The sequence below is a fragment of the Typopeltis vanoorti genome, chromosome 3 (genome assembly GCF_054136105.1).
Source record: "Typopeltis vanoorti isolate ZY-2024b chromosome 3, IOZ_Tvanoo_1.0, whole genome shotgun sequence".
Classification (NCBI taxonomy): domain Eukaryota; kingdom Metazoa; phylum Arthropoda; class Arachnida; order Uropygi; family Thelyphonidae; genus Typopeltis; species Typopeltis vanoorti.
Window position 1 is genome coordinate 110,012,339 of NC_143551.1, and position 243,793 is coordinate 110,256,131.

The 243,793-nt window shown below is 35.1% G+C and overlaps 2 protein-coding genes across 5 annotated transcripts; one reads left to right on the forward strand and one right to left on the reverse strand.

Moving 5' to 3' along the window:
- The first annotated feature begins 36,856 nt into the window (after window positions 1-36,856).
- LOC150108464 (uncharacterized) lies at window positions 36,857-169,331 on the forward strand. Of its 3 annotated transcripts, none has more exons than XM_090415869.1 (14): window positions 36,857-36,947; window positions 41,845-42,033; window positions 63,754-63,832; window positions 80,216-80,327; window positions 86,082-86,510; window positions 89,814-90,038; window positions 94,165-94,261; window positions 96,334-96,451; window positions 103,115-103,195; window positions 110,228-110,397; window positions 115,639-115,789; window positions 127,260-127,354; window positions 161,083-161,165; window positions 169,151-169,331. In XM_090415869.1, exons 1-14 carry the CDS (start codon window positions 36,896-36,898, stop codon window positions 169,217-169,219), a joined length of 1,950 nt encoding a protein of 649 aa, XP_090271995.1. In that variant the 5' UTR covers window positions 36,857-36,895; the 3' UTR covers window positions 169,220-169,331. The 3 variants fall into 3 exon arrangements, 2 of the variants coding, with proteins under 2 accessions (XP_090271995.1, XP_090271996.1); XM_090415870.1 differs by lacking the exon at window positions 36,857-36,947 and adding an exon at window positions 37,186-37,400; XR_016550656.1 differs by lacking the exon at window positions 127,260-127,354 and having other exon boundaries at window positions 169,151-169,206.
- A 5,058-nt stretch (window positions 169,332-174,389) lies between these two features.
- Window positions 174,390-243,477, reverse strand: LOC150108465 (uncharacterized). 2 transcript variants are annotated; one of them, XR_016550658.1, is made up of 3 exons: window positions 242,830-243,477; window positions 194,590-194,732; window positions 175,070-175,209 (listed from the first exon to the last, which is right to left on the reverse strand). XR_016550658.1 is itself a non-coding variant. In XM_090415874.1 (2 exons), exons 1-2 carry the CDS (start codon window positions 243,430-243,432, stop codon window positions 175,063-175,065), a joined length of 750 nt encoding a protein of 249 aa, XP_090272000.1. In that variant the 5' UTR covers window positions 243,433-243,477; the 3' UTR covers window positions 174,390-175,062. The 2 variants fall into 2 exon arrangements, 1 of the variants encoding a protein (XP_090272000.1); XM_090415874.1 differs by lacking the exon at window positions 194,590-194,732 and having other exon boundaries at window positions 174,390-175,209.
- Between the last annotated feature and the right edge of the window lie 316 nt (window positions 243,478-243,793).

A 243,793-nucleotide genomic window follows, 5' to 3' on the forward strand; every position in this document is an offset into this window, starting at 1 on the left:
GAAATACCTTATATTTATTTATTATGTTTTTTTTTTTCCAGATCATGATTCACTTCCAGAGTGGTGGAGCCTTCAGAGTTCATTGTAGGTCCAACATGACCATCATAGATTTAAAGGAAAAGATTTTTGGCCGCTCCGGTGTGCCCAAATAATGTGGATCTGTCCCAGCCACTAATGACTTTGAGGGAATGTGGAATTGAAAGGGAGACTGTAATTATTCTTGAATCATCTAGGAAGTAGTTAGCATCTTATGGTTGATGCATACATATAAAAATTCCTCCTTCTATGGAAGAAATATTTTGTTGTAAGTACTGTTATGAAAATTTTTTTAAAAGTTAGTATGCAATAGTGTTTCTTTCTTGCAAAAAAAAAAAAAATGTAAAGGATAGGTGTTTTTTAAATCTGGTATTATAAAGATTAATAAATACCTTTACATGAACTGAATTAATGTTTTGTTTTAAAATATAAACTTTTTTGGCCGTTAGGGAGTAGTTTATATTTTTCTGTTTAGTTTCATAGATTCTATTATTCATTAATCCAGAGATAATTCCTGGAAGTTATGTAAAAGTGTGGTGAAGAAGAAGGGTTTGAGGAGTAGATTTTTTACATGTATGTCAGTAATGGTATGGTCATAACTGAAAAGAGTCATATAAGCGATAGTCATGAAGTGAAGCATTGTAGACTGGTATTACTGTATTAATAATAATAGAAAGAAGAAGAATATGATAATAATGAAGGAACCTTTCTTGTGTTGCCAGGAAGTACTAGTCTTGGGGCCAATAAATGCTTTTTGCATTATTTACATTGGCTGCATAAGAGTTACATGAAAATATAATCACTGAAGCTTTTTGCTTACATCGATTTAAACAGAAAGAAAAGAAAAAGTAGTAAATAACATTTTTGGGATAATTGTTTTCTCGCAAGCAAGTAAAAGAAGTTAACTGTTAGAAAATTTCCAAAGAAGGAGAAATATAAGAACAAACTGAACAAAAACAATAGTTTCACTTGAATATACATATACAAATCTGTTCTAATGGAAAGTCATTGTCTTCCTGAACTGTTTATTAACATATGCGTACTTCCTTTCAATCAAATGGAAAATAACTCCTCTTTCATCCAAAATATAAAAAAATAAAAATGCTTTTGTACTCTCCCCAAAATAATAAATATTTTTAACCTTCTCTCTGTGTACAAATATTTTAATGTTAACTGTGTACAGGGGTGTAATTACACTCCATGCATTTTCAGTGCAAAATGCAAAGAAAAAACTTTGGCTGCATAAGTATTTGTTGAATTTTATTGATTTTTAAGAAATTAGGTATAAGAAAATTAAATTAAATTTCAAATATAAAAGTTAAGTTTTGTATAAATAAAAAAAAAATTTTTTTTAAATTAAGATGCATCATCAGAATCGGTGTTCATGCATTTATCACACACAATCACAGTTGATTGTTTCAGGAATGATTTGTTTAAACAGTCCATTGCGGAGCGTAGATTTTGAGTTAGCATTGCTTCGGCAATTCCTTCTCTTTCTTGAAATACCCGAAAGTCAGAAACGTTATGTACATCAGGAGGAACATTGGTCCATCTTCTGTTCATTTTTGAGTTTCTCTTTGGATGCACAACATTTTTCCGGGATATTCTCAGCAGAAGAACCAGCAGCCAAAGTGTCCACAGTAGCTGTAGATTCCACATTTGCTTCTTCTCTTACTTCATCTAATTATGGTATATATATATTCTTCGGCAACATCATCAAAATCTGAGAAATCGCCATTAAAAATATCGTTTTCTAATTCCACATCTGAATCATCATCGCTTGGCATATCTGATGAAGCAACTGACACACTTCCTCTTAAGATCTCTCAACTTGAAACTGGTACGACATCTTTTTCTTCCTGTCATAATTATCTAAAATATCCACAGGAAAAAAATTCTATAAAAACTACAACAAAAAAAGAAACATATCACAAAACAAACGTAGTAGCAATAAGTAGTAGTAAAATAAGCAGTAATGAAGAAAAACAGCAATAAACACAGCAGATAATAGTTCATAATTCGCAAGGCAATATCAAATATGAAAACCATAAAATTATAAGCTAAAAACGAAAGAAAATCACACTTTGAACACATTAGCATCTTGACAATAATTAAAATCTACCCTGCTCATACAAGAATCATACATAGTTCAAAGCGAATATGGTAGCAAAGCAAAAAATATATATTTCAGGCAACGGAAATGTAAATACAAAACAAACTATGGAAAAATACTAATGCAGCTGCTTACAAAAACTGTTTTTTGTATGGAGAATATTGGGGTGCATATGCACCCCTGTACACGGTTAAGCATTCAGGTGCCTTTGAAGCCTTACTATTACATTCAAATTCAGATTTCAATGAAATTTTTTTTCAAATTGTGTGTGAAACGTATCACAGATAGCATTCCTAAGAAAACTTTGGAAATTTTCCCGTCAGCAACTTTTTATTTACGTTATTAGCCTGGGGTGTGTTTGCACCCCCTGTTCACAGAGAGAAGGTTAAAAAAATGCACCAAGTTTTTAAAGTTCAGTGCAACTCAAAAAATGTTAAATTAAACAAAACACAGTGAACAGATAGCTGCCCACTCTGCTATGATAATTTTAAATGCAACTAAAGTATGGTCAATATCAGCAGTTGTAATATTAGAGCTGCCCAACTTTGTTCACACTATTTCTGTGTCAAGCATTCTACTTTTATAAAAGCACCATGTCATTTCAAATTGGGAAAACCAGATTTCCTACAAACTGGTTATTTATTCACTGTAACAAATGGAATTAGATTATTATTATTAAACAAGACCTCATGGAGTCAAAGACTCATCTAGGAGGTCCTTTTATCTCACACACATCTCATCATACCGTGTCTTATGAATAGATTATGAATAGATTTACGACAGATGTGTTGATGGATGTATCCTATCTATCATGCTGGATCTTTTTACACACAAAGTGCTAGTTTAACAATGTTATTAATATGTGGTGAACATTTTAAGTGTGTATTTTCCTGTTAAGTCAAGTAATTGCAAACAAAAGTTGCTTGGCAAATAAATCAGTGTTCATCTTTCCTTGTAAATTATTTCGATAATTTGTCATACAAGTAATATTCTGAGGGGCATCATCATCAAATTCCTGCCATGTACCCTCAAGGGGTGTACAGGATATGATTATACTACATAAAAAATTTACATCATTACTAACTTCCTATCTACAATTTTCCTCCAAATCAGTCTGTTACTTGTCAAGACTCCAACATTATCATATCTTATATTTCTATCATCTAAGGCACTTTGTACCGTATCAATCCACCTATATCTTGGTCTTCCTCTGGGTCGTTTTCCTGCCAACCTGACAGAGAACACTTGTTTTGCTAGTCTTTCCTTGTCCAGATTATATCCTGAGAAACTTCGACTGTTAATTTGTATAATCTCATATTGCAACCAATGAGGTATAAAAAATATTACTGATTTTTAGGTGCACTAAATCACTGTAAATAACCATGCAAGTTATTTACAGTAATCGCTATTGGAAAATCATCATCATGCTTGTCAAGGATTTAGGCCTATTCCGGCCTTAGAAGTCATTGCTGAATCTCTCACAAGGAAGTCCTGGTTTTCTTCTTCCTAATTTGTAATTTAAGGCTTGTTTTTGGTATTCTTTCCTTTTTCATTCTTTCAACGTGTTCCATCCATTCATGTTTATATTTTGTAATTTTTTTTGCTATTACTGATTCCTGGTTTAATTATTTCATAATTTCTTTTGCAATTGAATAGTTGAATTTTGTTATTGAATTTTTCTCAAATACTTCATTTTTTCATTTGTGTTGAGTGAAACAAAGGACAAAAAAACACTAAGCACATGAAATAATCTTGAATGGCAGGCAATATCAAGTAGGCAAATATCAAAATGGGGAACTGGACAATGAGACTTACTTGTGCCTATAGTAGCAGAGAGGATTCTATTAAGGATGTGCAAATACAAGGAGTCTTTACACGACTCATCGAGGGAGGCCCTAAACATGGCAAGAACTATTCAGCATTTGCACAGTATCTATCATACTTTGCTTTGAACTCATTGACAGTCATGGCATCTACAACAGACTTTTTTTTTTTTTTTTTATGCATTAGGCAAAGCAGCTGACACAATGAAAAAGGGAAAGTTGCTCCATGTTGGATTTCTAAATAGCAGAGTAGGAAATGATTACCTGACATAGAAATGTTTTGGGTAAAATTTCAAGAAAAGAGTAAAGCTAATAATAATGGTAAGTATCTGCTGGATACTTACCATTACTGACTGAACTTACTGAACAAGTTATGACTATATCATGTTCCAACATAAAAATGTGTGCAAATTCACATGGAGAGAAATATGCAGGAAATAAAAGTCTCAATGACTACATTGGTGTTTTCTCCACTAGTTCAGAACAGTAAAGAAGACAGAGAATTTGAAATTAAAAATGATCACAATTTAGTTTTGAAGAGGATAAAATTGAATATCATACTGAAAAGAAGAATGTATAAAAAATTCACATCTGAAAGCTGCCCAAAGTTGGGAAGCTTTCAGGTGCAAACTGTAGAATTAATAATACACAGGTATTATCGAGAAAAAATGAAAGCATTTCAAAAGGAGAACCAAACCTTGCATAATTCATCGGCAAACCCTGAAGAAAACATTAACTGATTGTCAGAAAGGCATGTGATGAGTTTGTATGAAAGACAGTGGACTCAGGAAGTTAAAGAGGCAGTAAAGAAAAAGAAGAAAGCATATGGAAACCTGGGAAGCAAGTCAGCTTATATTCTTAGAGAATACTGAAATAAATAGAAGGAAGAAAAGCACTATGTAAAACTTGCTAAACAAAAGTTCATGGGAAGACTGGTAACAACATAGAAAATAAATATCAGGACATTCTTCTGGCTACTGAAAAAGCTTAGAAATGGAAGGAAGAGTATTGTAAAAGGAGATGATAAACATGACATGACATGAAAATAGAAGATATTATAGATGTTGGGAGTAATTACTTTGAGAGACTTGCTAAAATAAACAAGCAGTGACAGAACAGTGTTGGAAAATATTCCATAGAATTACATCAGATTACCTATCAATACTTGAAGAAAATCCATCATAAACCTGAAATGTAGAAAAGCAGCTGGAATGAATGATATTCGACCAAAATATGGAGATATAGAAGTTTTACAGTGGCCACAGCATATAATTCAGAAAGCCTGGTCAGAGATTTGAATGCAGGTGACTGATATAGAGCTTTCAATAGTACCCATCTACTATATAAAGAGAATAAAACAATGTGACATTTCAGAAATATTTAATAACTATGAGTGCTCTTGTTAACAGTATACTTAGAAACAACTAACAAAAATTGTGAAAGGAAAGCTTGGAGAAAAACAGGCCAAACTGGTCCCAAATCAAGACCACATTTTCACTTTAAGACAAACAGTTAAGAAAATAGAGGAATATAACAAGGATCTCATCATCAATTTCCTGATACGTACCCTCAAAGGGTGTTCAGGTTACTATGATAGCACTACATGATTATGTTTACATTATTATTAATCTTGAATCAAAGATTTTCCTCCAAATTGGTCTGTTACTTGTGGACACTGCAGTATTCTCAAAATCTAACATTTTGTGCTTCTAAGGTCTCTGACCAAACAATTTCACCTACACCTTGGTCTTCTTCTGGGTCTCTTTCCTCACCTATTCCGTTTCAGTGGAAATACACTTCAGATTAGCTCTGCTGACACATTCTTAAATGTTATCAATATCAAGTTCTTTTCTATTATCTTCATTTTTAATATGATTCTGTCATTGATGCTATTGGTTCACCCCCCTTAAATTTTCTCTCATATCTGTAGTCTCTAGTCTTTGATCAAGTGCTTTACTATTAACTCAACTTTCAGATTCATAACCTAAAACTGGTTATGGTGGTTTGTACACTGTCTTATATATATTCATAGTTTGGTGCTTTGGCTAATTTCTCTTTTATTCCATATAAATTTATTCAACTGGATCCCTACCATTCCAGCTTTGCTTATTCAGTTGTCTATTTCCAGATTTAACTTTCCATCTTCATTAAGAACTGTGCCTAACTAGCTGAAATAGTTTACTTGTTATATAGGCTCTCCATTAAAAATGCAGCTGACATTTTCTATGTTCCTGCCTATTTTCATATTTCAGTCCTTTTATTGTTGATTTTCATACCATATTTGTTACAGATGTTCAATTTAGAGAATCCTTGAGACCTGCACTGGGTGTGTTTAGGAGTACAACATCATCTGCATAAAGCAAAGAGCTAAGTTCAATATCTCCGATTCTAATATTAGGTTTAATGCCACTTTCTTTCATAATGTGCATCCCTGTCTTACTCTGATTTTACAAACCATCTTCCTGTATTTCCTTCAATTCTAACTTCTGACTTACAACTTAAATATAGACTATGTATTGACATATATAATGCTTCATTTATCCCATATAACTAGTATTTGAAAAGCTTTTCCCTGAGCATTTTGTATATCTTTTCCAAATCTACAAAACTGAAATATAGATACTTGTCATATTCTCATGATTTCTGTTTGTTGTAACTATTTGTCATAAAGTGAAGATATCTATATGGCCTGAACCCAGCTGGTTCTTTTCCATGTTTCTCTTCCACAGTCTTTCCCAACCTCTTTTCAAGTATGTATGACATAAATCATACATAGTAGAGAAATTCCTCTGTAATTCTCACATTCAGATTTATTCCCTTTTTTATAGACAGGTAGTAGCTCGACTCTAATCATCTGGAATTCGACCTTCTGACCAACCCTTTGAATTATTGCAGTGTAGCCATTGGAAAACTTTTATACCTCCATATTTTTGCATTTCTGGTTGAATATCATCTCCTCCAGCTGCCTTTCAGCATTTCAAGTTTTTGATGGCTTTTTTTTTTTTTTTTCTGCCTTAAGTATTGATATGTACTCCTCATTGCATTCTGCTTGAAAATTTTGTAGTCCAGTTATCACTGATTGCTTCATTTAAGTCTTGCAAAGTAATTACTTCAGATATCTAAGATATCTTTACCTTCAGTTTTCATGCCATTTATCATCTTTCATTCCTTTATAGTGCTCTATCCTCCATTTCTAAGCTTTTTCAATATCCCCCAGAACATTTTACCACCTTCCTGATATTTATTTTCCATACTTTTACCAGTCTTCTCACGACTATTGTTAAGCTACTTTTACACATGGCTTAGCTCTCTTAGATTTTTCTCTGTATTCTTTTAGGACATCTGCCAACTTATTTGGTAGGAATTTTTTGTATGCTTTCTTCTTTTCCAAGACTGATTCTTTGTCCACCATTTAGGATCCTATTTTTCTGTCATTACAGACAACTTCACTACATACTTCCCTAGCTGAATCAATCTGTCTTCTTCAGAGCTTACCTATGACACTCCAAGGTTTGGTTCTTGTTTTCAACCCGTTTCATTTTTTCTACATTATTGTGTGTATAGTTGAGTCTACAGTTTACCTGTAAAAGTTGCTCAACTTTAATTCTTTTTAAAAACTTTTTTACATACTGCTCTTTTCAATGTGGTATTCAGTTTTATTTTACTTAGAACTAAGTGATGATCACTCCCAATTACAAATCCTCTGTATACTCTTTTATCTTGAACTAGCATGAAGATACCACTATAAATAATGATCTAGTCAATGAGTATTTCTTGTGTCTTCTCTCTATGTGAACTTATGCACATCTTTGTACATTTGCTGGACATCTTCAGCAGAAGTCCAGCAAATATATCCCATTCTTATTTGTTTTGCTCTTTTCTCTGGAAATTTGGGATTTAGCCAACCAAACTGGATGCTTATTGGCTCAAACCACAATATAAAATGATGGTACAACATGACAAAATTTCATGCCAGCTGGGGCATTGCCTGGCTAAACAAGGCCACTGTTGTTTTCACCAGGGAACCAGAATGAATAGCAAAAAGTTAGCTACTGCAACAAATCCTGAAACACACCCCAACTCAACCTCACCAGAGTTCAAGATCAGTACTATCAACATAAGAAGCATGCATGGGAAAGAAATTAAGATAGCTGACGAATTGGATAAAGTACCAGATCGAAATAATAGGGAAGATAGATTGAAACAAAAAAAAAAACAGACAAACGCTGGTGAGATCTTTCTGAGCAATAAATACAAAATGTTATATTCAGACAATCCAGAAAAAGAAGGCATAGCTATAGTATGCAACACTAAATATGAGGCTAATCTTCTTGAATAGTAGGCAATATCAAGTAGAGAGAGAGAGGTGGGCAAATATTAGAATGGGGAACTGGACAATAAGACTTATTTGTGCCTATATTCCCACAGAAGGCTCTACTTAAGGTAGAAGTGAAGGAATTTTTTGAGGTGTTAGAGAAAGCAACTGACAAAATGAAAAAGGAAAAGTTGATCCCTGTTGGAGATCTAAATAGCAGAGTAGGAAATGATTGTCTGACATACAAAAATATTTTGGGAAAATTTGGAGGAAAAGAGCAAAGCTACTAATAAGGGCAAATACCTGTGGATTTCTGCTCAGGACATGGACTGGTTATTACTAACACAATGTTCCAACATAAAAATGTGCACAAATTCACATGGAGAGAAGAGGCAAGGAATAAGAAAAATCTCATTCACTATGTTATTGTTGATAATGATGTTTTCTCACTGGTGAAGGATACTAGAGTGTACAGAGGGTTTGAAATTGATAGTGGTCACCATATAGTCTTGAGCAGGATAAAATTGAATTTCATATTAAAAGGAAGCCCATGTAAGAGAATAAAAGTTGAGCAGCCCTGATGTGAACTGTAGACTAAAATAAAAGTCCTTTGAAAATAAGTCAGCTTGAGCTCTTAGAGAATACAGAGACAAAAGTAAAAAAGCTAAACAAACGTCATGGAAAGACTTTGGTAAGAACAGAAAATAAATATCAAGAAGGTGATAAGATATTTTGGAGGTTGTTGAAAAAGCTCAGAAATGGGGGAAGGAGTGCCGTAAAAGGAATTAGGGGTGATAAAGGTGACATGAAAACTTGAGAAAATAATATCCTTGATGTATGGAATAATAACTTCAAAAAATTGCTAAATGAAATAATCAGTGACAGCACAGTGTAAGACACACATAACAGGCATGCAATCTGGAATACATATCCATACTAGAAGTAGAAAAAGCCATCATGAGCCTGAAATGTGGAAAGGCAGCAGGAGTAGATGATATTCGACCAGAAGATTCCAGAGCTTTCATAGTACCCATCTATAAAAAAGGGAATAAAGCTGAATGTGAGAATTACAGAGGTATTTCTCTACTGAGTGTTTCCTGATACGATTTATGCAACTATACTTGAGAAATGGTTGAGAAGGACTGTGGAAGAGAAGCTTGGTGAACAACCTGGATTCAGGAAAAATAGAGGCTGTCAGGATCAGATTTTCACTTTACGACAAATAGTTGAGAAATCATGGAAATATAACAAAGATCTGCATTTAAGCTTTGTAGACCTGCAAAAGGCATATGACAAGGTGTCAGTTCTCTGCATTTCTGAAAGGAGGTCTCCTCTCAGTTATTTAGCTTTGACCCTTAAGCAATCCCTATAACAAAGATCTATATTTAAATTTTGTAGATATGGAAAAAGCATGAGACAAGAGAAAAGCTGTTCAAGATGATACGGTTATATGATGTAAATGGGATATTATATCAAGCAATATTTAGTCTATATTTGAGTTGTAAGTCAGCAGATTAAATTGAAAGAGGTACAGCAAGATGGTTTAATGTTAAATAATGTGTGTTACAAGGATCCGCATTATCTTCACTGTTATTCATTATCAAGGATCACATAATGAAGGAAAGTGGTATTATACCTAATATCAAAATGCGTAATGTTAACTTCAACTGTCTAGATGATGTTATACTTCTAAATAAATCCACTACAACTGTGCAAGATTCTCTGACTAAATTGAATGACTGTTGTAATAAATTTGACATGAAAATCAGCAATACAAAGCAATGAAAATAGGCAGAAACATTAAAAATATCAAGTGTATACTGAATGTTGAACCTATAGAACAAGTCATTTCAGCTATTTAGGCATACGTTTTGTGAAGATGCCAAATTAAATATGGAAATAGAAAACAGAATTAGCAAAGCTAGTACGGTATAGGAAGTCAGCTGAATAAATTTATATGGAATAAGAAAGAAATTAAGTAAACACTAAACTAGATGTATACAAGACGGTTTTCAAACCAATTTTAACTTATGGATCCGACAGCTAGGTTAGAAATGAGACACTTGATCAAAGACTGAAGATCACCAATATGAGAATTCTTAGAAAATTAGGGGAGTGAACAGATGGCATCAATGGTAGTATCATATTAATCATGAGGATATTATGAAACAACTTGACATTGTTAGCTTTCAGGAATGCATTAGCAGAGCTAATCTCAACCTAGCAAAATAAGTGTTCCTTACTATTTTGGCAGGGAAAAGACATGGAACATTTGCCATGAAACTGTATCTCAAGTGGGCCGCAAAAAATTTTTGACTAAAAACCCTGCACTAATTAGAATCGACAGGAAGTGAAAGGAGTATAAATAAATTGGAAAATTAATAAAATTTTTTTTATTTATTCTCAGTCATTACAAGATATATAAAATAATTGTATAATGATTATGACAACTCAAAAAAATAAAGAATATTTTTTATTATATTAATATTTATAATAGATAGCATTTAAACCAAATTAAACCAAAATTAATTTTATTTCTGCTTTGCATTTGAGTTAGTGGGCACACTCACACATCTAACTAAAAAAACAATAGTGTTTAGTTAGATACTGTGTTTGCTGGTGCAACATATGGTTTTGCTTGAGTCTAAACAGCATGGTTAATGTGGGAGGGGACATGTGATTCACTAGTTAGTGCCGTTTTTATCTCAATTGTCTCTGATTGCACTAAACAAATATATTACACATGTTGAGAAATATATTACACAGACAGCAAATGTCTCTGTACTTTATTCAGTGGTACAATAAAACTACTTATTGTACATTGTTTTTCTTGCATCTGCAAGATACTGGCAGTTGGGGGAGGGTATGTTTTTAAGCAAGGAGGAGCAAGTTATCGCCACGACGTGAAAGTGGTTAAACTTTATTTTTATTTTCGTGTGCGATGTATATGCAAAACTTTTTATTTATTTTATTTTTTTATAAAGTAAAATCAGGAGTGCCCACATCATACGTGAGGGTGAGTTATATTTGAGTAAATGCGGTATTTCTGTTTATTTATAAAAAGCAACCATCCTTTTTTTAGATTCTTTAAATATACTTGTGACATTAGGATTATAAAATATATACACATTTACACAAGAATATTATTTAATTTGCCAAATATTTCAGTCTGAATATTACAGACCATCTTCAATGGCTACATAGGAATAGTTTTTAAAAAGCAAGGTGGAATACGAACAATTGATCATTCACAAATAGGACGAGCTGTGTGATGTCATATCGCTAAGTATTAAAAGAGTAAACATTTTTTATCAGAGTCATGATTAAATTATTATTATTTGTGATACCTCCAAGGAGTCCAAAGACTCATCATGAGAGGACACCTACAACTGTCTCAACCACTACACCGAACCTCTACTACGAATCCACGCCATCTACCGCCCACCTCCACCACAACTAGTATTTTTTGTCTGTAAACTGCATGTGTTCTGAAGAGCTGATTTGTCTGTAAAGATATTAATTCAGAAATTCATGTAATAATCTTAAATAACACTAGACTAATACAGGAAATTTAAAAAGAAAAAAAAAATGTAATGTGTTATCCTGATTAAACTTTCCCAAATTTTTGATACAGACATACAGTCATTACGATTCAAGTTAGGACATTGAAGTAAGGCCTCCACACTTTCTTTAAATAAACGTTCAAATTTATAGCAACATCTGTGTAGGAGGTGACTCTTGGATCAAAGAGTGTTGTGGCTTGTTTCTATTCCATGCTGAGCTAATCCTGATTTCTCAGGGTTTGTTGTGTTGAATGGATGATTGATGTTCTTGAATTCTTTTTTCTATAGAGAATCCAGTTTGTCCAAAGTAGGAAAGATGATAGTTACAAGGAACTTGATACACACCAGGTAGAGACATAGTTGAGTGTTTATCTTTAGAAGAAGGAAAATGGGTGGATAATTTGTTAATATCCACTTATACATATACATAGAAATATGATTTTTAAGTGGCTGTTAAATCATATTTCTTCAGAATTCTTGAAATTGGTTTATAAACCTATTAACAAATTATCCACCCATTTTCCGACTTCTAAAGATAAACGTTCAACTATGTCTCTACCTGGTATGTATCAAGTTCCTTGTAACTGTCATCTTTCCTACTTTGGACAAACTGGACACTCTATAGAAAAAAGAATTCAAGAACATCAATCATCCATTCAACACAACAAACCCGAGAAATCTGGATTAGCTCAGCACTGAATAGAAACAAGCCACAACATTCTTTGGTTCAAGATTCACCTCCTACACAGATGTTGCTATAAATTCGAACGTTTATTTAAAGAAAGCGTGGAGGCCTTAATTCAAACGTCCTAACTTGAATCGTAACGACTGTATATCTGTACCAAAAATTTGGGAAAGTTTAATCAGGATAACACATTAATTCCTATATTAGTCTAGTGTTATTTAAAATTATTACATGAATTTCTGAATTAATATCTTTAATTTAATCATGACTGATAAAAAATGTTTACTCTTTTAATAGTTAGAGATATGACATCACATGGCTCGTTCTATTTGTGAATGATCAATTGTTCTTATTCCACCTTGTTTTTTTTTTTAAACTATTCCTATGTAGCCACTGAAGATGGTCTGTAATATTCAGACTGAAATATTTGGCAAATTAAATAATATTCTTGTGTAAACGTGTATATATTTTATCATCCTTTTTTTAATCTTTCCGTGAGGCATTGTGGGCCACAGGAAATTGCTTTGTGGGCTGCCTGCGAGCTGCTAGTTTGACACCCTTGATCTAGACGAATTGACACGACAGAAATATAAGATATGAAAATGTTAGTTTTCAATAGATAATAGATTAATTTGGAGAAACTGTCAATTGGAAGTTAGTGATGATCCCCTGAGAGTACATATGTCAGGAATTTGATAATGATGAATCAACCTGAACACATTTGGTAGTAGTTACATTTATATATTTGGATACATACTGGAGTTCATATCAGTGCCATGTGGATGTCAAAAATAATTGTCAGTACAATGGACCATTTTTTCCAGGAAGACATGATGAAGATAATCTTAATTTTAATCAACAAAGCTTATTTTTCTTATTATAAACATGGCAGAGAAAATAATACTTCTATAACTTGCTCAATCTGATATCATCAATGTTAAATATCAGTATACCCTTTCTAATTCTTTCTGATGTAATAAGCTCAAGCACAAATATATTTTAAAATACACATAATAATAATGAAGAAATAAATAAGATGCCATCTGTCCATGCCTCTAATCTTTCTCAGGACTCTCATATCTGCGGTCTCTAGACTATAGTCAAATGTTTTACTTCTCACCCAGCTCTCAGATCCATAAGTTAAAACTGGTTTGAACACTGCCTTGTACACAGCTAATTTAGTGTTCCGACTAATTTCTGTCTTATTCCATATGAATTTATTCAATTGACTTCCTATCATACCAGTTTTGTTAATTCTGTTGTCTATTTCTATATTTAATTTACCATCTTCACTGAAAATCATGCCAAAGTAGCTGAAATGTTTTACTTGTTCAACAGGTTCTCCATTCACAACACAGGTGACATTTTCAATGATTCTGCCTATTTTCATTGTCTTTGTTTTTTTAATGCTAACCTTCATACCATATCTAATACAACAGCTATTCAATTTAGTCAGTGAATCTTGCAGACTTGTAGCAGATTTATTTAGAAGTATAACATCGTCTGCATAAAGCAAAGAGCTGACATTAACATCTCCAATTTTGATATCATGTTTAATACCACTTTCCTTCATAATGTGATCCACATAGATAACAAATAACAGAGGGGATAATGTACATCCTTGTCTAACACCAGATTTAACATTAAACCATCTTCCTGTACTTCCTTCAATTCTAACTGCTGACTTACAACTCAAATAAAGACTAAGTGTTATATTCCGATGCATTCTCAACTATTTGTCGTAAAGTGAAGATCTGATCCTGACAGCCTCTATTTCGCCTGAATCCAGCTTGTTCGTCAAGCTTTTCTTCCACAATCCCTCTCAACCGTTTCTCGTGTATACTTGCATATATCTTACCAGGAACACTCAGTAATGAAATGCCTCTGTAATTCTCACATTCATTTTTATTTCCGTTTTTATATATGGGTACTATTAGAGCACTACCCCAATCATCAGGAATTCATCCCTCTGTCCAGGCATTCTGAACTATGCAGTGCAGCCACTGTAAGACTTTTATACCACCACACTTCAGATCCTTTTCCACATTTCAAGCCTTTGATGGCTTTTTTTTTCAACTTCAAGTATGGATATGTATTCCTGTCTGCATGCCTGGTCACTGCTTTTTATCACTGTGCTGTCATCACTGCTTGTTTCATTTAGCAGTTTCTCAAATTAATTACTCCATACTTCAAGGATATCTTTTTTTTCCTGTTTTCATGTCACCTTTATCATCTCTAATTGCTTTTACAGCACTCTTTCCTCTATTCCTAAGCTTCAACAATCTCCAGAATATTTTGCCACCTTCTTGATATTTATTTTCTATGTTCTTGCCAAAGTCCTCTCCCATGACATTTGTTTAGCTGTTTAGCTTTCTTACATTTGTCTCTGTATTCTCTAAGATCACAAGCTGACTTATTTGCCAGGAACTTTTGCTATGCTTTCTTCTTTTCCTTCACTGCCTCTTTAACTTCCTGTGTCCACCATGGAGTTCTAATTTTTCTATCCTTGCAGACAACTTCACCACATGCCTCTCTAGCTGAATCAATCAGGGTTTTCCTCAAGGCTTGCCATCGAATCTCCAAGGTTTGGTTCCTGTTCTCAAACCTTTTCATTTTTTCTTCAATAATCTTTGTGTATTTTAGTCTGCAGTTCACATCTGAGAGCTACTCAACTTTTATTTGCTTTAAAACTTTCTAACATGTTATTCTTTCCAATATGAAATTCAATTTTATCCTGCTCAAGACTGAATAGTGATCACTTCCAATTTCAAATCCTCTGTACACTCTGGTATTCTACACCAGGTGAGAAAACATCACTATCAATAATAACATAGTCAATGAGACTTTTCTTATTCCTTGCCTCTTCTCACCATGTGAATTTGTGCACATTTTTATGTTGGAACATTGTGTTAGTAATAACCAGTCCATGTTCTGAGCAGAAATCAAACAGGTATTTGCCATTATTATTAGCTTTGCTCTTTTTTCCAAATTTTACTAAAATATTTTTGTATGTGTGACAATCATTTCCTACTCTGCTATTTAGATCCCCAACAAGGACCAACTTTTCCTTTTTCATTGTCAGTTGCTTTTTCTAAAGCCTCAAAAAATTCCTCCACTTCTCCCTTAGTAGAACCTTCTGTGGGACTATAGGCACAAATAAGTCTCATTGTCCAGTTCCCCATTGTCGTATTTACTGACATTACTCTACTTGAGACTGCCTGCCATTGAAAAAGATTAGCCTCGTATTTTGTGTTTAATACTATGGCTACTCCTTCTTTTCCTTGATTGTCATTTCCTGAATACAACATTTTGTATTTGTTGCTCAGAAAGATCTCACGTTTGTCTTTTTTGTTTGTCACCCCTATTATGTCGATCTGGTACTTATCTAATTCCTCAGCTAGCTCCATTTCTTTGCCATTCAGGCTTCTTATGTTTATAGTACTGATCTTTAACTCTGATGATGTTGATTTGGGGTGTGATTTCAGATTTGTTCCAGTAGCTGACTTTTCGCTGTTCGCCCTTGTTCCTTGGCGAAAACAACAGGGGGCCTTGTTTAACCGGGTCAATGCCCCAGCCGGAATGAAATTTTGTCATGTTGTACCATCATTTTGAAAGTTTATTTTTCACTTGGTTAGAATATAATACATTTAGTTTAATCCTTTATCCAAGTGTGAGCAAACAAAGTTTGCACCTGAAAGTATCTTCAGGACTGCGGTAAGGTGGTGCAACACTAGGGCGACTCCTTGCAAAGGTGGAGAAAGCTACTATCACTCTTATCTCAGTATCTCCCATAATGCAAAACACATCTCCTTGTGGATATGTCTAATGTTATGCATTAAGGGAAGGGCCACTACCCAGACTAGTTTCGACCTTTATTGAGGTCTCTTCACTCGGGCCTGGCTCCCACTGAAGAGACCTCAATAAAGTTCGAAACTAGTCTGGGTAGTGGCCCTTCCCTTAATGCATAACATTAGACATATCACAAGGAGATGTGTTTTGCATTATGGGAGATACTGAGATAGGAGTGATAGTAGCTTTCTTCACCTTTGCAAGTAGTTTCCCTGGTGTTGCACCACCTTACCCCAGTCCTAAAGATACTTTCAGGTGCAAACTTTGTTTGCTCACACTTGGAGAAAGGATTAAACTAAATTTATGGTACCATCATTTTGTATTTTGGTTTAACCAATAAGAATACAATTTGGTCGGCTATATCCCAAATTGCCAGCTCATCCTCGTTCGTTCAGTATCTGGGTAGATACCCAACAGGGTGCACCACGAGAAGGTGAGTATTGGACATTAGGTCAGAAGCCCTGGTCGGTTCTCCGCATTCCTTTAAAGGCTATGTGGAGGTCTCCTCTCAGTTATACAGCAGTCCAAAATAGAATATTTTTTCCAAACCTCAGTTACTGTTAATGATTCATTTTCTAGTTTATCCAATATAAATTGCAAAGTGTGCTTAATGTAATATTTTTTAGAAGTTGCAATTATGTCTTGAACTAATGGCTGAATAATGCTCGTATTGGGTGGAAAAAACACTACCTGCACATTTGGATGTTCTAAATGTGGATGACTTGGTGCATTGTCAACAATTAATAAAACTTTAAAATCGAGAGCGTTTCTTGCTTCATATATATTTCCACTACTGGTACAAAGCAATTGAACCATTCAGTAAATACAGCAGTTGTTACTCAGGCCTTTGTATTAGCCATCCAATACCGGTAGCTGTTTTAGATCTTTGCCTTTTAGAACATGTGGTCTTAGAGATCGATTTACTAGGTGGTATTTCAACATTTGATCCCCTGATGCACTGCTACAAAGTAACAACGTTACTCGAACTTTACTTGCTTTAACCCCACTTGCTTTTTTTTCTTAAACTCTGCAATGTAAATTCGGCTAGGCAATTTCTTCGAAAACAATCCCGTTTCTCCAGCGTTAAACTCTTGATCGAAACAATATCCACCATCTTCAATCATTTTGGCTAACTTCTATTGAAAATATTTGGCTATGCAACCTCGCCTGTAATCTTCGTTATGAAGTGCGTTCCTTTGTAAAAACCCGGTTAGCCATCTGCTAGCCGAAAATTCTTTATCAGCCTGGGAAGCGGAAGTAGATGGCTCCAATTGCTTCATCTGTTCATTAAACCGAAAACCTTTTTTGTTTAATTAAATAACCACTTATACTAATTCTTCTTTAAAAAAAGTGGTGAGTCTATGGGAATGTAAATCTACGAGATTTAGGATGACCAGTAGTGTGCCATAACGATCAGTCCTTGTTCAATCATTTAATGTTTCCGGAAGCATTTGATAGGCCATAGTCATTTACTGAAGCAAAAATATGCAGGGTAATCAGGAACTCGAATATCATCTATTACTTGCGAATGATTAGCTGAAATTAGGTCATATTAAAATAGAATATAAAACTCCCTAAATATGAACAACATGGACAGAGAATATCCAAGGATAAAATCCTTGTCATTTTGACAAGAGTGTTTGTAGAAACCTTAACCTGGTTCTGTATTCAAGGAATGGGATTTAGGAATTTAGAAGCTAAATATAGTATTTGAAGCAATTTTTAGAGGTAAACTGCAAACACTTGTCAAAAGTTCAGTTCCCACCGGTAGCAAATCAACTACGAGTATCTTTGATTTGATACCGGTGGGAATTGAACCCCCCCCCCCGTCAGTCTCCAAAAAAAGTTAGGTTATGTTAGACCTTGCCTACATCCTATCGGGAAATAAAAGACGTTAGCGAATGTATTTTTAACAGATTTAAGTCCAGTATATTGGAGATTGAATAATTGGTGATTTCGCTCAGTGGTGATATAAATTAATTGTACACTGTTATTCTTAAGTGTCTCACGAAAGAGTAACAGTTCAGCGTGGGACATAATTTATAGGAACCATTAAGTTTGTTCAAAGAGACAGGCGAAGATCATTATGAAGACAGCACAATTATAATATCCCTTCTATAGAATTTAACTAGATGGGCATTGTAGGTTGAAGATTGGCACATCTGTAGAGCATCTCCAAGAGTGAGGAGTCACACTTTTATCTGAGAAAATAGATACAGTGTACCATAATAGTAGGTATGTAATGCAAGAAGCAAGAATTTTAGAAACTCTGCTCTACAGACCAAACAGAGAAAAAAAATCAAGCTACTTGATGTGTTCAATAAGTAGATCATTAATCTCACATCAGGAATGGAAATTTACCTGTAATGACATCCACAAACTTCTAGGCCTATAGTGTGATCCAAACCTAATGAGTTGAGAGTAGATCATTCAGATCGGGATGGTGACCTCTCTTCATACCTAAATACTTGCTTTTGATCAAGTTGTACAAATGCTTATTTTTCTGGAATGAAGAGCTTCATTCACCAATGATTTCAGACATCAACCTATAAACAGGTGGTCAACAATATTGAGACTCTCCTTTTCGAAATTCTCGATTCCTATGCAAGCCTTGGTTTTCTAACAAGAGAGCCAGGATAGTTTAAGAAAAAATTTAGTACCTCACACGTGGATTGATAAAAAACTCCAGCTCACCTCTCCCCTTCTGCTTATACTGCATGGAACAATTGAAGAAATAGAAATTCAGAAAATTTCCTCGTGCACAAATGGATATCAAAATTATGCTGCTCACTTCCAAAACTGATTATTAAACACAACATCTCTCCAAATGTGCTTCTTGTTCCTCTCCCTCTCTCAGGCAGATGTTAAATCGATAGCAACGTTTAAATACAAGTTAAACCTCCTGGCTTCCTTTTTTTCAACTCTTCCAAAGATGACCAAGCAAATGCTTTCCATACCAGAAACAGTTCACTACATGCTACCTGTGGTCTTTCATCAGAAAGATACAAGAAGAATTTTGAATAATCTAAATATAAAATGCCATCTGATCTTGATAATATCTTCTGTGTTTCACTTAAAAGTTGTATTCAGAACTAACATTGATTGATAGCATATAATCTTTCATACTGGTATTTATCCCAGAACACAGAAATGAGCCTATATTCTGCTTTACCTCCATTCCTTCTCCTTTGAAAAAAAAAATTGTTTCATGAAACTGTTAATTAGTTATATTAACCTAATCCTCTGTAATTATTAATCATAATGGCAGACCAGTTAATCAATGATCATCAGTGATCTATTGTTGATTCTTCCACTCCAGATCTCCAGCAGTTATTTTAGTCCACATCCTCGAAACATTTCATACGTAGATTTAGAGAAATCAGTACATCTTCCCCTGACATTTGCAGGGCATTTATTTGGGTCTGGTATAGAACTTGGCTTGGCAAACTGCTATCGTAAGATAGGTCTTTCGCCTTTGTAATTGGATAGCAAGTTTCCTCTGTGAGCCCTCAATACATGTCATTTTGGATTATATCATCTCTTCTGACTTCTCTACAGTGAAGGAGAGTTCCAGGACTCTGTTCTGTCACTCACTATCTTTTATTTATATACATAAATAATCGCACTCTTATCGATGATAATATGTTCAATTTTCCTACTTATTTGACAAGCCTTGTTTAAAAAACCTAAACTTTTAAGATATTCTATAATAATATCTGAAGCAATAATCTGCATAAAAGCCTATGTATCTCAGTGGAAGTGGCGCTTGCATCCTTCGCGATAGGCTGCCAGAAGATGGACTTTAGTTCAAGTCTACTCACTGATTGGAGGCACTTTTTTCTAATCCTTTCTTCGAGAGGTTCCCGAGTTAGTCGATTTCTGGCACGGGAAAACGCGTTTTTTCTCCCAGAAACTCGAGTTTTTCGACGGTAAACTCAAGAAATTCGACTGTAGAACGCATCTAACCCTAATAGGGTTAGGTATCAAGAGATGGCAGCAGTTTTTTGCCCGTCTCTTCATCGGTTGCCGTTTGTAATTCGTTATAGGCATGGGCTAGCTATCCCTGATTGGGTACCGGTGAAGATTGGACTGCCCACTCAGTCTCCAAAACCTAGATACGGAAAAAATGCCTTGCCTACTCCCTATAAGGGAATAAAAGGCGTAGGCTGATTATTATTTTATATTCTGCATACCAGTCTTCACGGAAGTAAGAACAACTTAGTCATTTCGTTGCCGACAAAATCAGCAAAATCATTTCTCACACCAACTGACTCAATTTATTTCATTGTTCAATTAATATTACTTAGATTATTAGGCATGAAAATATTTCTCTTCTTGACCTGACATGTACCTCTAGCAGTTGCTGACATGTACATCCTATACATAGCTTTCTTAGCATCAAAAAATAAATAAAATAAAATAAATTTCACATACGTCGGCAGAAAAGCCGACATTTGAACTTAAAAGAATAATTTCTGAAACACGAGGTCGTCTTGTATTCCGGGAATAAAATTTGTACCTCAACTGCAGTAATGTTCTGTATAGCTGTGTTATGTAAGATGTGTACTGTGTCCTAAGAAGCGTTCTGAATGTTCATATAATAATACATTAGCATAGCAGCAATGTTTTGTACTTAAATATTTGTATTTAATAAATTTATTCTATAGGGCAAGCATGTAGTTCATTCATTTAAATCCCAATGAAGCCATACTGGTAATTACATGAATTCCAACACATGAACCCAAAGAATTATAACGTAACAACCCGATCGTTTATTACGGAATACACTTTTCTTAAATTACAGTAAAGAAAATACCTGCCATGATTTCTGTGCCTTCATTATATTAAAATAAAAGTAATGTGTAAGGAGCTGTAATCTTACACATTTAAAAATTTGTGGTCGTATTATATGACGAGTACAGCAAAAAATAAACATTTTGAAAATAGATTAAAGGGGTCTTCTAAATATGCCCTCTCACCTTATATGCCAGCAATATGGTAAATAAAATAAAAATAATTTATTGTAATTTCTATTCAAGATGCTAATTTTCATTTGTCTTGCTGATTATATAAATTACAAGTAAACCCAATCTCACCATTTGCATGTTGCAGAAGTAGGCAGTTCATCTTATTAATAATACCTTTATCAGTGAGCACCAGAACTACACTTTCATAAATGGTATTTTTCAAAAAATGATATGTAACACCAATCAACTAATACTCTTCCATTTTTCAGTAGCACAGAAAATATAAGCCTATAATAAAGCAAGCAACAGCTGCCTAACATATATTTCGAAAGGTTGCTCGATTGGTAGACCCTCTGCTACTAATGGCTCAGCAAAAACTTAAGCAAGTTTGAGCGTGGTTAGTGGTTGGAAGGGGTTAAATCGTTCGATGCTGTTGGCACACTCTCCTTTAATGAGCCTTTGGACTCCCTGGAGGTGTCAAATAATAGTAATAATAATGATGAAAATAATAATAATGATGAAGCCTTGGTGTCCTGTGGACTCCGACTAAAGGAATTTTTTCAAAGTCTTCGTTCAGTTCCGAGTTATTCGATATCTAGCATGGGCAATTGTTTCCTCCAAGAAACTTCTGTTTTTTTAACCTAGCATCTCAGAATAATCAGCTGTGAAACACACAGTTAGATTTATATTAGTGTTAGGAATTAGGCCCATGAAATTGGGGAAGTAGTCCTCGCTCTCTCAACTTCCTGAAAAGCTTTGATTTATTCATAGTTTTAGCTCACCATCAGTAAATGCTTAAAGGATGGAAACTAGCTGCTGACTTGTCTTTAAAAACGTTAGAGATAAAGGAACTCCTCTTACTCTTTTTAGGAAATAAAAGGCATTAGAGGATTTATGTATTTATTCTGCAAATCTAAGTAACCTGCTGTTTCAGATAGCCTACCTACCTCTTTCATTCTATCTACCTATATTCTTTTATTATTCCGTATGATGACATAACAGTCGTGAGGCCCCTTTTACGGGGAAGTATCGCACCATCTCAGCCTCCCAAAATTTTATCCGGGTTCTGGATTGGCATAGCTGACGAATCAGGCCTATGGCTGGGACTGCAGTATTCCTCACCGTAATCCGTGTGTGTTCACGGGGCCAGTTTGCCCGCTTGCGGGAGGAAAACACCCCAGATAAACTGGGGAGAAAAACCCTGCTATCCACGCCCAAGACCCGCTAACTTGGCTATGGCTGAGAAAGATCCTTGACCGGCCAAGACGTATATATACATCCAGGTTACCATGGGTTCAAAGTGCATATTAAAATTGTAACACTATTGATGTTACATTGAAATATATGATGGATACGAAGTGTAAAGGAGTGATGTATTTTATCCATATTGACGGCGACGTGGTTAAGTTTCTCATGTCGTGACGAGAATCGAACCCAGGACACTCCTTTCCCAGGCATATGGTTGCGAAGCGAATAGCTACTCGGCTAACCGCGCGAATACCTATATTCTCAGGAACAGCCTTGTTGATGAAATAATTGCAAAGAGCTTCGAACTACAGCTATTCCCAAGGAATATAAATTGTTCATCGTCAGTTAAATCCTATCTGTTTATGTGGCTAAGTCACTTGGCTTGTGTAAGATCTTGTGGACTGGGGATTTAAAAATAAAATGAATGTCGAAAGATAAAGTAACAGTCTCATTTTTGTAAGAAAAAGTCTGAATTCGAATGTTGCATGGCGTCAAGAAGATTCATACTGAATTTTTTAAATAAAGATGCGATATCCTGTTGCATATGTAGTGGATAGTGTTTGCTCTCCAATGACTCGATTTTGATTCTAGCAAAGCAGGCAAACTGGGTGCCATTAACTGACAGTTCACAGGAAAACATAATTATTGAGTAATGGGGTAAAATGGAGTGGAGCTTATGAATTAGACTCCCATGGTGATTACTGAGAATCCAAAGAAGTGTCAGGACATTAATACCATTAATATGAAGGCTGAAGAAGTGACGTATACACCCATAGCGCTAAGCCGCCAGAGAAAGCCGTTCATAAAGTAGAAGAAATTTTTACATTATTTCGATTTGTTCCAAGTTAGTCGATCTCGGGCACGAGCAAGTGATTTTTCCTTCCGGAAACTCATGAAAATCGACTGTAGAACCCAAACCTTTTAACCAGGAGATGGCAGCACTTATCTCTCTGCTTCTCTTCATTAGATACTATTTATAATGAATGATAATCTTGGGACAGTTATCTCTGAATGAAGATTGAATTACCCCTTAATCACCATGACCCTTTGATGACCATATTTTGGCACTACCGTTCTTCAGTTTGGATGACAACTGACTTCCAAAAACGTTAGGGCTAAAGAGTACTAGTTGTTCCCTTTACAGAATAAAAAGCATGCACGATTTCTTTTTATGCAGTTCATTTTTAATATCACATTCTTCATATCTGCATAAGGACACATACGGCTTTGAACCCTCTTATGGTTATATAAATAAATAAATCTGATAATACCTCTTATTCACCAATAGGAGAAGGTAAAGCCATCATCATCATCATCATTATCATCAAATTCCTGCCATGTACCCTCAAGAGGTATACAGGATATGACAGTACTACATGAAAAAATTACATCATTACTAACTTCCTATCTACAATTTTCCTCCAAATCAGTCTGTTACTTGTCAAGACTCCAACATTATCAGATCTTATATTTCTATCGTCTAAGGCACTTTGTATTGTATCAATCCACCTATATCTTGGTCTTCCTCTGGGTCGTTTTCCTGCCAACCTGGCAGAGAACACTTGTTTTGCTAATCTTTCCTCTCCCATTCTATTTAAGTGACCATACCACCTGAGATTAGCTCTGCTAACGCATTCCTGGATGCTGACAATGTCAAGTTCTTTCCTAATATCCTCGTTTTTAATATGATATTGCCATTGATGCCATCTGTTCACACCTCTAATCTTTCTCAGGACTCTCATATCTGCGGTCTCTAGTCTTTGGTCAAGTGTTTTACTTCTGACCCAGCTCTCAGATCCATAAGTTAAAACTGGCTTGAACACTGTCTTGTATACAGCTAATTTAGTGTTCCGACTAATTTCTTTCTTATTCCATATGAATTTATTCAATTGACTTCCCAACATACCAGCTTTGCTGATTCTGTTGTCTATTTCTATATTTAATTTACAATCTTCAGTAAAAATCGTGCCTAAGTAGCTGAAATGTTTTACTTGTTCAACAGGTTCTCCATTCACAACACAGTTGATATTTTCAATGATTCAGCCTATTTTCATTGTATTTGTCTTTTTATTGCTGACCTTCATACCATATCTATTACAACAGCTATTCAATTTAGTCAGAGAATTTTGCAGACTTGTAGCGGATTTATTTAGAAGTATAATATCATCCGCATAAAGCAAAGAGCTTGATATAATGCCCCATTGACATCATATAACTGCAGCGTATTGAATAGCTTCTCTCTTGGCACCTTGTCATATGCCTTTTCCAAATTGACAAAACTTAAATACAGATCTTTGTTATATTCCCATGCTTTCTCGACTATTTGTCGTAAAGTGAAGATCTGATCCTGACAGCCTCTATTTGGCCTGAATCCAGCTTGTTCTTCACCAAGCTTTTCTTCCACAATTCTTCTCAACCGTTTCTCAAGTATACTTGCATAGATCTTGCCAGGAACACTCAGTAGGGAAATACCTGTGTAATTCTCACAATCAGTTTTATTTCCCTTTTTATATATGGGTACTACGAGAGCTCTACTCCAATCATCGGGAATTCGTCCCTCTGTCCAGGCTTTCTGAACTGTTCAGTGCAGCCACTGTAAGACTTTTATGCCACCATACTTCAGCATTTCTGGTCGAATATCATCTACTCCTGCTGCCTTTCCACATTTCAAGCTTTTGATGGCTTTTTCTACTTCAAGTATGGATATGTATTCCTGACTGCATGCCTGGTCAGTGTTTTTTATCACTGTGCTGTCATCACTGCTTGTTTCATTTAGTAGTTTTTCAAAGTAATTACTCCTTACTTCAAGGATATCTTTTTCTCCCGTTTTCATGTCACCTTTATCATCTCTAACTCCTTTTACAGCACTCTTTCCTCCATTCCTAAGCTTCTTCAGCAACCTCCAGAATATTTTGCCACCTTCTTGATATTTATTTTCTATATTCTTGCCAAAGTCCTCCCATGACTTTTGCATAGCTAATTTTACACACTTTTTAGCTTTCTTACATTTGTTTCTGTATTCTGTAAGAGTAAAAGCTGACTTATTTGCCAGGAACTTTTGATATGCTTTCTTCTTTTCCTTCACTGCCTCTTTAACTTCTTGTGTCCACCAGGGAGTTCTGATTTTTTTATCCTTGCACACAACCTCACCACATGCCTCTCTGGCAGAATCAATCAATGTTTTCTTCAGAGTTTGCCACTGAATCTCCAAGGTTTGATTCCTGTTCTCAAACTCTTTCATTTTCTTTTCAATAATCTTTCAGTATTTTAGTCTACCGTTCATATCTGAGAGCTGCTCAACTTTTATTCGCTTTAAAACTTTCTTACATGTTATTCTTTTCAATATGAAATTCAATTTTATCCTGCTCAAGACTAAATAGTGATCACTTCCAATTTCAAATCCTCTGTACACTCTGGTGTCCTGCACCAGGGAGAAAACATCACTATCAACAATAACATAGTCAATGAGACTTTTTCTTATTCCTTGCCTCTTCTCTCCATGTGAATTTGTGCACATTTTTATGTTGGAACATGGTGTTAGTAATAACCAGTCCGTGTCCTGAGCAGAAATCCAACAGATATTTGCCATTATTATTAGCTTTGCTCTTTTCTCCAAATTTTCCCAAAATATTTTTGTATGTCTCACAATCATTTCCTACTCTGCTATTTTGATCCCCAACAAGGACCAGTTTTCCTTTTTCATTGTGTCAGTTGCTTTTTCTAAAGCCTCAAAAAATTCCTCCACTTCTACCTTAGTAGAACCTTCTGTGGGACCATAGGCACAAATAAGGTAAAGCCATCTAGCCCTAAATAACGTTTGAAGTGGGCAGCTATCCTCCACCCACAGCCAATCACCGAATAACTAGCGCAGATATGAGCGACTATATCTCGGGGAGAAGAGTACGGTAGACATACTGCTACCATCTTTAATCCTCTGATTTTATACTATTGTCTGATATACTGTTAGTTCTGTCGATTTTCTTGAGAACGAATTGTGGATGTGAACAATCTCAAAGTTAGCTCTCCCCCATTTGGATTTACGATCCTGGTTCTACCTTACATTCCGTCAGCGTGAGCAAGAGGATTTCGCCAGCTGCTGAAATCAAAACAACAAATCGGAGGCTAAAGATGGCGTACGCACTATAAAAGATCAGTTCTATTGAGGAAATCGGGAGCTGTTAATACTGAATTTGAAAACCAAAGTACAAATCAATGCATAGGAAACGTGCTTAACCCACTCAGTCAACAAGAAAACACACAGTGACCTCCACTTTCACCTCCATTCTGTAAAATTCTACCTGGTTTTTCCGACAGAAACCCAAATTTCATACTCATCCCAACTTCCTGAGATACTCACTCTTCAACTCCTTTCAGCTAATGGGAGACGTTTGTATATATTTCCTCTCTGAAATATCATACCAGTGATGGAGTGAACTTAAAATCTCCCAGTCAATATTTACTTTGATAGAAAATCTCCCTGCCGCATGCTATTAAATTCGTATGCTAACTATATTGCTCTCCCAGTGCCACCAACCACACTAAACTCTTTGACTTCCTCTCCTTGAAAGTAGAATCGTTCGTCCAACTTTCCTTGTGAGAGGTTATCTTCCTCGGCAATTTTAGCGTTCAAAATACCAACTGCCTTTCCTTTAACAGCCAAACAGAATAAACAGGGACATTGGACATCATAAATGGCCTTATGCAAATTATTCGCATTCCCACTTGAGTACCAGATAATCTCAAGAAATCTCTAAACAATCTGGACTTCTTCCTTCCTTCTTTATGTAAGTACAGTTAGGGTAGAAACGCAAGAAAACAATGATGGTAACAATGTAGCATTGAGTTTGAGGATATGTGCCGTGAGGCAAAGGCTAACAAAAATGAAATACATGGTGAAGTGTTGCTGGATACCTGTCGGATCAGTTGCAGGTATCGAGAAATGCATCGATAATTTAACCTAATTATCCAAACATTGATGAGGAGAAAACACATCTCATGATAAGAAAGAAGAGGATTTATTGAATTGTTGCGAGACCACTTTCTCAAGAAGCATGTGAAAGAAGGAACTCGAGGTCAAGGAGTGTTAGATTTGTTCATAGCGTCAGACAGGAGTTCTCTATTAAGAATGTCATTATTTTACCAAGGCTTGTGTAGCTCAGTGGAAGTGGCGCTTGCATCCTTTGCGCTTGGTTGCACGAAGATAGACTTATAGTTCGAGTCTAGTCGCTGACTGGAGGAACATTTTCTGAGCTTTTCTTCAATTGGTTCCGAGTTAGTTGATCTCTGGCGCGTGCAAGCGGGATTTTTCTCCCGTAAACTCGGGTTTTTCATCTCGTATTATTTCAGACAGTAACATATCATGTTACATAGTACCAAGAGATGGCAGCACTTGTTTGCTCGTCTCTTCATTGTGAGCCTATAATTAGTGATGACACGGGCCAGCTATCTCTGATTGGCTTCTTGTAGAGGTTGAATTTCCCATTCAGTCTCCAAAATTTAAGTAGTGCTAAAACGGCCTCATCTATTCTGTATGCGGGAATAAAACGCGTTAGCTGATTTTTTTTTTTTTAGGAAAATACTCTCTTTGTTCCCATGGTATCACTTACTGAATGGGAAAATTGTCAGCAATGCATTAGAATCTTTAGTAGTTTTCAATGCTTAAATGAGGAGTAATAACCTAGTTTTCGAAGAATAAATAGGTTGGGAGTGAAATGGATGTGCAACCTTATTAAGCAAGAGATTCACAAGAAGAAAGTGATGTGGAAAGAATATCGTGAGAATAAGAGAGATGAGTTACGAAATATAAAACCATAGGCCAGAAAAGTTACAACTTATGTGTGGAAAGGAAACTGGCTTTCAAGTTTACTGCAATCTAAAAGAAAATTATCGTTATGCTGCAAGCAAAATAAAGAATGAATGTAGAAGAATAACTTTATTGAATGCAGATGGTACTCTAATATCAGAAGCTAATGAAATTTTTCAATTAATGAGTGGTCACTTTCCTAAGATATGTCAACAAGGTATATGTAACATGGTGTGTGGTGCTACTGCTACATTGGGACAGGTCGAATATCAGCACGTTTGCAATTGAAATGTTCAGCAGAATTGGCTAGGCCTTTCACATGTTTATTTGAGTCATCTCAGGAATGATACCACAGGAATGGTAGGACAGTATGATAGTTTCATTGTACAATGGTGGCTTTTGCACCACCCTTGTACAATGGAACAGGATGCTATTGATATCCAGCACTTACAAAATGATTTGAATTGGCTGGAAATTTGGACAAACGAAAATGGCTGTCAGTAAGTGTAAAGTTATGCTCTTTGGTGTGATGATATTTCCAACCGCATATTGTATTAGGGGGTTATCTATGCTACAAGAAATGATGAGAATAGGGATGAGAATCTTGACTTAATAGTGAATAGGAATTTGAATTCCAGAGTTCACATAGCAAAATTTACAAATACAACTCAGATGATAATTTAAATATTGAAGTGAACCTTGACATGTAGAGATAACGAAGTCATTTTGTTTCTTTATAATGCCTCGATAAGATTATTGTGGATTTGGTCTCTCGAGTTCCAGGTGAAAAGAAGCTTTGGAAAGGGTGCAAAGAAGAGTTACAAAGATTATATCTGGATTATGGAATTTAGATTATGAGGACAGATTTCAAGTATTTCAGACTCTAGTTAACAGAATTGGTCAATGATATGATATAATAGAGGGCTATAAAGTTTTGAATGGGTTATAGGATATAGTCTGATGAAAATTTTTGGTATATGGGAGAGAACACGTACTTCCATGGAAGTTAGGGTTGTTCGCAGTGAAGAAAGGAGTAAAAGCTAGGTTTTCCCCTCACAGACCAGTGAGTGAATGGGTGAAATAGTTTGCTTTTAGGGGTAGTAAATGAATCTCTTGTGAATAAATTTAAAATAAGGTATGACAGCTGGTTTGGGTGAATTATAGCTTCCTTTGCTGAGTCCTTCACGTCCAGGCGGTCTTGGTTAATAATAATGATAATAATAATAAATATACTATGAGGGTAGTTCAGACAATAACCTTGTGTTTATCTCTCCCCCACCAAGCAACACTCACATAGCCATTCTCAACCAACAGTCATCTAACATTACAAGAATTCCAAGCGGGATGACCTAGTTTCTATGACTCTAGTTTTAATCCCATGGTTACATTATCTCTTTTGACCTTCGAACCCAAGCATATGCACTAAACGCTGTAGTGAAGTAATCATTTCTGGAATGGGAGCATATATTTCCCATTATACATAAAATTGCCATGTTTTAAGTAAAGCTTTGATCTCCAAAAAGATGCACTAATTCTGCACAAATGAAGAACCAAGCATATCGCAACTGGTTATCATCAATTACTCCGACTTATCTTACCGTGTACGCCAAAGCCTGAAACTGCTGAGAGAAAGTCAATTAATATTTAAATCATTAATACATCAAAAACCAATTTGTACAAACCCAAAAGCTGGACACTTGCACTATGCACAAATTGTACTAGCGCACTTAGATCTCTTGTCAAAGCAGTTGGCCACAGTTTGTAACTAACACCTTTTCCATGAATACCGAATCCAAACGAGTCTACTGCACTGTCACCCACAGGGAAAACCAAACTCCTGGCATCATATTTTTCTTCAAATGCATGTATAGATGATGTTGGTAATATCACGAAATCAATTCAAACAAACACTCAGTGTGTCATCTGACCATTCACCAGAAAATTATCAGAAAACTCCTTTAGAGTAGATTCCAATTCCGTGTAGCTTCTTTAAGCTCTCTTACTACATTGGCATCTACCCTGAAACTTGGAAATTAGTCCTTGTTGAAACTATTACCGAGAAGGATGACAGATCTTTATGTCATACTACTGCTCCAGTCTCTCTCTCTCTCACCTTAATCTGTTCTTAAGTAATGTATAGCATTCTCAACATCCAACTTTGGTGCTACTTTGGAAAGTACTTAACTAATTAGAGACCTGCAGTATGAATTTCGCCAATGCTTTCAACAACTGATCTGCTCACCTATCTTAACCACCTTTAGACAAGTCACTTAGTCCAGTTTGAAGAATCCCAAGTGGGGATGTCTCCAAGGCTTCGACCGACTCTGGCACTGGGACCTATTAAGTAAGCTGTCGTTATTCGGTCTATCCTCACTTCTGCAAACAGGTTGCCAGTTTTTCTCACTGGATGCATATCACACGTGATTGTGGCTGACTTTCCATCTTCTGACAATGCAACTGATGCCTGGATTCCTCCAAGGTTCTGTCCTCTCACTTACTCTCTTTTTTCTCAATAACCTCCTCCCCTTTGAGCACCAATCCAATACAAAGTTTCGCTAATGACAGCACACTTCATCCGTCCTTCTCACCTGAGAAACCTTGCGCAAAACAAAACAAAACATAATAACTTAAAGGGAAATATCCTCTGAAAGCTTTAATTCTGATCTCTACAACATTCTTCAATGTGTATAGGATAACCTTGTCAATTTTACTGTTTGTGAAACACATTTTTTCTTATTTCCTACAAAAAAGACAAACTGTGTTTTTCAGGTTTATCTTTGACAATATCCAAATCTCTAGGGAAGAAGAGATCTTTCTCCTCGGAGTACTATGACTCTCTTGGCATAACACATTACAAGCATTTCCTCATCAGCATTATTATTATTATTATTATTATTATTATTATTATTATGTGACACCTCCAGGGAGCCCAAAGTCTGATCGAGGGAGGGCACTTACTCTACAACTGTCTCCACCATTCAATTCACAAACTATAACGAACCGTATCTACACCAACTCCATCCACCAGTAGTTTCACAGACAGTGACAAATATCCATACCCACGACTGGATTTGAACCTGCAGCCTTTTGGCTAGAGGCTGGTAAAAGAAAGTTCTACCCCTGGCGGGACATGAACCCCCAAACCTCGGTTTAGGAGAGGGATGCTTGATCCATTAGGCTACAGGGGATGCCATTTTTAATATTATTATTATTATTATTATTTCGGGAAACTCCAGGAGTCCTTAGACTCATCGAGGGAGGCCCTAAACATCATGTCCACACAACTATGCTATTATATTCTCACAGTATCTATCATACCTTGCCTTGAACTCGTCCACTGTCATAGCACTTCAGACTCTGGCAGCTTATTCCACTCATTTACCGCTCTAAAAGTAAAGAACCGAGCTCTAACACCCCTGCTAACCACACTCTTGCCCAACTTCCATAGGTGACACCTAGTTCTCCCACCACCAGTCCTGATCTCAAAAATATCCTCTGAATTAATCCTATAGAATCCCTTTAGCAATTTGAATGTTTCAATCTTATCTCCTCTTTTCCGCCTATCAACTAGTTTCTGCAACCCACAAATCTTCAACCTGTTCTCATCTGGTTCATTCCATAGACCTGTTATCATCTTAGTCACTCGCCTCTGGATCCTCCCCACCTCTTCCCCGTCAAGAAAGAACCGAGGTGACCAAATCTGGGCACAGTAGTCGAGATGAGATCTTATCAAGGCTCGGTACAGAGGTACAATAACTTGCTTTTCTCTGCTCGTCAAGGTATTTTTCAACAACCAAGTGAGGTGATGAGCTGATTTAGCTACTTTTGCAATGTGCCCCCTAAACTTCATCTCCATATCCACCAACACTCCCAAGTCGCTGGACTCATCAATCTCTTGGAGTATAGTTACACCAATGTGGTATACTGCTGCTAATCTTTTCACCCCAAAATGAATAACTACTTTGACATCTTCTGCATTCACTATTACCCTACCCAACTTTGCATCATCAGCGAACAAATGAATTCTTCCACTTAGATCCTTCCCTATATCGTTAATGAATAGATTAAACAGCAGTGGTCCAAGAACAGAACCCTGCGGCACACCACTAGCCACAGGCCTTCTTTTGGACTCTACTCCTGAATAAACTACTCTTTGATATCTCTCCATCAACCAACCACCTATCCATCTCACCAACCCTATATCCATTCCCATATGTTGTAGTTTACGGATTAGTATTCCAAATAGTATCCTGTCAAACGCCTTTGCCAGGTCCAGCAGTATCACTGTAAACCCATTTCCCTTATCCAGTTCAGCCGTCACCTTGTTATAAAACTTGAGCAAGTTACTGAAGCATGATCTACCCTTCACAAAGCCATGCTGTCCCTGTACAGTATCTCGTTTTCATCAATCCATTCCTGTATTTTTCCCTTGACTACTTTCTCCAAGACCTTGACAATGGCTCCTGATATGCTGATCGGTCGGTAATTTGCCACCATAGTCTTGGATCCTCCTTTATGTAGTGAAACTATTTTCCCCTCTTTCCACGCCTTCGGGACTAAACCAGACCCAAGACTCAGATTAAACAACATGGTCAAGGGCACTGATAATTCTTTAGCCGCTTCACGCAAGATCCATGCCGGTATACCATCCAATCCCACAGATGTGTTCACATTAAGGTTCTGTAATAGACTAGTCACCTCCACTTCATTCACCACTATTCCCGTATAAACCAATGGTTCCTTCATTTTTTCAATGTCACCACCTGGATGATATAATTATGCAAAGTGCGCGCTCAGTAACTCCACTATATCGACTGATTCAATGACCTCCTTACCATCGTCATTCCTTGAAATCATTTTGCCGTGTACAGTATTTTTCTTGCTTGCAGCATATTGAAAGAACTGTTTGGGATTCTCTTTATTTGCAAAGCTAGTTTCCTTTCATAATCCGCTTTTGCTTTTTTTACCACACTCGTTACCTTTCTGGCCTGCACTTTATACCGTTCGTGTGCCTGCAGGTCACCCCTTTCATTAAATTCCCTCCACAGTTGTCTCTTTTTTTGCAGCTCAAGCTTAATTGTGTTATTCATCCATTTAACCTCTACTTGTTTTATTATTCGGACCCTAGGTATACAATCAGCCATAACCTCCTGTAAATGCTCCTTGACCACTTCCCATGCTCTATTGACATCCAGCCCTTGCAGTTGTACATGCCATGGCACTGATCCAAGCAATCTCCTAAGCTTGTCATACTTGCCAGCATGGTAATTTCACATATACCCTGTCTTAATCAAAAATTCCACACCTTTAGCCACCTCCCAGGTCAAGACCTTATGATCACTCTCACCAATAGGTGGCAACATGGTCATATTCATTACAGTTAAATTGTGAGATGCTATTACCAGATCAAGCACTCTCACACCCCTAGTATTTTCAATTACATGCTGTCTCAGATAGTTATCCCTTAATAATTGAATAAAATCCATTTCCTTCCTCACATGTGTCCTCTCCTCTTTCCAATCAATGTTACCATAATTAAAATTCCCCATAATAATTACCCTCCTTTCACTCATTTCATCAATTTGTTTATGCATACTATCTCCACCATCTATTCCATCACCTGGTCTGTAGCAGCACCCAACTGTATATTTTATTCTGCCAGTCTCAATCTCACACCAAATAGCCTCAAATGAGCTCCTTTCCCTATCCTGCGATACAACTTCAATTCTCCTTGGCTGCAGTTCATCAGATATCATCAATAATATCCCTCCCCCCATTTTGTTCTCTCTGTCCCTCCTAAACACACTATAACCTACGCATTCTATCCTACTAACTATATCATCTTCCGTCAGCCATGTTTCACTAATGCCAATAACCTGTGGCCAGGAAGAGCCAATCAAGGCCAAAAATTCTTCCTTCTTGTTCCTAATACTCCTGGCATAAGTATACATGAAATGCAGTGGTCCCTTTGTCCCACCCCTATATTGATGCGTTATTTTAAATGACCCATTCCCATTTTTTGTCCTTAGTGCTGGCTCGGGTACATTATATACATTCTTATACTCATCTGTCTCACTGATGTCTGCATATCCATTCCCCCCCCCTCCTTGGTAGGTCTAGTTTCCCTGGTTTTGCACATCCATTTTCACTTCATTCAGCAACACTCTTTCCAGTCTCTGCACACCAAGTCCATTCAAATGCAGGCCATCCATCTTGTATAAGTCCTTTCGCCCTTCAAAATCATTCCACACGTTCACGAATTCCACACCACACCGTCTGCATAACCTACGCATAATATGTCATTTGCGATTATGGCCCTCCTTCTAAACTCCTCTCTGTCATACCGCGGCAACAGACTAACCATTCTAACTCTGTCACTCTTTTCTTTCGCTACCTTTAACAATAATTTCACGTCCTCTCTCATAAAAAATTTATCACCTTTCAATTCATTCGTACCCGCCACAATTATTAATTCTTTCACCCTCTGTTTTTGCACTCTAATACTCTCACTTACATCCTTAAATTTCGCACCCAGTAAGTACGATTTAGTTACACTGCCATCTATCACCCCTCTTAATAACGAGTCACCATACAACAATCCCATCCTTTCCATACAACATCCCATCCTTTAGTTACTAACAGTATAATCCACTAAAACCTTTTCTCCTACAGGGAATAAGCAAGACCATTTAATCACTTGCTAACTTTTGGAGACTGAGGAGGAAGTTCAATTTTCACCAGTAGCCAATTAAGCTGGCTCATTACTATCACTAATTATAAATGGCTGCTAGTGAAGGGACAGTTGGCAAGTACCACCATAGGCCGCTAATCCTAACACTTGTTGGAACATTTTCTGAAATAGTGCGTGTTTTATGGTGAATTTTTTTGATTTTACGCGACGAAAAAATCCGAGAATAAACCGCTTGCACATGACAGAGACAGACTAACTTGGAACCCAGTCAAAGAAAGGCTTAGAAAAAGTTCGTCTAGTTGGCGACTAGAATTGAATTTACGTGTTTCTTCTGGCAGACTAGCGCTGTAAATGCAAGCGCCACTTGAACTGAGCTACAAAGGTGAACTACACTCTTAACCTTGTACAAATCACAATCGTCCCATGCATCGAATACTGCTTAAACATTTGGGGGAGGGGAGGTTCCCCAAGAGCACCCTAAAAATACTGGTTGCAATACAGAAGAGGGCATTCTGACTGATTAATGACTCATCTCTTACTAAACCACCCAACCATTCTCACTCAGACGATTATTGTCTATTGTATGCATCGTCGGTAAATATTTCCATGGCAAATGTTCTTCAGAAGTATCAATAACATCCCCTGTTTTTACTAAATCCATTCCACTTCACACTCATAGAACAAGTTTCTCTTCCTCTTCCATTTCCACTGCTGCTGCTGTACTTTGGAACTACCTCCCATTCCATGTGTTTCCTAAGAAATTCAATACACAAGCCTTCCGATGCGAAAAAGTTCTTCCTGTTCCAAATCTCTTATCATACATGCTATTAACGTACTATTATTATTTATTATTTCATGCTCCCTCCAAGGAGTCCGAAGACTCATCGAGAGAAGACACCTACTCCATAACTCTCCGTGTCCGCCACTACACGAACGTCAACTACCATCATCATCATCTACTTTATTATATGACACCTGTGGAGAATTCATGACTAAATAAACACACGTAATAACCACATTAACAATAAGTAAATATTTCATTCTAAGTATCTTAGGACATCGTCAGTACAGTTAATTCAAACAATACTAGGAATAACATACAGTTAGGGTGCATGATTACAATGGAATCCCAATAAGTTTTAATTCTACTGCACGCATATTGGGATTCCATTGTAATCATGCTCCGTAACTGTATGTTATTCCTATTATTATTTGAATTAACTGTACTGACGATGTCCTAAGATACTTAGGATGAAATATTTCATCATCATCAAATTCCTGCCATGTACCCTCAAGGGGTGTACAGGATATGATAGTACTATATGAAAAAAATTACATCATTACTAACTTCCTATCTACAATTTTCCTCCAAATCAGTCTGTTACTTGTCAAGACTCCAACATTATCAGATCTTATATTTCTATCGTCTAAGACACTTTGTACCGTATCAATCCACCTATATCTTGGTCTTCTTCTGGGTCGTTTTTCTGCCAACCTGGCAGAGAACACTTGTTTTGCTAATCTTTCTTCGCCCATTCTGTTTAATATGTACTTATTAAAACTTATTACTGTGGTTGTTATGTGTGTTTGTTTAGTCATCATCATCATCTACATCAATGCCATCTACTATAGGTCGACAAACAAACAACAAAAAAAATAGCACTAATCTAAATAACAATAAATGGTTATTTATGATAATAGTACGGTGTTTTACATGCCATCATCATCATTATTATTATTAAAAAATATTTTCCTGAATTTAAGAATTTTATTTCTTAAAGTAGCCGAGTATCATTGCAACTATGGTATTCCTGCGGGCGAACCCAACAAATATTGTGAACACGTTTGCTACAAGTATGATTATTTAAATTGTATCATAATGAGTTCTGATGAAAATTAATAGTAAATATTGGTTTTGTGAAGTGAGTTCTAGATTGCTGATGATATGGTATAATATAATATTCTATGTCAATTGACGATCCCAAAGGTTTTAAAAGTTTTATCATTGGATATATATATATATATATATATATATTTTTTTTTTTTTTTTTTTTTTAATTACGGCAAACGTTATTTTGGGGTTAGCTGTTGGAAAAGTGAACGACCAAAGTTTTGAAATTTGTGGCATTTATAATTTTGCATTACGTCGAGAGGTTTGATGTTATCCATATTTTACGGATAAATGATTCAAACTTTAAGTATCCCTTAAAGTTTAGAGACATCAAGATTTATTTTCTTTCGAAGTGAATCCGGCGGTTGGAACTGAAAAGGGGCTAGTTCATTCCATATCCACTGAAGATTAAAAAGGTAAGGCGTTTGAAACAGTGGCTTGTTCTTCTGGCTTCAACATGTGCTCAGATTGCATTTTTCATGACTTAGCCATACCATTTAGGCAAACGATGAGTCATCATTCAAAAATTTACTTCCATTGTATATTTTATATAAAGTAATATGAATTATTACTTTATATTGGGTAATGGATGAAACAAAGAAGCAAATGTGTTAGTTGCTTCTTTGTTTCATCCAAAGAAGCAACTAAGTTATTTTATTGGTAGCCTCCAGCAACCTTTGGAGAAGCTACAGTTCCCAGCTTTTCACTTTGTGTGCATGTTAAGACTAGTGTCACACAAAATAAATGTTTGATATCTTCATAAATAAAGATAACTTCTTCAATTGGGGCCAATTTAATGTGGAATGAACTAGGCAAAAGGAGATATACCAAGCAATATTATGTTTGTTCAAATACCTACCTCAGCTGTGAATTAGTTAAAGGTCTTATGATGTTAATTTTTTTTATGACTCTCATCCAAGAAAAGTTGTAAACCTTTAGTATATTGGTATTGTGAGCTATTATTATTATGTGACACCTCCAGGGAGTGGGAGTCCAAGGACTCATCGAGGGAGGTATTTAATTTTTTTTTTTTTTTTTTTCACGTCCAAAGACCCTGCTTTGATAACTAAACAAGGAACTTTTTCAAGTCACTTTAGGCTTTCAGTAAGTATGGCAGTGGTTCATAGTGATGATGAAATTCATCCTCCCCACCATACTAATTACATGGAAATTAGCAATTTTTCTTTTAGGAGTGCTGTAAATTGTCTAGTAATTTATAGAATTGTTAATATCATAGTCTATCATTTATCTGTTTTTTTTTTTCAATAGCAGTTCCATCTGTTAAAGGTTAAAACCAAAAGCATAATATCACAGATAGGAGACGATAAATGAGAAAAATGTTAACACATGCCATAAACTATGGATTGTAGTTTTTGCTATTTGAGGATGCCTGTTTCATACATAACAAGGAAAGAATGACTATGAGCAGTTAGTACTATGAGTTTGAAATTGGACTGTGTATAGGTGGTTGATTCTTTGCTGTTCTTAATTTAATTAGTTTTGAAGTGAATGCAAAATTATAAACACCAGTTTAGGTGAATAATGACTGTTGCAAGTAACTAGAAAAGGCTGAGGCAATTATGTGTTCATGCACACTTGTGTGTGTGTGTGTGTGTGTGTGTGTGTGAAAGAGAGAGATGGAGACACATTAGAGAGCTGGTTTGTGGATTGGAATTATGGCTGAAGTAACTAAGACTATAAGGCCAGTATATTATGCCTGTCAACTGCATGTTTTCTCCGACAGAGTTTGTTTTGTTGGGTGAAAAACCCTTCCACTTCTGTATGAAACCTTAATTTGAAGACTTAATGAAGATTTCTCACATTCTGCATAGGATTTGAACTCAAGTTTTTCCAGCAGAAGGGTAATGATAGTAAAGCAATTATTTGAATATGTAGTTCTTTGAAAAGCTGAGTCAAATTCGTTAAATGTAATTGAGATACTGACATTCTACTAGTCTGTGTAAAGATTAAAGACATGTTTAAGTCATATAAGGCTTTTTTTTTACCTACACTTGGCACTGATGTGCTGTTGTCCTGCAACCTTTCATTGTGGATCAGATATTTAAAAAAAAAAAAAAAAAAAAAAAAAATCGGTCTCACATTGATTTTGTATCAGTATTTCACAGCGCCGCAGACTGCTTTTCAATAAGGCTTTATATTGAGCTGTGCAATTAGTTTTTAATTAATTATTTTTTTTATATATATATTACAAATCTTGTGTTGCTCATTGTCATGGCATTTCGTTTACATTGTAAACAGGCTTACAGTCATAAGAGCTGTAGCTGTATACGTGAACCTGTTAATTGTCTGACAGCTTGTGGATTGTGTATATTAGTTGTATAATTTGGATGTGAGTCATTACCTTCCATATTTCCTCATGTTTAAATCTGCCTTATGATTATTTGGATATCTTTTAACCTTGGTTGCTTCTTAATTAACATTATGTCATATTTGCTTTCCATCTGAATTATTTATTGAGGTATAGTATATGCATTGTATTTAAAAATGGAAGAAATTGTTGCATTACATAAGTGGATCCTTTTCCAGCTGGTGTGGGTAATATGTGACTTCCATCAATGAGTCCCTGACTCCCTGGAGTTCTCTGTTAATAATAATATACTTCAGTGGCTTATGCTTATAAGAGCATATTGTGAATAAAACAACAATTTAATGGATAAATGACTAGAAATATCTATCTTTCTTTGCTTCATCAAATTCACATGGTTCCTCAAATTAGAAGCAAAAAAGAAGAGAGACAAATGTTCATACTTCAATCAGCTTAAAATTAATTGCAGGTTGTTGCTACTGTGAATAACACATTAACATGAAGAATGGTAAGAATGCATCAGTTGAATTTTATTGATCATTGTATCTATATCTAAAGCATTGTATTATCCAGTGACTGAAGTCCATATTATACACTGTTCAAAATTACCCAACAGTTTTTGCAGCAAATTCCTCTCTTCCCTTTGCAAAAGGGTGAAAAATGACTGTATATAATATTTTAATAGTCTTATTTTATAATGAAATGAATATAATTAAAGGCAGTTTTTTATTTATTTATTTTTATTTTTTTATTCTCAACCCTTTCATATATATATTCATTTTGAAATGTCATTCAGCTTGTTTACATATCGTTTTGAAACAGAATGGAATCTCTAAAAATATGTGATGCCTTTCTCCCTCCCATGCATCTTTAACCTAATATTGTGTAGTACCTAGTGCCAAATTGGTATAATAAATTTAGTTTAATCCTTTATCCAAGTGTGAGCAAACAAAGTTTGGGCCTGAAAGTATCTTCAAGAGCACTCCTTGCAAAGGTGGAGCAAGATACCAACACTCCTATCTCAGTATCTCCCATAATGCAAAACACATCTCCTTGCAGATATGTCTAATGTTATGCATTAAGGGAAGGGCCACAACCCAGACTAGTTTCGACCTTTATTGAGGTCTCTTCAGCGGGAGCCAGGCCCAAGTGGAGATACCAGGCAGAAGCATTAGCAGGTCATCTCTACCTATAGGAGTTGCCAAATGGTGTGCCACCTTTTTTTTTAATAAATTACTCTGGATTTAGAGAAAGATGTTGAAAGTTTATTTTTCACTTGGTTAGAGTATAATAAATTTAGTGTTGGTAACTTTCAACATCTTTCAACATTTGTTGGTAAAGAAAGTTGGTAACTTTCAACATCTTTCTCTAAAGCCAGAGTAATTTATTAAAAAAAAAGGTGGCACACCATTTGGCACTGCCTATAGGTAGAGATGACCTGCTAATGCTTCTGCCTGGTATCTCCACTTGGGCCTGGCTCCCGCTGAAGAGACCTCAATAAAGGTCGAAACTAGTCTGGGTTGTGGCCCTTCCCTTAATTTATTATAAACTAAATTTATTATACTCTAATGCATAACTTTAGACATATCCGCAAGGAGATGTGTTTTGCATTATGGGAGATACTGAGATAGGAGTGTTGGTAGCTTGCTCCACCTTTGCAAGGAGTGCCCTGGTGTTGTTACCACCTAACCCCAGTCCTGAAGGTACTTTCAGGCCCAAACTTTGTTTGCTCACACTTGGATAAAGGATTAAACTAAATTTATTTTACTCTAACCAAGTGAAAAATAAACTTTCAACATCTTTCTCTAAATCCAGAGTAATTTATTAAAAAAAAAAAGGTGGCACACCATTTGGCAACTCCTATAGGTAGAGATGACCTGCTAATATTTCTGCCTGGCATCTCCACTTGGGCCTGGCTCCCACTTAAGAGACCTCAATAAAGGTCGAAACTAGTCTGGGTTGTGGCCCTTCCCTTAATGCATAACATTAGACATATCCGCAAGGAGATGTGTTTTGCATTATGGGAGATAGGAATGTTGGTAGCTTGCTCCACCTTTGCAAGGAGTGCCCTGGTGTTGTATCCCCTAACCCCAGTCCTGAAGATTCTTTCAGGCGCAAACTTTGTTTGCTCACACTTGGATAAAGGATTAAACTAAATTTATTATACTCTAACCAAGTGAAAAAAAAAAAAAAACTTTTCCCAAATTGGTGACATGAGATTAGATAGGAGGGTCTTAATAATTTATAGATAGGTAAGTTCCTCTCACTGATGTAAAGTCTGAGAGAGAATGCAGGCATTTTTAAAATCACCTAGCAATTTTTAAACTTTGAGATATGGCAGTTTCAACTTATGGAATCTTTTCAGTTGTTATAATTTTATCATTATTTTCTGATAATTCTAAGAAAACACATGTTATTATTTTTATGGCTATGTAGCTTACTTTCGTTTAGAGTGTCCCTTTTACAAATGTTATTTTATCACTGGATTTTTAATAGCAGTATGCAGTAAAAGTAACTCTGTTTTAATATTATAGACATGACTGAAAAGAAGAGACTTTTTCTTGGAGGACTTGCTCCCGAGACAACGGAAGATGATGTGAAGTCATTGATATCAAGGTTTGGGAATGTATTAGGAGTCGAAATTCATACTAAAAATGATGAGCAGTCAAGAAGGGTTTTTGCCTACATAGATGTCCAAATGACATCTGATAATTTAGTTAAATGTAAGTTTCACCACTATCATAATAGGCTTTTTTTAAAAAAAAATTATGTAATTACTCATTATACATTTTTGTTATATACTCTTAAGTTGTGAACAGTATATACAGTATGATAGTGGTGTATGTGTGTATAATAATTACTATATATATTCATTCAAGGAACAGTTACAATAAGATATACACATTTGGCCGGCTGCATGAAATATAATTTGATTTCTGAACATTTTGTACATTTACATTTTTATACCTTATGAAGGGACTGGTAAACATAGTGCAGTTGCTTGAGGCACTTCTGTTAGTCCTATGCATTTTATAACTACCGTATATTGCGGCGTATAAGTCGACTTTTCAGCATTGAAAAAAAGTACTAAATTTTTTAGGTTGACTTATACGCTGGGTCAAAAATTGATTGCCTTCTAAGAAAAAACTAGTATGTATCATATTCTGTTAAATTTATTAGCATATACAAAAAGGGTAAATAAGTAAAAATATTTCAACTTATATCAAATTTATTTATAGAAAAAATTTTTTACATATTATATAATTCTTTATTTACAAAAGAAAATAGGTAGGTAACTACATAATTAAAATTTAATTTTCACTGTCTGAATGTATGAAAAGTTCATTGTACTCTGGTTCTGTAATTTCTTCCGGTATATCGTCATATAAATTGTATGCATTTTCTCCATCAGATTTAGCATCAATTTCGTCATCATTATAAACAAAATCATCTTCCAAGCCATCTAATTTGTTAGATATAGCACATTTTTTAAAAGATTTTATTACTGTATCTGGTTTTATTTCATCCCATGCTTTCACTACTCATTCACACATAGTTACCAAAGACGCATGTCGCATTTGTCCTCCTTTTGTGTAACTTTTCTCTCCTTCTTGCATCCATGCATTTCACTGTTTACATAAACTGTCTTTAAATGGCTTGTTTATACAAACATCCAACAGTTGCACTAATGTAGTTAACCCACTTGGAATCACTGCCATATTGGTATTATTCTCGCTTAATAAAGATTTTGTGCTCTCCGTTAAATGGGATTTGAACATGTCCCACACTAAAAGACTGTTTGGATTTTTTAATGCACCTTGTCGTGTATTCCAAATATTTTTTATTCACAGCTTAACTCCTGCTGCGTCCATCCAACCATTCTCATGAATATGGACAAAAACGTTTCTTGGAATTTTGATCTTTGGCATTGTTTTTCTTTTAAAAATTATCATAGGTGTTTTAATTTAGTATCATCAGCCATACAAGCAAGTACAACTGGGAAATGGCTTTTTTCATGTCCAGTTGTTTTTAAAGAAATAGTTTTACTTCCTTTCAGTTCTACTGTTCTATTCCCAATCATGTCAAACATAACTGGAGTTTCATCCATATTTCCGATTTGAGGCGATAAATAATTTTTTTGCTTTCTTTTAGCAATTATAAATCTTTGAAAACTTAATAACTTAATATAATTATGGCTATTATAGCCTGTTTTTGTTTAGGAGTGTCCCTTATTTTAATACATTGGCTAACATTACTCAAAAAAGGGGTATATATATTTTTTAGGGTGGGTGAATATAGAAGGCAATTATGGCAGAAAAATTTTATACATACCTTGTTTTTGGTTCTATGATGCCTTCCAATTCCAAGATCCTGCTGAAGGTTGTTTATAAACGGGGGGGGGGGGGGGACATGGGGGTGTGTTTTGATGCAGGAAATAAGTTTGGAAACCTGGGTTACTATTAATAATATATTATTTTGTTTTGTTTAGGGCCGCATTTTTGTGGGGGGAAACGAAGGGGAAGGGTATCCTTATGTGGAAACTGGGACGGGTTAACAGGGTGTAGACCGTTTCGGTCCTCGTCTGACCGTCATCGGAACCTTGTTGGAATGAGTGTAGGGCTGTGTCAAGGCTGCAAGTTGCATCTGCCAAATTAGGGCATTTGTGGTCACTACACGGCTGGAGGCGTGGCTTAATTTGTAAGTTCTAGATCGTCCAACATTTGGAAATTAGGCAGGGGAGGTGGACGTTGATAGAATTTTCATCGCATTTTATGGCAATAGTTTCGGATATTCTAAGCATTGTTTCGTTGTCTTGTTTGTCTATGATTATGGCCTTTGTCGATTTGGGGGATGTGTTTTAGTTCAAGGGCGTGAGCTGCAATTTCTGTCTTCCCTGTACTCTGTGTTTTGTTTTTCTTTTTGATGTTGCGATGTTTTTTTTGTGTTCAGATATTCCGGAATGGGAATATTGCAATCCTTGAAGTGCTCTTGTAGTCTAGTCCATAAGGACCTAATAGTTGAGCCAGTGTAGGTGACGTCACAGTCTTTTTGACAAGGAAATTTGTAGACTACGTTGTGGTGTTCGAGTATTTCTTTGTGAGTGAGAGATTTAGTAGGTTTTAGGAGAGTTGCTAATTTTTAGTTCGTGGTGAATACTAGCTTATAGTCCGTGTTTTTGAAAATGTATTTGTAGGCTTTGTATGTGTTTTGGATGTATGGCAATTTGATGACCATATGTGTCGGGAAGTCTTGTTTTGGTTGTATTATTGTTAAGATGGGATTTTGCCGTATTGTTCGCGTAATTTATTAGATGTGTGGGATAGTTGCGATTTTTGAAAACCTGTGTTAAATACTTTAGTTCCGTGTTAAGATAATTGTTGTTGGTTGAGAATTTGTAAGCATTGATAAATTGTGATAGGATGACTGATTTTTTAACGGAATATGGGTGGTATGATTTGGCATCATGGAACCAAAACAAGGTATGTACAAAATTTTTCTACCTCTTTTATTCTGCCATAATTGCCTTCTATACTCACCCATAATGCCCTAAAAAAAAAATATATATATATATATACCCCCTTTTTTGAGTAATGTTAGCCAATGTATTAAAATAAGGGACACTCCTAAAAAAAGCAGGCTATAATAGCCGTAATTATATTAATAGTGTTTAAGAGGAGTAACATGGGAATTTTCCCAGAAACTATACTTAACTTAATAACTTATCATCCAAATCCTTTGGCAGCTTCTGTGCGATTTTCGTTTTTAGTCGAAGATCTAAATTTTTCCTTTCCATAAACCAGCTACACCAACTCACTGTAGCTTTGAAGTTTTCGCTGTGTTTTTTATTTGTTTTGTCCCACTTCAAAGCAAATAAATGAATATTATTTCTCGTTATAATGAGTCCATTTTGGCGATTTTCTCTAACCCAATCCGCAACATTATTTTCCAGAATAGGCCACTTACAAATTCCTTTTTGTAATGCGCACTTATTTTTTGGCATTTTCATTATTAAAGTTTCATTTTTTCTCTAATTGCGAACTAGTTTTTCGTTTACTCCGAACTGACATGCAGCAACACGGCATTTTCTTTTGCAAATTTAATCACTTTGCACTTAAAACTCGCATCATATTTCATTCTTTTAAAAGGAACCATTGTGCTTAATTCACTATTGGTCAACTGGTCAATATGAAAAAGAAATTTTTTGAGTCGACTTATACGACGAATATACTATAAAAACTCAAATAAACTCAAAAAATTCCAATATCGACTTATACGCTGGAATATACAGTAAATTGTGTGTATATATATTTCTATACATAATAACAGTTCTTTATGAATTGAATGTACAAAATTAAGATAAAAATCTTACCAGTTGGCAGCAGGAATATGATGGGGGAGGAGGAGGGAAACAATTTTTTTTTTTTTTTTTGCAACTTCCATTCACTGGTTGAAATGCTAGTTGTTGAAAGCTGTTTTAAAAAATATATTCCCCCCCCCCTGCCAGTGTTCAAACCAGTTGTAACTTATGGATACGAGAGCTGGGTTAGAAATAACTCTTCGACAAAGATTGGAGACCACAAATAGAGTCCTTAGAAAGATTATGGAACTGAAAAGATGGCATTAATAGTGTATCATATTAATAACAATTCTATTAGGAAAGAACTTGACATTGTTAGCATTCAGAAATGTGTTAGCAGAGCTAATCTCAGGTGATATGGTCACTTAAAGAATGGGAGAGGAAAGATTAGCTAAACAAGTGTTCTTTGCCAGGATGGTAGGAAAAAGATCCAGAGGAAGACCAAGAAGTAGGTGGATTGATAGTAAAAAGTACTTTAGAAGGCTGAAATATAAGATCTAATATTGGCATGTTAACAGATAACAGGCTAATTTGGAGGAAAATTGTTGATAGGAAGTTGATAATGATGTAACTTTTCATGTAGTACTATCATAAGATCCTGTATATACCCTCGGGGGGGGGGTGTACATTGCCAGTTGAGATAATTGAAGTTTCATTATCTTTGTACAAGAATTGAGGTTTGTGGTAACATATGGAATGCTGTATAAGTATTCATTTTATGAGTGAAATTAATAATATCCTCTAAGTTTGTTAGCATAGGAAGTTACATGTGGTTGCTTTAACAAATGTTGTTTTTTAAATTAGCTCAGTTTTACTTTCTTCTTCTTTCTGACAGCTCAATCCTAGTTTGTCCACACATATAGTAGAGGACATGGGAAAAAAAAAAATATATATATATATAGAGAGAGAGAGAGAGATTTTATTTATTGTGTTTTGAATACAAAAAAAAAATCTACAAATTATTTTTGATCTGCTTTTTATCATCTGACACTGGATGACTGCCAAATGTTCCTGTTCCATATCTGGAAGAAGCAAACAAATAGCATAGCGAATAATTGTAGCTGTTACTTTAGATTTATCACATGGTTAGGATACATTTGTTTGCTGAATGAAATGCATCCTTAAGTCTTAAATTTGTATTTAAGTTTCATAGATCTGGAAAAGGCATATGACAGGTGCTCAGAGGAAAGCTCTTCGAAACTCTACAGTTACATGGTGTAAATGGGACATTATATTGAGCAATACATAGTTTCTATTTAAGCTGTAAATCAGCAGTTAGACTTGTAGCAGGTACAGGAAGATAGATGGTGTGAAGTAAAATCAGGTGTACAACAAGGGTGCACATTACCTCCACTGTTATTCATTATCTATATGGATCGCATTATGAATTAAAGCGGTATTAAATCTGATATCAGAAATGGTGATGTTAATCTTAGCTCTTTGCTTTTTTTTTGCAGATGATGTTATATTCTTAAATAAATCCAGTACAAGTCTGCAGTGTAAGATCTCTCATGATAAAGTGACTTCGTAACTTATCATGTTTGGTTTTACATTTTTTTTTTTAATAGGAGAATATAATCAGAAAATTTGTTAAATGATCCTTTATGTAAAATTATTGTATTGAGCCTTTGTTAAATTAATGTGGCACCTGACATCATCAAGTAAAGCTACTAAATAATGTTAAGTCAGTAAGATAATGCTAAGATTAGTGAAAAAATTCTGAAAATTGCCATGAATGGAAATTTCCAGAAGAATGATGTCATCATGTCCAGAGGTCAGTACGTGACCATAGTTGCCATGGATACATCAGCATGTCCGAAAGTAAATACGTGACTAGTTTTGAGAGACGTGTGCATGCACACAACAGAGGTTCAGGCCTATATAAGGCAGATCGTTCAAGAAGAAATTTGTGTTAGGATTGTTTATTTTTTATTTTTGGTCTTCTCTTACCTAAGTCCCCGTAATGTCAAGAATTGCTGTCGGAAGTGAAAGAGAAACGGTGTGAGCTCTGAGTCGTTTACCTTGATCACCGCCACGTGAGAAATGTCGAGTCGCCATGGAAGGAAGGAACTGTTCATTGCTGATATATTGAGGATCCATTGAGGAAAGGCACAGTCAACTACTCAAACAAGGAAGAAATGTGGTGGGAAAAACAAGAATGTGTCGGTAAGCAGAAAGAAAAATAAAAAGGAGACGTGTGTGTACGTGAGAGACTGTCTGCTGAACAGATATTGTAAGTAGTTGTACTGAACAAGAATATATGTCTATGTTTGTGATTGAATCTATATGAAGTATTGTATGTTAAAGCTGAATTAAGCTTAACGAATGTATGTCCTATATTCAAGTAATGTTATGCTAAATTGTAAGTTAGAGTAGAAAGAATTGAGAGTAATCAGAATACGGTAACAACTTTGTGTATATACCATATTGCTCTGTAAATAATTCCTTTTGACTTAATTAAATGGTTTATAAACAACATGCTGGATTGATTTCTGTCAGTGCACTATTCCTAAAAATATTCAAACTTGCATAAGATAGAAGTTATTATGATTTACAATTTAAGCCATGACTAGTTTAAGGTAAGAATAATATAAGTGGGAAATATAAACGATATCTGCTTTGTCTTTGATTTAAGATCTTATACTCTCGCACTGAATGTATAGCCTAACTGGCACAGTTGTTAAACAAATACATTTGTTAGACTATAGAGTGCAAGAGATAAGTGAAATAAATAAATAATGGCAGTTTATAGCATTAGGCAGTCGACCATTAACAATAGTTAAGTGAAAGAAGATACAAAGCAGGGTAGTGGAAGTACGAATTATAACAAAAGGTGCAGCCAAGAAGAATACAGAACATATAACCATACAGATTTTACAAATGGTGCAGTCTGCAGGATAAAGTCCAATAAAATTAGAGAATAAAATTAATATTGGATTGGGATAGTTTTGACATCAGTATCAATGTGTTGTATAAAAAGTTTGTCATATAAGTAATTAATGGATATAGAAGGTAATTCTGATACTTTAGTAGATTCTAATATAATGGAAGACAAAGAGTTCTTAAGAACTGCAAACCTGATTATTGTAATTCCGACATTTTCAGGAGAAGATAACGAAAATATTGAATCCTATTTTAATTTTGTGGAAGGTAGCAAAATGGTCAAATTTTCAGTTATTGATAATTCTTAGAAATAAATTAATGGGTAAGACTAAGACATTCTTAAATACTTCACTTATCTTGCGAGATACAGTAGATCATGCAAAATTTAAAAGTACATTAATAACGGAATATTCAAAAGCAATAGACACAAGCCTTAATTTATGGAAATTTCATAAATGCGTTCAGGACAGTAAACAAATCGTTCCGAAATATTATAATAGGTTATTAAATATAGCTGATAATTTAAGAGTCCCAAAAGATGAAAGGTCATACCTAGATTGGTCTGCATTCCACCAATTCAGAGTGGGCTTGAAAGGCAAATTGAAAGAGGTGGCCTACAAGAAAAGTGTTAAGTGTCTAGATGAATGTTGCCAACTTGTCAAAAAAAAGGAAGAAAGAAGACTTGGAGACATCCGTCAGTCGAGGATAAGTTAATTAAAATTTATGTATAATGAGTATCTAATTTTATAGTGTTGAACTTGTTGATATGGTTATGTCTGTGTATAAATATATATGTAAACAGTTTTTAAGAATATAAAATAAAAAGGTGAGAATGAATGAGAAGGTAAACTGAGTGATTATATGTAAGCCATCTCATACACGTTTAGTGAATTATATGATCATCTATTGGTTTGGCCATGATGGTGATTAGTCACTATATGCCTCTTTTTATTTTGGCCTTGAACACATTTGCAGTAATTATTATATTTACATTTAGCATAAGTATAAATTTGGATAATTTGTGGAGTTCATGCTGTTACCACCCTCTATATATCTCATGATATATGACAAGAACTTTAACTTGATGCAGGAATACATTCAGTAGGCTCTACATTATTGATTGACACACTATTTCATGCAGTCTGTTCTGATATTTTATTTAAGAACACTAAACATTGGAAAATACATATGGTCTTTGAACATTTATGCTATTATTTCTGTATTACTGTGGCTTCTGAAAGTTCAGTGGTGAGAAAATGTAAATATCGATGCTTTTCTCATTACATTCTTTGGACTGGTTTATATTATAGCATGGAATGACACCTCACTGGCTTTTGCTTTATATTTGCTTTTTAATGTTTTTATTATTACCATGATTGTTGGATTGATATAAAAAGCCATCAAAGGCTTAAAATGTGGAAAGGCAGCAGGAGTAGATGATATTCGACCAGAAATGCTGAAGTATGGTGGTATAAAAGTCTTACAGTGGCTGCACTGCATAGTTCAGAAAGCCTGGACAGAGGGACGAATTCCCGATGATTGGAGTAGAGCTCTCGTAGTACCCATATATAAAAAGGGAAATAAAACTGAATGTGAGAATTACAGAGGTATTTTCCTACTAAGTGTTCCTGGCAAGATCTATGCAAGTATACTTGAAAAACGATTGAGAAGAATTGTGGAAGAAAAGCTTGGTGAAGAACAAGCTGGATTCAGGCCAAATAGAGGCTGTCAGGATCAGATCTTCACTTTACGACAAATAGTCGATAAAGCATGGGAATATAACAAAGATCTGTATTTAAGTTTTGTCGATTTGGAAAAAGGCATATGACAAGGTGCCAAGAGAGAAGCTATTCAATATGCTACAGTTATATGATGTCAATGGGGCATTATATCAAGCAATACTTAGTCTTTATTTGAGTTGTAAGTCAGCAGTTAGAATTGAAGGAAGTACAGGAAGATGGTTTAATGTTAAATCTGGTGTGAGACAAGGATGTATATTATCCCCTCTGTTATTCATTATCTATGTGGATCACATTATGAAGGAAAGTGGTATTAAACATGATATCAGAATTGGAGATGTTAATGTCAGCTCTTTGCTTTATGCGGATGATGTTGAACTTCTAAATAAATCTGCTACAAGTTTGCAAGATTCCCTGACTAAATTGAATAACTGTTGTAATAGATATGGTATGAAGGTCAGCATTAAAAAGACAAAGACAATGAAAATAGGTAGAATTGTTGATAATGTCGACCGTGTTGTGAACGAGGAACCTTTGGAACGAGTAAAACATTTCAGCTACTTAGCACGATTTTTACTGAAGATGGTAAATTAAATATGGAAATTGACAACAGAATCAACAAAGCTGGTATGGTTGGCAGTCAATTGAATAAATTCATATGGAATAAGAGAGAAATGAGTCGGAACAGTAAATTAGCGGTATACAAGACGGTGTTCAAACCAGTTTTAACTTATGGATCTGAGAGCTGGGTCAGAAGTAAAACACTTGACCAAAGAGTAGAGACTGCAGATGTGAGAGTCCTGAGAAAGATTAGAGGCATGAACAGATGGCATCAATGGCAATATCATATTAAAAACGAGGATATTAGGAAAGAACTTGACATTGTCAGCATCCAGGAATGCGTTGGCAGAACTAATCTCAGGTGGTATGGTCACTTAAATAGAATGGGAGAGAAAAGATTACAAAACAAGTGTTCTCTGCCAGGTTGGCAGGAAAACAACCCAGAGGAAGACCAAGATATAGGTGGATTGATACAATACAAAGTGCCTTAGACGATAGAAATATAAGATCTGATAATGTTGGAGTCTTGACAAGTAACAGACTGATTTGGAGGAAAATTGTAGATAGGAAGTTAGTAATGATGTAATTTTTTCATGTAGTACTATTATGTCCTGTACACCTCTTGAGGGTATATGGCTGGAATTTGATGATGATTGTTGGATGGAAGAGAATCATAGAATACGTTGCTTAATCAATGTGTACTCTTCCATCATTTTGTTGAGGCATGGAATTTTCCTTGTTACCTTTTGCTAATCCTCACCTTCTCAAAATATCTTGAACAGAGATGTTGAAAATCTCTCTCACACATACACACACTCCAATCCCTTCTCTCTAGATCATGTGATTTTTTTTTTTTTTTTTTTGGCAAAACTACTTCAACAATTTGCTTCAGCCATTGCTTTCATCTCTCCCACTCTTGATGGATCATGTTCATTCTGCCAGATCACAAACTGTTAAGACAACTGTATCATAAATAATAGCATATAAATGTAACTATGCAGATAAATCTTTTATAAAGTTCATCAAAACTGTTTTCCCCATGTCTTGAAATGTGTCAATCTTTCTGAAGAATTATTTTTATACATTTAAGTTGACACTGAAGTAATTCTCTTTGAAAGTCTGATATAATATATCTTTTTTTTAGATATTCATTACAGGTGAAGAGATAGGTAGCAGAACACATCTTGATTTCTTCTGTCCATTTGCTGTCTTTAATTTTACTGCTTTGACAGGTCTCGATGAAATTTTGTATGTATGTTAGATGAATTTATAAAATTTATCACAGAAACAAGATTTAAATTAAATAGTAATTATTCACCAACTGATTCATTTCATCATATCTCTGCCTACAAGTATGACTTCTTTGAAATAATGTTATATTATTTTCCAAAAAAACTCGTCATAAATCATCTTTATTTAATATGGCAGATCTGAAAAATCTGATATAATATATCAGATCTTTCAGATCTGATATATTATAAACACGATCCATCATAACACGAACTTTATAAACACGATCCATCATAATATATTCATGAAAGATAGCATGATAGCTATCTTTCATGAATGATAGATCAGGTTCAAATAAGAACTCTTTCATAACTCGATAATCTTCATCACATGGCTGATATGTATCCTCAAGGGATATACAGGATTACTGAGATAGTTGTGCATGATTAAGTTTACATTATGACTTCCTATTGACAGTTTTCGGCCAAATCAGTTTGTTATTTGTAAGGACCTGAGAATTGTCAGCTCATATATCTGAGACTTTTCTCTACCTTCCTGGCATCAAAAATCTGTTTTGCCAACCTTTCAATTCCCCATCTGTTTAGATCATAACCAGCTTTGATTAGCTCTGCTTGCACATACCTGAGTGTTAACAAAGTCAAATTCCTTCCTAATATCTTTGTTTTTTATATCTTCATGATTCTGCCATTGATGCCACCTGCTCACTTAATTATCTATTGAATTTGAAGACATAACTGCAAAAAGGAAGTAGCTCCATTTGAGTCAAAAATTGAGCTATGGATTGCACTGTATGTTAAAATAAAAAAATAAATAAATCACTGAATAGATTGGTGTAAGTACGAGGCAGCTCCAACAAGCCATTGCAGATTATAGTACTTGCACCTTTCAACTTTGCAACTAATAGTCATGATTTCTTAAATATTTTATTGTAATTTTATAAAACTGTGTTGTTTGATATTTTCTGATAAATTCCCATATACCTTAGATTAACATATTTTTATGTGACTTGGTGCAAAAAGGGGGAAATCTCTAAATTTTATAAATTCATCTAGCCTCTGAGGAAAAAAGGATTTATCTTAGTGTGTATTCATATGCATATTATACATTAGCAAAACATTTCAACTTACAGTCTTAAAATATTGGAATAGTTTTTATTTAATTTCCAAAAGTTGATCAAATTGGAGCTGCCCCTTCTTGCTGCAAAGTCTTCAATTTCTAACCAACTTCTCATATCCATAACATAAAATGGTTTAAATGCCGTCTTGTACATAGTCAGCGTTTTGACTAATTTGTCTTATTCAATACAAATGTATTCTCTCCCCACCATATACCTACTTGCATATTCTATTTATTTCATATTTTTCTAAAGATTAGAAAAATAAATTACATCATCCATAAATTATTTATTATTATTAATAGACACCTCCAGAGGGGTGCTTAAGGGTCAAAGCTGTATAACTGAGAGGAGACCTCCACATAGCCTTTAAAGGAATGCGGAGAACCGACCAGGGCTTCTGACCTAATGTCCAATCCTCACCTTCTCGTGGTGCACCCTGTTGGGTATCTACTTTGATACTGAACGAACGAGGATGGGCTGGCAATTTGGGATTTAGCCGACCAAATTGTATTCTTATTGGTTAAACCAAAATAAAAAATGATGGTACAACATGACAAAATTTCATGCCGGCTGGGGCGTCGCCCGGTTAAACAAGGCCCCCGTTGTTTTCGCCAGGGAACCAGGGTGAACAGCGAAAAGTCAGCTACTGGAACAAATCTGAAAACAAACCCCAACTCAACATCACCAGAGTTAAAGATTGGTACTATCAATGTAAGAAGCCTGAATGGCAAAGATATGGAGCTAGCTGAGGAATTAGATAAGTACCAGATCGACATAATAGGAGTGACTGAAACAAAAAAGACCAAAACTGGTGAGATCTTTCTGAGCAATAAATACAAAATGTTATATTCAGGCAGTGACAATCAAGGAAAAGAAGGAGTAGCCATAGTGTTCAACACAAAATACGAGGCTAATCTTCTTGAATGGCAGTCAGTCTCAAGTAGAGTAATGTGGGCAAATATGAGAATAGGGAACTGGACAATGAGACTTATTTGTGCCTATGGTCCCACAGAAGGTTCTACTAAGGTAGAAGTGGAGGAATTTTTTGAGGCTTTAGAAAAAGCAACTGACACAATGAAAAAGGAAAAGTTGGTCCTTGTTGGGGATCTAAATAGTAGAGTAGGAAATGATTGTGAGACATACAAAAATATTTTGGGAAAATTTGGAGAAAAGAGCAAAGCTAATAATAATGGCAAATATCTGTTGGATTTCTGCTCAGGACATGGACTGGTTATTACTAACACCATGTTCCAACATAAAAATGTGCACAAATTCACATGGAAAGAAGAGGCTAGGAATAAGAAAAGTCTCATTGACTATGTTATTGTTGATAGTGATGTTTTCTCCCTGGTGCAGGACACCAGAGTGTACAGAGGATTTGAAATTGGAAGTGATCACTATTTAGTCTTGAGCAGGATAAAATTGAATTTCATATTGAAAAGAATAATATGTAAGAAAGTTTTAAAGCGAATAAAAGTTGAGCAGCTCTCAGATGTGAACTGTAGACTAAAATACAGAAATAATATTGAAAAGAAAATGAAAGAGGTTCAGAACAGAAATCAAACCTTGGAGATTCAGTGGCAAACTCTGAAGGAAACATTGATTGATTCTGCCAGAGAGGCATGTGGTCAGGTTGTGTGCAAGGATAAAAAAATCAGAACTCCCTGGTGGACACAGGAAGTTAAAGAGGCAGTGAAGGAAAAGAAGAAAGCATATCAAAAGTTCCTGGCAAATAAGTCAGCTTTTACTCTTACAGAATACAGAAACAAATGTAAGAAAGCTAAACAGTGTGTAAAACTAGCTAAACAAAAGTCATGGGAGGACTTTGGCAAGAATATAGAAAATAAATATCAAGAAGGTGGCAAAATATTCTGGAGGTTGTTGAAGAAGCTTAGGAATGGAGGAAAGAGTGCTGTAAAAGGAATTAGAGATGATAAAGGTGAAATGAAAACAGGAGAAAAAGATATCCTTGAAGTATGGAGTAATTACTTTGAAAAACTGCTAAATGAAACAAGCAGTGATGACAGCACAGTGATAAAAAAACACTGACCAGGCATGCAGTCAGGAATACATATCCATACTTGAAGTAGAAAAAGCCATCAAAGGCTTGAAATGTGGAAAGGCAGCAGGAGTAGATGATATTCGACCAGAAATGCTGAAGTATGGTGGTATAAGAGTCTTACAGTGGCTGCACTGCATAGTTCAGAAAGCCTGGACAGAGGGACGAATTCCCGATGATTGGAGTAGAGCTCTCATAGTACACATATATAAAAAGGGAAATAAAACTGAATGTGAGAATTACAGAGGTATTTCCCTACTGAGTGTTCCTGCCAAGATCTATGCAAGTATACTTGAGAAACGGTTGAGAAGAATTGTGGAAGAAAAGCTTGGTGAAGAACAAGCTGGATTCAGGCCAAATAGAGGCTGTCAGGATCAGATCTTCACTTTACGACAAATAGTCGAGAAAGCATGGGAATATAACAAAGATCTGTATTTAAGTTTTGTCGATTTGGAAAAGGCATATGACAAGGTGCCAAGAGAGAAGCTATTCAATACGCTGCAGTTATATGGTGTCAATGGGGCATTATATCAAGCAATATTTAGTCTTTATTTGAGTTGTGAGTCAGCAGTTAGAATTGAAGGAAGTACAGGAAGATGGTTTAATGTTAAATCTGGTGTGAGACAAGGATGTACATTATCCCCTCTGTTATTCATTATCTATATGGATCACATTATGAAGGAATGTGGTATTAAACCTGACATCAAAATTGGAGATATTAATGTCAGCTCTTTGCTTTATGCGGATGATGTTATACTTCTAAATAAATCCGCTACAAGTCTGCAAGATTCTCTGACTAAATTGAATAGCTGTTGTAATAGATATGGTATGAAGGTCAGCAGTAAAAAGACAAAGACAATGAAAATAGGCAGAATCATTGAAAATGTCAACTGTGTTGTGAATGGAGAACCTGTGGAACAAGTAAAACATTTCAGCTACTTAGGCACAATTTTTACTGAAGATGGTAAACTAAATATAGAAATAGACAACAGAATCAGCAAAGCTGGTATCGTGGGAAGTCAATTGAATAAATTCATATGGAATAAGAAAGAAATTAGTCGGAACACTAAATTAGCTGTATACAAGACTGTGTTCAAACCAATTTTAACTTATGGATCTGAGAGCTGGGTCAGAAGTAAAACACATGACCAAAGACTAGAGACCGCAGATATGAGAGTCCTGAGAAAGATTAGAGGCGTGAACAGATGGCATCAATGGCAATATCATATTAAAAATGAGGATATTAGGAAAGAACTTGACATTGTGAGCATCCAGGAATGCGTTAGCAGAGCTAATCTCAGATGGTATGGTCACTTAAATAGAATGGGAGAGGAAAGATTAGCAAAACAAGTGTTCTCTGCCATGTTGGCAGGAAAACGACCCAGAGGAAGACCAAGATATAGGTGGATTGATACGGTACAAAGTGCCTTAGACGATAGAAATATAAGATCTGATAATGTTGGAGTCTTGACAAGTAACAGACTGATTTGGAGGAAAATTGTAGATAGGAAGTTAGTAATGATGTAATTTTTTCATATAGTACTGTCATATCCTGTACACCCCTTGAGGGTACATGGCAGGAATTTGATGATGATGATGATGACACCTCCAGAGTGTCCAAGACCCATCGAGGGAGGACACCTACTCTACACCTCTCAGTCTCCTCTAGCCGTCATCCACCACCACCACTAGTATTTTTAGACAATCATAAACATCCATGTTCACGGTAGGATCCTAGTCACGGTGGACAATCAGTGACAGCACAGTGCTAGAAAACACTGACCAGGCATGCATTCAAGAATACATATCCATACTTGAAGTAGAAAAATTTATCAAAAGCCTGAAATGTGGAAAGGCAGCTGGGGTAGATGATATTCAACCAGAAATGCTCAAGCACAGAGGTATGGAAGTCTTACAGTGGCTGCACTGCATAGTTCAGAAGGCCTGGCAGAGGGTCAAATTCCAGATGATTGGAGTTGATATCTTTCAGAATTTCCAAGCACATTCCAGTTGCTGTAAATCCATTCACCCATCTAATTCTTGGTCTTTCTCTTTTCCTGCTTCCATCAACTTTAGCAAGCATCATCATCTTCTCCAGACTGTCATTTGCTCGCATAATATGTCCGAAGTATGACAATTTTTTCTTGATGATCATAGCTTCGAGCGAGCAATCTGGCTTTATTCTGTCTATCACTGATTTATTGATTTGCTTTGCAGTCCATGGTATTCTTAGTAAGTGTCTCCAAACCCATAATTCAAATGCATCTATCTTCCTTCTTTCACTCTTTCTCAGGGTCCAACTTTTACATCCATACAGTACCACAGGGAATACCATTGCTTTCACGATTCTGATTTTTGTTGTGAGGCTAATATCTTTATTTTAAAGATCTTGCTTAAATTTGTCATTGCTTTCTTTCCAAGTAATAATCTTCTAACTTCTTCAGTACCGTAACTACCTTTATCAATTTGGGATCCTAGGAGCACAAAATTGTTAACTGAAAGGGAAATAAAACTGAATGTGAGAATTACAGAGGTATTTCTCTACTGAGTGTTCCTGGTAAGATATATGCAGGTATACTTGAGAAACGGTTGAGAAGGATTATGGAAGAGAAGCTTGGCGAAGAACAAGCTGGATTCGGGCCAAATAGAGGCTGTCAGGATATTTTCACTTTACAACAGATATTTGAGAAATCATGGGAATATAACAAAGATCTTTGTAGATCTGCAAATGTCATATGACAAGTGACAAGAGAAAGCTATTCAAAACACTACAGTTATATGCTATTAATGGGCATTATATCAAGCAATACTTAGTCTTTATTTGAATTGTAAGTCAACAGTTAGAATTGAAGGAAGTACAGGAAGATGGTTTAATGTTAAATCTGGTGTGAGACAAGAATGTACATTATCCCCTCTTTTATTCATTATCTATATGGATCACAATATGAAGGAAAGTGGTATTAAACATGATATCAAAATTGGAGATGTTAATGTCAGATCTATGTGGATGATGTTATACTTCTAAATAAATCCGTTACAGGTCTGCAAGATTCCCTGACTAAATTGAATAACTGTTGTAATAGATATGGTATGAAGGTCAGCATTAAAAAGACAAAGACAATGAAAATAGGCAGAAGCATTGAAAATATCAACTGCATTGTGAATGGAGAACCTATAGAACAAGTAAAACATTTCAGCTACTTAGGCACAATTTTTAGTGAAGATGGTAAATTAAATATGTAAATAGACACCAGAATCAACAAAGCTGGTATGGTAGGAAGTCAACTGAATAAATTTATATGGAATAAGAGAGAAATTAGTCAAAACCCTAAATTAGCTGTATACAAGATAGTGTTGAAACCCATTTTAACTTATGGATCCGAGAGCTATGCTAGAAGTAAAACACTTGATCATAAACTAGAGACCGCAGCTAAGAGAGTCCTAAGGGCATGAACAGATGGCAGCAATGGCAATATCATTTTAAAAATGAGGATATTAGGAAAGAACTTGACATTGTTATCATCCAGGAATGTGTTAGCAGAGCTAATCTCAGGTGGTATGGTCTTGAACAGAACAGGAGAGAGTTCTCTGCTGCGTTGGCAGGAAAAAGATCCAGAGGAAGATCAAGATATAGTTGAATTGATACGGTAAAAAGTTCCTTAGAAGATAGAAATATAAGATCTGATAATGTTGGAGTCTTGACAGGTAACAGGTTGATTTGGAGGAAAATTGTAAATAGAAAGTTAATAATGATGTAAGTTCATGTAGTATCATAATATCCTCTACACCCCTTGAGGGTACATGTCAGCAATTTGATGATGATGATAAAATGGTGTGAAATCCAACATTGGGAATTCTTCGGATCTGTATTCTCAGTTTTTAGATAATAGTGTTATGCAGTGTTTATTTTGTAAAACAATAGGTGCATGTACTCTTGGTTTGGTATACTAGGTAAATGTGTAAAATATTTAATATGAAGACATAGAATGCTGGACTGGCATCTTTGAGGACTGTCCCCAAAAAAACCACTGTTGTTATGTAATGTCATGTAACATTAAAAATTTCATATAGGGGCAGCAAAGAGAGAGAATAAGTGATATAAAAAAAAATCTTTAAATAATAAATAATAATATTATTATTATGGTATGAAATCAGTTGCAACTGCAAGTTTGAAATTTCCAGTAACTAACTACCAAACTGGAAGTGTGTGTGTGTGGGGGGGGGGGGGAATGTTTAAGTTATATAGATATTAAACAACAATTAATATCTATATTGTTAGAAAATGTTAATTAGTATTGAGTATAACTCATGATAATAGTAACTGCATCACCTGCTTTAACTTTTTTTTTTTTAAATTAAATTTGAATGCCTATTTGAAATAGGAGAATAACACAGTAATCGTCTCAAATAATAAAGAAGGTAATATAATAAACATTTTTACTTTTGATTAATATTTGGTTCTTTTTAGTATAAGATGTGACATAATTAGGAAATGACAACAAATTTGCAAATATTTCAAAATGGAGTGGAGAGGGATATTTTCAATGGCAAAACAAATACCGGTATCAAAATTTAGTTCAACTACACAGTTTTACTAACAATCAATGTTAAAAATTCACTTTTTGCCGTTTAGTACTTCGTGGGTTGTCCTCTGGCTTTTATTACAACTTGGAATCAGTGGGGCATTGGCAAAATCAGTTTCCTGATGGGTACAACATGGTGCTCCCAAAGTGCTTTCTTCTTCTTGTGTATTTGAGTCTCCATTTGGTATCACAAATTCTCAGCAGGGTTGAGATCTGGGCTGATTCAAGTCCATGCTAGTTGCTGAATCGAGTGTTCATTGAGCCACGTATTAACCTGAAACAAAATTTAAAGCTTTTATTTAAGTACTTAACTCAATTTGTTTTGTACATTTTAGGATTATAATAGCATTACATGATATTATAATCCTAACATGGTTGCTGTCATACCATGATATGATAGCAACCCCAGATCATCTGACTGGCTGAGAATTTGACTGTTGACTCCAAACAGTTAGGCTTGAATTTTTCCTCTGATAGTCTTCAAACTGTCTATCTGCTGTTGGTGCCCTGCAGGTTAAACTTTTTCTCGTCAGAAAAAAATTACTCGTGTCCATTGATCAGGGATCCATTTGGCATACTTTTTGCACTAATTTAACCAAGGCAGTCTAATTTTTTTGGTTTGCAAGCCTGGCTATCAGTCTCTGTCAAAAGTGTCTTCTTCTCCTAACAGATAGAGCTTGCTGCAGCTTCCGTTTGCTCTTCCCAGTCCCGTTTCAGTTCTCCAGATGACTCATGGCGATTTTTGAGGATGAGCTGCTTTAGAAGTCCATCTTCGCATGGTGTAGACAGTGGCTTTCTTCTTGTTCCTTTCTTCCTTCCAGCAGAGCTGGTTTCCTTCACTTTCGATCCCCTACCACAGTAGATTGACTACAAGACACCCTTTTAGCTATTTCACAAGAGGAATAGCCTTCTTTATTTAAAGCTTGAATCATACTTTTTCTTTGAGGTGTTAATTGCATGTAACTAGCCATAGTGATCTCAGCACGAAAATGCAAAAACTAGCTCTTGCTGTTCTATTTATAGTATAAAAAATGATGACGCAGTCTCAGCAACTATTACATTATACAGAAATCCATGGGAATGATATATGATGCAATACAACAAAATATCTAATGATAAACCAATGAAATTCTCGTAGACAGGCTTATACGTTGGTTATGCATTATTAAAACACTTAAGGAATAGAACAACGTAGTTAAGGATATAAATTACATTAAACTTTAATAAATATTTTCCGATATTTCGGCAACGTCACGTTGCCATTTTCTAAAGGAACTTACAAAAAAGTTACGTGCACGTAGGCACTACAACACAGAAACTGGGAATGAGGCTATCATTCTCCTAACAGTCCTGATGGTGCCCTCTAGCGGACTAAGTAGGTGTTCTTGGCCGTTGGGCTGAAGGTCTGCAGATGTAGGCCTCCCAAATTTGGGGCAGTCGCATACAACCAAATTTGTTGAGGTTTGGAGAATTTCTTAGGGCTGAGGCTGATTCCATGAAGAGTCTTTCAAATTTGTATTTGCTACAGTGTATCACTGTAGCTTTCTTCCACCATATTCTGTGGTGTGTATCCAGAGCATGGTCCGCAAGCCCAGAATGACTGTATTTGTGAAAACGGATGTAGTCCTTGTGTTCCGAAATTCTGATATTCGCTGTCCTGCCTGTTTGGCCAAAGTAAGACAGTTTACAACTGCAAGGGACCTGGTAAACACCAGGTAGGTCTAGGGGAAGTGGTTGGTCTTTAGTGGAGCGGATAAGGAATGCCAATTTTCTGTAAGGTTTGTAACAGGAGGTCAGGTCATGTTTTTTTAAGATTTTGGTAATCTTTTCCGAGGTGCCTCGAATGTAGGGAATGGTGATGGATTTAGAGTAATTCTTGTTGTGGGGGGGGGATCTGTGGTTTGTAGGTTCTAATATTTTTTGGATTTTTTTGGGGGGTAGCCATTGGCTGAGAAAGTGTTGAGGATGTGATTTAGTTCCGTGTTTAGGGCCAAGTCGTTTGAACAGATTAGTTTAGCCCTGTTGTATAGTGTTTTCACTACTCCATATTGTTGTGAGGGGGGGGGGATTGTTGGTGAATGTATCTGCCTGTATGGGTGGGTTTTCTGTAAACTGAGAAAACCAAGGATCTATTAGACTGGTGGGTGACTAGTGTGTCTAGGAAAGGGAGGTTGTTGTTTTCCTCTTTTTCCAGAGTGAATTTGATTCTGGGGTGTTGGTTGTTTAAGTGTGTTAAGAAGGAGAGAAGCGTTTCAGAGCCATGTGGCCAAATAGCGAACACATCATCAACGTAGCGAAGCCATATGGTTGGTTTTTGTGGGGCAGAGGCTAACGCTTTTTCTTCAAAGGTCTCCATAAAGAAATTGGCCAAGGGTGGGGAGAGTGGTGAACCCATGGCTGTCCCCTCTATTTGTTTGTAGAATTTTCCCTGCCAAACGAAATAGCCTGAGTTCATTGTGAACTGAAATAAGGCTGAGATATCGGGAGAAAATTTAGCTTGGATTAGCTCTAAAGTTTCCTTGAGTAGGACATTTGTAAATAAAGAGGACACATCAAAGCTGACCATTATGTCAGTATGTTGGAGTATAAGGTTTTCTATGCTGGCTTTGAAATGGGCTGAGTTTTTTATGTGTGATGGTATGTTGCCAGTATAGTGTGTGAGCTCTTTGGCCATATGTTTAGCTAATTTGTATGTGGGGGAATCAATGCCATCCACTATGGGACATAATGGCACATTTTCTTTGTGTATTTTTGGGAGTCCGTAAATACGGGGGGGGGGGGCATAGAGTTAAACGGCTTTAATCTGTTGGTAACTTCTACAGGCCAAGAAGTGACTCTCTTAAGGAGCCTGTGAAGTTTTCTAATTTGAGAGTTGGTGGGATTGTAATTGATAGGGAGGTAAGTGGCCCGATCTAATAGAAGAGCATTCAGCTTACCTATGTAGTCCTTTTGGTTAAGTATTACAGTTGCATTTCCCTTATCCGCTTTGGTGATAACTAATTCTTTATTATTCTTCATGTCCTGTAGAGCTTTATATTCCTTGTTTGACTGGATGTAGCCTGTGTCCTTTCCAAAGCAAGACCACCAAACACCAACATATCAAACAAGGAATATAAAGTAATTTATATCCTTATAATGTAATTTATTTGTAATTTGAAATGTAATTTATATCCTTAACTAAGTTGTTTTATTCCTTAAGTGTTTTAATAATAATAAACCAATGAAAATGACCATTTAATTACTAAAAATGATATTTATGTAAGGTGATGCAGTTTCTGTGAGTTGTATGCTCATACATACAGAGCTCGACAAATACGCTCATCTTTGGTGAATAGATTTTGCTAGCTGGAAAGTAGCTGTAGGTTGAGCAGAATAGAATATTTTTTATTTAATAAAAAATTACTTTCTAAACTACATTTTAATTTTAAAAAAACCCAGAAGAATATGCCTAATATAAAAGACCATTCTAGTAACAAAAATTAATGTAAGAAATTATATTTTTACAGAAAATCAGTGCTGTTTATACTGTTCTTCCAATTCTTATTATTTATTGACTTCTCCATTTTGAAATGGTTCTTACACAGAAAATGTCCTCTGAAGAACAATACAACACTGCTAATCACTTTATGGAACTCCTATTGACTTATTGGGACATATCATAAAAAATATTGGAGGGAGGGGGAATCTAAGGAGTAAATTTTTTTCATGTCAGATAGCATTTTGCATAATTTGTCAAGCCCTGTATATCATTCATACCGTCAAAGGATGTTTTACATCCTTTGATATATAAAATTCCCATTATGAATAATTTGTCTTGCATCTGTGAAAATGATTCTTTCAGACCTGTTGACATTTTGATTAGCTATGTTATAATTAGTTTCTCTCATTTCAGGCATAAAAAGTTATACCAACACTAAGTGGAAAGGAAGCGAGATAACTCTGCAAGTTGCCAAAGAAAGTTTTCTTCAAAGGTAAAATAAAACTAAAGTTATATTTCACCTGTTGGTTAACTAATTATATATATGTATATATGTATGTATATGTATATATATACATATATACATATATGTATATATACATATATGTACATGTGTGTATATGTGTACATGTGTGTATATGTGTACATGTGTGTATATGTGTATATGTGTGTATACATGTGTACATGTGTATATACATGTGTACATGTGTATATACATGTGTACATGTGTATATACATGTGTGTATATACATGTGTACATGTGTATATACATGTGTGTATATACATGTGTGTATATACATGTGTACGTGTGTATATACATGTGTGTATATACATGTGTACGTGTGTATATACATGTGTACGTGTGTATATACATGTGTGTATATACATGTGTACGTGTGTATATACATGTGTGTATATACATGTGTACGTGTGTATATACATGTGTGTATATACATGTGTACGTGTGTATATACATGTGTGTATATACATGTGTACGTGTGTATATACATGTGTGTATATACATGTGTACGTGTGTATATACATGTGTGTATATACATGTGTACGTGTGTATATACATGTGTGTATATACATGTGTACGTGTGTATATACATGTGTGTATACACACGTGGGTACACGTGTGGGTGTGTGTATATATGTTTGTATTTGGATTGTTATTCTATCTTAAATGACCAAGTAAGCTTGTAGTTGTTATTGTTGGAAGTCATATTGTGAGTGGTCATGTATAATAGGTGATTTTTATCTTTTTTATTGTTTGTTTTTTTTTTTTTCATTAGACAATTAGTGTAGATTTTCATGTTTTTATAGTATTTAGTGCATTTATAACATTTTTATTGACATTTTATTCTGATATTTATTGGGATATTGTCGGCATGGCACCAATGCGATGAACAATGGTGGCAAAGACCATGTGATGAGAATGCAGCAAATACCAACAGTAAGATAGAAAATTATGTTGAAGATGCAGCCATGGAAATAGATGTGAACGAAATGGACATTAATAAAGAAATAACACATTTAAATGTTATCCTTCATAGGACAAAATGTGAAATTGAAAAATTGTGGCAGCGGCAAGAGATTAGCAGGACTGAAAAGAGAAGAAGCAGGTGGTCCAAAGGAATAATAAAGACCGACCAAACAAACAAGAAGAATAGATTGAGAAAATTATTGGATCAATAATTTTCAGGGGAGTACTTAATGAAAGTGTGACAAAATCTTGTTTCTTGGGTGCAAAAATTCATGATCAATATCACGAATCATGCTATCCAGATTGTCTTGGTTGGTACAAATGATTTGAGAAGCAAGAAGTATTCTATGAGGGTGGATGAGGTAAAGGAGTTGTTAGAAGAGTCAAAACTGAAGAGCTAGAAGGTGTATTGTCAGTCTCCTACCATGCTAGATAGAGGCAAACGGAGGAGGAGGGGGGGGGGGAATTGATAGCTAATGAGTCTATACATAGGTTGTGCAGAAAGAATGATGTAGGATTTGTTGATCTGTTGTCTGTGTTTGACAACAAGAAGAATTTGTACAATGCAGATGGACTGCATCTAAATGGTTTCGGTGTTATGTGTCTGGAGAGAGCTTTGTTCACTGAGCATACTGAAATGCAAATTCAGGAAAACTTAAGCAATTTGAATGGAAGCAAGTGAGTTTGTGTGAAGGCACCCATCAGGCGAGTGAGTGTGAGAATGACCCAAGCATGGAATCTAGTCTCAAGCAAAAATATTGAATAAGATAGTCATATCAGGAAGTAAAGGTGGGAAGGGGGACTAAAAGGATTCTAGTATACTAATGCCAGAAGTATATCAGGAACAAGAGGGAGGAGTTCTTGGCATTGGTTAGTGCAACCTCATAAAAGTTATAAGCATAAGTGAGACTTGGCTAACAGCAGATGATGATAGAATGTGAAGGGTTTAGTATTTTCAGGGAAGATAGAGAAGATAGGATGGGGCAGAGGGTATACTGCTGATGATAGCAGATGAATTGCAGCCAAAAAGAATAGGTGACAGGCAGAAGGGTGGCTGTTCATTTGAAACAATCTGGTGTGAGATTAATGCCAGTTAGACAAAATATATAGTTGATTGTTGCTATAGGCCAGGGAGTTCCACAGATGATCTGGAAGACATGCATCGCCAAATTGGCACAATGAGTACAGGTCTAATGATTATTATGGAGATACAGACTGGAAGGTAAAAAGATCACATGGCAGGAAGGAAATAGAATTTATATACCTAGTAAGAGATAATTACTTAAGGCAGCATGTGATGGAGGAGGACTAGGGGTGGGAGGGTGTTGGACCTGGTCATAGGATCAGAAGAGCTATCCATAATCAAGGTGACCACATTGCCTCCAGTTGGTGAAAGTGACCATGCAGTCTTGACTTGGGAGATTGTAAAACATGAGGAATATTCTATTAAGAAGGGGTATATGTGGAACTACAAAACACTGCAGGGTAAGAATGTTAGTAGTGCATGGGATATAGTTAAGGGTCATCTAGAGCAATGCTTTCCAAACTTCTGGATGTCAGGCCCCCTTTGCAAAAATCACGCCCCCCCCTCGAAAAAAAATCGTAATAGAGAGATATATTATTATAATATTTCTTCTTCTGGTTCCCATCTGCCATACGGCCGGGGGAGGGTAGCTATATGCTACCATTCTAGGGAGAGATGATTATGAGCAAGGTGGTTTCCTGTTGCCTTCCTTGCCGTAAGTATTTATGACTGTAACCTGTGTGTTCACGGGGCCGGTTTGTCTGCTTGCAGGATGAAAAACCCCAGATAAACTGGCGGAAAAAACCCTGCTGCCCATGCTCAAGACCGGCAAACTTGGCTATGGCTGAGGAAGATCCTTAAGCTCCTCACGTCGTGGACAGGAATTGAACCTAGGACACTCCTTCCCCAGGCATATGGTTGCGAAGCACAAAGCCACTAGGCTAACCGCGCGGACCTTATAATATTTATTGTATTTATATTCAATACAAAACATACACAGCGAATATTGCAAAAATCAAATGCATATGTTACATTTTTTGCCTCTTACCATTTGGTTCTGAAGACGATGCAGGCTGTTCTGGTAAAATATGAAATACTGTCATTTTTTTTAGTCTGTTTCTGCTTCTTATTGTTTGCAGGATTTTTTTATATTTTTTTTATCAGCCACTTATCCATCTCAGGGTTAAATTTTTTAACGCAGAATAGATCAAATAATAGCACCACTTACCAATGCTGGTGCACTACAGACTAACAACATGAAATTAGTGATTATTACCTGAATAAGGTAATCCCCAGACCAGGAACATTTTTCCTTTTGTGACTTTTCTCCCTTTACGATAATTAAGCCTAACACGAAACAGACAGTAATGAGGTTATTAAGAAATGCATATGATTGGTGCGGTATTAACAAAAGATCGTGCAACCGAAAGATAAAAGCATAGCTGACAATTGAGTTGAAATGCTAACTCTCTTCAACCGAATTCCATAAGTGAAACTGCCATAACATTCATTATATATATATATTACTTAGTTTTAACACTTTTATGAATTTTAACACATTTACAATTTTAACACGTTCGGTTGAATTTTATTGCTGCCTTAGGAAATCGAACTCGCACGCATCTAATTAATAACAATAGTTTTTGAGAAATATATTACACAGACTGCTCACACCTTATTCACTGGCATAATAAAAGTACTTGTTTTTATTGCCTCTGCAGTATAGTGGCTGTTTGGAGGGCATGTTGTTTGCAACACGCCATCCAAGCGAGTTACTATCTCCCCACATGAACTTGTTTAAGCTTTTTTTCATGTGTGAAGTATATGCGAAACTTTTATTGGTAACAGAAAACTAGCTCAGATGACAGTGATAATATAAAACAAGTTTTGATATGTATATAAAGTCAATATCAACAGTCCCTGATTACGAACGTGATGAAAGGGACAGGAAGATTTGGAGCTTCCCTGGAGAGCATTCGAAGTAAATACAATTAACCACTGATTTGAAATGAAACATATGAATAAGCAATATTTACTAATATTCATTATGCACCGAAATACGCAGGAAGCAAAGTTTGTGAACCAACACCAATGTGTGAATTTTTCCATTAAAATATACAAAATAACAAAAAAGATATAATAAAAGTTAAATACGTTTCTTTTAAAATAAAAAAAATCTACTTAGTCTTAAAACATTTAAAATTTGTTTTCATTATTTCACGCCCGCCCCCCCCCCCACAAAACCTACGTCCCCCAAGGGGGCCGCGGCCCACAGTTTGGGAAGTGCTGATCTAGAGGATGCAGTTTTAAATTGGAGGGTTAATCAAGTAGGAGTTAGATGGATAAATAATATCATTAAGCAAGAGTTTTAGAGGATATATAAGGAGAAAGGTGACCAGCATGGCAATGAAAGCAAAATCAGATTATAAGAAGAATCTAGCCGAACAGGCCAAAGGATTCTTTCATTATGTGGCAAGTAAGAGGAAGAATAACTATGAAAGATTAATCTTAATTAGTGATGATGGTCAAAAGAGACAGAAGCAGATAAAATAGTTGAGTTACTGAGTGACCACTTTGCAAAGGTATAATTTCATCCTAGTGAGGTTATTGCTTTAACCTATGTGACAGACACTAACATGGGATCAGAGGCAGATGAATTGGAGGTACTTAGGATATTGCAGCATCTCAATGTAAATAGAGCCGTGGGATTTCAGCTAGGATTTTGCAAGAATGTGCAAGGGAACTGCCAGTGCTTTGATTGGGCTCTTTAAGTCTCAGCTGTTGTAGAGTTCCAATGGAGTGGAAAGACAATTGCACATACAGTGGAGAGGGACAGATTTTTATTTAAAAAAATATGATGTGGTTTTATTGTAATTTTCCTAATGTGAATGATTCTGATAAGATTTATCGAGCTTTCTTGACAAGAGGCTAAGAAAAATTGTGGAAGAGAAAGAAACTTAAGAGAAGAACAAGCTATGACCAGATTTTTACTTTTAAGAAATAGTTAGAAATCTTAGTAATATAACAAGGATTGGTCCTTTCTTTTAGTGTTGCACGGTGATCAGCATTCATTTTAGAAATTATGGACTTCACAACCGTGTTATAAATAACTCTTTTAATTTCCCGATGATTTGATCACAGGTTATGTTATTCTACTAGCATGACCTCTAGTGGGGGGAAAAAAAAATACAAAATTAATTATTTAGAAACTACATCAAGCTAAATTTTATTTATGATAACATGAGCAAACATTCTTTCTTATAGATAGTTTTCTTTCAGTAACAATGGTGTCCTATTTTTAGCATTACAATTGTTATTTTTGATTTAGGAACCTGGAATGTTTATAGCCACTCTTAGAGTGGAAGGTTCCGTGGGTTGAATATGTGCCTTCCATATGTTTGGAAGGCATATATTCACCTTCCTTAGCCACCTAAACAAACAACACAAATGCATACAGTTCACAATTGAGATTGAAAAACAGAATACACTTCCTTTTCTAGATATACTTGTCACACGTCTTCCTTCTGGCAATCTTTCCTTCACTGTTTACCAGAAACCGACATATACTGGCCAATATATATACACACAAACTCCTACCACCACCCAACACAAAAACTAGGTGTCATTAAAACTCTAAAAAAACAGGACTTTGAAGATCTGCTCCAGTGAACATGCACTGAAAGATGAATTTAAAGTTATCAGCAATACTTTTCTGAAAAATGGTTACAGCCAAAACACTATTAACAAAATTTTCTACAAGACCTCAATAAAAAAAAAGATAAAGCAGACTACAATAAAATTATAACCATTCCTTACATTAAAGGGACATCAGATAAAATAAACAGAATACTACAAAAATACAATCTCAAAGCCACCTTTAAACCTCCTGCAAAATTAAAAAGCTTGCTTAACTTATCCAAAGACCCACCCTAGAGTATACCGTATTTATTGTACCTGTAACATACCATATATAGGGGAAACAGGATGCGCAATTCCTGTCAGACAAAAAGAAAATAAAAGAAATAATTAAATATAATAACTATGGTGAGGCTGGCCTTTCTGATCATGCCCTTGAACACCTTACATAGAATTGACTAGAAAAGTGCTAGTTGTTTACATCGCACCAAAACATGGTATGAATGCAAATTTAAGGAAGCCTGTGAGATTATTATCAACCACCCCAATCTGAACAATAATGATGGTCTAAAAATCCCAAACATATGGAAGGCACATATTTGACCCACAGAACCTTCCTCTCTAAGAGCGGCTATAAACAAGACTGTAGATAATCCAGGATCCGAAATCAAAAATAACAATTATAATGCTAAAAATAGGACATCATTGTTACTGAAAGAAAACTATCTATAAGAAAGAATGTTTGCTCATGTTATCATAAATAAAATTTAGCTTGATGTAGTTTCTAAATAATTAATTAATTCGTTTTTTTCACTAGAGGTCATGCCAGTAGAATAACCTGTGATCAAATCATTGTTTCTCTAGCTTACTGTATGTAATGTAACTCAGCTTGTCCTGTATATTTGTATATGCTCCAGATGATTATCTTAATATGAAGATTGAAACGTCAGGAAATTAAAAGAGTTATTTATAACACGGTTGTAAAGTCCATAATTTCTAAATTGAACAAGGATTGATATTTAAGATTTTTAGATCTGGAAAAAAGATGAGACAGGCACTATAGTTATATACATTATACAAAGCAATACAGTATATAGTTTATACTTAAGCTGTCAGTCAGATGTTGAAAATTGAAGGATATACAGTGGATGGTTTAATTTAAAATCAAATGTAAGACAAGGACACATGCTATCTCCATTCTTATTTATCATCTGTGTGTGGTTCATTATGTAGGAAAGTAGCATTAAACTTGGTCAAAATTGGAGATATTCAAGTCAGCTTTTTACTTTATGTAGATGGTGTTATACTTTGAATTAAACCCAGTACAAACCTTCAAGACTTTAACTAAATTGAATAGGTTTTATACTAAATTTGATATAAAGATCAGCAATAAAAAAAGACCAAAACTATGAAAATTGGCAGTAACATGGTAAATTTATGGAAGATAGATTAGTTTATTCACACATTCCTGATTTTTTTATTTATTCCATCATGTTACTAGAGAAAGAAGCTACTGTAGCACACTGGTGCTGTGTGTGTGTGGGGGGGGGGGTTAGAGGTGATGGTTAGGAAAGAAGTTTATTGACATTTTTCTTGAAGAGTTACAGGTTGTGGTTGTTGGAAATACTTCTTGAAGAAGGCTGTTCCAGAGCACAAAGGTAGATGGAATAAAAGAGGAAAAGCATGTTCAATGTATTTGCAATTAGACTAAGAAAGAGCTGTTGAGCATCTGCTTCTGCTCTTGTTTTAACAGGGCCAACAGAAATTGGAGGAATGATGGTTTCCAGTGCAGTGGAACAATGGCCATGGGACATTGTTCCACTGAACAATGACCTGAAGGAAAGACAAAGAGCTGAAAAAACAGTGCATCTGTGAGATAGAGGTTGAAGTAAGTCATTGAGGAAAGTATCATATATGAGCCGAATGCTCTCCTCTGGACAGCATTGAGAATTTTTAGGGCAGTTTTCAGTGCACCACTACCACCTCAATATGCAAGCAGTATTCTCAACTGTCTTAAAGTAGAAACTGATCAAGACAACCCCTGGCTGATTTGAAAACAACTTGTTCTTCAAGTTTCATAGTTTTTCTTAGACTCTTTTCAAGTATGTTGCATAAATCTTACTTGGAACATTTAACAGGGAAACTCCTCTTTTCTCACATTTGAGAATAGGAAATGATCGCTATGAAAATTATGGATGAATTTGCATCTGCAATTTTATAGATGGGTACAATGATAATTTTACTGCAATCATCTGGAACTTAACCTTCTGAATTGTGCAGTGTAGCCAGTTTATCCATATTTGAGCATTTCTGGTCTGACATCATTCACTTCAGTGGCTTTCTACATTTCAATTTTCTGATGACTTTATTATTGGTATACACTCCTGACTGCATTATGTTTTAATATTTCCTACCACTGGTTTGTCATTGAATATCTTATTTAGCAGTTTTTAAAAGTAATTACTTGAGATATCCAGAATATTTTTATCTTTATTTAATTAATATATTTTTAACAGTTAAGCACAAGAAACATTAATAACACTTTATTAACATATATTACAGCTTAAAACTAACACACTATCATTAGTATGAACTATACAAGACTAAAGACTATGAAAATTGGCAGTAACATGGTAAATGTCATGGAAAATAGATTAGCTGTACTTATACATTCCTGATTTTTTTTTATCGATTCCATCATGTTATAAGAGATACAAGCTACTGTAGCACATTGGTGCTTTGTGGGGTTATAGGTGACAGTTAGGAAAGAAGTTTATTGACATTTTTCTTGAAGAATTACATGTTGTAGTTGAAACAAGCAGTGATGACAGCACAGTGGTAAAAAACACTGACTGGGCATGCAATCAGGTATACATATCCATACTTGAAGTAGAAAAAGCTATCAAAAGCCTGAAATGTGGAAAGGCAGCAGGAGTAGATGATATTCGACCAGAAATGCTCAAGTATGGAGGTATATAAGTCTTACAGTGACTACACTACATAGTTCAGAAGACCTGGACAGAGGGACAAATTCCAGATGATTGGAGTAGAGCTCTCATAGTATCAATATATATAAAAAGAGAAATAAAACAATGTGAGAATTACAGAAGTATTTTATTACTGAGTGTTCCTGGTAAGATGTATGCAAGTATAATTGCATATATCTTAGCATTATATCTCATCTCAGGTGGTATGGTCACTTAAACAGAATGGGAGAGGAAAGATTAGCAGAACAGGTGTTCTCTGCCAGGTTGGCAGGAAGAAGACCCAGAGAAAGACCAAGGTATAGGTGGATCGATACTGTAAAACGTGCCTTAGAAGACAGAAATATAAGACCTGATGATATTGGAGTCTTTACAGGTAACAGACTGGTTTGGAGTAAAATGGTAGATAGGAAGTTAGTAATGATGTAAATTTTTCATGTAGTACTTTCATGAGGCTAGGGCCTTGGAGGTATTAGTGGATAGGGAGTTGAAGTTCAGAGGACACATTGCTAAGGTGTCCAAGATAGCACATAGGATTACTTAGTTATTGAAGAACACACTAACATCTGGAGATAAAGACGTTATTATTCCTCTTTATAAGGCGTTGATACTTCTACATTTGGATTACTGTGCTCAAGTCTGGTCGCATGGATTCCTTTGAGATGAGGAATTGGTGGAGAGGGCTCAGAGGAGAGTGACTAAGTTGGTGAGTGGTGTAAAAAATGCTCCCTACATTGATAGATTGAGAGCTTGTGGATTACAGAGGTTGGTTGATAGTTGGAGAAGAGGAGATATGATAGAAACATTTAAATTATGTAAAGGTTTTTATAAGATTGATGTAAGGGAAATATTTCAGCTGTGTGATAGTGATGGAAGAAGAAGAGGTCATCCCTAGAAATTAAGGAAAGTGTGGTTAACAAGGGTGTGATTTTTTGCTTGGAGAGTGGTGAATGAATGGAATGCAATGCCTGACTCAGTTGTGAGTGCTTCGTCTGTAAATGAGTTCAAGAAGAGGTATGATAAATATTGTTTTGATAGTTTGGGTCTCCTGCAGTGAGTCTTCTGACTTCATGGAGATACCCTGGTGAGGTTGTCTGCAAGGATAAATCAGAACTCCCTGGTGGATACAGGAAGTTAAAGAGGCAGTGAAGGAAAAGAAGAAAGCATATCAAAAGTTCCTGTCAAATAAGTCAGCTTGTGCTCTTAGAGAATACAGAGACAAATGCAAGAATAAACACTGTGTAAAACTTGCTAAACAAAAGTCATGGGAGGACTTTGGCAAGAATATAGAAAATAAATATCAAGAAGGTGGCAAAATATTTTGGAGGTGGTTGAAGAAGCTTAGGAATGGAGGAAAGAGTGCTGTAAAAGGAGTTAGAGATGATAAAGGTGACATGAAAACGGGAGAAAAAGATATCCTTGAAGTATGGAGTAATTACTTTAAAAAACTGCTAAATGAAACAAGCAGTGATGACAGCACAGTGATAAAAAACACTGACCAGGCATGCAGTCAGGAATACATATCCATACTTGAAGTAGAAAAAGCCATCAAAGGCTTGAAATGTGGAAAGGCAGCAGGAGTAGATGATATTCGACCAGAAATGCTGAAGTATGGTGGTATAAAAGTCTTACAGTGGCTGCACTGCATAGTTCAGAAAGTACTCAGAAAGCCTGGACAGATTGACGAATTCCCGATGATTGGAGTAGAGCTCTCATAGTACCCATATATAAAAAGGGAAATAAAACTGAATGTGAGAATTACAGAGGTATTTCTCTACTGAGTGTTCCTGGCAAGATCTATGCAAGTATACTTGAGAAACGGTTGAGAAGAATTGTGGAAGAACAAGCTGGATTCAGGCTGAATAGAGGCTGTCAGGATCAGATCTTCACTTTACAACAAATAGTTGAGAAAGCATGCGAATATAACAAAGATCTGTATTTAAGTTTTGTCGATCTGGAAAAGGCATATGACAAGGTGCCAAGAGAGAAGCTATTCAATACACTACAGTTATATAGTGTCAATGGGGCATTATATCAAGCAATACTTAGTCTTTATTTGAGTTATAAGTCAGCAGTTAGAATTGAAGGAAGTACAGGAAGATGGTTTAATGTTAAATCTGGTGTGAGACAAGGATGTACATTATCACATCTGTTATTCATTATCTATATGGATCACATTATGAAAGAAAGTGGTATTAAACATGATATCAAAATTGGAGATGTTAATGTCAGCTTCTTTGCTTTATGCAGATGATGTTATACTTCTAAATAAATCTGCTACAAGTCTGCAAGATTCTCCGACTAAATTGAATAACTGTTGTAATAGATATGGTATGAAGGTCAGCAATAAAAAGACAAAGAAATGAAAATAGGCAGAATCATTGAAAATGTCAACTGTGTTGTGAATGGAGAACCTTTGGAACAAGTAAAACATTTCAGCTACTTAGGCACGATTTTTACTGAAGATGGTAAATGAAATATAGAAATAGACAACAGAATCAGCAAAGCTGGTATGGTGGTAAGTCAATTGAATAAATTCATATGGAATAAGAGAGAAATTAGTCGGAACACTAAATTAGCTGTATACAAGACAGTGTTCAAACCAGTTTTGACTTATGGATCTGAGCGCTGGGTCAGAAGTAAAACACTTGACCAAAGACTAGAGACCGCAGATATGAGAGTCCTGAGAAAGATTATAGGCATGAACAGATGGCATCAATGTTAATATCATATTAAAAATGAGGATATTAGGAAAGAACTTGATATTGTCAGCATCCAGGAATGCATTAGCAGAGCTAATCTCAGGTGGTATGGTCACTTAAATAGAATGGGAGAGAAAAGATTAGCCAAACAAGTGTTCTCTGCCAGGTTGGCAGGAAAACAACCCAGAGGAAGATCAAGATATAGGTGGATTGATATGGTACAAAGTGCATTAGACGTTAGAAATATAAGATCTGATAATGTTGGAGTCTTGACAAGTAACAGACTGATTTGGAGGAATATTGTAGATAGGAAGTTAGTAATGATGTAATTTTTTTCATGTAGTACTATCATATCCTGTACACCCGTTGAGGGTACATGGCAGGAATTTGATGATGATGATGTGATGATAATAATATCCTGTGGACCCCCCCTTGAGTGTATATATATATATCAGGAATTTGATAAGTTGTTTGGAAAAACTTCATGAAGAACGCTGTTCCAGAGCACAAAGGTAGATGGAGTGTGTACCGCTCCCCCCCTACCCAAAGGGGTGTTCAGGTTACTATGACAGCTACATGATTTAGTTTACACTGTTATTAATCTCCTATCAACAGTTTTCCTTCAAATAAATCTATTATTTGTGAGTATTCCAATATTGTCATATCTAACATTTCATGCTTCTAAGGCACTTCTGATTGAATCAGTGCATCTAAACCTCTGTCTTCTTCTTTTGGGTTACTTTCCTGCCAAGTATCTTGACATCAGATACTTGTTTTGCTAACCTTTCCACACCCATTCTATTTAAGTGGACATACCGCCATAGATTAGCTCTGCTGACACGTTCTTGAATGCTAATAATGTCAAGTTCGTTTCTAATATCTTCATTTTTAATATGATTCTGGCATTGAATCCATCTGTGCACTCTCCTAATTTTTCTCAGAATCTCATATCTGTGGTCTCGAGTGTTCGAACAAGTGCTTTATTTCTGACCCAACTTTCAGATCCTGCTAAATGAAACAAGCAGTGATGACAGCACAGTGATAAAAAACACTGACCAGGCATGCAGTCAGGAATACATATCCATACTTGAAGTAGAAAAAGCCATCAAAGGCTTGAAATGTGGAAAGGCAGCAGGAGTAGATGATATTCGACCAGAAATGCTGAAGTATGGTGGTATAAGAGTCTTACAGTGGCTGCACTGCATAGTTCAGAAAGCCTGGACAGAGGGACAAATTCCCGATGATTGGAGTAGAGCTCTCATAGTACCCATATATAAAAAGGGAAATAAAACTGAATGTGAGAATTACAGAGGTATTTCCCTACTGAGTGTTCCTGCCAAGATCTATGCAAGTGTACTTGAGAAACGGTTAAGAAGAATTGTGAAAGAAAAGCTTGGTGAAGAACAAGCTGGATTCAGGCCAAATAGAGGCTGTCAGGATCAGATCTTCACTTTACGACAAATAGTCGATAAAGCATGGGAATATAACAAAGATCTGAATTTAAGTTTTGTCGATTTGGAAAAGGCATATGACAAGGTGCCAAGAGAGAAGCTATTCAATACGCTGCAGTTATATGGTGTCAATGGGGCATTATATCAAGCAATACTTAGTCTTTATTTGAGTTGTGAGTCAGCAGTTAGAATTGAAGGAAGTACAGGAAGATGGTTTAATGTTAAATCTGGTGTGAGACAAGGATGTACATTATCCCCTCTGTTATTCATTATCTATATGGATCACATTATGAAGGAATGTGGTATTAAACCTGATATCAAAATTAGAGATGTTAATGTCAGCTCTTTGCTTTATGCGGATGATGTTATACTTCTAAATAAATCCGCTACAAGTCTGCAAGATTCTCTGACTAAATTGAATAGCTGTTGTAATAGATATGGTATGAAGGTCAGCAATAAAAAGACAAAGACAATGAAAATAGGCAGAATCATTGAAAATGTCAACTGTGTTGTGAATGGAGAACCTGTGGAACAAGTAAAACATTTCAGCTACTTAGGCACAATTTTTACTGAAGATGGTAAACTAAATATAGAAATAGACAACAGAATCAGCAAAGCTGGTATCGTGGGAAGTCAATTGAATAAATTCATATGGAATAAGAAAGAAATTAGTCGGAACACTAAATTAGCTGTATACAAGACTGTGTTCAAACCAATTTTAACTTATGGATCTGAGAGCTGGGTCAGAAGTAAAACACTTGACCAAAGACTAGAGACCGCAGATATGAGAGTCCTGAGAAAGATTAGAGGCATGAACAGATGGCATCAATGGCAATATCATATTAAAAATGAGGATATTAGGAAAGAACTTGACATTGTCAGCATCCAGGAATGCATTAGCAGAGCTAATCTCAGATGGTATGGTCACTTAAATAGAATGGGAGAGGAAAGATTAGCAAAACAAGTGTTTTCTGCCAGATTGGCAGGAAAACGACCTAGAGGAAGACCAAGATATAGGTGGATTGATACGGTACAAAGTGCCTTAGACGATAGAAATATAAGATCTGATAATGTTGGAGTCTTGACAAGTAACAGACTGATTTGGAGGAAAATTGTAGATAGGAAGTTAGTAATGATGTAATTTTTTCATGTAGTACTGTCATATCCTGTACACCCCTTGAGGGTACATGGCAGGAATTTGATGATGATGATGAACTTTCAGATCCATAACTTAAACTGATTTGAACACTGTCTTATATAGTTTGGTGTTTGGGCTAATTTCTCTCTTATTTCATATAAATTTATTCATCTGGCTGCCCACCATACCAGCTTTGCTTATCCTGTTGTCTATTTCCAGATTTTAATTGCCATCGTCACTAAAAACTGTGTCTAAGCAGTTGAAATGTTTTACTTGTCTATATGATCTCCATTCAGAATGCAGGTGAAGTAGTTTGCTGTGCTCCTGGCTATTTTCACAGTTTTGGTCTTTTTTTTTTGCTGATTTTCATGCCAAATTTGTTACAACTGTTATTCAATTTAGTTAGAGAATCCTGGAGATTTGCACTAAATGTGTTTAGGAGTACAACATCTGTATAAAGCAAAGAGTTAAGTTTGACATTCTAATACCAGGCCTAATGCCACTTTCTTTCATAATGTATGTCCTTGTCTTACCTCTGATTTTACATCAAACCATCTTCCTGTATTTCCTTCAATTCTAACTGCTGACTGACAACTTAAATATAGGCTATGTATTGCTCTGTATAATGTTCCATTCACCCCATATAATTGTAGATGTTTTGAAATGCTTTTCTCTGGGCATCGTGTCATATGCCTTTTTCAGATCTATAAAACTTATCCTTGTGATATTCCCACAATTTCTCAACTATTTGTTTTAAAGTGCAAATCTGATCTTAACAATCTCGGTTTGTTTCGAATCCAGCTTGTTCTCCCAGTTTGTCTTTCACAATGTTTCCCAGTCGCTTTTGAAGTATGCTTGCATAAATTTACCAGGAACACTAAGTAGAGAAACTCCTCTGTAATTCTCACATTCAGCTTTATTTCCTTTTGTATAGATGGGAATTATGAGAACTTTACTCCAATCAGCTGGAATTTAATCTTCTGACCAAGCCCTCTGAATCATGCAGTGTAGCCACTGCAAAACTTATACCTCCATATTTGAGCATTTCTGGTTGAATATCATCTACTCCAGCTGCTTTCCACATTTCAAGGTTTTGACAGCTTTTTCTGTCTCAAGTATTGATATGTACTTCTCTTTGCATATTTGTGTGTATGTATATATATTATAAATTAATAGGATTGCTTAATTTAGCACATTTGAACAGCATATCCTGGAGGTCATTTTAAGCAGAAAGTTTCATGTGCTATGTGGATCAGTTATTCCATTATTTTGTTATGAGAACATGTTATATAGAAGTTAGTATGTCCAAAATACTGTATTCTTATTTGATTGTTTTGTTAAATACATTGATATCATCTTCAAATGAACTGTTCAAATTAGGAACCCTGTACATACAAGCATTCCACTATATTGACTCTTTCCACTGATGTTTTATTTCTGTTTCTAGCTTACTGTTGTTTTACATTCTTGTGTTACATAAACTTGAGGCATTCCCACAAGAAGTCTAATTGAGGAGAGATGAAGTAACTGTGGGAACTAAGGAACAGATCCATCTCTTCCTGTTGGTGGCATTTTGTTACACTGTATTCACATTCATCATCATCATCATGTTGCAAGTGGCACATCTCTAAATTCAGTGTAGGTTGTTTTGCAGAAATTTTATTTTTTGCATGCAATGAAATGTAGTTCAGTAATACACATCACATGTTTACTGAAAATCTGTGATGATAAGCATGGTCTGTCACTGCGTGTAGATTTTGCTGTGTCTGTGTGTGTGGAATTCCACATGTTGTTTATGCCATGATAGATGACTTAAGCTTCCTATATAATCAGTGAATAGCAACATTAAGATGTGCCTAGAGCCATTCACAAAATTGCACATAAGATGTTTGATATTGGAAAGAGGTTTGTGGATAAAGGCTGTTAGAGTGCAAAATTCTGCATATACTTGAGTATAAATTTTACTAGATTACATTCAGAACATTGTCTTCAAGCTTCTGTTTGCTGTGTTCTATATGCATTCACAGGGAAGCGATCACCCTATTCAGCATTGATACGCATCTGCAAATATTCAGTAATGAGGAACCACATCAGGTGAATATCATCGCAAAAACTATATATAAATAGGATTTCAGCATAAATGCATCATTATGCATTTGAAAATGTTTGAGGAATTGTGCATAAACAACATAATATCACACATGTCAAGATAAACAAGCAGAGTGTGGAATAAAAATTTACAGCATTGATGTCTTGCTACAGTCGAAGTGAGTCAAACTGTGTGTGTGTGTGTGTGTGTGTGTGTGTGTGTGTGTGTGTGTGTGTGTGTGTGTGTGTGTGTGTGTGTGTGTTGACTTTTCTGCTTAAAATGACCTCTAAAACATGCTGCTGAAGTTTGTTGGTTACATGACTGAACACCTTGTGTGTGTAATTTTTTTTTTTTTTTTCCTTCCAGACTTCAAAAAGAGAGAGAAGAAATGAAAAGAAAATTAGAATGTGGTGATAGCCAAAAAAGCACTAGTTTTTCATTACCACCAAAACAAAAGTTTCCAAAAGAAAAAACATTTGTATCCTTTTTTTTCCCCTTCCCCAATGAATTACTGATATAATGCAGAATGAATAAATGTTGTCAGGTTCATTGGATTTAAAGGAATCGTAATTTCTTTATGTTCCTTATATTGAAAATAAAAGATGGTTGTTAAATTTAAAAATATTTATAGAACCAGAAGAAATCAAACAATAAAACATATAATACTCTTATTTTATTATTATTCCTTCTCTCCTCTTTTACCTTGCAGTGTCGAGAATTTTTCTACATTTAACCGCTTCCATATCAAGGATAAGGTGGTTAGCCCTATGCCTCCTGGTGTGTCCGATGTCTGTAGATGCGTGTTCATGGGCCAGTTTGCCTGTTCTGGGGATGAAAAACCTGAGTTTCCAGGTGAAAAATCCCTACCAGTATGAGACCGGCTAACTCATCTTTAGTTGAAAGAGACCAGATAAAGGTTCCTCATGTCATTGATAGGAATCAAACCTAGGTCTTTCCGACCAAAGGGCTTCATCCATACTCACTGAGCTATGGAGGCTCTATGTAATACACTTATATATAAATTATGTTTTTGGTGTGTTTTTGTAGTCTGTGTTGTGCTTACCACTTGATATGATTAGTAATGAAGAATTGATTGATTGGTTACTGATTCTGTTGCAAAATATTATGGAAAGAAGAGCTGATACTTAATATATTCTAATTAGTAACTTATTCAAGTAAGCCTGTGCTGTGTGGGCAAATTGATGCCCACATCAACAAGTTGCAGAGGCATATTTGTTTAATATCTACTGCGTAGACAGTATAGTCACTTTAAATCGTGCAAATAGTGATGAATTTTTGTAGCTACATGGATTTAAGCAAATTAAAAGGCATAGAATTTTCTGTGCTGGAACCTTGACATAATTTGTTTATAAACTGCAAGTATATTCAGTATTCAAATAGCTGAAGGAGTAAGCATTTAGGTTCCTCTTACAGAATTATTTAACATGCAGTGTACAAAATCATTTAACAAAATGTCACCAATTTTAGGTGTATCAAATTAAGAGTTTGTTGCTTGTGACTTTTGCTATTGTGAACACAGGCTACTGCACATACTGAATCTGAGACTTGGTAACTTATGTACAAAATGTTTTTCCTATGCATGTGGGCCAGCAAAAATTAGAGGGCACATTGCTGCTTACGTAGGACATGTTCAGAGCCTCTTTTCGATAATTTTTGAAAATTCATGAAAGGTAGGAAGGAAAGTGAAAGATTCAGAGAATGACCAACATTCTCTAGATGGATTCTCTAGTATTACAGAATGGACTAGAAGAAATATGCATGAGCTGATCAAGATAGATAGGAAGTAATACTGAGAAAGTGTTCATCAGCTGCATCCTTCTAATAAGAGGATGCCACAAAGTTTGAATAATGTAACATTAATTATTTAATGTTACATTATTCAAAAATAGGTAACTGGAGTTGCAGCTCAGAAAAACCAGTCCTTTCTTAAATTGATTGATTTTCTGATTATGTCAAGAATGCCACTCACATATCAATACAAAGGCAGTGTTGTTGAAGATAATACTTGATACTCAGTTTACTTGATTATGAAACAAACCTCTGAGCCATATTGAATTAGTCTACATGAATAGACTGAAGTAGAAGATCACTGACATGCAATACTTATTTACTTTTCAGTAGCTGCACTGCATATTTCAGTAAGTTGAATCCCAGATGTTTAGAGTCAAGTCTCATTGTACCAATTTTTATAAAATGGAGGGAAATAAAACTGAAAGTGGAAATTATAAAGGAATTTTATTGAGTATTCAAGAAAAGTACTAAGCAAATACCTGATAAAAAGATTAAGAAAAATTGTGAAGTGCACCTGGATTGAAGTTAAGGTTTACCAGGTGTAGATTTACATATGATAGATTTAGGATACAACAGAGGAATGGCAGTTCAGTTGCATTAAATCGACTAAAACCCCTAATTGTGGGACTCAACCTCTCTTAGATGGATGAGAATCAGATGTGATGTATATACCGTATTTATGTGAAGATAACCTGCCCTTTCGTATAACTCACATCCCTGATTTTACTTTACAGAAAAAGAAATTAAAAAGTTTCGCGCATACCTTGGACACAAAAAAAAGTTTAAACAAGTTCACTTTGGGGCGATAGTAACTTGCTCCCTATGGTAAACAACATGCCCTCCCTAATAGCCACTATACTCCAGACACAAGAAAAACAAGTAGTTTTATTGTATCACTGAATAAGGTACAGAGACGTTTGTAGTGTCTGAAAACTGCTCAACTTTTTTTATTTAAAAACTTTATTACATATTTTTCTTTTCAATATGATATTCAATTTTATTCTGTTCAAAGCTAATGGTGATCACTTCCTTTTTCAACTCCCCTGTATACTGTTCTTTTCCTGAACCAGAAAGAAAATATTGCTATCCACAATAACATACCTGATGAGACTTTTTATTTCTTGTATCTTTCTTCATGTATATTTGTGCACACTTTTTTGTTAGAGCGTAGTATTACCATATTTCCCCGAAAATAAGACAGGATATTATGTTAATTTTTGCTCCAAAAGATGCATTAGGGCTTATTTTAATGGGATGTCTTATTTTTTCACGTACAACAAGCTACATTTATTCATGTACAAAAATCTACATTTATTCAAATACAGTCATGTCATCTTCTTCTGGAACATCGTCATAACTCTCCAAACCCCGAATTCTGGCCTGAATTTCTTGCGACTCCATTTCCTGTAGAACCATTGGCCCCAATCTCTCATGTCCAGCAATAGAGCTCTCCTTGAATGAGCACTTCTTGTCCATATTGCTTGCTCGTAGTGCATTGGCAACACAGCTGTCAGTGATTTTATCCCATGAATTCTTCACCTAAGTTACGACCTCTTGCAGGCTAAGCTTCACATTTAATCAAAGTTTCCACGCTGATTTCTCTCCATTCTATTTTCAATGTAGTCATTGATTTCCATGCGCAAATGGTCCTTGAATGGCTTGTTTATTACAATATCAAGAGTCTGGAAATAGGCAGTCATTCCTGTAGAAATCATTATTTGATCTATTCTTCTCTCTTCATGGAAGTTCTTCATGTCTTTAGCGTGGTGAGTGCTGGCTGAATCCCAGACTAGCAGACCTCTTTGGCCATTCTTGCAAAACAAGTGGCAACATTAAATCGACCCACTTCCTTATAACTGCTTGTGTGCACCAGGCTTTTTCTGTTTCAAGAACATAAATGCCTGAAAAATGTTCAGTCTTATCTTTCTTACCCTTAGTGATGAATTGCCAAAATACAGGTAACACATGCACTTTCATAACCAGTGGAGGGAATGTAGATTGACGAGGCACCCCTCTGATCAATTGTCTTTTGAGATCCTTGGGCCATAAACACTGCAGTTTCATCCATAGCAATCATGTTGGAGAGTTGGTATTTAGAAAAGTCGATGCCATTAACAAAGGACTTGAATGCAAGTACACGTTTAATAACTTTAGTATCTTCCAGCTTGAACAATGTTGTCAATCTTCTTATAGACAGTTCATATCGCTGAAGGAAGTCATCCAGCCAGTGTGTGATGCTTTGAATTCTTCTGGGGATATTTCTAACTGTGGTGCCATTGCAAGGGCAAATGCTTGAATATCAGCCCTGCGCACAACCAAAGCTTCTGCTCTCCTGTCAGCAATCCATTCACAGATGATGTCTTCCAGCTCAGGAAATAATGGTTGCCGACCTGATCTACACTTGCACTTCTTAGCATTTCCCTCATCCACCTGTTGACTGAGATTATTGTTCCCTTCTCGCCATGTTTGGACCATTCAGAGATCCAACTTCTTTTTGCAGAAAGCTGTAAGATTCTTGCCCCAGGAGTCCTCCACAATTCCTTTCTTGTACCTGACGGAATAGGTCTTTCTTTTTGCACTCATCTTGTCTGGCAGTCAAAATATTATTCCCTTTAAATCTACCATTAAATCAAGTGTTAATTGAAGACTTATGAGACAGGAGTGGCAACAAAAATGATGACAGTTAAGAATGATGGTCCACACAAAAGCGACGAAAAATTGCAGGCACCAAAATTCAGAAACCATTTCTTTATTTCACACGAGTGCATTAAGTACATCTGTTACAACACACGATGTATTGAATTATGAAGATTCATATTAGACACAACCACATCCATTCCTTATCAAGTGCGCACGTTATTCGTGCGTTGTGTCTGTACTCTGATTGGTCATTCGGCAATAAGTCTGAAGTTTATCTGTTTACATAGGCGTCTACCCCTCGTCCAAAGGCGCCTGCTTGGGTATTTACAAATACTTAGTTATAATTTATATTATCATTTATTTTAAGTATTAATGTCAATAACATCATTTATTTATATTTAATTATATATTAATATTATTTCATAATTCAATATGCCTGTCGTGTGTTGCAACAGACGTACTAAATGCGTCTGTCTAGCTGACTGTCTTTACTGGGGCTTATTTTTGGGGTAGGGCTTATATTACGAGCATCCTGAAAAATCATGCTAGGTCTTATTTTCGGGGAAATACGGTAGTGATGACTAGTCCTATCATTGCTAACTTTCCATTATTACTAGCTTTATCCTTTTCTCCAATTTTCCCAACACATTTCGATGTCTGGTATTCTCATTTTCTACTCTGCTGTTTAAATATCCAACAAGGACCAATTTTTCTTTTTGTCTTTACATCAACTGCTTTCTCTAATGCCTTGAAAAATTCCTCCACTTGTTTAGTAGAACCTTTTGTATTATAAGCACAAAAAATATCACTTTGTCTAGTTTTCTATTTTGGTATTATCCACATCACTCTGTTCAGTATCTTCATGTTTGTTGTTGAAGACTATCGCTATGCCTTCCTTTCCCTGATCATTATTGCCTGAATATAATATCATGCATTTGTTATTAAAAGAATCTTAGAATCTTATTTGTTTTTGTCTTCTTCATTTCAGTAACACCAATTGTGTTAGTGTAGTACTTTCCTTATTTTTTTGCTAGTACTATTTCTTTGCATTCATACTTCTTATGTTTAATTGTAACTATCTTGAATTCTGTTGATGTAGAGTTCAAGTTTGTTCCAATAACTGACTTTCATCTAATAATCAGAGGAATACATTTCATTTAATAATAAAATTTTAAGATGAATCTTTAACATTCACATGTTAATCTTATTATCATTATTATTATTTTACACCTCCAGGGAGTTCAAGACTCATCAAGGGATAATGATAATTCAAATTGTTGTAATAATAACTCAAATTGTTATTATTGCAACTTACTGCAGGACACTTTAAACTACTGCTACTTCAATGCTTCTGTACTAACCATGTGCTCAGGCAAGTCATTCCATTCATCTGACACTTTCTAAGAAAAATCCTATTCCTTATTCCATTGCCTTCATCTTAAGAATGATTATTAGTAATTCTATTTTAAGCAGGTTAATTATTAATCATAGAAAAAAAGAATAACTTGAATTTCATGAAAAAAACTCAAATTTGAGTAACAGGTATGCCTATAAAAATAAAGCTAGCAAGTAAATGTGTGTAATATTCTATGCTGGTGCTTATATAGCTTTATTTTGTTATGTCATTTCTTTCTTGCTCAAATTATATAATTTACTGTTATTGAATAAGAAATATTAACTTCTGAATTGGGTTTTTATATTATTATTATGTTTTGTTTTCAAGGCATAGATTAGTAAACAGATTGATTTAAAAAAAAATAATTCTTAATGTATATGTTAGAACTCATACTCTGAAACCTGGCCAAAACTGTCTCCATCTAGTAACAACAGAGTAGCAGATTCATCAAATTCTTTTCCAAATCTAAAAGATAATAGTGTCAAAAGTGACATAAACAGTATTGAATCACAAGAAACTGAAGAGAGTGATTCTGATAGTACAAGTGATACTTCAAGTTCAGCTTCTGAAGATCTTAAAGGTACTCTGAAGAGATTTCCTGGTACAAAAGCAATTTCTGAACCGTCAATTTCTCCAAGAAAAAGTAGTATACAAGGAATGACATTAAGTGAAAAATCTAAATTATTGCCAGATACAAATGCATCATATGATAAACATAATATGTCAAATTATTTGAGACTGGAATCATTAAAAAAAAAGAAAGGAGAAATTAGAATGCAACAGAGCTTGATTAAATCTGCTTTGGCTTTGGTAGTGAGTATATATATATATATGTTTTATATGGTTTAGTATTATAAATTTGTTTATAAATAGTACTCAAATTGTTATTATTGCAACTTACTGCAGGACACTTTAAACTACTACTTCAATACTTTTGTGCTAACCATGTACTCAGGCAAGTCATTCCATTCATCTGACACTTTCTAACCAAAAAATGCTATTCCTTTCCATTGCCTTCTTATATGACTTCCAGGTTTATGAGTCTTGCACTTCATGAAATTAAATTGCTTTCCTCCACTCCTTTTTACACAAACTGTGGTAGTCTTTTTAATGTGTCTCTCTGAAAGGTTGTAAACCTATAGTACATCTGTACCATGGTCAGGCTAAGGAATTTTTATTTATAATTTTTTTTAATTTTTTACGCAGTCCAGAAACCCTGCTCTAGAGATTGAATGGGTTTTTTTCAAACTAGCTCATTCTTCTGGTAAGCAGAGTTTAAATGACTCCAGTAAGTCTATTCAGAAAACAGACTTATAATATAGATGTCTTATTATGATGAGCGATTCATAGAAGATGATGAAATATCACTCTTCAAAACTGAAGGTTATAATTTTGATTATTTACTAGCAACTTATCAAAATCTATTGGAAAACCTTCCCAGAAGATTGAAGGCCATTATAGCAGCAATGAATGGACCAGCTCCATATTAATGCCTTTGATATTTGAGTAAGAGTTTTGGATGAACGTGCATTGGATATTTTTGATCACATAGCACACATTGGCAAATTGCTAAAACATCACCTCCCTTTAACAGATTTGTGCTATCCTTTATAAATTCTTTTGTTATAAATCCTAGTCCTCATCACTCTCTCTCTCCTACACATTAACTGCAACTTTCTAGTTATGTAGAGGTATCTCTAATTTGGAGCCTTAGTCTTGCCCCTCCCCTTATTTTGTGGAACAATTTTACCCTCTTTCTGCTCTTTTTGGGACCACTTTCACAACTTATGTCAAACATTTCAAATCCTATTACTCTTTTAGCATGGAGTTTACAAGTAAATTTTTCACTTCAGATCAAAAATGTTTAGATTCTAAGTTTGTTATTCTCTGACTTGGGATATCATATTTGACAAATGTAGATTGCTGCCCTTCGGATATAACTGTGTGTTAAGAGTATTATTTAGACTTTACTTAGAAACAATGGATCAGGTTTTATATGTAAGTAGTGCTGCCAGTCATTTATATTTGTTTTAAGGTTCACGGATATTGGTAAAGGGATGTGGGAATTTTGTATGGATTTTTGTTGTGTTCGTGAGGAGATCAGATTTTATGGAATTTTTGAGATTTTTGTTAATTTTTATTGTTTTTTTTTCATCATCATCATCTTCCTTATACCCTCTTTTACCTTGCGGTGTCGAGGGTCCATTGATCATCGGACCTCACTCCGTTTACAGGATAAGGTGGTCAGCCTTATGCCCCGGTGTATCCTATGGCCTGTAGTGTTGACTTCTCAAGGCCAGTTTGCCTGCTTTGCAGGATGAAAAACCCCAGAATAAACTGGGGAAAAAATCCTGCTGTCCACGCCCAAGACTGGCTAACTTGGCTATGGCTGAGGAAGATCCTTCAGCTCCTCATGTCACCGACGGGAATCGAACCTAGGACATTCCTTCCCCAGGCATATGGTTGCGAAGCGCATAACCACTGTTTTTTTAGGGGAGGTATTTTTATCTTTATTGTTATTTTATGATGGCTTGCATAGGCAATATAGGAGAGAGAATAGGATCATGAAGTGTGTGTGTGTTATTCTCCCACAGAGAGCGCACCCAATCTGTTTTTTGTATAGATCCAATACATGAGAGGCTAAGAGACCTATAAAGACATCAGTGGCATGTGTGGGGTGCAGATGAAGACTGAGATGGTTGATGTCTTTTTTGAACAGCTGAAGATTATAGTTTGGGAATACTTCATGAGGAGGACTATTCCAGAGGACAGAGGTGGATGGAATAAAAGAGGAAGAGTAGTTTACTGTATTTGCAATTGCACAGTGAAGGAATGCTGGTCAGTTGCTGCTCTTGTATTAGGAGTTGCAACAGAAAGTATAGGAATGATGTTTGTCAATTTGTTAGAGCAGTGACCATGGAAGTACCTGCAGAATAGAAAGTACTAAAACATATCTGTGGGATAAGAGTTTGAAGTGAATCTACAAGAGAGGATGGATCATCTGTGGACCTAATTGCTTGTCTCTGGACAGCATCAAGGATTTTAAGGGAAGTTTTACATTCACCACCTCAAACTTGCAGGCAGTATTCTAAGCATGGGTGGATTTGTATATAGTTAATAGTTGGTTAAGTGTAAAATAGCATCTTGAACGAAAGACAGTACCTAGTTTTTGGATGCTGAAGGCTACTGCTCTGATGTGTTTATGCCAGGAGGACTGGAGGTAAACATTAGTTCAAGCAAAGAGATCTGATCTTGTCTAGTGATTTGTGTATTACTGAAGGTAAGGGTAGGTGAGCTGAGATCTCTCTCTGTACTCACTACTGCAATTGTCTGTTGCTTGATCTCAGCAGTGTTCCCCTTACTCACACATACTACTGTATACTGAACTCCATCAGGCATGATTTGGCAGATTATTTGCTAGTTGAAGCCTTTTCATCCACTCCTCATGCTCTCTTGTTACACAAATGTAACATGTTTCAATGCCATGAAAATCATCTAAATAGAAATCTAGTAGTTATTTTCTCCACCTAGAGAAGGCGTGTTTTATCCATCTATTATGTAATGCTTCCAAGAAGTCCAAGGATTCATTGAGGGAGGACATTCTACTGCACTCAACTCAGTCTCCATTACTTAATCTACCAGCTACACACAACACCACTACCATTGTCTGCACACACTGGCATCTACAGTCCACAACCAATAGCATTTTTAGTCTGTAAATTGCATGTCTTCTCCTGACTGATTTGCCTGTATGTGGGATGAAAAACACAAGTTTCTGGGACAATCCTCCCTAGCTACCCCCATATGAGAACAGTTAACTCAGCTTCAGTTGGGAAAAAAAAAAAAAAACATATAAAGATTCCTCTATTGAAAAATGTAGGTCTTTTCCAGTTGCACTAAGCAGAGGTACATGTTTTTTGGTAACAGCTTAGCTTGAAGGAAATGTCTTCAGGTATAGTAAATCCTTAAAGCATTTATACTGGAAACATAATAAAAACGTGAGATGCATAGTGTGCTGCGAGAATGTGGTGCATTCACATTTATGCTAAAAATGATTTTATGATTTATGTGGAATTGGATAATTAGGTAATATAGTATGCTTTCTATTTTATCAAGGATTCAGGAAAGATTCCAAACACAAAGATAGTCTTTGAATCAGATGATGAAGAACATAGCAGACCAGAGGCATTAAGTCAGACATCTTTGCTGGCTCCTGAAAAAAAAATTTCCCTTTTTGATATATCTGACAGTGAAGAAGAAGATGATAAGAGTGAAAAACTAAAAGCTGAGAAAGAAATGTTCAGAATTAAATCACAATTTGAGACTAGGAAAGGACAAAAGGTAAGTTTTATGTATTAAATATTCATTATGTTTTCTCACTTTTATCATCATCATCAAATTCCTGCCATGTACCCTCAAGGGGTGTACAGGATATGATAGTACTACATGAAAAAAAATTACATCATTACTAACTTCCTATCTACAATTTTCCTCCAAATCAGTCTGTTACTTGTCACGACACCAATATTATCAAACTTCATATTTCTATCATCTAAGGCACTTTGTACCGTATCAATCTGCCTATATCTTGGTCTTCCTCTGGGTCATTTTTCTGCCAACCTGGCAGAGAACATTTGTTTTGCTAATCTTTCTTCGCCCATTCTGTTTAAGTGACCATACCACCTGAGATTAGCTCTGCTAACGCATTCCTGGATGCTGACAATGTCAAGTTCTTTCCTAATATCCTCGTTTTTAATATGATATTGCCATTGATGCCATCTGTTCACACCTCTAATCTTTCTCAGGACTCTCATATCTGCGGTCTCTAGTCTTTGGTCAAGTGTTTTACTTCTGACCCAGCTCTCAGATCCATAAATTAAAACTGGTTTGAACACTGTCTTGTATACAGCTAATTTAGTGTTTGCGACTAATTTCTCTCTTATCCCATATGAATTTATTCAATTGGCTTCCTACCATACCAGCTTTGTTGATTTTGTTGTCTATTTCTACTTAATTTACCATCTTCACTAAAAATCGTGCCCAAGTAGCTGAAATGTTTTACTTGTTCCACAGGTTCTCCATTCACAACACAGTTGACATTTTCATTGATTCTGTCTATTTTCATTATCTTTGTCTTTTAATTGCTGACCTTCATACCATATCTATTACAACAGTTATTCAATTTAGTCAGAGAATTTTGCAGACTTATAGTGAATTTATTTAGACGTATAACATCATCCGCATAAAGCAAACAGCTGACATTAACATCTCCAATTTTGATATCATGTTTAATACCACTTTCCTTCATAATGTGATCCATATAGATAATGAATAACAGAGGGGATAATGTACATCCTTGTCTCACACCAGATTTAACATTAAAACCATCTTCCTGTACTTCCTTCAATTCTAACTGCTGACTTACAACTCAAATAAAGACTAAGTATTGCTTGATATAATGCCCCATTGACACCATATAACTGCAGCATATTGAATAGCTTCTCTCTTGGCGCCTTGTCATATGCCTTTTCCAAATCGACAAAACTTAAATACAGATCTTTGTTATATTCCCATGCTTTCTCGACTATTTGTCGTAAAGTGAAGATCTGATCCTGACAGCCTCTATTTGGCCTGAATCCAGCTTGTTCTTCACCAAGCTTTTCTTCCACAATTCTTCTCAACCGTTTCTCAAGTATACTTGCATAGATCTTGCCAGGAACACTCAGTAGGGAAATACCTCTGTAATTCTCACATTCAGCTTTATTTCCCTTTTTATATATGGGTACTATGAGAGCTCTACTCCAATCATCGGGAATTCGTCCGTCTGTCCAGGCTTTCTGAACTATGCAGTGCAGCCACTGCAAGAATTTTATACCACCATACTTCAGCATTTCTGGTCGAATATCATCTACTCCTGCTGCCTTTCCACATTTCAAGCTTTTGATGGCATTTTCTACTTCAAGTATGGATATGTATTCCTGACTGCATGCACTTTTATCATAATGAAAATTTCATATGAATTTTGAAGCTTCTATTGAATTGATAATTGTCCATTTGCCTTGAGATATTTTATTGCTTAAAAAGACTTCAAGCTTATTATTAAAAGAATAACAATTTGGCTAAATGAAAAATCATTGCCTTATTTCCTTTAGTTTATTCAATTCAAAAAAATCTGCTTTTATAAGCAGATTCATCTCTCCCTTTCATATAAATCAAGTGATTTAGTAGTAGTCAAAAGGAAACATCAACATGAGAAAAATTGCAAGAAGTGAGCAAGTGTCGAGATTTTCAGATTTTTGTTACAAGACAGTGAAAAATTGTATTATGTAAATCATATTAATTGGAATAGGTGAAGAACTTGGAAGGTATTCTCATTAAAATAACATGGGACACAGTTTTAAACTTATTTATCCTTCCTAAAAGAGTTGTTTGTTTTAAATCTCTTCTTCTCCCGTAGTCCTAAATGAACCGTTGTGTCATTCATGGCTGGTAGGTGATACTCTTTGCTAGCCTCCTCCACTCGTGTCTGTCTCTTGTTCTTGATGTCAATTGAGAAAGGGAGGAATTTGTCCATTTTTTTGATGTTATCAGTACATTTTAATCGAGGTCGACCCCTAACCCTTGATCCCGGAATGATTCCTTCTAGTGCTTGCTTTGGAATGCCATTAGCCCTCTCCACATGTCCGAGCCATTTCATCTGTCTTCTTCTGATGACTGTCAGAATATTTTCCCTTCTATTGAATCAATCAGTTTTCAGACGTTTTCATTGGTTTCGTGAGTGGTATAGGGAATTCTCAAAAGTCTTCTGTAAGTTTTCATTTCGAAAGACAGGAAGTCTCCTTTCATCTTCCTTCAATAAAGTCCAGGCCTCACCACCATACAAGATGACAGAATTCACCAAGGTATCAATTAGTCTTAGTCTGGTTGTGATTGCTATTCTGTTATCTCCCCACAATGGTTTTAACTTCTGTAGGGCCACGGTTGCCTTAGCAATTCGGTATTTAATGTCGGTTTTTGAACAACTTGACTCAACATGCTTCCTAGATAAGCGAACTTCTTTACATTCTCAATTTGCTTATTGCCAATTTGCATCTTTAAGAATTCAATGTCTGATTTTGAGGTTATCATTGTATTTTTTGGGTTTATATATAATCCATATTTTTTTAATGTTCTGAAAACACCCCTGGTTATCTCTTGTAATTCTTCTTCACTTTCTGCCAGAAGATCGATATCGTCAGCAAAATGTAAGTATTTTAAATACTGGATTCAAAACTTACTTTTTAAGCATACTAAAGTTTTGAGAAATATGGTTGACTCTTACTACACAAACATCATTATAACACAGTAGTTATAACACCGTTATAACTACTGAAAAGTCCTGACCAAACCTCATAGATTCAACACTACATTAAATAAAATTCTGTGGCAAACCATCAACTACAATAAACAATTCCTGCATTCCCTAGAAGTTTGTTAAAGTGAGATCAACTATAAAATACTGTTCAGTTCGATTTTAATTTATGTATCCGAAAGTTGGGTAGTAAATAAAATGATTAGAGACCACACATATGAGAGTTCTGAGTAACACTAAAAGAGTAAAGAGGTGGTATTAATTGCAGAATCATATTAAAAAGTAAGATATTAGGAAGGAACTTGACAGTATTTGTATTCAAGAATGCCTGAACAAAATTAATTTAAATTGATATGGTCACTGAAAAGAATGGGAAAGGAAAGATGAATGACTTGACATTCATTTATCACTAATCTTTTTCACTAGGATGGTAAGAAAAGAACCAGGGAAAAATCTGATTCAGGCAGATTGATGCAAAAAACAAAATTACCTGAATATTTTGTACCTGACAAGTGACAAATTCATTTGGAAGAAGATTAATTACAATTATAGTGAACTTAATTGTGTAAGTATTATCAGTATTTCATATATCCTTACATATAAGGAAATTTTGATCATGAAATTTACTCTTGAAAATTTGCAGTAACTGTGCAACTGGAAAGATGTTATGAGCCATAATTTTAACCAAAGAAAAATTATTTGGGCCATCCTCCTTTCCACTTTGGATACTTTTTGCAGAGAAACAAAAAAAAAAATTTAAATATTTTAACCGTTTTTCTTCATTATAATATTTTTTAAGTTATTTTGATAGCCACTTAGCGATGGTGATATAACTAGGTGCACTGATGTTAAGATCGACTTAAAATTCATTTATCCCTTAAAGGGATTAATGGAAGGACTTTTATCCAAATGATTGAAATACCAAAATTAATAGTTTGTGATTAATTCCCTAACTTCCATAATGTTCTTGAGTATTTTCTAGTACTAGACATACTGGGTTTAAAGGTTTAGGTTTTAATTTTTAATTAACAAGAGAATGACTAGATAGCCATTATTTCACTTTGTTATTTGCATGTTTATCTGACCTGAAGGATATATATATGATTTATTTCTTAGTTATTGGAGCTGCAATCTCGATATAAACATGACAAGCGATTTAAACTTGATGAGCGATTCATAGAAGATGATGAAATATCACTCTCCAAAACTGAAGGTAAATTTTGTTTATCCAGAATATTATGGAAGATAATAATAATGCAGGCTTCAAAAAAAAAGTACCCATTGTACCAAATAGCATTTAAATTTCATAACTCTTAATGCACATCAATGATAAGCTAGTTTTACAGTAAACCTTTCATTCTAAGAAGTTTACAAAAAGCTTGCTATCTCCTTAATACTATTAGTGAAGGAACTCTGAAATTGAGTTAAATAAAAGGATGTTGCTACATATATTATACACTACATATAGAATAGTGAGGTCCTTTAAAAGTTTATTACTATTAAACATAAACTCTATTTGTGGGATTTTCTCTCATAGATTTGAGCTGCAATCTTACACTATTGTATAGATATTGTAAGAAACAGTAAAATCCAACAAATGAAGTTTGTTGAATCTACTCTCCTCGTAATTCACTTTATTGTTCAGTTGATTATCATTGATTATTATGGCTGTGTGTTATTTACTAAATATATTTTGTTTGTGTGTGTGTGTGTGTGCTTGAAATTAGTCTGCTATATAAATAACATTTGCATTAAAAGTATTAAGTTGCTTGTTCAGTTTTTTTTTTTTTTTTTTTAATTTAATCATTTGGAATTAAATAATTCATAATTCAGAGTTGAACTCTACTTGTTTGGAAAATCATCTATACTTGCTAATGAGTTACAATTGTTACATAAATAGAGATGTTCATAAATACAGTAATCCTTCATTTATCAAATCGCATTGGAAAACCTGGTTTTTTGTTTAAAGATTCAAAGGTTTGTTAAATCTAATGAATGTCATGTGTACTGTAGGAAAACACCAATACTAATTACCTTGGGCTAATGAATGCTGTTTCACATGATGAGTTGGCACTTTAGCCAGCATAACAACAAATAATGACCAAATGCAGATTTATTACTTATGTGAGACTTTATATTTAACATAGAATTTTTACCTTGATCTCTAGAGCATCTTCAGTAATAATGACTTTCAAATTAAACAAGTGGAATTGAAAATCAGAAAACTTAACTTTCATTAAATGCTTGAGCTGCTCATATATGATATACAGTAGCACAGTCTAAAATACATTTAGATCCTAACTATAAATTTAAACAAGAGACAAAGTATTATTATATTTTATTTTTATATTTTTTTTTATGTTGCTCCCACCTCAAAAGGTTATTCGCACACCTATAGTAAATTTCGCACCATAGGCAGGCTATTTTTTATTCAGGATTTTTTATCAATTTTATATATATATATATATATATATATTTTATTTTATTTTTTTTTAATTTATTTTTTACATAGTCCAGAAACCCTGCTCTAGAGACCAAATTTGGAACTTTTTCAAACCACTTTAGGCCTCCAGTTAATGCAGAAGTTGTCTCATATAATTGAGAGAAAACTTAAATAATTTAAAAAAATACCAACTATTGACATGGAAAGGTAGCAATGAACTATTTCCCTTAATGGGAATAATTTTAGAAAATAAAATCTGTTCAGATGAGAATGGTGAGGCAAGGTTTTACAACTTCCTTTGTATAAACATTCCATCCGATAACTACTTTTATGAAAGACAATCTTTTTTTTTTTTTAAGAGGAATGTATGGTGGAGATGCTATTGTCCAACTAAAAACAATTGTTTTTTTGTCTCTTCTGAATATTCTTTCTACTTTTTCTCAGCATTTTTCGATACTAATATGGTATAGTTTGAACAACATCTTGTGTATGGAATTTCCATAAATACATAATGACAAGCCATGATAGTGCCGTGGTTAACCTTAAAGAATTCGTCTCATTTGGGAATTTTTGGCATCTCGAGACTAGAAATACACTTTTAATACCTTGTTTGTTAATATGTTGCAGTAAGACAGATGGTAAATTTTTATCATATTGCAACAGATGATTAAAAAAATTAGTGCATTTCTTGTTAGAATAAAATAGTCTTTGATTTTCTTTATATATAATTCCATATGAAATATACATATTTTCAGAGTTATCTTACTGCCTAAATTTTACTACCAGAAACTCTAAATTGATAATTAAAACTATATAATGAGTTTTGCTTTAAAAAATTACAGATGCTAATCATGAGTTGATTTCTAAAGAAGAAGAAAATAATTTTAAAATTCTTCAAACAGTACTTGGTCAAGAATTGGAAAGAGACTTATCAAAAAAAAATAAAATTCCCCTTTTTCGGTAAGAGTAACATAACTTTCATTTTAGGTTTATATGTTAATTGACAGTTGCTTATTTATATTTGAATATTGATATATAAATTTCTCAGGTTTTACTTTTAAATTCTACACTTTAAATGTTTACATTTTTGTTAGTTATCCTGACTTATCAGTTTCTTACAAAAATCTCAGTGATATTTAAAACTGGAAAAGAAATTTATTATAATTTGAATTTCTTGTTATCATTATTTTTTCTTACTTTAGAGCACAAGTTCATTTCAGGTTAGTCACGAATGTAAAACTTGCAATGCAGTGCATTGCAATCAAGCATCCAACAATTCCTGACATAAATTCACTGCTGGGAACTGTTTTTCATCTTTTTAAAAGTTAACTTGCATTTCATCTATTTTAGTTGTCTCTGTGATATGTATATTTATGTTGCAACCTTATTAATGTAGATTTGTATTAGAAAGATATGTTTGTATAATAAAATTAATTTCTTCCAAAAAGGTTCGTTTATGTAAAAAAAAAAAAAAAGGTTCATTGTGTGTTGTGTGTGCGGGGGGGGGGGGGGACATGGATAACAATAGTCAAAATCATACTATATATTGAAAGGATGAGCACCACTGCTTTAGAAAGAGAAAAATATTTTTCTAAGGTTCATACACTTTTGTAAAGTCAAATCTTACTTTTAAGCCTAAATATGGAATTTCAACAAGTGGTGAAATTAAATCAACCCCTGTTGACCATTTGGACAACCAGGCCAGAATAGAGGCATATTTATTTACATTGTAGAGCATAGCTTTCATTCTAAGCTTTGATGCATCAGTAAACAAACTCCTTTCATGAGGATCATGTTTTCACCTTGGCATTTCCATTTAACTTGTTGCAAGATACAAGTTCACGACCATGCATAGCACGGGGGGGGGGGGGTATTTACAAATTTTGCAGATGCTTTCAAAACAAAGTAATTTTCATGTCCTTTTCAGCTAGCCTTGCAGCCCATGCCCTAAGATTTCATTTTGTGTTTTGGTAAGAATTAAATCTCTTACAAGATCATTCATACCTCATTTCACAACTTCAGTTGTGAAATGAGGCATTCCGAATGAGATGATCTTCACTCTCACCCACCCAACAAGTGGGTCGGTGCAGGTGATGGTCACAACTTAATGAAGTTAATCACCACCCAAAGACTTATAATTCTTTGTAAGGTAGCTTTCAGCTGCCTTTCCACATTCCATTCAGGTGGCTTTTCCTACCTCAAGTTTTAATATGTACACATGATTGCATCCCTTTATTTTCAACCACTGTTCTATCACTTCTTGTTTCATTTCACCATCTTTCAAAGTAACCAAGATATTTTTTTATCTTCAATATCTTGAAAATACAGTTGATGTTTTCCATGTTCCTGCCTATATTCATAGTTTTGGTATTTTTATTTTGTTTTTTCATGTCACCTTTATCATTTGATTACTTAAAGTAATCAAATTGATTACTTAAATAAGTAATCAAATTTGCAATCTAGTATGGATCCTTGGACATTGATTTAGGGAAACGCAGTTTCTAAATTAAATTATCTTCTTTTCTCTATAAGTAGTTTTAAACAAAATTCTGCATTCATTGTAGATCATTTCTTTCTATATCCATAAATTAAAGATGCCAAGAAATTATATTCTTGGTTTAATCCTTTATCCAAGTGTAAGCAAAGTTTGCATGTGAAGTCACTTCACAACTGGGCTGCTTGTATATAGAAGCTAATGACTTCACATCAATTGCCAACTGATGTGAAGGGATATTGAAACAAAGGCTACATCTGGTTTCACCAATACAGTTACGCTGGGCTTGCAGACCATGCTCCGGATACTCACCACAGAATACGCTGGAAGAAAGCCACGTTATTAACACCGCAGCAAATTTAAATATGAAAGATTGTTCATGGAATCAGCCTCAGCTCTAAAAAAACTTTCTAAACCTCAACAAATTTGGGTGCATGAGACTGCCCCAAATTTGGGAAGCTTGCATCTTGAGAACTTCAGCCCAACAGCCAAAACAACCCAATATAGCTCACTAGGGGGCACCTTTAGGACTCTAGGAACAATACTAGTTTTCTCTCTTCTGCCTCATTTGCTGTTTGTAGTGCCGGCATGCACATGTCATAGTTTTATGTTCCCATGAAGATGGCGATGTGACATTGCTGAAATATAAGAAGTATTTATTAAAGTTTCTTTTAATTAATATTCCAGTATATGTTGTAAATTCCTGAAATAAATTAATAGTCATCAATTGCCTTAGTATCTCATAATATACAAATAGCCCAATCGTGAAGTAACTTCACGTGCAAGTTACTACACTTGGATCAAGGATTAAACCAAGAATATAATATCTTTGCATCTTTGATTTATAGTATAACCAAGTGAAAAAACTTTCAACACCTTTCTAAATACATTTTAACATTCTAATAATATTTTTTCACTGTATGTATTTAATTTTTCATTAATTATTCTACTGTATATTTTGTAGCCTGTATTCAATAAACTAATTCTTCTGTAATTAGCAGTTTTTTTTTAAATATTGGTATGACTATTCTTGTACTTTATTCTATTGGTATTTGTTTACTTGTATATATTTTATTTAAAAATTTTAGTAATCTGGTGAATATTTTTTTCTAGTAAATTTACACAGATTAGCATATCGTGAAGACTGTGTATCCTGTCTTCTCTTGCCAATTTGCTATTTTTATTTTACTTAGGTTGTCCTTTAATTCTTTCATTGATATTATATCATTTTGATCATTTCATTTGTAAATCTGTCCAGAGACCTGCAAATAATCTAAGAATTATATGATATTTGCTTTCATATGTTTTAGTATTTAAAAGATATCGTGTCTTATTTTCATTATCATCATTAAATTCCTGATATGTACCCTCAAAGAATGTACAAAATAGTATGATAGTATTACATGAAAAGTTACACCATTACTAACTTCTGATCAACAGTTTTCCTCCAAATTAATTTATCTGTCAAGATTCCAACATTATTATTAGATATTATATTTCTGTCTTCTAAGGCACTTTACTATATCAATCCACCTACATCTTGGTTTTTTCTGGGTCTTTTCCCTGCCAACCTGGCAAAGAACACTTGTTTTGGCAATCTTTCCTCACCCATTTTGTTTAAGCGACTATTGTTAAATTGTGAATGAAGCTATGTTATGTAATTTATTATTTTTCATTCACATTTAACATTGCTTATTAAATATTAATCATGGTTTATATAAAATTATTTATTATTCCTTAAATAAGAATTACTAATTAAAAATTTATTCAAAACCTGACCTATTATTAGTTTATAAAATAATAAAATGTATAGAATCTTGTATAACTAAATATATATGGTGTAACGTAAAGTGTTATTTTATATTTAACTGTATACGTAATCAAAAAGTTGAAGAAATAGCTTAAATATTATATTGTTCTTATTTGTGAAATATTTAATGTTATGTAATCACTCATGTAGCAGTAATAGAGCATACATTACATTGGCGAAATGTTTACGCTTAGTCTGTTGTCATGGAGACGCACGCGTAAACAACCACGAGTGGAGTAGAGCGTGGCGTTCGAACGTAAGGTGGGAGTGAAGGTCATATAGAGAGATAGAGAAAGCAGAAAGAGAAGGAAGGTCATAGATAAGACAGGCAAGGGAGAAGAATTATTATTAAGCGAGTGAGGAGAGAGTTTTGCGGAACCAAGATTATAAAATCCTGAGGGCAGAAATTTATGAGTGTAGTGTTCGGAAGTGAACCTATAAGTAGTGAAACATAAAGTTAATGTTATAAGCGAAATCTGCTGTTGTTATGAAGAAAGGTTGATGCCGTAATCAGATAAAAGGAAACTGGACAGTCAATGCGAAAATTCTGATTAGTTCCAGTTAATCTGGATTACGATTAAATTCTATGTTGCCCTAGGAAAAGGTTATATTGATTACTTGGAGAAAAGTGAACAGGAAAAGATATTAGTACCTAATTACTGTTGTTTGGAATAGTGAAGTGCGACTTACAGTAATACAGTTTAAACTATGGAGAATATTTGTTATGTGTGTTCCGCTAATGTTAATTAAGTTAATTCATAAGTGCTCTCTCAATAATTTGATGTATTGAAGGATTTGTCTGGTAAGAGTAGTTGTATAAGTTTCTCTATTCTAGCATTAACTGTAATATATCTCCGATGCTCAAGGTCCGGAAATATATTTGCTTGGAATATAGCTTACGTAATTTATTGCCTGCTGTGAATATAAACATTGAGCTGATAGATTTGTGAAGACTGAATATAATGTGAAATTGTTATATTAACTTGAGATAAGAAGATTTGTGTTTTTGAGACTGTGAATAGTATTTGAAAGTTAGAACATTGAATTAGCATCAGTGACCTAAGAAGATGTGTTAAGTTAATTGTATAGTTCCATTTTAAAATAGAGTTCTTGTATTTGTTAACCATATCATATATTAAATGTTTTATTTTGTTGATCTAAATATTGTGTTTGCCTGAATTCCTTATTATTGCACCGTTCATAAACATTCGAATCGTGCGGGAACCCCAAGTAAGAATGATAATAGATGATTTGGCCTAATGAGATGACTGCTAACTTAATTTAGAACTGATCCTACTATTTATATAGACTAATCTAAGAATAGGGTGGCGCAGTATAAATATAAATTCCCTACTTTTGGATCGGTGATCATTTCGTAATTAGTTGTATTATTCATAAAAGCGACTTGAAACTAGATAGATTTAGAACACGACAGAAAAGGTCCGTCACGACACTATATCATCTGAGATTCACTCCCTTAATCTTTCGCAGAAGAACTCTTATATCTGTGGTCTCCGGTCTATGATTAAGTGTTTTATTTCTAACCTAGTTTTCAGATTCATATGTTAAAACTTGTTTGAACACTTGTATAATCTAATTTAGTGTTTTAACTAATTTCTTTCTTATTCCATATAAATTTATTCAGTTGACTTCCTACCATACCAGCTTTACTAATTCTCTCGTCTATTTACAAATTTAATTTATTTTCACTAAAAATTGTGCCTAAATAGCTAAAATGTTTTACTTGTTCTGTTGGTTCACCAGTCATGATAGGATATAATTGAAGTTTTCAATGTTTCTGAATATTTTCATTGTCTTTGTCTTATTGCTGATTTTCATTCCAGATTTATTACACCAGTTATTCAGTTTAGTCAGGGAATTTTGCAGACTTGTAATGGATTTATTTAGAGGTATAACATCATCTGCACAAAGTAAAGAGCTGAGATTAACATCACCAATTTTGATATCAGATTTAATACTATTTTCTTTCATAATGTGATCCATAATAATGAATGACAATGAAGATAATGTGCACCCTTGTTGCACACCTGATTTAACTTTGGACCATCTTCTGTACCTCCTTCAATTCTGGCTACTGACTTCCAGCTCAAAGAGAGAGACTATGTATTGCTCAATATAATGTCCCATTTACACTATATAACTGTAGGGATGTATTTATTATTTTTAAGTTATTTTATGTTGTATCATCAATGAGTCATTTTCCTCTTTTTTTGCATATGGTTGATTCTGCAAATTTTTCTATATTAATTTTTTTTATTCCTATTCTGGCATTAATATCTCTGCTATAATTGTATTATCCATTTTATTTATTTTTTAAAAACATGTAATGCTTTCATAGACCTAACATTAGCTTATTACATTCTATGGAAGAATGGCTTACTTTAAAAAACAGCCAAAAACTATTAGAACAAATGCTCTCAAATAGAAAAATAAAAGTTCATTTGAATTCACAAAAAAGTAGAACATTTATTCTACAGGATGGATTGCTGCAAGGGATTTGTCCTTACCACTGCTCTATTCAAGTTGTGCACAAGTGACATCCCTCTAACAGCCAGTTGAAAATTTATCTATGCTGATGATATAGCAATTGCTACCCAAGACCTTTTAAAGTCCTTGAGGAAACACTGAACAAAGATCTGAGTACACTACTACTTTGAAAGCTGGGAACTTTTTCCTAACCCCACCAAAATTGTGTTCTCAATTTTTTGCATAAATAGCCATGAAGCTCGTAGAAAACTAAAACAGGACTCTAATCCATTCCCGACTCAGGTACTGCAAACAAGTACCTGATCACAGATCCAACTATCAAACCTCCAGGATTTAATCTACCTTAATGCCTCTGCAACCAATTGAACAGATTTAGGATTGGACAAGGCTTTTGTGTCTACTTACCACACCTGTGGGCAATTTCACGGTCACATTTTTGTTCATGTGATGCTATGGAGCTTATGTATCATAATTGATGACTTCCCCACCTCAGAACTTGCATTTACTCCCAAATAATGCCATCGGTTGGTTAACTGAACCGTCTTCTGTATATAGTTTTGCTCATTAATTTCTTATATTTTTATTCATACACTAAATAAATAATTTATTTTTTCATATATATATATATATATTCTCTGTAACTGCTTGTAAAAGTCATCACTTTCTTCTATTCTTTCCTTAGGGACATACTCCAACTACTGTTAAATTTGCTTTATTTAAATTTAATCATACTTCTAATATTCTCCTGTGTGTGTGTGTGATGAGTTAATTTTGGTTTAATTGATTTCTGCAAATCATTAAATATTTTCAGAGATATGACTAAGTTTCGTTTTGATCCAGAAAAAGATGCAACTCAATTTGAATGTAAGGAAGATTCACAGGAAATGCCAAAGTAAGCATTCCCTTGGTTGATTTTATTACTGATGTTTATATTGTTGTTTATATTACAAATAAATTCATTTGATCATCTTTGAATGTGTTATCACATTGCTCTGAAGTAGCTTGCAAACCTAGTTTATTTAATGGTATTGATTCACAACACAGAATAATAAGAAAATAATTAATATTTATTAACTTTTTAATTGATATTTTGCTGATATCATATTCAGCATCTTCAGAGTGCAAGAACAGTTTGGTGTAACAGTGGGATTAGTTTAAAAAGATTGTAATGCACAACACAAGGAACTAAAGTCCTAATTGGTGCCAAACAGGAAGAAGTGTCGACATCTGTCCTGCAGAACATAAAAAATACATACGGCACTATCGTTATGGCAAGTCAGGTCTCACAGACCATACCTTGGATACACCTTCACACAGGATCAAATGGAAGAAAACAAAAGTGCTACACAAAGTCTTTATAAGTCAGAGAGATTGTTTCTGGAATCAGCAACAACTCTAAAACATACTCCAAACCTCAACAAGTATGGCTTTATAATTTACCTAAAATCTGGGAGACTGTCATTTTAAGATCAAATTAATACTTAATTTTCTCTCTCTTTATCCAAAAATAGATAGTGCCAACTAAGACTTTAGTTCCTTGTATTGTCCATTACAATTTTTTTAAACTAATCCCACTGTTGTACCAAATTGTTGTTATTTTGGGTATGGTGACAAACTGTACTGTTCTTGTGCTCTGAAAATGATGGATATAATATTAGTGAAACATCAGCTAATTAGTTAATAAATATTAATTATTTTCATATTATTCTGTGTTATGAATCAATGCCATTGAATAAACTAGCATGTACTGACAATACGTAACTCTTTTCTCCTTACACCAAATTCAGTTCCAGAAATATTTTTCATGTTCCAGGATCATACACCAAGGTTAAATAATTAATGGGACAATCTCTATTTTGGAATGAAACATGCATTGTTTATATATTATTATTATTATTATTATTAAAGATGTCAAGAAATTATATTCTTGGCATCCTTTAATATATAAACACACACATACAGTGACAGGCAATGAATGAGCAGTGTAGAAACTGACAACCCAGATAATTCAGAATCTACAGTAGTGTGTGTGTGTATATAGATAGATTGATACACACACACACACACTGTATTTTTGAATTATGGTAAGCAATACTGGCAAGAAAGATCATTTTAATGAGTATTCATCTAGAAAGATCAAGAGTTCATGAATATATATCAAAACCAAAGTGACACTCAAAATTCAGCATGCTGATGTTCAGATCATGTTAATCTCCTGTTGCTGTATGTTGTTGTCTATGTTAATTAGATTTTAGCACCCAGTGGATACAGTATCCAGTTTCTTTTCATATATGCATACAAATATATTGGCCAGACTTAATAGCCTAGTCTGCTAAGAGCATTCCACAAAGCATTCAAACCAGCTTGAGATTTTCTTCAGATAATCATGATGTTTCCAGATGCATCCACTCTTCCCCACTGTTGATACATTTATGATTGGGTGATACCAATCATAAATGTTATTTAAGCATTAGATTTTTCCCCATTTGTTTCTCCTTTTCTAAAAAAGGAAATGTAGTTCCTGTTAGGAAAAGGAAAAAAACAGATTACTCTCAAAGATTTCTGAAACCTGAGGTTAGCTTATTTCAAGGGCAAGTTTTGATGATTGATACCCTGCACCACTGCAGGTGGCTTTTTTTTTTTTTTTTTTTTTTAATTCAATGCTTTTTTGCTATTCAAAATAACCTTCATTAAATCAAGAAATTTTTGTTTTTTCGTCGTCAGTTTCCTGTTATGTATCCTCAAGAGATGTTCAGGTTACTGAATGACAGCACTGTATGATTAAGTTTACATTATTATTAATCTATTGACAATTTTCTTCCAAATTAGTTGATTAATTGTCAGCACATTCCAATATTGTCATATCTAACATTTCACACTTCTAAGTCACTTTTGACTAAATCAACCACCTTGGCCTTCCTCAGGGCCCTTTCCTGACATCTTGGCACTAAACACTTGTTTTACTAAACTTTCCTTACTCATTCTATTTAAGCAACCATACTACCCTAGATTAGCTCTACTTGCACATTCTTGAATGCTAACAATATCCAGTTCCTTTCTAATATCTTTATTTTTAAAAGTGATTCTGCCATTGATGCCATGTGTTCCTTCACTTAATTTTTCTCAGAACTCTCCTATCCACAGTCTCTAGTCTTTGATCAAGTGCTTTATTTCTAACCCATATCTCAGATCGATAACTTAAAACTGGTTTGAAGACTGTCTTGTATACTTCTAGTTTGGTGTTTTGGCTAATTTCTCTCTTATTTCATATGAATTTATTCAACTAACTCCTTAATGTACCAGCTTTGCTTATTCAGTTGTTTATTTCCAAATTTAATTTGCCATCTTCACTACAAACTGTGACTAAATAGCTGACATTTTTTAATAGTTTTATAAGTTCTTCATTGAGAATGCAGATGATTATATTTCATAGTTTTTGTATTTTTATTGCTGATTTTTCATGCTAAATTTGTTACAGCTGTTATTCAATTTAGTTAAGAGAACTCTGGAGTTCCACTGGATGTGTTTGGGAGTATGATGTAATCATCATAAAACAAAGAATTAAGTTTGATATCTCCGAATTTAATATCAGGTTAAATGCCACTTTCTTTCATAATGCAATCATAGATGATGAATAAGAGTTGAGATAATGTGCAACCTTGTCTTAACCCTGATTTTACATCAAACCATCTTCTTATATTTCCTTCATTTCTGACTGCTGTCCTACAACTTAAATATGGACTGTATATTACTTTGTGTAATATTCGATTTACCTCCATGTAAAAAATTTTGAAAAGCTTTTCTGTGGCCACCTTATCATATGCCTTTTCCAGATCTACAAAACTGAAGTACAGATCCTTGTTACGCTCCTATGATTTCTTGACTATTTGTCATAAAATGAAAATCTGATCTTGACAATCTCTATTTGGCCAAATTTGAGCTTGTTCTTCTCCAGCTTTCTCTTCCACAATTTTCCTAAACCATTTTTCAGGTGTGCTTGTATAAATCTTATGGAACACTTTGAGAGAGAAATTCCTCTAATTCATACATTCAGCTTTATTCTCTTTTTTTTATAGATGTTAACTATGAGAAATCTACTTTGGTCATCAGGAATCTGACCTTCTGACCAGGCCCCCTGAATTATGTAGTGTAGCCACTGCAAGATTTTTATACCTCCATATTCCAGCTGCCATTTCAAGTTTTTGACAAGTTTTTTTTACCTCAAGTATTGTTATGTACTCCAGTTTGCATTCTCCTTAATATTTTCTACTTCTGTTCTGTCACTGTGTGTTTCATTTAACAGTCTTTCAAAGTAATTATTCTGTACATCTAGAATATCCTTGCTTTCAGTTTTCATGTCACCTTTGACATCTTTGAGTTCTTTTACAGTAATCTTTGCTACATTTCTGTGCTTTTCAATTCCCTCCAGAACATTTTGCCAGTTTCATGATATTTATTTTTTGTACAGAAGTCTTCCCATTACTTTTGTTTAACTACTTTTATACATAACTTAGCTCTCTTACATTTTTCTCTGTATTCTTTTAGGGCATCTGCTAATTTGTTTGCTAGTGTTAAATATTGTCGTCTACACCATTGTTATGTCATCACTTTTTCCTGTAATATAATTTTCTTCCTTTATGAATTTACCTCTCTACAATAACTACAAGACTTACAAAATTTCCCTGACTCTAATATCTGTATCACTTTTTACGTGTTCATTCTATAAGGAAAGCAAATTCTATATCTCTAGCCGATTCCTAATTTTACTCACGTGCTTACCCTGACTGTCAAAGGTTATTCCTTGTTAAAGAAACGAATCCTCTAATTTCCTTCTGGGGCCGTCTCCTCTTCAGATATTGACAAATTTATTTTTTTAAAGATGCACCAGCCAGTATCTTAGAATAGAGGGGACTCTTATTCAGGAAGACTTTTCCAGACTTTTGGTGCACATAGGTTAATAAATTTAGTGCTTAAACTCATAAATTAAACGCTTTACTGTGGCTAAATAAATTCTTTTTTGCAGTCGTAACCTCTATAATAACATGCTATACCTTTCTTTCAATTCCCCCCTGCTATGGTTCAGATTAATGAGTGGTAGTTTTGATTCATATCACAGGCATAACTCAGGTATAGAAGAAAAAACATATATATTGGAATCTAAAGACATATACACTTAGACTAATCTCACTTTCAATTAGTTCAGTGACATGCTAAATCAAACTGTGTCAAACTGATTAATATTCTAATGCATGAACAATAAATCCTTCTTTTAAGTTAGAGATTAAACACACATTATATACACATTATACACTTCTAATCAATATTCTACCTACTATGTTAGTCTTGCACATAAAACTAGTCACAATCATCTATAATCATTCCAGACAATTTGTCTGATGGACATTAGCCACTGCTAAATAATCACTTAAAGTTCTTAAATACTGTCCATACTCGATTATTACACTGCAATGATCTTTCCCTTTTACTTACTGGGTAATTATACAACAAAATCTGTACTTTACCATTTCTTGGGGCAGGATCTGCAGGTCCGTCTGAACTGTCCTTCTTTGTTTGAATTACTTCTCAATACTTGCATAAGCCCATGTCCACGTGGTGGGTCACTATGGTCATCAGATTAAGCTATGCTCTGCACCTGGTGTTGTTCCCGCATCTATTCTGGAACTGTTTCTGGCCATCCTCATTACTACTGCCGGTTCATAGGATACATCCGCGATATTATTCCGTCGGAACTTTCAGCAAAGGAGCGAAGACGGCATATGCCGACATCTCACGCTTTAGTACCGGGAGAAATTCAGACATCGAGGGGAAAGGTGCACCGTACGATATCGTACTATCGCCAAGAAATACCATCAGGAACTTCCGGTCCACGGGAGAAGTCGAATTATCATCCAGCAAAATAGGCAAAAAAAGCCATGAGAAAGGGGTGCAAACCCTTTTTATTCTCCCTTCACTTCCCCCCACCCCTTTTTTTTTTTAGCACCCTGTTACTAGCTGCGATAGCGCCCTCTTACTTTCTGCAATCTTTTCCCATCAGCTATTCTTTCGTCTGCGGGGATTTTGGCACATCACGAGATCTCCAGCAGCGTCTTTCGATAAACGAATGTGCGTCGCTTTCCAAGATTGCCAATGCCTCAGGCCTGCCCATGACCTTTGGACTATTGTTTAAATCTAATTTTCCCATTCATTGTATACATGATGCATTCATATAATACTAATTTATACACAAAGTTCTTTACATGTATTTTAGTATTACAATTCTACTAAAAGGAGGTAATTCTATTTCTATTTACAGTTAGTATTTTATTTCTTCTGCTCGAGTACAAGTTTTTTCTCTCAGCTGATTTTTCTGACTTGTTAAATTCTGAATGAATTGTTTCCTTTTAAAAGTTCTTCATTCAGGATGTAACACTAGGAACTTTTGGTATGCTTTCTTCTTGTCCAGGACTACTTTAACATCTTGTGTCCACAATGGTGTTCTTATTTTTCTATCATTGAAACAACTTCACTACATACCTTCCTAGCTGAGCTGAATATCAATGTTGTCTTCAGAGTTTTCCTATGAGATTCCATGTTCGTTCTTGTTTTCAAGCTGTTTCATTTTTTTTTTCAATGATGTTTGTATAGTTGAGTCTATAGTTTACCTGTAAAAGCTGCTCAACTTTAATTCTTTTTAAAAACTTTCTTACATACTGTTCTTTTCAATGTGATATTCATTTTTATCCTACTTAGAACTAAGTGATGTCACTTCCAATTTCAAATCCTGTGTACACTCTTTATCCTACACCAACATGAAGATGTCACTGTCAACAGTGACATAGTCATGTGGCTTTCCTTATTTCTTGTGTCTTCTCTCACTTGAACTTGTGTACATCTTTATGTTGGAACATGGTGTTAGCAATGACTAGCCTTTAACCTGAGCAGAAATCCAGCAGATACTGTTATTATTAGCTTTGCCTTTTTTTTTTTTTTTTTGGTTCAGATTTTGTCCCAAAATGTGCCTTGTGGGATTCACTTCATGCTGTGCTGTCTAGATCTCCAACAAGGGCCACCTTTTCCATTCCTTATGTCAGCTACCTGCTGACATAAAAAAACCTGCTCTAATGACCCAGAAACTTCTTCCATTTCTTCCATATGAGCTTTCTGTGGGACCATAGGAATATATACAGATAAGTTTCATTGTCCATTTCCTTGATTTGAAGTTTGCCCACATAACTCTACTTGTTATGTGGGCAAATCAAGAGGTTTATCTTCATATTTGCTGTTGAATGCTATTGCTACTACTTCCTTTCCTCAATCATTATTGACTGAATATAACATCCTATACCTATTTAATAAGATGTCATTTTTTTTTGTCTTCTTCATCTCAGTAATGCGAACTGTTTACACATGGTACTTTTGAAGTTCTTCTGTAAATACCTCTTATATTGGTGTTTCCTATCTTCAGTTCTTCTGGTGTTGGGTTTAGTCTTCTTTTAGATGTTGAGTTGGAGTTTGTTCTAGTAGCTGACTTTTCACTATTCATCCTAGTTCCCTGACAAACGCAGTGGGGATCTTGTTTAACCAGATGATGCCCGAGCTGGCATGAAATCTCATCATGCCAATTTACTGGCTTTTACCTTTAAGTGACTCCACTTTAGTTTCATTTAAAAAAATAAAAAGGTATTGTATTAACTTATTATTATAACTTTAGTTCCTTAAAAATAATAACATTAGAACTGCTTCAATTATATGAAGAACAAATTCCTTTTACAATTAATAGAAATGAAAAAAAAAAAAGAAAGAAATATTATATAATTTGATATTATGTAATCATTATGAAACTAGATTTTTAACCCATCTGTTTTCTTCTGTGGTAATTCTGCATTTCTGTATTTATTTTCTGTTTTATTCAATTTTCCTATAGTGAAGAAGAAATAGCAGAAAAGGAGAAAGAGTCTTTACAAGCAATCCCAAATACATCTAAAGATAGATATTACGAAGTCAGCTCATTATTGAAGAGTGCATTGAATAATCAGAATGAAAGATTCAGTTTTCTAAAAGTGTCTGAACACAATTCATCACCACATAACAAGGGTAAATTTCAAAGAAATATGAGATCCTAAGGCATTGTAGGTTATTTTTTAATGTGCTGTATGAAAAGGATGGGAAGTTATTTAATAGTGATCAGTAGTAGCATAGCATGCCCATTTCTTCAGTTGGGCATGCTGTTGTGGCTTATGAAACCCGCGGTACAAAATTCATGTCAGTTTGACCATATGATTGCATTTTCATCAATGTATGCGAGTTTCAAGAGTGTATGGCACATCAGTGCTCAACTTAATTGGTCCATTGCAATTAATTGTAGGATAATTTTGAATACGTTAATTTGTAAATTAATTGTAACTAAATCTGCTCAGAGTGGGGACAATGTGGTTTGTTTAAGATACTGTATATTAGAAAATAATTATGAAGGAGAATGCTATATTTGGTTAGTATATTTGAATTATTCAAAGGTGTAAAATTTGGAAGAGGAGGATGAGGCTTACCTCCTTCGACTACAATACTGTTCCCATTGTAAATATCGCTGAAAAAGTTATAAATTTATTGAAAATTATATATTAAAAACTTGCCTACACTTCACACGTGTAAAACAGATGAAACTCAGAAAACAAAAACATCAACTCATGACAAATGACAACGGTCAATTGGATTGGTTGACACAATAACCAGTCACAGTACAATCTCTAGGTACTATTGTTTCAGTGCTCACCCAGCCTCGCCTTCTGCACAGTTTAAAACTACTAGAACAAGAATTTCACCCACTGTGCCATCTGTATATCTTTTCAAAGGACTTAAAGGTGTATGTATTTTGAACTCATTCCTAGGGGGGGGGGGGTGCAAAGCTGTATAACTGACAGGAGACCTCCACATAGCCTTTAAAGGAATGCAGAGAACCGACCAGGGCTTCTGACCTAATGTCCAATCCTCACCTTCTCGTGGTGCACCCCTGTTGGGTATCTACCTGGATACTGAATGAACGAGGATGGGCTGGCAATTTGGGATTTAGCCGACCAAATTTTATTTTTATTGGTTAAACCAAAATACAAAATGATGGTACAACATGACAAAATTTCATTCCGGCTGGGGTGTCACCCGGTTAAACAAGGCCCCCGTTGTTTTTGCCAGGGAACCAGGGCGAACAGTGAAAAGTCAGCTACTGGAACTCAACATCGCCAGAGTTAAGGATCGGTACTATCAACATAAGAAACCTGAATGGCAAAGAAATGGAGCTAGCTGAGGAATTAGATAAGTACCAGAACGACATAATAGGGGTGACTGAAACAAAAAAGACAAAAACTGGTGAGATCTTTCTGAGCAATAAATATAAAATGTTATATTCAGGCAATGATAATCAAGAAAAAGAAGGCATAACCATAGTATTCAACACAAAATACAAGGCTTGAATGACAGGCAATGTCAAGTAGAATGATTTAGACAAATATTAGAATGGGGAACTGAATACTGAGACTTATTTGTGCCTATGGTCCCACAGAAGGCTCTACTAAGGTAGAAGTGGAGGAATTTTTTGAGGCTCTAGAGAAAGCTACTGACACAATGAAAAAGGAAAAGTTGGGGATCTGAATAGCAGAGTAGGAAGTGATTGTCAGACATACAAAAATGTTTTGGGAAAATTTGGAGAAAATAGCAAAGCTAATAATAATGGCAAATACCTGTTGGATTTCTGCTCAGGACATGGACTGGTTATTACTAACACCATGTTCCAACATAAAAATGTGCACAAATTCACATGGAGAGAAGAAGCAAGGAATAAGAAAAGTCTCATTGACTATGTTATTGTTGATAGTGATGTTTTCTCCCTGGTGCAGGACACCAGAGTGTACAGAGGATTTGAAATTGGAAGTTATCACTATTTAGTCACTATTGAGCAGGATAAAATTGAATTTCAAATTGAAAAGAATGACATGTAAGAAAGTTTTAAAGTGAATAAAAGTTGAGCAGCTCTCAGATGTGAACTGTAGACTAAAATACACAAAGATTATTGAAGAAAAAATGAAAGAGTTTGAGAACAAGAACCAAACCTTGGAGATTCAGTGGCAAGCCTTGAAGAAAACTCTGATTGATTCAGCTAGAGGGAGGCATGTGGTGAAGTTGTCTCTAAGGATAGAAAAATTAGAACTCCCTGGTGGACACAGGAAGTTAAAGAAGCAGTGAAGGAAAAGAAGAAAGCATATCAAAAGTTCCTGTCAAATAAGTCAGCTTGTGCTCTTAGAGAATACAGAGATGAATGTAAGAAAGCTAAACACTGTGTAAAACTAGCTAAACAAAAGTCATCGGAGAACTTTTGCAAGAACATAGAAAATAAATATCAAGAAGGTGGCAAAATATTCTGGAGGTTGTTGAAGAAGCTTAGGAATGGAGGAGAGAGTGCTGTAAAAGGAGTTAGAGATGATAAAGTTGAAATGAAAACGGGAGAAAAAGATATCCTTGAAGTATGGAGTAATTACTTTGAAAACCTGCTAAATGAAACAAGCAGTGATGACAGCGCAGCGGTAAAAAAACACTGACCATGCATATAGTCAGGAATACATATCCATACTTGAAGTAGAAAAAGCCATCAATGGATTGAAATGTGGAAAGGCAGCAGGAGTAGATGATATTCAACCAGAAATGCTGAAGTATGGTGGTATAAGAGTCCTACAGTGGCTGCACTGCATAGTTCAGAAAGCCTGGACAGAGGGACGAATTCCCAATGATTGGAGTAGAGCTCTCATAGTACCCATATATAAAAAGGGAAATAAAGCTGAATGTGAAAATTACAGAGGTATTTCCCTACTGAGTGTTCCTGGCAAGATCTATGCAAATATACTTGAGAAACGGTTGAGAAGAATTATGGAAACAAAGCTGAGTGAAGAACAAGCTGGATTCAGGCCAAATAGAGGCTGTCAGGATCAGATCTTCACTTTACGACAAATAGTCGAGAAAGCATGTTAATATAACAAAGATCTGTATTTAAGTTTTTTCGATTTGGAAAAGGCATATGACAAGGTGCCAAGAGAGAAGCTATTCAATATGCTGCAGTTATATGGTGTCAATGGGGCATTCTATCAAGCAGTTCTTAGTCTTTATTTGAGTTGTAAGTCAGCAGTTAGAATTGAAGGAAGTACAGGAAGGTGGTTTAATGTTAAGTCTGGTGTGAGACAAGGATGTAAATTATCCCCTCTGTTATTCGTTATCTATATGGATCACATTATGAAGGAAAGTGGTATTAAACATGATATCAAAATTGGAGATGTTAATGTCAGCTCTTTGCTTTATGCGGATGATGTTATACTTCTAAATAAATCCGCTACAAGTCTGCAAGATTCTCTGACTAAATTGAATAGCTGTTGTAATAGATATGGTATGAAGGTGAGCATTAAAAAGACAAAGACAATGAAAATAGGCAGAATCATTGAAAATATCAACTGTGTTGTGAAAGAAGAACCTGTGGAACAAGTAAAACATTTCAGCTACTAGGCACGATTTTTAGAAGATGGTAAATTAAATATAGAAATAGACAACAGAATCAACAAAGCTGGTATGGTGGTAAGTCAATTGAATAAATTCATATGGAATAAGAGAGAAATTAGTCGGAACACTAAATTAGCTGTGTACAAGACAGTGTTCAAACCAGTTTTAACTTATGGATCTGAGAGCTGGGTCAGAAGTAAAACACTTGACCAAAGACTAGAGACCGCAGATATGAGAGTCCTGAGAAAGATTATAGGTGTGAACAGATTGCATCAATGGCAATATCATATTAAAAACGAGGATATTAGGAAAGAACTTGACATTGTCAGCATCCAGGAATGTGTTAGCAGAGCTAATCTCAGGTGGTATGGTCACTTAAACAGAATGAGCGAAGAAAGATTAGCAAAGCAAGTGTTCTCTGCCAGGTTGGCAGAAAAACGACCCAGAAGAAGACCAAGATATAGGTGGATTGATACCGTACAAAGTGCCTTAGACGATAGAAATATAAGATCTGATAATGTTGGCGTCTTGACAAGTAACAGACTGATTTGGAGGAAAATTGTAGATAGGAAGTTAGTAATGATGTAATTTTTTTTTCATGTAGTACTATCATATCCTATACACCCCTTGAGGGTACATGGCAGGAATTTGATGATGATGATGTTGATTAACTTTGCTATATTGTCCCTGAACTTCAACTTCCTATCTACTAACACAACAAGATCCCTAACCTGTCAGTTTCTTCTAGCATATCCTACCATATAATATGACACTGGATATCTAATCATGTCAAAGTGTATGACTTTCCATTTACTGACATTGAACTCGCACCCATTTTTCCATGCCCACAATTCCAGTCTAATCAAATCATTCTACAAGTCCTGCATATCAGCTGCATTCCTGATTACCCTTTTGTTGCATAATCATCAGCAAATAGCTGTGTGTCCCTGTCAAATTCTTCCCAATGTCATTAATGTACAGATAGAATAACAGTGGACCAAGGACTGATCCTTGTGGTGCACCACTGGTTACCTTAAATTTTAGACTCGCATCCCTCCGTATACCACTTTTTCATATCTGTCAATCAACCATCCTCTTATCCTTGCTAATATTTTATAATCCAAAAGTATCATGGTGTATCCATTCCCCTTGTCTAGCTCAATGGTAACATTATTATAGAATGTGAGCAAGTTACTAAAACATGACCTTCCCTTAGTAAACCCATGCTGTTCATTACAAAGTGGGATTCTCTTTCAACCAATTCTAGATGCAGTCCTAACCAGCTTTTCCAAAATCTTCACCACCACCACTTCTGAGATACTGATTGGTCGATAGTTGGATGCATCAGTCTTTGTACCACTCTTGTGATACAAAGAATGTATGATAATCCCAATCTGTATAGGATTATCATACATTCTTTCCACTGCTAATTATGCTTTTTAGTAGATAGTTATAGTGGATGGTTTCAATTATTCAAATAAACTAGTTCTGTGGCTATATGAATTTACTATATCAAGAGTTGACCATATGTAGTAAGAAAGCATTAATAATAAATTCTGAAGAAAAATGTAGTTTTGGCAATAATTCTACTTTCCTATTATTTCAGAATTTTCCATACTCCAATTAGACCACATAAAACACATTGTTCTGATCATAGTTAATTTAGACTTTGCAAATTTTGCATATACTGTTAAATCTTAAAATACATGCAAAGTGAATGATTATATGTGAATGCTCGAAAAATATCTAACTTTCTGGTTGTTTAGAATATAAAATTCTATGTTAAGAATTTTATTCTTACAGAGAGTGTTGTCGAATTGGAGAAAGGAATGGTAACTCATTCTGGAAAACTACAAAGACAAATGTTTGAAAAGAACCCATTTAAATATGATAGCAGTGGTGATGAGGATGACAATATAAAGAATAGTAATAGTCCAAATGTAGATCAGAGCAGGTAGTGTATATCAGTGTATATTTTTTTAATGCAGTATATAGTTTTATTTATGTTGAATTTTATTTATATTTATAAGCAAGAATATATTGATATATGTTCTTGCTTTGAAACAAAACATATTGAAATTTGTATGTATATAACATTATAATTTTAACTGTTTAATAATTCTGTAATTATTACACATAAATACTCTGTGTTTTGCTTTAAAGCAAAAACAAACAAAAAAAAAGTTATCTTCAATCTATAAGAGACTTCCTATGTATCTTGTGTATAAAACTCAAATAAATATATAGCTATATTTTTAAATAATTTCTCTCCATAAAATGTCTTTATTTGCAGGATTAGATAATCCTGTTTTCTTTTCCCTTGCTCTAAAGAAGACCAAACATAAGCTTAATCAAAATGACTCCAATGAGCAGGATAGTAGTCTCATCTACTGGGTGATGAAATTCATCTATGACATATAGATGTTCACAAAAATCTATTCTTGACAATAGCCTATTAGGAAGAGAGTAGATATGTTACTTCACCACCCATGTAGAGCTGACCAATTAATCACTTTGCTGTGATTCTTGGTTTACTGTGATAACAGTTGAATTCACTATCCTTAAAATCATTATATAACAGCAGGTCAGGAATCCCCTATGATTTATTGCACTTTATGCAGAGTAGAAGGCGACTAGAAATTTAAAATGGCATTATGTAATTTATAGATGAGTTTTATATATAATAATAGCACATATGGGATCTCTTAAAGATGTCAGAAAGATTAATTCCACATCTCTGAAAAGTAATGGAACATCAATATGAGGTGCCACACAAAAAGTTTGGGAAATTTGAATAGTGTGCGCAAACTAGTTGTGTGGCCTTCTTCCACTATAAGGAGTGGGGGGGGGGTACCTTTTGTGAATCAGTATGCCACCAGCCAGGATGCTGAGGGACTGCGTTCTTGGGCCACGTGGGTTTTAGAACATTGTTTTAGTGGTTCTGCAATTTTCTTCAACTGATGTGGTGGATTTCAAGAAGCAAAGAATCTGTATCAAATTTTGCTTCAACTTCAAAAAAACTGCAGAAATCTACTGAATGCATAAGGAAGTATTTTGTGGTAATGCTATGAGCCAAAGAAAAACTTTTTTTTTTTTTTGTGATTCAAATGCTTCAAGAATGAATGAATATATGTTAATGATATTGAGCATTCTAGACAGCCGTTGACAAGCACAACACTGGAAAATATTGCAAAAAGTGTGTGAGGCTGTCCTTGCAGATCATATGATGTTTCTGAGATTGTAGGACTGTTCAATGCATTTTGTCAGACATTTTGAAATGAGACACATTGCTGCAAAATTCTTGACTTCCAAGAATATGACAGTCATTCCTCCCTATGCACCTGACCTCACTCCTTACAACTTTTTCTTGCTCTCCAAGATGAAATTCCCTGAAAGGGTGTCATTTTGACATGATTGAGGAGATCCAGGTAGAATTGGGTGCTCAAGATAGTCACACTTAAGGACTTACAGGAATGCATAGTCGTGGAAAAACTGCTGGGATCAATGCATACATGCTCAGGAGAACTACTTCAAAGGACACTGTGGAAACCAGGAGTTTCCATAGCGGGTAAGTAATTTTTTTAATCACTTTACCGGCCATTATGGATCAAATACGCATCCTCATGTTTCGTATCCATCATATATTTCAATGTAATAAATGGTATTACAATTTTAATATGCACTTCGTATCCCTGATAACCTTGATGTCTATAGACATCTTGGCCGGTTGCATGGTTAATGACAGTACAGTAATGAGGGTATGAAGCACCTGTGGCAAGTGTCTAACTTGCATACCCCCCTAACCCAAAAATGACATAAATTTTGAAAAATTTAAATGTAACAAGTTAAATTTTACTAAATGCAATATATTAAATACTTACTATTAACCCCATCAAAATGAGTTGCAGAATTTGCAAGTTCTAAAGCAGTATATTGCCGAAATTTAAAAATACAATATAAAATAATGGACTTTTATATCTATTTATTTTATTTTATTTATTTATTTATTTTTTTTGCATTTTGTGCCTAAAACCTAGTTGCGCCCATGGCAGGCACCTCTTTCGCCATGCCCTCATTACGATACTGGTTAATGATCAAATTCTCTAAATTTTTTGGGTAGCTAGTAAGCAATGTTTCTGCTTTAATGTGTAGTGATTGTATACTCTGTTGACATCAAACTAAACATGCACTATGATGATACAGTGTACTCAAAAGTGATGTTAGCAGGAACATTGTCTAGTGAACTGATGCATTAGTTTTTCATCAGGAAACCAGAATGAACTGAAAAGTCTCATCGGAATAGCTCAACTGAACTAAAAAGCACATGCCATTAATTTATGCTCCTCCATGTGCGGTACCTGTTTGTGGTGGAGTAGACCTTCCAGTGATGGTACTGTTTTTTTTTTTGTTCTTACTCTTTATCTGTGCTTCTTTTTCACATTCTTTGTACTTCTCCTGTCTTTTTTAATGTCCTATCTTCCAGACCACTTTTGCTGGGATCCAGTGCCTCGTTGCCATGTGGTGAAGTGCATGGACATCCAGAAGGAATATCCTGGCAGTCTCATACTATTTTGGCCTCTGCTTCAGTCCTGGATGACCAAGCCAGAACTGAATATGGATCCCAATCTACATTGGAATTGATGAAAATAAGGCTTTGCTGTCTTTGCGCTATTAAATCCTAAACTAAATCATTAATTTATGAATACAGCTCTCCTCTGAAAGCTATAATTAAACTTGGATTCTTCTAAAAACTGTCTTACACACCTTTCTTTTCAATATGATATTCAGTTTTATCCTGCTCATAAACTAAATGATCACTTCCTATTTCAAATTCTAATTTGAAATTGTTCTGATCTAGTGTGAAAATACTACTATCAACAGTAACATAGTCAATGATACTTCTTATTTCTTGTGTGTCTTCTCTTCCTTTGGATTTGTGCATGTCTTTATGCTGAAATGTGGTGTTAATAATGATTAGTGTATGTCCAAAACAGAAATCCAGCAGGTACTTGTCATTATTATTCACTTTGCTCTTTTCTCCAAATTTTGCCAAAATGTTTCTATATTTGGTAATCATTTTCTCTCCTGTTTCGATTTCCAATAAGGATAAACTTTAATGAGTTAAGGTTTCCATGGCTTATTATATCCATATTTTTGTGTCTGACAAATGTCACATATAACATATCGCTATATGTATAATGTATAGCATTATATACTAATGCTAGAATCATCAGGAATAAGAGGAGGAGATTTTGGTATTGGTTATTGCACCTTGCCAAAAGGTGCAATAACCAATACCAAAATTGACTAACAGCAGATGGCAGTTGCAGAGATAGAATGTGATAGATTGAGTATTTTCAGGGCAGATAGAGAAGACAGCTCTCAGATGTGAACCGTAGACTAAAATACACAAAATTATTGAAGAAAAAATGAAAGAGTTTGAGAACAGGAATCAAACCTTGGAGATTCAGTGGCAAGCCGTGAAGAAAACATTGATTGATTCTGCCAGATAGGCATGTGGTGAGGTTGTCTGCAAGGGTAAAAAAATCAGAACTCCCTGGTGGACACAGGAAGTTAAAGAGGCAGTGAAGCATATCAAAAGTTCCTGGCAAATAAGTCCGTCTCTTAGAGAATACAGAGGAAAGCTAAATACTGTGTAAAACTAGCTAAGCAAAAGTCATGGGAGGACTTTGGCAAGAACATAGAAAATAAATATCAAGAAGGTGGTAAAATATTCTGGAGGTTGTTGAAGAAGTTTAGAAATGAAGGAAAGAGTGCTGTAAAAGGAATTAGAGATGATAAAGGTGGCATGAAAAGAGGAGAAAAAGGATATCCTTGAAGTATGGAGTAATTACTTCGAAAAATTGCTTAATGAAACAAGCATTGATAGCACAGTGGTAAAAAACACTGACCAGGCATACAGTCAGGAATACATATCCATACTTGAAGTAGAAAAAGCCATCAAAGGCTTGAAATGTGGAAAGGCAGCAGGAGTAGATGATATTCAACCAGAAATGCTGAAGTATGGTGGTATAAAAGTCTTGCAGTTGCTGCACTGCATAGTTAAGAAAGCCTGGACAGAGGGACGAATTCCCAATAATTGGAGTAGAGCTCTAATAGTACCGTATATAAAAAGGGATATGAAACTGAATGTGAGAATTAGAGAGGTATTTCCCTACTTAGTGTTCCCAGCAAGATCTATGCAAGTATACTTGAAAATGGTTGAGAAGAATTGTGGAAGAAAAGCTTGGTGAAGAACAAGCTGGATTCAGGCGAAATAGAGCCTGTCAGGATCAGATCTTCACTTTATGACAAATAGTTGAGAAAGCATGGGAATAATACAAAGATCTGTATTTAAGTTTTGTCTATCTGGAAAAGGCATATGACAAGGTGCAAGAGAGAAGCTATTCAATACGCTACAGTTATATAGTGTCAGTGGGGCATTATATCAAGCAATACTTAGTCTGTATTTGAGTTGTAAGTCGACAGTTAGAATTGAAGGAAGTACAGGAAGATGGTTTAATGTTAAATCTGGTGTGAGACAAGGATGTACATTATCATCATCATCATATCAAAGATTTAGGCCTAGCATGGCCTGTTCTGGCCTTAGAAGTCATCGTTGAATCGTTTAAGAGGACGTCCTGGTTTTCTTTTTCCTAATGGCTTGTACTTTAAGGCTTGTTTTGGTAATCTTTCTGTTTTCATTCTTTGAACGTGTTCCATCCATTTATGTTTATATTTTTTTAATTTTTTCTATTACTGGTTCTTAGTTTAATTCTTTCATAATATCTTCGTTTCTTTTGTGATCAAATAGGGTATACTTTGCAGTTTTTCTCATAAACTTCATTCCTGCTGTTGGTTAATCTTTGTTTGTGCTAATGTATTGTATACTTTTAGTCTGGTTTGTTTTTGAACTAGATTTGGTTTAAATATAGAGTTAATTACACCTGTTATTTTTAAATATTTTGCAAATTTTAAGTTTATATCTTTTTCATTTTCATATGTGATCGTACATCCTAGGTAGTTAAATGAATTCACCTGTTCTAAGATCTTGTTATCTATTTCTATTTTAGTTCTTGCTGGATCTTGTGCTTTAGAGGCCATAGTTTTTGATTTTTCTTTTGATATTATCATACTATAATCTTTGGATATCTCATTTAGATCTAAAATAGCTTTCTGTAAGTTATCTTCAGAATTTGTAATTATTATTTTGTCGTCGGCAAAGAGGAGAGTGTTTAAGTTAACTTTAGGAGAAAGTTTAATTCCTTGATGGAAATTTTTATTCCATTTTATTATTATTTCATTTAAGAAAATATTAAAAAGAGTTGCTGAGAGGGGACATTCCTGTCGGACCCCTTGGTTTATCTCTCTCGTATATGAGAGCTCGTGATTTAATCTTATTTGTATTTGATTATTTTCATATATACTTGTGATAGCTTTTAGGATATTATTTGGTATTTGTCTTTCTTTTAATGTGTTAAATAATATGTTTCTTTTAACTTTGTCAAATGCTTTTTCAAAGTCAATAAATGTAATATGTGTTTCTAAATTATATTCTCCTCTTTTCTCTATTATTAATTTTAGGCAAAAGGCTGGGTCTATACATGATCGTCCTTTTCTAAATCCATTCTGTACTTCTTGAATAAAGTTTGCGGAATATTTCATTAGTTTGTTATTTAAGATACTGCTATATATTTTATAACAGGAATTTAGTATACTGATACCTCTATAGTTTTTAGGGTCATCTCTATTACCTTTCTTAAAGATAGGAATCACAATTGCTTTTTTCCATTCTATTGGGTGGATACCAGCTGAGTAAATTTTATTTAAAAATAATGAGTCTTTCTTTGAATCTTGTTCCTGCATATTTATATAGTTCTGAACCTAGCTTATCTTCTCCAGGTGATTTTCCGTTTCTTGTTTCTTTCAGGCTGATTTCTAATTCTTCTTCAGTTATTTCCTTTTCATTTTCGTTAATTGTTTGCCAATCGTCTTTTTTAAAATATTTGTCTGTCCACAGTTCTGTGTAGTAATTTAGAAATTCTTCTAATTTCAATTCAGTATTTAATTTTATGTTTTCTTTGGTATCTGCATTTAAGTGTTTCAAAATCTTATATACATTGGGTCTTATTTTATATAAATCATGTTCTAAATTAGAAACAAATTTATCCCATGATTCTCTGTCTTTTTGTGACTTCTCTTTTAGCTATGGCTCTTATTCTTTTATATTCTATTTCATCTTCTAATCTTTTACTGCTTAACCATTTGTGATAGGCTTCTTTTTTCTTTTTGATTATTTCTTTGATTGTATCATCCCAGATCTTCAGTTTTTTCTTTTATTGAATTTTTTGGTCTTTCCTAAGCTTTCATTTGCTGTTGCATTTAGTATTGTTTTTATATTAAGCCATTCTATTTCTATTTCTTCATTTTGTTTTATTTTATCTAGATATTGGTTAATTCTTTGTTCATATAGCCATTGTACATTTGTGTCATTCAATAGTCTAGTTTTATAAACAAATGTTTCAATTTTTCTTTCTGGTCTTGTTACTTGTAGCCATTTAGGTGGTAATCTTAATTTTATTTTAACAAGGAAGTGGTCACTGCTTATTTCATATCCTCTGTGAACTCTAACATCTAGTGAAAATTTTGATGTCTTTTCATTTAATATGAAGTAATCTAATATTGATTTTCATCCTCGTGCTGCCCAAGTATATTTATGTTTATAGAAGGAATTCATTATTTTTAGGTTATCATAAACTACAAAGTCAATCATTTTTTTACCATTTCTGTTTAGAGTGTGTTCTCCATGTATTCCTATATTATTATTAATTTTCGTGTTTCCAATTCTTGCATTTAAGTCTCCTTCTAAAATTATGTAATCATTTTTATTTATTTTATTATATATGTTCTGTAGCTGATTATAAAAATCAATATTATCCTGTTCTCTTCCTTCTTCTGGGACAAATAAACCAATTATTGTTAAATAGCCTCTATCTATTTTTATTCTAGCTTCTGTTATTCTTTCATTCCATAATTTATAATGTTTTAACTGTTTTGAAAGGGAGTTATGAATCCAAATCATGACTCCTGCTTGTGCTCTTTGGTCTCTGTCGATTCCACTGTATATCACATTAAAATTTTCAGTTCTCATAGTTCCTTTTAATTTCTTTTTTTGTTTCAGTGATTACTACTATTTTAAAATTTCTTTCATTTAATAACTGGTCTAATTCTATTTCTTTATATGCTATTCCTCTTACATTCCAGTTTGCTATGTGTATTATATTTTGTCGTTTCCATTTTTGTTTTACCTTTTCCATTCCAGGGTCGTTTCCCATAGATTCAATCCAATTATCTTTTTCTGTCAACTTACAAGTAGGATTATGTTCTCCATGTCAGGGGACTAGCCTGACGATGGAATAGTTCAGTGGTAGGGCTGCTACCTTAAGGCTTCTGAACTAGCCTTCTTCCGAATTTAAACCCATAGGAGGAATAGGGTATATTGAAGGGGAAAGAGTAGATTATAGAAGAATTATAGTAAGATTTATAGAGAGGGCATAGTTGTAAGGCCAGAAATGAAAAGACCCCATTGCCCTCGAGTACTCTAATACATTATGTACATTATCCCTTCTGTTATTCATTATCTATATGGATCACATTATGAAGGAAAGTGGTATTAAACATGATATCAGAATTGGAGATGTTAATGTCAGCTCTTTGCTTTATGTGGACAATGTTATACTTCTAAATAAATCGCTGCAAGTTTGCAAGATTCCCTGACTAAATTGAATAACTGTTGTAATAGATATGGTATGAAGGTCAGCATTAAAAAGACAAAGGCAATGAAAATAGGTAGAATTGTTGAAAATATCAACTGTGTTGTGAATGGAGAACCTGTGGAACAAGTAAAACATTTCAGCTACTTAGGCATGATTTTTAGTGAAGATGGTAAATTAAATATAGAAATAAACAACAGAATCAGCAAAGCTGGTATGGTGGGAAATCAATTGAATAAATTCATATGGAATAAGAGAGAAATTAGTCGGAACTAAATTAGCTGTATACAAGACAGTGTTCAAACCAGTTTTAACTTATGGATCTGAGTGCTGGGTCAGAAGTAAAACATTTGACCAAAGACTAGAGACCGCAGATATGAGAGTCCTGAGAAAGATTAGAGGCGTGAACAGATGGCATCAGTGGCAATATCATATTAAAAACGAGGATATTAGGAAAGAACTTGACATTGCCGGCATCCAGGAATGCATTAGCAGAACTAATCTCAGGTGGTATGGTCACTTAAACAGAATGGGCGAGGAAAGATTAGCAAAACAAGTGTTCTCTGCCAGGTTGGCAGTAAAACAACCCAATAATAATAATATTGGAGTCTTGACAAGTAACAGACTGATTAGGAGGAAAATTGTAGATAGGAAGTTAATAATTATGTAAATTTTTTATGTAGTACTCTCATATCCTGTACACCCCTTGAGGGTACATGTCAGGAATTTGATGATGAAGATGATGGTCTTAGCAGGTAGCAAAACATTTGGAAAAGGTATGTGTGGAACTTCAAGACCGGTGATGATGAGACGCTTAGGAGACAGCTTGAAGCAGTAACGTGGCATAAAGATCTGCAAGGGAAGGATTCTTACAGTGCATGCAGGGGGGGGGTGGGGTGAGGTAATAGTCCAGGTGCATCTGGAAGTAGCAATATCACACTGTATACCCAGGGTCAGGATAAATTGGGTAGGAGTGAAATGGATGAGTAGTATCATTAAACATTAGCTGCAAAAAAAGAAAATATTGTGGAGGGTATATGAGGAAAAAGGTGACCAGCTAACTCATGAACATTACAAGGATCAGGCAAGAAAAAGTCAGTATCTCAGGAATGGCAGTAAAAGTACTGGAGTAGTTGGTCAAAAAAAAAAAATCAGGAATGTGCGAATAAGAATATGATGCTTTGTGAAGAGTTAGTCATGCCTTAGTAATCTACTAACTTTTTATAATAGAGTGACAGCTGAGTAGGATAAATGTTGAATAGTGATTACATGATGACACTGCTGGATTTTGCAATGGCATTTGACAGGCTACTATATTGAACTCTGTTATGCAAACAGCAAATTGGGATGGATATGAAATTGGTGATATGGATAAAAGGGTGAGTGATGGACAGATACCAAAAAGTATTATATGGATGAGCAGAATCCAGGAGAAAACAGGTGATTGGTAGTGTGCCACTGGGCACTACTTGGACCACTGCTGTTTAATTTGTACATAAATGATATAGGAAATAATTTGAAGGGAGATATTTAGTTGTTTGCTGATGATACAAAGTTTGGTAGGGTAATAGTTAATCAAGGCGATGTAGGGAGCTTGCAGGATTATTTCAGTAGGCTGACAGTATGGAAAAAACATAACGGATGTCAATTTAATGTGGAAATGTGTAAAGTTTTGCATTTTGGGATACAAAAATTAAAATCTGTGTACCACATTGAGGGAACTGTAGTTCACATTAATGAAGCCAGGGATTCCACAGACAGAGAGTTGAAGTTTAGATAGCATACTGCTAAAGTAACCAGGGGTAGCTCTCAGGATTACTTGGTTATTGAAGAGCACACCAACAAGCAGAGATAAGGGAGTTATCATTCCTTTTTATAAAGCCTCAGTATGAACTCATCTGGATTACTGTGCTCAGGTCTGTTCACCTTGGTTTCTTGGGAATGAGAAAGTGGTGAAGAGGATCCAGAGGTGAGTGGTCTGTGGAATGCTCACTATAAGGATAGATTGAGGGTTTGTGGATTACAAAAGTTGGTTAATAGGTGAAAAAAGGGCAGATATGATAGATTATTTAAATTAAAGGATTTTATAAGATTAATACAAAGGAAATATTTCAGCACTTGACTCTGGGGGCAAACAAAATATCATCCCTGGAAGTTGAGTAAAGACATGGTTAGTAAGGGTATGAGCACTAAATTTTTTTGTTTGGAGAGTGGTAATGGAATGGGTTGCCTGAATCACTTGTAAGTGCTTTGTCTGTTGATGGTTTCAAAGAAGATGTATGATAGATAGTGTTGATAGTTTTGGTCTCCCTTGAGGAAACTTAGGACTCCGTGGAGGTGCTCATGCAATAATAGTAATAATAAAATTTTTAACAAAGAATTACTTAATTTAATTACTAGTTTTATACAACATTTTTGTGAATCAGATTAAAAAACAAATAGAAAATATTGCTTGCTATTCAAGATTATTCTTGTATTTAGTATTGAATGCTATAGCTAGCTGCTTCTTTCCCTAATCATTATTGTCTTAAATTTTTATTTGTTACTCAGTAGAATATCATCTGTTTGTGTCTTCTTCATTGATGGTGTTTAGTTGGGTTTTAATCCTAAAATCATTTGCCCTGATTCCCTGATATAAACAGTAGGGGACTCAGCTGGTGGGAAATTCATTGTGTTGTACCATTGTTATTTTGCTTTAAGCTTGTAAAAATAAAATTTGGTCACGTAAATCTCAGATTGTCAGTCCATCCTCGTTCATTCAGCATCCAGGTAAAACCTGCTGGTGGGATGCACCATAAAAAGGTGAGGATTGGACTGTAGTCAGAAACTATGGCATTTCTCATCATTCCTTAAAAGGCTACATGCAGGGCTTCTCCTAATTATCCAGCTTTGATCCCTAAGCGACCTCAGAAAATTTGAAGTGTACATTAAATAATGGAATACAAGGTTTGGCAGTTCAATTTTATATTAAAAAAAAAAAAATGCTAAATCTGATTTGTCATGATTTTGCAAAAAATGGCTATTTATGAACACTTCCTTTTAGTTTATCTGATCACTATTATCAGAAAGTAATAAAGAAATTTCAAGATTAATGTATTAATTTCTTTTTAACTTTTATTATAATTTAATTATATAATAACTATAATAATTATCATATAATAATTTATATGATAATATAAATCATATGAATAATAGGATTGCTTTAAAGTCAAAGCTTAAATAACCAAAAGCATGTACTTTTATTCAGGGACTTTAATATTAATTTATGCAGTTTTATTAAACTTTAATAAAACTGCATAAATTTCTAAGCTTTCGTACTACTTCTTTTTGATTTACCATGACAGGCATCTCTAATTATTCCATCTTCTTGATCATTTGATCATGTACAACAGCTAGCCACTATCACAGCTATTCACAATTCAGTTTCCAGACTTTTTCTTCTTCATTCATCCCTTCTGTTATGTTTTAGGGGAGGTTGAAAAAAAAAGGGGGGGGGACTTTCTTTCTATGTTTGTTTTCTTGGAAATATTCAAATCTAATTTTTGCTGATTTTCTCTAAACTGAATTGTCATGATTTTGTCTAATTGATTTTCTAATAAATATATAAATTTTGACTGCTTTTTAAGTTGTATCTTCATGTTTCATATTTAGCATGTCAGCATATGCAACATTAAAATCTGAGGAAAAAATGTCAAAAAGGCAAGAGTTTTATTTCTTCTTCAGGCCAGAAGATAAGAGACTAGAAGGTCAGTAGTATTGTGGAATGGGATTCATTTTTTTTATTTAAATAAAATTGTTTTGAAGTACACTCTAGGAAATCATAAATTATTCTGAGTTAAATCGATTGTGAATTATGCTTTAGCATATCAGACTGAAATAGCAGTTTGCTGTATAATGCACAACAAAATAATGAAATCACCTATGTATCAAATAGATGGTGGCATCTTGTGGTCATATTTCTTTAGCATGTTCACATTGAAATTTTGAGTTCATTTAGTTGTGATGCTTATTCACTAAAGATCATACTTGAAAGTAAACTATCTGATCAAAAATATCTGGATACCTGCTCATCCCAACTTTCACTCTAATATGAAAGGCATTAATATGCAGTTGATCCACCCTTTGGTGCTCTGCCTTCCATTCTTCCAGAAGAGCATTAGTTAGGTTGGTCACTGATATCCAGCAATTTTGTTTGGCTTGCAGTTTGTGATCCAATTCATCCTGCAGGTGTTCTATTGAATTACAATCAGGGTTCTTCTCTACATCTCATCAAACGATTCCTGCACGAATCTCACTTTGTGGGGGGGGGGGGCATTGTCATATTGATACAGGAAAGTGCCTATACCAAACTGTTACCATAAAGTTGGAAGCATGAAATTGTTAGTATGTCATTATAGGCCACAGCTTTAAGATACCCCATTACTAGAAGGCCTCGCCCCAAACCATGAAAGCAGCCACATACTGTGATGCCTCTTCCACCAAACTTCAGGTAACATTCTCCTAGCATCCACCAAACTTAGATTTGTCTGTTAAACTGACAGATGGTGAAGCATGATTTATCACTTCAGAGATAAATTGCATTTCAACTGCTCCAGAGTCCAATGGTTGCCATCTTTACATCACTCCACCTGATCAATACATTTATATGGGGTTTCCATGGCTGTGCAGCTGCACACAAGCATAACATCAGCAAGGGTGATGCAAACCCATATTCTTCAGCTCCAGTGAACAGATATTGTGCTGGCATTGAAGAGCAGGTGTTTCAACACAAAGCAGGTGATTTTTATGACTATATGCTTCAGCACTTGGTGGTCCTGCTTTGTGATTTTATGTTGCCTACCAAGTCACAGTTTTTCTGTTTGCTCCTAGGTGTTCCCACTTCATAATAATTTCACTTATAGTTGATTAGAGAAGCTGCTGAAAGGCAGAAATTTCCTGAATCAGATAGTGTAGTTGGAATTGTTGCAAGGGTGGCATCATATGATGGTGCCAAGTTGGAAGTCACTGAGTTCTTCAGTATAGTCCATTAATATGTTTGTCTGTAAAAATTACAAGACCATGTGCTTCCTTTTATAGCCATGGTTTTGATGTATATAGCTATATCCACTACTACAAAGAAATGTCTGGATATTCTTGATCAGATAGTGTAGTTGGAGTGTTAAGAACTAATAGGTTTTGGCCACTTATATGAATGTTCAACTTGACTCACTTTTGTGTAAATGGTGTTAACAAATAGTGGCACTAATATGTAATGATGTTTATAGATATCCTCATTAAACTTTGCGTATGCAGTAAACAATCTCCATAGCAAACCCTGTAGCGAATGATGTTTAGAGACATCCTCATTAAAACCTGGCATATGCATTAGATAATCACTGTAGCAAATCACTAGGAACAAAAGACATAGTTTATAGGGGTTTGCTGTAGTGAATTTAGGGTAAAAATACTAACCTCTACACTCTGTTCCACTGAAGCAAAAGAAATTGCAGACAACAGAATAAAGGAAATTGCAAGAAATAAAAGAAATCACAGGAAATAATACAAAAAGCATCATGAAAAACATAACTAAGAAAATCACAGGAAACAGAATAAAAGAAATAGTGAGAAATCAAACGAAAGAAATCACTGGAAACAATAAAAAAAAAAAACAGGGAGAAATCAAATAAAATAAATCACTGGAAACAGAATAAAAGAAATAGGGAGAAATCGAACAAAAAAAAAAAAAATCGGGGAAACAAAACAAAATAAATGGTAGAAAATTGTAAATCATACATTGATAACCGAACACAAAGGATTAGCAGGAACCATACATACCACACATAAAATGGCAACATAAAAAGTACAAATGCAAATAATACTGGGAGACAAAGGAAAGGACTTGAAGAGTATGAAATTATAAAAATGAAAATCTAGAATTAATGTAAAATAAAGAGCCAAAAGGCTTCATTTTGGCAATGCAAAACTATATAAATCAAGTGGATATTAAATCCAGCAGAAAGTGAATATATAGACGCTTGGGCAAGCGATCATGTTTTTTTATGAGATATGCACAAGGCAACTCATAAATGCTGGCGAGTGTATTCCCATAAGCTCTCTGGTCAAATTTCATACAAAACTTTCATAGTTTCTGCATTCAGCTTTAAATAATGCTGGATTTAATATCCACTTGATTTATATAGTTCCGCATTGCCAAAATGAAGTCTTTTTGGCTCTTCGTTTTAGTAAATACTTTACGCACTGACACTTCGAGTTCCTTATTACTGAATGAGAATTTTTGCTCTCTTAAGGTTTTTTCCTGGTCTCTGAGGAGAACCAACCAGTTTGAAACAGCTGTCAGGCCAGTGCAACCTTATCAAAATGGACCAATAGAAGGTGAATATATGGACACTTGGGCAAGGGATCATGTTTTCTATCAAGTCTGCATCAGAACAATTCGTAAATGCTGGCGAGTGTGTTCCCATAAGCTGTCTGGGCAGATTTCATATGAAACTTTCATAGTTTCTGCATTCGGCTTTGAAATAATGCTGGATTTAATATCTACTTGATTTATATAATCCAGAATTAATGATTAAATTTAGAGTTAGCTTCAATTAATGATGCTCATCTGAAATTTTCATAATAAACTAAATATGTGTAGGCTGTACTATTAAAATCAAAAATAACCTCAAAAACTTCAATGGTCAGTCATCTTGGTCACCACCAGTTACAAAGAGGAATGAAACAGAAGTCATTTAGTCTGCATTGGTCAGCATTTAGCCAGCCTGAAAGTTGGGGGGAGGGGATAAATGCAGCTGGTATATTGATACTGTTCTGTTGGAACTGTAAATTAAAAGAAATATTGCACAGTATATAATATTTCTTTAATTTGAAGTTAAAATAAAAAAATATGAAATTTGTTTGGATAGTAGCTCATTTCATGTTTAAAAGACTTATCTATAAGGTATAAGGGGTGCTTAAGAGTCAAAGCTGTATAACTGAGAGAAGACCTCCATATAGCCTTTAAAGAATTGCAGAGAACCAACCAGGGCTTCTGACCTAATGTCCACTCCTCACCTCCTCGTGGTGCACCTGTTAGGTATCTACCTGGATACTGAACGAACGAGGATGGGCTGGCAATTTGGGATTTAGTTGCCCAAATTGTATTCTTATTTGCTTAAACCAAAATAAAAAATGATGGTACAACATGACAGAATTTCATGACAGCTGGGGCGTCTCCTGGTTAAACAAGGCGCCCGTTGTTTTCGCCAGGGAACCAGGACAAACAGCGAAAAGTCAGCTACTGGAACAAATCTGGAAGCACACCCCAACTCAACATCACCAGAGTTAAAGATCGGTACTATCAACATAAGAAGCTTGAATGGCAAAGAAATGGAGCTAGCTGAGGAATTAGATAAGTACCAGATCGACATAATAGGGGCGACTGAAACAAAAAAGACAAAAACTGGTGAGATCTTTCTGAGCAATAAATACAAAATGTTATACAAAATACGAGGCTAATCTTGAAGGCAGGCAGTCTCAAGTAGAATGATTTGGACAAATATCAGAATGGGGAACTGGACAATGAGACTTATTTGTGCCTATAGTTCTACTAAGGTAGAAGCGGAGGAATTTTTTGAGGCTTTAGAGAAAGCAACTGATACAGTGAAAAAGGAAAAGTTGGTCCTTGTTGGGGGATCTGAATAGCAGAGTAGGAAATGATTGTCAGACATACAGAAATATTATTATTATTATACTTATCTGAGACTTCCAGGGTGTCAAGGACTCATCGAGGGAGGCTGTAAATTACCTAACCCAGCCGTCATATAATTCATTTACGTTAGATGCACTCACTTCTCCTAAGGGCAAATTATTCCACTCACTGACTGCTCTCTGGGAGAGAAACCTAGCTCTTACCTCCCTTTCTTGACTGAGAACAACCTTAACTTCCATGGATGCCCCCGTGTTCTCTCCCCGTCTTCCATATAACAAAAAATTTCATCATTTGAAATGCTATAACACCCATTCAAAAGTTACACAATCTCATAATCTAAGTCCCATATCATCCCTCTTTCTCCTGTTAACTAGAGTCTGCAATCCACATACTTGCAATCTGTCCTCATAATCTAAATCCCATAATCTCTGTAACTCTTCTTTGCACACTTTCCACAACTTCTTTATCCCCCCTTGGAACCTGGGAGACCAAATCTGTGCGTGGTCTTATCAAAGCCTTATAAAGAGGCAAAATTACTTCCTTATCCTTACATGTCAAGGTTCACTTCATTATAGCAATTATCCTCTGAGTTGTATTTGCAACTTTTACTATGTGACCTTTGAACTTTAAATTCTTATCCACCAATACACCAAGATCCCTTGCCTCTTCAGTTTCTTATAGCATAACCCCGCTAATATAATATGCTGCTGGAACTCTAATCACGCCAAAGTGCATAACTTTACACTTAGTAACATTAAATTGACCGCCATTTTCGTTTGCCCAGATTTCCAGTCTATTCAAATCATTTAATTGCTGAATATGAGTAGCATCCCTGATTGCCCCTTGATGTCATTAATGTATAGTTTGAACAATAATGGCCCAAGACTGAACCCTGAGGTACACCACTGGTTACTTTAAATCTGGCAGATTCACACCCAGTCTATGCCACATTTTGATATCTATCTCTCAACCATTCCCTAATCCAAGTCAATAGACTATTTTCCAATCCCATATTCTCCAGTTTACGCAACAGCCTATCGTGTGGTATTCTATCAAATGCCTTAGAAAAATCCAACATTATCATAGTGTATCCATTCCCTTTATCCACCTTGGTCGTAACATTGTTATAAAATATGAGCAAATTGCTAAAACATGACCTTCCTTAAGTAAACCCATGCTGTTCCTTGCAGAGTATAGAATGCTTGTCTACCCATTTCTGTATGTGAGTTCTTACCAACTTCTATAAAATCTTTACTACCACACCAGAGATACTAATAGGTCGGTAGTTAGATACATCAGTTTTTGCACCACCCTTGTGCAATGGAACTATCATACATTCCTGTGGTATCATTCCTGAGCTGAGACTAAAGTTATACAAATGTGTGAAAGACCTAGCCAATTCAGCTGAACATTCCTTTAGCAAACTGGCTGATATTCCATCTGTCCCTATTGACAAATTCTTATCCAGGTTATGCAAGAGCTCTTCAACCTCATTTACATGAACCTCTAACTCTTCATCCAATGTAGCAGTAGTACTGTGCACCATGCTACATACACCTGGTTGATATATCTTAGCAAAGTGATCACTCATTAACTGAACAATCTCATTAGCTTCCAGAACTCGTGCATGCCTTTAGCTTATATGGCCAATTTCTTTTCGTACTCCATTTTAGCTTTTCTCACAATACTCATTACTCTTCTGGCCCTAGCTTTATATATTTCATAACTCTTCTCACTCTTATTCTCTGATATTCTTTCCACATCATCTTCTTCTTGTGGATCTCTTGCTTAATAAGGCTGCACATCCATTTCACTCCCAACCTATTTATTCTTCAAACACTAGGGATACATTGAGATTTAAGCACTTTTACAAAGATTCCCATGCATTGCTGACATTTTTTCCATTCAGTAACTGATTCCATTCGACCAAAGATAGTATTCTTCTAAGTCGATCATATTTCCAGCTTTGTAGTTCAGCATGTAGTCTGTTTTAATCAGAGCGTCAATACAAGTAGATACTTCCCAAGAAAGAACAGCATGATCACTGTCACCAATTGGTGGTAAAATAGCCATATTCTTGACAGAAATCCCTTCTGACTATGAGAAAATCCAACACTCTTTGACCTCGAGTTTCTTCTTTCACATGCTGCTTGAGAAAGTTGTCTCGCAACAATTCAATAAATTCCTGTTCTTTCTTATCATGAGATTTCTCTTCTACCCAATCAATGTTTGGAAAATTAAAGTCACCCATAATGATCATTTGCTTGGTACCCATAAGGCTAAATTGGCAACACATTTCTTTGTTCCCTACAGCTGAGCCACCAGGTCTGTAGCAACACCCCACCATATATTTCATTCTGTTAACCTCCACTTCACACCAGATAGACTCAAACTTATCGCTACATGGGACATTGTTACCATCATTGTTTTCTTGTATTTCTACCCTAACTGGACTTAGTCATCTGATATCATTAGTAGCACTCCTCCTCCTCCTCTCCTATCTCTTCTGTCATTCCTAAAAATAGTATATCCATTACACTCGATCCCACTTACCATATCTGATTCTGATAGCCAGGTTTCACTAATGCCAACAATCTTAGGCCACCTCACATTCAATAAAACAACAAACTCAACTCCTTTGTTTCTAATACTCCTGGCATTTGTGTATAGACATAATGAATTATGACTTAGCCTATTCTTATAATTAGATATGCAGTCTATTTGGTCTTGTTCTAGAATTTTCTCTTTTCCCTCCACAGACATACTTAAAAGGTCCGAACCCAAAGCATATTTTTCCACTTCTTCACCACATACATAACCATGTTCAAAAGCATTCTAGAAAAATTTGGAGAAAAGAGCAAAGCTAATAATAATAATGGCAAATACCTGTTCGATTTTTGCTCAGGACATGGACTGGTTATTACTAACACCGTGTTCCAACATAAAAATGTGCACAAATTCACATAGAGAGAAGAGGCAAGGAATAAGAAAACCCTCATCGACTATGTTATTGTCGATAGTGATATTTTCTCCCTGGTGCAGGACACCAGAGTGTACACAGGATTTGAAAATGGAAGTGATCACTGTTTAGTCTTGAACAGGATAAAATTGAATTTCATATTGAAAAGAATAACATATAAGAAAGTTTTAAAGCGAATAAAAGTTGAGAAGCTCTCAGATGTGAACTGTAGACTAAAATACACAAGTATTAATCGAGAAAAAATGAAGTTTGAGAACAGGAACCAAACCTTGGAGATTCAGAGGCATGTGGTCAAGTTGTCTGCAAGGATAGAAAAATCAGAACTCCAAAGAGGCAGTGAAGGAAAAGATACTTTAGCTAGTTTTAAATGTAAAACCAGCTAAACAAAAATAATGGGAGGACTTTTGCAAAAACATAGAAAATAAATATCAAGAAGGTGGTAAGATATTCTGGAGGTTGTCGAAGAAGCTTAGAAATGGAGGAAAGAGTGCTGTAAAAGGAGTTAGAGATGATAAAGGTGACATGAAAACAGAGGAAAAAGATATCATTGAAGTATGGAGTAATTACTTCGAAAAATTGCTAAATGAAACAAGCAGTGATAGCACAGTGGTAAAAAACAGTCAACAGGCATACAGTCAGGAATACATATCCATACTTGAAGTAGAAAAAGCCATCAAAGGCTTGAAATATGGAAAGGCAGCAGGACTAGATGATATTCAACCTGACATGCTGAAGTATGGTGGTATAAAAGTCTTACAGGGGGTGCACTGCATAGTTGAGAGCCTGTACAGAGGGACGAATTCCCAATGATTGGATTAGAGTTCTAGTGGTACCCATATATAAAAAGGGAAATAAAACTGAATTTGAGAATTACAGAGGTATTTCCCTACTGAGTGTTCCTGGCAAGATCTATGCAAGTATACTTGAGAAACGGTTGAGAAGAATTGTGGAGGAAATGCTTGGTGAAGAACAAACTGGATTCAGGCCAAATAGAGGCTGTCAGGATCAGATCTTCACTTTACAACAAATAGTTGAGAAAGCATGCGAATATAACAAAGATCTGTATTTAAGTTTTGTCGATCTGGAAAAGGCATATGACAAGGTGCCAGGAGAGAAGCTATTCAATACACTACAGTTATATGGTGTCAATGAGGCATTATATCAGCAATACTTAGTCTTTATTTGAGTTGTAAGTCAGCAGTTAGAATTGAAGGAAATACATGACGATGATTTAATGTTAAATCTGGTGTGAGACAAGGATGTACATTATTCCCTCTGTTATTCATTATCTATATGGATCACATTATGAAGGAAAGTGGTATTAAACATGATATCAGAATTGGAGATGTTGATGTCATTTCTTTGCTTTATGCGGATGATGTTATACTTCTAAATAAATCTGCTACACGTTTGCAAAATTCTCTGACTAAATTGAATAACTGTTGTAATAGATATGGTATGAAGGTCAGCATTAAAACGACAAAGACAATGAAAATAGGTAGAATTGTTGAAAATGTCAACTGTGTTGTGAACGGGGAACCTGTGGAACAAGTAAAACGTTTCAGCTATTTAGGCACGATTTTTACTGAAGATTGTAAATTAAATACGGAAATAGACAACAGAATCAACAACGCTGGTATGGTAGGCAGTCAGTTGAATAAATTCATATGGAATAAGAGAGAAATTAGTCGGAACACTAAATTAGCTGTATACAAGACAGTGTTCAAATCAGTTTTAACTTATGGATCTGAGAGCTAGGTCAGAAATAAAAACACTTGACCAAAGACTAGAGACCGAAGATATGAATGTCCTGAGAAAGATTAGAGGCGTGAACAGATGGCATCAATGGCAATATCATATTAAAAACGAGGATATTAGGAAAGAACTTGACATTGTCAGCATCCAGGAATGCGTTAGTAGAGCTAATCTCAGGTGGTATGGTCACTTAAACAGAATGGGCAAGGAAACATTAGCAAAACAAGTGTTTTCTGCCAGGTTGGCAGAAAAACGACCCAGAGGAAGACCAAGATATAGGTGGATTGATACGGTACAAAGTGGCTTAGATGATAGAAATATAAGATCTGATAATGTTGGAGTCTTGACAAGTAACAGACTGATTTTGAGGAAAATTGTAGATAGGAAGTTAGTAATGATGTAAATTTTTCATGTAGTACTATCATATCCCGTACACCCCTTGAGGGTACATGTCAGGAATTTGATGATGATGATGATATCTGTAAAAGGCATATGACAAGGTGCCAGAGAGAAGCTATTCAATACGCTGCAGTTATATGGTGTCAATGGGGCATTATATCAAGCAATACTTAGTCTTTATTTGAGTTGTAAGTCAGCAGTTAGAATTGAAGTACAGGAAGGTGGTTTAATGTTAAATCTGGTGCGAGACAAGGATGTACATTAACCCCTCTGTTATTCATTATCTATATGGATCACAGTATTAAACATGATATCAAAATTGGAGATGTTAATGTCAGCTCTTTGCGTTATGCAGACGATGTTATACTTCTAAATAAATCTGCTGCAAGTCTGTAAGATTCCCTGACTAAATTGAATAACTTGTTGTAATAGATATAGTATGAAGGTCAGCAATAACAAGGCATTGAAAATGTCAACTGCATTGTGAATGGAGAACCTGTGGAACAAGTAAAACGTTTCAGCTACTTAGGCACGATTTTTAGTGAAGATGTTAAAATAAATATGGAAATAGACAACAGAATCAACGAAGTTGGCATGGTAGGATGGTAGGAAGTCATTTGAATAAATTCATATAGAATAAGAGAGAAATTAGTCGGAACACTAAATTAGCTGTATACAAGATAGTGTTCAAACTATTTTTAACTTATGGAGTTAGGTCAGAAATAAAATACTTGACCAAAGACTAGAGACAACAGATATGAGAGCCCTGAGAAAGATTAGGGCACGAACAGATGGCATCAACGGTAATATCCTATTAAAAACGAGAATATTAGGAAAGAACTTGACCTTGTTAGCATCCAGTCATTAGCAGAGCTAATCTCAGGTGGTATGGTCACTTAAACAGAATGGGCAAGGAAAGATTAGCAAAATGAGTGTTCTCTGCAGTGTTGGCAGGAAAATCACCCAGAGGAAGACAAAGATATTGGTGGATTGATATGGTAAAAAGTTCCTTAGAAATATAAGATCTGATAATGTTGGAGTCTTGACAAGTAACAGACTGATTTGGAGGAAAATTGTAGATAGGAAGTTAGTAATGATGCAAATTTTTCATGTAGTACTATCATATCCTGTACACCACTTGAAGGTACATGGCAGGAATTTGATGAAATTGATCTATAAGGTAAAAAAAAATCTAAATTTCTGATTTAGAATTTTTGAGTTTTAGAATTTTTGAGAATGTTGGATTCTTGACAAGTAACAGACTGATTTGGAGGAAAATTGTAGATAGGAAGTTAGTAATGATGCAAATTTTTCATGTAGTACTATCATATCCTGTACACCACTTGAAGGTACATGGCAGGAATTTGATGAAATTGATCTATAAGGTAAAAAAAAATCTAAATTTCTGATTTAGAATTTTTGAGTTTTTGACCTAAATTTTTAGACTGTGCATAATTACAGTAGTTCATTATAAAGATTTCAGGTAGGTGATGTTAATATATTCTTGTGCCAATTCTTTTTGTTCTCTCCTCAGTGTATTATTTCCTGTGTTCTGTTTCCCATGATATTTTTTTTATTCTCTTTCCCCACAGTTTTCCTTTCGTATATTTCCCATGGTTTCGTTTGTCTTCTGATTGTGATATCATTTGCTAGAAATTCAGTTTGCCAGTGTGAAGGTTTCAGCTTTTGCTATTTGTAATGATGAGCTTAAAGTAGCATTCCGATAGTTCATTATACAGTGCATCATTTCATTAGTGATATTTACTGTAGTGTATAGCTGCTGTATTACAAAAATGGTAAGCAAAGACCAATAGATTTCCTTAAACCCCCTTACAATGTAGGATATATATAGAGAGTAGTAAGTCATAAATAATACAGGATGTGTACTAGATATAACCACTTTAAAAGCAGTCTCACTAAACTCTTGTGGAGAATGTAGCAGTGTGAAAGTCATGCCTAGCCGAATATGTAAGGCTATAATACATTGAAGCCTGAAATGAGTCTATTAATTGTGGTGATCATCATATAGATCTCATCTCCAATACTCTGTTTGGCATGTTTGAGATTGTAGACAGGCTGTAATGTTATAACTATTTTATTATGCTATTCATTGCAAACAAAGAATAACTGTCTTCTTCTTTGTTTATAAGCATCCCAAGCATGAAAGGATATATATAAATCTGTTCAGAATCATGGAGGGGGACATGGTTAGATATGTGGCTCTTCTGCTCCAGAGACCAAACATTGAATTTTTTTTTTTTTTCCTTCCCAATTTTTTCAGTATGTCTTTTCTTGTAATGGGTTGACTTCAATTTGTGTGCCTCAGTAATAATTTCTCTTAAACTAAATTTTGATCAAATTAAGATTTACTGCAAGATGGACTTAACTTTAGGATAAAGGTAATATGAACCGTGCAATATAAATAGGAATATATTCTCACAAACAGATACTCGAGAGATATACTAGACCAGTGGTGTTCAACCTTTTTTACTATGCGAGCTACTTTTCTATAAAAAGTTATTCGGTGATCTACTATCTTATAAGTTATTTGGCTTTCTACTCTCTTATATAAATCACGTTCCGCCAACCTTATATCTGATTACACACAAATAAACAACTAAAAATTTTGTGTGTTTAAAAATTTATTTATCACTTTTAATTATTTTAATACAAAAAAAACACACAAATATATTGGAATAAAATATTTATTTCTCTATTTTGGAAAACCAAAGTTAGAAAAAACAACAGATTGATTACAAACTCAAAAGTTACAGGAAATGCTGGTTGATTAAAAAAAAGTTAATATGAAATTTGGCTTTGTTTGGACCTCGCAATATTTTCATAGGTTGATATGAAGAAGTGGCCAATCGCAGACAATCATCCAAATGATCATTTGTAATTTGGTTTCTTAATTCATTTTTTATGACGGTCATATTTGAAAAAGTGGATTCTGACAAGTATGTCGATCCGAAACACAGCAGAATCTTTAGCACAATATCAGTTTTGGAAATTTTTCACATGTATACTTCCAAATGACTTCATTGTTTATTGATTTTAAATGTAAACTATTCTGAATGTTTTTTATCTCAAGTTCTACTTCAGCCTAGTTTTAAATCTTGAATATAAATTAAAATTTATATTCAAGATTTAAAATCTTTAAATCTTGAATTTATTTCTTCCTCAACTAATTCTATTTCACGAATAAACTCTTTTAAATCACAGCGAAGCATTTCTTGATTTTGTTCAAAAAATTTTAATAAATATGGGAGGTGTCTAAATTTGTGGTCATTTATATATTTCTTTAATAAAAATAAGTATTGTTGGAAACTTTTTATTGAACTTAACATGTCAATTAAATTTTTATCTCTACCTTGTAACTCTAAATTTAAATTGCTTAATTTTGTACAGAAATCTACTAAAAATGATAAGTGTAACAACCATTCTTTTATCACTCAATTGTGGATAAATATCTCCTTTTTCATCAAGAAAATTTTTTATATCGTTAATTAATACAAGAAATCTTTCTAAAAATTTACTGCTGCTGAGCCAGCGAACATTATTCTACAACAGAAGTTCCCTATCATCTGCCTGTAATTTAAATAACCACCGTTGCAGGGGTTTTTTCCAAACAGAATTTACAATTTTAAATGTAATAACCAAAACATCTTTTGTGTTTAATCTTTTACTACACAGTACTTGTTGGTGGATAATACAGTGGTACGCTATAATATCTGGATATTTGTCATCGTTTCAACATAATGAAATGAAGCCTGATTTATTACCTATCATTGCTGGAGCACCATCAGTAGTAATAGATATAAGTTTAAAAAGCGGAAGTTTGTGTTGTTTCACAAATTCATCAAATGCCGAAAAAATGTCTTCTCCCCTAGTCCTTCCTGATAATGGTATAATTTTCAAAACTTCTTTACTTGAATAATCTTGAAATACCATGCAAATAAATATCATTAACTGAGCAATATCAGTGAAGTCATTTGATTCATCAAATTGTAATGAAAACGCAACACACTGGTGAATGTCTAACATTAACCTGGCCTGTAGACTTTTCTCCAGCAATTTGAAACCTTGTTTGCAGCCTAGAGGTAGGCTCTCTAGCGACATCTCGAACCGAGAAGCTCCTTTCTGGAAGCAGGGAAACTCCTCTCTCAAACAACGTGGATCCGGGCAGTCTCTCAGACAGCAATTCTTGAACCGGGACCCCTTCTGCTTGCTTCAGTCCCTTTTTTAATAAGCCTCCTTTGAGACCTCGCATGAAGTTTGGCTGCCCCCAAAGAATCGGTATGAGTCTTTCATCTTAAGTTTCAAGTTCGGCACACCTTTTGTTCTCCTCAGCTTTCTTTTGATTGTAAGTTGCCGGCCATCGGAAAGTTTCTGAACTCTTTCTGACTGACTTTGGAGATGTTTACACTTAGAGCCCGCAAGCCTTTCTCATACATACAAGTTTCAATAACAATCTTTCTAATGCCACCATGTACAGCTTCGGCGACAAAAACATTGCCTTTGTTTTTAACATTCTAACATATTCTTATTAAAGCAGTATATACAGTTAGCTTCAAAAGAGTTATTTACAAAAACATCTAATACAAACTATACCGAGACAAACAAAGTTTATTTTTTTACAATATTCACATGGGACTAAGTAAAAAATCAATGTAATGTGCTTTGGATTAATATTAAATATTTAAGCTACAATCGAGTTTTTACACTTTGCTTATAATCGTATTCACTCGTCTCGCTGTTTGACTTCCACTGATCCAAATTAATTCATTTACCCGGACTTATAAGAAAATTACTGATTTGACAGTTTTAACGAAAAATAAATAAACAATAGCAATACACTTAAAGTGAATTAAAAAATAATACAAAATAATGATAAATAAAATATTATGTTTTCAGTTTTAATTAAATTTGTAAGTAAGGAGGAATACACAAGAGATCGACCAAAAATCGTTCCGTGATCGACAGGTTGAACACCCCTGTACTAGACATACAAATGATCATATAGCCAATATGTTGTGTTTTGGCTCAGTTTGTTCAAAGCAGGTAGTGCAGAACAGCTATTTGGATGAAATGCTGAGCATTAGTTGCTGTTTATTATATATATGGTGTTCAGTTGCACTTAGTCCCTAATTTTCCTTTTTTCAATTGTATTATTTAATGAAGAGCAACATTTGCTTATTCAGACAGTGTCTGAGGATTGCTAAGCCTTAGCCTAGACCAGTGATGTTCAACCCGTCGATCGCCTGTTTGTTCCTCCTTATTTACAAATTTCATTAAAACTGAAAAAGTAATATTTTATTTATCATTATTTTGTATTATTTTTTAATTTTCTTTAAGTGTATTGCTACTGTTTATTTATTTTTCGTTAAAATTGTCAAATCAGTAATTTTCTTATAAGTCCAGGTAAATAAATTAATTTGGATCAGTGGAAGTCAAACAGTGAGCTGAGTTAATATGATTATAAGCAAAGCACATTGTATGCATTTCGTTTATAATCGTGTTTACTCGTAACTACATCACACACTTCTCACCACCCACTGTTGAAATTTCAGTTGCTCTAAATTTATCGTTGGATTTACCATTATTTTGTTTACTAATTGATAAGTTATAAACATTTTTTATTTTAATAAAATATTTGAAAGTTATTTTTTTTTTAATTTGAGGATAATCATGAGTGTATCAAAGAAATCGAAGACGTATCATTTTCACAAGGAATGGGAAATGGATTATTTGTTTATAATGGTAAATGGAAAGTGTTGTTGTTTGATTTGTAATTCATCTGTAGCAATTCCAAAAAAAGGTAATATTGAGAGACATTTTCGATCACTACATGAAAAATATGAAGATTTTCCCCAAAATTGGGAAATATATGAATCAAATTATAAATTTAAAGGCAGGACTTTCTGTACAACAAAATATAATTTCGAAAGTAATAAATAAACCATTATCAGCCACTATTGCATCTTTGAAAGTGCGTCATTTATTAGCAAAAGCAAAAAACCCTTTTACTGATGGAGAGTTAATAAAAGAATCGTTTCTTGTAGCAGCAGAATCTTTATTTTCTGATTTTAAAAATAAAAATGAAATCATTTTGAATATTAAAGATTTACAACTTTCCAGAACAACGGTTATGAGAAGAGCTAAAATTTTAAGTGCTGATCTGAATACTCAGTTAATGGCAGACATTCACCAGTGTGTTGCGTTTTCATTACAATTTGATGAATCAAACGACTTCACTGATACTGCTCAGTTAATGGTATTTATTCGCATGGTATTTCAAGATTATTCACATAAAGAAGAACTTTTGACAATGGTACCATTATTGGGAAGGACTAGGGGAGAAGACATTTTTTCGGCATTTGATGAATTTGTGAAACAACACAAAGAACAAAAGGTGTGCCGAACTTGAAACTTAAGATGAAAGACTCATACCGATTCTTTGGGGGCAGCCAAACTTCATGCGAGGTCTCAAAGGAGGCTTATTAAAAAAGGGACTGAAGCAAGCAGAAGGGGTCCCGGTTCAAGAATTGCTGTCTGAGAGACTGCCCGGATCCACGTTGTTTGAGAGAGGAGTTTCCCTGCTTCCAGAAAGGAGCTTCTCGGTTCGAGATGTTGCTAGAGAGCCTACCTCTAGGCTGCAAACAAGGTTTCAAATTGCTGGAGAAAAGTCTACAGGCCAGGTTAATGTTAGACATTCACCAGTGTGTTGCGTTTTCATTACAATTTGATGAATCAAATGACTTCACTGATATTGCTCAGTTAATGATATTTATTTGCATGGTATTTCAAGATTATTCAAGTAAAGAAGTTTTGAAAATTATACCATTATCAGGAAGGACTAGGGGAGAAGACATTTTTTCGGCATTTGATGAATTTGTGAAACAACACAAACTTCCGCTTTTTAAACTTATATCTATTACTACTGATGGTGCTCCAGCAATGATAGGTAATAAATCAGGCTTCATTTCATTATGTTGAAACGATGACAAATATCCAGATATTATAGCGTACCACTGTATTATCCACCAACAAGTACTGTGTAGTAAAAGATTAAACACAAAAGATGTTTTGGTTATTACATTTAAAATTGTAAATTCTGTTTGGAAAAAACCCCTGCAACGGTGGTTATTTAAATTACAGGCAGATGATAGGGAACTTCTGTTGTAGAATAATGTTCGCTGGCTCAGCAGCAGTAAATTTTTAGAAAGATTTCTTGTATTAATTAACGATATAAAAAATTTTCTTGATGAAAAAGGAGATATTTATCCACAATTGAGTGATAAAAGAATGGTTGTTACACTTATCATTTTTAGTAGATTTCTGTACAAAATTAAGCAATTTAAATTTAGAGTTACAAGGTAGAGATAAAAATTTAATTGACATGTTAAGTTCAATAAAAAGTTTCCAACAATACTTATTTTTATTAAAGAAATATATAAATGACCGCAAATTTAGACACCTCCCATATTTATTAAAATTTTTTGAACAAAATCAAGAAATGCTTTGCTGTGATTTAAAAGAGTTTATTCGTGAAATAGAATTAGTTGAGGAAGAAATAAATTCAAGATTTAAAGATTTTAATAAAACTGAAATGATTGTATCTTTTATCAATAATCCATTTCAAGGAAAGTTGAACATCACAGAAATTTCAAATAAAATTAGTGGGCTGTTTGATATAAACCAGGCTGAAGTAGAACTTGAGATAATAAACAATGAAGTCATTTGGAAGTATACACGTGAAAAATTTCCGATATTAACTGATATTGTGCTAAAGATTCTGCTGTGTTTCGGATCGACATACTTGTCAGAATCCGCTTTTTCAAATATGACCGTCATAAAAAATGAATTAAGAAACCAAATTACAAATGATCATTTGGATGATTGTCTACGATTGGCCACTTCTTCATATCAACCTATGAAAATATTGCGAGGTCCAAACAAAGCCAAATTTCATATTAACTTTTTTTTAATCAACCAGCATTCCTGTAACTTGTGAGTTTGTAATCAATCTGTTGTTTTTTCTAATTTTGGTTTTCCAAAATAGAGAAATAAATATTTTATTCCGATATATTTGTTTTATTTGTTGCATTAAAATAATTCATCATCATCAAATTCCTGCCATGTACCCTCAAGGTGTGTACAGGATACGATAGTACTACATGAAAAATTTACATCGTTACTAATTCCTGTCTACAATTTTCCTCCAAATCAGTCTGTTACTTGTCAAGACTCTAACATTACCAGATCTTCTATTTCTATTGTCTAAGGCACTTTGTACCATATTAATCCACCTATATCTTGGTCTTCCTTTGGGTCGTTTTCCTGCCAACTTGGCAGAGAACACTTGTTTTGCTAATCTTTCCTCGCCCATTCTGTTCAAGTGACCATACCACCTGATATTAGCTCTGCTAAAACATTACTGGATGCTGACAATGTCAAGTTCTTTCCTAATATTCTCGTTTTTAATATGATATTGCCATTGATGCCATCTGTTCACGCCTCTAATCTTTCTCAGGACTCTCATATCTGTCGTCTCTAGTCTTTGGTCAAGTGTTTTACTTCTGACCCAGTTCTCAGATCCATGGGTTAAAACTGGTTTGAACACTGTCTTGTATACAGCTAATTTAGTGTTGCGACTAATTTCTCTCTTATCCCATATGAATTTATTCAATTGATTTCCTACCATACCATTTTTGTTGATTCTATTTTCATATTTAATTTACCATCTTCAGTAAAAATCGTGTCTAAGTAGCTGAAATGTTTTACTTGGAACACAGGTTTTCCATTCACAACACAGTTGACATTTTCAATGATTCTGACTATTTTAATTGTCTTTGTCTTTTTATTGCTGACCTTCATACCATATCTATTACAACAGTTATTCAATTTAGTCAGAGAATCTTGCAGACTTGTAGCGGATTTATTTAGAATTATAACATCATCCGCATAGATCTGACATTAACATCCAAAATTTTGATATCATGTTTAATACCACTATCCTTGATAATGTAATCCATATAGATAATGAATAACAGAGGGGATAAAGTACATCCTTGTCTCACACCAGATTTAACATTAAACCATCTTCCTGTCTTTCCTTCAATTCTAACTGCTGACTTACAACTCAAATAAAGACTAAGTATTACTTGATATAATGCTCCATTGACACCATATGTCAACTGTAGCGTATTGAATAGTGTCTCACTTGGCACCTTGTCATATGCCTTTTCCAAATCGACAACACTTAAATACAGATCTTTGTTATATTCCCATGATTTCTCCACTATTTGTTGTAAAGTGAAGATCTGATCCTGACAGCCTCTATTTGACCTGAATCCAGCTTATTCTTCACCAAGCTTTTCTTCCTGAATTCTCAACCGTTTCTCAAGTATACTTGCATAGATCTTGCCAGGAACACTCAGTAGGGAAATACCTCTGTAATTCTCACATTCAGCTTTATTTCCCTTTTTATATATGGGTACTATGAGAGCTCTACTCCAATCATCGGGAATTCGTCCCTCTGTCTAGGCTTTCTGAACTATGTAGTGCAGCCACTGTAGGACTCTTATACCACCATACTTCAGCATTTCTGGTTGAATATCATCTACTCCTGCTGCCTTTCCACATTTCAACCCTTTGATGGCTTTTTCTACTTCAAGTATGGATATGTATTCCTAACTGCATGCCTGGTCAGTGTTTTTTACCGCTGTGCTGTCATCACTGCTTGTTTCATTTGGCAGGTTTTCAAAGTAATTACTCCATACTTCAAGGATATCTTTTTCTCCCGTTTTCATTTCACCTTTATCATCTCTAACTCCTTTTACAGCACTCTCTCCTCCATTCTTAAGCTTCTTCAACAACCTCCAGAATATTTTGCCACCTTCTTGATATTTATTTTCTATCTTCTTGCGAAAGTCCTCCCATGACTTTTGTTTAGCTAGTTTTACACACTGTTTAGCTTTCTTACATTTGTCTCTGTATTCTCTAAGAGCACAAGCTGGCTTATTTGCCAGGAACTTTTGATATGCTTTCTTCTTTTCCTTCACTGCTTCTTTAACTTCCTGTGTCTACCATGAATTTCTAATTTTTCTATCTTTGCTGGCAACTTCACCACATGCCTCTCTAGCTGAATCAATCAGGGTTTTCTTCAAGGCTTGCCACTGAATCTCCAAGGTTTGATTCCTGTTCTCAAACTCTTTCATTTTTTCTTCAATAATCTTTGTGTATTTTAGTCTACAGTTCATCTGAGAGCTGCTCAACTTTTATTCACTTTAAAACTTTCTTACATGTCATTCTTTTCAATATGAAATTCAATTTTATCCTGCTAAAGACTAAATAGAGAACACTTCCAATTTCAAATCCTCTGTACACTCTGGTGTCCTGCACCAGGGAGAAAACATCAATATCGACAATAACATAGTCAATGAGACTTTTATTCCTTGCCTCTTCTCTCTGTGTGAATTTGTGCACATTTTTATGTTGGAACATGGGGTTAGTTATAACCAGTCCATGTCCTGAGCCAAAATCCAACAGGTATTTGTCATTATTATTGGCTTTGCTCTTTTCTCCAAATTTTCCCAAAATATTTTTGTATGTGTGACAATCATTTCCTACTCTGCTATTTAGATCTCAAACAAGGACCAACTTTTCCTTTTTCATTGTGTCAGTTGCTTTTTCTAAAGCATCAAAAAATTCCTCCACTTCCACTTTAGTAGAACCTTCTGTGGGACCATAGGCACAAATAAGTCTCATTGTCCAGTTCCTCATTCTTATATTTGCCCAAATCACTCTAATTGACACTGCCTGCCATTCAAGAAGATGAGCCTCGTATTTTGTGTTGAAAACTATGGCTATTCATTCTTATCCTTGATTGTCATTTCCTGAATATAACATTTTGTATTTATTGCTCAGAAAGATCTCCCCGGTTTTTTTTTTTTTTTTTTTTTTTTTTTTTTTTTTTTTTTTTTTTTTTCAGTTACCCCTGTTATGTTGATCTGGTACTTATCTAATTCCTCAGCTAGCTCCCTTTCTTTGCCATTCATGCTTCTTATGTTGATAGTGCCAATCTTTAACTCTGGTGATGTTGAGTTGGGGTGTGTTTTCAGATTTGTTCCAGTAGCTGACTTTTTGCTGTTCACCCTGGTTCCCTGGCGAAAACAACGGGAGCCTTGTTTAACCTGGCGACGCCCCAGCTGGCATGAAATTTTGTCGTGTTGTACCATCATTTTGTATTTTGGTTTAACCAATAGGAATGCAATTTGGTCAGCTAAATCCCAAATTGCCAGGCCATCCTGATTCGTTCGGTATCCAAGTAGATACCCAGCAGGGGTGCACCACGGGAAGGTGAGGATTGGACATTAGGTCAGAAGCCCTGGCTGGTTCTCCCCATTCCTTTAATGGCTCTGTGGAGTTCTCTTCTCAGTTATGCAGCTTTGACCCTTTATCACCCCATTAAAAGTGATAAAGAAATTTTTAAATACACAAAGTTTATTTAAAAATTTATTTATCACTTTTAATGGGGTGATAAAGGGTCAAAGCTGTATTTAGTTTCTTAAAGTTTTTAGGGCTGGGGGCGTGGGTCCTCCGAAGTGATTGAGCGCATTTAACTGCATAGTTGTGGATAATCAGATATCAGGTTGGGGGAACATGATCTATATAAGAGAGTAGATTGCCGAATAACTTAGTATAGAAAAGGAACCCGCATAGTAAAAAACGTTGAACAACACTGGCCTATACCTTCACAGGATGATAATTGGCAAGTTGCAAAGTCATTTATCAAACCCTAGGAATTCAGTATTCATTTTACATTTTCTTGATTTTTATATAAAAAAATGATTTTATATCACCATTTATTTATTCATGGAGATCTCTCTATAGGTTCTTTGTAGAAGTTAAATTATAAAAATTAAATGACATTCAAAACTGCCATATTTGGAATATTCAAACAGATTTTCACAAACCATTTCATTTCATCCCTTGATGATCTGAAGTAATTCTTGTAGAAAGATTTATACGTTGGTTGCACATGATTACTAAATAACTTAAGGAATACACAACGTATACTGGAATATAAATTAAAATAAACTTTAATATATTCTTCCTATATTTCGGCAACATCATGTTGACATCTTCATGGAAACATGAAGATGACTCGTGTATGCAGGCACTAAAATCAGCAAATGTGGTCAAAGTAAGGAAACTACTGTTTTTCCTAAAGTCCTGATACTGTCCCCTAGCAGGCTATATTAGGTATTATTGGCTGTTGGGCTGAGGTTCTCAAGATGTATGTCTTCCAAATTTGTTGAGGTTTGGTATGTTTCTTAGGGCTGAAGCTGATTCTATGAATAGTCTTTCAAATTTATACTTGCTGCTGTGTATTACTGTGGCTTTCATCCACCGTGTTCTGTGGCATGTATCCAGAGCATGGGCTGCAAGGCCAGATTGGCTGTACTGGTGAAACCGGATGTAGTCCTTGTGTTCCAAAATCCTGATATTCGCTGTCCCGCCTGTTTGGTCAAAGTAGAAAAGCTTAGAGCTGCAAGGGACCTGGTATACACCAGGTAGGTCTGGGTAGCTCTACCTCTGAACCAAAGGTTGACTACCACTCAACACGGTAGTCAACCTTTCTTCTGTTATTTTGAAGCCTGAGGCACTCAACGCTCTTGCATGTGGCCAAAATTTCACCATTGCTCCTAGAAAAATACCGGTCGAAGAAATTATCCAGATTGAACGCGGTACCTTCCAAACCACATCGGCAACAATATTAGATTGGATGTAGCCTGTGTTCTCACCAGAGCAAGACCACCAAAAACCAAGATATGCAATAATGAATATAAGGCTCTACAGGAAATGAAGAAAGACAAAGAAATGGTAATCACCAAAGCGCAAATGCCCCCGTGGTGCTCAACCATACTGACTACACAGGTAAGCTTGATGCTTTATTATTAGATTGGGCTACTTACCTCCCCATTGAATACAATTTCACCAACTCGCAAATTAGAAAACTCCATAGGCTCCTTAAGAAAGTCACTTCTTGGCCTGTGGAAGTTACTAACAAATTAAAACCTTTTAACTCTAGACCCCCTCCCTCCCCCGTATATATGGGCTCCCGAGAATACATAAACAAAGTGTGCCATTATGTCCCATATTGGATGGCATTGATTCTCCCACATACAAATTAGCCAAAGCATTCACACACTATACTGACAACACTCCAACATACTGACATAATGGTCAGTTTTGACGTCTCCTCCTTATTCACAAATGTCCCACTCAACGAAACCTTAGAGCTCATCCAAGCCAAATTTCTCCCCGATATCTCAGCCCTATTTCAGTTCACAATGAACTCAGGCTATTTCGTTTGGCAAGGAAAATTCTACAAACAGATAGAGGGGACGGCCATGGGTTCTCCACTCTCCCCACCCTTGGCCAACTTCTTTATGGAGACTTTTGAAGAGAAGGCCTTAAACTCTGTCCCAGAAAAACCTACCATATGGCTTCGCTATGTTGATGATGTGTATGCTATTTGGTTGTATGGCTCTGATACACTCCTCTCCTTAATGCACATAAGCAACCAACACCCCAGAATCAAGTTCACCCTGGAAAAAGAGGAAAACAGCCTTCTTTCCTAGACACACTAGTCACTTCGCCAGCCTGATGGAACCTTGGCTTTCTCAGTTTACAGAAAACCCACCCATACAGGCAGGTACATTCTCCAACAATCCCCCCCCCCTCACAACAATATGGAGTTATTAAGACACTGTACAACAGGGCTAAACTCATCTGTTCAAATGACAATGCCCTAACCACTAAGCTAAATCACATCCTTAACACTTTATCAGCCAATGGCTACAACCCCCAAAAATCCAAAAAACTAAAACCAATAAACCACAGCTCCTCCCCTTTCACAAAAAAGATTACTCTAAATCCATCACCATTCCCTTCATCTGGAGTACCTCGGAAAAAATTACCAAAATCCTGGATAAACATGACTTGACCTCTTGTTACAGACCATATAGAAAATTGGCATCCCTTATCCCCTCCACTAGAGCCCAACCACTTCCCCTAGACCTACCAGGTCCCTTGCAGCTGTAAGCTGTCCTACTATGGCCAAACAGGCAGGACAGCAAATATCAGAGTTTCGGAACACAAGGACTACATTCGGTTTCACCAGTACAGCCAATCTGGGCCTGCAGACCATGCTCTGGATACATGCCACACAATACAGTGGAAGAAAGCTACAGTAATACACCGCAGCAAGTATAAATTTGAAAGACTATTCTTAGGATCAGCCTCAGCCCTAAGAAACATGCCAACCTCAAGAAATTTGGATGCATGAGACTGCCCCAAATTTGGGAGATGTCCATCTTGAGAACTTCAGCCCAACTGCCAAGAATACCTAATATAGCCGTGTTTATGTGTTAATTATTTTGTGTAGGTGGCCTTCTACTATTATAAACAAAATAAATTAAATCTGACAAGAAATTGTATTGTTTAATCCTTTAACCAAGTGTAAGTTTAGGTGCTTACACGACTAGGCTACTTGCTGATCCAGCACTAGGGTCTTTGCCACCTACATGCAATTTCTATCTAAGCACCCCTGTAACGATCCGGGCGTGTGTGGTTCTTTTACGATAATAAAAATTTAAATTATTTGAAATTTCTTAAATAAATTTTGACAGAACAGCCACACGTTGGTTCGCTAAATGTAACTAACTGGGGGTGTTGACTAGGCAGGATAATCGTTAAAAACCCGAATATTCAAAAAATTCTCAAAAGTTAAAGCAAATTTTGATAAAGCAACTTCACTTTATAATCGTTGAATATAATGATACAAAGATTATAGCCTTCTCGCTGGCCCGAATCACTAACAAAATTAAAATGAATTTTAATTAAAGTTACAATTTATTTAAACTAAAGTTTAAAAAATTCTTGTATTTTACAAGTTACTAAATTCTTAGTAACTTGTCAAAATTTTTTGATAATTTTTATAAGTGGAACTATCTTAGGAAAAAAGAAACTCAAGATAAATGAGAAAATAAGAAAAGAATTCAGAAATAATTAGAAACTCAAGCCACACATTGGTTCGCTAAATGTAACTAACCGAGAGTATTGACTAGGCAGGATAATCGATAAAAACCCGAATATGCAAAAAATTCGCAAAAGTTAAAGCAAATTTTGATAAACCAACTTCACTTTAATCGTTGAATATAGCCTTCTCGCCAGCCTGAATCGCTAACAAAATTAAAATGAATTTTAAAGTTAAAATTTATTGTAAAAAATTCATGCATTTTACAAGTTACTAAATTCTTAGTAACTTGTAAAAAATTTTTAATAATTTTTATAAGTGGAACTATCTTTTAGGAAAATAAAAGAAACTCAAGATAGATGAGAAAATAAGAAAAGAATTCAGAAATAATTAAAACATTTAATATAAGTATTCAAAAAATAACATCTTTAAAGAATGACAGAAAATAAATTAAATTACATAAATATACTTGAAAATTTTTTAATTAAAATTTTAGGGTTTTTGATTTCATATTCACAAAATTAGAAATAATGGTCTTAACGTCTAAATCCACACATATCATTTTCAATAGCTATTAACGTCAAACTAAGAAGCCTTTTTGTGACATACTTGTTCTAAAGTAGGTTTTAATCAATTTCAACTTGGAAAAGGAACGTTCACCGCTCGCTACACTAACAGGTAAGGTTAATAGTATTCTTAACGCAATTGAAAAGTTAGGGAAAGATAAATTATTGGACACAATAAAATTAAGAATATCGAAAGGGTTTTGAATATTTAAATCATCCTTCCGAAAAATATCCCGGAAAGCACATAACTTGTCATATAGTTCTATTTCATTTACGTCTTTATTGTCGCCATCCTTCAAGAGAATCTCTAAATCATCACAATTTTTTTGTAAATCTTCGTTATTAATTTCTAATAATCTATACAAGAAATTGGAATTATCATAATATGGTTTTAGTTGTTCAAAACGTTCTATTAACAAACACATTGCAACGTCTAGAAGTGTATAAAACACATTCACTCTAAATTTATTTTCTGGCGATTGTGGCGTTTCGTCATAATGCTCGTAGACAAATTGTTATGTCTTATTTCGTCGTCGAACTTCCGTACCAGTTTTAAATCATTGTTCTCCATCCACCTCTTCACTCAGTTCTTTTGCCGTTTTTAGAACTTTTTTAAAATTTGTCTTTAAAATCTGATCGATACTCTTGTAAGAATATTTTTAAGTTTTCGATAGATTCTAAAGCAAGTGTAATGTTCATATTTTTGTCTTGAAGCATTTTACTCACAGAGTTTATTCTGTTAATAAATCATGCCCAGTTATAAGAGAGCAAATAAATTTGTAGTCCTTTATTTTAGCACGTAATGTTTGTGCTTCATGCTGAGTTTTTTATTAAAATTTTCATTATTTAAAATTTCAAAAAGTGCATCGTAAATTTCTCATAACTGATATTGTAGAGGGCGGATTGCATTAATTTTACTTTCCCATCGCGTTTCTGATGGCTGTTTCAATGTTAAATTTTTTACAAACTTTAGAAGATTGCCCAACGTTTGTAAGAGAATGAAAAGAAATTGTATATTTCTTGAATAATTGCAAAGAAACTAATTGTATCTGCATTCACTTTGGCTGCATCGTTAATGATTAAATTTATAGTATGAGTAGCACACGGCACTTAAAAAGCTCGAGGATTTTTGTTCAAAAGCAAATTTTGGAGCCCATATTTTTCCCCTTTCATATTTGCCTCGTTGTCATCCTTGACCTTGCATGTCTTCAATGGGAATGTTCCAGTTGTTCCATTATTGTTGCACATAAACCTGTGGAATCTGATATATCTGCAAAAACCTAAAACGTTTTCCCTGATCTTGACAATTCCATTGTCACAGGAAACGAAGCGAATAATAATGGCATTTCTTCTGTTTTACTTGCATCAGGTGTGCAGTCTAAAATTATGGAATAATATTTAGATTTTCGAATTAATAATAAAATTGTATCCCTGATTGCTTTACTTAAAGTTTCCAATATTTCATTTTGACTGTCTTTACTCAAATAGTGTATTCTATTGTTTCGTTGTAGGGCCCTTTCAACATGATTTTCCATAACGGGATCAAACTTCCCAAACAGTTCGACTAATTTTAAAAAATTGCCGTTATTCCTTTCATATCATTTATCAGATGATCCATGAAAAGCTAAATTTTGGCTACCAAGGAATTTTATAATTTCATTCAAGCATTCTAAAACACTTGTCCAATGTTTCTTTTCCATTTCATACACGCTTTGAGTCTGGCAATCAATAGTAGTTTTGTTTTTTAAATTTTTATCAAGTTCCTTCCATTTTAAGAAATATTTCATGTGAGTTAAACTAGCCTCATGTCTATGCAAAGTTGAACTTACATTTCTCCAATCATTATAACCTTCTACAACAGTGCTTCTCAAACTTCTGGATGTCAGGACCCCCTTTGGAAAAATTGAAATATTTCACGGCACCCCTCGAAAAAAAATCGTAATATAGACATATATTATTATAATATTTATTGTATTTATATTCAATGCAAATACAGGTAACCCTTGTATAATGTTAAGTTCCATAGAAATGCCGCGTTATATAAATCGCATTATACGAGACTTAGATCACATAAAAAAAGTAGGGTTAGGTTCCAAAATCGTTTTTTTTTTTTTTAATTATATAAACAATGACATATCCAACAAAAACTATTTTTATTTAATTCAGGTAATTCATGTAAGTTAAGAAAAACTATGAGACAAATACTTAGTATAAAATTATAAAAATTACAAATTGTATATAAATTTCATTGCACATAATGCATAAATGTTTTAGACACAATAAAATAAAGCGTATATTTTAATCGTCATCACTGTCTTCAGAAATAACATTTCGTAGATTCTTTAAGTGGCTGGAGGTCGTCACTACTTGAAATCTCTTGGACATCATTTGTATTATTCTCATTGCATACTTCGGCTGGTTTAGTCATCAAGAAGTCAGTAATAAGACTTTTCTTTCCACTATACTGCAATTTTTTATTAAGTTCATATGGCACTAAACAAATATCTAATTGTCTCGTGAATTTTTCCAAGCGCTCCATTGAGGGATCATTATCCGTAAAATAACTTCCTAACTTTCTTACCAAGTCCAATCCTTCTGCTAATTTCTTTAACGGATTCATCACAATCAGAATCTTTGGCAGAACTTTCCCTGCCATTTGGTCCGACATTTATTAATTGTACCAGTTCCTCCTCATTTAAATCTGTTTCTCCATCAATTAATTCACTAATTTCATTTTCAACCATATCGCAAAAGCCCTCTCCACCAAAAATGTGTGCAACATTTATTATATGACGTAGCTCGGCATCCATTGGAGGTACGAAATTTTGTTCCGGAACAGCTTCAGGCCATATTTTTTTCCAGCAAGCATTCACCGTAGAGGGTTGTAATTCCTTAATGGACAGAGAAATAATTTTTACACAATTCAATATTGAAAACTCTTTCCATGCTTGAGGCAGTGTCATGTTTGGATTAGATTCCATTTTTCCAAAATTAATTGAAATGTTTGCCGAATATAATTTGACTTAAATGTCGATATTATTTCTTGGTCGAGTGGTTGAATAAGTGAAGTAGTATTAGGCGGCAAAAGAGTTATTTTAATATTCGGATGGCTAAAATTTGTTGGGTGTCCTGGTGCGTTATCTAAAATTAGTAGAATTTTGAAGTCCATATTCTTTTTCTTTCTGTAACTTTCTACATTGGGTACAAAACACTTGAAAAACCAATTTTCAAACATGCTAGCTGTAACCCATGCCTTTTTTTGTTGGCCCACCAATAAATAGGTAGGGTGGACTTGTCAAGCCCTTTCATCGCACGATTAATAAACATTGGTTTTGTCATGTAATCACCTGATGCATTACTACAAAACAGTAGAGTAATTCTATTTTTGAAAACTTTGAATCCAGGAGCTGATCTTTCATTTTTCAAAATATAGGTGCTTTTTGGCATTTTTTACCCAATATAACCCACATTGAACACCTGGTCTGCACTGTAACTACCTTCTTTAATGATTTTTAAAAGTTCTGTTGGGTATTTCTGTGCAGCTTCAACGTCTGCTGATGCTGATTCTCCCTAGATTTTAAGATTATACAAAGAAAACCTGCTTTTTAAAGTTTTCGAACTAACCCTTACTGGCACAAAATCCATGCTGAGAGATTTCTTCTGAAGAATCTTGATCGAGTTCTTTTAAATGTTTATAAACTTTGAGAGCTTTTTGCTTAATAAGGTGTCCATTAAAAGGAATTTTCTTTTAAGTGCAGTCTTCTATCCAAATCATTAGAGATTTCTCCATTTTTTCTATTGGAATATCGCGAACACGAGCAATGCACTTTGCACTTACCGTTGACCCAGCAATAACACTTTCTCGGATTTTATGTTCATTTTGTTTGATTGTTCAAATTGTTGATTCATTTAAATTCAGTCCTTGCAACAACCCCTGTTTTTTCTCCAATTTTCAACCGATCCAAGATTTAAAATTTTTCTTTGAGAGAAATGAATTTTCTCTTCAATGTTGGTTTTTCCTCTTTCATTTCAGTTTTAGTGGCCATTACAATAAAAATCAACTTTTACATAAAAAAAGCATTATGTATTCAACTCACCAGAAAATAAACTGCTCAGCTTGAGAATAACATACTTATGATTTTAAATGCGCTTTCCTGGCAGAAAACGAAGACAATTTTCAACAATAAACACTTTATACAGTAAACCCTCGATGGCAAACCTCTGGCACTCGTGCCAGAGGTGGCACATCTGAGAATTTTGCTGACATGTCAAGGATTTACAGGTGATATCCTTTTATACGCTTATAAATTATTCAAGTTTTTTTTTTAATTGTTACAATACGTACAAGATGAATTTTGTTTTACACAAGACAGCAGCTATAAAGACATGCATATGATTGGTGCGGTATTAACAAAAGATCGCATGACCCAAAGACAAAAGCAGCCGACAAGTGTTGAGTTGAAATGTTAATTCTCTTCAATCGAATTCCATAACATCTGAAACTGTCATAACAACATTCACTATTATAGTTTTACCACATTCACAACAGGGTGTCATTTATCGTTCCGATGGAACTTCTCGTTACTGACTGGCTCAACTCACACAAAAATTTCAACCCTTGGTTGAATTTTATGGCTTCTTGGCAGACGAACTCACACATTCATTATATGACATGTTTCAATTCTTGGTAGTCTTTTATTTTAAGTTAGCCTTTGTGATCTGTCATAAAGACATTGATAATTTCAAATGCAATAAAACAAACACTTTCATAATTGAAAAATTGGACAATAGTTTTTAGTTGGATACTGTATTTCGGTGCAACATATGGTTTTGCCCAAGTCTATACAGCATAGTTTCTGTGAAGAGGGGACATGTGATTTATTAGTTAGTGCCGTTTTTATTCCATCTGTCTCTAATTGCATTATTTGTTGAGAATGACACAGACTGCAAAAGCCTCTGTACAGTACCTTATTCAGTGATACAATAAAACTAAATTCGATACTTGTACGATACGGGCAGACACAAATTTAAGAAGATAAACTTTGATTTTTAAGTCCTGCAGTGAAAAATATGAAAAAATAAATAAAGGGTTACTAGATATTGTAGACCGCGATGTATAAGTACCGCGTTATACAAGGGTTACCTGTATTACATTTTTAGCATCTTACATACACATTTGACGACATGGCACGTTATCTCAGATTTTTATATAATTATATAAAAATCTGAGTTTCAAATCTGAGATATATTGTTATTGTATATTTGCAGTACAAGCACATGAAACTTAAAACGATTAGTAATAAAGAAAGAATTAAAAATATAAAAGAAGTTTAATAACAGTTTAATGTGATGGATGTGTTTCAATACTGCTACACCAACATCTGGTGAAATATTTGAAACTGCAATTCGCAGATTTCTGCTTTGAAATGAAACTTATATGAATAAGCATATATTTACTAATATTCATTAAGCGCCGAAATACGCAGGAAGCAAAATTTGTGAACCCGCACCAATGTGTGCTTTTTTCCATTAAAATATAAAAAATAACAAAAAAGAAATGATAAAAATTTAATACGTTTCTTTTAAGATAAAAAAAAATCTACTTAGTCTTAAAAGATTTTAAGTTTGTTTTCATTATTTCACGGCTCCCCTCAACAAAACCTATGGCTCCCAAGGAGGCCACGGCCCACAGTTTGGGAAGCACTGTTGCATAAAGTAGGTGCAAAAAGTTTGCAACAAAAGCAAAAAACAGAATTTAAAGTTTCGGAATATATGAGTCATGTTCTTGGCCTGAGCTCTGTATTTTCATTTTTCTATTATAACGTGTCACCAAATTTACGACCATATGTATCTCTGGGATATATTATATTTTTCTTTTGAGCAGGCCCCATTTCAATTAAAACAACTCGTAATTTTTCATCAATATTTCCCCAGTCACCTGGATCTTCTAAATTTACAGAGACTAACAATGTGTTAGTTTTGTGGTCAACTACAACTAAACCTTCTCCTAACTATTTTTCACTTAAATCATGTGTCTTGTTATCTTGTTCAATGGTTGCAATAGTACTTTCGTGCAAACTGGATGACCTGCACTGTTCTTCGACTCTGATTTCTGATGCATCAAGTTGGTTACCATCTGCATCAGAATATTTTAACATTTTAACAAATTTATTAAGAGCCCCCAGTTTGTTTCTTAATATCTGCTTCTTTCGCAGCATGACACTTACGATTTTGTGCACTGGATAACTTTTTTTTTTTAAATTTTTGATTCCATTTCTATTTTATATCCACAAGAAATTATTACACAAAACGTCACAGAGATGAAATAATAGTCCACATTGCGCTGCTGCCAGTAGCCTACTGAGATGCATACCATATGACTGGTTAACTAGCAACAAATGTTTTGTACGAAAATTTGTTTCTGCGCATAAAAACTGTTCACTGTTTCACTTTAGATAGACTGCAGTATACACAAGATTCTGCAGGCAAGCATTTAGCCTGTTCTCGCTGCAAAATTGTGAAGAAGCAGCAATATACATTTTTTTTTAAATTTTTATTCAGTGTATCTGGCTTTATTTATTTTAATATTGATCATTCTAAGAATTTTTTGTTTTTATGATAAAAATTTTGTTTCTTAAAAATGAACTTGTGAACCGTGCCCCAGCAGCAGCGCCCGCATGCACCGCATGCGTGCTTCCACCGGCCTTTGCTACTTGTATATAGAAACACTTGATTTCATCATCTGCTTTTATATACAAGTATCCCAGTCATGAAGAACTTCATGTACTTACAAACTTTGCTTACAGTTGGTTAAAGCATTAAACAATATCATTTCATGTAAAATTTTTGTACCCACAAATTTTACTGATGTTGTCACACTTTATCTTATATTAAATTTATATTAAATTTTACATCAGTAAAATTTTTGTACCCAAAAATTTTACTGATGTTGTCACACTTTACTGATGCTGTTTATGACAGCAACAGTAAAGTGTGGAAGATTGTGAGTAAATGTGGGTAATTCTATCATCTGATGATAGAATTCTTCCTTGGTTTATCATTCATTACAAAACATTGTTGGAAATTTATGGTATGTTGTTTTAAAGTTTGCAATGAACTATGTTGATCCATTAAGTGAAACAACAAAGTTGGTTGAATAATTTCATTTTTATGAATTCTGGAGACATACTCAAGGTCAGTGTGTTATCGACAAATAAGAGAGCCTTCTTTGGCAAGTAATTATTCTGAATATCTCTCTTTATTGCTAATGTAAATTAATTCACAACACAATCTTGAACATTTCATGAGTCATCCACATCTTCTGAATACTACTCTTAAAAATTGCCAGAAATCAGACATAATCAATTTCTTCAATGCTTTTGGGTTCTCGAGATAATAGATAAGGAGTAATTTCATTTTGAAGTCTCCCCACACATTTCTCTCAACATAAGACAATCTTTCAATGTCTTGTGTCCTGGCAGCTTCTATTCATCCTTCATAATGAATGTTCTTTTTTAGAAGAAACCAGTTTTGTCAAAATTAATTCTTTGGTCACAGCTTTATCTGTTGATTCTTCTTCTCCATGCCTGATAGTTTGCTTTTATTTGAAATATATTTACTAGCATTTCATTTATTATTTGTGGACATCGTAAATAGGGTAGACAATTCAAACAGTCATTTTTGTGAACTCATTTAGAATAATGGCTGTGGGGATTTGTTTGGGACCGTTGTGATAGCTTGTTATAATGATGTTTGTTATAATCAGAGCAGATTGTATGTACTGAGTCATTGAAGTTTGCTTGTAATCATAAAAATGGTTCAAATTTTTGAACTCCCAAAACATTCATGTCGATATGTACTCCTTAACAGAGTGTAATGCATGATTTATGACACTCACTTTGGTACTACCTCTCAAGATGAGATAAAAAATTAAAAGTTTATTTTTCCTGACTGATTGCATGCAAAAATAAATCTAATTAATACCTTAATACAGATCAAAATTTGATGAGCTTGAAAAAATACACTGAGGTACACATTCTATTTAATATCTATTCTCTGGTGTGACTTTGATTATATATAATGGCCTCTTACTGACAAGTACATATTTGTCAGTAAACAGCGACTCACTATTCAACATTGAGTGGTGTATATTGGTGGTTGTTGGTGGGATGCATTAGGGTTTACATCTGTAGTTGTTTCCCATTCAGCATAAACACCTTTTTGATTCACTGTGATGGTAGATTTTAATTCAGTTATTTGTTTAAAATCCAAAACTTATCAAGAGCTAATAGCACAATTGGAAGAAAGATATGCTCTTTTGTTAGATTAATTCAAGTTCCAACTCCATCATGTAGCCTCCTCCATAGAAACTAAGTTGGTCAGTGGTAGAAGGAAAATTTTTTCCTTCTGTGCCTTCAAGGTTTTCATTCCATAAAGCAGGCAGATCAGCTTACACACACATACCAGTAAATAGATTATGTCTGGTGTGTAAGATTTAACTCTTTGGGTAGAAAGACCTAGTTTTCATGATCAAAGCTAACTTTAAACTGAGTTGAGATTTTAATCCTTCAAAACAGGCAAACACACATACACACATTTGACAGACGTGGTCTGCATTGTTGATCAAGTGGAAAATATCTGTTCCAACCAACAAGCCATGGACATTGTTTCTGAATGTCTTTAGGTGATACATGAATTTCATCATCCAGTGTAAGACAACCATCATGTTTATTGGTGCCCTCCTAAAGGTTGCTTAAAAAAAGTTCTTAAAAAAAGAAAAGTTGCTTTAAAAAAGTTTTCTCTGTCTCTCTAGAGCAGGGTTTCCAGATTTACAGTTCTAATATACTATAGATTTATTGACCTTTTGTGTGAGAGAAAAAAAAAATTTGTTTCATGACATTAGCTTCTTAGAAATCTTAACAAGAAATCTTAGAGATTGTTATTATGATGTGATTAACTTTATTATATAAACATGCTATATATGACATAGAAATTTTAAGTTACAAAATTTTAATTTGGGTCATTTTTACATTTTGCAGAAGGAATTAAATTTTTTCATAGGACTGACCCTTTGGAAAAGATTAAGGAGTATTGGGAAACAATTAGACCAAAACTCTTAGAGGTGAAATTAAAATTTTTCATTCATTACAAGTATTCATTTAGTATATTTTATGGATCTGAAATACATCAGATCATCAGTGAAATTTCCCCTTCTTTTTGACTTGGAATTTTCAGTCTAAACTTTTCTGTACTTGTGGTATTAGATAAAAATGTTCCATTATTTTATTCTCTTTATCATGTAGTTATGAGAACTGGAAAATTTAAATCTTTAATAAATGGAGAGTCTTAATGTTGTTTCTTTTACTGGCCTTTTTTAGAAACACACTCCAAAACTTTTATTTTCTTCATTAATGTCTATCTGCCAATGTAAGATTTCTGCTCCTCTGGCCTATGTTTCTACCATATCTCTTCTTTTCCACTTATCAACTAAACTTTGTAACCACAAAACTTCAATCTATTCTCATAGAGAGCACTGCACAGGCCTGTCACTGTCTTGGTCACCAAATCTGTGTGCAATAATCCAGATGTAGCCATATCAAATTAATAATTCCCTTATCCTAACTTGTTTCTTAACTTATTTCTTATATCCTAACTTATTTTGCCACAAGAGATCTTCCTAACTGCACAATTGCAGATAAACTGTCTTTTAAATGAAGTCTAATCTTGAAGAAGAATTTAAAAAAAAAAATATATATATATATATATATATATATATAGGTTCATTATGCTAGAACTTCCAGATTGTATTGTAACCAGAAATTAAATATATTTTTGAAATAGAAGACCACATGAACCTTCCTTAGATGTAGTTTCACTCTTCACAAACATTCTTTTTAAAGATACATTACAGTTACTACAGAATGATAAAATACCCTGTGTTTAGAACAAAATCAAATAAAAAATTATTTGATTTTGTTCTAAACACAGGGTATTTTTCCTACCAAAATAACTACACAAGCAAATTGAAAGAACTGCTATGGGCTCTTCTACCATAACAAGCTACTATACAGAACACCTAGCACATCTTGCCATCTTATCTCCCCAAGCCTTCTGTATAGCCACAACATGCTGATGACATCTTTGCAGTTTGGAAATATCCTTATCTGACTTTGATGCTTTTCTTCACAAAATTAATTCTGTGTCCACCCAAGCAAAATATACTCTTCAAAAGAAGACAAACAGTTCCTTCCTTTCCTGGACATTTTCATCTAAACAACCTGATGATAGTCTTCAGTTTTTAGTGTACAGAAAGAAGAGTTACACAGGGAGATATATTGATGCTTCTCATTATTTCTGTCAGAAGTTGAGCATTATCAGAATGTCAGTGCATCACACACACGCACACTCTTCTTTAAAAAAAAAAAAAAAAAAAAAAAAAGAAGTAAAAAACTATTTTATTAAAACTACTTTCATATCTGTTGGTTACAACTCTATTTTCATTATAAAAATAATAGTTGTGGCCTTCATCCTCATTCTTCTCAAGAAGACACTTCCAGAGTTTCTATTCTACATGTTCAGAGGTTTATATGCAAAGCTCACCAAACTTCTGGAATAAATCTGCACATTTCCTTCTGCCTTGTTCTTACTTAATCTTGTTCTTGTGCTCTCCAGAAGATCTGCTTCATCCTTTTTCCTGGTTCCTTTCTTCATCCTTTTTTCAGGTTTTACAGAATTCTTTGCTCTTGAATCTCTCATTATAGGCAGACAAGGAGATCAGAACATGTAAAATAGAAACTCTGGAAGTTTTACATCAAAACCATTTTTTGTTAGAAATTATATAAAGAAAGCTATTAAACTATTATTCATCAACCAAATTTAAATGGGAATGATTGCCTAAAATTTTTCCAGTTTTAGGAAGTTATTTTGCTTAATAACCCTATGTTTTTATATATATATATATATACGTGCACGCACACACACACACACTGCTTGGAAAGAACACCATAGTATGAAGAACAAACAGCCATGGTGCTCACCTTAATGAGATGTAGAACCTCCTTTTGCTGCATTGATTGCAGCAATCCAACAGGGCATACTTTCCACAAGTGTACGATAGCAGTCAATGGGAATTTTGCGCCATTCTTCCTGTAGCAATGTAATGAGACACTGTTTTTGTGCAGCTTCATGTTCCAGTCAATGCCCTGGAACTCCACATTCAATGTGTCAGCTGACGAATGGGAAATTTTTGACTCTTACTATACCACCCTACAGTCACGTTCGGTGAGTGTGGTGGATCATCCACTGTGGGTAGCACTTGCAATTGACTCCCTGCACTTCCATCTCAGTATGGTATCACTGATTGTTGACTTGGGATGGCTCAATTTGTCAACAATTTGCCAAACAAATAGGCCTGAACATGGCATCCTATCACACCTCTTTCAAACTCTGTCAGTTCCCTTCTTGCAGCCATTTTACCTGGACACATTGCACTGACTTCTGAGCATCATATTTCTTCCAATTTATACCGACTTTAAACACGTAACTTGTTACCCAGCATTATGTACGTTCCCCATGGGAGTGTCCATTGACTGTTTTCCAAGCAGCATGCGTGTATATATATATATATATATATTCCCCCCCCCCCCCGATAGTAATTATGGTTTCATTTTCTCTGAGGTTCTGCTTTTAACATTTATGACATATTGTGATTTTTAATTTGTATTCTTTATTTTCTCTTTAACTGCATCTAATCATTGGTAAGTCATTAAACTTACCAATGATTGGACTCCCTTGTAATTGACTTTCTTAATTAGGAAATGTAATGAGCATTATATGTAATGGTACTTTGGTTGGACTTTGTCATTAGCAGCACACAGATTTTCTTACTGAAAATTTGTGTGTTCATTAAATTATATTTTATTCTCGACATAAGTAAATCCATCTATTTATTTTTATCATTAGACATTGATAACTATTAACCCTCTTGCCCAAAACTATCATTTTATTTAAATCATTCTATAGAATATTTACATCATTAATTGTTGCTGTCCTCATTTTAGCATCATTGGCAAACAGCTGGAGATTCTGGAACTCTCAGTGTCATTAGTGTACAAATTAAATAGTAGCAGTTATAGTACACTGCTAATCACCTGCCTTCTTCTGGATTCATCTGTTCCATATACATTTGACTCTTACTATAGCAAACTCATAGGTACCACAGGAATAGTTTGCTGTAATGAATTTCTTTTACCATAGCATTATACGTATGGTACTTTGGTTGGACTTTATCATTGTTATAGCAGAGTTTGCTGAAATGAGAGTTGACTGTATTACTCTTTAATGTTTGTCCATCAGCTGTCCTCTTATTCAAGTCACCAGCTTCAAGTTCATTTACCTGAATTTGTGTAATAGAGCTCCTTACTATATCCTGTAAAATGCCTTTGCAAAATTTTGTATTGTGATATACCGTATATTTGTGATATATTTACTCAAATATAACTCGCACTTTTTTTTTTTCCTAAAATGAAAGTTAAAAAATTGTGGTGTGAGATATGTGCAGGGATTTTCAGAAACTAAAGTTTCTGAAAATCCCTGAAAAAAACTGAAAGTGGGTTTGTTTTTCAGTTTCAGGAAAAAAACTGAAAGTGGGTTTGACTTACCAAGAATCTCCTATTCGCTATCGCTACTTCTTCCCTCGAGAGCAGTGTGTGCATCATCAAAGTAATCTACCCAAATAGCCCCATCTTCTCTCTCATCCAGGCCACTAGAGATGCCAGTTTTTAAAACTCTTGGCAATTATTTCTGGTGAAATCATTTCCCAAGCTATCAAAATCCAGTTGCACAACAATTCTAATGATCTCTTAATCTTCCCTGCCGGAGTCAGGTCGTAGCTGCCGGCTGCCATCCACTCCGTGTAAAATTTTTGTACATAGTCCTTGAATGACTTGTTGACCAATACATCCAAGGGCTGTAGACAGGATGTAGGACTACCAGGAATAATGGTCACATCGGTTCTCATCTGAAAGTTTTATTATTATTAACAAACGGTCCTTCACGAATGACTAATGAGAAGTGAAAGCAGAGTGTGAAATGGACAGCAATGGTAGGCCATTAGAGATAGAGCAGCTCTAAAGACATGTATGTGATTGATGCAGTATTAACAACAATCACGTGACTCAATGACAAAGGCAAGCCAACAGTTGTTGAGTTGAAATGCTGATTCTCTTCAGCCAAATTCTAAAATATCTGAAACTGCCATAACAGTATTCACAATATATTTCTTAGTTTTAACATGTTCGTGTCAGGGTGGTGTTTAGCTCATTTATCGTTCTGACAGGACTTCTCATTAGTGTTTGTATACTGTGTCGTGTGGGCAGGCTCAAAGTTTCAACCCTTCGGTTGAATTTTATTGCTGCTTGTTTGTGTGTTGCTTCTATGTCAGGCTGGTGGGCAGACTCACACACATTATATGGCATGTTAGTTTCGATTCACTGATAGAATTTTACTTGAAGTTAGCCTATGTGATTTCTTAATGACATTGAAAATTTGAACAAATTTTTGGACAATAGTTTTTAGTTAATGTGTTTGGCAGTATAACGTATGGTTTTGCTTGAGTCTATACAGCATAGTTTCTCTGGGAGAGGACATGTGATTCATTAGTTGGTGCCGTTTTTATCCCATTTCTCTAATTGCACTATTCTTGACAAATATATTACACAGACTACAAATGCCTCAGTGATACAATAAAACTACTTTTTTTTTTGTGTCTGCAGTATAGTGGGGAGGGTGTATTGTTTTACTGCAGCAAGCTAGCTGCTATCGCCCCTACATGAATGTATTTAAACTTTTTTTGTGCGTGAGGTATATGCAAAACTTTAATTTCTTTTTTCTTAAAGTAAAATCAGGGGTGCAAGTTATATTTAAGTAAATACGGTAGCTATTTCCCTTATCCAGCTCAGCCGGCTATAATGTAGAAAGCAGCTCTTTGCTTGGAACTGAGCACTGGCAGAAAAACAGCCTAATTAGGGACATTACCATTTCTCTTGCTCTTTCTTATAACACACCAGCTACAGATTTTATTAAGTCTTTTGAAGATGGAGATCCATAATTAAGTCTTGACCAGAATAAGTGCTCAGTATAGGCACAGTAATCAATGGACATTAATATGCACTTCAATGTGGAAGACAGGGTGCAAACAATGTTATTGCTATTTGGCACTTATCTCATAGTTCATGTATGTGAGGTAAGATGGTTTACTTATTTTTGATAAGTAAACATCTCAAGATTTTTGCCTCTGTTGCAGCTGGGATTATTGTCTAGTTTTAGTTCTGGGTCAGGATAAAGAATGAATGACAAAAGTACACACACATACATGGTCTTCTATAATGAAAATTTAAATCCATTTGCAAATGCTCAGGTGGAAACATGATCAATGGCTTGCTGCAATTGCTTTTCTACCTGCTATTGTCTTTTATTCCAAAGAGAGTAAGCAATGCCATTTAGCTCTAACTTTTTTGAAGATTAATGGGCAGCTTGTCTCCACCCATAGCCAATCACAGAATAGCTGGTCCAAGACTATAGTGATTTTAATTGGCTTTGGGGAGGAGAGTATGGCAAACTGCTGCTGCTATCTCATGGTCCCTAACACTTATATATTATTGTCTGAAATAGTGAGTGTTCTACTGTTGATTTTCTTGAGCTTACAGGATGGAAAATCCCATTTTGAAAAGCAGTTCAGAGATTATATTTCTTTAGAGTTCTGACTAGTTTTTATAAGGTGCCTTGGATATAGGGAATAACATTAGCATTACTGCAGTCTGTTTGCTGAGACAACTTGTTAATCTTGGCATTGTAACTATTGGACAAGAAGGTCTGCAAATGCAGGAGAGTTCAGCTGAAAGGGAAGGCTGGGTAGAACAAGTTGGAGACTCTGTTGACAAGGGTTTTGAGAACACCATAGTGTTGAGGAAGGAGTATATTGTATCTGATCCATGTGGCTAAATAAAGAACACATCATCAATATATCTTAGATAGATAGATGATTTGAGAACTGCAAATTATTGCAGTTCTCAAAGGAGGGGAGCTACAGGCTCTCACTGCTCTCCTCCCTTTTGTTTTATTCTCTGTGCTGTATTCATTTCATTAAACCCAATAATGACCAGTACATAAGCCTAAATACTCAACATCATAGTTATTATTCAGGAACATCTCGCCTCTTCTAGCCATCTTCATATTGGTACCAGGAGTTATGTCAATGTGGTACTTTTTGTATCCCTCTACTAGCTCCACCTCTTTGTCATTGAGACCTCTTAAGTTAATAGCACCCATCTTTATTTTTGTTTAGTTTTGCATTGTTTTGGTAGCTGACTTTTCACCGTTCACCCTGGTTCCCTGATGAAACTGCATGACATGCTAGCTGGCATGATGACATTTGATCACACTGTATCATCAATCATCATATTTGTTTGTGGCTTAAGCCATATTCTCATTTATTCAGTATTGGGGTGGATATCTAATAACGTAATTCATTATTAGACTATGAAGACTAGTCATTGAATCCAAATCACTGGTCAGTTCTCTGTTTCCTTGTACATTCCAGGGAGGTCTCCTCTCTATTATCTAGTTTTCGACTTTAAGTAACATCCAAATTGTTATTTGCATGAATACATATGAGAAAAAGTCAGGAAGTAAATCACAAATGTTTATAAAAAATAAAACAAGAAATGCAAACCTCAGAAAAACATTTATTTCTCTACATAATCCTCTATGACATTTACACACTTGTCCCATCATTAGAATTCTTTTGTGTACTGTTTTGGCAAACTCCGGACCTCATTTTCAATCTGATCATCATCAAAATGTTTTCCACCAAGGTGCTGTTTTAGTGGGATGAAAGTTGCTTGGGGTGAGGTTGGGGCTGTAAGATTGATGTTGAAGGAGTTCCCTCTGAAGTACTTGAATTCTTTTCAGGGTTCCTGTGGCTATATGAGGTATCGCGTTGCATGCAGGAGCAATAGCAGTACTCCTTTGTTAGTAAGCTTGGGCATTTTCAACAAATTCCATCCCAAGGCTTCAATAAAATTCCACAGTACAATGTGGCATTCACATTTTTACCACGCTTCTGAAAATGGGCCAGCAGTACTTTCTGGGAATCTCAAGACTTTAAGCAATAACTTTCTTTTTGATGCCATAGTCCTTCTTGCTTGTTGGTGAATTGAGATGCATCCATTACATTGAAGCATGTTTTAATTCGGGTTGGTATTGGTGAACCCACATTTCATCACTTCTAACAATCTTCTTCAACATGTCTTCTCCCTCATCTGCATAGTGGAAGAGATGTTTCAGGACCTATTCAGTTCATTTTGTGCAGAGGGCTGTACATACTTTCCAAAAATTTAAATGTTCGTGCATTATGGTGTGGGATAGATCATGAGAACAGCCTATTGTGCTCTATGCTGTCTCTTGTTATCCATCTATCAACTTTGATCATCTGTTCCACCCATCTCACAGTGACTTCTGTCACAGTTTCAACAGAGCGACCAGATTGGTCTCATCATGAAGTGTCGAGCATCACTGCAAAAATTTCTGGACCAAGCTGTGAACTGCTGGACATGACAAACACTTCTCACCATGAACAGGACACATCCTCTTTATGAATGCCCTTTTCAGGAAGTCTGCAGTCTTTAGTTCTAAAGTAGAAAGGACCATCTAGTTTCATGTGAAAAGTTGGTTGCTGTTCACTACAGAACAAATTTATTGGTGGTTTTACTTACTTCACTCTTCAGATATTGAGTTTTATGCATTGATTAGAAATTTCTAAAAATATATTTAATCAAATGCTTAAAAAAATTATACATCATTTAAGTTAAGATCAACTTTAATTTATGAATATATTTACATTTGACTCTATGCAAAATCTTTTCCATTCCACTTGAATTAATGATTTATATACACAGAGAATGAAATGAATTTTGATATTATACCTGGGAAGAAGTATAATAATCATTGTAGTAAGTACAATGATTATTTAAATTACTGTTTGAAAGTGTATAATAGATACTGTATACGATGAAAGAAAATGATTTTATAAAATGTTTTTTTCCACAGGGTCTACGTACTAAAAAGAAGAGTTCATTTTTCATGAATAAACACAAGAGAAGAAGAAGAAAATGTTAAGATAAAATTTCCAATCAGAACTTGCAGAATAAGTAAATAAAATAAGTCACTAAACTGCTGTGTATATATATGTATATACATCAAAAGATTTTTAATTAAAAAAAAAAAAGTATCCATGTTTTTAATTCTTATCCGAACTCAAATATTTGTTGACCTTATCTTTAATCACACAGGTATACCAAGAATGATTTAAAGCAGAGATGGCAACAGTAGCTCTATAAACATGATTGTGAAATGAACCACATCAACATTAAGATCATCTCTTCTTTCTTCTCCTGTGCTTTTCATTATATTTTTCTGTTCGTTATTTTAATAAATTTCATTGAGCAGGAACGATAAGAGTAGGATATTATATTTTATAACAGGAAAGTTGTCTGTACATTATGTGTAGGCATGCAGCAAATGTTTCTGCGGATTCAAATCCTGCCTAGGAATGGATGTTTGCGATTGTCTTCCATCTTCATACATTCATCCAAGTATAAATGCACTCTCCCAAGATGGACTGGGTCACCATGGGAGAAGTCAACCCACCCTCCTGCAATGGGAGAGGCCATCACCCTGTAGTGGATAGAAAACAGGCTGATTATCATCATCACTTTCATGCTTTGGAATAGATGAATATGAACAATTGCAAAAATATGTGTCTTAATTCTGGAGCACAATTGGAGAAAGTATATATATTAAGATCAGGCAACATTGGTATCCAAGCTATTCAGAATTCTCCTGACGGTAGAAGACTAGAGGAGGCATTTAGTTGGCCATTCATGGTATGGAAGGTGATTTGCCATGGTCTTCTGTGCAAGTGAAGAAAAATAATGCTGTGCAGTCGATCTTTATCATCATAATTATCTTGATGATATCATTCTTATCCTTGGGTAATATAACTGTACCATTGTTATATATACCCAAGAGATATGTATGCATATTGTTTGTTTTCCCTGTCTCTAGTGCACATATACACTAAAGATTTTCCTGCTGATGTTGCATGCTTTTAACAGTTATTCACATCCACATGAACAATGAGTATTCTCACTGCACTTTTGACTATTGAGTCTCAAAACTATTTGAGAAAAAAAGTTAACACAGACTAAAAAGACTAAAGCTTATTTCACATTTTATTTTTCTCCTACTCATCCTATTTCTACCCATTCCACCCATCTTTTGTCCATAAACTTTCTTCTTCTCTTCCCTCATCATGGGTCGAGTTCCTCAAAGATAAATTTTTGCCATTTCTTTCTGTCTGCTGTCTTTTTATGTAGTTCTATTATGGAGTGTAAGTGGATGCTTTCTTTGATGTTGTCAATCCATTTCTTTCTTGGTCTTTCTCTGCTGGGCTGTCCTTCAATTCTACCATTTAATATGTTTGGTAGTTTTTCTGGGTTCATTCTTGAAATATGTCCAAACCAGAAGCTTTGTGCTGTAAATAGTTTTTTTAAAGTTAATTCTTCTCTGACTTTTTCATTTGTTTTTCTTTCTGTCCAGTTTGTTCTATTGATTTTTCTTAGGCATTTCATTTCCTTTTCTGAGTTTTCTATAGAAAACTCAGAAATATGAGTTTTTTATAGCTCAGAAAAGGAGTTTATCCTTTTCTGAGCTATAGACTACTGTGAGAATTATCATTGTTTTATATATCTTTGAGTTCTTTGCTGAATCTTTTATTGCTCCATATTTTTTGTAGTCTGCCCATTGTTATCCATCCATGATTGATTCTGTGTTTTATGGTTTCGAAATAGTCTGGATCTTCATTGATCTTAGGTAACTGAATTGCTCTACTTGTTCTATATTGTTTCCTATTTTCATTTGGATTGCTTCCCTTTTTCTTCCTATTACCATTACTTTTCTTTTACCAAAATTGATTTCATATATTTGCTGCTTGTTTGATGCAGCTTGGGCAGGATATTTTCTAATTTGTCTGTAGTGATAACTATGCTGTCAGCATACTTTAAATGTGTTATATTTCTTCCATTTACAATTATGCCTTCACACATCTGTAGTCCTTCGTCTACTTCTTTTAGGTGCAGGGTGAATAAATATGGTGACAATGGCCTTGCATGACCCCTTTTTTAATTGTTATTTTTTCTATGTTTTTGTATTTCACTATGCATTTCTGAATAGTAATTCTTGATACAAAGAAAACCCTCTGTTTTCTAGAATTTTAATGAGTTTGCATCTGTTTATCGATTCTATTTGAAGTCAATAAAACAGCAGTGGAGTTATTTTATTTTTGTCTCTCATAAGATCTGCTAATCTGTTTAATATGAAAATTGCATCTGTTGTGCTTCTCCTATTTCTGAATTCCATTTGCTCTTCTTCCATCTGTTCTTCATAGGAATATTTAACTCTGTTTTGAAGAATCCTGATAAATATTTTATAGCAGTGGCTTAGAAGGGTAGTAGCCTATAGTTAGTGCAGGATCTGGCATCTTTTTTGTGGATGGGTATGATCTGACCTGTTCTCCATTCTGTTGATAAATTTCCTTCCTTTAGTATTTTGTTGAACAGTTTCCTTAGGCAATTTATTATGCCCCCCCCCCCCTTTTTTTTTAAAGTTTTTTTTGGATGTTCTGTATGCCTGGCTTACAGAAATCTGACTTACAACACTGCTAGATGAAAGCATTATGGTTACGTATTTTTAGACTTAAATTAGGGTGGGGGATAAAAAGGAAAACACACAGTACAATTTCAATTCCTTTGAGTGAGGAGAGAACAGAATAGGTGATTTGGCATGCTAGGTGCCCAAAGCTCTAGTTTATAATTTAAAGAGAAAAAAAAAGTGCATAAATTACTTCTTAATTCAGTTATGTTTAAAACTTATATTTAATGCATTTATTCACCAAAAAACTTTCACATTCCATTTTCTCCACTTGCTCTCATAAATGTGATTTTTTTTTACGTTTCATAGAAAGGTTCTGTGGCATTTGTAGGGAGATGAAGCTAGTGCAGAGATAAATCAGGACTATAAAACACAGTGGCTTATATTTTATTGAATGCTTCATTTAATAAATGAAATAAATTAAAGCCAAGAAATTTTAACATTTCTTAATAAATGAAATATGTCTATAAAGTTTGGATATCTTTCATGCCAGCCTGGTTGGCCGAGTGGTTAGCATATCCACTCTCCAGCCAAAAGGCTTCGGGTTCAAATCCACCTTGGGCATGGATGTTTGTGATTGTCTGTGAAAATACTAGTGGTGGTGGAGGACAGTAGATGGTGTTGGTGTAGATCAGTGTTTCTCAAAGTGTGGTATGCGTACCACGGGGTTACACGAAAGGTCTTCAGGGGGTTACGTGGCAATTTTTGGCTATGCATCATTAACACATAGAATGATTATTAAGAAAAAAAAAGAATTATTTTAAATGTATATATTTCTCAATAAATTATATATTATGCATGAATTTTCCTACGCAAGTTGCTATCGCCATGACGTTCATGTCCTGACGATAGTAACTTGCTCCATGCAGTAAACAACACAACCTCCCCAACAGCATCACTACTGAAGACCAAGAAAAACAAGTAGTTTTATTGTATCATTGAATAAGATTCAGAGATATTTGCAGTCTGTGTGATGTATTTCTCAACAAATAGTGCAATTAGAGAACTGGGATAAAAACTGCACTAACTAATGAATCGCATCTCCCATCCAACAGAAACTGCTGTATAGGCTCAAGCAAAACCATATGTTGTCGGTGCAACATATGGTTTTGCTTCACACCACCCCTGTCATGAACGTGTTAAAACTAAAAAATATATAGTGAAAGTGTTTCAGATATTGTGGAATACGGTTGGAGAGAATTAGCATTTAAACTCAACTGTTGGCTTGCCTTTTGTTAATACTGCACCAATCATATGCACTTCTTCATAGCTGCTCTCTCTCTACTGGCCTACCATTACTGTCTGTTTCAAGCTCTGCTTTTCATTTATAAAGGATTGTTCATTACATATCTCAAGTCTTGTAAATTACTGGTAATTTTTGGTTGAAATAATGGGAAAGAAGATGAAGCTATTTGGGTAGATGACTGACGATGCACACACATGGAAACTGTTTTCGATGCCAAAAGTAGCGATAGCGAATAGGAGATTTTTGGTAAGTCGTACCATTTTCAGTTTTTTTTTTTGAAAACGTTAGTTTCTGAAAATCCCCACATATATCTCGCATCACGATTTTTTAGCTTCAATTGGGGGGGGGGTATATTCGAGTAAATACAGTAATTTTTTTAGCTTCCAAATTAAGTATGGATCATTGGTTAAAGATTGGATTTATAAAATGCACAAAAGAGAGCAATGCAAATACAAGTAGCTATAAGCAACAAGAAAACATTGATATTGTATCTGAATCAAATGAAATTAATAAGGGTGTGTCATCTGACATCTCTAGAGGAACCAACTAGGAGATGAAAAAAGTTCATATGATATGAATTACTTGAAATGTGGATTTTCATGGATGAAACGTGGATTTTCATTGAGTTAAAATATCATATGTTATCACATATATAGATGGGAAATGAAGAGGAACCTATTCCAAATTTTGTTCTATTAAAAATAAATCACATTTTTTGTTTACATGAACATATAAATTCAAACAAAATAGACATTTACAATGAAATATACATTATTATTTTGATAAGGGGTACTTGGTAATAATGAAAATTTAAGAAGGGGGTACACAGATATCTGAAGCTTGAGAAACACTGATGTAGATGATGTGGTTTGCTGTAGTTAGCGGATTAAGTGGTGGAGACTGAGAATTGTAGAATGAGTTCCCTCTCTCGATGAGTCTATGGACTCCTTGGAGGTGTCATCACATAATATTTTTTTAAAAAATTAATACTATTCTTTTTATTTCTCTATACATCAATATATATAAAATGTTTCTTTTGCTGGAAAAACACTAAGCTAGCACCATGTCTTGTAGGAAAGTGTTAGCCTGTAGGGTACCTGTTTTGCTATCTATTTATTATTTTTATACCCTAATCTCAATCACACAAGATTTTCATTTCCAAGTTTGAGTTAAAATATCAAATGTTATCACATATATGGATTCTTCAAAATGTCTCTCCAACACCTTTCTATTCCTGTAACTTAATGTGATTTTAATAACTTGCATAGAGTAATGAATAAGATTTTTAACAGTGGATAAAGTATTGAGTAATATAAAGATACAGAGATGAGATGTGTTTCAAAATTTAATCCAGTTTATTCCTGAATATGATATGCTGAGTACAAACACTTTTTATTCTTATAACAGGTGATATTGTTTTGTTTAAAATTTTGCATTTCTGTTATAAATCGGTATATAAAATATTACACATGTTTTTAAAAAAACATTTTTTTATACTGGATTTGTTTAACTTGCTAACCTTTTACATTAGTAAGAAGCTCAAAATCTGAGTCACTTATTCTATAGAGATATTTGTTACTGTAATCTAGTTCTCCCTCTTTTGTTGTACTGGTTCTAATTTACAAGCATACTGGAAGCAATTGAATATAACAAACAGAAAAGATGGTCATACTCAATTGTTTATACACATAACTTACTCAGTACAGTGTTGATACTTTCCAGCAATTTACTATCAGTGGAATGCATCCATTCATTCATTATAAAATTAAAGATGCAGAAGTGTGTGCATAAAAGTTTGATTTATTTGCTGTACAATTTGTTTACATTATTAATTTCAAATATTTAATTCTATGTTCTTTACATACATAACTAATATATATAACATATGAAGCTCTCAGCATATGAAGGTTGCTCTGCTTGTTTCAAGAATCTGTGCTATGATCGTGGCAAAAAAAAAAAAGTTTATTTTTGTTAAAATAAAAAATGAAGGGCAACACTTTTGTCATTAAAGATATTTCAATCCTATAACATCACATTTAACAATGTCTTGTGCTATCCTAGCAGTGTGGAAACATTCCCTAGGTCTTTCCCACACTTTGGGTGCTTTCAAGGCAGCTTGTATGGAGAGAGCACTTGCATCATAATTACCACCCTAGAGGAATTGACAAAACATTATTATATATAATAGAATTTATGAAGTGAATCTGAACATATCTACAAGATGTATATTAAATAGTGGAAATCACACTATAAAGAGAAAATTTTTGAACAAATACTTATCAAAAAGTACACTTTAATTTAAATGTTAACATTAAAAGTTTTAATGTTAGAAACATTTCCAACAGTTAGAAAAAAGAAACAATCATTAACTTTTTCTTTTGTAATAAATAAAATAAAAATACAGCAGTTATATAGCATCAAGTGAAATCTACAGGTTGTTATAATAACCTGGCAAGATAAGGCTCAGTTTTTAGATTTTGTTTTAATATAGCTACACGAATCAGGTTAACTACATTGAGCTGCTTAGTGTTAAAATTGATGTCAAAAAGAGACTAATCATTGTCAGAACAATAACCAAGAACATGGAACATATGACAAAGATGCCAGTCAACCAGGTTTGAAACAAGATCTTAGAATGAGAAAACTTACCACTTGAATCGATGATAAAATGCATAATTATAAGAATTGTCAGAATTTTCTTAATGAAGAATTATAGATTATAGTACTCATGACCCTGAAACAGAACAAAAAGAAAGCAGTATGGTAAAGAGGAATGAACTATATGCTCTCAATTTTAGTTTTGCAGACTACTTCATGAGTATGTATGGATTCATGACCACAAATTGTACCATTTATACACATTTGCAGAACTCAATTCATAGAGATGTCCTACTGCATAATTTTGATAAAATGATACCCAATTTCTTTTTCTGTTTTGGAAGGTTAAAAAAAATGAATGTTCGAAGGGCATAGGATTTACTACCTTTTTGAAACTCAGATTCCTCCATCCCCAAGAATATCTGGATTGTTTCTAGTCTAGGCCAGGAAAGTGGAATAATTAATTCTTATTAATGGGAAGATTTTAAATTTTCTGGGGTCAGTAGGATGTCATCACAATAAACATATCCAGATCATCCATCCTTCCTACCTACCAGACTGAAGTGATATCAAATAATGTTGCTGTTTATGAGAATAAATGTAAAAACAAATCTGAGGATGATCATCGAATTGCTGATATGTACCCTCCAGAGGTGAGCAAGATACGTGATTAAGTTCACATTATTACTAACTTCGTACAGTTTTATTTTCTCCAGTTTTTTTTTTTTTTTTTTTTTTTTTTTTTTTTTTTTTTTTTAAGCAAATTCAGTTCTGAAACATCGAGATAGATTTGTTTCCTTTTATGTATTTATACAAAATCTTAAAGAAATGATCCTCCTATCACAAAATATCTTCTCATTCTTGACTTCCACAAATATCCTTAAGTTGGCAACTGAAGTAGAAAACTTATTTACACATGAATGGAGCAAGAAGTTACTCCCCCTCCTACACACAAAATTTCAAAAAAAACGAGACCAGCAGCTACATTCGTCAACATTCTTATCAGTATATGCCACAACAAGCCACCAGAAATATCTATATATATGGATAAAGCAATTATATAGACAAGCAATATTAAATATTATTTTCTGATATCATAATTTCTAGTATGCTTCTGGAAAATATATATTTCATAACTAATGTCCTTGAAGCAATTTTTTTCCAGATTGGTATTTTATTTGTCAGGTCTCTGATTTGATAAGCTCTTTCATTTTATCTTTATACATTTCTAGCTGTAAGACCTCTATCTTGGTTTTCCTCTATTTCCCCTCCCCTCCAGTTATTTTTGTTCTAAAACCTGTTTTTTTTAATCTATCATCATTCTTTAAGTAACCTTTAAATAATTGTCATTTCAGATTTGCTGTGCTTAGCAATTCTTGATTATCTTTAATTTATAATATGGTTCTGCCTACTATTTATTCACTGATTTTTCCATAGAACTCTCTGTTCTGTCATACTATCAGGACAGAGTTCTGTAGAACTCTGTCATGATAGTATGGTTCTGGTAGAATATTCTATCCTGATAGTGAGGTTCTAGTAGAATCATACTATAAATTAAGGATCTCAGTGAGTGTGATATCCAGTCTTTGATTATCATTTCTTAACCTAACTCTCAGATCTCTATCTACCCCTAATGTGTTTGGATAAATGGCATTTAATCCTATGTACATAATCTGTCAAGTTGCATGTGTTCTCACTGATATTTATTTATTTTGCAAGATAAACTGAAGTTTGTGGCAGGGGAATCTCTCTACTGACATATGAAACTTCCTAACTCACCTTCATTTGAAAAATCCTCATTAAGGTTTCTAATAGGTGGATTCAAACTTGTCTTTCGAAAAAAAATTTACATTAGTACAGTGGCGGCTGGTGAAAATTTTAAGTGGGGGTGCTGCATATACAAAAAAAAAAAACACTTTTTTCCTAACCAATAACGAATTTATTAATAAATAAATTTACATATTAAAAATTGCTTTATTAAAAATATTTCATCCTCACCATGAACAAACACCAATAATAAATGTTTCATATCAATAGCAATGACAAGTGCAAATGAATATCGGCGTTAGATTGCAGTGCATTTGTTTTGTGTAATGATAATTGAAAAAATATAATTCTTTTCATATTTTCAAAAGTCACACTCGTCATAATTCAGCCTTGTATCTATAATAAATAATTATGTTATTTTAACAAAATAAAATAAGATTTACAAAAAAATAGTTCACCACGAACACACGCCAATAATAAAGATTTCATATCTCTCAGAAATAACGAGCGCAGGCATAAGATACACTGCCCAAGCAGCAGTGTATCTTATGCCTGTGCTCAAAAATGCCGTAATGTGTAACGATAATTGAAAAATATTATTCTTTTCATATTTTCAACAGCGACATTCGTCATAATTCAGCCTTGTATTTATAATAAATAAATAATTATGTTATTTTAACAAAAAAAAATAAAATAAAATAGTTCACCATGTACATGCACCAATAATAAACGTTTCATATCTCACAGAAATAAGGCGTGTAAGCTTACTAAAAATACACTGCCGTTTAAGCCAAAACAGTAGTACATTCACTCAAATGATTAGGATAGAGAGGAGGAGAACGAGATATCACAAGAAGAACTCATTGCTGCTCTGTCACCAAAATCCCCCTGTTAAAACAACTCTCAGGGAGAGCATTCTAACAAAAGAAGAACTACAGAGGAACAGATGGATGAAGATTCACCAACACCAGATGTCCCGAGGAACACCGAAAAGGTTCCAGCTGTTACACTAAGGGACAAGGACAAATGGACCACTGTCACATCAGCCCTTAGGGAACATAAAATCTCGTATTCCTGGGCTAAAAATCACGATGGAGTCAAAAATCCAGCCAGCCTCAGTCACTGACTAGACAATTGACAAAACTAATGGATAACAAAAGTCTTCCTTATCACACTTTTGATTTACCTAGTGAAAAGAATCTCAAAGTAGTACTTCGCGGGGTAACCAAAGGTGTCACTTCTGAAGAAATCACTGCTGACCTTATGAGTCAGGGCCTAACACCAGTAAAAGTGAGCAGGCTGCTCAGGTCAGATAAACGGTCAATGCCACGGATGCTCGTAGAAATTGACAAGGCACAGAAAGAGATATATGAACTGACTGTGATCTTTGGCCTCAGAATTTCTACTGTGTGTTAATTCATAAGTGATCAGTAGTACTTCATGCAAGAACGTTTAATTATGTGTATTGTGACCGTTAATTAATTCAGTTATTACTGAGAAGATTTGTTTAATGAGTGCCGTTAAGTTGTTTAAAGTGTTTACAATTACAAAAAAATGTTCGCATAAAGATAGATGAATAAAGAAGATTATCGGTAAGAATATTCCAACCATTAATATTCCTATGCAGAAACATGTGCGAGTTTCATCCTAGAATATCCCTATAATAACAGTAACTATTGCAGAGATTAGCTGAAGTGTAGATTTAAAAGTGTATACTTATGAAGAAGTGTTACTGCATTTTTACTGTATTTGAAACTTAAGAAACTATGAGAGATTAATGTGAATGATCACTAAGGAATTTTATTAAATAGTTAAATGAACTGTTAAATAGTGATCACTTCCAATTTCAAATCCTCTGTACACTCTGGTGTCCTGCACCAGGGAGAAAACATCACTATCAACAATAACATAGTCAATGAGACTTTTCTTATTCCTAGCCTCTTCTCTCCATGTGAATTTGTGCACATTTTTATGTTGGAACATGGTGTTAGTAATAATCAGGACATGGACTGGTTATTACTAACACCATGTTCCAACATAAAAATGTGCACAAATTCACATGGAGAGAAGAGGCTAGGAATAAGAAAAGTCTCATTGACTATGTTATTGTTGATAGTGATGTTTTCTCCCTGGTGCAGGACACCAGAGTGTACAGAGGATTTGAAATTGGAAGTGATCACTATTTAGTCTTGAGCAGGATAAAATTGAATTTCATATTGAAAAGAATAACATGTAAGAAAGTTTTAAAGCGAATAAAAGTTGAGCAGCTCTCAGATGTAAACTGTAGACTAAAATACAGAAATATTATTGAAAAGAAAATGAAAGAGTTTGAGAACAGGAATCAAACCTTGGAGATTCAGTGGCAAACTCTGAAGGAAACATTGATTGATTCTGCCAGAGAGGCATGTGGTGAGGTTGTGTGCAAGGATAAAAAAATCGGAACTCCCTGGTGGACACAGGAAGTTAAAGAGGCAGTGAAGGAAAAGAAGAAAGCATATCAAAAGTTCCTGGCAAATAAGTCAGCTTTTACTCTTACAGAATACAGAGACAAATGTAAGAAAGCTAAACAGTGTGTAAAACTAGCTAAACAAAAGTCATGGGAGGACTTTGCCAAGAATATAGAAAATAAATATCAAGAAGGTGGCAAAATATTCTGGAGGTTGTTGAAGAAGCTTAGGAATGGAGGAAAGAGTGCTGTAAAAGGAATTAGAGATGATAAAGGTGAAATGAAAACAGGAGAAAAAGATATCCTTGAAGTATGGAGTAATTACTTTGAAAAACTGCTAAATGAAACAAGCAGTGATGACAGCACAGTGATAAAAAACACTGACCAGGCATGCAGTCAGGAATACATATCCATACTTGAAGTAGAAAAAGCCATCAAAGGCTTGAAATGTGGAAAGGCAGCAGGAGTAGATGATATTCGACCAGAAATGCTGAAGTATGGTGGTATAAGAGTCTTACAGTGGCTGCACTGCATAGTTCAGAAAGCCTGGACAGAGGGACGAATTCCCGATGATTGGAGTAGAGCTCTCATAGTACCCATATATAAAAAGGGAAATAAAACTGAATGTGAGAATTATAGAGGTGTTCCTGGCAAGATCTATGCAAGTATACTTGAGAAACGGTTGAGAAGAATTGTGGAAGAAAAGCTTGGTGAAGAACAAGCTGGATTCAGGCCAAATAGAGGCTGTCAGGATCAGATCTTCACTTTACGACAAATAGTCGAGAAAGCATGGGAATATAACAAAGATCTGTATTTAAGTTTTGTCGATTTGGAAAAGGCATATGACAAGGTGCCAAGAGAGAAGCTATTCAATACGCTGCAGTTATATGGTGTCAATGGGTCATTATATCAAGCAATACTTAGTCTTTATTTGAGTTGTGAGTCAGCAGTTAGAATTGAAGGAAGTACAGGAAGATGGTTTAATGTTAAATCTGGTGTGAGACAAGGATGTACATTATCCCCTCTGTTATTCATTATCTATATGGATCACATTATGAAGGAATGTGGTATTAAACCTGATATCAAAATTGGAGATGTTAATGTCAGCTCTTTGCTTTATGCGGATGATGTTATACTTCTAAATAAATCCGCTACAAGTCTGCAAGATTCTCTGACTAAATTGAATAGCTGTTGTAATAGATATGGTATGAAGGTCAGCAATAAAAAGACAAAGACAATGAAAATAGGCAGAATCATTGAAAATGTCAACTGTGTTGTGAATGGAGAACCTGTGGAACAAGTAAAACATTTCAGCTACTTAGGCACAATTTTTACTGAAGATGGTAAACTAAATATAGAAATAGACAACAGAATCAGCAAAGCTGGTATCGTGGGAAGTCAATTGAATAAATTCATATGGAATAAGAAAGAAATTAGTCGGAACACTAAATTAGCTGTATACAAGACTGTGTTCAAACCAATTTTAACTTATGGATCTGAGAGCTGGGTCAGAAGTAAAACACTTGACCAAAGACTAGAGACCGCAGATATGAGAGTCCTGAGAAAGATTAGAGGCGTGAACAGATGGCATCAATGGCAATATCATATTAAAAATGAGGATATTAGGAAAGAACTTGACATTGTCTGCATCCAGGAATGCGTTAGCAGAGCTAATCTCAGATGGTATGGTCACTTAAATAGAATGGGAGAGGAAAGATTAGCAAAACAAGTGTTCTCTGCCAGGTTAGCAGGAAAACGACCCAGAGGAAGACCAAGATATAGGTGGATTGATATGGTACAAAGTGCCTTAGACGATAGAAATATAAGATCTGATAATGTTGGAGTCTTGACAAGTAACAGACTGATTTGGAGGAAAATTGTAGATAGGAAGTTAGTAATGATATAATTTTTTCATGTAGTACTGTCATATCCTGTACACCCCTTAAGGGTACATGGCAGGAATTTGATGATGATGAACTGTGTGAAGACTGTATTACAGATAACAGATTTACCATTGTCTGAGTTTGTATGACTGTATTATCAGAAAGGCTGAAGTGTTTATAATAACTTATTAGTGATTTGATCTTAAGTGTAAAACTTGTGATTCTAAAATTAAATGTTTGTTTTTGTTAATCAAAAGTTGTATTTTGCCTGAATGTCTTTTACTGCACCATTCATAAAATGTTCGAACCAAAGCGGGTGATTTAAGTAAGTTAAATATACTTGTCCAGTATATATAATAACAACATATAAAGGAAAGGTAGTTGAGAGCTGGTTTTTCTTCAATTCTTGAACTAATTCAGATATAAAGTGGCACAGTCTTTCAATATAAATTTTCTCTATGTTTGAATTAGAAATCAACTTGCAACCTATCAACTAGTTAAGAACATCGTAATAACTATATATCGGATCCAAAGTATAGATTAAGACGAAGTAGGATCCAACAAAATGACTCAGTCAACAGGATTTTGTTGGATCCTACTATCTACAAATGTCCAAAACTTATGCAGAGGCAGCACGAACAAAGGTTGCTCCATCCCGTGATCAAATAAGCTCAATTCTAACATCAGTATTAACTGCCTCACTAGCTACCATGTTACAAGAATTCGGTATGACAAATCCTTCGCCATCCTCCACGAAAAGATTCTTACAAGGTACCCACTCAATTCTGACAGCCCTCAATAATGAATAAAAGAAAATTCAACTCTCTCGTGATCACTGCATGGAACGCCAATGGACTGATTAACAAAATCCTAGAACTGCAAGAGTTCACTCAGAGACACAATCCTGACATATTAGTAAATGAAACGCATCTCAGGCCAGCTAATAACCCCAAGTTATTAGCTGGCCTGAGATATCAGAAATATCAGAACTATATTATGTACAAAACATACAGACTCACCAGCAGTGGAGGAGGAACAGCCATACATATACATTAAAAACTACCTAAGCCACAATGTTCTGGCCAATCCACAAACCAAGAAATAACAGGCATTGAAGTTCATACCAACAATGCTGGCAGTATCAAAATCTATGCTGTATATAATCCACCCAGCATTTCATTACTGGTATCTGACTTGGACACCATTCTCGGCTTCACAGACTCCATCATCATGGCTGGTGACTTTAATGCCAAACGTATAGCCTGGTATAGCTCCACAATCAACAACAAAGGTCGAACTCTAAACCATTACTCAATACAAAATTCTATTGTTGTAGCCAGACTCACAAAGCCCACCCATCACAGCTCAGATGTACTTGACATAGTCATCCTCAAAAACATCAGATACCAATATCAGCTGGAAACATTAAATGAACTTTTGTCCAATCACAATCCTATTCTGCTTAAACTCGGTACACAAGAGCAATTCTCCCCTCCCTGCTGTTTCATATCTTGGGACAAACTCCAGAATTCTCCCTGACCACATTGGCCCAGTCCCTGCTATTCACACGAAAGAGGAGATAGAATTTGCTGCAAACAACTTTACCAGTCAAATAAAAAAAAAAAAAAAAAAAGCAATAAAGTCAGTTACCCAGACTACAGTCTTTCACCCTAGTGGTCGGATCCCCGAGGAAATCATGGATTTAATCAGGCTGAAAAACAAAACCAGAAAGAGGTACCATAACACGAGCCCCGCAAGATAAAACAAATCTAAATAAACTAAACAGACAAGTCCGAGAAGCTCTCCAAAAACATCGAAGCCACAACTGGGAATCAAAGCTAACGAAACTAAACCCAGAGGACAACTCCATTTGGAAGTTTCTGAAAACCCTCTACACTAAAAGGCAACTTTTACCCCCAATTCAGACCAAGAAGGGAATAGCCCATACTGACAAGGAAAAGGCAGAGGCTCTGGTAGAAAGCTTGGAAACTCAATGCAACCCCTCGTATGAAAATTTGAACATCAATCTTATCTACAAGATTCACCACCAAGTCAGGCAGACCATAACAACAAAAGGATGATAGAAACTGTCACACCCACTTCTCCAACAGAAGTTATAAATATCATAACTCACCTGAACAACAATAAGGCTCCATGTTCAGATGGAATCACAAACAAAATAATCAAACTACTCCCCATAAAAGCCATTGTACATCTAGTCAACATAATTAATGCCATCCTCAGACTCAAGTATTTTCCCTTAACATGGAAGATAGCAGACATCACGCCAATCAAAAAGATTGGAAAAAACACCAAGCTCCCTGAAAGCTACAGACCTATCAGTCTCCTGTCCAGTCTTGGAAAGATCGCAGAAAAAGTAATCCTTACAAGGCTTCAATCAGAAACGGATAAACTAGGTATAATTCCTAATGAGCAGTTTGGATTTAGAAAAAACCATACCACTGTTCAACAGATCCACAGGCTGATCGAATTCATCTCCGAAGGCTTCAACCGGAACCTCCACACAGCTGCGGTCTTTATAGATGCTGCGAAGGCTTTTGATAAAGTGTGGTCATCAGGGTCTTCTCTACAAGCTCATCATGTTCGATATGCCTACAAATCTAGTTAAAATAATTCACTTATACCTCAAAGACAGATTCATGCAAGTCAGAATAAATGAAACTGTGTCAACCAGACACAAGGTCCTGGCAGGAGTGCTGCAGAGCTCACTCCTGGTCCCCCTTGTTGTTTTCTATCTATATAGCTGATATCCCTCAAAACCCTAGCTCAACAATCACTGCATTATATGTGGATGATACTCCATTATTAGCAAGATCTCTCAGCCCCAAACTAGCCATCAAAAGACTCCAAAACAGTATTCACACACTAGAGAAATGGTTGATGGACTGGAGGATCCAAGCAAACTCATAGAAGAGTTCAGCCATACTGTTCACTAGAAAGAAGCCTCAGGTCAAGGAAGATATACATTTACTAGGAGTCAAGATCCCATGGCAGAATACAGTCAGATATCTCGGCGTAATGTTTGATAAAAAAAACTACAATTCACCAGTCATATAAAACATAAGTTCAAAGACATCCAAAGTATTGGCACAGCTTTACTCCATGATCAACAGAAAAAGTAAACTGGACACACAGAACAAACTACTTATATACAGGATGGTAATACGCCCAGTCATCACTTACGCATCTCCTGCATGGAGTCATACCTCGAATACAACTATTCAAAAGCTGCAGAGAATACAGAACAAATGTCTGAGAATGAGTTTGGATGCCTCATGGTTTATCAAAAATTCACAGAGAAGTCAACATTCCCTACATCACATCCCTCCTTCATGACTTAGCAGAAAAGTTCTTCATCAAGACAATTAATCATCTGAACCCACTGATCAAGCAAGCTTCAGACTACAATGAAGCATATTTCTGCAAATACAAAAGACCCAAGTCAATTCTATGCTCAGCTGAACACAGCTAATCTCACTGCCCTTTCAGGGTGAGCTTAAAGCTCAATAATTCTCCACTCAAAGAACTTTCCTTCTCAGACAAAGGGGAATATGAAAGCATTTATGCTTCACCCATCAAGCCAGTATCGTTCTACAAGCAGTTACAGTTGGGAATGACGTAACGTGCAATGACGAGCAAACGAATATCGGCGTTAGATCACAGTGCATTTGTTTCATAATCTAAAGCGTTAATCGAATAATTCCAATTATTGACTATTCAATCATTGTCAAAACATAAGCTGTAACCTTTAACATGTTGTACTGCATTTATATAATGTTGTAAGCATTGTTATTATTTATAAACACAAACAAAATTTAATTTTTTCCTTGGGGGGGGGGATGAAGTGTCGCAGTGCTTATGTATGGGCCGCCACTGCATTAGTACTAATTGAGCTTTGCACTAAAAATGGTTTGAACATTATCTTATATTATTACTAGTTTTGTATTTTGGCTGATTTTTCTCTCTTTCCATATAAATTTATTCAAGTAGTTTTCAAGTCTTCATAAGTCATTTGGTATTGATAGAGCCCTTTTGATGTAAAGAACATGGGCTTGAATCCCATGTTCAGGATACAAAAAAAAAAAAAAAAAAAAAAAAAAAAAAAAAAAAAAAACTGCTATAAGGGCTTTTTAAAGTGAGCTAGCTAAGCTTATACTGAGGTGGTAGGATCTTCCTCCTGAAAAATTAACCAGCCAGAAGAACATGCTGAATTAACAGACAGAGGGTTTTTGCATCATAGCTTTAGTTGTGTCAACTGTAGCTCAAAACAATGAAAGGGAGAAATTTGATAGTCTGCATAGATCATAAGATGGAAGTTTGGTAGTTGAACCTTTGTGCCAAAACTGATTATATGCCATGTTACTGTCAAAAGTTTCTCTAAACTGTTCCATGGCATGTATTCAAAAATGGGTGACATTAGTAAGGAGGTAGCTGTGGATTAAGATTAGCAAAATTAATATTTTTGGTCACTGATTAATTAGTGAGCCTCCAGGTGTTGAATAAGTTGACTGTTGATGATTATTCTCCTTTATTTTTAAAAAGTTGATAATGTGTTGACAGCATGAAGGTTAACTTTTATCTCCCTTTTTTCATATGGGTTGAATATAAGTTCCTCTCCTTTCTCTCTCTCAGGTGGATAGATGCCAAATGAGTACAAAAGATTATGAAGAAATATAGGATGAGTAAACTGCTTAAATAAAATTCAAGTAAAATTAAGTAAAGTTCTAGAGCACAAGCATTAAGCACAGTTTGGGAAGGGGGTAGTGCAGTGGCGCACTCAGGATTTAATCTTGGAGGGGGGGTACGAGCACTCATGATTTAATCTTGGGGGGGGAAGTTGAGTAGACGATATGAGAATACATACTACGCATTGCATACAACCTATGACTGAGCATCTGCAATGATCGCCAATACATGATATCTGGTCCGGTTCAGGCAAACAAAGTATCGCCCGAGCACTGCTACTTCACCTTGCGTTCACAACAGCCGTGATTGCTGAGAGCCAGAGAGTATTCCCACCTTATGTGACTGCTAATTCACAAGTAGTATAGAAATAGAAGACACGACGCAACATAAATTTAAAAAAGAATTTTAGAAATTTTTCTAAGTTTTTTTCCTCTTTCTTTTTTTTGGGGGGGGAGGCAGGGCCCCTTGGCCCCCTCCCTGAGTGCGCCAATGGGGGGTAGTGTAACTCAGAATTGTTAGAATTCTGAGTTACACTCAGATTTTCTGTATAATTACAGAATTATACAGAAAATCAGAATTGATTTTCTGTATTTTTCTGTATTATTCTTTCATCAAAAAGACATCTATGTCTTTTTGATGAAAGACTAAGATGTATGCAGTGAGCTATTCTTAGTAATGTATGTAGTGGGGGGGGGGGCACTTTGCCTTTGTTGTCAGTACAGGCTTAGGAGGAGAAGAATGGTACTATGAAGTCAGCCTTGTCTTTGGGTTAAATTATGATAGTACTTTCTATATGTGAGTGAAATAGAAATACAGATGGGCAGATGTGGCCAATAGCCTTGACCCCCTCCCCCTTTAGTCTGATATTCTAGTTAGACAGGTTGTGAAAGATCATTGCTGACAGAAATTACCCTGTATCTTCAGCTCGAACTAGAAGGAACAATTAAAATATGTTATACCTTCTGTTAATGTGAATTCACAGAAATTAGTTGAAGTTCTTCATGCTTAATTTCATAATTGGGTCATTTTATTGCTGAATGGCTTTTGCTTGAAGCAGAGGCATTTCAAAAAAAGCTCTTAAAACAAAATTGGAAATGCCAACAAACCATAATGCAGCATTCATTTCTTTACTTCAGAAGTTGACATTCCAGTACTAACCAACACTTGAAGTTGAAATGAATCATGAACCTTAATACTAGTGCTATTTGTAATATTACTATGGCTGCTTTAAGCATAATTATAGAATTTTTTTATAGGGAGGGGAACAAGAAGCAAACAAGTGCCATAAATAAATATCAGGAATGCAAAAATTGTGCATCCTCCTCCTTGTTTTCTTGAAAATATTGGAGAAATCAGTAAAAACGAAAATTAGGTTAGTAAATTTTTCAGAAAAATATAACTTGTTTTCTTCATTTGGATTTAGACAAAAATGTATGAAATATGTCCTAATCAGGGTTGTAATATCTGCGTATTTGCTTCAGTTTTGTGAATCACCTGTCCTCATGAGCTATTGTAAAAGGCAGCAGAGGGAGTTCTGCTTATCAAAAAAGAATGACCTGCATTAAAGTTATGCAGCCTTCTCTCCACTCTTAACACCAACTCCCAGCTCAATTTCCACCTCTTCAATAAGTGAAGCTTTGAAAAAATACCATTTTGTTCATTAGCATGTTATCATCCTAACTCTCTTTAAAAGGTCTCTTCTCTTTTAACTTCCAAAAGTATTGTCATGATATTTTCATCTACAAGTTGGGAACAGTTCCATAGTATATTTCTTAAAAGTGGCTCATGTGTTCCAATCCCAGTTCTGTCTCCTAAAAAAAAAGCTGGGGGCCTCTGAAAGCATCAAACTGCTGAACCCTGGCCCAAGGTTACTGGGCATTAGTGAGACATGGCTAACAGAAAATAGAGTTAGTGGGATAAAATGTGAAGGATATAGCGTGTTTAGGGAAGATAGACAGAAAAGAATGGGGGAAGGAGTGTTATTGATGATAGCCAATGAACTACAACCAAAGAGAGTTGAAGTTCAATTGCAGGCCAGTGAAAATAGTACATTTGAGGCTATCCGGTGTGAGATAGAAGCCAGCAGAATAAAATATACAGTTGGTTGCTGCTATAGACTAGGGCAGTGATGGCGAACCTTTTTACCCAGGTGCGTCAAACTTTTTTTTTTTCAAATATTGACGTTGTTGATGTGCCACTTGCATACATACATTATAAATGTAACTACATAATCATAGATGGTGACTTATACATATCATATTAGGCTATTTATTTAATAGGACATTGATATAAAATCTATGAATTCATATTATACAATTAATTTAACAAACTTACATTACATTTAATGACTTTTCTGTTGCTGACTACTGGTAGAAAGTTCTTTCAATGAACAAACCTACCTTTGCCTTAACTGAGAGCGATCTTACACGATTTATTGCAGTTTTTTCATCAGAATACCAATATTTTTCAACCTCCAAGGTGTGTCAGTGCTGACACATGTGTTATAGATTTGCCATCACTGTACTAGGAGATGGAAAAGATAATGGAGATAATATGCATTGGCAAATAGACTCAATGAGTGGAGGGCAGGTAATTATAATGGGGGATTCCAACTATGGGAACACAGATTGGAAAGAGGAGAGGACACATGGGAGGAAGGAAATGGAATTTATGCAGTTACTAAAGGTTAATTACCTGAGACAGCATGTGATGGAATATACTAGGGGTTCGAGAGTGCTCGATCTAGTAATTGCATCTAAGAATTTGTCTATAATGAATATGACCACATTGCCACCAATTGGTGAGAGTGATCAGTGTGGAATTTTCAGTTAAGATGGGGTATATGTGGAATTATGGGGCTGGTAACAATGAAAGCTCACGAGATTGCTTGGATTGGTGCTGTGGCATGTAAAACTGCAAGAGCTGGATGTTCATAGTGCATAGGAAGTGGTAAAGAAGTGTTTGTTTGAGGGAGGTAACGTCAGACTTGCATATCTAGTAAATCAAGTGGGAGTTAAATGGATGAATATCATTATTAAACTGGAGGTGCAGAAAAAAAAGAAACAACCGTGGAGGGAATTTAAGGAGAAAGATGACCAGCAGGTACATAAACAGTACAAGGCACAGGCCAGAAGGGTAACTAGTGTGGCAAGAAAGGCAAAAATCAGAGTATGAAAGGAAGTTAGCAATGCAGGCTAAAGAGAATCCCAAACAGTTCTTTCAATATGTTGCAAATAAAAGAATGTACATGGTATAATGATTTTAATGAATGTCGATGGTAGAGGGGATAACTGAATCGGTCAAACTAGTAGAATTACTAAGTGAACGCTTTGCAAGAGTATATCATCCAGGTGGTGATATTGCAGAAGTAAACGAAATGGAGAAACTGAAGTAAACGAAATGGGGGTGCATAGCATATTGCAAAACCTTAATGTGAATACCTCTGTGGGATTAGATGGTATACTGGCTCGAGTTTTATGTGAAGCTGTGAGGGAATTGTCAGTGTCTTTGACCATATTGCTTAATCTAAGTCTGAGCTCTGGGTTAGTTTTGAGAGGGTGGAAAGAGGGGGAAAATAGTTCCATTACATAAAGGAAGCTCCGAGACATGTAGCAAATTACCGATAGATCAGCACATTAGGAGTTATCAAAGTATTGCAGAAATTGGTCAAAAGCAAAATACAGGAATGGATAGATGAAAATAGGATACTGTATTGGGGGGGGGCATGATTTTGTGAAGGTAGGTCATGCCTCAGTAACTTGCTCACGTTTTATAATGCAGTGACAGCTGAGTTAGATAAAAGGTAATGGGTTTTACAGTGCTGGACTTTGCTATGGCCTTTCACAGGATACCACATGGAATTCTAATTGGTAAACTGCAACACATGGGGTTGGATATAGGGTTGGTGAGATGGATAGGAGGGTAGTTGATGGAGAGATATCAGAAGTAGTTTCAGATATCTTCAGGAGTAGAATCCAAAAGAAGGCCTGTGACTAGAGGCATGTCAAGACATGCCTCTAGTCACAGACAAGAGACAATGGTCCAAGAACAGAACCATAGGGTTCTGTTCTTGGACCATTACTGTTTAATTTGTACATTAACAATATAGGAAAGGGTCTGGGGGGGGGGGGGGGGGGAAACCGTTCAGTTATTTGCCGATGATGCAAAGTTGGGCATTGCAATAGTTAATGCAGGTGATGTTAAAATTTTATGAGGATGGTTTGGATAGTCTGGGCAAAGGAGAACGGATGTCAGTTTAATGTGGCAAAATGTAAGGTTATGCATTTTGGGGTGAAAAGATTGCCAGCTGTATACCACATTGGTAGAACTGTACTTCAGGAAATTGATAAAGCCCAAGACTTGGGAGTGTTAGTGAATAGGGAGTTAAAGTTTGGGGGGCACGCAGCAAAAGTGGCTAATGCAGCTCATCAGATCACTTGGTTACTGAAGAATACTTTGATAAATAAATTCCGTGTGATGATACAGCGTTCCCCCTTTATACTGGAGTTCACAGTACCATCTAGTCCCCCCCCCCAAATTTTATCCGGGCTCCGGAACCATCATAGGCTGATGAATCAGAACTATGGCTGGGTCAGTATTCCTGACTGTAATCCGTGTGTGTCCTCGGACCAGTTTGCCTGCTTGCAAGATGAAAAACACCAGATAAACTGGCGGAAAAAAACCTGCTGTCCACGCCCAAGACTGGCTATGGCTGAGGAAGATCCTCAAGCTCCTCACGTCGTTGATGGGAATCGAACCTACGACACTCCTTCCCCAGGCATATGGTTGCGAAATGCGAAGCCACTAGGCTAACTGCGCGGACAATACTTTGATGAGCAGAGAAGCAGGTAAAGATGGGGTCTTATCAAACCTTGATAAGACCCCATCTTTACTACTGCGTGAGATCTAGGTGCCAGGATTTCTTGGTGATGAGGAGGTGGAGAAAATCCAGAGGTGAGTGACCAAGATGATAGTAGGCCTATGGAATGAACTTTATGAGAACAAGTTGAAGATTTGTGGGTTACAGAAACTGGTTGATAGGCAGTAAAAGGGGTGATACGATTTAGACAACAAATTACTGAGGGGTTTATACAAGATTAATTCAGAGGAAATTTTTCAGAGCAAGTCTGATGGTGGGAGAACTAGGGGCCATTCATGGAAACTGAGTAAGAGTGTAGTTAGCAAAGGTTGTTAGAACTAGGTTTTTTGCTCTGAGAGTAGTGAATGAGTGGAATAGATTGCGAGAGTCTGTTGTGGGTACCATGATTGTGAATGAGTTCAAAGCAAAGTATGATAAATACTGTGCAAATGTTGGATAGTTCTTGACATGATGTTTAGTGCCTCCCTCAATGAGTCTAATGACTCCTTGGAGTAGCCCATAATAGTAATATGTGGTTCCCAGCTACAAAAGGTTATTAGTAAACCTATAATACATTTGTATTGTGGATGTGCTAAGAATTTTTTGTATTTTAAAATTATTTTTTACATAAGCGTGAAATCCAGAAATATATATAGTACAGAGTATGCTGGTTTCATTGCTTCAGTTGCTTAGGCCACAATTCTCAACCTAACCTTCATCCATGATCTTAAAAATTGGCGAGATGTCAGGATTCTGAAACTCCCCTTCCTTTTTGGAAGGAAAATCTACAGAAGGGGGTTGACAGTCTAACCATAACTGCAAGAGAGGACTTAGAGATTAAACACAGTTTAATCTGTAGAAAGAGACTTACTTTATTTAACTTCTTTGATAGCAATCTATTATGGCTAGTTGAACATCTCACTAATAAGTTCCTTCTGGTCTTGTGAAAAAACTTCAGTTAGAGGCGGACAGTGATAGTCTGCAAATAGCTAATTCAGTAGTCTTAGTTACATTTTGAAATATTCATCTTGTATTGTCTCAGTAGTCATGTTTTGTGTTTCAGCAGTAATCACAAGTTTCCATAGATGTTGTGGAAGTGAGCAATTCTGCCATATAGTAAGAGAGTCAATGAGTATACTAAAACTTCCCAAGGAAGTTTTAGTGTAGGTTGATCTAAGGAAGGAAATTATGTCATTCATGACAGCTGTTTCCACTATTATCCAGGGAATTTGTTACTGCTATTCTTCATATCTATCCATTTTTCACATCGGTGAAGTGTGAATCTTCACCGATTCACTTTGTGCTGATCACTACTGTACTGTTTGCCCACAGTTCTGACATTTGTCAACAGGATAATTCTAACTGAGATTTGACAGATGCTTCAGATGCTTTAGATATGATATAAGAGTCATATCTAAAGCACTGCCTCTTAATTGCTGGATAAATGATCATTACTCCTTCAGAGCTAATGAAAACTGTGGCTCAACTCCTCATTCCCTTTGTAAAAGTTACCCTTTTCTTATCTGTTTTGAGATATTAATATCATGACTCCCACTTAAGTGGGAGAAAAAAAAGCACCTTTGTATAACTTTTCACTACTTTCAGAATATTCTAGTGGAAAATGCTAAATTTTAACAGTCCAGAGCAAACTTCCCTTCATAAGAGCAACCCTTGCCCCAGTATAATCAAGGTCTTCTAGAAGCTTCTGTTCTGAAATCTTGTGTGACAACTTGACTATCTCCACCATAAGGGAATCTGTAAATATTTTTAGACTGCACATTTAGATAAAGCCTTAGAACATGATTTTCAACATATGCACTAGTTTCAAATGCAAGGGTTCTTGAGATAGAAGTGAAGGCATAATTAAATGTATAAAAAAAAAAAAAAAGAAGAAGAAGAGGATTATATATAACTATTACTATCAGTAGAAAAACATTCAGTAGCAATGATAGTGCATCACTATCATTGCTGACCAGCAATGATAGTTCTGAAATAGTGGTCAGACATTGACAGTCATTCAGTGTTGATGCTGAATGCTAGCAGAGAACTGAAAACAAGGAGTGAGGAGGAGAGTTCTTGTTTGCTCTTTAATTTCCACCCCTTCATCCATCAGGTTCTCTCCCCAGCAACAAAAATCTACAAGAGTGGAAGATTGCTGCCAAGCACAGGATGGTAAACAAGTTAATGTCTGCAGCCAAAAGAAATCTTACTTAGGATTGCTCAACCAAACCTACATCAGATGTTTTAGTATGCAACTTGTTGCTGGAATGAACTACACAGAAAGTTACTAGTTTTCTCCAGTTTTGCCATTAAAATGGTCCAATCAAAGTGCTTGACAAAATTTAATTGCAATTAGTTATCATAAATACCAAATTTCAATTCCATCCAGCCAATGTTTATTTGTTAATACTGATTCAAATCATTTTTCCAATAAACAATTTCTAGTTTTGATTTCATTTGGGTACTATAAAAAAAAGGACTATCACATTTAAACTGCATGGACATACTCTAATGTAGATCCTGAATACCAGTACCAAATTTTATGAAATTCCATCTGTCCTACAAATTGTTACTGAGATAACATGACAAATGTTTTTAAGGATTTAAAGTCCTTGTGGACTTTAAATGAATGAATCTTTTAAGTGTATATACATTTTGCAAAACACACATAAAATTAGACTACACTGTGGTATATTATTTCCCCTTTGAAAACATACAAGTTGAATTCAGAGATAAATGCCAATATCCTGACATGTTTCTCTTTTTGGTTGGGTTTTTCTGTTTGGTAGAACAAACAGTCCTGCTACTTACATATGAAACCAGTTAATTCATCTTCATACAAAAGATACATGTATATGGATGGTAAAATTCAATATTTTCACTGCCATGGGTGTTATGTGTTGGGCTATTTTCATTGTAAAATATATTTCGTTATGAATCAAATGTTTTTAGGTTAGGCTTTTATGTTTGTGAGATTATTTTTTAAATGAAATTTTTATGATTTCATTTCTGGTGTCCATAAGTAAGTTCTTTAACACATTTTCATTTCCCAAAGAGAGTAAGCGATACTACATTTTGAGATATTGGTAGGTAGCCTGGTGTGCACTTTTTCACCATCATCAAATATGAGTGCATTCACTCGTGCTAGATAAGACATGTACATTAACATATTTATTCATATGCTCTGATTCCTTTCTGGAAAAAAAAAGAAAATCATCCTAGAACTTTTTTTTCTCAGTAATATATTACCAAATTTTAATAAAATCGTCTTACTGATTGTTGCTCAGTTTATGCATATGAAGAGACAATGATAAATGAGTAAACGTTTCAAAGCACCAAACTTTGACATGCTATACGCCAGTGCTTCCCAAACTTCTGGATGTCAGGGAAAAATTAAAATATTTCACGGGCACCCCCTAGAAAAAAAATTGTAATATAGACATATTATTATTATTATATTTATTGTGTTTATATTCAATACAACACATACGCAGCGAATATTGCAAATATTACATTTTTAGCATCTTACATGCACATTTGACATGGCACATTATCTCATATTTTTATATAGATAGATATATTGTTATTGTACATTTTCAGTACAAGCACATGAAATGTAAAACGATTAGTAATAAAAAAAAAAGAAAGAATTAAAAATATAAAAGAAGTTTAATAACAATTTAATGTGATGGATGTGTTTCAATTCTGCTACACAAAAAAAGTCAATATCAGGTGAAATATTTGAAACTGCAATTCTTAGATTTCCGCTTTGAAATGAAACTTATATGAATAAGCATATATTTACTAATATTCATTAAGCGCCAAAATACGTAGGAAGCAAAATTTGTGAACCCGCACCAATGTGTGATTTTTTTCTATTAAAATATAAAAAATAACAAAAAAGAAATAATAAAAATTAAATACATTTCTTTTAAGATAAAAAAATCTACTTAGTCTTAAAAGATTTTAAATTTGTTTTCATTATTTCACTCCCCCCCCTCAATAAAACCTACGGCCCACAGTTTGGGAAGCGCTACTATACGCAATAAGATATTAGAAACAGCACTCTCTATACTGTTTTCAGGTGGTAGTACTTGATTTTGCCGTTGGTATGCGAACAATACTAAATTGTTAGGTAGCCCTTTTTTTTTTTTTTTTTTTTTTTTTTTAAATGTAAGACAGTTATAAATGTTGGAATATTAATGTGGAGGGAAATAGCGTTACTGGAAAACTTCGCAAATAAAAGTACCCGTATAATTCAGAACGCTGTCCAGTTATTCATTCACGGAAACTGTGAATAACAAATGATAGCGAAGCGAGGGATCACGCAGTAACGGAGTCTAATATATGCATATACGTGCACAGTTCGTTTCAGTCAGTGGCGGCTTGTACATAAGCACTGCGACACTGCAGCACCCCCCCCCCCCAAGGAAAGAACGAAAAAATTAAATTTTGTTTGTGTTTATAAATAATAACAATGCTTACAACATTATATAAATGCAATACAATATGTTAATACAACATACAGGATACAAAGGTTATAGCTTATGTTTGGATATTGATTGAATAGTTAATAATTGGAATTGTTCGATACACGCTTTAGATTACAAAACAAATGTACTGCGATCTAACGCAGTGTCGGAATTATCACTTTCGGCCAATTGCAGCTAGATGCCGATATTCGTTTGCACTTGCCACTGCATGTAACAAATTAATCTGACACTGCTCGTTGAGCAGTGTCGCTACAGATAAATTGTATGTTTGCGCGCGTTATTTCTGTGAGATACGAAACTTATTATTGGTGTGTGTTCGTGGTGAAGGTGAAATATTTTTTGGTAAATCTTATTTTATTCTGTTAAAATAACATAATTTATTTATTATAGATACAAGGCTGAATTATGACGAGTGTCTAGTGAAAATATAAAAAGAATTACATTTTCTCAATTATCGTTACACGAAACAAATTCACTGCGATCTAACGCAGTGTCGGAATTATTACGTTCGGCCAATTGCAGCTAGACTCGCCGATATTCGTTTGCACTTGTCACTGCATGTAACAAGTGAATCCGACACTGCTCAACGAGCAGTGTCGCTACAGATAAATTGTATGCTTGCGCGCGTTATTTCTGTGTAAAACTTTTATTAATGGTGTGTGTTCGTGGTGAGTGTGAAATATATTTAATAAAGCAGTTTTTAATATGCAAATTTATTTATTAATAAATTGGTTACTGATTAGGAAAAAAGTGAATTATTTTTCTTATTTTGTATATGCAAATCCCACTTAAAATTTTCACCGGCCGTCACTGGTTTCAGTAGAAATTTTACGATGTGAAATGTGTATACATTTATGCATTATATAACATATCGCCCTACTTAAAATATCGATCAATAGGAACTCTTCACGTTCCTTTTTTTTCTACAACTCTGCATGTTTTAAAAGATATCAAATAACTGATTTATTAGTTACATGCATGTTTTACACTTTCGAAAAAATGACTTATTTCGTGCTTCTTATTCATATGCACGACTGGTGATTGAGACGTTCATTCCAAATCGGGATCCGGTTTAGACTTATCGCTTTCAATCATCTAGCGAAGGCCACTTTATCACCTGAATACTCACTCACTACTTCCTGCAGAGCTCACTTATTATACCAACGACACCCTCGCAGGATTCTTAAAAGTTCTGCAAATAACCTATTTTTTGGAAAACAAGTTTTATCAGGGTACAGAGGGGCAAAGTCGACAAATATTTCATTTTATGCAAATGTGAAACAGCTAGGAAGTCAAGGAGAGAAACAAAGCAACCAAATTCGCCAAGACTGAAGTATAGTTTGTAAAGTTAAAGAAATGGATATTTACTCTTAAAATAATCAACAAAATAACGTTTTGCGAGCATAATAAATCAACTGCATCAGCTTAGCAGTTCAATTTTTACATAATTCCTTTTTAATATAAAAAAGGAAATTATTAAAAATGTTTTATATTTTTATACTAAAATGCATTTAACATTTTTAAAGAATATTAAAAAAATTTCTTAAAGATAATAAACAGGGAAAATTAAATGAACATTTTCTTCCCTATTCGTCGCTTGATAACAGAAGTAATAACTAGAAGTTCATGTTATTAAAATTTCTTATGATTATTTAATAAAGAAATTGAAAGGTTACATCAACATTAGAATACGTGCGCTATTTCTTGTAATTAATTCGTCTGTTTTGCATGCAAGAAAAATAAATAAAGTTGCCTATATTAATATTGCAGCGTACATCGGTATGCATGTTTTTTCATTTATTAGTACTGTATTCAAAATCTTGCTGAGTTAATTTTCTCTTCCAATATTGACACTAACCTAAAGACCTCGAATCATTCTACCATTATTATTCAATATTTCTAGTTTCTTCGGATAAATGACGTTTTCAATAAAATCAAAATACAACATGTGATGAACGTATTAAAATGTGTAGGTGAAGGAGATCACGGCATTATAGACAGCAGTTATCGGAGCTCAAGAGTGCATACAAATAATTTTTACCGAACCATACGTTTGCTTATCTGACGCTAGGCCATATCAACTTAAATTAAAAATTATAATAATGGAATTAACTCACGTAAAATATTATTTACTAGTATGATTTTCGCCTGAGTATCACAGACATCTTCAGTACATTTATAAAGCTAATTATATAATAATTGACAATTCCAAAAGGCGCCACCTAAGTAGCTAATGTAAGATAACTAAAAAGGTCAATAAACTTCCTAACTAATATATATATATATATATATAGGTGATATATGATGATATTGTATGTGTGTGTGTGTGTGTATATATATACATATATACACACACACACACACACACACACACATATATATACAATTAAAAAGTTAGGAAAGATTAGCTGATTTATGAAATACTATCTCCCGTAAAGGGGACAGACGTAAACCACGGGATCTGTTTAAGTTAGGAGAGAGTGAAGTAGAGTTTCACATGTTTCTTTATAAAACCGTTCCACGAGAAACCGACTTTTGAAACATATGTCATGTAAACTGGTTTTATTAGTATTCTTATAATATATATTCTCGATGCAGTGTAATTTTCTATGTTAAATATGAAAATAAAGATTTAATCAAAAAATCATCAAAAATGTAAATGAAAAAGCTATGTTTAATTTCTTTACCATTATTAATACTTCAATTTAATAATGACAAAATACTTGTCAATACTTCACAGTTAGTATTGACACGGTATGAGCAGAAAATCATTTCTTTTGTCGAGTTCTCAGTTTCAAAATTCTTATTTAAAAAGGTGCTGTTTGTAAACTACTGCACCTCGTGCATACGCATATGATTCATTGGGCCTGCAGTGCATGGATTTTACTGACATATCTTAGAAAAATTTGTAGAAAATTCGTTCGACTAGAGTCCAAGTACACATTGCTCGCATTAAACAAATACGAAGGGAAAACTAACAATGCATTTTGCACCTCAAAACGACTAAGAAATTAATTTTGCTGATAAATGAAGTCCTAAACGAATGCTGTCACGAAACGCCTTTTTATTATCGCCTTCGACCATTTGTAGAAGTAGATCACGTTAAAATTAATTGAATATGAAATTCACGTTTCATATTCAATCCAAATTCAGTCCAAAAAAACCTTTATGGACATGTTTCACCGATTTTATGTCTGCAATGGATGATATTAACCACACGATGATATTCCAGCATGATACGCCCCTTACACATGGGTGAAGACTACCTTGATGTGGAATTTTCAAATAGATAAATTGGTAAATTCAAATAGATAAAGCGACGGTACTTGAGAATTAGAAGACATGTCAGAGATGCCCTCGCAACCATCCATAGAAATATGCCATCTTATAAGTGGACTCCCAACTGATTGTGAGCTAATAACAAACGTCAGATTGAGATGTGTTAAGTATAACAAGATTTTTAAATTTTATATTAACTGTTCAAAGACTTTTGGCTGTCTTATTACAATATCCACGAACTTACAGCTAACTCGTCTCTGCGGACAACGCAAAACACTTGAGGGTTTTATTATTATTTCAAGTGGTGTCATCTTTTGGAACAATTTCGACGTTATCAACTATTTCATAAGCAGTTAATGATAAATACTCTTTAATGTAATTATATGTATAGAATTTGAAAATCGGATAGCTTATGTATTTAAAAATCAAATTAGTAATCTTTAATGTAATTTCCAGACTGGAACTTACAATATTTTGGAAATTTTTACAGGTAAGGTTTAACAAATCATGTAAAACTCCACATCTCACGCAAAAAATGCACTCTCCAACCTTCCCCATTTTTAATGAATTCCATAAAGTGATTAGCAGTGGTGTATCGTGATTCCTTTTGTGTTAGAACCGTTCGAAGAAGGAAAAGAAGTCAAAATTACATTTTGTCCAGTCTACACTTGGTCAGTTGACAAAATCTACCCGCCATGTGTGTGTGTGTGTGTGTGTGTGTGTGTGTGAGCTAGCCTTATTTATGAGAATAGAGATAAATTTTTCAAGTCAAGGTATATCAATTAGAGTAAGAAACCGATGCACCATTTTGTTCGACTCCTGAAAAAAAAAAAAAAAGCTAAATCAGCCAGAAAACACACACACACACACACACACACAGTTAATAGACATAAGACTACAAGGCTAGCATATTATTGGTTTCGGATTTCCACATCAGAGGACCCCAGAACAATATAATTCCAAAAGGATTAGAACTCTCACATGTAGAGAAAGCCGTTCTGCCAAACATTCAATATAGCAGCATTATATATATACAGGGTGTTCGGGATAAATTTGACAGTTTCGTAAGGAAAAAGAAAATCTTCTTTGTATCTATTAAATTTAATGAATTGACAAAAAAACATTACAGGCAGAGTTAATTACAATACTATCAACAAGATTTACTCAAAATAACCACCATTAGCATCGATCACAGCTTCAATTCTGCTTCGGAACCTCGAACAAGCTGATGCTACAGTCTCCCTGGGAAGGGCCGCAAAAACTGTTTTAATTTTATCCATTAACTGGGCTTTTGTATTACTGGAAGTGCGATTGGTGTCTTTTTCAACTGCGCCCCATACAAAATAATCCATGAGTTTGGAGGCCAAACATTTGGACTGGTGAAGTCGTAGAAATTTTCAGACAACCATTTTTGACTTTTCCCAGAGGTGTGGCAAGGGGCCGAATCCTGCTGCCATACATACGGCCTACCATTGCCTACCCTTGTTATCCAGGGCTTGACTACAGTTAGCAACTCCACGAACAAAGCCCGAATTCCAATGCCAGGGTTCTTCAACACCTGTTCCTGCAGATTTGCGAGGAATTCTGCTGTACGAACGCAATCAGATCGTCTGCTAGGGATCTTTCTTCTTGCTACATCCTCGTAGTCACCATTGCAAGTCTCTAGTTCATGCCTGATTGTTTTTACTGTATTCAGGGAGCATTGGGCAGCAGTCGTAATATCCTTATTTTGATGGCGGGCACGAATCATCATGATACAAGTTATTCTCTTCCATGATTCAGGTGGGTTCCAGCTATCCATCCTTTCTGACATCTTGTATGTGAATGAAGAAGGGTCCAAACTTTTAAATGAAGAGAAGTGTGTGTTAATACATGTAACTTACGGAAAAATATAATTAATTATAAATATGTCAAATTTATCCCGAACACCCTGTATGTGTGTGTGTGTGTGTGTGTTAAAGATACCAAGCTATTTTAAACCTGGTTTTACTCCATTTCCCAAGTAAGCAAACAGAAAAACAAGTCAAGTTTGCACCTGCAAGTCTAGCTGACCCTGCACGTAGTGCAAGACCAAGGCAACTCATGGTAAAAGTAGAATAAGCTCTGATCACTAATCTTAATATTTACCCATAATGCAAAGCACATCTCCTGGAGGAGATGTATGATGCTTTGTATTAAAGGCAAGGGGCCACTACCCAGACCGGTTTCGACCTTTGAGGTCTCATCAGTGGGAGCCAGGCTAGAAATACCAAGATTTTAGTAATACAGAGCTTATAAGTATTTTACCAGCAACCAGGTTTAAAATAGCTTGGTATCTATAACATTTATTATACCCAAGGTAAAATACTTTCTACATTTATATCTCCTCCTGAGATTTTTATTTAATAAGGTTAAAACACCTTATGGTAACTTGTTCTGGTAAAATACTTATAAGCTTTGTATTACTAAAATCTTGGTATTTCTGGCCTGGCTCCCACTGATGAGACTTCGATAGGGGTCGGAACTGGTGGGGGCTGGCTTTGAGAGGCTCTGCTTGGGGATAGGTTTTTGCCTGTCTCTAAGTAGGGCCACCGCTGAGATTATGGGGGGTGAGCCTGCCAGTGGGTAGAGCCAACGCTGAGAAGTTCTTCTCGGTGAGCCTGTCACTGAGTGGAACAACGCTGAGTTGGACGGTCTTTCGGCCACAATGGAGTGGTCTAGGGATCGTCCTAATTTTTAGAGAGGTGTTTACTTAAATACTCCTCAAAAAAGGTTGAAACCGGCGAGATGCTAATATGAGTTCGCTGTCTTAAGGTTTTTGCCTTAAGGGAGCAATTTGAGTCTCTGGGGAAAGTGTTTTCCGGCACGGCTCGGTGAATGGTTTTCTTCGGAATATGAGCGGTTCTGCTCGGTGGTGGGTGGAAGGCCATCACTGAGTGGAGCCAATGCTGAGATGGACGGTCTTTCGCCCACAATTGAGTTGCCTAGGGATCGTCCGAATTTTTAGAGACGGCTTTACTTATTCATAAGGTCGAAACCGGTCTGGGTAGTGGCTTTAATACAAAGCATCATACATCTCCTCCAGGAGATGTGCTTTGTATTAAGAGTAAATATTAAGATTAGTGATCAGAGCTTATTCTTCTTTTACCATGAGTTGTCTCGGTCTTGCAGTACGTGCAGGGTCAGCTAGATTTGCAGGCGCAAACTTGACTTGTTTGTCTGTTCTTACTTGGGAAATGGAGTAAAACCAGGTTTAAAATAGCTTGGTATCTTTAACATTTATTATACCCAAGGTAAAATACTTTCTACATATTATATATATTATACCCAAGGTAAAATACTTTCTACATATTATACACATATACATATATATTATACACATATATATATATATATATATATACACACATATACATACACACACGGAAAAAAAAACACTAGAATATTTTCCAAAAATCTTTTCCTAATTAAAATTCATTTTATTTTTTATTTATGTTGTGTCGTGTCTTCTATTTCTATACTACTTATGAATTAGCGGTCTCATAAGGTGGGAATACCCCTATAGTTCTCGGGAATCACGGCCTCTGTGAACACAAGACGAACGAAGTACGAGTAGTGCTCAAGAGGACCGAGAGCTACTTCGGTTGCCCGAGCCGGCGCAGAGGAGATCAGGGGTATCATGTATTGGCGATCATTGCAGATGCTCAGTGGTGGTATGCATTCTCAAATCGTCTGCTCAACTCAACCCCAAAGATTAAATCCTGAGTGCATCACTGTGTAGTACTGTAAGTTGATGCATGACTCTTCTTTGATGGCAGTTTATTCTTACAGTCATTTCGACTTCTTCACAGTGGCGTAGCTACTGCTTTTTCCGCCCCTCTCAATACACACCAAAAATCCTACAAAAAGTCAACACAATGTATAGGGAAATAAATTAAAAAACTATGTTTATTTCAGTTGTAAGTATAGTTGTTAAAAACTAATTATTAATTTAGTAATAAAAATTATTAAGTTAACATAAATAAAAGAATCGCCGAAAAATAAAATTGTGTCTCACGTGAAAACTGCCGCCCGGGGCGGGTCCCCCCCCCCCCCAACTACGCCACTGCTTCTTCATATAATACTTTGAAAATTGCATGCAAAGAAAATGTTTTTTTTTTAGATTCGATAATCCATATTTAAATCAATATTCACAATACCTACTTAGTTTATTGCTCATATTGGGCTAAACGTATTTTTGAGGCAGGTAACATGCAAATATCTTCGTTTTCATGACCATGAATTTAAAGCAAATTAATTAGAACTGAAAAAAAGACTGATGAATTCACTGATTCATTTTTTTTTCTTTTTTAGCATTTTTTTTTTGAGACGTCATTTAATAGCAATCATAGCTTTTCAGAATGTTACGGGATAAACTAAAAGATTATCCCAATTCAAAATGCAGACAGATCGGGAAGTAGTCGTCATTCATAGTAGGCGCCAGCCCGTTTAGTGTTGAGGAGAGCGCACAGTCAGCTTACGTACGTGCACCTCCAAGTACGTGCTTATGAGTTCCGAGTAGTACGAAGCTGTTTCTGTTATTTATATTTTGCTTTGCTTGTTATAATTGTGTTTATTTATTTCTTATCCAATACTTCATTGGTATTTTCACATAAAGAAGCAGATATGTGTTTCACTATTGTATATTTATCATATCTCTAAATAGCTCTTCTAATTTTAGGTTTGGGACGTTTTGTTTTCAAAAAAAAGGGCTATGAGGATAGTGTAAAGGTGGGGGGCTATTATTTATTTTATTTTTAACATTACACAAATGAAAACTACTGTCTCTATATCCTGGACCATTTCACGCTAAACACATCCAGTATTTTTGCGAATCAGTAAAAGTTTTGGAGCTGCTTAAACTCAAAAATTTTGCGGGTTTCTCCCTCTCCGGAGACTCGGAGTTTTTCATCCCACAGAACAGACCAACCGCCAGAAGAATGCACGCAATTTACAAATATAATACATTGGCCTCGATTGTTTTAGTTGCTTCAGTCGAAACTCGAAAACAACTCATGAATCGGCACTGAGTGAGTTGGGAAAGGGGGATTCTTATTTTCACTGAAGCGTGAAAGTGTCCGAACTCATCAGTCAGTCGATGTCAAAGTCCTTTACTGTACAATGAGTTTCGCAAAACCGGATACTAACCTTTTTTTTTTTTTTTTTTTTGTATTTCTGTGTTAAAGAATCAACCTTCGGAATGGTTCAAATACCACTAAAAGACCTGTCGCGTGTCTTCATATAACAACCGGCAGATTCAGGGCCGGCTCTAGAATTTTTGTCGATCCATGCAATCCATTACTTGTCGTCCAAGCACCAACCTCAAATTAACTTTTGGAATTTTGAAAACCATTATGTTCAACGTTAGTTTCATGACCATTAATTTTAAATCTAGTACCATTAATAATAATGCACTGATAAAGTGATTAAAATACTGCATATTCATAAAATAAACCATCGACTTCATCAATTGACAATTAAATGAAATGTAGTTATAATTTATTACTTACATATATGGAATGATCTTCACTTGTACAACGGTGAATTGTTGAGTTACACTTAACTATAGGATGTACACGTTATAGTTTAAGCACTATTTTCACATTATTTTAATTAGAATTTATATTGTTTTTAGGATCTACTGATTAAAAATACACTTCTCTTGTTTTCATATTTGCAAAATCAGAAATTAGGTCTGCATAGTCTAATTTCTGACCGATTTCATGTTCAATTGAAATTATGGCAAGTCCTTCCAATCTAGTTTCGGCCATTGTTGAGTATAAGTAAGTTTTAATAAGATTCAGTTTTGAGAAACTACGCTCACCACTTGCAACCGTCACAGGCAATGTCAGTAATATTAGGGCGACAGCGACATTCAGAGCAAAGTTATTTTCAACAATAAAACGAAGAACTTCAATTGGCGGAGTATTTTCTGGTACTAATTTGGACACTACTTTCAGTTCATCACATAGCTCAATTGCATCGATGTCTCTATTTTCTTCATGTGTTAAAACGGCTTCTAGGTTTTTACAATTGTCTAAGAGCTCGTTTGTCGTCTCAGATTATAATTTAGAGATGTTATATAAAAATGGGGTTTTTCATCCCGCAAGCAGGCAAACCGGCCCCGTGAACCCACAGGTTACAGTCATAAATACTTACGGCAAGGAAGGCAACGGGAAACCACCTTGCTCATAATCATCTCTCCCTAGAATGGTAGCATATAGCTACCCTCCCGCGGCCGTATGGCAGATGGGAACCAGAAGATATAAAAATGAAAAATGTGAACTGTGATGTTCCAATTGCTCGAACCTTTCTTCAATAGAATTAGTTGCAACATCAATAATAAAAAAAGAAAAACTCAACTTTGAATTTTGTTTTGGGATCTAAAATAGGTTCATCTCTTGCTTCATAATCATGCTGCTTTTTCTGCTGATGCAATCTGGTACTTTCGAATGTTGGTTTCAAATCAGCATCAGCTTCGACTTTTTCAGCTAATGTTGTAGCATCGACAAGAAAATTTTGAAACTATTTATCATTTCTGAGATTCTTAAGACTTTTGAGAACATTATCCAATGTTGTTATGGCACTAGACAATTCCATCTTTATGCTTTGCAACAGTTTACTTGCAACATTAATTTCATTTAAAACATATTGTCATATAACCAGACAACATAAAAATTTAAAGTCTCTAAGTTTTAGAGCAAGGGTTTTAGCTTCGTGTCTCGCCATTTTGTCTATTGACTCATTATCAGCAATTTCTATCAGTGCATAATAAAACTCCTCAACATAGTATCTTAAAGGACGAATAGCGTCGATTCTAGATTCCCAGCGAGTTGTACTTAATGGCTTGGGCGTTAGGGTTGTGATATCTGTCTTAAGGATTCTCCAACGCAGCGTTGACGCTGAGAAAAACACATACAATTTCTGAACCGTTTCAAAAAATGAAATCCCTTCTCTAGATGACATTGCGGCATCATTGACCACCAAGTTGAGAATGAGAACAGCAAGGGATATAAAAAGCTCTTGGGTTCAAGTCCCTAATGCGTTGTTGAACTCCTGAATGCTTTCCTTTCATGTTCAATCCATTGTCATAACCCTTTTCTTACGATACATTCGGTTAATGCTGAGCCTGTAGTGGCTTCTACAAGAATGAAACCAAGAAAATGCTCATGAATGTTGATATCAGTTGGATCCGTATTAACAAATTTTACAATTAGTGTTAATTATTCAACGTGGCTTACATCGGGAGTACAGTCTGCAACTATGCTGTAATATTTAGCTTTCTCAACCATAGAAATTATTTGTTTTTTTATAGTTCCAGAGAGGAGAGCAATCAATTCATTTTGAATATTTTTCCCAAGATAATGTTGGGCCGAATCACAAGCTACTCTTCATTAAATGTTTCAGACATAGCACTGGCAATCAGTTCAACAAGCTGTAAAAAATTTCCACTGTCAGGGTCATATAAATTATCAGATGTTCCACGAAATGGTGAGCATTGTTGGCCCAAAACTGGACAACAGCAATTAGGCGTTCTATTATGCTCCTCCAGTGCCGAATTTCTGAATTTAATAATTTTTGTTGCATTGAATCAATTCCCTGTTCTAATTTAAGCCTGGACGATAATTCAATCCACTTTTTATGGGACTCCAAATGGTTTTTGGATTTCTCGTGTTCATTAAGATACACATACAAATGACCCCAATCATTATACCCATCAGAAGTGAATGACATTATATTACAGGAAAACAACTTACAGCAGAAACAAAATACAGAATCTTTTTCTTTTGAATACACTAACCATGATCGATTAATATGTTCTCCATTGCTTAGTTCTCTGGTGTAAAAATTTAAATGAAAATTTCCTACCATTAGAACTGCGCGGAAATCACTGTTTGGTTTCTCTGGCGGGCCGTTTTTCACGATTTCCAGTCTTTCGGCATCGCTTAAAGAAGGATTCCATCTAGCTGGGTCAGTGTACCTATCAAGTTCATCACTTAAATCTCTAGATTCGGAAATTGTCATATCAGTCTCATTTTCGAGATTCCTTGCAATGTCTATGTTACTGGGATCCGAGTTAGAAGTACTTGCCATGAGCCCAGAATCATTGGTTTCGGTACATTTACTTATTTCCTCCTGCCCTACATCAGCTGATTCAGTTTTTAGATATTTAAGTAAAGTCCCGCTGTGTTTTTGAATATCCGTTTGCGATATTCTGCACCCGATAGTTTTTTTTTCTTTTATCGGACGTTGTAATCTATTTGAATATTAAAATGTTTTTAAGCCCTACAATAAAATATGATTAGTAGTATGGTATTACTTAGTAATTAATGGAGGTTGAAACACTGTGCTAACTACTAATTTACATAAAACTCTAAAAAAACCTTTTCACTGTAACAGTCACTAACACTGAGCAAAATCAACTTTCCTTAATATACTCTCAAAAACAACTGAAACGTTCTATAGATTACAGTACTGACGGCCGTTACTCAAAGAGAAGGACTGTAGTAGAAATTTCAATTATTTCGTATATGACTCGCTTTCTAGTACACGTGTCTTGCAGTAATTCATATAATCGGATTAAGTTCCCAGTTCCCGTGTTTAGTTTACATGGAATGCATACAGAATACTAAGAATTAGCATGATTAACACAACTAACAACTACAAGTTTTTACAAATATATTACAATATATTATACAAAATAGTCGCACGCAACAGTAGGTAAAATTTTAACATTTATTCTGATGAACAAAATTGGCCTTGGGAATGGCAGATTATGTTCAACTCTGAATGAGATACTATTATATTATAATTCTCATTCAGAATTTAACACCAGCTAACAGTGGGAAATTCAATTCATAGTAAGTTAACAAGCACAAGATGGAAATATAATATCGCATAATGAACTTTTAAATGCAGTTTTATTGCAGACTCCATTGTTGCGTATGCAAGAAATAGAGAGGAGAGGCGAAAGGGAAAGAGAGTAAGCGAAGAATGACTCACATAGCTTCGATTACCGAAGAGTATTAACGCGAGTATCATTGATCGACGGATAGTCGGAAATAGAAACAGCATCATGGACATAATAAGTCACTAGTCAACTTATTCTAAAAACTGCGATCTTACGCAGTATTATTATTATTTATTCCACATCTTCATTTTATTCACTTTCATTCTGGCCGCCCCCCCACCCACCCCACAAAAAAAAAATTGTCACCACGTGCAAATGCACGCGTTGAACCGTCGGTAGAGTCGGCCCTGAGCAGATTTATTTATTTATTCTCCTCGTCAGTTGCAAATCAAAAGCTTCTTCTGAAATAATGGTATTTTTCTCGTGCTTTGTAAACACGAGCAAAATACCATTATTGCATAAGCAGAAGAAATAGCAACTGCTTCAAAGTGAAAACGGACCTGACTCGGGAAGATAAAAATTTTATCGCTGAAGAATTTCATTGCTTAAATTGCGGCATTTCTTACTATTTACTGTTTCGTACCTAATGCGAAACTCAGGATTATCTCCATGGCGTAAATGATAAGTTCACCAACTATAGGTTTAACTATCGGTGATTAGTATCACAATCGTCATTTCAGTTAAATTTTGTCCAGTTTAAACCAGAAGTGAATTTTTCAAACAACGTTTAATAAAAATAAGCAGAAGTCATAGCTCGAATGTCTCAGGTAAGAGTACAAAGTGAATCAATTAGATAATAGATGGACAGGTGAGGCAGGAAGCACGGTATCCTTCTTCCTCTTTATAGCGCTTGGCATTGGTGTCTACACCAATGTCAAGCGCTATAAGGATACCGTTCTTACTGCCTCACCTGTCCAACTATCTACACTGTAGATCAGTGCTTCCCAAACTTCTGGATGTCAGGGCCCCCTTTACAAAAATTAAAATATTTCACGCCCCCCCCCCCCTCGAAAAAAAATCGTAATAGAGAGATATGTTATTATAATATATATTGTATTTATATTCAATACAAAACATACGCAGCGAATATTGCAAAAATCAAATGCATATATTACATTTTTTGCCTCTTACCGTTTGGTTCTGAAGACGATGCGGGCTGTTTTGATAAAATATGAAATACTGTCTTTTTTTTTTTTTTGAGTCTATTTCTGCTTCTTCTGATTGTTCTCGAGAATGTTTTTTATTTTTTTTTTTTTATCAGCCACTTCTCCATCTCAGAGTTAAATTTTTTAACTTAGAATAGGTCAAATAATATCACCACTTACCGATACTGGCACTCCACAGACTGATAACATGAAATTAGTGAATATTACCTGAATAAGGGAATCTCCGGATCAGGAACATTTTTCTCTTTTGTGAATTTTCTCCCTTTAAGGTAATTAATCCTAACGCGAAACAGACAGCAAAGGTAGGTTATTAAAACGTGCATATGATTGGTGCAGTATTAACAAACCATCGCGCAACCGAAAGATAAAAGCATAGCTGACAATTGAGTTGAAATACTAACTCTCTTCAACCGAATTCCATAACATTCATTTTATATTACTTAGTTTTAACACTTTTACGAATTTTAACACGTTCGGTTGTTAAAATTGCTGCCTTGAGAAATCGAACTCGCACATCTAATTAATAACAGTAGTTTTTAGTTAGATAATGTGTTTGCCCATGTAACATATGGTTTTGTTTCAGTCTATACAGCATAGTTTCTGTATGAGGGGAAATGTGATTGATTAATTAGTGTTTTTATCCCAGTTGTCTCTAATTGCACTATTTGTTGAGAAATATATTACACAGACTCCTCAATACCTTATTCACCGGCATAATAAAAGTACTTGTTTTTATTACCTCTGCAGTATAGTGGCTGTTAGGGAGGGGTGTTGTTTACCACTGCAAGCGAGTTACTATCTCCCCACATGAACTTGTTTAAGCTTTTTTCATGTGTGAAGTATATGCGAAACTTTTGTTGGTAACAGAAAACTAGCTCGGATGACAGTGATAATATAAAACGAGTTTTGATATGTATATAAAGTTAATATCAACAGTCCCTGATTACGAACGCCTGATGAAAGGAACAGGAAGATTTGGAGCTTCCCCGGAGCGCATTCGAAGTAAATACAATTAACCACTACTTTGAAATGAAACATATGAATAAGCAATACTTACTAATATTCATTAAGCGCCGAAATACACAGGAAGCAAAGTTTGTGAACCAACACCAATGTGTGAATTTTTGCATTAAAATATAAAAAAATAACAAAAAAGAAATAATAAATAATAAAAGTTAAATACGTTTCTTTTAAAATAAAAAAAATCTACTTAGTCTTAAAACATTTTAAATTTGTTTTCATTATTTCACGGCCCCCCTAAACAAAACCTACGACCCCCAAGGGGGTCGCGGCCCACAGTTTGGGAAGCGCTGCTGTAGATGATGGTAGTTGCGGTTCGCTGTAGTTGGCGGATTGAGTGGTGGAGACAGAGTTGTAGAGTAGGTGCCCTCCCTCGATGAGTCTTTGGACTCCCTGGAGGTGTTACGTAATAATAATAATTAATAGTATCCCGCTTGGTGCTGTGTCCGCTATGATTATACAACTGTGGGAAACTCCAACCGGCTTGAAGCGGCGTCTGGAGTTGGGGGGGGAACAATTTTTATGACTCTAGAAGTGTGTTCACGGGACCGGTTTGCTTGTTCTGGGGACGAAAAACCCGAGTTTCCGGGTGGGAAAAACCTTCAACCTCCGTATGAGACCGGTTAATTCACCTTTAGTGGAAAAAGATCAGATTAAAAACTGAAATAAAGAGCCAACAGGCAGATGAAGACCAGATAAATGTTCCTCACATCTTGGACGGGAATCGAACCCAGATCTTTCCAAAAAAAAAAGAAGGGCTTCGTCTATACACTGAGCCACGGAGGCTCTCATAATTATGCACCGTATCCGGAGGCATGATACGAAATATTCCTCAAGTTTGCCAACTTTCAGATATGCAGAAATGCGTCCATATTCTTGACTTTCTATGGGTTTTCTAACTGAAGAATGATCAGAATTCAAAGATTCGTTTACTCTATAGCAAGTATGAAACAATGAAAGCAAACGACTTTGGTAGATACAAAAAGAAAAAAAAAAGTTGTGAAAGCGATGCCATATTAACTGAATCAAAAATAAGATGTGTATATACATATATATTGACTTATTTGTCTGTTTGCTTACTTGGGAAATGGAGTAAAACCAAGTTTAAAATAGCTTGGCATCTTTAACATTTATTATACCCAAGGTAGCTTGTTCTTTTTTTTTTTTTTCAGTGAGGGTGCTTTTCTTAATTTTTTTATTTCTCCAAAAGTCCTTCAAAATGTTCTTAAAAGATAAGCAACAACGATATCAAGATTGGTGATAAAATTGTAATCAGCACCATGATACACAACAACAACACAATAAATCATAACTATACTATGAACTGAACGTGCAATCTCCATATAAAAGTGTCGTTAATTTATAAAAACAAATAAAGAGGGGGGGAAGAAAAGCATGCAATATAAAAAATATAAAAAAAAGTAGAAGCTGAATTCCAAGGAAGGAAGGTTGGGGGGGGGTGAGAAATGATAATTTTAACCTTGGTTAAATTTCCGCATTTCATCTCCAGTAATAGCTAGGTCGCATAAGGTCGTGTCACCTTTGCTAACGCGTTATAATTCTGGGTGAGATGCGTGTTGGAAACTAATTGTTAAATGAAAGGTATAAACACGTGCGTATACTTCTAAACTGATCACGTAAGCTATTATTTTCACAATAAACTCCTCCAGTTTATCCAGCTGTCACAAAACTCCAGTTACTGTAGTTAATTAAAATATGTTGATTATTTGAGAAATTTGTATCAAGCACTACAACTATCAATTCATGGCAAAAACTAGAGTAATGTTCCTTTATAATAAAAAAATAGCGGTTTCTCATTTATATAAATCAAATGAGAAATGGCTATTTTTCAAAAATCGTCGAGTAATTTTAATTTTTGTTAACATCAGACCTAATAACTGTTATCCTTCATGCAGATGAAGACCAAAATATATTTCTCATTGCACACAAATGACTTCACTGTGCAAGTGAAATTATGTAATAGTTTTAATCGTCTTAAGAGATAGTTTTGTTCACTAAGGCAAGCGCTATTTCACTAATCTTCTTGCATTTCATTATATAATATGTTTAATATCGAGACCGTGTCTACAATGTTACGTTGTATGTTCATTTCCTAGTTTGAGGCATTTCCTCTGATCTGACAGATTTTGAAGTCTTTGTTCTCTTCGGAATGATAGTCGTAAGGTACAGTTCATAAATGTTCGCTATTGATTAGAAGCCGAAGTTGTTGATTTTAAAAAGTAATTAAGAACATGTGATTAACAATTCAGAATAAAGATAAAATATCCATTCTCGCCAAGTTTGAAAATTAACTTTTGTGCCAAGAAATTAAAGTTCCCGCAAATGAGAAAACTTAGTAATCATACGGAACACTTGATTTATTCTTGCATAGGTTTTCTACCTACTGTACCATTGAAAAGATCCAGTTTTGATTGGTCGCATTTTTGGAGTTTTTAAAACCCTTTTTTAGAGTTTTTTTTAAAAGCCGTCACTGACAGCTATATTGTTGTCTGTCATTAAACGGTGTATTATTGTCAGAAATAGCGGTGATCTACGGCATATATTTGAGTTGCAGGGTTGAAAACAGAAAAATCCTTCTTGCCAAAGACCGATAACTAAGGAAGTGGTCTAACCACGAAAACAACATGAACAGTGGCGACTAGGGCAACTAAGGATTTTTTATGGGTGAGCTAAGGATTTTTCTCTAATTTTTAAGGATTTTTTTAGACCAAAGATTAAACTTCTTTTCAAGCCACTTCAGGCCTCCAATAAGCGGGGAGCTGGTTTCACACCAGGCGGTGAAATTCATCTCCCGCCTAAAGACAATCACAAACGTCTATCCCACGGCGGGATTCGAAGTCGCAGCTTGTTGGTTCCAGAGCAGATGCGCTAACCATTCGGCCAACCAGATCGGCTGGAAACAGTACCCAGTTATTTTTGAATCCAGATAAACGAGAGTTTGTTGTATTATAAGAGCCTCCGTGGCTCAATCGGTAACAAAGGTGCCCTTTGACTGGAAGAAATACCTGAATTCAAATCCTGTCCAGGAGACGTGAACCTTTATAATTGCTTTTCAGTTGAAGATGAGTTGACCAGTCTCATACGAAGGCAGTTAGTTTTCCTTTCCAGAAACTCAGGTGTTTCCATCTTGAAACACCGGCCAGAAGAATAGACTGGACTCGTAGCGATAGATGCTTCGGCTGTAACTGCAAACAATTCAGTCAAGCCTAACTATTATAGTTTAGGTTGGGTGGGTAAAAACGATAACTATTGCATGTTCTTTTAGACCAGTACCAGTGGAATTGCAACAGATTTTAAACTCTTCTGGGTCACTGGTTCTGATTTATGGGGTTCGGTATACAAAGTAGTGTCATTAAACTGGTTGGTTCTCCCCAGTGGCGCACCCGGGACCAAAGGTGCCTTTCCCCAAAAAAAGAAAAAACACCAGAAAAATTTCCAAAAATCTTTTCCTAATTAAAATTAATTTTTTTTTATTTATGTTGTGTCGTGTCTGCTATTTCTATACTACTGATGAATTAGCGGTCACATAAGGTGGGAATACTCTAATCACGGCCGCTGTGAACGCAAGGCGAACGAGATAGTGTTCGGGTGGACCGCTTCTTCATTTGCCCGAGCCAGAGAAGATCACGGGTTTCATATATTGGCGATCACTGCAGATGCTCGGTCATAGGTGGTATGCAATGCGTAATGCGTATTCTCAAATCGTCTACTCAACTCCCCCCCCCCCCCCCCCCCCAAGATTAAATCCTGAGTGTGCCTGGTTCGCCCGAGACAGTTGTTAGAATTTGTCGGGTTTGCAGAACCACTTAATTGTGGAGACAGAAAACGAAAAATCACAGAGTTAAATTCTTGCTAAATATTTTACAGGGTAAGTGAACAGTAAAATATTTGAAATTCACTCTTTCCTGATGCAGATTTTAGCTGAAATCATTTTACGCAAAGCCTTTACTTCAAAGGCTTTGCGTAAAGTTTAAAATTTAGTATTTAACATTTTTCCAATACCGATGGGTTTTCTTGCACAGTCACATGGTTCCATAGCCATTAATTAAGCTCGTTGAGTGAACTATAACAACTAGCTTTGTGATCTCTTTAATTGTTTGCCAGCAATTAGTAAATTAACAATAATGTCAAAGAAAAAAAAATTGCATGTTGCATGAATTATTATCAGGATTTAAATTCAACTATGTGGAAAAATAAAGATCTAACAAAAGAAACAAAAGTAAGAATATATAAATCAGTAGTCTGATCTATATTGAAGTATGCATGTGAAACAATAATAGAAACATCAAAAATAAAACATGCGAAACGAAAACATTAAGAAATATAGTTAACCAGACAAATTTTGGAGCAAAAAACGAAAACACTTATGAAGAATGTCAAATTAAAACCCATAAACGCATGGATAAAAAAAAGGGAAGATTGGAATGGAATCAACCTGTTGATAGAGCGGATCCAAAACGGATAGTTAAATTACTAAGATACTGAAAAACAAATACCAAAAGACCAGTTGGTGGACTAAAAAACAATGGACAGACTGCATCGAAGTATTAAAGATGCAACAAGATGGAGCAAGAAAGGGAAATGATGACTCATACAATTGAAAATTTTTGGGAAAAAAATAGAACAGTTTGTCAATTATTTTGGATTACACCAGTGGGTATACAACAGTTCTTTCAATTACTAAGTGCTTTGACAAAGTTTATATCAAGCCTGGTTTCTAGAACACGGTTCCCAAATGATCTTACCGTATTTGACTCATGTATTACAGATTTACAGCCTTCCTTTACAGTAGACGGAAACGCAAAGCGATTCATTTAAGTGAATATTCAAGTTAGGACTCGCATAAAAATATTGCAAGGGATTTCCCAAAACTGAAGTAATCTAGTTCGCAAAGCAAATACATTTTCATAGTCGCTGTGAGTTGTTACCATAGGATATGTCATGCAACCCTCTGGAGGAGGATGTATTTATATCAAAATGTCTTATATTAATATCACACGTACGCGCTTCATACTTTATGACTTCCGCAAAACACAGTACTGTTCTTGAGAACAAGTAACCTGTTAGTATTGGCGAACAAGGTCGGCTGTTACGCACGGTTTTTCCAAGACCAAATTGAATCACCAAATTTACGTGCGTTGTGCATATAGAACACACGCATTATTAGGCACATCACGTAAAATGATTGACATCTACACTCTGCAGCTGGAATTATGACTGATGATCAGAAATACTCATTTCGATCGTCTTTGTGAAGATATTGAGATGTATAACTATAGGTGCGGGCAATATTTGCGTCTTTTTTCGTATCCTTGGGTACTTCGACCACATTTTCAACCAAACCAACCGTAAAGTGAATGAATAAACTAGATGTTGCACAGATCACAGAAAAAATAATTGTTTATATTCAGTTTTTAACTCAACAATCAACAAGAAATTGGTTTTCCAATTTCCAAATCCAAACTTTTTTACTCTTTAGATATTAAAAACGAATTCCCAAAAATGAGCAGTAAGATCCTTCAGAATTCTGATCTTAAGTTTCGGAATATTTCCCTTTCGTAACTATTAATTAATAGTGGATCGCTTACCTAATAAATGCAGCTTGGGCTGAATGGAATAAACGGAGTGTGTGTTTTCTCCGACAAGTTTGTGCATTTTGCAATAGTAAAACCCGATTTTCTGGAAGCAAACGACAATGCAGAATACCCACATTTAAAAACATAAATGCGTCATGCAATAGCAGAACTCCTTGGCAACCTTGCAAGTATTTCTTGCAAGGCACACACGCTCATCAAAAAAAAACAATTTACTATTTATACAGTATGTAGAAAGCGCAACCATTCTCTTCCCTATACACTTTCCTTTGTTAATAAATCTTGGATTTCGTTTATTTTATTTATTTATTTTATTTTTAGTGCGTTTACTGCGTCATTCTGAAATTTTTCGAAATAAATTTTAGTCAAATGTTCCAAATACCCAAAGTGATTAAAATCAGTAAAGAAGTTTGCAAGTTGGCACTGCAAGAGACGCCTACAACTGGCTTGTTTTACTAAAGCTAAAAAAATAAAATAAAAGCCGAAAAATGTTAAAAGGTGTTGCAAATGCTAGGAGTGGAGAACCGAGGTAATATTCCAAATTAAAAACATAATAAATGCGGTCATTCCAGAAAAAAATTTAAAGCCATTTGTGGGTTTAAAATTTTTTTAAAGCCAAAAATGCCATCCATCCTAGCCAATGACCAGGATGGATGGCAAAACAGGAAGCATCTGGGTTGGCTAAAGAGGAGGACATTTATCGCCACACTGACATTAAAGCACGATATTAAGTACAGTGTATTAAGTATCTTAAATCTCCATTTCATTTACAGATATGATATAAAAAGTTAAAACGTTTCCTTATATTAATGAATGTCAGAAACTGGCTTAGAAGGAAGGACGACGTAAAAAAAAAAAAATACTAAAAATGAATTTCAAGAAATAACTCGCATCCTACAAGGACATCAGGGCAGCACACAGTTCAAAAAAACAATCGAAAATAAAGTCAGCCATCACAGCTCATTTAAACGCAGATTTTTTTTCAATACCAAAGAGCGAACGCTACTAAGAAGGAAGGAACAAGCAAAGAATAAAAATATCGGCCAAGAGAATATTTAAAGACCGCAAAACTCTAAGCTTTTTTTTAATGGTAGATGGCGCAACGAGGACACTGAATCACAGGAAAAAACACATCGATCGCAATTAGCCTACTTAATGATATTTATATCAAGGACTATGGTTGTATCTAAAACGGTAATTAGGCAGGTCGAATCAGGAAGGGGTCATAGATATTTTGCGTGATGAGGTTAAATGCTATTCTGAAGTCACAGCGTCCCAGTTAGGCATATTTTAAATGCAAATTAAAACGATAAACTTCGAGGATGTGTTTCGCAAATGAAGTCTTATTTCAATATCTTCAAAGGAGGAGAATAATTACTGCGGTGATTCCCAGTACCAGATAACGCCATAAATGAACCGTAAAATTGAGAACTACTGAGTTAATTGCTCTGCATTATAGAAAACCTTCTTGAAAACGGTTATTTTGACCATAAAGTTTCCTTCCTCGAAAGGAAATTGCTTAAAATTGGTTTTAAAAACTGACACACTATTCTATTTTTTATTTTATTTTATTTTTTTTTTATCTAGTATTTTACAATGAAGTGCATATTTTCTCCGCTTCATTTCAAACCTTTATACTTTCGGGTTTCTTCGTGCAATATGTTCGTGGCTCAGTCCAGTTAAAAGGTACGTGCAGCGTGTGTGTCACTTTATTTGGGTCACAACGAAAAACTGGAGCAAAAGACTAAAACAAAAAGGTGTGAAAGATTTGATCGCATTTAAAACAGAAGTGTTTGCTCAAGTACTAAAGTGAGCGCGAAGCTTTTCAAATCCTGTATCACCTTATCCTGTTAAGCTTTAGTTGCTTTCCTAACGTCCCCTAATTTTAACAAACTGGGGAACGTGAAGAAATGTAATTTTACAGGATCTCAGGAGACTTCTCAAGGAAGCCTTCAATTTGTGAGTCATTGGCTGAATAGTAAAGAACAAGCTTCCTGACCGTTAAATTATTTGAATCGACTAATTAATTATACGGGTTGTAAGTTGATGGCTAATTTGTTTCATTTTTTGTTGTGATAATTATACTTGACGAATTTTGGTTAGTCGCACTAAAAAAGTTTTTACTAGTCTTAATTTATGTGGAAATAAATTGTACTTAAATCTTCGTGCGAGGATTTAAAAAAAAATACTGAAGAAATTTTCACTATTACTACTTTTGTTCTGGAGTTACGGTCTAAGGAGCTAAGGCGATGAGACCAGTATGTTACGTCTGTTAATTACGTGTTCTCTCTTCTGGCCTGTTCGCCTGTTTTGTGGGATGAAAAACCCGAGTACCCTGCCATCATTTCGCAGAAGAGGATCGAACCAGCAAGGTCTTTACAAGAAGGGCATCTTCGATACCTCTTGATCTAAAGGCTCCACTGTTACTACTGTTTATTCAGAAATACTTTGAGCAAATTTGATATGCATTGCACAAAAACTAGAACTTTCTTCTTTTTAATAAAAATTCGGCAGATATCAAGCACATCTACTGGGAAAAGGTGTATATTCAGCTGGGAAGCGATAGAGGGATGCCGTACGATATGACAAATTGTGTTTATTAATATCTTCGGCTCTGTTTCGTTCACCGTACTGGAGGTTTGTAGCTGTGTTCTTACACGGATCAGAAATAATATCGCGAAGTAAAAACCTATCCTCTGAGATTCATGGGATAGGTTATTCTTCTTCTAGCAAAGAAATACTATCTTTGCTGGATTAAAAGGTCACGTTATTTTACTGAGCACTAGTCTCTCGCTGTCGTAGGTTTCTGCAGGACTATATATTGTTATGCAGCATGAATGACTCAGTTTCGACATTATGCACAAGCTGTCACCAAAGTGTTTGTTGTAACAACAACAGTTGTGTTTTCTTTTGGTATTCGTTGCTACCATATGATAGAACAGCACATATGCTAATTTTTTTACATTCTGAAATAACACTACAACAGTAATATTATTACAAAGGATATAAAACTATTTTTGGAATTCCAGTGCTTGGTTACGGTTGATTTCTTGATTCTAGCAAAGAAACCTACCCCCATCCAAATCTAAAAGTGGCTCATGTATGCTGTTTCGATAGTAAGTTACATACCAAAATACAATAGCGCAAAAGGTAATGATAATATCTTGATTTCTGTTTATTAGATATACGTGTAGTTACATAAACTCATTAGTATCAATTCACAGAATTCTCACCGCTGCGAAATGATATACAGTTTATAGTTGAGTATAGATTATAATAGAAAAAAAAAAGTTTAGCTGATAAGCAAGGTGTTTTTAACCCATAACTGAAATTATTCAAGAAAAAAAGGATTGTAATTGATGAGTCAACAGTAGTTAAGAGCTTGTAATGAGAGTACCTTATAAAATGCAGTGAATCAGTTCTAATGCAAATCTTCTGTTTCGTAGAGAATAGCATTTCAGAAAATTATTGCTGAATCTCTAGAGTCTAGACTATCGTGATGCGGAGAGGATATAACATTAGAAGTTAAGGATTTGCTATAGATAAAGTTTTAAATTTTTTTTAAAAGAGCAGAAATTGTATGGTTATTATTTACTTTACCTTTTTGTTGGTATTGAGTATGATACCGAGAGCATTTTTTTTTATTGTTGTACTGTACTCTACTACATAATAGATTTTTATCCAACAGCTTTGTGAACAATTATATTTCAAGTGAACCACAGTGTCTGGTGTTTTAGACTAACTTTCTAGTGGTTTGCAGTTCATTGAAATATTTTGTATTTGAGAGGTTATTTAATATTTGATATGTGGGGCGTAAGATATATTCATACATTCATTAAAATAAAAGTAGAGCCAAAGTCAGCAAACATAGGATACGTTGACTTGCCATTTAATTTATACTAAGAAAAAAAAATATATGCAAAAAGAAAAAAGAATGCGCAGTTTCGGGATTCCTTCAAGATGTATATTTGCAATATGTATTCAAATAAAACCCCATGAGACGATAGAATAAATAACCATTCCAGACAGATAGCAACTAATGTAGTACAGTATCTATAACTCCACTATTGTTAGTGTTGTTGAGGGCATTGTGTGTGTGTGTGTGTGTGTGTGTGTGTGTGCGCGCGCGCGCGAGTGCATCCATTACGGTATGTGATTATTTCATCAACAAAGTAAATGCATACACATTTTGTCAGTTCGGGTGATGGATGTTTGGATAATTCTAATATTTATACTGTCAAGCTGAACTGTAGAGAAGTATTTTAGTAGACGCATGGAATTCCCCACCCCCATCTTATGGATTAAGCACTCAGTAGGAATAAAACAAGCTTGTTTGAAATGTTGAAAAATATTATCATGATGGATTACGGAATCCAAAGGATTGATGGAATTGTTACGTGAGCGCTCAAAAGAATTTTCTATGACGACTACTTAGAATGTCGAAATAACGTTTTTAAATAACATTTTTTAGCATTTTTAGATAATCTTGAAATAAAGATCCCCATAATTTTATGCAGAAGCCAAAGTAGTTTTCCCTTGGAGATAAAAATGGAATTGTCATACTAGTTTTATGCCGTTAATAATTATTATTATGTAAAAGTTTATGCTTCTTAAATTAAGCAAAAAGGGAAAAAAAACTTAAAAAACATTAAAATTTGAAATGGTGCTGTATTTTAAAGATAACTTAGGCAGCTGCCTATATTGATATAGCGCACTGGCAGTCCAAATTTCTAAAATTTGAGAAAGTCCGACCAGTGTTCTGATAAAAGTCATTCAAAGTTATGTGCGCATTTCTAAATTTTAGATGTAATAAATTTAATTTAATCCTTTATCCAAGTGTGAGCAAACAAAGTTTGCGCCTGAAAATATCTTCAGGACTGGGGTAAGGTAGTACAACATCGGGCAACTCGTAGCAAAGGTGGACCAAGCAAACATCACTTTCTATCTCAGTATCTCCCATAATGCAAAACACATCTCCTTGCGGATATGTTTAATGTTATGCATTAAGGGAAGGACCACTACCCAGACTAGTTTCGACCTTTATTGAGGTCTCTTCAGTGGGAGCCAGGTCCAGAATGGAGATACTAGGCAGAAGCAATGGCGAGGTCATCTTTACCTATAGGAGTTGCCAAAAGGTGTGTCACCTTTTTATTAAATTACTCTGGATTTAGAGAAAGATGTTGAAAGTTTATTTTTCACTTGGTTAGACTATAATAAATTTAGTTTAATCCTTTATCCAAGTGTGAGCAACTCCTATAGGTAAAGATGACCTCGCCATTGCTTCTGCCTAGTATCTCCATTCTGGGCCTGGCTCCCACTGAAGAGATCTCAATAAAAGTCGAAACTAGTCTGGGTAGTGGCCCTTCCCTTAATGCATAACATTATACATATCCGCAAGGAGATGTGTTTTGCATCATGGGAGATACTGAGATAGGAGTGATGTTAGCTTGGTCCACTTTTGCTACGAGTTGCCCAGTGTTGTACTACCTTACACCAGTCCTGAAGATATTTTCAGGCGCAAACTTTGTTTGCTCACACTTGGATAAAGGATTAAACTAAATTTATTATAGTCTAACCAAGCGAAAAATAAACTTTCAACAAAAAATTTTTGACGTGTTTTGTCATTTTGTTGGTCACAAGAGGAATTTTGTGAATGAATGTAAATAAAGCAGAATAATATCTAATAAAAGTCCGCAGTATTGACGAGTCCTTAAAATCATGACCTGCTAAGTGTCTTCTTTGGTTTTGGGAAGCATAATTTTAGGATAAAGTGGTTACGTCATGATGTGTATACACGGCCTATATATATATATATATATATATATATATATATATATATTTGCACACAAAAATATTTTCTGGCCTATTTTCAGAACGAAAAACCCAAGTTTGGAGGAAAATCCCTTTAACCTTCCCTCATGTGACCGGCTAACTCACCTTCAAATGAATAGCTCTGATAAAGTTTTTCGGAGTCTTAGACGGGATTCGAACGTAGGTTTATTCCAACTAAAGAGCTACTTCAAAATCGACCAAATTATGGAAACTCCGAGATAATATAAAATTAATTTGCTTGTTATCATTTCTTAGAATTCCCAGTGCTAAAAAGTCGAAACTTGCTATCGCACTTAAGGTTGCTATCAAACTTAATTTACGAACATTTCAACTCTATTCGGGAACAAGAATGACCAGAAGGAGATCCACACATAAATTACTAGAGACTCAGAGAACTTTTGCTTTTTATTAAAATGAACTGATTTTCCAAAAGACGAATCTCGTTTTGTAAAGAGAACTCTGGAAGTGCACATTTCTCTTAAATAGCAAATAAAGCTAAAAAGGAAAATTATGGGAGTTTACAGATTTCGATCACGCAGTCAGTAATAAAGGAATGCATCCATTAAATAAAGGAGATGAAGGCATCTATTGTAAAGATCTGAAAAGGGTCTCAGTTTTTTAGTGAATATTTCCATCATATTCTACACTACGAGAATCGTTTCACAATTGATTGATATTTCAGTATTTAGCTAATGAAGGCATCTTTATTCAGGAGTGGAAAATAAAAACTTTAAATTCTAGCTGGCCGTAAGTACGTTTTGTTTATTATTGAGCTCGATATCATAATTTGATATTTCTGGACCACTACGCTTCTTGTATCATTATTTTTATTTTTTATTTAAAGTTGTTCGTACTATCTTCTGTATAGCATTGCCACTAGCAATTAGCTAGTACTTTTCAAAGAACATTAATTGTTCTCCAGAACGGTAACACTCGTAAATGTTATCGATCTGCAAATAGTACTTTGCTTATTACCGATTCAAAAATAAATAAGTAAATAATTGGCCTTACGGCGAGCATACTGATCAGTTGAAGCGATTTGTGTTATGACATAATTATAATATGATATTATGGAATCTTTAAGAGGGTAATTATATATCGCTGAACCTGAAACAAATACACCGCGTGTGGCCAAGTGGGTGAGGAACCTGTTCATGCTGTTATTGTTGAATTTTAAAACATAATTCGGAAAGAGGCAAAACAAACTACGTACATTGTGAAATTGCGTAAAAGGTACGCATCGCATCACATCCATCATAAACGTTTTCTTTATGAATATATTACTCACACACTTCATTAAATTCTTTTTCTCCAAAGTCATCATTCACGATCAAAATAATCAACGAAGTCTTTTTATGTTTTTTGTGGAATGCCAGTATGGATAACCAAAACACAGCTTTCCCTACACTTCTAACTTGACCAAAACACGATGAAAAGCTTTATAGCAGTTCTGATCTTGAAAAACTTTCGAAATCCTCTTACTAAGATCAGACAAAAATTCTGAAGACTGCACGTGATGCAGTATTTGGGAAGCTTTTGTCATGGTCGTATCGCTGCACGTAGCATTTCGGGGAAAGAAAATCTTTAGCATTCCTGTGCACAGCTGCACTGACACACTTGAATAATAATCAACATAAATGTATTGTTCTTGTCTGCTGATTATGCCCAGCATTAAAATAACCCAGCTTTCCTTCACTGCATTGTAACCCCCTCCCCCCTTTCCTCGTGAATCGCAAGAAAAAGAACAAGAACTCGTTTCGGAAGAGAGCCACTTTATCAGCTGACTAATGCATTTCGAACTCCTTCAGGCTGTTAATTTATACCTTCAGACAAAACTGTTTATTTGTTTGCTTTTACCCGTGGAAGGTCTTTAAATTTACAGCATCAACATTACGTTGGTGATACAAAGTTCGTCGGCATTTTTTCCCGTATTTATTTTTTCATGAGACGAAGAATTCGTGAGTGTTGAAACAAAAACATAAAATAAAATAAATAAATAAATAAATAAAATGTAAAAAAATAATAAATAAAATCTATATATATATATTACACTGTGGTGACAATGAATTGTGTCTAATACCAGTATATAACATTAAATGTATAATTAAATAACCCATAATTGGCGTATAGGCCTTAAACGCTTCGTAAGATTACAGCTTCAGCTATATTGAAAAGCTAAAAAGGTAGAAAGGGATTAAAGTGGGGGGGGGGGGGAGTGACTCACAGAGAAGAGACATTGTTTGGGTTATATAACAGGTAACCATTGTTTTCTGGGCCACCTTTTTTAAAATATATATACACGCTGTGTAGGCCGAATAAAGCATCGCTAATTTCTAAAGAGAGCTCCTTTTATTCTCGTACAAATGTAATATGCCGTGTAACAGTTTCTGCCAAGAAAATTCCCACGACCTCATTAATTTAAACACCCTGTGATTATGTCACCAGTCTAGAACGATAGACGCATAAAAAATGATCGAAGCAAGATCTTGTCTTACCTTCAAGTGCTCGTGAATGTGTGTGTGATGGATGTACTGTTATTATATTATATGCACACGTGTTTAATGTGCCTTTGCGAGTCGGGTGTGTTACCTTGATCAGCAAACCATGAAATCTGTTGATAGTCAACTATGAAAACAATAGACAAGGATTTCCTGGAACTACAGACCCCCGGTTCATTGAACCATGTTATCAAGTATGCTGAACTCTTTGGGGATCTGTTTTATATTTACACAGCGTCATAATAGCGACTCCTCATCTCGTGAACCAGCATTTTGTTTTACTGAATGTGTACAATTCTGGTGTAGAATGAGTCCTCACACTTAATAAAGTGAGATGCTATCTGGAACGTAGGTTTTTAAGTAGGATCACACGATCAAATTCTTTAATAATTTTTATTAAAGGCTGGCAATGTGTTCCACAGCCGTTACTGGGCAGGAGTTATATTAAAAAAAAAAGGTGAGTGATCTAAGCTGCGCATCTAAATGTGTCCACGCATATTTGTGAGCCATCGAGCACAGTCAACTCGATTCTTCACAGGATGTAAGAAACGATATATTTTGAGCCATTAACATAAACCATAAATGGTTTCAGAAAATGAAATCGTTGTTTATGGCATTTATATATATTTGTAGATAACTATTTCATTCACTTATTGGTTGGTAATCCTTCAAATTTGTGGAACGACCATTTCCAACTCAAAACCAGAGGTTCAATGATCCTTGTAATACGAGTGGCGAATGTGATTAATCGGCATTTGATGGCCTGTAAATGAGTTAACTACAATAAATTGCGATGCAGTTTTAAGTTAGCGTCAGATTAAATTGACCAATTAAAAGTAACTCTGAATAAAGGACGTAGTTTCCCAAGGATTAACTGCTGTAAACTTACAATTATAAAAGCTGCGTTAATTATACAACAAAATGTGTTAACGTCGTGGACTTTCATGCGTGTCATTGAGTACAAACAATTGCAATGCACAGAAATAAGACGACCCTCAACTTCTATTACCATCCCCAGTTTAAAGCTGTTGTGAAGATTTAATTGAAAGTCCGAACTAAGTTCATAGAGAATGGAGTATATCGGAGACAGTGATGATGTGCTACCGCCTCTTTTTCCATCCATTACCAAGCGCTATGCACGCTCCGAATACTTAATAGTTCTCTACGGTTCAGAATGAGCGTGGGAAGGGAACTGTACTCCGAAGAAGAGCACACAAGGTCTTTCTTCCAAACTTCCGGGTCATGTACTTTTACCGACACACTTCACTATCGTAAGAACAGAATCTCCCGCTGAGTAGAAAATTACGCTTCACACTTACGTAAAAGCTAATACAAAACCGAGACCATCTCCGGATGTGCATTATCCCGTTCATGTCATTTGTATTGCGACAGACTAACTCAAAACAGTTTGCGGAAAGTCGTTCTGACTTCACTGGCAAGTTGTTCGGTTCGGCTCCAGTAAACTTGGGGGGGGGGGATGTGCACATGCGGGGTGGGTTAGTCTGGAAGATTATTTGAGCAACTTGCGATCTGGTGACAGGAACTTGACCGTCGGTTATACACAAAATTATCGCTGTGGGACGGAAAAGAATGGAGGTCATCGCTTCAATGGTAAGGTGAACCGAGTGCAGTGGGGCGGACGCTACACTCGGTTAATCTGATAGTTTGCATCGGTCTAATTTAAGATTTTGCACGATAGCGAACTGAGCAAGCGGGCTCATGGAGACAAAGACAACAGTCGTGCGCTGAATCCCGCAAATGACCTTCGGCTACTAACGGAGTACGTGATACGAACTGGTTGAGAAGAGAAGACGAGTGAGTGCTATTTGCAGATGCTGAGCGCGGAAGCATCGAACTATACGCGGTAACCTTTAACGATTTAGTGCCGTTTCCGCGAAACGTGAAACGTGTCGCAAAATTATTTCTACGAATGACTGAAATGTTCCTGCATTTCAAGAGTGAGATGTTAAAGGGCCAATTATCCCCCCCCCCCCTTTTGGGAGAAAGGAGAACTGTTGTTACTTTCTGCATTTTATGGTGTAGATAACGCGACCGTTATGTGCCAGTCGCCGAACACTTTACGGTAGTTGTCACAATCTGAAAAGGGGTAACAACCTCCAGCACTTCTTTAAAAGTAAAAACAAACGGGATTACTTTTGAGCTTCGTCACATTCGCTCAACTCGGTCGAGTTGCTTCACTATCGCTGCTTATTTGCGGGATTGTTTTAAGCTCATTTCCAGACAGGATTGAATCGAGCGTGGAATATTCCATTTCTGCACTTCATCTTTCTCTCGAAACGATTAAAGGGAACACAATATTTGCTTTGCGTTTCGAGAGGATTTGCAACTTTCTCTCTTTCTCTTTTGAAGTGGCAGTTCTAAACTGAACACCGCCTTTTCTGCTTTAGAAGTTAGTACAGTTTTTCGCAGAGTGCATTGGGCTGCTTAGAATTGATGACAAGACAGTTAAGGCCATCAGGTGAGCGTATGATTTATCAGTTTCAAGTGTGTATTGGCTGGCTGGCTGACTGTTGTGGGGAAGAGAAAAACCAGCGTTGTCAATAGTTTAAAAAAAAAAAAAAAAAAAAAAAAAGCCTTCCATTTCTGTTTTGTGACTTACAATTTCATTTTCACTTTAAAAAATCAAAAAATAAAATAAAAAATCTTGGAGTAGTTCAGATGATTCTAATCCAGGTCTCTCTGTGTGTGTGTATCTCCGGTCACATAAGGAGCTGCGTTTTCCCTCCTGGAAACAGATGTACACCCAGCTCTAGGTGATTCGACATAAATCAAAATCAACCAAACTACCCCCCCCCCCTTTTCTAACTATTGTTCCAGGGCGACATCTCTCTTATGTGGTAACGAGAATTAAAATAAAACACATCATTTGAGTTATTAGTACGCAACAATTTGTTCAATTCTCTCTCGTAAAATATCCCGAAAATGGGGAGGGTCATATTCCTCGGCGTACACAGAATTTCCAATGACATTCCATAGGACGTATTTCAAGTGATGGCTAGTTGGTCGGTCCAGTATGGAGGAGGAGGAGGCAATTTTTACTCTCACAACACAGAGAAAACACATCTGACAATACGCAACTGACAGACGTAATATATTAGCCTCGTGGCCAATGTCTTGACCAGTTCCAATCAAACCAAACTCAGAACAAAGCTGGTGGTTATAGAGAAAGGTTTATTGTATGCAGTTAATGTTTTTATAACGAATTTAATGATCCAGAAATTACATCGAAGATATTCTTCGATGTAATTTATAAATAATAATAATGCACTTTCAAAAAGAACCATCCATAAAATAGTACGAATGCTTATTTATATTTACGCAAATTAAAAAAAAAAAAAAACGAAATGCTTCATTACATTAATATTTTCCAGGAGCAGTAAACAGCTGTGGCTGAATTCATCCTTCAAGTGTACAATGTTGACACTCCTTTCATCGCAGACGAGTAAGAAATATTCAGACACAAATCCAAATCGCCTTGACCTCCCAAGGGCTTATTTACGAAACTTTCAGGAAACGATTACGAAAAATATCCGTGCTTCCAACACTACTCGTCATTAATTACTGCCGTCAAAAAGTATGACAAGACAACAAGAAATTCCAGCTATGGTCGAGTACACAGGAGTGGCTTACGACCACGGGGTCGCCCAGTCGTCAAATTAATTTTATTTGCAATTGAAAATGTCAAAGAGAGCTTCTTTTTTTTTTTTTTCACTGAAAAATAACTACGGACTATATTATTAGAGAAATAAGAATCCAGAGTGACCTAATGAATTGTCAGATCTTCTCAATGTGAGTATCGTGTAAAATCATACACACATTTGAAAGCGATAATTAAATGCTGTGTGATTAGATAAGTAATCTTATTTGTTTTATAGAAACCTAACTGGTCAGCCTCGCCATTAATGGCACAAAGGGTAGGCGGCGGATATCAATACATAGGCTGCTTTTCTTCTCATTGGATCCAAAATTGATCTCCGAGGTATATAAGACAGAGCTCTTATTGTATTGTCATATTAAAGGTTAAAACACCATTCCATAAGTAAAGAGATTACGTTAAAATATGGCATTTTTAAAAGCCACTTAAAATTTCTTAAGCAATCATTTGTAATCTTTTTTCTTATCTTTCTGCTAGAGCCTTTTCTTAATTTCATTATTCAGTAGCATGACGACGTAAGCCTATGCACGAATAATCGACGGTATAATTTGCTCTGAAATATGCCAAAGAAGCCACTTCTTGGACGGTGAAAGTACGGCAATTCACAGCCGATCGTCCAATTTTTTTAATGCGCGACCATTATGATAAGCGAGTAGGATTGTGTACAGCCAAAATGTGTGGAAATATTTAACCTGGCATTTGGTAACCTTATACGCGTGACCTCATCTCATGTACATACCGCAGTCTTTACTGATGCAGCAGATTTCGAAATATCCCACAGAGACATCGGTTATTTCGAAATTTTACATTCTCAACAGGAAAACAATGTAATTGTGTTCCTAAGTGCGTGCAAGTATGGAAGCCCCGATTACAGGAAGAACTTCATCAATCAGGCAACTGAGAGTACATGACTTATAATAAAGGAGTGCAGATTTGTGGGCTGTCATTATGGTATTGATGTCCAGCAAATTACTGATTATTTGAACGAGATGGGAAGGACACGGTTATAGTTTGTTTACCTCATTTATCTATCGACACATGCTTATATAATCACCGCTTTACCAGTAGCAGATTTTCTTTTTACTGTTATTAAACCACAAGACACATTTGTGATATGTAGAAGAAATATCTTCCAAATTATTAACAAAATAAATTCTAATTTCTCTAATTTAGACATGCATTTCTCTCAAATTCGATTCACTGCATGAGTTGGCAATCATAAAATGTGATATATATATATATTTACTAATAACTACAGAGTAATTTTCATTTTCATATCCACACACACACAAAAAAAAAACACCCGTCATGTTGTACCAAAAGGATGACCAATTACTCCTACACTCTCGATACGCCACAATCAGTGTAACTCCTGGTTACGCTAATGTTCACTACTTGAATTCAAATTCTTTTCCAAATCTTTGGCGAAGAATCGATCACGCTCAGGTTGCCTAGGTTTTCTTAAGAAAGACGGAGTTATCTTTTACCTGGTACTTTGAAAATAAACCGAAAGAGCATTGAACACAAACAGATGCCAAAGGAATGGCGAGCATGTTAAGAGCAAATTGATGCAGTTTTGGTTGCCTTTCTCGCTTTTCCAGAACTCGATAGCAGAAAAGTAATTAAATCGTAGAATTTATGGATAGAGGGAATGCAAAAAGTATTTCTACTTGAAAATTGATTAGCGATCACCTGCAACCAGTGTCTTAAACAATATCTTCGTACTATCCTTTTCTAGAACATATACTACAAAGAAAACTTTCTTGGATATTCCTTTAGCTTTTTTTTTTTTAATATTAATTAAGTTTCTTTTAGGAGAATCGGCAGGTTCACTTGAATCCGATTTGAGAAAATGAACATTTCTCCAATTGTTTTTCATTTATTTGGCTGCTCTAAACCAAGTAAAGCATGTTTTTGGAATTGTTTTTTTTAAATACTGTTAAGATGCTTTTAAGAAACTGATATTATCCCAAAATATATTGGCGGGGGGGGGGGAGGACAGGCTTTGTTTATGAGTAGATTTAGATATTGCGGGAAAGTGAATTACCAAGTTGTTTATATCTGGAAATTCTCCATATTTGAGAGAATATTTAATCGCAAGTTATAAGATGGGATACATAAAGAATGTCTTGTAGCAAAGTACATCCCAACACGATGGGATGTACTTGTCTGCGACAACAAGTCTCATTGCAGAATCTTGATTATAGAAGAGCAGCAGTTGTATTAATTTACAGCTGCTGTTCTCCAAACTTAGAACTTTCATCCAGGATTAAAGAAAATGTGCTGTTTTGCATGCGATATTTCATTCCGATGAAGGTCAAAGTATTTGATCATCTTGGAAAATATTTGACCATTATCGTATTTTCAAAGTAAATGTTGCCTTTCAGAAAAGGATCTCGACGCAGGCGTGTATTTCTTTGATAAGAGCAACTTCTTCTGTGAACAGAATTAAAAAGTACCTTCAGAGCTTAATGCATGAACCAAATCGTGCGGGAAAACCAGCAGGAAGGTTTCCATATTACGTTTGAAACCGTCCTCGTTCTTCTCCTGTGTGCCATTGTCTTCATCGCGTAAGTTGACATGCCTTGATGAACACAAACGCTCCTTTATCCTGTTAACTGTCCTCCTATTTCTATACAATATCTAATGTTCAAGATTGTTTTGCTTTCCTCTTTAGCGATTTTTAATGGAAATTTTTAGATATAATAATCTTGTTGTGTCCGCCTTTTGAAGTATTCGAATGAAGAGACAACGTTAAGATTGGAGGGTAAAGCAGTCAATTTCTGTCTCATAAGGAGGTGACGGTGCTTTACCTCTACGGGTTATCGGGTTTTTCATCCCTGAAAACAAGCAAACCGACCAGAATAATACGCACAATTAACAATATCCACGTAGCCTTAGTTGCTTCGACCATAAATCCAAACACTTCACTAATTCCCGAGTACTATTCAGGACTCACAGGCAATTATGTCCAGGAGTAGAAGAAGGATTCTTGCAATTGTAAAACATTGAGTTTAATGGCGCTTAAATTTTAAAAAAAGCAATTGTACTTTTTTTTTCCCTTCTTGGTCAACCGATATACATTATTTGAAATTGACCTCCATCAAAGATGGCAGGCCAAAATTGACATTTATCGATCGGTTATTCATTTTTGTTGAATTCGATTTAAATCAGTTCCTACCAAGCTTATATATAATTTTAGATCTTCTGTCGGCTTGAAATTTCCAGAGTGTTCGACAATATCTGGCATCGAGGCTTGCTCGCTCACTGCTTGTTATGATAGACTGAATCCTTCCTCTCTTTTAGAGCTTCACCACCAATGCAGAAGTGCCTCTCAGCTGTTCTATAACCCATCCTATTTCTTCTATACATGAATGATCTATTCTCAATCATCATTGATCCATTCTCAATCTGATAGTGATAGTACACTCATCCTTTGATAAAGCATGTAGTGTTTATACACCTGAAGCTTCTAGATCATCCACAATTCGATTCCTTAAGCACTGATCTCCATATTCAATGGGACAAGGACAACCTTCAGTGCCACCAAAACGCAGTCTTGCCTTTTCTCTCTCAAAACGGATCTCAGTTCACCTTCTCTTACTCTTAGTAATACACAAATCACCAAACGGGATCAGATCTTTCTGTTTGGACGAACATTTACTTCCAGCCTGTAATAATGATCTGTTAGAAGCTGGAATATAACTTCCTCAGTATCCAAACAAACTGCGCATTTTCTTCCGCTGATGCTATTTTACACCAACCCATCTATAAACTCTATACAAATCCCAAATCTGCCCATCACAAGAATACTGCTAATACGTTTGGGGAATGGTACACGAAAAAAACTTTCCTAAAAATTCTCGATGCTGTCCAGAGGAGACCAATTCGGCTCATAGACGATCCCCTCCCTTATTGGCTCACTTCAGCCTCTGTCTCTACAGGTGCTTCAATAGTCACTGCTCCAGTGAACTGAAAACCATCATTCCTCCACTTGTCGGACCTGCAAAAACAAGAGCAGCAGATTCCCATCACCATTTTTCAGCACAACTACGACAAAAACAATAAACCTACTTCTCTTTTATTCCATCTACTTCTGTTCTATGGAACAACCTTCCTCATGAAGTATTTCCAAACAACTATAACCTTCAGCCCTTCCAGAAAAAGTCAACCAATTTCTTCTTTCTCAACTCTCATCAGTACCCTTATACACTGCGCTGTGCTAAGTTCTGTCTAGTGTAGATTAATTAAAAAGAAAGTCATTTTGAGCAAAAGTGAGAAAACTCCACATATCAAACTTTCAATAAAATGTAATAAAATTAAGTGTAATTCTTATATTTCCGAATATGGAAGGAGAGAGGGGAAAAAAAACAGTTTTAATATTGCTAAACACAATGTTTTGAGTTTATCCTTTTGTCGGTGCAGGTGATTGAGGTTAAACTAAATGACTTCAGAAAACAGATTCATCTAATGAACTATATTCACCCTATAATTCATCTAATGAATTATAGGGTGCAATAAGATCATATATGACCCTTGAGGTGAGGAGTAGAAAGAGATCAATTTTGGTCTACCCTTATTAAATTTGCTGGTGTTTAGGTTTCACGACAATCTCATAATCCCCCCCCCCCTTAAAGTCGAAATGAATAGCATGTAAACTGAATTTAAAAATCTATTCATACAAACATTTTTGCACAAACAATAAAAACTGAACTTCACACTACCATTTCTATTTATTTATGGGTAGGCCAATTTAAGACGATTGATCCCAACCGCGTTCCACGCTATGTGTTGAAACAAGAAATTTAAATTTTGGAAGATTTTAATCAAAAAAAAAAGAAAAGAAAAAGAGAGAGAGAAATCATTATAATTATTATTATTTTTTAATTTTTTGTAAAAAGTATAATGAATAAATATATGATTTAAGTTGTAGTGTTGTTTAGTAGCATATATTTCATATACACAATTATCTTAAATTAGAAGCCCACCAAAATGATCCCAATCGGAGGCTCCGCATTTACTACGACCGCATTTTTAAAGGCAATAATAAACAAAACACATTCCTTTCATTTACAACATGTTTACACGTCATATTTTAATCCCCCTTTCAAACTATTCAATGGAACATTACGAGTCTGTGACACACCGTCCTAAACATTGTAGGAAATATCCATTCTTTGTCTCTTTCATTTTCAAGCTTTCGACACAGCTTTCCTGGGTCGGTCATTGACAAATAGTCGTTTCAAAAATGCAAACTCCCTAGAACAGCTGGTTATACGGAGAGCAAACAATGGATTTGTGTTATTGTGGCCAATTCATGTGAAACATGCGTCTGCTGTTCCTCTATGGGAAGGAAATGGGGAGGAGGAGGAGGTGGGAGAGATAGAAACTTCCTAACGTTCCTTGTTACGTTGTATTTATTGAAAGCGGGTGTCTCGCCGACTCTGACCTTCCCATCCGGCCAGGGTGGGGTCCACTTGTTAAATGACCCCCTCTGACAGAAAAGATGATGCAGTACCCATGTGGAGAATGAACATGTTTTTTTTTTTTTTTTATTCGTCTCTCATTATACAGCAGACAAACACGATCTTCTCTCTATTAGTTCGGCTAATTATTGTAACCATTAATTAGTTTCTGGGAGATGCAAATTCCATCATCCTCGTGCATGGTTTATCTTTGACGGCACGAATACGAAAGGGTCTGGTTTGCAGCGACTTCCGCTGATAGGGGGATCTTTGACGAAGATGCCATTACGATACGCACCCATACAGCAATCACCTGTGTGGAACCTTCCGTGCGAGTGGCGACTCCTGTTATTACAAACAAGTACAGTGTCCGTTTCCGTGTGCTGCCAACTGTCACCAGCCGATGTTCACAGTTGACTTCACTGCCACTTTTGCTCCATCTCGTCGGTGAATGGCTAATTACCGGACTTCCACACAAATGACAGCGGGAGACTGAGAAACAAACTATCCGAGGCCGGAAGTGGAAGTCGGAGGTATGCTGAGTGGTTGATTTTTTTGTTGCTTCGCTCCCTAGCTTGGAACGTAATTGGCAGGGGAGGGGAAATACATAACAATTCTTGTAGTTAATTATTATATTACTAAACTAAACTTAAAAATTCATGACGAATATTTTTTTTTTCATTCCTTTGAGAGGAAATTCTCTATTCTGCTCAGATCATTATGTGAGGAAGTCGAAGTTTCAAGATATAGTGATATGCGATTGTAGATTATGAGTTAGCTTACTTTGGGCATATACTACTACGAACATAACGAGAAGACTATCTCCGATGGGATCTTTTATTGTAGGTTTTTCACTGGCCTAGACCGTCATTTCTGGTCTATTTGAATCCTCTTAGCCCGATTGAGATCTTGGTTGTAAAAAAAAGCTAACCACTATCCTACTGCATCTCGTATCGAACTCCTTTGAGAATAGAGTTTTAAACTGCTTCCTTTCCGATCTTTATCTTTCGCCAAATCTTTTGTTTTTGCTTTAAATCTCCTATCACCCATCTGTCACTGCGATGGTGAACCCAAAGTACACCTATTCTCGCTCGCATCTGCTTTTGTTTCACATTTTCCCGCTTTCTTTTAAGCGAGCCTCCATAGCTTAATAGGTATTGACGATGCCCTTTGGTTGAGAAGTTCTGGGTCCGAATTCGTCTAGAACAATGAGAATTTTCTTTGCTTTTCAAGTGAAAGTAAGTTAGCCGGTCTCGTACGAGAATAGCAGAGTTTTCCCATCCAGAACTGGGGTTTTTCAACCCGCAAAACAGAAAAATCCGCCCTAAGAACAGACGCAATTGGCATACGAGGTAAGAATAAAGAGGAAGGTAGGATTGCCAGGGAAAGAAGACACTTTTTCCCTGGCAAATGCAGGGAGGTTTTTAGTGGTTACGTGGGTCGCTGGAAGACGGTCAATGCTCACAAAGCCATAAATAGTGGATTTTTGTCCTTCGTAATGAGAGCAGGGGATGGGAGGAGGCGCAGTACTAAGTATTAAAAATGTCATCATACGTTATGCATTTTTCAGGGTTCATTGCGCAGTGGCTTCGAGGTTTGTGCAAGTCAATTAAACGCAATTATTGATTAACTTTTTCTGGAATGCATCAAAGCACATCAGGAGGCGACATTTAATTAGGCAACGCATAAAACACATTCCTGTAATAATTTCATGCTGTGAACTTTCCTTAGTTTCATAGTCAACATCACCGAAATGTTAAGGGGGGGGGGGAAAGAAGAAGGAATATGGCAAAAATGTAATCAGGAACAAGCTCATCCGAATCAGAACGTGTAGAAAGTGATCGAGGAGTGAACAACCTTGCAGTCGCTTGGATCGTTACGTTATGGAAGTTACTTAAATCTCTTCCAACAAAAACAGAAAAAGAAAATTAACGCGTGCAGGAAGACTTGCATGTTACTCGTGGGTGTGTTGTCCGCTCGAGATTCTTTGCCGTCTTTCTTAGAACACAACGCCAGGAGAATTTCCTATCAAGAATCGGAAGTTTAAGTTTTCAACGCTGCATCTTGCCATTATCTTATAGCCAAGTTTTCCCCACTTTCTCTCTCTCAGCATTGCGTCAGTCGCCCTCAAACTGTTCTCCTCCTAAACACAGATGGGAGTAATTACATTTATATTCAGGAATTTGCAATTCGTGAACTACACGCTATTACCACTCCAGATAGACTAACTCCCCCAGGATAAAGCAATAATAATAACAACAACAACATACTTGTTATTGATATCTTAAGAATTGCCGTATTAATGTTTCCTCGCCTAATTTTTTTTTTATATTTCTGCTTTTTTTTGCATAAAACAAGAAAATATTCATATTTGTAGCACTACAAGATATGAAATAGTGAGACAGCGATAAAAGTAATTTTATCGATATATTTTGACTTTGTAATTAATTTTAATTCCTTCAAAAATAGTCCTGTTGAGAATCCCACACTTTATCTAATAATGCTAATATGATTCAGAAAATAAAACATTTCTTTTCTAGTGGCTTTCAAAGTCTGTTCCACTTTCTTTTCGCTGTCCTCTACACTATCCAGTCAGTTCGGGAAAGAGCCAAATAAGTAATTTCGAGTGAAGTCGACATAACACAATGATGCTTCTATTTTCTCACCTTTCCCACCGTGAACTGCAATCATCTTCAATTTTCTTTTATAGCAAAATTGAAATGAAATACCTCAACATTTGAAGTATTTCATTTGTGGAGTTGTCGAACTTCGCAGAAAATTTAATGTTAATTCTTTATTCAGGAATCGCTCCTCTTTACGACAACACTTATTTTCCAAGGGGCAACTGCACGGCAGCAGACCGATTCATTTACTAGTTATTATTTCTGATGCAGTCGAAATCTCGAGACACACCTAATACTCCTAACACAGCATAATATGTCGATCAACAAAATCAATCATTTTATGCGCACAGTATGTAGTATAAAGCAATCAATCATGACAGAGTGGATAACATTTCCTCTTCATAGTCAATAGAGTGTGGGCTCCAATATTTTATGAAAGTCCTCAGATGATTGAAGATTCTCATCGGCCAAATGTAAGACTATCATGCTGCTTATTGGAGGTCTAAAGCGATTTGGAGGAAATGAAGAAAAATAAAGTCATGTTTTATTATTATTACGTGACACCTCCAGGGAATCCAAAGACTCATCGAGGGAGGGCACCTACTCCACAACTCTCCATCTACAGCGAACCGCATCATCTACACCAACACCATCTACTGTCCACCACTGGTGTTTTTATAGATAATCACAAACATCCACGACGGGATTCGAACCAGCATCCTTTTGGCCAGAGAGCGGATACGCTAACCACTCGGCCAACCAGGCCGGATGCTTGGTTTCCGAATTATCTAAAACATAAACTCAACATACATAATGAGCTATACGTTTCCCCTTTGAAGGATGAGAATGTCATAAAAAAAAAGTAACTTGTATGCCCGCACAGACGATAACTTATATCAGAAATATAAACAACAAGAACGATGACCGAATGGGTTACAGCATCACAGAGAAAATAGAAAGGCTATATTCATGAACGCAACATGCCAGCTTAATAGGCTAGATGTTTGATGATTTTAAATAACACGAGAATATTCATACTATCATTGTCTTCTTCTTCTCCTTCTTTCTGTATCTTCTCTTCCGCAACTCGGTTTGATCTCAAAATCTGTTATATAAGACAAAACAATGCGAACATGCTCTTTTACAAATAATATAGTGAAGTAGCATCACATGTAAAAAGAAAAAAAAAAATCCACCACAACAATATTGGTTAACTTTTCAAATAAGTCAGTTTCCGCTTTCATTGTGGAGTTTTTATGATAACCCAACTCACGAAAGGTTGTCAGGCTATGATGCTGTTAGTTATAGTATTCGATTGAGTAACTTTAGATGGGCACAAATAAATGCATTTGTATTTTGTAAATATAATTTTGTATCCGGGGTTCTGTGGTCTGTTTGTAAACAAAGAAAACTGTTGCCAGCTAATAGGGCGTCACTTGCTTTTCTATATTAGATGACGCATGTAAAACAGTTGAGGAATAAATTGTCAAAATCAGTTGAATGATGCGACCTCTGGCGACGAGTGTGGCATTCTACTTTCTTCTCCCTTCTTTATTTGTTCGAGTACTTAGGATGAACTTTCCAAAAGGGTGGGGTGGATTGTAGAATGTTCGTAAGCGACCTGTAGAAATGTCTGCATAGTTAGGTTAGGCTAAACAGCGAGTTTCAACAACGTAAAAGACAAATCACGTATCAAAATTCGTAGAAATCCATTGAACCGTAATCTATAGATTTTCTGCGGTGCAACAGAAAAGGGAGAAACGACGCTTTTTTTGGAGTTACCCTCCCCGGGGTGTTTTCAAAGTGCTTTTGTTCAATGGATTTATCGCTTCAAATGAACAGGTTGAATAAAAGGGGCGAGAAGATCATATTCAACTTAGAAGCGGAGTTAGAGTTACGGCAAGCTGAACTTTAGTCCTAATGATTCGCGTAATAAAAACAGCGTCTCGTCTCGATGTAAATTGGTTTAAGGTCGCTGACTCGGATTTATTGTGAAATATGGCGAAGCCTTCGGTGATGACCAAAAAGATGATTAATGAACTCTCAAAAGGATCGTTAATGATTTATTCGAGATTTCTTTGAAACAGTTTATTATACCAAGCTTCAATTTAAGACAATGTTAATATTGAAATGTTTGAGTCAATAATTAACTGATATACTGCGAGTTGGAATGCTTCTATTTTTGTTGATTGTCATACATCCATAATAGTTATATTAAAAAACAATTAATAAGGCAACCCCGGGTTATCGGTTACTCCCTTTTAGCCTCCAAGGCAATTACCCTGAAGGTGGTCATTGTTTCAATGCTCGTGAATGTCTTAAATGCAATATAAGAGTGATAGAAGGAGAAATCGAACGAAGGAGATATTCCTCACATTTCATGCTGATGCTTGGCTTTTATGAATAAAAGTATTGTACGCATTCAGAGTATGCATCTAGCAAATTTTCTCAGAATATTTAAATCACGATTCTAAACCATTCAGTGCCACTTGTGTTCAAACAATACCAGACCAGTAGCGCACTCAGGATTCAATCTTGGGGGGGGGGGGGGGGGACAATTTGAGAATGCACGCTACGCATCGCATACGACCTATGACTGAGCATCTGCAATGATCGCTAATTCATAAGTATATTAATAGAAGACACGACACAACAAAAATTTTTTAAAAAAATTAATTTTAATTAGGAAAAGATTTTTGGAAAATTTTCTAGTGTTGTTTTTCCTTTTTCTTTGGGAAGGGGAAGGCCCCTGTCCCCACTTCTGGGTGCACTACTGAACAATACCATATCCTTATGAGCATCTCTTTCTGCAGTTTCAGCATTGAGGAGTAAAGAGAGAGAAAGAGTCTATCACAAAATATTTTGTTCACTTGCAAAAAGCTCTGATAGTCCAAACTTAAGTTATTTCTTACAGATCTTACTCAAATATTCAAAATGTCTATTTGAATAGTTACGCTTCGCACTTGGACGTAGCACGAAAAATTACATGCGGAAAGTCTGCAGTAAATGGGGACAGTTTTCGAAACAGTTCCACAAGTCTGGCGCTTGCGCAAAATATAGGTTTGGAGTAGAGGAAACGAAAACCAGAATTCCAGTTTCTGTCTCCACTCAAGCGGAGGAAATCAATTGCCCATTTCTGCCATAACGAGCAAAAAGATCATATATGAAAAGTCTCCCCCCCCAAAAAAAAAAATAATAATGGCACTGCAGCCTGCCCACATCGCCCAACCGTTAGTTATTTTCTTTGCCATTAAATATGACATTCTGCTATATATCATTTATTATTATGGCCTTTCATCAAGTACAAAATGCATTCGATACCACGACTGACACCCAATATTGCAAATTCGTGTGGCAGTTGAACCACACACCACTCAACGGCGTAATAACATTTTTTTTTTTGTCATTTCCCCAACAAACTTTCGATAAGAGGCTTAAAAATCCTTATTTGGGCCCTCGGAGTATTAGTAGATACATTCGTTCTCGGACCTCTTAGCACTGCGAAATTTTCACAGTATGTCAGTTGTTCATTTCCACCACCGAGTTGTATTTACAGAGGGTTGGCAAGCAGGGATAAATTCCCTATTATGGAAATAAAGAACTTAATTCTGGACATGTTAATATCTATTAATAAGTGTATCGAATTACGGTTCACCAGTTTTCTTTAAATAGACAAGATTGCAAAATCAACATTTTCTTTTTGTTTTTTTTAATGACTCGTTTTTCTGCTATTCGTAAAATGTCCAGTGAATGCAGCGAGTACAAGATCAAATACAAGATGGCGAGCAGCATTGCCGATTTCAGATGAATAAATTAATAATATTAAATAATACTGTATTTTTTATTTTATTTTATTTATTTTGAGGGTCGAAATCTCCCTACTCTTTGTTTGTCCTCCCCCCCCCCACTCACTAGAAAAGAAAAAATAAATAAATAGAAATATTTTTGATAACACTTTAAAACAAAAACATGACGCATTTTCTCATTGGAAAGTGTTTTTATAATTAAAAAAAATTTTTTTAATGCAATACCACATTGTTTTAGATATGTATTCCCCTCTTATCCCACTGCAAAATGTTATTTATCAAACTCTATTTCTCGTGGCATCATTTCAAAATGATGACTCTGCTGAAGTTCAATACTTCAGTTAAATATTCTAACCTTTCCCTGCTGCTCTTTTAAAACTGAAAAACGAATTCACTCAAGCGGCACACGCGAAACATTGCACGAATTTGTCTATTTCTTCCAGTAAGGGAAAATTATAAAAAAAAAAAAAAAAATGTCCACAAAGTCAAAAAAATTATTGGTCGTCGAGTGCTGTACAATCGTAAATGAAAGGTTACTGGGTCGGAAAACAACGTACTTGAAAAACATATATTTGGTCTTAAAATAACAAAAGAAAAGGTTCCGAAATCGGTGACCCGATACAAATTAAAACTAAATAAAGTTCTTAGCCCAACTAATAACACAACTATGAAGAGAAGAACCCACAAGCAAAGGAATGCCGAGTGTCGAAATTTTATTAATGCGCAGACGAATCTGTGGATTATTATCAGCAGCCTTTTGAATTTTATCAAAAAGTGTAAATCTAATGAACAGGAGTTTTAAAAAAATCGTTTAACTAGAATTCTCAGAGTTCTAAAGCTATGAAGTATTAATGTATTAGTATTAATTATTAATGAAAGAATTAGTATTAATCAAACAATTCACTTTTTACCCCTCTCGATTTCTGTTTTTTATTGGTGAAGTAATGCGGTTCATCAGCCTCAAAAATAGTGAATAATTCTAAAAAAAAAAAAAAGGTATAATTTGCATATTTATATCAGCACAATGAACGAACTATAGTCATTAGTTATTCAATTTCTTACATAAATCTAATTCGAGTGGAAATCAATCATTATTAAAGCAATTCCACGTATTTTTATATAAACTAAAGCTTGTTTATGTACAGGCAGAGAGAAAATGGTTGCACACTCGTAATAATCAATTTATTATTATTATTCTAAGAAGACCTCGATGTTTTTTTTTTTTATGTGCATTACATCTACGAAAGGCAAGCTCCCCCCCCCCTATATTTTCCGTTCTCAGAATATGCGCAATTTACAGTCGCAGGGGCGTCCGCAAAAAATTTTGTTGGAGGCAAAAAATTATACCAATACATACATGCATTTATTTAATTTTTTTTTTCACAAGTAGATCCGTGGGGACAAGTGTCCCCCCTCTGTGGACGTCCATGGTTGCAGTGATAAACTTAGGATATCGCAGCCTTGTATTGCTACGGTGTAAGTATTGGTATGATGTAGTTCATCTTATTTTAAATCTTTACTACTCGCTGTGTGCAGCACTCGTGGTGGTGGGGGTAACAGAACGCTTGCCCGTTAAGGCCAGAGAAATGTTATAGACTTTGCTGTCATGCTGAATGTACTTCGGTCTGTAAGAAGGTTTTTTTTTAAAACATTAATCAGCAATAATACAGTTGGGTTTTCTTTTAGTGACAATAATTTGCAAAGTCAAAGCAGACACTGATGTATTAGCACAGCGCAGCCAAAGTCATCACGAGATAAGAAAATCCATTATTTATACAGTGAACCATTTGGTTTGCTAATTATAAGGATGGAAGACCTGGAATGAAAATAAATATTTATTACGAAAGTTAATTAGCACAGTCTCCTCTATTAGCAGAAGTGTAACTATTTTTCTTTTGGCTTAAATTATGTCAACTAAATAACATGTTTAATTTTCATATTAAACATGTTATTATTTAAATAAAATGTTATTTAATTTGGTTTAAGGTGGCTTCTCATGAAGACTCTGACTCTCTTCTCTAAATTGTCGCCCGCAGTCAACTGACGTTCTCAAGATGCGGCGTCTACAGTATCAGAGCATCTTCTACAAGATTTATTAACCGCGAGGACAAGTTGCGTGTTCATTTCATGCAAAGTGCCTTTTTTTTTTTTTTGTTGCTTAGAGAGTGACGTTGTATATTTTGTCTCTTGATCTGCGCCTGTGAAATGCAAATCATTTCATAGAATGTAGATAGACGGTGCTCAATATCTAAGTTCGGCTTTTCCTTTTCGGGGAAAATCCCAAAATAAACAAATTTCGCGTCACTTTGTTAACAATCAATTATTTACCGATTCGCAGGAGCTGACTAAATGAATCCGATATTTTGGGCTTCATAATAACAAACATCCAATTATTTCGATGCAAATCCAATACGCAATTTGAGTCAAAATAATTCGTGATATTGAAATATTTTGCAAATATGCACATTGATCACAGCGTTAACAAGATTTCTGAAGAGAATACTTGTCACATTTTTTTTAAAAAAACGTAGCTCATAGTACCCCACAGTCATATTTACAAATATGACTATTTGTAAAACTCTGCCGGTAGTTGAGAATTTCTGTTCGTAGACGGATGAGACCAGAACCGGTTCAGAGTAGAAGAATGATGCCAAGGCACTTTCGATTCTTTAAAGTGCCATCTGACAACTTCCATTACAGCGAAGGGATAATAGATGAACGCATTTATTTTGAATGCACGAATAAGCTCAATCGTTGTCCTACTTATTGACACGTGACAGTTCCTAGTCTCTTTATTAACCCTGGAGTAAATGCACGCTGAAAAAAAAAAAAAAAAAAAGGGAAAAAAAATTAAAAACAGGTGTAATTCAATTATTCGTGTCACCCAAAAGCCGAAATATTTTCCTGAATTACGTAACGAGTAACAGCACGCAGGGTTTTTGCTAACAATTAACAAATCCTTAATATTTCTTAATATTAATTGGCTCGTTCTAACATTTCTACTAAAAGGCGCGCGCGCTATGCAGACAAATGGTCATCTAATTGTTGTCATAAGATAATAGAGGATGATCTACGAAAATGAAGTCCCCCCCCAAAAAAAAAAAACTCACCCTTCCGGCCTCTGGACCTCGAATTTGGCTGTTGATGACGTCTCTTCTGGGCACCTCTTGCGGTGCACTGGGGAACAAAGAACTGCTATCAGGAAGATTGGGGGTATGTCGAGGAACGTGAGTGCGGCAGTACACGTCCAAGTCGGTAGGATCGCGGTGACTTGTACAGAAATTCTGTTTGCTTAACTTGACGTCACACACAAAACAGCGGAAGCAAGGCTCGTGAAAAGCAACCCCTCGGCTGCTCTCCGCACGATCAGTCAGATACACGGGACTTTTACAGCGATGACACAACTTGGGAGTCGCAATTCCTTTGGAACTGTTCGCCTGAACAGAGTCGCTGTCGGCTATTTTGGTGTTCCCGTTCACTTCCGATCCGTCCGAAGACATTAGCTTAGGATCACTTCCCTGTCGGTGATTGCTCCTTCGTTCCCGAAGGTCATCGACGGAATGAGAAGAATCGGATTCGCCTTGACAGTCTTCGGATGGCCCGTCACTCACTCCTCGTCTGAGATTCTCCTCGCCGGAATGTTCTGCGCGCAGAGGACAGCCCGTTTTGTACCTGTCGCTCAGTTCCCGCCAGTTTCCGTCATAGGTGCCCATGATCGAACGCAGCGGAGAGGTAATAACGACACGTGCTGCTCGAGCAGTTGCTGTTACGTGACTGGCTGAGGAAGCACAGGAGTCAGCTGATAGAGTCACGATAGCAGACGCTTCGAGTGTTCGCGAGGCACGTGAGTATTAAGTGACATCGCAGATTGGATGTCGATTCACGGTTCCTGCCGATAACTGAGTTGTAATCGAATGTCCGCTAGTCTTAATATTACATGTCGCGCGTGTGCAGCAAGTGCTACATAGAAATTCTATTCATTTGTTGTTTGGCCTGATTATCTACTTGGCATCAAGCTGCCAATCACGTCATTATCGGCAAGGAAAAGGGCGGCTGTAATAAATAAGAAAAGCC

Excerpts from the sequence above, each read along its gene's own strand:
- LOC150108464 (XM_090415869.1), top strand. The coding sequence starts at position 36,896 with ATGGTATTCCTGCGGGCGAACCCAACAAATATTGTGAACACGTTTGCT. Across the intron at positions 63,833-80,215 it reads AAAGAAAGTTTTCTTCAAAG|ACTTCAAAAAGAGAGAGAAG; the intron begins GTAAAATAAAAC and ends TTTTCCTTCCAG. Across the intron at positions 161,166-169,150 it reads TTAGACCAAAACTCTTAGAG|GGTCTACGTACTAAAAAGAA; the intron begins GTGAAATTAAAA and ends TTTTTTCCACAG.
- LOC150108465 (XM_090415874.1), bottom strand. The coding sequence starts at position 243,432 with ATGGGCACCTATGACGGAAACTGGCGGGAACTGAGCGACAGGTACAAA. Across the intron at positions 175,210-242,829 it reads GAGGTCCAGAGGCCGGAAGG|GGTGGTAATTATGATGCAAG; the intron begins GTGAGTTTTTTT and ends CAATTCCTCTAG.